Here is a 247,129-nt window from a genome sequence, read left to right as displayed (position 1 = left end):
TCAGCCAATCTGCCTGCCTTGGCCTCCCAAAGTGCTAGGATTACAGGCATGAACCGTGTCACCCGGCCGCAAGAATTTCCTTCCTTTTTAAGGCTGAATAATATTCCATTGCACGTAAATCTCACATTTGTTTATTAATTCGTCTGTTGATGGACACAGGTTACTTCTGCTTTCTGGTTATTGTGAATACTGCTGCTATGAACATGGGTATACAAATATGTCTTTGAGACCCTGATTTTAATTCTTTTGGGTATATACCCAGCAATGGAATTGCTGGTTCACACTGTCCTTCTATTTTTTTTACTTTTTATTTTTTGAGGAACCAACACACTGCTTTCTACAGAGGCTGCACTATTCTGCATTCCCACCAGCAATGCGTAAGGGTTCCAATTTCTCCATATGCTGGCCAACTCTTTTTGTTTTCTGTTTTGTTTTTTTTTAATAGTAGCCATCATAATGAGTGTGAGTAATATCTCATTGTGGTTTTGATTTGCATCTCCCTAATGATTAGTGATGTTAAACATCTTTTCATGTGCTTTTTGGCCATTTTCATATCATCTTTGGAGAAAGGACTATTCAAGCCTTTTCCCATTTTTTAATCAGTTTGTTTTTTTAAGAAAACAATTGCTGGCCGGGCGCGGTGGCTCACGCCTGTAATCCCAGTGCTTTGGGAGGCCGAGGCAGGCAGATCACAAGGTCAGGAGATCGAGACCATCCTGGCTAACACGGTGAAACCCCGTCTCTACTAAAAATACAAAAAATTAGCCGGGCGTGGTGGTGGGCACCTGTAGTCCCAGCTACTCAAGAGGCTGAGGCAGGAGAATGGCGTGAACCCGAGAGGCAGAGCTTGCAGTGAGCCAAGATCACGTCACTGCACTCCAGCCTGGGCGACAGAGCGAGACTCCATCTCAAAATAAAAAATAAATAAATAAATAAAAAGAAAACAATTGCTGCTGAGTTTTAGGAGTTCTCTATATATTCTGGATATTGATCCCTTACTGGCTATGTGATTTGCAAATATTTTCTCCCATTCTGTGAGTTGTCTTTTCACTCTGTTGATAGTTTTCTTATATGAAGACTTTGGCAGGGCATGGATCTTGAACTTGAAAAATCTGGATTCAAAATCTGGCTGTGTAACATTGGGTAAGCTGTGTTTTCATCTGAAAAATAGGGATGACGCTCATAATAGAACCTTGCTTATAAGATTGCTATAATGATAAGTAAATGAGATTGTACATGTAAAATCTTACTGCAGAGCCTAGACCAGGTTAAGTGCTCAATAAGTGGTAGCCTTTATTACTATTGGGCTTAAGAAGGAGCCAAAATAATGTGCTTGAAATATTATATTCTTTATTATCAAATGGGTGAGTATGCCAACAATAACTAAGCAAGCAATCTGAACACAATAACGTTACATAATACTTAACACTTGTGTAGCAAGTTGCAGTTTACAAAGCATTTAAACATGCATCATTCATTCAACGAGCTCCACTGGGGACATAATGATGAGTAAGACACAGTCCTGCAGAAGTGAGTGGGAGAAATCAACAAGGAAAAAAAGGCCGTTTAATCAGGCTGAGGAGTGTTAAGAAGACAGAAGCATAGGGTGCTGCGGGGGTGTGACGGGGGAGACACAGAGGAAGAGCAGTTCAGACTGGGGGAGGGTTTCCCAGGTGGGTAATATAGATACAGAATATTACAGGGTTACAAGAAGAAAAGGGGGAGTGGGAGCCGGAAGGCACTGAGTGTTCTGGGAACAAGAAGAAGCTAGTGCAAAGGCTGGAGGTGAGAGAAGCTGGCTCACTCAGGAACAGCTGTTAATTATGGCTAGAGCCTAGGATTTAAGAGGGAGTAGTAGTGTGGGATGAGTCCAGAGAAACCAGCAGGTGCCAGATCATGAAAGGCCTTGTAGACCAGGGTAAGGAATTGGGATTTTTATTATGATAATAACAGAGACCTATTGAAGGGTTTTGAGCAGATGAGCTACGTAACTCAGTTTGCCTTTTCAAAAGATCTCTTTGGCTACAGTGTAGAGAGCAAAATGAAGAGGACTCAGCTAAGGAGAGAACAGAGGATGGAGAAAAGAGGAATTTAGGGATAAGACAGAGCAGATGTGGAGACTGACTGGATGACCTCAATTGATTCTCTTTGGTAGTAACTTAGATATTAGCATCAATGGAAGTTGAGGATCCTAGGCTAAGTGATTTGTACGAGGTCTCACAGCCTAAAGAATTTGGTCAGGACCCTGGCTTTCCACCTTGACATCTTTTGTTCACTTCTTCAAAAGATGCTGTTAGATGGGTTGCTAGATCTTTGTATGTAAAGCCACTTCAAGGAATTCAAGTCCCATTTCCCCATTGACTGCTATGAAGCAAATATTCATTTCAGAGCTATAGTACTTTATCTAAATGTTGAACTGGTCATCAGTGTACTATGTTTTGGAATACTTGAGCTTCAAGTCACTCTTTTATCTTCTATTTTACTTTTAGCATTTAATGGGCAGCCTGTAAGCAAACGCTTCCATTCCAGGGAGGCTCATATAAACAGGCCAAGGCTCAGGAAAGAAAAATGGGCTTGCGTCCTAGCCCAGACCACTAATTAGCTGTGGGATGTAACTAGTCACTTTCTTTTTATAAACTTGTATCAGAAAACCCAGGGGAATAGAATAAACAAGTGCATACTCACTCAAATTCAATAACTTTATGAATGTCTTTTAAAATAACTGCACTTTCAAACTGTGAATAGCAACTCTCTCATCAATCTATTTGGTAAATTGGTCTCTGACCTCATAATACACTTATACTTGATAGCGATTTTCCCTGAACTCTACTGTTTGCTCACCAGGGAGTGTGTCCCTGCCCTGTAATTGCTGAGCATGGTGTTATCAGACTCAAAGTGTCAACCAAGATACATGGGTATGTTTGTTTTTTTCTGAGACACTTGTACTGCTAATATACTTTTGGAGGGGGAGGGCCACTCACTGAGTTAGAAAACCAGTAGGAAGGGAAAAAATGACTGAGGAAGGAGATGAAATTACAGTTTATGAAAAACCCAACTGATATGCCTATCCTGAGACATCAATAAGATGATGAAGAAGTGTTGCTGTGAATGGCAAGGCCCTGCACACAGAGGGTATTAATGATAATAATCTTTCTTCGAATCCCACAAGCTAGGTTAGCCTGTAAGTGAAAAGGAGCCTGTGGTGGTGCAGACTTGCCCAGAATCAGGGCCCAGTGGGGCTGCAGTTCCTGCTCAACAGGAAGGATGGAGCCCTGACAGGCAACTCCACTCCCAGGGGCTGAGCTCAAGGTCACAGAGCCTGTGCAGTGACCCCCATGGGATGTGGGAGTGAAGGTCAAATCCCAAGAGAGACCAGCATTCCACACTGTCCCCCACCCCTCCCGTGGCTTCCAGGAGCAGCAGGAAGCACTGGGCTTGAGGACCAGGGGCCCTACCCCACCTGGAGGGAGATGGCACTCCTGCACTGGTGTTTCTCTTTGGAGAGTGCCCACAGCCTGCTTTGGCTGTGACACAGTAGACTAGGAGGCCAGCAAGGGACCAAGTCACTCCCTGTATGTTGGGGGCGGGCGCAGGGTCTCCCCTGAGGGGTGAGATCCCTCATTGTCCCCAGCCTCACAGCAGAATCACACTAGGCCGGAAGAGCAGAAACCTCATGCGAGGCCAGGGAAATGATCCTAAGAAAAAGGAAGAGGGGATAGCAAGGCCCTTTGTAGACAGTCAAGCCCTAGGCAGGTAGAAGAGAAACACCATTCATGGTGATAGTGATTCCAAAGCCCTTTGAGTCATTCAGCAAGCATTTACCAAACACTGACCTGGTGCAGAGCCCTGTGGCAGGCTCCGTGGGTGTTACAAACTTGAGGCAGGCCTGGGCGTTCCCCCTAAAGGGCCTTTCTTAGGGGAGCTAAACCATATCCACACATATCACTGTCATTCAGGATGGCCTCTGGTGAGGGTGGTAGGGGGCAGATATAGAAAAGTAGGCTGCCTGGAGGCCCTGAGTTTTGAGACAGGCTGTAAAGTAGATCTTTGGGCTGGTCTTCCAGGGGTGTTGCCTGTTATCCCAACATTAAGTGGAAACCTCTGTGGGTTGTTGTGGCTTTAGGTCTCTCCCTCTGTCCCACCCTGACCCTGATGTTGGTCTGCAAATGGAAAGGACTTGGCCACTTCTGTTGACTGACAGAGGGAGTAGGGTGGGGAAAGAGAGCACCTTTCCCTAAGAAAAATTGTCATCATCATCCAAATGTCTGTCTTCTCATCTAGACTAAACTGGGGCAAGCCACAAGTCTTAGGCAACTGTGAGTCCCCAGCCCCTAACACAACTTCAGGCGTATAGTAGATGCTCAATACATGTTCACTGCATGATTGAATGAGTAGAGTCTAGAGTGTTTGTCCTGCAGCTTCGAGTGGACAGCCCTGCTCTTCATGACCTGGGAAGACACTTTTTGCTTTCAATGAAAACTGTCTACCTAGGAGGATTTGATTTTGCGGTAGGCATAAAGATGCCTTATTCGTCATCCTCCTCACCATAGAACTTCCATTAAATCTTCTAGGTCTGTCCTCTGGACAGGACAATATCCCCTTCCTTCCTCCTTACCACAAGGCTCAAGTTTTTTGTTTGTTTGTTTGTTTGTTTGTTTTTTACAGCCAAGAACCCTCTGAGGCCTCGTGCATTTTGACATAAGTCCTGTGGAGACAATGTCCTGTCTTTACTGCCCTACCCAGACAGAGTATGCTGCCTATCTTTTGAAGCCCAAGTCCCTCCTCCTCTGGGAAGCCTTTCTTGAGAAAAGGCCACACACTGTGACCTTTCCTGACTCTCTTGACTGCATAGTTGAGTAAGTCATTATATTATAGGTAAACATGGTTGAGTCATTTGAGTCATAGAGATGTTTCATGTGTAGCTTTTTCTCCCAAATAGATGGTGATCCCCCTGTTGCCAGAGATGCTAGCACTGACTTCTCTATTCCCGGTAGTGTCTCCCAAAAGACATTGTGCATAGGTATGTGGCAAATACTTGCTTGATTGAGGGGAAGGCAGATAACTGATCTGAAGCTTCCAGGGATTGTCAAGTCACACATATTTCCTTTTTCTATGCCGGATTAATCGACTTTCTGCTATCAAGTTGTCCTGGAAGTTAGCCAAGAAACAATTCTGTCTCAACTGCAGATTAGAAGTCAGGAAATCTTGGTTATAGTCCTGACTGATGTGAACTTTGGCAAGCCAGTTAGCTGCCTCAGTTTCTCCAGTTAAGAAATAGGGAGACTTCCACTTCTGGCTAAGATGGAGCAACAGGGTTTGTAGTTACCCTCCTGAATGAAACAACCAAATAAAATCAAATAAAGACAGACAACATGAAGCAAGTTTTCAAGTCACTAGATATTAATAGTAGGTGACTAAGGATGGTGATCCCAGGAAGATGGGAAATAAACAAGGTGAGCCCTATGAATGTCCCAGGTTATTTTTTTAACAGCTTTATTGTGCTATAACTCACATACCATACAATTCACCCACTTAAAATGTAGAATTCAGTGGTTTTAGTATATTCACAGATACTGCAACCATTACCAATTTTGGAACATTTTCATCACCTCAAAAGGAAATCCCATGCCCTTTGGCTATCGCTGTTCTATTCCCTATTCCCTTCAGCCCTGAGCAACAATCTACTTTCTGTCTGTTTAGATTTCCCTATTCTGGACTTTCAAATTAATGGAATCATACAATATGTGGTTTTTGTATCTGGGTTCTTTTACTCCATGTAATGTTTTCAAGGTTTATCCATGTCGTAGCATGTATCAGTAAGTACTTCATTCTTTTTATGGCCAAATAATATACCACTGTATGGAGATACCACATTGTGTCTATTCATTCATCAGTTGATGGACATTTGTGTTGTTTTCACCTTTTGGTTATTATGAAGGATGCTGCTATAAACACTCCTGTACAATTTCTGTATAAGTTTTTGTGTGGACATATATTTTCCTTACTCTTGGGTATATACCTAGAAGGGGAATTGCTGGTTCATATGACAACTTTCTGTTTAAACTTTTCACGAACTGCCAGACTGTCTTCCAAAGTGGCTGCATCACTTAACCTTCCTGTCAGCAATGTAGGACGATTCTAATTTCTCCACATCCTTGCCCATACTTGTTATTTGACTTTTTAATTATAGTCATCCTCATGGGTATGAAGTGGTGTCTCATTGTAATTTTGCCTTGCATCTCCCTGATGATGTTGAGCAACTTTTCATGTGTTTATTGTCCATTTGTACTTCTTCCCCAAAGAAATGTCTATTCAGATCCTTTGCCCATTTTTAATTGGTTTTTCTTTTTATTATTGGGTTTTTATATAGTCTAGATACCACTCCCTTATAATATTAATGAACTGAAAATATTTCCCCCATTCTGGGGGTTGACTTTTCACTTTCATGATGGTGTCCTTGTTTTACATTTTGATGAGATCAAATTTATCTATTTTTTATTTTGTTGCTTGTCCTTTTGGTATCATAAATAATAATTCCTTGCCAAAGCTGAGGTCATGAACATTTAATCTTATGGGGTTTTTTGTTGTTGTTGTTGTTTGTTTGTTTTTTACGGAGTTTTGCTCTTTGTTGCCCAGGCTGGAGTGCAATGAAAACGTCTCGGCTCACTGCAGCCTGCACCTCCCGGGTTCAAGCGATTCTCCTGCCTCAGCCTCCTGGGTAGCTGGAATTACAGGCGCCCACCACCATACCCGGCTAATTTTTGTAATTTTAGTAGAGACGGGGTCTCACCATGTTGGCCAGGCTGGTCTCAAACTCTTGACCTCAGGTGATTCACCCTTCTTGGCCTCCCAAAGTGCTGGGATTACAGGCATGAGCCACCGCACCCGGCCATATTTAGGTTTTTGATCCATTTGAGTTCATTTTTATATATAGTGTGGGGCATGATCCAACGTCATTCTTTTCTGTGTGGCTATGCAGTTGTCCCAGCACTATTTGTTGAAAACACTATTCTTTTCTCATTGAATGGTCTTGGCACTCTTGTCAAAATCAGTTGACCATAGACACATGGTTTTATTTCTGGACTCTCAATTCTATGCCATATATCCTTATACCACTACTGCACTGTCTTGATTACCGTTTGTTGTAAAATTTGAAATCAGGAAATGTGAGTCCTTCTACTTTGTTCTTCTTTTTCCAGATTGTTTTAAGTATTCTGGGTCACTTGCAATTCCATATGAATTTTGGAATCAGCTTGCCAAATTCATTCTTTCTTTCTTCTTCTTTTTTTTTTTTTTTTTTGATGGAGTCTCGCTCTGTCGCCAGGCTGGAGTGCAGTGGTGCAATCTTGGCTCACTGCAACCTCCGCCTCCCAGGTTCAAGCGATTCTCCTGCCTCAGCCTCCCGAGTAGCTGCGATTACAGGCGCACACTGCCACGCCCAGCTAATTTTTGTATTTTTAGTAGAGACGGGCTTTCACCATGTTGGCCAGGATGGTCTCAATCTCTTGACCTTCTGATCTACCCGCCTCAGCCTCCCAAAGTTCTGGGATTACAGGTGTTAGCCACTGCACCCAGCCATCTTGCCAATTTCTAAAGAAAAACTAGCTGGGATCTTATAAAGATTGCATTGAATATGTTGATTACTTTGGGAAGTATTACCATTTTAACAATATTAAGTCTCCTGACCCATGAACATAGAATGTGTTTCCATTTATTTATACCTTCTTTAATTTCTTTCAACATTGCCTTGTAGTTTTCACAGCATAATTTTCGTACTCCTTTTCTTAAATTTATTCCTAAGTATTTTATTCCTTTTGATGATATTGTAAATGGAATTGTTTTCCTTAATCTCATTTTTTATTGTTTATTGCAAGTATATAGATAAACAGTTGATTTTTATAGATTGATCTTATATCCTGCAACCTTGATTGACCTTTTCTTTGTGGATACCTTGGGATTTTCTACATACAAGATCATGTTATCTGCAAACACAGATACTTTTACTTTTTTCTTTTCCAGTCTAGGTGGCTTGTATTTCTTTTTCTTGCCTAATTGCCCTGGATAGAACTCCCAATACAATGTTGAGATGCTGACATCCTTGTTTTGTTCCTAATCTTAAGAGTAAGTCATTCATTCTTTCATCATTAAGTATAGTGTCAGCTGTGATTTTTCCTAGTTGCCCTTTATCAAGTTGAGGGAGTTCCCTACTGTTGCTAGTTTGTTGAATATTGTTATCATGAAAGAGAATTGGGTATTGGATTTTGTCAAATGCTATTTTTTTTTTTAATGGAGTTTCACTCTGTCACCCAGGCTGGAGTGCTGCAGTGGCACGATCTCGGCTCACTACAGCCTCCGCCTCCCGGGTTCGAGCAATTCTCCTGCCTCAGCCTCCTGAGTAGCTTGGATTACAGGCGCCCGCCACCACGCCTGGCTAATTTTTGTATTTTTTAGTAGAGACAGGATTTCACTATGTTCGTCAGGCTGGTCTCAAACTCCTGACCTCAAGTGATCCACCTGCCTTGGCCTCCCAAAGTGCTGGGATTACACGTGTGAGCCACCGCACCCAGCCTGTCAAATGCTTTTTCTGCATCTATTGAGGTGATCATGTGAATTTTAGTTTTTATTCAATTGCTATGGTATATTGATTTTCAGATGTTAAACCAACTTTATATTCCCAGGATAAATCCCGCTTTTCTTTCTTTCTTCTTTTTTTTTTTTCTTTTTGAGACAGAGTCTCACTCTGCTACCTAGACTGGAGGGCAGTGATGTGATCTCAGCTTACTGCAACCTCTGCCTCCCAGGTTCAAGTGCTTCTCCTGCCTCAGCCTCCCAAGTAGCTGGGACTACAGGTGCGCGCCAACACGACCAGTTAATTTTTGTATTTATAGTACATTTTGTATTTTTAGTACATTTCACCATGTTGGACAGGCTGGTCTCGAACTCCTGACCTCAGGTGATCTGCCCGCCTCAGCCGCCCACAGTGCTGGGATTACAGGCGTGAGCCATTGTGCCCAGCCAAATCCCACTTTTCATACTGCATTGTTTTCTTTGCGTTGTTGGTTTCAGCTTTCTAGTATTTTGTTTTGGATTTTTGCATCCATATTCATAAAAGTTACTGATCTTTAGTATTCTTTTCCTGTGATATCTTTATCTGATTTTGGTATCAAGGTAATATTGGTCTCACAGAATGAGTTGGGAAGAGTTCCATCATCGTCTATTTTGGGATACTTTGTGATGAACTGGGGTTAAATTAACTTTTTTTTTTTTTGAGAGGGAGTGTAGCACTGTCTCCCGGGCTGCAGTGCAGTGGCAGGATCTCGGCTTACTGCAACCTCTGCCTCCCGGGTTCAAGCGATTCTCCTGCCTCAGCCTCCCGACTAGCTGGGATTACAGGCTTACAGGCGCCTGCCACCATGCCCAGCTAATTTTTATTTTATTTTATTTTATTTATTTATATTTTTGAGATGGAGTCTCACTGTGTCACCCAGACTGGAGTGCAGTGGTGCCATCTCGGCTCACTGCAAGCTCCACTTCCCAGGTTGACACCATTCTCTGGCCTCAGCCTCCTGAGTAGCTGTGACTATAGGCGCCCGCCACCACGCCCAGCTAATTTTTTTTTTATATTTTTAGTAGAGATGGGGTTTCACCGTGTTAGCCAGGATGATATTGATCTCCTGACTTCATGATCGCCCGCCTCGGCCTCCCGAAGTGCTGGGATTACTGGCGTGAGCCACTGCGCCTGGCCAAGTTTTTGTATTTTTAGTAGAGACGGGGTTTCATCATGTTGGCCTGGCTGGTCTCGAACTCCTGACCTCGTGATTCGCCTGCCTTGGCCTCCCAAAGAGCTGGGATTACAGGTGTGAGCCACTGCGCCAGGCTAAATTAACTCTTCTTTAAATGTTTGTTAGAACTCAGTGTTGAACTATCTGGGCCTAGAGTTTTCTTTGTGGGTAGTTTTTTAAAATTACTAATTCAATCTGTTCACTTGCGATAGGTATATTGATATTAGTTTTTTCTTCTTGAGTCAGTTTCAGTAGTTTTCATCTTTCTAGGAATTTTTTCATTTTATCTAATTATTGATGTCCAGTTGTTAATAGTATTTCTTTATAATCCATTTTATTTCTGTAAAGTCAGTAGTAATGTTCCCTCTTTAATTTCTAATTCTATCAATGAAACTAACCCAATAGTCCCAGAGACAGTTTTTGTGGATAAACATAGAAATTGACCCTTCTGTTCTTAAAGCTTGAAACTTCCATTTGTTTCATTTGCGTTCCTTCCTCAGGAAAAGATCCTCAGGCCTCTCAAAAAGTATCGGAGAACTGAAACTCAACAGATCACCACATCCAGACAATGAAGTGCCAGACCCCTCATTCCTCATGATTCCCTCCCTAGTTCCTGATTTCCCACACAGTTACATTTCTTCCCCACTAAATAAACCCCTAATATTAGTCAGCCAGGAAGATGGAATTGAGACTCATCTCCCAACTCCTCAACTGCAGCACCCCTCACCCCCACTCCATTAAAGCCTTCTTCCTTGGCAATACTCATTGTCTCAGTGACTGGCTTTCTGTGCCAGGAGCAGCAGGATCTAGACCAAACCTCGGGTGTTTTGGTAACAGTAATTTGAGTCTTCTCTCTTTTCTTCTTGGTCAACGTAGCTAAAGGTTTGACAATTTTGTTAATTTTTTTCCAAGAAGCAGCTTTTAGTTTCAGTGATTTTTCTCTATTGTTTTTCTATTATCTAGTCTGTTAATTTTCACTCTAATTTTTCTCTTCTTTTCACTTGCTTTAGGTAAATAACACTGAGTAAAATGTTTCCTTACATTATTTGTTTTTGTTTTGGCCTACCTTCCCTTCTTTGAAAGCTATCACATTCAATCATTGGGTAAGCTTATGTTAAGTTCCTTTATTGCTGAACTATATAAATTAAAATACCAAGTTAAAACAATTTCTGCAAAGACAGAGATGGATGTCTATCTTCTAGAACCTTGCTACTAAATATGTGGTCCACGTATCAGCAGCATCAGCAACACCTGAAAGTGTTTTGGAAATGCAGAGTCTCAGGCCCTCTGCAGACCTAGTGAATCACAATCGCACTTTAACAAGATCCACAAGTAATTCCTGTACACTTAAACTTTAACATGCACACTGCTATGGAAAGCAGCATTATCAAAGAAAACCAAAGTGATGATCCAGATAAGCCTAGAAGCCCATGTAATATTAAAGAGCCTAGGCCCAGATTTTGGTTTAGAGAGCAATATGGGAAGAAGCTGAGCTTCGTTTAAGGTATGACCAGGCTTAATTCAATGGCTTGGGACTGTTGCACATAAACTGAATAGAACACCAAAGGCTGGGCTGGGGAGGAGACTAGAAGTCACAGGGGCTGTGAGAGAAAGACCTCTTGGAAGAGCAAAGATTGAGTGGTGGCAGTAGAAAAATGAATAAGGGAAAAGCTAGTTCCAGAGGGATACAAATATTGTAATGGCACTTATATGGATTTTTAAAACATTTAATACAACTTATATATGCTTCTTCCATGGCAGACCGGAATAAAAACATTTAATCAATTTATATATATACACATGCATGGGAATGATCATACAAATATATATATATATATATAGACACACACACACATGTATGAGAATGATAAACAGCACATTTAGGACAGTGGTTACTTCTTGGAAGGTATATTAGTTCATATTGCATAACAAATTAACAAATTACCCCAAAATTCAGGAGCTCAAAACATAATCCAGACATGGCTTCGCTGAGTCTTTTGTTTCAGGGTTTCTTCCAAGGCTGCAATCAAGGTGTCAGCCAGGGGTTCAGTCTTACCTGAAGACTTAACCAGGAGGATCTGCTTCCAAGTTCACTCACATGGTTGTTGTCAGGATTTGGCTCTTTGTAGGCTGTCGGACGAAGGACTCAGTTCTTCACAGGGTGTTGGCTAGAGGCTTCCCTTGATTCCTTGCCATGTGGGCCACCCCATAGAGCATCTCACAACGTGGCAGCAGGCTTCATCAGAATGAACGAGTGAGAGTGCTGGCAGGATGGAAGTCAAAGTCTTTTGCAACCTAATTACAGAACTGACATCCCACAACTTTTGTCATATTTTATTCATTAGAAGCAAGTCGCTAAGTCCAGCCACAGTCGGGGGAGGGGGATGACACAAGGGCATGAATACCAGAAGACAGGGTTCATTGAGGGTCATCTTTCAAAGCTGCTAGTAAAAGCAGAGGATGGCGGGTCACAGCAGCTCACACCTGTAATCCCAGCACTTTGGGAGGCCGAGACAGGTGGGTCACTTGAGATCAGGAGTTTGAGACCAGCCTGGACAACATGGTGAAACTCCGTCTCTACTAAAAATACAAAAATTAGCTGAGTGTGGTGGCAAGCAGTAATCCCAGCTACTTGGGAGGCTGAGGCAGGAGAATTGCTTGAACCTGGGAGGTGGAGGTTGCAGTGAGCCGAGATCGCGCCACTGCACTCCAGCCTGGGTGACAGAGCAAGACTCCGTCTCAAAAAAAAAAAAATTTTTTTTTTAAATAAAAGCAGAGGATGTTAGTAAAATAATTCTAGTTGTGTGGGTACTTCAACTATATCTGTAACATTTTCTTTCTTTTTTTTATTATTATACTTTAAGTTTTAGGGTACATGTGCACAATGTGCAGGTTAGTTACATATGTATACATGTGACATGCTGGTGCGCTGCACCCACTAACTCATCATCTAGCATTAGGTATATCTCCCAATGCATATTCTCACTCATAGGTGGCAATTGAACAATGAGAACATATCTGTAACATTTTCTTGCTCAAGTTATGGGTATTTATGCACATGGGTATTTATAATGGTTTTTATATACCATTTGCAGGTCTGAAATATTTCATAATAAAGAAAAAAGAGAAAAAATTAAAGTTCAGTGGACCTAATCTCTGAATCTGTTGAAGATAGTTGTTCAGAGAAGGGGAAGGGTCCAGGGATTTGAGGGTTGGTAGCCTTGTTTCTACTTTTAGTTAAAGCTTCCTAGGTGCTCTCTAGTTAGCATCAATGCCTTCTCCCATATTATGCAATAGCATATCTCATAGTCTGTCTTACATTAATATTATTTATATATATATATATGTGTGTGTGTGTACTGTCGTGTGTGTGTGTGTGTGTGTGTGTGTGTGTGTGTCTATCTATCCCCCTCCTAGGGATTGTCAGGTTCTGGAAAGTTCAGACCTTATAGAATTTTATTTGTCTTTCTATCCTATATCACCTATCTATCCCCCTCCTAGGGATTGTCAGGTTCTGGAAGGTTCAGACCTTATAGAATTTTATTTGTCTTTCTATCCTATATCACCTAGCACTGTGCTTTATACATAGTAGGTGCTCAGTAAATGCTTGCTAAAGTTAAGTGGACTTAATGCTTCCCCACCCCATTTTGGCACTTGTGTTAACATTTTAAAATGTATTATATCCTAGTATGTGTTAGGACCATAACTACAGGGTGAAATAAAAGACAGATATCCCTTTGTCATCAGTATTAAAGAGACAGAGCAAGAAAAAATAATTAGTTGCCCATACAATGTGGTGAAGTACTCCAAAATCCTCTCCCAAATAATATGTTCCCCACCACTGGAGCCTACTTTTCCTTTATTGTAGAATTCTTTCTTTAGGTTAAGGCATTCTTTCCAGGAGCTCTCTGCTAAACTACAAATAATCTTCAAATGAAACTACATCAACCTCATTGCATTAGACCTTAGTACCATACTTCTTAATTTTTTTGCGGGGGGAGGATACTGATCTCTTTGAGAATTGAAAGAATCCTTTGAATACCCCCACTCCGAATGCATAACATTTTACTTTCAAGTGATGATTCATGAACTTTCTAGAGGAACTTCTTTTGCTTAAAAAGATTGAGTTGTGGCCTTGAGGGAACAAATACCCACACTTGGATATTTTACGGTTGAGGGACCATAGAGGAGGAATAGTGATTGGGAAGTGGGAGCATTGCCTAGAGAGAATTAGGTGGGGCATTTCTTTTTTTTTTTTTTTTTTTTGAGATGGAGTCTTGCTCTGTCGCCGAGGGTGGAGTGCAGTGGCGCGATTTCAGCTCACTGCAACTTCTGCCTCCCGGGTTCATGGCATTCACCTGCCTCGGCCTCCTGAGTAGCTGGAACTACAGGCAACTGCCACCATGCCCGGCTAATTTTTTTTATATATTTTTAGTAGAGACTGGGTTTCACCGTGTTAGCCAGGATGGTCTCGATCTCCTCAACTCGTGATCCACCCGCCTCGGCCTCCCAAAGTGTTGGGATTACAGGCATAAGCCACCGCGTCTGGCCTAAAAGTGGGGCATTTCAACACGAAAAGGACCCAGGCACCCCTAAAGTAGCAATCATGACTGAAAGTGCATGCTTGGATTTTTTTTTAAGTCTTGATATTAGAAGGACAACAGAAATTATAGTAGTTGTAGTTGCTGAAAATTTCATTTTCTGAAACTTTAGGAAGTTCTGAGTGAGGTCAGAAACCCTAGGCATCATTATTCATGTCCAGAAACGGTGTTAATCATATACATACTCAGAATGCAGAGTTTCCTCACAATATTAATATGCTTTATGATTACACTACTCATGATTCACGTAGCAGAATAAAATCCATCACTTTAGGATAAACTGTTAATAGCTGTTGAGGGGAAATAAATATGACAGCTGTGTACTTGCTCTGTACAACTTAGAGTGGCATCTTCCAAAATAGTAATTCCAAACTTTAAGCAGAAAATTCAGTTTAACTAAGTAGACCTGGAACAAATGCCAAATATAGTACATGGCCCCAATTACCATTGCCATATTCTGTTTCTCTTTCAGAAGAAAACACATCTGGGGCTCCACTACAGATTTCTTCTTAAGAATTGATATAGTAACTGGCCGGGCAGGGTGGCTCATGCCTGCAATCCCAGCACTTTGGGAGGCCAAGGCGGGCGGATCACCTGAGGTCAGGAGTTCAAGACCAGCATGGCCAACATGGTGAAACCCCATCTCTACTAAAAATACACACACAAAAATAATTAGCCAGGTGTGGTGGCGGGCACCTGTAATCCCAGCTACTCGGGAGGCTGAGGCAGGAGAATTGCTTGAACCCGGGAGGCGGAGGTTGCAGTGAGCTGAGATCACTCCGTTGCACTCCAGCCTGGGCGACAAAAGCGAAACTCAGTCTCATAAAAAGAAAATAAAGAATTGATATAGTAACCTTACCTTCTTCTCTTGTGAAAGAGAACTCTTTCAACAAACACCCTACCTCCTGCTTGCCCCTTGGGCCCAGAGAACACAGCATGTCATTTTGGAAGGGTTGCTGGCCCACACTATTTCTCTTTGCAATTACTTTAATTCCCCCAAATAATCCCTTGACTTCTTTGAACTTCTCAGAAGAGAAACTGAAAAGTGTGCAGGAACATATATGTAACCACATTGTTTCATACTACACTTAGTACTTCAAGTCCATTTTCTTCACCAAGTGAAGCCTTTGCAGAATTCATAAAGGAGGGCCTGAAATAAGCCCTGAAAGGGTTATAAAGTTCTTAAAAGTTCACAGTCTGGTGCAGTGGCTCATGCCTGTAATCCCACTACTTTGGGAGGCTGAAGTGGGAGGATGGCTTAAAGCCAAGAGTTGGAGACCAGCCTGGGCAACATAGCGAGACCCCATCTCTACAAAAAAATTTAAAAATGGCCAGGCATGGTGGTACAAGTCTGTGGTCCAAGCTACTCAGGAGGCTGAGGCAGGAGAATCCCTTGAGCCCAGGAGGTCAAGGCTGTAGTGAACCATGATTGCACTACTGCACTCCAGCCTTGGCAACAGAGTGAGACCCAAGTCTCAAGAAAAAAAAGTCCACAGAAATAAGATTTACCAAATGTTCAAAAATAATTATGATGAATCACAATCATGAAGAAACAGTTTTCTGTCTTTATTACAAAGTTATTTTTGAAGTGTTTCTTCATGAATCATACAAAATAGCTGATTGCAATATATATTGTCATCTTCATAACTACTTCTGAGAGAGAAAAACTCTAGTTAAAAAAAGGAAACCAATATTTTAATTGAAAAATATTTTCTGGGCCAGGTGCGGTGGCTCACGCCTGTAATCCCAGCACTTTGGGAGGCCGAGGCGGGCAGATCACATCTGCATCTCCATCACATCAGGAGATGGAGACCATCCTGGCTAACATGGTGAAACCCTGTCTCTACTAAAAATACAAAAAATTAGCCTGGCGTGGTGGCGGGCACCTGTAGTCCCAGCTACTCAGGAGGCTGAGGCAGGAGAATGGCGTGAACCCGGGAGGCAGAGCTTGCAGTGAGCCGAGATCGCACCACTGCACTCCAGCCTAGGTGACAGAGCGAGACTCCATCTCAAAAAAAAAAGGAAAAATATTTTCTGCACAGTAAAATAAATGACACAGTAATGAAAGAAACAATATACTTCCCAAATGTAGATTATGTCATTATTAAATAATTCTCTTCTTAAATTTTGATTCAATTTTAATCCATAGTAAAGCTGTAAGTTATTTTGGTAAAGTGGCAAGCCCTTCTAGATTATTCACTTCAAGGATCAGAGCAGCATTATGTCTTTGTTCTTGAAAGTGGAATTGGTTTTTTTTAAAAGATAGAGACATATTAATGATAGAGTCTATGAATTCTCTGTCCGGAATGGATTCTATTCAGAGCGATGCGTGGTACATTAAATACTTTCACAGGCATTAACATCACATATCATTACTTTGTTTAAAAAACAAATGGGGCCAGGCGCGGTGGTTCACACCTGTAATCCCAGCACTTTAGGAGACCAAGGCAGGCAGATCATGAGGTCAAGAGATCGAGACCATCCTGGCCAACATGGTGAAACCCCGTCTCTACTACAAATACAAAAATTAGCTGGGCGTGGTGGCGGGCACCTGTAGTCCCAGCTACTTGGGAGGCTAAAGCAGGAGAATCGCTTGAACTGGGGAAGCACAGGTTGCAGTGAGCCCAGATGATGCCACTGTACTCCAGCCTGGCAACGGAGCGAGATTCCGTCTCAGAAAAAAAAAAAAAAAAATTTTAGTCAGGTCTTTCTGCTGCTATCACTATCATGAATGTCAGGTATCTGGCTATACTGACATTCATATTCCTGGGACACACTGTTTTGAATTGAGTGGAGGGCATTCAGTACTTACAGAGCTCTACTGAGATGTTACCACTACTAGATCCCTCCCCACAATGACAGTTGACTTTTCTAAGGGCACTCATCAAGTTGTATTATAAGATAAATCACATGTGTATATTTTTCATAAGACTGTGAACTTACTGAGGGAAGGAACTTCTTTTTTTTTTTTGAGACAGAGTTGCCAGGCTGGAGTGTAGTGGCGTAATCAAGGCTCACTGCAGCCTCTGCCTCTTGGGCTCAAGCGATTCTCCTGCCTCAGCCTCCCAAGTAGTTGGGATTAAAGGTTTGCCACTATGCCTGACTAATTTTTGCATTTTTTGTAGAGACAGGGGTTTTGTTATGTTGCTCAGTCTGGTCTTGAACTCCTGAGCTCAAGCAATCTGCCTGTCTCCACCTGCCAAAGTGTTGAGATTAAGGCATGTGTGACCGCACCCAGCCCCTTTTTTAAATCTTTAGTATTACTAACACAGTACCTCAAACATAGTAATAATGATAAATGTAATGATGATAACAATAATAACCTATACTGAACACTTTCTATATACCAGGCCCTATTTCTAAGTATATTACGTGGTTGACTCAATTAATCTCACAACGATCTTAGGAGGGAAGTACTGTTTAATCTACATTTTACAAATGAGGAAACAGAGGTACCCACTGGTTGAGTAACTTGTCCAAGGCTATACAGCTAAATAAATTGCACAGCCAGGACTTGAACCCAAGCAGTCCAGCTCCAGAGTAATGGTCTTAACCTCTAAAGGTATGCTCTGCTGCCTAGAGTATGTATTCAATAATTATCATGGCAAACATTTATTTGACTATTCTCTAGACACATGTTGTAACTTAAACATGTAAATGAATGTAGTCCTTCAAAGATGTTGCCCTGGCCGGGTGCGGTGGCTCACTCCTGTAATCCCAGCACTTTGGGAGGCGGAGGCAGGCGGATTATGAGGTCAGGAGATTGAGACCATCCTGGCTAACATGGTGAAGCCCCGTCTCTACTAAAAGTACAAAAAATTAGCTACTCGGGAGGCTGAGGGAGGAGAATGGTGTCAACCCGGGAGGCAGAGCTTGCAGTGAGCTGAGATCGCGCCACTGCACTCCAGCCTGGGCGACAGAGCGAGACTCCATCTCAAAAAACAAACAAACAAACAAAACAAAACAAAAACAAAAAACCGAAGATGTTGCCCTGGGAAGCTTCTATTGTTCAGAACCTTTTGTAATTCCTCCTTTGGAGTTGTTCTCAGAGCCAGTCTACGAATCAGAGAAGAAAAGTGGTCAATATATTATGATCATAACTCATTTTTAAATAAGCTAGATGAATACCTTATGTGCCCAACTTGTTTCTGAATAACATTTGTTTTCCAAAAATCATTCTCCATTAAAAGAATGAAAATTTTCTGTTGTTGAAGATGGTCCAAAAATGTGATGCAGAGATATTTTTCAATCAACTAACAAATATTTACTGAGCAACTAGTCCTGTACATGCTTGGCCCCAGGGGTACAAAAACCACAGAAGACATCCTCCCTATCTTCAGGGAGCACTCAGCCAGGTGAAGGAGAAAGATAATCCAGTATGACAAGTGCTTTGACTGACGCAAGCACAGGAGCCCAGAAGAGGGGCATGAAACCCAGCTTTAGGAGTGAGGGCCAGCTTCCTGAAAGAAGGAAGTAATGTCTAATTTTAGTCCCAAAAGACAAGCAGTTGTTGCCACACCAATAGAACAAAGGCATGGACTCTCATGGTGGCTACATTAAAGGGGAGATTATATCTTTGAGTGAGTACACCCTATTATGTTTGTTGTTAAAAGATAATAATCACTTTATTTTGTAGTCATACCTGGTACTCAAGTTGTTTTTGCCTTAAAACTGAAAATATTTGTAGATAGTGGTTTAAAAGCTACATGAGTTTTAAGTATGTTTGAGTGTTGTTTGCTTTTGTTACTGAACCAGTTACATAAGTTTCCCTAAAGAATTTTGCTGAAGGAGTAAACAGAAAACAAAATGATACATTAAGAAGTTAATTATATCAGAATCTACCACAGTGGGTTAATAGGTATAGTATATAGCAGGCACATGATGACCATTTGTTTGAAAAACTAAAGGAGTAACTCCTTAGTACTGATTCTCCATATTTTTTTTTTTTTTGAGACGCAGTTTTGGTCTTGTTGCCCAGGCTGGAGTGCAATGGCACGATCTCGGCTCACTGCAACCTCCACCTCCTGGGTTCAAGTGATTCTCCTACCTTAGTCTCCCAAGTAGCTGGGATTACAGGCATGTGCTACCACCCAACTAATTTTTGTATTTTTAGTAGAGACAGGGTTTTACCCCATTGGCCAGTCTGGTCTCAATCTCCTGACGTCACGTGATCCACCTGCCTCAGCTTCCCAAAGTGCTGAGATTACAGGTGTGAGCCACCATGCCCAGCCTGATTCTCCATAATTTAAACAAGCAGCTTGTTTCCTTCACTCCTGTGAGCCAAAGTAGGCCAGGATAACCACACACTGGGAGAGAAATGACTGCTCTGGCAGTGGCTCATGCTTTTTTCAATATATCGATTTGAAGGACAGTAACTTTGAGCCATGAGGAGTGGGAGATATGATAACCCAAGAAAAGGATGCCCTATGTTTTTGTAACTTACCTGCCCTTAAAAATAAATGACCCTGGGATCACACAAAACTGTCCTTCGAGGAAAAAAGGTCTCGGGAGGTAGGTAAGTGTTGTTCAACATGGGTGGGGTTAAGTGCTTAGATACAATGAGCGATGGTGGGCAGTGTTCTATTCCAGTTGCATGCAGAGACAAGAGTTTGAAGGCTCTCTTCTCTGTAATCTTCATCCTCTAAGTGGCCTGATGCTAACTCTGTAAAATTGTTATAGAGAGCAAGAAGTAGAACTCATAACAAGGAAGCCTAGAGGTCCTAGAGCCTCTCCTAGAGGATTAGGAAAGGTCTGAGGCATGAGATACTATATGGGAAGACAGCCCTTTCTGGGATTTGAGAGTGAAATAACCCTGGGTAAGAGGATACACTGGGCACTTGGGAAAAAGGAATGCCTGCTAAAGCAAAGGGTGCCAAAGATAAACTTGACCTGATTGTCTAGAGCCGAGCCCAGTGAGTTTAAAGAGTAGGGGACAAGAGTTAATAGGAAGGAAAAGAATTTTCCTGCTCTATCTGCCTTCCGACCATTTATTGACTCATTTGCACATGAAATATTTAAAGAATCATGACAGGGAGCTGAAGGAGCTACAGAAAAGAGTTTCTGCCCTCAAGTAATTTGTAATCCTGAGGGACTCTGATGCTGTACTAAGTTACGTCTTGTTGCTAAGACATAAAACAGTCAGCGAAATAATACAATGTCCTTCCCCAGATCCGCCCCACCCGCTCCCCAACACTACCCTTAAAGGCTGTTCATCCTACACACTCTTAATTATTTCAGACTCATGAAAATCCACAGGTATTGATTTTACAAAGAATGCAGCAATATTCTTTCAAATGATTTCCCTATGTGTTCCCAGTGCACAGAGAAATATATCCACATGTTCAATCACTTACCTATTATATAAAGCAGGGCTGTTCAAATATGTTTTCTCTTCTTAGCAGTTGAACTTCTTTTCAAACAAATTTTACAGAGAATAGCCACACGTAAAATATGAAAACAGAGCAATTCTGACTAAGATAGCGTGGGGGTAAAAACTTTGACTTAGCTCTTTTTTCATCCATTTTCTAATGAGACCCATGAAATACCTCTGTCAGTGTGTCAGGGTGGCTGTAACAAAATACTTGCAACTAGGTGGCCTATAAACAACAGAATTTTATATTTCACAGTTCTGGAAGCTGGCAAGTCCACGACCAAGGCAATAGCAGATTGGCGTCTGGTGAGGGCTTGCTTCCTGGTTCACAGATGGCAACTTGTCACTGTGTCCTCACATGGTAGAAGGAGTGAGCTAGCTCCCTGAGGCCTCTTTTATGAGGGCACCAATTCCATTCAAGAGGACTCTGCCTGCATGATCTAATCACCTCCCAAAGTTTCACCTCCTAATACCATCATCCTGGGAGTTAGAATGTCAACATATGAATTTTTAGAGGACATGAACATTCAGTCCATTGCAACTGCATTCTGCAAAATGCAGTTCAAAAAGCATCAATGTAAAATATTTTGTGTAAAATCATTGATTTATCAAGTTAGCAGAAAACAAAGTGGAAACCTTAAAAAAAAACAAAACTCTGCTGCTCTGGGTTACATTTAAGTATATTTGTACCACATAGTCAACCTTCAAGTTTCCATCCAAAAAAAGTGGAAGCAATAGCATGTGAAATCCAAAAGTCAATAGTATTGAGCCCTGGAAAGCATGGTATTATGTTCTGGGGCTGCAGAGCAGATTTACATTTCCTTTTGAGCTCAGGTTAGGCCAGTGATTCTCAACCTCAGCACTACTGACATTTAAGGCCTGATAACTCTCTGTTGTGTGAAGCTGTCCTATGCCTTATAGTGATGTTTAGCGGTAGCATCCCTGGCCTCCACCCACGACATGCGACAACCCCCTCCCCAAATTGTGACAACTGAAATTGTCTCCAGATATTGCCAAATGTCCTCTAGAAGGCAAAATTGCCTCTAGTTGAGAACCATTGATAAAAATATGTGCCTGACTGTGTACACAGACATATCTGTTGTTGCAGGTGGCATATATGATGCAGGGGGCATTTAAATGATGACGAGGATAATTTATACTCAGATAATAAAAAGTTGGCCATCTCAGGTGTTAGAGCTGATAATGGTCTCATGGCACCAAAAAAAAGTCAGTTTTAACATCCTTCAGCTTGGTTCCATGAAGAAGTCACTGTCAGCTATGCTGGGACAATGAGAAGTTTGCCTCCACCACTAATATCTCCTTTATTGACCCCACCATGGTACCTAAAATATATTACTTCCTCTGGTTTTCTGGGAAAGGGAACATTCTAAGCCATCATAATTTGTGAACAATGAACTATAATTACTTTTTTCCATTTTTAAAAATTGTAGTAAAATACATATAACAAAATGTACCATCTTAACTATTTTAAGTGTGTAGTTCAGTGGTATTCGCTACATTCATAAAGTGCAACCATCACCACCCTCCATCTCTAGAATTCTTTTCATCTTGTAAAACTGGAATTTTATATCCATTATCAACTTTATTTATTTACTTATTTATTTACTGAGACAGAGTTTCACTCTCGTTGCCCAGGTTGGAGTGCAGTGGCATGATCTCTGCTCACCACAACCTCCGCTTCTGGGGTTCAAGCGGTTCTCCTGCTTCAGCTTCCTGAGTAGCTGGGATTACAAGTGCCCGCCACCATGCCTAGCTAATTTTTGTATTTTTAGTAGAGACGGGGTTTCACCATGCTGGCCAGGCTGGTCTCGAATTCCTGACATCAGGTGATTCACCTGCCTCGGCCTCCCAAAGTGCAGGGATTACAGGCGTGAGCCACCGCATCTGACCACCCATTATCAACCTTAAAGAAAGATACCAGGAGGCCAGGCGTGGTGGCTCACGCCTGTAATCCCAGCAGTTTGGAAGGCCGAGGCAGGCTGATCACGAGGTCAGGAGATTGAGACCATCCTGGCCAACATGATGAAACCCCGTCTCTACTAAAATACAAAAAAAAATTAGCTGGGCATGGTGGTGGGCGCCTGTAGTTCCAGCTACTCGGGAGGCTGAGGCAGGAGAATTGCTTGAACCCGGGAGGTGGAGGTTGAAGAGCTGAGATCGTGCCATTGCACTCCAGCCTGGGCAACAAGAGCAAAACTCCGTCTCAAAAAATAAAAATAAATAAAAAATAAAAGAAAGACACCAGGAAAAAAATCTCCTAATTTGAGGCATTTATTTAGTAGTAAGCAGAGAGGATTATAATCTGGGGTGCACAGCTATGGCAAGCCACAGATGCATCTGAAGAAGGGAGGGGAAGGGGGGCCAGGCACGGTGCCTCAGGCCTATAATCCCAGCACTTTGGGAGGCCGAGGCAGACGGATCACGAGGTCAGGAAATGGAGACCATCCTGACTAACACGGTGAAACTCCGTCTCTACTAAAAATACAAAAAAAAAAAAAATAGCTGGGTGTGGTGGCGGGCGCCTGTAGTCCCAGCTACTCGGGAGGCTGAGGCAGGAGAATGGCATGAACCTGGGAGGCGGAGCTTGCAGTGAGCGGAGATCACGTCACTGCATTCCAGCCTGGGCGACAGAGCCAGACTCCATCTCAAAAAAAAAAAAAAAAGGGCGGGCACAGTGGCTCACGCCTGTAATCCCAGCACTTTGGGAGGCCGAGGCGGGCAGATCATGAGATCAGGAGATTGAGACCACGGTGAAACCCCGTCTCTACTAAAAATACAAAAAAATTAGCCGGGCGCGGTGGCGGGCGCCTGTAGTCCCAGCTGCTCGGGAGGCTGAGGCAGGAAAACGGTGTGAACCCGGGAGGCGGAGCTTGCAGTGAGCCGAGATCGCGCCACTGCACTCCAGCCTGGGCGACAGAGTGAGACTCCGTCTCAAAAAAAAAAAAAAAAAAAAAAGGAAGAGGAAGGGGAAGCTTTTATTGGTGAAAATAATTTCACATAAGCTGTTGGAAACGAAGTTCATTGGTTCAAAATCAGAGTTGGCATCAGTTCATTGATGGAGATGCTGTGCTAGCCAAGTGTTCTTTCCAGACCATCTTATCTGAATTGCTGCAGTCCTATAAAAGGAATATCTTGTGGGGTTATTTTAGAAGGTCCTTGAGACACAGTCTTTATCTTATACATGCAGGCATGAACTCTCCTCCTTCCTGCTTTCCTGGCTCCAATTCGTTTGGGTTTGACAAAAGTGAATTTATCCTAGTATCTGCAACATTTAAACCATTAAACATTAACTCCCCATTGCCCCTTTCCTCTGGCCCATGGGAACCACAATTCTACTTTCTCTATCTATTATTTTGACCACTCTATGCATCTTATACAAGTGGAATCATATAGTCTTTTTGTGACCGGTTTATTTCACTTAGCATAATATCCTCAAGGTTAATCCATGTTGTAGCATATATCAGAATTTCCTTCTTTTTAAAGCTTAATAATATTCGATTGTATGTATATACCACATTTTGCTATCCATTCATCTTGGGTTGCTTCCATATTTTAGCTATTATGAATAATGATGCTATGAACACGGGCATACAAATCTCTTTTTGAGACTCTTAGAGAAAATAATTGAATTGCTTTCTTTTTTCTGTTTTGAGACAAGGTCCTCCTCTGTCACACAGGCTGGAATGCAGTGGCATGATCGCAGCTCACTGCAGCCTCAACTTCCCAGGCTCAAGCGACCCTCCCACCTCAGCCTCCTAAGTAGCTGGGACTACAGGCACGTGCCACCATGCCCCACTAATTTTTGTATTTCTTTTTGTAGAGATGGGGTCCCACTATGTTGCCCAGGCTGGTCTTGAAGCCCGGGGCTCAAGCGATCCACCCTCCTCAGCCTCCCAACATGCTAGGATTACAGGTGTGAGCCACCACACCCAGCCTGCATTGCTTTCAGTTCTTTTGAGTATATACCCAGAAGTGGAAGTGCTGGATCATATAGTATTATTTCTTCTTCTTCTTCGGATCATATAGTATTATGTCTTCTTCTTCCTCTTCCTCTTCTTCTTCTTCCTCTTCTCCTTCTCCTTCTTTCTTCTCCTTCTCCTTTTCCTCCTTCTCCTTCTTCCATTCTCCCCCTTCTCCCCCTCCTCCTTCCTCCTCCTTCCTCCTTCTTCCCTTTTGTTTTTGAGATGGAGTCTTGCTCTGTTGCCCAGGTTGGAGTGCAGTGGCATGATCTCAGCTCACTGCAACCTCCACTTCCTGGGATCAAGCTATTCTCCTGCCTCGGCCTCCTGAGTAGCTGGGACTACAGGTGCATGCCACCACGCCCAGCTAACTTTTGTATTTTTAGTAGAGACAGGGTTTCACCATGTTGGCCAGGATAGTCTCAAATCCCTGACCTCAGGTGATCCACCCACCTCGGCCTCCCAAAGTGTTGTGATTACAGGCGTGAGCCACCATGCCTGGCCTCATATAGTATTTCTATTTTTAATTTTTTGAGGAACCATCATACTGTGTTCCATAGCAGCTGTATCATTTTACATTCCCACCAACAGTGCGCAGGGGTTCAAATTTCTCCACAACCTCACAAACACTTGTATTTTCTGTTTTTTTTTTTTTATAGTAGCCATCCTAATGGATGTGAAGTGGTATCTCATTGTGTTTTTGACTTGTATTTCTCTAATGATTAGTAATGTTGAGCATCTTTCCTTGTGCTTTTTGGCCATTTGTATATCTTTGGAGAAATGTCTATTCAAGTCCTTCGCCCATTTTTGAATTGGCTTGTTCGTTTTGTTGTTGTTGTGCTTGAGTTTTAGGAGTTCTCCACATGTATTCTGGATATGAATCTCTTATCAGATATATGATTTGCAAATATTTTCTCCCATTCTGTAGGTTAGCTTTTTACTTTGCTGATACTCTTTCTTCTTCTTCTTCCTCCTTCTCCTCCTCCTTCTTCTTCTTCCTCTTCTTCTCTTCTTTTCTTTTCTTCTCCCTTCTTCTTCCTCCTATTCTTCTTCTTCTTCCTCCTCCTCTTCTTCTTCGTCTTCTTCTTCCTCTTCCTCTTCCTCCTCCTCTTCCTCTTCTTCTTCCTTTATTCTTCTTCTTCTTCTTCCTCTTCTTCTTCTTCTCCTTCTTCTTCTTCCTCCTCTTCTCCTTCTTCTCCTTCTTCTTCTTCCTCTTCTTTTTTTGAGACAGGGTCTCACTTTGTTGCCCAGGTGAGAGTGCAGTGGCATGATCATGGTTCACAGCAGCCTTAGCCTCCCAGGCTCAAGTGATCCTCCCACCTCAGCCTCCCGAGTACCTGGGGCTACATGGGTGAAGCAACACACCCAGTTAATTTTTAATTTTTTTTTGTAGCGATGAGGTCTCACTATGTTGCCCAGGCTGGTCTCAAACTCCTGAGCTCAGTGGGGTACAGTGGCTCATGCCTGTAATCCCAGCACTTTGGGAGGCTGAGGCAGGCGGATCACGAGGTCAGGAGATCGAGACCATCCTGGCTAACATGGTAAAACCCCGTCTCTACTAAAAATACAAAAAATGTAGCCGGGCATGGTGGCAGGTGCCTGTGGTCCCAGCTACTCGGGAGGCTGAGGCAGGAGAATTGCATGAACCCGGGAGGCAGAGCTTGCAGTGAGCTGAGATCACGCCACTGCGCTCCAGCCTGGGCAACAGAGCGAGACTCTGTCTCAAAACAAACAAACAAACAACTCCTGAGCTCAAGTGATCCTTCTGCCTCAGCCTCCCAAAGTGCTAGGATGACAGGCATGAGCCACCACATCCAGCCTGATACTATTTCTTTTATTATTATTACATTTTAGAGACAGGGTTGCCTTATGTTGCCCAGGCTGGCCTCAAACTCCTGGACTGATCCTCTTGCTTCAGTCCCAAGTAGGTGGTATCAGAGACACATGCCACTGTACCTAGCTGATACTATCTTTCAATGTACAAAATGTTTAAAATATTCATGAAGTCCAATGTGTTCATTTTTTTTTGTTGCCTGTTCCTTTGGTGTCATATCCAATAAATCATTGCCAAATCCAATGTCATGAAGCTTTTGCTCTGTTTTCTTTTAAGAATTTTATAGTTTTAGATCTTCTATTTATGTATTTAATTCATATTTAGTTAATCTTTGTATATGGTGTTAGGTAAGGGTCCAACTTCATTCTTTTAATGTGTAGATGGATATACAGTTTTCTTAGCATCATTCGTTGAAAAGACTGTCCTCTCCCCATTGAATAGTTCTTGGCACCCTTGTCAAAAATCATTTGACCATATATGTGACAGTTTCTTTCTGGGCTCTCTATTCTATTCCATTGGTCAATATGTCTGTCTTTTGCAGTACCACAGTTTTTACTGTAGCTATGTAGTAAGTTTTGAAATCAGGAAGTATTAGTCCTCTAGCTTTGTTCTGCCATGATTGCTTTTTTTTAATCAGAAGAAACAGCTTCGTGTTTTCCATTTGCATAATCTTATCATAGACCCATACAAGAAAAAGGTACCATTTGTGCCTAAATTTCTTTTTATGAAAATGCAGCTATCATATCATGAAGTACTCAAAATAAGTCAGTCACATTAGAAAATATATATATATACGTACATATATACATATATACACACACATATATATACGTATATATATACACACATATACGTATATATATACACACATATACATATATATACACACATATATACGTATATATACACACTACGTGTGTGTATATATATGTGTGTATATATATGTGTATATATATGTGTGTATATGTGTATATATATATGTGTATATATATGTGTATATATATATATTTTTTTGAGACGGAGTCTTGCTCTTGTTGCCCAGGCTGGAGTGCAGTGGCACAATCTCGGCTCACTGCAGCCTCTGCCTCTTAGGTTCAAGTGATTCTCCTGCCTCAGCCTCCCGAGTGGCTGGGACTACAGGCCTGCACCACCATGCCTGGCTAATTTTGTATTTTTAGTAGAGACGAGTTTTCACCATGTTAGCCATGGTTGGTCTTGAACTCCTGATCTCAGGTGATCCTCCTGCCTCAGCCTCCCAAAGTGCTGGGATTACAGGCCTGAGGCACTATGTCCAGCCCTTTCCAATGCCTTGTCTTTCACAGGTGGCCCTGAACCTGGAGGAGGAGGGGCTCAGCGTTTCTTCATCTCTGACTTCACAGACGCCCCTGAGATGCTGCCCAGCAAGAGGGATGGACCCAGTGTAATGGAAGGTCAGTGCATGGATGGAGAGTTGGGTGTTGTTAAACAGCCATTCAAACCCCTTCCCGGGGGCAGCCGGGAGGTGCCCTCATCGCTGTCTGCACCCGACAGCACGAGCTGCTCAGCCTTACTATTGCTTCTTTTATTAACTTTGAAAAATCCCAGAAATTTTTTCTTCTCTTTATCTGTCTCATCATTGCCAAGCGATGATTTTCTAAAGGTTTCTCTTCTGTTGTCTCACGAGTAGAGCTCCTTTATCCCAAGCTCATTCAGGGACTTGGACAACTCCAGCTCCTCCCTGGCAATGTTGTCCCTGAGGAGAACCATGTGCTCTGGGCTGACCTCACACTTTGCACAAATGGCTGGGAGAATATTCTGGAGAGGAACCTCAGGGCTCACATGCACAACAGCTTTTTGTGTCTGCAAGTAATTCACGACCAAACACACAGATTTCTCAGGCACCTTAGGGGGAACAGGCTTAATTTTTTCTTCAGGAAATTTTTCTTTCAGAAACACAGTATGCACATTCAGGGTCCCAATCAAAGTATTTGGCTTAAAACTCAAAGGTTGTTGGGTTTCTGAAGACCAAATTTCAAGGGCATGGTGGGATGGATTCAGGTGGTTCTGAAGGCAAAGTTCAACTAGTAGGTCCATCATTGCATGGCTCCCATTGAGCACGCTCCTCTTCTCCAGCTCGCTGGGCAGGACCATGGTGACGTCCATGATGGTGGCCCTTAGCGCCTCCTTCATGAGGACCAGGTTCTGCTGCAACCTGAGGGCCCCGTCGTTGGGGTCTTCTGGTGGCTGTGCATGTGCAGAGTGGCAGCCTTTCCAGGAGGTGGGGTAGCATGGGCCTTCATCTTCCTCCTCTCCTCCCAGGCACACCTGGGGTCTCAAGAGCCCCCATCGGCATACACTCAGCTCTCCATGACGTGAGGTGGGTGCCTGCAGTCACACCAGCTGCTCTTTTAGGCCCAGAGGGAGGATTACATGGGATAAAGTGTGCACATTTCTTTTGGTGGTGCCTGGCTCTGGTAAACAATCGATCCACGTAACTCTTACTATTCAGACTTGTTCACTTGCTTTTGGTGTGTAGTTCCCTGCACAACTATGCAGCTAGAGTCCTGGTCCCTTGAAAAGAACTCAAAGCAGAAACAAGAGCCAAACACCCGTCATTGCGCTCTGGCAGGTATACATGTCACCTGAGCTGGGCCAAGGTGGTGCGGGGCGGCAGGTTGTGGGGCTGTTTTTGGGAGCGGGAGAGTCATGCATCCAAAGTCCTCTTCTCCAGCCAGTGTGCTGCAGTACCCATGATTGATTTTCAAGATAAACCTTTGCGGAAAAACAGTCCCAAGGAAAAGGGACAAAGCACATTGTGGTTTTGACAGGAAGATGGGAAGAAATACTCTTGGAAGCTGTTTCTGAGATGGATAGATCTAAGTGCTCGGAGGATGATGATGAAGAAATTAATAAAAGGAAATACTACATATTGAGCATCTACTATGTGTCAGATATTTTCATATATCCTCACAACAAACTCCGGGAAGCAGGTAATATTATCCTCATTTTTCCTGGTAACATTCTCCTCATTTTTCCTGGCAATATTCTGAGAATTAGCTAGATGAAATAATTTGCTTGTACCGCTAGTAAGTGACAACTGAACCCATGTCATTAAGATTCTAAGGCCTGTCACCATACTTCCTTGATAATGGAACTACCTGAATAAATGTATCAAGCAGGTTCTAATCAGAAGAAAGAAATCACATGAGCTATTTGGTCAAAGACAATTTAATATAAATAATTATTAACTAGGTTTATAGTTGTTAACTAAGTAGCTTAAAGGGTAAAAAGATAACTTTTTACCCAGCACAGATAAGACTGTGCTGTCCAATACAATAGCTACATGCAGCATTTGAGTGCTTGAAATACAGCTAGTACAACTGATGAACTGAATTTTAATTTTTATTTAATTTTAATTCATTTAAATTTATATTTAGAAACCATTAGTTGGTACTTCCACTTCTAGCCAGTATGAAATAATAGAGACTGAATTTACCCTCACATTTGAAACTACTGAATATTGGATCAAATATGTGAAATGGTTTCCAACACGCTGGACAGCAGACAAGAAGAGCAGTGATTCCCTGAGAGAAGAGAAATAAGTGAGGTGAGCTCTAGGATTGTCCCAGATTACTGACTGAAGAGAGTTTCCTGGCTGTGGCACAGGGAAGGTGAGGTAGAGCCAGGAGGACTCCCTGAGTTGAAGAGACAGGACTGAGAGTTCAGGGAGCTCAAAGCAGCTAGACTGCAGGGAAGAATACCAGAAAGGAGAGAAGTACACAGAAGGAGAACTCTAGAGAGTTTTGGTGGGTCACCTTCAAGTACTGATAGGTGTGTACATGTGAGGGAACTACCAGAAGCCAAGGAAAGGACTATACAAGAGGACTAAAAGGAACAGTACCCCGCCCGGCGCCCTGGCTCATGCCTGTAATCTCAGCACTTTGGGAGCCCGAGGCGGGCAGATCACGAGGTCAGGAGATCGAGACCATCCTGGCTAACATGGTGAAACACCATCTCTTCTAAAAATACAAAAAATTAGCTGGGCATGGTGGCGGGTGCCTGTAGTCCCAGCTACTCGGGAGGCTGAGGCAGGAGAATGGCGTGAACCCGGGAGGCGGAGCTTGCACTGAGGCAACATCACACCACTGCACTCTTGCCTGGGCGACAGAGCAAGACTCCATCTAAAAAAAAAAAAAAAAAAAAAAAAAAGGAACAGTACCCAACATATACACAGAACCTGGAATACTGTCTGTCCCAAATAGGCAGACTGGAAAACCTCATAATTAATGGTAAATTGATAGATTATTCAGAAGGATCTTCCCTTGTAGTGGGAAATAATTAGCCCTAGAAAAAAACACTGCTGTGCTCCAACCTAACGGATCTTAAAAGAAAGACTGAAAAGGATAAAACTATGTTCAAGTAATTTTAAAAATCAATTAATTAAAATGGACCAGGAACTAACATAGATGTTAGAATCAGTAGACCAGGATATTTAAAGATTTATTGTAATTGTATTTTAAGTGGTAAAAAAGTTATGTAGAACCATGTAATATATTAAAAAGATGAAAATGAAACTTAGATATGAAAATTATGGTATCTGAGATAAAACACACTGATAGGATTAACAATAGATCAGACATTTCAGAAGGAAAGATAAATGAACTTGAAAACATGTCAATAGAAACTATCCAGTGAAAGAGAGAATAATAAAATAATTATTAAAAAATGAAAAGAAATTCAGTGAGCTATTGAACAACTTCAAGCAGCTTAATATATGTATAATTGTAATCCCCAGAGGAGAGGAGAAAAGGGAAGGGAAACAAAACAAATATGAAGAAATATTTGCCCATGTTTTCAAAATTTGATGAAAGCTATAAACCTACATATCACAGCAGCTCTATATCATGCCACTACACTCCAGCCTGGGTGACAGAGTGAGACCCTGTCAAAAAAGAAAGAAAAGAAAGAAAGAAAGAAAGAAAGAGAGAAAGAAAGAAAGAACAAAAGAAAGAAAGAGAGAGAGAAAGAAAAAAGAAAGAAAGAAAATAGAACGCTAGTTGTCAGGGCTAGGAGTAGAGGATAATGGGGAGCTGCTGTTTAATGGATATAGAATTCTAGTTTTGCAAAATAAGAGTAGTTCTGGAGATAACTGATAATGATGGCTGCACAACAATGTGAATGTGGTTAATGCCACTGAACTATACATTTGAAAATTATTAAGATGATAAATTTTGTGTTATGTGTAGTTTGCCACAATGTAAATTTTTTTTAAGGGTGAAATAAAGACTTTTTTTCTTTCTTTCTTTTTCTTTTTTTTTTTTTTGAGACGGAGTCTCTGTTGCCTAGGCTGGAGTACACTGGCATGATCTAGGCTCACTGCAACCTCCGCCTCCCGGATTCAAGTGATTCTTCTGCTTCAGCCTCACGAGTAGCTGGCTCTACAGGTGCATGTCACCACGCCCGCCTAATTTTGTATTTTTAGTAGAGACAGAGTTTCACCATATTGGCCAGGCTGGTCTCGAACTCCTGACCTCGTGATCCACCCGCCTTGGCCTCACAAAGTGTTGGGATTACAGGCGTGAGCCACTGCGCCCGGCCCAAAATAAAGACTTTTTTTTTTTTTGAGACGGAGTCTTGCTCTGTCACCCAGGCTGGAGTGCAGTGGCACCATCTCGGCTCACTGCAAGCTCCGCCTCCCAGGTTCACGCCATTCTCCTGCCTCAGCCTCCCGAGAAGCTGGGATACAGGCGCCCACCACCACGCCTGGCTAATTTTTTATATTTTTGGTAGAGACGGGGTTTCACCACGTTAGCCAGGATGGACTCAATCTCCTGACCTCGTGATCTGCCCGCCTCGGCCTCCCAAAGTGCTGGGATTACAGGCGTGAGCCACTGTGCCTGGCCAAAATAAAGACTTTTTAAGCATACAAAAGGTTTAAAAAGTCATCACCAACAGACCTGAATTATAGTAAATGCTGAAAGACATCCTTTTTTTTTTTTTTTTTTTTTTTAGACGGAGTTTCACTCTTGTTGCCCAGGCTGGAATGCAATGGTGCAATGTCAGCTTGCTGCAACCTTTGCTTCCTGGGTTCAAGCAATTCTCCTGCCTCAGCCTCCCAAGTAGCTGGGATTACAGGCAACTGCCACCATGCCCAGCTAATTTTTTTTTTTTTGTAGAGATGGGGTTTCACCATGTAGGCCAGGCTGGTCTTGAACTCCTGACCTCAGGTGATCCACCCACGTGGGCCTCCCAAAGTGCTGGGATTACAGGCATGAGCCACCATGCCTGGCCTGAAAGACCAGGAAGAAGAGCAGCAGAAGAAATGACCCCAGATGAAAATATGGATCTATAGTAAAGCAATAAAGAACACTGGAAACAGAAACTTCATGAATAAATATATATGATATTTTTCTTATTTCATAAATATCTTTAAAAGATAATTGACTAAGCAAAAATAGTAACAATGCATTGTGGGCTTTATAATTTATGTGTAAGTAAAATATATGCAAACAACAGCATAAAGGCCAGGAGAGAGGAAATGTAGGTATACTATTGGAAGGCTCTTCTTATATTATTTGTGAAATGATATAATATAACTCAAAGGGAGACTACAATAATATATGTGTGTGTGTGTGTGTGTGTGTGTGTGTGTGTATGTAGCTTGAACCCAGGAGGTTGAGGCTACAGTGGGCCATGATCAGGCCACTGCACTACAACCTGAGGGACAGAACAAGACCCTGTCTCAAAAAAAAGAAAAAGACCATCAGACTGGATAATAAAAAAGCAAAAAAGCAAGACCTAAGTGTATGCTGTTCACAACAAACACACTTTAAATACACAAACCAGTGAAAAATAAAGTGATGGAGAAAGATATACCATGTGTAGTGGACTCAGTGGTGGCCCCAAAGATATGTCTATGTTCTAATCCCCAGAACCTGTAAATATTACCTTACGTGGCAAAATATGTGATTAACTTAAGGCTTTTGCGAAGAGCTTGTCCAGGTAGGCCCTAAATGCAATCACATGTATCCTTATAGGAGAGAAAGAGAGCTAATTTAGCTACACTAACACAGAGGAGAAGGCAATATGAACACGGAGCAGAGAAAGAGATAGAGCTGTAGCCACAAGCCAGCGAATACTGACAGACAGCAGAAGCTGGAAGAGGCAAAGAATATATTCTCCCTTAGACTCTATGATGGAAGTGTGGTCTTACCTATACCTTGATTTCAGACTTCTCACCTCCAGAACCGTGGGAGAATAAATGTTTTTTAAGCCACCAACATTTCAGTAATTTGTTATAGTAGCCATGAGAAACTAATAGATCTAGTTAATTAATGCTAACACCAGATGCAGGAAAGACAGATGGCTATAATAGTGACAAACAAGTAGATTTCAAAGCAGCAAATATCACGGTAGGATGATAATAATAAAGGGGTCAATTCATCAATAGTACATAACTGTCCTAAATGTTTGTGTACTTGACAAAGCTTCAAAATACATAAAGCAAAACGTGTATTCAAGTCATACAAAGGATGTATTCTGATGTCAATGGAATTAAATAATATTCTAAAAACAGAAAGCTGGAAAATACTCAAATTTATGTGGAAGCTAAATGGCATACTTATAAGTAAAACATGAATTCAAGAAAAAATCAAAAGTGGAATTGGAAGGCATATTTAACTGAATGAAAATGGAAATACAATATATCAAAATATGAGATACCATAAAGCACTATATAGTGGAAAATTTATAGCACTATATTCATATGTAAGAAAAGAAAAAAGATTTCAGATCATTGACATCTTTTCCACATTAATAAATTGAAAAAGTAGATCAAATTAAGCAAAAACTAAGAAGTAGAAATCAATAAAATAGAAAACAGAAAATCATTAGAGAAATTTAATGAAACCAAAAGCTGGTTCTCTTGGATAATAAGCAAAATTGATAAAACTCTGGCTATGTGGATCAGGACAAAGAGAAGACACAAATTACCAATGTCATAAATGAGATAAAAATATTAACACAGGGCTGGGCACGGTGGCTCATGCCTGTAATCCCAGCACTTTGGGAGGCCGAGGTGGGCGGATCACGAGGTCAGGAGATCAAGACCATCCTGGCCAACACGGTGAAACCCCGTCTCTACTAAAAATACAAAAAATTAGCCGGGTGTGGTGGTGGGCGCCTGTAGTCCCAGCTACTCGGGTGGCTGAGGCAGGAGAATGGCGTGAACCCAGGAGGCGGAGCTTGTAGTGAGCTGAGATTGCGCCACTGCACTCCAGCCTGGGCGACAGTGCAAGACTCCATCTCAAAAAAAAAAAAAAAACTGTTAACACAGATTCTACAAATATTAAAAAGGTTAATAACGGAATATTATAAACACATTTATAGCAATAAATTTGAGGACTTAGATGCGATGGGCTAATTGCTTGAAAGATATAAACTACTAAAGCTCATTAAAGGAGATTATATCTCTATCTAGCTATCTACCTATCTATCTGTATGTATAGAGACACATACACACACATACAAACACACAAAAATGAATACCCCTAAACCTATCATAGAAATATAATTTGTAGTTAAAAAGCTTCTCACTAGTAAACTCCAGTTTAGTAACTCCAGACCTGGATGTTTACACTAGTTATCGCTACCAAAAACTTAAGGTTTGAAATAACATCAATTTTACCCAAACTCTTCCAGGAAATTGAAAGGAAGGAATATTTCCTAACTCATTCTATGAGGACAGCATTACCATGATACTGAAGCAAGACAGATAAAACTACAAACCAATATCCCCTCGTGAACATAGAAACAAAAAACTCTAAACAAAATATTAGCAAACTGAATCTAGCAATATAAGAATATAAAAAATATAATGGGTCCAAAAAAAACAGTAGAAAGAATAACTAAGACCTACTATTTGATAGCACAACAGGGTGCCTATAGTCAATAATAACTGTACATTTTAAAATAACTTAAAGAGTGTAATTGAATTGTTTGCAACTCAGTGGATAAATGCTTGAGGGGATGGATACCCCATTCTTCATGGTGTGCTTATTTCACATTGCATGTCTATATCAAAACATCTCATGTACCTCATAAATACATACACCTACTATGTACCCACAAAAATTAAAAATTAAAAAAATAATAATACATCATGTGTAAGTGTGGTTTATATCAGGAATGCAAGGTTGGTTTACATTTGAAAATCAATCAATATAATTGACCATGTTAATAAATTAACAAAGAAAAGCCATGGGCTCATCTCAATAGATGCAGAAAAATCATTTGACAAAACCAATATCTATGGCTGATAACAATTCTCAGCAATATAGGAGTAGAAGTAAAGATCCTCAACCTATTAAAGCACATCTATGAAAATCCTATACCTAACAAACTTAATGGTGAAAGACTGGGTGCCTTCCTTCTAAAATCAGTAACAAGTCAGGGATGTTTGTTCTCACCTCTTATATTCAGCATTGCCTTAGTCTGTTTTGTGCCGTTATAACAGAATACCTGAGACTGGGTAATTTACAAAGAACAGAAATTAATTACTGATAATTCTGAAGGCTGTGAAGTCCAAGATCAAGTCACCAGCAGGTTAGAGCCTGACCTCTCTGCTGCCAAGATGATGCCTCGAACACTGCATCCTCTGGAGGAGAGGAATGCTGTGTCCTCATGTGGTAGAAGAGAGCAAACCCACTCCCACAAGTCCTTTTTTTATAATGGCATTAATCCATTTAGAGGGCAGAGCCCTCAAAACCTAAACATCTCCCAAAAGGCCCCACTTCCCAACACTGCTGCAACTAGGGATCAAGTTTCCAACACATGAATTTTGGGGGATGCATCCAGACCATAGCAAACATTGTACTGGAGGGTCTGGACAGAGAAATTAGGCAACAAAATGCAATAAAAGCTCACAAATGATAAAGGAAGAAGTATTCTCTTTACTTGGAGATAATTGCTCATATGCAGAAAACCAGTTACAATCTAAAAAAAGTTCTAGAACTGAAAGTGAGTTTAGCAAGGTTGCAGGCTACATCGTTAATGTTTTTTTAAATTTCATTTATATATATTAGTAATTGACAATTGAAATTGAAATTTTAAAATACCACTTAGTTCGGGCGTGGTGGCTTACACCTGTAATCCCAGCACTTTGGGAGGCGGAGGCAAGTGGATTGCTTGAGGTCAGGAGTTCAAGACCAGCCTGACCCACATGGGCAAAACCCATCTCTACTAAAAATACAAACATTAGTTGGGTGTGATGGCACACACCTGTAGTCCCAGCTACTCAGGAGGCTGAGGTGGGAAAATCGCTTGAACCCAGGAGGCGGAGATTGCAGTGAGCTGAGATCACACCACAGCACTCCATCCTGTGGATCGCACCATTGCACTTCAGTTTTATATACAAATGGTCGTAGAAGCTTTATTTGCAATAGTTACAAACTGGAAAGAGCCCAAATGTGCATCAACAGGTAAATGGATAAACAAATTGTAGTATAGCCATACAGCAAAATACTACTTAGCAAAAAAAGAAAAGGACTATTGATATATATAATAACATAGGTGTGGCCGGGCGCAGTGGCTCACGCCTGTAATCCCAGCACTTTGGAAGACTGAGGTGGGCAGATCACGAGGTCAAGAGATCGAGACCATCCTGGCCAACATGGTAAACCCCCGTCTCTACTAAAAATACAAAAATTAGCTGGGTGTGGTGGTGCACGCCTGTAGTCCCAGCTACTCAGGAGGCTGAGGCAGGAGAATCACTTGAGCCCAGAAAGGCAGAGGTTGCAGTGAGCCGAGATGGTACTACTGCATTTCAGCCTGGGCAGTAGCAAGACCTTGTCTCAAAAAAAAAAAAAAACAAACCAGCAACAACAAAAAAAACTAACATAGGTGAATCTGAAAATAATTCTGCTGAGTGAAAGAAGTCAGAAAAAAATTGATGTATGATTCAATCAATCAATGAATCAAAACGTATAAATTCTTTTTTTGGGGGGGGTTCTTTTTTTTTTGAGTTAGGGTCTCGCTCTGTTGCCCAGGCTGGAGTGAAATGGCGTGATCTTGGCTCACTGCGACCTCCGTCTCCGGGGTTCAAAGGATTCTTCCACCTCACCAAGTTAGCTGGGACTACAGGTGTGTGCCACCACGTCTGGCTATTTTTTGTGTTTTTAGTAGAGACAGGTTTTCACCACGTTGGCCAGGCTGATCTTGAACTCCTTGAGTCATCCGCCTTGGCCTCCCAAAGTGCTGGGATTACAGGCGTGAGCCACTGTGCCCAGGCAAAACATAAATTCTTAAAAAACACAAACTAGGCCAGGCGAGTTGGCTCACGCCTGTAATCCTAGCACTTTGGGAGGCCAACATGGGAGGATTGCTTGAGTTCAGGAGTTTGAGACCAGCCTGGGCAACACAGTAAGACCTCGTCTGTACTAAATTTTTTTTAAAAAATTAGTCAGCCATGGTGTGAATGCCTGTAAGTCCCAGCTACTTGGGAGGCTGAGGTGGGAGGATCATTTAAGCCCAGCAGGTCGAGGCTGCAGTAAGCCATGTTTGTGCCACTGCACACCAGCCTGGGTAACAAAGTGAGACCCTTTGAGGGTCAAAGTGAGATTGTACACTTAAAATATGTGCAGTTTATTGTATGCCAGTCATACTTCAGTAAAGCTGTTAGAAAGAACTGACCCACACAAATATGTCCAACTGACTTTTGACAAAGATGCAAAAGTAATTTGGTGAAGTGTGAGAAAAGGCTAAGGCCTGACAGACTTCGCCAATAAAAAAGACACCATGAGTGCTTTTAAGATTCAGACAGTTTATTACTTACCTGGAGAGTGAAAAGAAGTGTAGCCAAAGGTGCCAGCTCCCTGTGGTCCTTGTTTCACACACCAAAAAGGATGACATCAAAACAAAAGGGACCTCTTATCCTCTTGTATACCGAGAAGATCACAAGGAGTTCTGCCAAGATTCAGATAAACTGCAGGTCAAGTCTTTGTCTGTGTGGTCTCTGTTGTCAGGTTGCCATGACAGAGCTGTTCCTCTACACATAAAAGCCGCAGACCCTGAGGTTTGAACAGATTTCTCTGGGCAGAGTTATTCCTCACATGGTCCTGTAGTTCACTGCAAGAGAGAAAGCACATCCTGTGTGGCTTCAGATGGGGAAGTCTATGCCTGACCTCTCTGGACTCTGTCCAATGCATGCATTTTTCCTGTTGTTTTTGCTCTGTTTCCTTTCCTTAATAAACTTTAGCAGTGAGTAAAACCTGCTGTATTGACTCTTGTGACTCCTTCTAGTGAATCACTAAAACTGGGGTGGTCATGGGACCCCAGAAACACGGGAATTTTCTTTTTAACAAATGGTGCTGGAAAATTTGCACATCCATAGGCAGAAATAAACAATAAACCTATACCTAAGCCTCATACTTTATACAAAAATTAACTCAAATTTGATCTTTGATTTAAATGTAAAATTATAAAGCTTTTAGAAGAGAACACAGGAGGCTGGGCATGGTGGCTCACACCAGTAATCCCAGCACTTTGGGAGACTGTGGTGAGCCGATCATTTGAGTTCAGGAGTTTGAGACCAGCCTGGGCAAAATGGTGAAACCCTGTCTCTACTAAAAATATAGAAATTAGCAGAGTGTCATGGTGCATGCCTCTAATCCCAGCTACTCAGGAGGCTGAGACAGGAGAATCACTTGAAACTGGGAGGTAGAGGTTGCAGTAAGCTGAGATCGTGCTGCTGCACTCCAGCCTGGGCGACAGAGTGAGACTCCGTCTCAAAAAAAAAAAAAAAAAAAAAAAAAAAAGCCAGGTGCGGTGGCTCATGCCTGTAATCCCAGCACTTTGGGAGGCCAAAGTGGGCAGATCACGAGGTCAAGAGATGGAGACCATCCTGGCCAACATGGTGAAACGCCCCGTCTCTACTTAAAATACAAAAATTAGCTGGGCGTGGTCGTGCACGCCTGTAGTCCCAGCTACTCGGGAGGCTAAGGCAGGAGAATCGCTTGAACCAGGGAGGCGGAGGTTGCAGTGAGCTAAGATTGCGCCACTGCACTCCAGCCTGGCAACAAAGCAAGACACTGTCTAAAAAAGAAAAAAAAAAAGAAGAAGAAGAAGAAGAAGAAGAAAGACAAAGAATAAAGAAAAGGCCGGGCACAGTGGCTCACGCCTGTAATCTCAGCAATTTGGGAGGCTAAGGCGGGTGGATCACCTGAGGTCAGGAGTTCGAGACCAGCCTGGCCAACATGGTGAAACCCCGACTCTACTAAAAATACAAAAATTAGCCGGGTGTGGTGGTGCACACCTGTAATCCCAACTACTGGGGAGGCTGAGGCAGGAAAATCGTTTGAGCCTGGGAGGCAGAGGTTGCAGTGAGCTGAGATCATGCCACTGCACACCAGCCTGGGCAAAAGAGTGAGACTCCGTCTTAAAAAAAGAAGAAGAAGAAGAAAACACAGTAGAAAGAAAATCACCATGATTTGGAGTTAGGTGAAGGGAACATAGACATGACACCAAAAGCACAATGCATAGAAGGAAAAAACATAAATATATTGATGAAAAGCTCACAGAACTTCTGCTCTATGAAAGACATCTGTTAAGATGATAAAAAGACAAGCTCTGGGGCTAGGCGTGGTGGCTCATGGCTGTATTCCTAGCACTTTGGAAGGCCAAGGGGGGCCGATCGCTTGAGCTCAGGAGTTTGAGACCAGCCTGGGCAACATGGCGAAACCCCGTCTCTACAAAAAATACAAAAATTAGCCAGACATGGTGGCGTGCACCCGTAGTCCCAGCTACTTGGTGGCTAAGGTGGGAGGATCGCTTGAGCCCAGAAGGTCAAGGCTACAGGAAGCCAAGGTTGTGCCACTGCACTCAATCCTGGGTGACAAGATGAGACCTTGTCTCAAAAAAAAAAATTATCTGGGCATGCTGGCATGCACCTGTAGTCCCAGCTATTCGGGGGGCTGAGGTGGGAGGATCACTTGAGCCAGGGAGATTGTGGCTACAGTTAGCCATGATCACACCACTGCACTGCAGCCTGGGCAACAGAGTGAGGCCCTGTCTCAAAACAAACAAACAAACAAACAAAAAACGAGCTACAGTCAGGGAGAACATATTTGCAAATCACATCTCTAACAAAGAATATATATCCAGAATATATAAAGAACTCCCAAAACTCATCTGTAATAAACCAACCATCCAGTTTTTAAATGGGTAAAAGAAGACTTGAACAGACATGTCACCAAAAACAATATACTGGTGGCAGATATATACATGAAAAGATGTTCAATATCACTAGCCATTAGGGATATGCCAATCAAAATCACAACGAAATGCTGTTATGCACCTACTCAAATGTCTGAAAAAGAAAACACTGATAACAACAAATGCTGATGAAGATGTCAAGAAATAGGATCTTTCATATGTTTTTGGTAGGGATGTAAAATGGTAGAGGCAGGCTGGGCGCGGTGGCTCACGCCTATAATCCCAGCAGTTTGGGAGGCTAAGGTGGGCAGATCACTTGAGGTCAGGAGTTCGAGACCAGCCTGGCCAACATGGTGAAACCCTGTCTCTATTAAAAGTACTAAAATTAGCCAGGCTTGGTGGCAGGCGCCTGTAATCTCAGCCACTCAGGAGTCTGAGACAGGAGAATCGCTTGAATCTGGGAGCCAGAGGTTGCAGTGAGCCAAGATCATGCCACTGCACTCCAGCCTGGGTAACAGAGCAAGTCTCCATATCAATAAAGATAATAATAATAATAATAAAGGGCAGAGCCACTCTAGAAATCATTCTGTCAGTTTCTTAAAAAGTTAAATGTAGGCTGGGTGTGGTGGCTCACGCCTGTAATCCCAGCACTTTGGGAGGCCGAGGCAGGCAGATCATGAGGTCAGGAGATTGAGACCATCCTGGCTAACACGGTGAAACCCTGTCTCTACTAAAAATACAAAAAACTATCCGGGCGTGGTGGCACGAGCCTGTAGTCCAACTACTCAGGAGGCTTAGGCAGGAGACTCATTCGAACCTGGGAGGCGGAGGTTGCAGTGAGCCGAAATCACACCACTGCACTCCAACCCAGGCAACAGAGTGAGACTCCATCTCTAAAAAAAAAAAAAAAAAGTTAAACATAGAGTTACCATATGGTGCAGCAATCACAGCAATCACATTCCTGGGCATTTATCCCAGAGAAACTAAAACCCATACCTACAGAAAAACCTATACTCAAATGTTCATAGCAGCTTTTTTTGTAATAACCAAAATTTAAAAATAAGTCAAATGTCCTTCAACAGGTGAATGATTAAACACACTGTGGTACATCCGTACCATGGAATATTACTCAGCAATAAAAAAGGAACATATCATTGCTACATCCAACAACCAAGATGGATCTTATGGGCATTGTGCTGAATAAAAAGGACAGTTTCAGCTAGGCACGGTGGCTCATGCCTGTAATCCCAGCATTTTGGGAGGCCGAGGTGGGTGGATCACCTGAGGTCAGGAGTCTGAGACCAGCCTGGCCAATGTGGTAAAACCCCATCTCTACTAAAAATACAAAAATTAGCCAGGTGTGGTGGCCTGTGCCTGTAGTCCCAGCTACTTGGGAGGCTGAGGCACGAGAATCGCTTGAACCCGGATGGCGGATGTTGCAGTGAGCCGAGATCACGCCACTGTACTCCAACCTGGGCAACAGAGTGAGACTTGGTCTCAAAAATTAAAATTTAAATTTAAAAAAAGCCAGTCTCAAAATGTCACATACTGTATGATTCCATTTATATAACATTCTCAAAATGACAAAATTATATAGATGGAGCATATATAAGTGGCTGCCAGGATTAGTTGTAGGGAAGAGAGGAAGTAAAAATAAAGGGGCAGCATGAGGAACTTCCATGGTAGTAATGGAGCAGTTCTGTCTCTTCATTGTAGTGGTAGTGGTCACACAAATCTATGCACATGAGAGCTACCATATGATCGAGCCATCCCACTACTGGGCATATACCCAAAAGAGAGGAAATCAGTATATCAAAGAGATATCTGCACTCCCATGTTTGTTGCAGCACTGTTTACAATAGCCATGATTTGGAAGCAACCTAAGTGTCCATCAACAGATGAATGGATAAAGAAATGTGGTAATTATACACAATGGTATACTATTCAGTCATAAGAAAGAGTGAGATCCTGTCACTTGTAACATGGATGGAACTGGAGGTCATTATGCTAAATGAAGTAAGCCAGGTACAGAAAGACAATCATCACATGTTGTCACTTATTTGTGGGATCTAAAAATCAAAACAATTGAACTTATGGAGATAGAGAGTAGAAGGATGGTGGCCGGGTGTGGTGGCTCACACCTGTAATCTCAGCATTTTGGAAGGCTGAGGCAGGCAAATCACTTGAGGTCAGGCGTTGGAGACCAGCCTAGCCAACATGGCGAAAGCCCATTCTATAGTAAAAATATAAAAATTAGCCAGGCATGGTGGCACATGCCTGTAGTCCCAGCTACTCGGGAGGCTGAGGCAGGAGAATCGCTTGAACCCAGGAGGCGGATGTTTCAGTGGCCAAGACTGCACCACTGCACTCCAGCCTGGGCGACAGAGTAAGACTCCTTCTCAAAAAAAATAAAAGAGAGAGAGAGAGTAGAAGGATGCTTACCAGAGGCTGGGAAATGTAGTAGGGGGAAGGGCAGGAGTTAGGGATGGTTAATGTGTACACAAAATAGAAAGAATGAATAAGACCTAGTGTGTGATAGCACAACAGGGTGACTATAGCCAGTAACAATGTAATTGTACATTTTGAAATAACTATAAGAGTATAACTGAATTGTTTATAATACAAAGGATAAATGGTTGAGGTGATGGATATCCCATTTTACATGATGTGATTATTATGCATTACATGCCAGTATCAAAACATGTCATGAACCTCATACACATATACACCTACTATGTACCCACAAAAATTAAAATTAAACAATTTTTTAAATCTATACACGTGAGGAAATGTTATATAATCACAAAGACATACAAAAAAACAATATGTGCATGCCAAAACTGGTGAAACCTAATTAAGACTTCCAGTCTGGTTAGTTGCATTGTGCCAGTTAATGTTCTCGTTTTGACAATGCACTATAATTACAGAAAATGTCACCAATGGGAGAAGCTGTGTGATAGGTACATGGAACGTCTCTGTACTATTTATTTCAACTTCTTTTGAGTGTATAATTATCCCAAAGTAAAAAGTTAAAAATTTATAATTCCGCTAATGAAAAATGTTAAGTATGCTTGGAACAACTTGAGTATGTGAATCCATATTTCCTTTCTTCCTTTCTTTCTTTTTTCTTTCCTCCTTCCTTTCTTTCTTTCTTCCTTTTTTTTTTTTTTTTTGAGACAGAGTCTCACTGTGTCACCCAGGTTGGAGTGCAGTGGTGCAATCTCGGCTCACTGTAACCTCCTCCTCCCGGGTTCAAGTGATTCTCCTGCCTCAGCCTCCTGAGTAGCTGGGGTTACAAGCACGTGCCACCACACCTGGCTAATTTCTGTATTTTTAGTAGAGACAGAGTTTTGCCATGTTGGCCAAGCTGGTCTCGAACTCCTGACCTCAGGTGATTCACCTGCCTCGGCCTCCCAAAGTGCTGGGATTACAGGCGTGAGCCACCGAGCCTGGCTAATCCATATTTTCAACTGTAAATTTTATGAAATCTAAAAACAGATCAAGAAGCCTGGGAAGCCTAGGCTAGGAGGAAAAGGGAGGAGGTTGTAATTATTAAAACTTGGGGGAGGGGCTCCATGGAGCTAAAACCCATACTTCTGAAAAGGGGTCATCTGCTTGCTGGTGCTGAAATCTCTGAGCTTGGAAGAGGATCCCTGTGATGCTGGTGAGAGGTGACAGCGTGCTGGCAGTCCTCAGAGCCCTCGCTTGCTCTTGGCACCTCCCCTGCCTGGGCTCCCACTTTGGTGGCATTTGAGGAGCCCTTCAGCCCCCCCCCACTGCACTGTGGGAGCCCCTGTCTGGGCTGGCCAAGGCCGGAGCCCACTCCCTCAGCTTGCAGGGAGGTGTAGAGGGAGAGGCACGAGCGGGAACTGGGGCTGCGTGCGGCACTTGTGGGCCAGCTGGAGTTCTGGGTGGGCGTGGGCTTGGTGGGCCCCCACACTCGGAGCAGCCAGCCAGCCCTGCTGGCCCCGGGCAATGGGGGACTTAGCACCCGGGCCAGTGGCTGCGGAGGGTGTACTGAGTACCCCAGCAGTGCCGGCCCACCGGCGCTGTGCTCGATTTCTCGCCGGGCCTTAGCTGTCTTCCCACGGGGCAGGGCTCGGGACCTGCAGCCCACCATGCCTGAGCCTCCCACCCACTCCATGGGCTCCTGTGCGGCCGGAGCCTCCCCGACGAGCACCACCCCCTGCTCCACGGCGCCCAGTCCCATCAACCACCCAAGGGCTGAGGAATGCGAGCGCACTGCACAGGACTAGCAGGCAGCTCCACCTGCAGTCCCGGTGCGGGATCCACTAGGTGAAGCCAGCTGGGCTCCTGAGTCTGGTGGGGACGTGGAGAGTCTTTATATCTAGCTCAGGGATTGTAAATACACCAATCAGCACCCTGTGTTTAGCTCAAGGTTTGTGAGTGCACCAATCGACACTCTGTATCTAGCTGCTCTGGTGGGGCCTTGGAGAACCTGTGTGTCCAAACTCTGTATCTAACTAATCTGATGGGGACATGGAGAACCTTTGTATCTAGCTCAGGGATTGTAAACGCACCAATCAGCGCCGTGACAAAACAGGCCACTCAGCTCTACCAATCAGCAGGATATGGGTGGGGCCAAATAAGAGAATAAAAGCAGGCTGCCTGAGCCAGCATTGACAACCTGATTGGGGCCCCTTCCACAGCCTGGAAGGTTTGTTCTTTCGCTCTTTGCAATAAATCTTGCTACTGCTCACTCTTTGGCACGCTGCTTTTATGAGCTGTAACACTCACTGCGAAGGTCTGCAGCTTCACTCCTGAGCCCAGCGAGACCACGAGCCCACCGGGAGGAACGAACAACTCCAGACGCGCTACTTTAGGAGCTGTAACACTGACCGCGAGGGTCCGCGGCTTCATTCTTGAAGTCAGTGAGACCAAGAACCCACCAATTCCGGACACATTGGGACCCAGATTTCTAAGGAGGGGCACAGACTGTTGGTGTTGTCTATGAGCAGGGCATGTCGAGATTAGTTCTTACTCTCTTACTTTTTTCTTTTTTTTTTGAGGGAGTTTTGCTCTGTCGCCACGCTGGAGTGCAGTGGTGCAATCTTGGCTCACTGCAACCTGCGCCTCCCGGGTGCAAGTGATTCCCCTGCCTCAGCCTCCCGAGTGGCTGGGACTACAGGCACATGCCACCACACCCAGCTAATTTTTTGTATTTTAGTAGAGACGGGGTTTCACCATGTTGGCCAGGATGGTCTCCATCTCCTGACCCCGTGATCTGCCCACCTCGTCCTCCCGAAGTGTTGGGATTACAGGCCTGAGCCACCTCGCCCGGCAGAGATTGGTTCTTTCAAGTGATGGAAAAACTGTAAACTGGACTCACTCAATTCTGCAGGAAGGACTTGCTCTTTTCAGGGTAAAGAGGCAAGGCCGGGGTGGCGCTCATAGGAACTACAAGCAGACAGGCAACCCACCTAGGAGCAAGTCCTTTTCTCCTTCAGCTTTGCAATCCCCCTCTACAGACCCCTATTGGCAGAAGCTAACACAAAGCCAGCAGACAAAACTGACTTGTAGTTTTCAGTGTCCTATTGCTAGCATCACGAAATAAGGTATAGAAGAGTGGGTTTGGGACCCGGCGCAATGGCTCACTCTTGTAATCCCAGAACTTTGGGAGGCAGAGGCGGGCAGATCACTTGAGGTCAGGAGTTCGAGACCAGCCTGGCCAACATGGTAAAACCCTATCTCGACTAAAAATACAAAAATTAGCTAGACATGGTGGCAGGTGCCTGTAATCCCAGCTACTCAGGAGGCTGAGGCAGGAGAATTGCTTGAACCTGGGAGGCGGAGGTTGCAGTGAGCCGAGATCCCGCCACTACACTCCAGCCTGGGTGATAGAGCAAGACTCAGTCTCAAAAAAAAAAAAGACTGGTTTTGGAGCTGAGACAATAACCTAATAACTGCCAAAATACAACTGTGGCAAAGCCACTTAGCTATCCCCCAAATATCAGTACTGCCTTTTCATCATGCTAAATAGTGGCAGCGAGGTGGCTCTGCAGATCGGAACTACCATTTCTTAGTTCCTCTTGCATCTAGGTGATACTTTATGACAGGTATGTGTGACATTCAGGCCAATCTAAGAACCCACTCTTTCTTGTTTCCCATGCGTTGACTAGTTTTGTCAGCATCCAGGGTGACTTTTGATGCCATATGTTGAAAGTGACAGAGCTAGTGTTACCATAACAGATACATAATAATGCTCTAGACACTTTCGCACTCCTCATAGTTACCATGAGATTGCCAAGGAGGTTTTAAAATCCACCAGCAGGGAGCTCACAAATGCTTATCAAAATACTACCCCCAAATACATGCTACCTTCAATATAAGAAGAAATATTCCTTTTACCCTTTGAACTTAGTTTATTTAGCTGAGAAAAAGTGATACTCTTAAGAGTTTTAGAGACTTTATTCATGCATTCTAAATTGGAGAATACTTAGTGTTGATAATGCTTCTGGTGTAATGCTGCAATTATGTTATAATAGCACACTATTAAACTTGTTAAGAATTTCTGTAAAATACACTGGGTGGGGAGTGGACAATGGGGATGAATTCCAGTGCCTCTCTCTTCACCAGAACAAAAATGCTGTGTTTTTTTAAAATGATGCAGTGTGAGATTACTAACAAGTGGCCATCTTCAGACTCTAATTGAAGTCACATGTTAACACACAAATTTGAACTTCCACCAGCTCCTTCATTCAACAAAGGTGTAAAAAAAGTTAGGGTTTTCATAAGGGAATGACCCTTAGGCACCAATCCTAGAAAAAAAAACTATGTTTAAAATTTTCTCAGATATTGGGGCTAAATACAAAGGAGATAAACAAAGAAAGATTTTTCTGGGTTAGTCAGAGCAGTTGCTTTAAAATTTCCCATCCTTTTGTAAAAAAGGAAGCCTAGAACCTCTGCAACAAAGTCATACATTTACTTAAATTCCCTTTTAGATTGTTTAAATTTAAATTTGTTTAAAGTTTAACTTGTTTTCTGCCTTTACATTTTGAAATATCATGAAGAAATCTGGTCAAATACGTTTTTAGAAAGGTAACCGGCAACCTCTCATGAAGATCATGTTGGATGTTGGCTCAAGAGGCCAGAAAGTGAAGAGGAGGCAGTCTCAGTGGATTGGTCAGAAGGTCTTCCTGGACCTCAGAGTTCTGCTTCCCAAGGGGGAGATGTTCTGGAAGACTAGTGAAGATGTCTTAGAGAGGAATTTGATACTTCTTTAGCTTTCTCTTCCTCTCAGTCAAGTTTCCCTGGTAGCAGAGAAGGAGAGTGATTGACAAAGGGACTAGAAAGAGAACTGGAGTGGCTTTGATGAATAAGGACAAGCACCAGGAGGGTTCTGACACACTTACCAGGTGTGGGAGAGCAGCAGGCTTGCATGTACGCGTGGGTGCACGTGTGTGTGTGTGTGTGTGTGCCTGCTCCCTCCTCTCCTCTTGCCCCTTCCTTCTCCTTCTACCTCCTCTCCTCTCTCTCCCTCTCTCCCCTCTCCCCTTTTCTCCCTTCTCTACCTCTCCTTCTTCCTCTCCCTCTACCTAGGCATGTGCTGATATACCTTGATATAAACTTGAACTCCCTGAACCCTGATCCTACCAAGTGCAACTCTTTGCCATGCTCACTTTACTTTCACTTGCTTCCTTTCTCCTGAGACTTCCCTAAAAAATGTTTGCTATGTTTGCCTATGATATTACCGCCTTTTTTAGTGTTATGAACTCCCAGTTCTCTCTTCTAAGTTAGGCTCAAAGGAATGATATATAGTTGTAGTTTACATAGAATAGAATAAAAATTTACAAAGTTGTGCAAAATACACAAAATACATTTATTTTTATTAGAATTCTGTACCAGTAGAAGTAAACAGGTTTACCTTCTGAAGTTTAAGGGGCTATCAAGTCACGGAAAGATCAATGTGGATTAAGGCACACCAAGTGATTAAACTATTTGTATCTGAGATTAGCTGCCAACCTCCAAAATACTCTCCTCAGTAGCTTTCCACTTACCCTTGAAATTCTCACCAATTCCCAGCACAATCATAGCTCACTGCAGCCTCAAACTCCTGGGCTCAAGGGATCCTCCCACCATGTCTGGCAGAACCTTCCTGTGGAAGGCAGGGCCTTCCGAAGAGATACAAACAGGTTTCCAGAGTATTGGCACAAAACAGTGAAGTAATTTACATTTATGATAAATGATTTGGCATAGTCCCTGCTTCACAACTGGGTAGTGATTAAAGCTCTCTGAGATTTGGTTTCTTCATTTGTTTTAAAAAAATTCTCTCTCTTCTCTGTACTTGATGGCCATTTCGTGGGGTCCTTGAGCAGCTGCATTAATTATCCAATAAGATGCAAGCTGACAAGACTGAAGGTGGTCTCCCTTCCTGTGATATTTACATTTTAATAATAGTATCTCAATAACTTATATCTGATAGATATTTGTGAGCTCTCGTATAATCTTCCCACCAGTTCTGTATGGTAGCCTGATTATACATCTATCTTATTGCCAAGGAAATGATCTAAGAGAGGTTTAAATGACCTGACCATCATTATAGAACAAGTCAGTGGTAGAATAAATATCAGAAATCATATTTTCTGCCGGACATGGTGGGAGGATAGCTTGAGCCCAGGAGTTCAATACTGCAGCGAGCTGTGATCGTGCCGGTGAATTGCCACTGCACTCCAGCCTGGGAAATATTACAAGACATTGTCTCCAAAAAAAAAAAAAAGAAAGAAAGAAAAGAAAAGAAAAGAAATTATATCTCCCACTCCTAGCAAGTGCTTTTCCCTAGGGGTGAATATTTTCAGCCTCTGTGTTTCTGGACCTTCCATGGTTTGTTTCTGATGATTTGGACAGAAGAGAGGGCAATCCCAGTCTTGCCCTGAGCATAAAACCACTAGCATCAACCCTAGTTTATTATGTGCACACTATGTGCTTTGCCTCACATCCAGATCCTCTTCCTCGACTCTGGAATCCCCTACCAGTCCTTCATGGTCTGGCTAGAGACCTTCTCCAGGCAGCCTCTCCTGATCAAAACCACACTAGAGTCATTCTTTCCTCAAATTAAATCCCCTCAGCACATGTGAATCCATAACCCTCCACTAGTTGGGCTTTTTTGTGCGTGTTGGTGGTGGGTGGGAGGTTCCATATACCAGTTTTCAGGGAAAAGAGAAAAGTGACAACATAACCAACTATCAGAGTTTTAGTTGAACTGCCAGATTTTAGGCAATGACTGAGATTGATACAAATTCAGTTCAATTTCATCCACTTTTTCTGTCTAGCTAAACTTCTGAGAAGTGATCACTGATGATCTGATGATAATGGGGTTAACCTAGAGGCTCTTTAAGGTCCTCAAAGGAAGAGAAAATCAATGGTCGCATTTGGGGACATTTGTTATCACAACACTCTCCAAAGGTGACCTGGGCATGTCTGATAACTGCATTTTTCATCCATTCGACAAATAAAATTCATCGCACAAAGGATCAAAGCCCTGGAATGCTGAGAAGGAAATTTGCATAGGAATTTCAATACTGAAAAGGTCAGCGATCCAATGAGACTAGCTAGCCCTGGGGAGTTCTGAAGCCCTTGTTCTAAGGAAAGGAAACGAAATGGGGTTCTCTTTCATTTTGAATGATGATGAGATGACTTACGATAACAAGTCTGACTTCAAAGTGGTGAGCTATCCCATTTGAGCTTCAGCTGCATTAAAATTGATGGCTTCAAGGACCAGAAAGATATGCTTATTAGTTGCATGACTGGAGAGTTACAGGGCTATCTACTCTTTGGAGTTAAAACTCTTTTGGGTGCCCTAGCAAAGTGAGGTAGCACATTCTGCTTAACTACAGAGAATCATTTCTGAAGTCATATATACTAAGATATGCTTCAGATGTCTATGTCAGCCTAAAGTTTTCCAAAATAGTTCAGTTCAACAAATAGTTCTCAAATGTCTATTGTCCAGGCACCGTGCTGGTTGCTGGAGATGGAGAGATATTAATAACGAGTTATAAGTGTCAGGCATTACTCAGAGTTTCTTACTATGTAAGACCCTCTGCCAGATGCTTTAGATACATCATCTCATTTCATTCTTTCCATTACCCTGTGAGGTATTCTTAGCCCCACTTTATATGGTCTCTAGCCAGATCATGAGGGATCTGTAGGGGGTTCCAGAGTGAGGAAGAGGATCTGGACATGAGTCAAAGCACACAGTGCACAAAATAAACTAGGGTCGATGCTAGTGGTTTTATGCTCAGGACAAGGCTGGAATTGTCCTTTCTTTTTCTGTCCAGATAGTCAGAAATAAACCATGGAGGGTGCAGAAATAGAGAGATTGGAAATGTTTACCCCTGGGGAAAAGCACTGGCTAGGAGTGAGGAGATACCACTTTACAGGTGAAAAAAGCAAGTCATAGAAAGGTTAAATAATTTGGCCAGGCATGGTGGTGCATGTCTGCAATCCCAGCACTTTGGGAGGCCAAGACAGGCAGATCACCTGAGGTCAGGAGTTCGAGACCAGCCTGGTCAACATAGTGAAACCCTATCTCTACTAAAAATACAAAAACTTGCTGGGCATGGTGGTGCACACCTGTAGTCTCAGCTACTCAAGAGGCTGAGGTGGTAGAATCGCTTGAACCTGGGAGGCAGAAGTTGCAGTGAGCCAACATCGTGCCACTGCACTCCAGCCTGGGCAACAGAGCAAGACTCCATCTAAAAAAAAAAAAAAAGAAAGAAAGGTTAAATAATTTGCCTAAGATTACACACCCAATACATAGCAGAGATGGAACTTAACCCCAGTTCTGTCTAATTCCAAACTCCATGATCTTAACCACTATACCATACTGCCTTAGATATTAATACATTTTAAGAGCCTCATGGTAGACTAGCAGGCACATATGAAATGACGCATTTTCTAATTATTATGCTAAATGCTAAGATAGAAGCATGCCGGAATACAGAGGATGTGCCCTTGGGAAGTAGCACTGCATATGGATTTACAGCACAGACTCCAAAGCTATAACTGCCTGATGAGTTCTTCTGCCCACAGCACAGACAAAACCAGACCACGGCATTGCAATAGAGAAAGAGTTTAGGCCAGGCACAGTGGCTTACGCCTGTAGTCCCAGCACTTTGGGAGGCCAAGGCAGGTGGATCACTTAAGCCCAAGAGTTGGAGACCAGCCTTGGCAACATGGCGAGACCCTGTCTCTACAAAAAATACACAAATTAGCAGGGTGTGGTGGCACACACCTGTGGTCCCAGCTACTCAGGAGGCTAAGGTGGGAGGATCTCTTGAGCCTGGGAGTTTAAGGCTGCAGTGAGCCATGATTGCACTACTGCACTCAGCCTGGATGACAGAGTGAGACCCTCTACCCGCCCCCCCCAAAAAAGAATTTAATAGATATGAGGGTAGCCATGCCATGTGGGAAATGGAGTCATCATTGCAATCAGTCTCCCTGATAATTTGGGGGCTAGGGTTTTTCAAAGACAGTTTAGAAGAAGGGATGGGGGTAGCTAAGTAATGGGTGCTTGCTGCTGATTGGTTGGTGGTACAAACATGGGGGTATGGGAAATGGTCCTCATGCGCACTGAGTCACTTTTGGTTGAGGCCACAGGAGTGGTTGGCAGGTTCAGGTGGAGCCATCAGTCCTTCAGACACGCGAAAACCCTGAAATGATATCTCAAAAAGCCAATCTTAGGTTCTACAATAGTGATGTTATCTGCAGAGTAAATGGGGAAGTTGCATATCTGGTGACCTCTGGAATAATGGTTAGCAATTGTTTATGTCTACACTTTGGCAGAATTTGGCTCCTTTATCCTCCTAACCTGGTGGTCTCTCATTAGCTTTTAAAAGGTAGTTGAGTTTTGGGGAAGGGCTATTAGCATTTAAACTATAGGCCCAGCGTGGTAGCACACGTCTGTAATCCCAGAACTTTGGGAGGCTGAGGTGGGCAGATCACTTGAGGCCAGGAGTTCCAGACCAGCCTGGCCAACAAGGCGAAACCCTGCCTCTACTAAAAATGCAAAAATTAGCCAGGTGTGGTGGTGCACGCCTGTAGTACCAGCTACTCAGGAGGCTGAGGCACGAGAATCACTTGCACCTAGGAGGCAGAGTTTGCAGTGAGCTGAGATTGCACCACTGCACTCCAGCCTGGGTGACAGAGCAAGACTGTGTCTCAAAATAAAAATAAAAATAAACTATAAACTAAATATCTCCCAAAGTTAGCTTGGGCCAAGCCCAGGAATAATTAAGGGTAGCTTGAAGGCTAAAGGCAAGATGGGGATTGGCTAGATCAGATCTCCCCCACTGCCATACTTTTCTCACTGTTAAAATTTTTGCAAAGGCAGTTTCAAAGCCAGACAGCCTGGATCTGAAGTGTGGATTTGCCACTTACAAATTATGTGAACATGGGCAACTTAAACCTCTATGTGCCTCAGTTTCCTCATCTGAAAATCAAGATAATAACAAAACCTAATTCATAGAGTTGTGAGGATTAAATGTGCTTAGAATATAATTCCTGACACAGAGTAAGCACTACACTACACCAGTGTTAGATAAAATGAATAAGCTTAACTCCAAATGAGGTTACAGGAAAGCTTTTTGGAAGGACTGATGCCTGGAGCTGAGTCACAGAAGATGAATAAGAGTTAGCCAGGTGAGGGCCGGGTGCAGTGGCTCACACCTGTAATCCCAGCACTTTGGGAGGCCAAAGTGGGCAGATCACGAGGTCAGGAGATTGAGACCATCCTGATCAACATGGTGAAACCCTGTCTCTACTAAAAATACAAAAAAAAATTAGCCAGGCGTGGTGGCGGGCGCCTGTAGTCCCAGCTACTCTGGAGGCTGAGGCAGGAGAATGGCATGAACCCAGAAGGCGGAGCTTGCAGTGAGCCGAGATGGCGCCACTGCACTCCAGCCTGGGCGACAGAGCGAGACTCCGTCTCAAAAAAAAAAAAAAAAATTAGCCGGGTGTGGTGGCGTGTGTCTGTAATCCCAGCTACTCTGGAGGCTGAGGCAGGAGAATCGCTTGAACCAGGGAGTTGGAGGTTGTGGTGAGCCGAGATCACGCCACTGCACTGCATTCCAGCCTGGGCAATAGAGCGAGACTCTGCTAAAAAAAAAAAAAAAAAAAAAAAAAAAAAAAAGAGCCAGGTGAAGGTGGCAAAGGTTTACCAGGCAGGGGGAGAGCATGAGCATAAAACACAGGCATACAGCAGTATTGTTGATGGAGACTAACTACAAGCAGTTTGGCAGTTCTCCATTAGACCATAAAGCACAAGGAAGGAAGAGGTAGGGGCTGTTCTGGGCAGGGGCAGTTCTGTAGGTCACTTGAAGGAATTTGGACTTTATTTTGTAGGTAGCAAGGAATCATAGAAGAAAAGAGTTTTATGTAGGGGAACAATGTAGACAGATATATATGGGAGAGTAGATTTGTTATATGGTCTACAATTTACTTAAAAATACTCCGCAGAGACAGTGTGAGATACACATACACTTACACACATGTACATGTAGATATACACATACTCTAGGGGCAGTTAATATCTGAAGTACCCCCAGTGACGAACACTTTCCAGCAGCACTTAGTTTGCATATAAAGACACTAATTGTGAGTCCACCCTCCAGAGGCAGTTACGGAAAAACTGCAACCAATCTACCTAAACCTACACTAGAGGGGTTGCTCATTCACATAAAAGAGTCATTCATTCATGAAATAAATGGTGTTCTAGATACATGGATGGACACTTCTCTCTACCCTCACATGAATGAAGCCTAAAAAACTGGTGATCCCAGAGTGGCATCTTAGTTCTAGGAATCTACTAGTTTCTACATCCTGACACCTAATGGATGATTCTATTGCCTGGTCTGCCCATTGAGCTAAAATGCTACTACTGGAGAACTGCTGCATGTGCTTCAAGTGAACTGCTCCTACATGGGGCTTAATGGAGCTTGTGAAGACAGGTTTCAAGACTACGTCTAAGTGCTAAAAAAATGCATGATTGACAGAATTGCACCAAATTTGTGTTTTCATTAGAACATACCAACTGGTTGGGAGATTGTGGGGGATGAGGAAGAACTAAACTCCCCAGCTACCTCTAGCCATTAGAAGCTACTGATATCACTGAAAAGTATCTGATGATGTGAGAGGCTAAACTGGTTTAAATAAATTTGCAGGCTGGGGGCGGTGGCTCACGCCTGTAATCCCAGCACTTTGGGAGGCCGAGGCGGGCGAATCACAAGGTTAGGAGTTCGAGACGAGCCTGGCCAACATGGCGAAACCCCGTCTCTACTAAAAATACAAAAAATTAGCTGGGCATAGTGTGGGCGCCTGTAATCCCAGCTACTCGGGAGGCTGAGGCAGGAGAATCGCTTGAACCCAGGAGGCGGAGATTGCAGTGAGCCAACATCATGACACTGCACTCCAGCCTGGGCAACACAGTGAGACTCTGTGTCAAAAAAATAAATAAATAAAAATAAATAAATAAATTTGCAATAGAATTGAAGAAGGGCAATTATGGAGGCAGGGAAACAAATTAGGCAGAGACTGTTGCAAGTGGTTCAATCAGTAGATGATAAACTACAAAAACAATTACATAACAAAAGATGACAGCAAGAGAGAAATGAAAGAACTGCAAAACAGTTAAAAAATAATAAAATAGCAATTGTAAGTCCTTATGTGCCAATAATTATTTTCAATGTTAATGGACTAAATTCTCCAATCTAAAGGCATAGAGTGGCTGAATGAATAAGAAACAAGATGCAGTGATATGCTATTTACAAGACACTGACATTAGATATAAAAACACACATAAGCTGAAAGTGAAGGAATGAGGAAAAAGATATTCCATACAAATCATAACCAAAATAGAACAGGGGTGGCTATACTTACACAGACAAAATAGGCTTTAAGTCAAAAACTGTCACTAGAGACAAATAAGGTCATTATGTAATGATAAAAGGATCAACTCTGCAGGAAAATATAATAATTAAAAATATATATGCACCCAGCATCAGAGCACCTAAATATTTAAAACAAATACTGACAGATCTGAAGGGAGGAATTGACAGCACTACAATAACAGTAGGAAACTTCAATACCCCACTTTTAATAATGGATAGAACATCCAGGCAGAAAATCAATTAAAAAACAGCTTACTTGAACAACACTATAGACTAAATGGACCCAACAGACATATACAGAATTCTCTACCCAAGAGCAGCAGAATACAAATTCCTCTTTAGTGCACATGGAACATTCTGCAGGATAGATCACATGTTAGGTCACAAAACGAGTCTTAACAAATTTAAGAATATTGAAATCATACCAAGTATCTTCTCAGACAGCAGTGGAATGAAACAGGCAATCAATAAGATAAAATCAACAAACTTACACTAAGAAAAAAAGAGAAAACACAAATTAATAGAATCAGAAATGTATCTCTAGGTGGACAGTGACAGAAAAAAAAGAGAAAGAAAAAAGAACATCAGAAATGACAGTGGAGACATTACAATGGATGATGCAGAAAATGGATCATAGGGGACTATTATGAACAACATATTGAATAACCTAGAAAAAATGAATACATTGCTAGAAACACACAACTTACCAAGACTGAATCGAGAAGAAATAGAAAGTCTGAAGAGACCAATAAGAAACAAAGAGATAAGGCCGGGAGCAGTGGCTCACGCCTGTAATCCCAACACTTTGGGAGGCCGAGGCGGGCAGATCATGAGGTCAGGAGACCAAGACCATCCTGGCTAACACGGTGAAACCCTGTCCCTACTAAAAATACGAAAAATTAGCCAGGCGTGGTGGCAGGTGCCTGTAGTCCCAGCTACTCCGGAGGCTGAGGCAGGAGAATGGCATGAACCTGGGAGGCGGAGCTTGCAGTGAGCAGAGATCACGCCACTGCACTCCAGCCTGGGTGACAGAGTGAGACTCTGTCTCAAAAAAAAAACAAAAAACAAAGAGATAGGATCAGCAATCAAAAAGCTTCCAATAAAGAAAAGTCCAGGACTAGACAAGCTTCTGGAAAATTCTACAAAACACTCAAAGAATAATTAATACCAAAATTTCTTAAACTCTTCCAAAAAATGGAAGAAGGAACACTTCCAAACTCATTTTATAAGGCCAGCATCACCCTGATACCATGAGCCAGACAAGACATCACAAGTAAAAAAAACTATAGGCCAATATCCTCAATGAACGTAGATGCAAAAACCCTAGTGGGACGCAAGGATGGTTCAATATACAAATATATCAAATCAACCAATGTGATACACCACATTAATAAGATGAAAGCAGAACCATATGATCATTTCAATAGACACAAAGAAAGTATTTTACAAAATTCAACATCCCTTCATGATAAAAACCCTCAACAAAATAGGTATAGAAGGAGCTTACCTTAACACAATAAAGCCCAAATATTAAAAACCATCACAAGCATCATAAGCAGTGGAGAAAAACTGAAAGTTTTTCCTCTAAGATATGGAACAAGACAAGAATGCCCACTCTTGTCCTGCTATTCAACACAGTACTGGAAATCTTAGCCAGAACAGTTAGGCAAGAGAAAGAAATAAAAGACATCCAAATAAGAAGAGAAATATAATGATTTATATATCCTGATGACATGATCATATATGCAGAAAACCCTAAAAATGCTACCAAAATAACTGCTAGAACTAATAAATAAAATTGGTAAAGTTACAGTATACAAAACCAATATGCAAAAATTAGTGTCATTTCTCACGTATGTTCGCTGCAACACTACTCACAATAGAAAAGAGGAATCAACCTAAATGCCCATCAATGGTAGAATGGATAAAGAAAATATGGTACATATATACCATGGAAAATGTGGTACATATATACTATGGGGTACAGCCGTAAAAAGAACAAGACTGGTCAGGCGTGGTGGCACATGCCTGTAATCCCAGCACTTTGGGAGGCTGAGGCAGGCGGATCGAGGTCAGGAGATCAAGACTATCCTGGCTAACATGGTGAAACCCCGTCTCTACTAAAAATACAAAAAACTAGCCAGGCAGGCCGGGCACGGTGGCTCACGCCTGTATTCCCAGCACTTTGGGAGGGCGAGGTGGGCAGATCACGAGGTCAGGAGATCAAGACCATCCTGGCTAAAACGGTGAAACCCTGTCTCTACTAAAAATACAAAAAAATTAGCCGGGCGTGGTGGCAGGCGCCTGTAGTCCTACCTGCTCTGGAGGCTGAGGCAGGAGAATGGCGTGAACCCGGGAGGCAGAGCTTGCAGTGAGCCGAGATTGCACCACTGCACTCCAGCCTGGGTGACAGAGCTAGACTCTGTCTCAAAAAAAAAAAAAAAAAAAAAAAAAAACCTAGCCAGGCATGGTAGCACACGCCTGTAGTCCCAGCTACTCGGGAGGCTGAGACAGGAGAATCACTTGAACCCAGGAGGCGGAGGTTGCAGTGAGCTGAGATCACGCCACTGCACTTTAGCCTGGGCAACAGAGGGAAACTCCATTAAAAAAAAAAAAAGAGACAGAGAGATTAGCTAGGCGTGGTAGTTCATGCCTCTAATCCCAGCACTTTGGGAGGCCAAGGCGGGCAGATCACCTGAGGTCAGGAGTTCAAGACCAGTCTGGCCAACATGGTGAAACCCTGTCTCTACTAAAAATACAAAAATTAGCCAGGCGTGGTGGTGGGCACCTGTAATCCCTGCTACTCGGGAAGCTGAGGTGGGAGAATCGCTTGAACCCGGGAGGTGAAGTTTGCAGTGAGCTGAGATTGCGCCATTGCACTCCAGCCTGGGTGACGAGAGTGAAACCCTGTCTCAAAAACAAAACAAAAACAAAAACAAAAAACCCAAAATCATGTCCTTTGCAGCAACGTGAATGGAGCTGAAGGCCATTATCCTAAGCAAACTAATGCAGGAAGAGAAAACCAAATACCGCATGTTCTCACTTATAAGTGTGAGCTAAACATGGAGTGCACATGGACACAAAGAAGAGAACAACAGACACTAGAGCCTATTTGAAAATGGAGGGTGGACCCATTAACTCGTCATTTACATTAGGTAACATGGCACATGTATACATGTGTAACAAACCTGCACGTTGTGCACATGTACCCTAGAACTTAAAGTATAATTAAAAAAAAAAAGAAAAACCAAATAAATGGAGACATATTCCATGTTCATAAAAAAAAAAAAGAAAATGGAGGGTGGGAAGAAGGTGAGGATCAAAAACCTACCTATTAGGTACTATGCTTATTACCTAGGTGACAAAATAATCTGTACACCAAACGCCCACCACACACAATTTGCCTAAATAAGAAATCTGCACATATACTCCTGGACCTAAAATAAAAGTTAAAAAATTAATGTTATTTCCATAAACTAACAACAAACTATCTGAAATGCAAATTTTAAAAAATCCCATTTATATTAGCAACAAAAAAGAATAAAATCCTTAGGAATTAACTTAGCCAAAGAGGTGAAAAATTTGTATACTAGAAATTATAAAACATTGATGGAGGAAATTTTAAAACACACAAACAAATGGAAAGACATCCCCTGTTCACAGACTGGCAGAATTAATATTGTTAAAATGTCCATACTAGCCAAAGCAATCTACAGATTAAATGCAATCCCTACCAAAATCCCAATTATTTTTTACAGAAATAGGAAAAGGAATCCTAAAATTCGTATGGGACACCAAATAGCCAAAGCAATCATACAAGAAGCTAGAAGCATCATACTTCCTGACTTCAAATTATATTACACAGCTATAGCAATCAAAACAGTATAGTAATGACAGAAAAACAGACATATAGACCAATGGAACAGAATAGAGGGCCCAGAAATAAACCCATTCATTTATGGTTAATGGATCTTCAACAAGGGTGCCAAGAATACACAATGAGGAAAAGACAGTCTCTTCAACAAACGGTGTTGGGGAAACTGGATATTCACATGCAGAAGAATGAAATTGGACCCTGCTATAATTTGAATGTTCCCTCCAAAACTCATGTTGAAATTTAATTGCCATTGTCAGAGTATTAAGAAGTGGGATCTTAAGAGATGATTAGGACATAAGGGCTTCACCTTCATGGATTGATTAATGCTGCTATCAATGGAGTATGTAGTTATTGTGGGAGTTCAGTCCCCTTATTTTCTGTCTTGCCCTTCTGCCATGAGATAATAGAGCACGAGGGCCATTGCCAGATGCAGGTGCCATGCTCTTTGACTTCCCAGCTTCCAGACCATGAGTCAAATAAACTATTGTTTATAAATTATCCAATCTTTGGTATTCTGTTACAGCATCAGAAAAAGACTAAGACCCCTAGCTCACACCATATACCAAATCAACTCAAAATGGATTGCTTAAACATAAGATCTGAAACCACAAAACTCTAGAAGAAAACAGAGAAAAGCCTTTTTGACATTGGTCTTGGCAATGACTTTTTGATATGACAGCAAAAGCACAGGCAACAAAAGAAAAATAGACAAGCGAGGCTTCATCAAACTAAAAATCTTCTGCACAGCAAAGGAAACAATCAACAAAATGCAAAGGCAACATACCAAATGGGAGAAAATATTTGCAAACTATATATCCAATAAGGGATTAATACCCAAAATATATAAGGAACCCGTATAGCTCAATGCCAAAAACACAAATAAGCCAATTAAAAAGTGGGCAAAGGACCTAAATAGACACTTCTCAAGAAAAGAAATTAAAATTGCTAATAGGTATATTAAATGATTCTCAATATCTCTAATCAGGGAAAGGAAAATCAAAACCACAATGAGATGTCACCTCACACCTGTTAGAATGAATGGCTACTATCAAAAAGAGAAAAGTTAAGTGTTGGTGAGGATGTGGAAAAAAGAGAACTCTTGTACACTGCTGGCAAAAATGTATATTAGTACAGTCATTATGGAAAATAGTATGAAGGTTCCTCAAAAAATTAAAAACAAAACTACCATATGATCCAGCAATCCTGCTTCTGGGTATACACCCAAAGGAAATGAAATCAGCATCTTGACGAGATAGCTACATTTCCATGTTCACTGCTGCATTATTCACAGTAGCCAAGGTGTAGAAAAAACCTAAATGTCCTTCGATGAATGAATGGATAAAGAAATTGTGGTGCATAGATATATAATGGAATATTATTCAGCCTCAAAAAAGAAGGAAAGGCTGGGTGCAGTGGCAGAATGAATGGATAAAGAAAATGTGGTGTATAGATATATAATGGAATATTATTCAACCTCAAAAAAGAAGGAAAGGCTGGGTGCAGTGGCTCACACCTGCAATCCGGCACTTTGGGAGGCTGAGCTAGGAGTACTGCTTGAGCTCAGGAGTTTGAGATCAGCCTGGGCAACATAATGAGACCTCGTGTCTACAAAAAATCAAAAAATTAGCCAGGTGTGGTGGTACACACCTATAGTCCCAGCTACTCGGGAGGCTGAGGCAGGAGGATCACTTGAGCCCAGGAGACTGAGGCTGCAGAGCGAGACACTGTCGAAGAAGAAGAAGGAGAAGAGGGAGAAGAAGAAGAAGAAGAAGAAGAGGAGGAGGAGAAGAAGGAGGAGGAGGAGGAGAAGGAGAAGGAGAAGGAGGAGGAGAAGAAGAAGGAGAAGAAGGAGGAGGAGGAGGAGGAGAAGGAGAAGGAGGAGGAGGAGGAGGAGGAGAAGAAGAAGAAGAAGAAGAAGAAGAAGAAGAAGAAGAAGAAGAAGAAGAAGAAGAAGAAGAAGAGGAAGAAGAAGAAGAAGGGGAAGGGGAAGAGGAGGAAGAGGAAGAGGAAAAAGAAGAAGAAGGAAATTCTGCCATTTTCGACAACATGGATGGAGCTGGAAACATTATACTAAGTGAAATAAACAAGACACAGAAGAGAGAAGCTGCATGATCTCACTCCTCTTTGGAATAGAAGATAATCAAATTCATAAATTTATAAAGGCAAAGAATATGATGGAAGTTGCCAGGGGGCAGGAGGGGCTAATTCAGACTTAGTCTTACGTTTGCCAGATAGACCAACCCTGGATGTAGAGCTACTCTAAATAGAAGAAAAGAGGGCCAAGGACAGAACCTAGGAGAAAGCCAGCACTTAACAATGAAAGCTAGAGTCGACTCTGGATCTGACTGTTCAGGATTAATGTTTAATTTGGGCCTACCTTTCCCTACCATTTGTATGGCTCTGGACCTATTTTCTTAACACCAAATTGGCTACATGTCCCAGGAATGCCAACTAATAACCTTTACAAATCATAATTAGAAAGGAAAGTGTGTGGCAATAAAGTCATATATCATATTCTGGAAAGAGAACAGGAACAGGAGTCATGAGATTTGCCACCTTCTCTCTCTGGGTTTCTATTTCTCCAAACATAAAAGTGATGAACTGGCTTCAGTTATTTCTATGGCTCTTCCAGCCATAGAAATTGGAACAGCCTATGATTCTTTGACATTTGGTTTATCTACACTTTTCTTGTAGCTGTATCACTGCTCTCCTACATTAATACAAATGGGTAGAAGCTGACTATATTCTTTTCAAGGTCATGACAATAGAAGAAAACCCCAAAAACCCAGTCACAAAATATGGTAAGTAAAAGGAAGTGAGAGTTATAGAGGAAAATGTGATTGACCTCTTGCTATTAATATCAGTGCTCAGCTGTACAACAGTAAGGGTGTGTCCCCTTGAGAGCAAATCAACGGCTCAAAAGAGGGAAACAAACCACTTTTTTTCCTGATAAAATCAAGGTTTACTCCTCAACCCTGCTAATTTTTGAGGAGATAGTGAATATTGTTCTCTCTTCATTACTTCTCTCACAGTTGTCATAAAATGTTAAGAATTTTTTTTTTTTTTTGAGACAAGGTCTTGCTCTGCTGCTCAAACTGGAGTACAGTGGCATGATCTCGGCTCACTGCAACCTCCACATCCCAGGCCCAAGTGATTCTCCTGTCTCAGCCTCTAGGCCCAAGTGATTCTCCTGCTTCAGCCTCCCAAGTAGCTGGGACTACAGATGTGCACCACCACACATGGCTAATTTTTTTTTTTTTTTTGAGACGGAGTCTTGCTCTGTCGCCCAGGCTGGAGTGCAGTGGTGCAACCTTGGCTCACTGCAACCTTCACCTCCCAGGTTCAAATGATTCTGCCTCAACCTCCTGAGTAGATGAGATTACAGGCGTGTGCCACCACACCTGGCTAATTTTTGTATTTTTAGTAGAGATGGGGTTTCATCATTTTGGTCAGGCTGGTCTCAAACTCCTGACCTCGTGATCCGCCCACCTCGGCCTCCCAAAGTGCTGGGATTACAGGCGTGAGCCACCGTGCCCAGCCTAATTTTTGTACTTTTCGTAGAGACAGGGTTTTTCCATGTTGCCCCCCAGACTGGTCTCAAGCTCCTGAGCTCAGGTGATCTGCCCACCTCAGCTTCCCAAAGTACTGGGATTACAGCTCTCAGCCACTGCCACCGTGCCCAGCCTAGAATGTTTTGATATATGTAAAAGAAAGGGTGTATAATTACTGTTCTCAACTCATCAACTATTCTTACCAAACCTTCAAAGCTTTTTGGAGGGAAATTAGTCTAGAGACAGTGTGCCCTGCTCACCTTCTTCCTTACTGCCAGCTTGGAATGATTTTCCAGTGTAACACCTAAGTTCCTTGCTTCTATTCTGAAGTTTAAGAATACTTTTAGAGAGGGGGTGTGAATAAAGATCACGCCGCCTTTCTTTTTTATTGTTTCTTTTTTTGAGATAGAGTCTTGCTTTGCCACCCAGGCTGGAGTGCAAAGGCATGATCTCAGCTCACTGCAACCTCAAACTCCTGGGCGCAAGCGATCCTCCTGCCTCAGCCTCCCAAGTAGTTGGGACACAGGTATGCATCACCATATCTGACTTTTTTTTTTTTTTTAGATGGAGTCTCACTGTGTCGCTAGGCTGGAGTGCAATGGCGTGATCTCGGCCAACTGCAAACTCCACCTCCCAGGTTCAAGTGATTCTGCTGCCTCAGCCTCCCGAGTAGCTGGGATTACAGGTGTGGACCACCACACCCAGATAATTTTTGTATTTTTAGTAGAGACAGGGTTTCGCCACTTTGGCCAGGCTGGTCTTGAAATCCTGACTTCAGATGATCTGCCCGTCTCAGCCTCCCAAAGTGCTGGGATTACAAGTGTTAGCCACCGTGCCTGGCCATACACCTCGCTATTTTTAATCATTTTTTAATAAATGGCAACTGCTATATTGCCAAGGCTGGTCTTGAACTCCTGGCATCAGGCAATCCTCCTGCCTTAGCCTCCCAGAGTTCTGGGATTACAGCTGTGAACCACTATGCTCAGCCTGTGCTGTCCTTTCTATGAAAAGATGGTACAACTGATCTATGAATAAGCCATGTCCTTTCGGTTCTTTTGCTAGCATTGAGGATGAGATTATTCTGAATCATCTATACTCTCTCACACTCTTGTGACCAAACAGCTATCATGTGTACCCAGGTGGCTACTGATAGAGGTAAAAGCAGTGGCCAAGAAATTAACTAGTTCCTTTACCTCAGACCTTGGATCACAAACCACACATGTCTGGTACTCTTATCAATTACTTTCACCATATTGACCGTGTCATCGGGTCCACCACCTAGGCAATGTGTAGACATAGGCTGAGTCCCAAAACCTCAGTACGGAACCCCACAGGAGGCTCCAGCTTGGAGAACGGGTTAAGTTCTAGGTTTCTGTTCCAATCTGTGAAGCTGATGCAGTCCCTGGAGCAGGGTACAGGGGTCAACACACTGCCTTCTGTTTTTTGTACCAGGGCAGGTAGAGGGAGGCCACAATTTTGGAAGACGGGGATTGCCCAGCTGCCAGCTTTTTCAGCAGATGGTATAACCACCATGAGATAATTAGCGTGCAGTCCCACAGTGGGGCTGGGTACAGAGAAGGAGCAACTGAAATGGAAAATTAGATCAACAAAAATGGAGGAGAGGTTGTTACCTCAGTTGAAAATGTTCACACCTCATTTGTGAAAGGCTCAACATGAAAGGCTCCTGACTGCATCAGCACTAAAGATGCATTTCTTTCCCATTCTCATTTGGGTCTCAGAATGCCTTACTAGCTTCCTGAGTGTATTTTATTTCTGCTCTTCCTCAAATTGCACTTCCTTTATGACTACTAATGTGAAGAGGTCTGGAATATCCTAATGCTCAGATCTCCCACTTCCTGGGGCACACGTAAACACACCTGCTTGGTGTACAGGTGTCATGGCCAGAACCCATCAGGAATGGGACTGTGCCTGCCTCAATACCTCTGCTGGCAATCTGTCATTTTGCTTGTTTAACCAAAGGCTCGTATCATTATACGGCTTGAATCTGTTAAGAATAGAGGTGACAAATTGTGCTTTTGATTGTTCTTTTGTTGTTTTAAACATCCTTTTGATGTACTAAGAGCCACTTATATATGAATAAAACAAGCAGCCATCTGTTTTATGAAGCACTGGATTGTAAAAGTGTCAACTCAAGCACAATCTACTAATTTGTCAATTGTTGAGCATTGGCCAATTGACAGAAATTAGCTGTGTTGCTGGACATACACACCCTTACTTCATTAGTTGTATATGTCTGTAGTTGGGAGGGGAGCTATAAAATAACACTGGTGATGGGCGTGGTGGCTCACACCTGTAATCCCAGCACTTTGGGAGGCCGAGGCAGGCAGATCACCTGAGGTCAGGAGTTTGAGACCAGCCTGGCCAACATGGTGAAACCCCGTCTCTACTAAAAATACAAAAATTAGCTGGGCATGGTGGCAGGCACCTGTAATCCCAGCTACTCAGGAGGCTGAGGCAAGAAAATTGCTTGGACCCAGGAGGCAGAGGTTGCAGTGAGCCGAGATTGTGCCACTGCACTCCAGCCTGGGCGACAAGAGCAAGACTTGTCTTAAAAAAAAAAAAAAAAAAAAAAAAGGTGAAAAAGACCATGGCCCTGGTTAACCCCAGGCAGAAGGGAAGCTTACTTTTTTTTTTTTTTTAAGACGTATTCTCGCACTGTTGCCCAGGCTGGAGTGCAGTGGCACAATCTTAGCTCACTGCAACCTCTGCCTCCTGGGTTCAAGCGCCTCATTACAGGTGCACACCACCATGCCCGGGTAATTTTTGTATTTTTCCTAGAGACAAGGTTTCGCCATGTTAGCCAGGCTGGTCTCGAACGCCTGACCTCAAGTGATCCGCCCACCTTGGCCTCCCAAAGTGCTGGGATTACAGGCATGAGCCACCGTGTCGGGCCAGAAGGGATGCTTACTTCTGGATGCAGTGTGCAAAGATTGTCCTATTGCCTTCAGCTCCAGGTTAAATCCTCCTACCTCAGACTGACTCCCTTCCTTATAGAAACTGGTAGTGTTCAATACTTGACAATTGAGTTCCTTAGGACCTCCGTGATGGCTTGCCTTTGAGGAGAAAGGGGAAACACAAAAGAAGAGGAAACTAAACAAAGAATAAAGCCCTCCTGCAACCAGAAGGCGTCCTTATCCCTCATTTTGGCTAAGTACACTGGATTCATAAACTCTTTTTATTGAATTGAATTTCAAAGCTTTTACTTAGTATTTTTCTGGTAGGTAGATAAGGCAGAAGCCAACAAGCATCTAGCTACCCAACTCAATAGTGGGGCCCACCAGGGCATGATCCAGGCATATTTATGAAATAGGCAAAGTTTGTACTCAGCATGCCCCCACTCCTCCTTTGGCTCTTTCCTCCCCTTCTGGCCCACCTCTCTGAGTCCCAACATCTCCTGCTGACACCTGGCTGGGCAGGGTCATTCCCTGTCCCACCTCTTAATGTAAGCTGGAGTTCCTATTTCTTAGCATTGAGCACCATTTCAGACCTCTCACACATCTCAAATCAAAAGGTATCATTCTAATCCCACAGGGCCGAACTTCATCATGGAATATCCTCATAAGTGACGCATCTGCATTTTTAGGGAGGTCTTCTGGAATTCCTCAGTCCAGACAGATGATTCTGATGCTGGAAAGTTCAGACATGATTAAACTTTAGCAAGAGACATTTGGGGGTACTCAGGAGGGCAGTTTAAGAATTCCTTAAAACATGACTTCCTGAGGCAGTTGTACCTATTGTGTGTGTGTGTGTGTGTGTGTGTGTGTGTGTGTGTGTGTGTGTGTGTGTGTAGGACTGGCTCTAGAATCACATGGAGGCTCCTGGGCAAGAACCATATACATGTACAGAAGTCAGCTGGCTTCTTCTGTCCTGTAAGTTTCCCCAATTGGTGAGAGAAGTGATCTAAGAATAGTTCAGGCAGCCCAAGATGCTGATTTCTGGTTTCAAAACTCTATAATGAGGGTGGAATAATACACATTGGAGAAGACTCCAAAAGGTAGGAGGGCGGGAGGTTGGTGAAGGATGAGAAAGTACCTATTGGATACAATGTATACAATTCGGGTGATGGGTACACTAAAAGCCCAGACTTCATCAACTATGCAGTATAACTGATAGAGTTTGTATATCTGTCCTCACCCAAATCTCATGTTGAAATCTAATCCCCAGTGTTAGAGGTGGGGCCTGGTGGGAGGTGTTTGGATCATGGGGACAGATCCCTCGTGAATGGCTTGGGCCACCCCCTAGGTGATAAGTGGGCTCTCACTCTGAGTTCACATGAGATCTGGTCATTTAAAAGTGTGTGGTGGCGCTCTCTCTCTCTCTCTGTCTCTCCACACACATACACACTTCCCTCTCTCTGCCCTGGCCACCCCATTCTCACCATGTGATATGCCGGCTCCTGCTTTGCCTTCCAACATGATTGGAAGCTTCCTGAGGCCTCCCCAGAAGTAGATGCCACTATGCTTCCTGTACAGCCTGCAGAACCATAAGCCAATTAAATCTCTTTTCTTGTAAATTACCCAGCCTCAGGTATTTCTTTATAGCAATACAAAATTGACCCCGTCCCAAAAAAAAGCCTCTCAAAACTCAAACAATCCGATTAGAAAATGAGCAAAATATATGAATAGATATTTCACCAAAAAGGATATATAGATTGCAAACACACGACAAAGATGCTCAATCAACATCATTAGCCATAAGGGAAATGCAAATTAAAATCACAATGAGATATCACTAAACACCTATCAGAATAGCTAAAATTAAAAAACGGTTAACAACACACATGCTGGCAAATAAGCAGAAAAACTGTATCATTCATACATTGTTAGCATTCTTCAACAGATTAATGATTAAACAAATTATAATTCATCCATGCCATGGAATACTATGCAGCAATAACAAGAAATCAGGGGCCAGACACAGTGGCTCAAGCTTATAATCCAAGCACATTGGGAGGCTGAGGAAGGAGGATTGCTTGAGCCCAGGGGTTCAAGATCAGCCTGGGCAACATAGTGAGACCCTGTCTCTACAAAAAAATTAAAAATTAGCTGGGTGTGGTAGCACATGCTTGTAGTCCCAGCTAATCAGAAGGCTGAGGTAGGAGGATCGCTTGAGTGAGTTCAAAGCTGCAGTGAGCCGTGATCACATCACTGCACTCCAGCTTGGGTGACAGAATGAGACTGTCTCAAAAAAGAAAAAAAAAAGAAATCAGGTATTGGTTCATGCAATAACTTGAATGAACTCCTGGGAATTTTGCTTAGTGAAAAAAAGCCAATCTTAAAAGGTTATAAACTGTATGATTATTTACATAACACTCTTGACAAAAATATAGAGATGGGGAACAGATTAGTGGGTACCAGGCATTAGGGAATGGAGCATATAGGAGGTAGGCATGGCAGCCCAGTGCGGTGGCTCATGCCTGTAATCCCAGCACTTTGGGAGGCCGAGGGAGTGGATCACCTGAGATCAGGAGTTTGAGACCAGCCTGGCCAACATATGAAACCCTGTCTCTACTAAAAATACAAAAATTAGCTGGTCGTGGTGGCAGGTGCCTGTAATCCCAGCTACTCAGGAGGCTGAGGCAGGAGAATTGCTTGAACCTGGGAGGCAGAGGTTGCAGTTAGCCAAGATTGCACCACTGCACTCAAGCCCGGATGACAAGGTTGAAACTCCATCTCAAAAAAAAAAAAAAGAGATAGGCATGGCTACAAAAGATTCCTTGTGGTGAAAGTACGTTTCTGTACTGTGTTGGTGGATACATGAACTACAAGTGCTACAACTGCATAAAACTTCTAGTGAAAAAGATCTGTTATTTTTTTTTTAATGCATATAATGAAATACATAGAACACATAAACAGAAACAAATGATTACAGGTAAAACTTGGGAAATCTGGACAAGAGTAATAGGTTGTAGCAACGTCCTGGTTGTGATACTATAGTACAGTAAATAAGATGTCACCACTGAGAAAAACTGGATAAAGGGTACATAATATCTCAATGTGCCGTTTCTGACAATTGCATGTGAACCTACAGTCATCTCAAAATAGAAAGTTTAATTTTTTAAAAAAAGATAAAAACAAAAAAATTGGGGCCGTGAACATTTTCTGGCTCATTGTGCAGGCATGAAACTCATTGGCCATCTGGCTACCAGGCTGGATAGTTACAAAGAAGAATGACTCCCCAAACCTGAGTATGTAGCACCTTAGGGCCTCTGGTAATCCAAAGAAGAATTGTTTGCCTTCTGGAAATTCTCAGTAACCAAGTTTAATTGAACATCACTTTAATGAAAAAACCAAGCGTTTGCTATATAAATCTTCATACCAGGAGACAGCACTAGGAAATCAGAATAGGGTGTGTTAATCTATCCCCACCCCAGAGGCAGAGTTTTGCTCTATCTCCCAGGCTGGAGTGTGGTGGTACCTCCTGCCTCGACCTCCTGGGCTCAAGCAATTCTCCTGCCTCAGTCTCCCGAGTAGCTGGGACTACAGGCACGCGCCACCACACCCAGCTAATTTTTATATATTTTTTTTTTGCAGAGAGGTGGTCTTGCCATGTTGCCCAGGCTGGTCGCCAACCCCTGGGTTCCAGTGATCCACCTGCCTTGGCCTCCCAAAGTGCTGGGATTACAGGGGTGAGCCACTATGCCTGGCCCAAAAGTTCTTTATATATCCTAGATACGAGTTCTTTGTTGGGTATGTAGCTTGCAAATATTTTCTCTCAGTCTATAGCTTGTCTTTTCATTCTCTTAATAGGACCTTTCATAGATCAAAGCTTTTAATTTTTTATGAAGCCCAATTTAACGTAGTTTTTCTTACATGGATAACCCCTAGACAGTGTCAAACCTAAGAACACTTTGCTAGGCCCTAAATCATGAAGATTTTCTCCTGTGGTTTTTTTTTTTCTCTAAAATGTTTTATAGTTGTATGCTTTACATTTAAGTCTGTGATCCATTTTGAGTTATTTTTGTATAAGGTGGGATGTTTAGGTAAAAGTTCACTTTTTTGGCCTATGGATGTCAATTCTCCTGAACTGTTTGTTGAAAACGCTATCCTTCCTTAAGTTGCTTTTATACCTTTGTCAAAAATCGTTTGAGCAAGTTTGCATTGCTATATTTCTGGGTTTTTTGTTCCACTGATCTATGTGTCTACTCTCTGCCATTACCATACTCTCTTTTTTTTCTTTTTATTTGTACAATATTGGGGTACATGTGCAATTTTATCATATGCATAGATTGCACAGGGGCCAAGTTAGTTAGGGCTTTGAGTGTATCCATCACATGAATAACATATATTGTACCCATTAGCCAATTTCTCATCATCCTCCTCCCTTCCACCCCTCACTCTTCCAAGTCTGCAATGATCTATCATTTCCACTGTCTATATCCGTGTACCACAGTATCTTGATTACTATAGCCATATATGGTAACCCTTTATATTGGGAAGAGTGATTCCCTCCAATTTATTCTTTATAAAAATCACTTTAGCTACTCTAGGTCCTTTGCCTTTCCATGTAAATTTTAGAAGAAGCTTTTCTATGTCTATAAAGATCCTTGCTGAGATTTTGATAGGAATTTCATTAGCCTATAGATCAATTTGGGGATAATTGATATCTTTACTATGTTGTCTTTTAACCCACACAGTATGTCTCTGCAATTATTAAGGTCTTCTTTGAGTTCTTTCCTCAGTGTTTTATAATTTCCAACATACAGATCCTTTCATGTTTTGTTAAATTTATACTTGCTCTTTGGCACAAGGATGAATGGCATTGTGTTCTTTATTTAGATTTCCACATTGTTAGTATATATATGTGATTGATTTTTGTGTGTTTATCTGGTATCATATGACCTTACTGAATTCAGTGAATAGTTCTATGAGGTTTTTTTGTTTTATTTTTTTTTAAAAAAAGATTCCCTGTGATTTTCTATGTAGACAATTAAGTCTTTTGAGAATCAACACAGTTTCACTTGATCCTTTCCAATCCATGTACCTTTTATTTCCTTTTCTTGCCTTGTTGTGCTAGAGCTATTTTTCCCCCTTTCTTGCCATTGTACTGGATAGAACTTACAATACGATATTGAATAGAAGTAGTGAGAACAGCCAGGCACAGTTGTTCATGACTGTAGCACTCTGGGAGGCCAAGGTGGGTGGATAACTTGAGGTCACAAGTTTGAGACCAGCCTGGCCAACATGGCGAAACCCCGTCTCTACTAAAAATACAAAAATTAGCTGCGCGTGTTGGTGGGCCCCTGTAGTCCCAGCTACTTGGGAGGCTGAGGCACAAGAATCACTTGAACCCAGGAGGCAGAGGTTGCAGTGAGCTGAGATCGTGCCACTGCACTCCAGCCTGGGCAACAGAGTGAGACTCCACCTGAAAAAAAAAAAAGTAGTGGAAACAAACATGCTTGCCTTGTTCTGACTTGAGAAAGAACTCAGTCTTTCACCATTAAGTATAATGTTAGTTGTAGGTTTTTTGCAGATGTTCTTTATGAGATTAAGGAAGTTTTCCTCTATGCCTAGTGTACTGAGAGTTTTTAATCATGAATAAATGTTGAACTTTAAGCTGGGTGTGGTGGCTCATGCCTGTAATCCCAGCAATTTTGGGAGGCTGAGGTGGGCAGATTGCCTGAGCTCAGGAGTTCGAGACAAACCTGGACAACACGGTGGAACCTTGTCTCTACAAAAAAATACAAAAAATTAGCCAGGCATGATGGCACACACCTACAGTACCAGCTACTGGGGGACTGAGGAGGGAGGATCACTTGGGCCCAGGAGGTTGAGGCTGCAGTGAACTGTGTTTGTGCCACTGCACTCCAGCCTGCGTAACAAAGCGAGACCCTGTCTCAAAAAAAAAAAAAAAAAAGGTTGAATGTTATCATCAAATGGTTTTTCTGTGCCAGTTGATATGGTTAAATGATTTTAGTCTGCTGATATGGTGGATTACATTGATTAACTTTAAAATATTGAACTATGCATACATGGGAATAAATCCCAGAGCATAATTCTTTTCTACATTGTTGGGTTCATTTGGCTATTATTTTGCGGCAGTTTCTGTGTCTAAGTCCATGAAAGATATTCATTCATCTATAGTTTTCTTGCTTTGTACTGTCTTTGGTTTTGGTATCCTTCTGGGAATCTGATTATATGAATGTTGGATCTTTTGTTATTTCTAACAGGTCCCTGAGGCCCTATCCTTTTTTTTTCAGTCTATTTTCTCTCTGTTGTTCAGGCTGGGTAAATTCTATTGATCTATAAACAAGTTTACTGATTTTGTCCTCTGCCATCTCTGCTCTATAATTGATCCTATCCAGCAATTTTTAAAAATCTATTTTTCAGTTCTGTAATTTTCATTTGGTTCTTTAGAAAATGTGAACAGGTGTTTTAATCATGTATAAAATGCCTGATTATGTATGAATTTGAAGGAAGAAGAGATCAAAGGATTCCTGGAAGAAGGTGTGTCAGAAGGGGCCTTCAAGTAAAGAGGCACAGACTATCCCTGCCTAGGGCTGCTCTGAGCATCTTCCCATTTCTTCCTCACAACAACCCAACAATGATTATAGCAATACTTATACCCATTTTACAGATGAGGAAACTGAGGCTCAGTCAGGTTAAATTTTTTTTTTTAGGTTAAGTTATTTAACCAAGGTCCCATTGCCAAGAAGCAAAGGAGTCAGGACTTGAATCCAAGTCTTCCTGATGCCAAAGCCCATGCTTTCACTGGTATCTGGAGGCCCAAGTTAAATACCCTGCCAAGGGGAAATCTTCCCAAACACTCCCAGAATGTGGCCACTTGTTCCTTGGGACCCCCATGTTGTTCTATCCCAGGAACTTGCTTGCCCCCACCTGCTGTGAGCTCTAGTCACGTGTGTCTATGAAGGGTGTCATCACAGTATCACCTATACCTGTACCCGGCACAGGTCCTTGTAGGCTGGTAGCTACCCCAGGTGTCTACTGAGGGAACTTTAACCCAATTAAACCTGAGATCTCAAAAATGCCCTTAGTGGAGGGCTGCTGTGAGGATTCCATGAATGGATGATCACAAAGAGATCTAGTTCAGTGTTTGGCACACAGTAAGTACTCACTGCAAGGAAGGGTTGCCATTGGGCTGTTTATTGTTATTTGTATTTGACCAGCCTCCCTTCCTGGATTCGAAGTAGTTCCTATTCCCAGAAAGAGGCAGATAAGAGATAGTCACACAGCCACATGAAGGTCAAAACCAAGTTTCCCAATTCTGGACTCCCCAGGAAGTGCTCAATGCCCCTCAGAAAACTACTCAGTCAAGGTTCAGGTCTGTGTCCTTTGATAACATAAGAGCCCCTTGTGATGAAATAATTCAGCTGCAGCTCCATCACAGAACCACACATGTATTTCCCATCTTAACTTGTCCTTGCCCTACTCCACGTTCTTAATCAGAGACTGAATGTACCATGTCAGACTGGCCTGGAGTATATTTGATTCTTTTGTATAACTTCTATTGCTATGCTAAGATTTTATATTTTTTCCGTTTATTTCAAGAGACTTTGCAATTACTTATTAAAGCATTTTTGTGGTGGCTACATTAAATCCCTTGTCAGATAATTTCAACATCTAATTCATCTTGGTGTTGGTATCAGTTGATTGTTTTAGGGTGATTTTTATCATATTCTGGATATGTTGACTATTATGTTAGAAGACTCTAATTCCTACTTAAATATTTGATTTTAGCAGGCAGTCAGTTTGTTTAGGTTTAGCATGCAGGTCCTGGCCTACTTTTGAAGGCTGTGATTCCAATGACAATTTAGTTTCAGAGCCTCTGTAGTGCTATTTTGATCTGCTTGATTCATGTGGTGCTAATGGGTCCACTCTTCCCTGCTGGTGCTGCCTGAGGAAGCAGAGTGTTCCTCAGATAGGGTTGCCTGGTGCCTCTAGGTGGGGGAAGTGATTTTTCTAGTCTGTGGAAACAAAGAATCTTCCTTGTCTCTGCTGGTTCTGGTGGGACTCCCCTGACTTTGCTGCCTGCCTTCCTGGTATCTCTCAGAGGAAGAGAGAAGCCTCAAGACCATGAAAACAAACAGGCTTCCTGGGCTAGGCTACTTGTCATGGTCACGTTTCCCCTTGATGGTGTGCTTGCTTGGAGAGTATCTTTCAGTGGGGTAGGGGAGTCTCTGACTTTGTGGGAAAGGACAGCACTTCTGCTGGCTGCTTATTGTCAGTGAGGCACCTTGCTAAATCCCACTTGCCGGAGTTGCCAGGCTTACCTGTTGGTGTCAGTAGGACTTCCATTCAATGCAGAGGAGAAAGGAACCTACAGGAACCATTTTCTATTGCTATGTTGGGGTTTGGGAAATGCTGGGCCTGGGTCACATTTATGGCTTGAGAGTCATAAGGTACCCTGCTACTATGGTGTTCCTCCAGTCCTGGGATTCCTAATCATTCTGCCTTCCCCTTTACACCTTTTAGAATTCTCCTGTGGCCACCTCTTGAATTATTTCCAGGATTTCTGGTTGGGCTTACCTGGGAGAAGCAGGGAGAAATGAGTCTATGCTATCTTGTCCAGACTGGAAGTGGAAGACCAATCCTGCATTGGTGTCTGCTGCTTCTTCTCCTAGGAATGATTCAGACTTTCATTTATCATCCTTTTTTGGGGGGCAAAGAGAAGCTCAGAAGGCTTTGCTTTGGTTAATATATCGAGCCCCCAGTTTTTTGTTTATGGGTGCATCCATATCCCTATGTGTGTGTGTGTGTGTGTGTGTGTGTGTGTGTGTGTTTGAGAAGAAAAGTTGGCAGAGATTAGCCCTGAAATAACTGTATTACAGTAGCCAAACACTCTGATAGGATATTGAGTTAGCTGTGGATTTGTCTTGCTGATAAGATACTCCTATACCACTATACTCACAGAATCATATTTTGAAGGTCAGAACAATCATATTTTGGTATTTCCATATAGGCGAAAGGCAGAAAATGTGAGAAACACATTCACCCGTCCAAACCCAAAGAATAGACTCAGAGGCACGAAGAACAGTGGAAGCGAGACTTTTAATGGCGGTCTTACAAAATCGGGTGTCTGGTAGGCAGGCACACCTGGGGCAGTTACAGCAGGTAATTTATCTCTTGCATGCAAGTCCCTCCCCCAGTTCCTCATTGGTCAAGTACTATGGGGTTACAATAGTCCCAGATATCACCTAAGTTTCATTATCTTTTATAAGATTATACCCCAGTCCCCTACCCCACTTACATTTCGATTTCCCAATAACAAAACTTTCTTCCCTTTTATGGGCTGACCCCTGCTCTACATTCTGTTTCCTTATCATGACTTTCTAGGTACATGAGCCATGTGGTTTGTCATGTCCACAGGCTGGTTGCCAGTACATAGATTTATCATGCCTTGAAAATTGACCATGTAAAATGTTTTCTCACAAATTCCCTCCTCTTTTTTATTTACTTCCTTTGGTCTCATTTTCATCTAAACCCTTTTGGTCCTCCAATCACTCTAGAAGTTGTCTACTTTCTTCCTTATAGGAGAGTGAGTTTAATTTGGTTTCTAATAGTAGCAGGTTATTTTGCTGGTAAGTCATTGGCATTTGTTTATTAATAGCTGTTTCAATTAATCTCTGTGCTACTCCCTTCACACAAGGGATAATACAACATCCCACTGCTGTTAAGACTCCTGCCACAATTATGAGAGATGTAAGGATTGAAGCTACTATGTCTTTCCATTTTCCAAACCAACCTTCTAGCCAGTCTGTAAATGGGTCAATTCCAGCATTTTCTGCCAGTTTATTGGCTACAGTTGTCAGTCCTTGTAAAACTTTGGTGATGGTCCCATCTGGGGCAATATTGTTGGGAATAAAAGTACAACATTTCCCATCTAGCATAACACATACACCCCCTTTTTCTGCTAGTATCATGTCTAGCACAAGTCTGTTTCCCAGGCCATTTGGCTGGTGGCATCAAACTTGCTAGCCACCTCTTTGAGGGCGTCCTGAGTACAATTGATGAATCTCTGTTGATTATAACAGATATAGTTAATCCAATCCACATTCTTATTAACAGTTGATCACCAAAAGAGTGCTGACTCAAACCCAGCAGCTATTTGGCTTCAGGCCTTAAATTCATTAGGCACCCCCTTGGGGACTCCTGTCGAGTCAATATATATATTGGGATCAAAAGAATTTGTCAAATCTGTCTGGTTTTGGTGGCCATGTGTATTTTCGGGTATCTTTTGGAATGCCAGGGTGAAAGGAATGGCCAATTGGACTAAAGCACAAGTCCTCGTCCAATTGGACAGTAACTAACAGGTTATGGAGGTCCCCTTTCCCACAATACCACCAGACATCAGCCCAGAATATATGGAGAGCTGAGTAATTGCCATTGCCTGACTCAGCAGTGACAATTAGGATGTGGGTACAAGTACGAGAGTTCTCCCACGGGCTTATTGAACTCTGCCACCTGCCTAGAGAGACAAGAGGAGTGGTTCATATTCCCTATAGAGAATGAGGGGATTGCTCTGGGATCTGACCACCACAATGCAGGAAAGAACAATGACAGGCTCTTACAAGTCTCATTTCCCCATGCATCTTTGTCCTGGTATAGAGCCAACATGCAATGCATGCCTTCAGGATCGGTATCCCATCCTAGGGGAAATGGAATCACCTGTGCCTGAGGTCGTCCCGCAGCACGCACATAGCAATTACTTTCTTTTTTGAGACGGACTCTCGCTCTGTCACCCAGGCTGGAGTGCGGTGGCATGATCTCGGCTCACTGTAAACTCCGCCTCCCGGGTTCAAGCGATTCTCGTGCCTCAGCCTCAGCCTCATCCTCACGAGTAGCTACGATTACAGGCACGTGCCACCACGCCTGGCTAATTTTTTGTATTTTTAGTAGGGACAGGGTTTCACTGTGTTAGCCAGGATGGTCTCGATCTCCTGACCTCGTGATCTGCCTGCCCCAGCCTCCCAAAGTGTTGGGATTACAGGCGTGAGCCACTGCGCCCAGCCAGCAATTACTCTTGTTGAGGGCTTGTACTGAAAATTTGAACCAGGCATTCACATCCCTGTACCCTGTCTCAATTTCTAAAGTTTGCCTTAAGTCCTTTACCTCAATTATTTCTACCCTTTTAGGGTCATTACTTGGTTAACTATTTCCATCAATAACAGCATAACCATTATGTCTCTTGCCATTTGTCACTTGGGACAACTCATCCACAAACAGCCTTATCCCATCATGTAGTGGAGCTTCCTTAAGGTCTGGTCTAACTTTGATTTGGTATTCTATGATATCTAAGCAGTTATGGTCTGATGTCTCTTTGTTCTTCTCTCCTTTCCATAGGAAACTGGCTGGATTCAGGCAAGTATCTGTTGTTACAGCCAAATTATCTTTTTCTAGTGACATGGCTTCATATTTTAGAATCCAAGAATCCATTAACCACCTCCTGGCTTTTTGATTTAATACATTCCTGACTTGGTGTGGGTGCTTACTATTAGGGCCCCACCAAAGGTTAGCTTTTGACTCTACCAGCAGGGCTGTGGCAGCTACTGCTTGCACACATTCAGGCCACCCCCGAGAGACAGGCTCAAGAAGCTTGGAGACAAAAGCAACAGGTTGCCTCTTCCCTCCCCTGGTTTGAGTGAGCACTCCAAGGCCAAACTCTGGTCTACTGTTACAAACAGATGGAATGGTTTCTCTAAAGATGGGAGGGCCAGGACCGGGGCAGTAATGAGGGCCTGCTTTAGCTCTTTCACTACCTGAATTTCCTCTGGGGATCATTGCATGGGATCGGGTTCCTCTTCTAGTAACTTGAGATACAGAATTTTTGTCTTTTGAGCATATGAGTCAATTCACAACCTGCAGTAGCCAGTTGAACCTAAAAATTTTCAGAGTTCTCTCTGTCTTAGGCAAAGGCAGGCCCACTATTCCAGATATTCTCTCTGGGTTTATTCTCCACTTCCCTTCACTAATCAAGTGTCCTAAATATTTAACTTCTTTTTCTACAAACTGCAATTTGTTCTTAGAGACTTGCAATCCCCTTTCTCCTAGGAAATTAAGCAAGCTTATGGTGGTTTCTGATACCTCGGCCCTCCTCTCCCCAGAAATTAAAAGATTATCTACATATTGTAATGACTGGGTTCCCCTGGAAGGTTGGAATTCCTCCCGGACTTTTTCTATTATTTGACCAAATACATTTGGGGCTGCCATGAAACCTTGTGGCAGCACAGTCTAGCAGTCCTGTTGTTTTCTCCCAGTTATAGGATTTTCTTATTCAAAGACAAAGAGGTCCCTGCTCCTAAAATCTAGGGGACATGCCCAGAATGCATCTTTTAGACCCACCACACTGAATCACTTATGTTCATAGAGTATCTTATTAAGGAGGGTGTAGGGGTTAGGTGCCACAGGATGGTGGGTCTGGACAATTTGATTCATAGTCCCTAGATCTTGCACCAATCTATAGAACCCATCAGGCTTTTTGACTGGGAAAATTGGAGTATTGTATGGTGACATGCAGGGTTCTAATAGTCCATCTTTAATCAATCCCTCTATTACCAGTTGGAGATCTTTTCTCCCTTCAGTAGAAATGGGATATTGTTTTCTTTTTCTTTCTTTCTTTTTTTTTTTTTTTGAAATGGAGTCTCACTCTGTCGCCAGGCTGAAGTGCAGTGACATGATCTCAGCTCACTGCAACCTCCGCCTCCTAGGTTCAAGTGATTCTCCTGCCTCAGCCTCCTGAGAAGCCGGGGCTACAGGTGTGTGCCACCATGCCGAGATAATTTTTGTATTTTTAGTAGAGACGGGGTTTCACCATGTTGGTCAGGATGGTCTCGATCTCTTGACCTCATGATACGCCCACCTCAGTCTCCCAAAATCCTGGGATTACAGGCGTGAGCCACTGTGCCTGGCCTGTTTTCTGAAAACTACTTCTCCTGGTTGTTTTAGTTTAATCTGTAAGGGTGTGATTTTTAACCCTCCCCTGTTGCCTTCCCTAATCCACACAACGGGATTAATTTTTCTTTCCTCTTCCTTTGTTAGGAGGCCCATCATTACTTTTATTTGTCCTTCCTCTATTCCTAATCCTAAACCCAATCTCACAATCAGGTCTTGACCAAGGAGGTTAGTTCCTGCTTCAGGAACATATAAGAGTCACACCTCAATTTGTTCAGGTCCCAATCTAATTAACATTTCCTTGAATATCAGAACCTGAAATCCCTCCCCTTTTACCCCGATACTGTCAATTTTTCCTTAGAGACTTCTGTACCCCTTGGTTGGTGAATTAGGGAGGAGCAAGCCACCCCAGTATCAACCAAAACTGTCACTTCTTCTCCCTCGGGTCCCACCTTCACATTTATCAGCGGTTCCTGGAGGGTCCTACTCAGAAGGAACCCCTGGCCCCCCTTGTCTTCATCAACCGTCATGAAGGGGATCATTTTTTCTTCTTTTTTCCATTCAGGACATTCTCTCTTAAAATGCCCTGGTTTTCCGCACTTGTAACATCAACTCACAGTCTTAGGAGCTTTTCCCTTCTTTCTCTGTGTTTAAATCTATTATCCCATTGTTTCCTTCAAGAGGGATCTTGATCTAACCTTCTTCTGACTACCTTTTCCACAGTGGAAACCATGATTCTCGCTTTTTGTTTCTGCTTCTCTTCCTCTCTCCTTACAAAGACCTTCCGAGCTTCCCTCAGTAATTCCTCAATTGGTTTCTCATTCCATTCATTACTCTTCTGTAATTTTTTTGTAATGTCAGGCCAGCTCTTAGTTACAAAGTTAACCTTCAAAAGGCCTTGCCCTACTGGGTCCTCCAGATCTAATCTAGAGTATTTTCTCAGGATCCTCTGCAGGAATGCAGAGGGAGTTTCCTCATTTTCTTGTTGAATCTTGAATGCCTTTGAGACATTTTGTGTCCTAGGAGTGGACTCTTTGATCCCTTTAATTATTAGTTCCCTGAGGTCCTGCATTTGGGCCCAGTCCCTGGGATCATTATTATCCCATTTAGGATCGACATTTGGAAATTTTTGTTTGGTTGGCAAGACTCCTTGCCCGGGAGGGTGTTGCCTCTCCCAGATGGTCATGGCTGCTCTCCTAATCATTCCCCTTTCTTCTCCTGTGAACAGAATATTCATGATAGACATCATTTCAGCCCAGGTGTAAAAGCTGGTTCCTAGGAATTGGTCCAGCTGGTCTGCTAAACCGAGGGGATCTTCTAGGCGTGGTTTCATTTCCTTCTTGAAATTCCTAACTTCAGAATTTGTAAGAGGAGCATTTACAAAGCCAGTCTCTCCCTGTCCCATGGGAACTTCTCTAAGAGGGAGCATGCTAGATGCCTGCTGTGTGGACAGGATAAGGAAGTTCTTAATATTCCTCTTACACTGTTCTTTTTCTTAAATTTGGATGAGGACTTAAAGGAGCAATTGGTTCAGTTCCCCCATGATCTCCAGGTCTTTCTTCCTCTAACCCTCCTGTTGCCCCCTTGATCTTCCTGTCCCCTATTTTGTGAGCTGTATGGAGGGGCAAGCATGATAGGGGGTCCCAGGGCTTTTCACTGGGCAAGAGCTTTTTACTAGGCTCTTTTTCTTCTTCTTTGATGGGGAACGTGGGGGTTAATTCTTTGATCCAGCAGAGAGCATAACCTATCTCTTCTTGTGAGGATGGTTTTTGTTTTTTGTTTTGTTTTGTTTTGTTTTGTTTTGTTTTAGCGGAGTCTTGCTCTGTCACCCAGGCTGGAGTGCAGTGGTGCGATCTCAGCTCACTGCAAGCTCCGCCTCCCGGGTTCACGCCATTCTCCTGCCTCAGCCTCCCAAGTAGCTGGGACTACAGGCGCCCACCACCACACCCGGCTAATTTTTTGTATTTTTAGTAGAGATGGGGTTTCATTGTGTTAGCCAGGATGGTCTCGATCTCCTGACATCGTGATCCACCCACCTCGGCCTCCCAAAGTGCTGGGACCACAGGCGTAAGCCACCGCGCCCGGCCTAGAATGGGGTTTTATCATTCACATAGAGAATTAAAGCTTGGCACACCCAGTTCTCATCTGAGCCAAACTTAAATCAAAAGACTGAAGGCTTGCGAATGGGGTCTTTGGGACAGGTAAAACAGCAATACTTTATCATCTTTTCCTTTTCCTTGTCCCTGGTTCAAGGGTTGTCCCTCCAAACCTGCAGCATTCTCCTTAAAGGATTATCCGGGGGAATGTCAGAGGGAGTCTCTTTGGCTCCCTCTTTCCTTTGTCCCCTAGGCCTAGAATTTCTGTTTCCCATTTTCGTCAATCTGTGTCTGAGTTTTTCCCTGTGTACTCAAGCCCCCCACTAGAGGTTTCTTGCACACACCGAGAATCATTTCATCCGTCTCTGGCTGTTTCCCTCGCGAGAGAACAGAACCGCAAATTGGGTCTCCACACTTGCTTCATACCTAGGATACGTCTCAGTCACACACACTCGACCTCCAAAAATGCCCAACCACCAAGACAATACTCACAGTCCAATTTTCCTACCTTGGCTCGTACATGAGGTTGCCTGGTTGCCACGGTGCCTGCTTTTCTCCCTGTGTCACCTCCACTGCCTCCTGAATAACAGTCTCAGGTTTGTCTATGGCCTCTGCAGGGAGCCGGGATTCCCAGACAGAGCAGGCCACTTAAATCAGGTGGGACGCCTCTCCCCTCTTGGCCGGAGTCCAACTCCACGCAGGCACAGAGATCCCAGATGGGTCCCCAAGTTTGTGAGAAACACATTCATCTGTCCAAACCCAAAGAATGGACTCAGAGACACAAAAGAACAATTGAAGAGAGAATTTTAATGGTGATCGTGCAAGAATGGGTGTCTGGTAGGCAGGCACAGCTGGGGCAGCTACAGCAGGTAATTTATCTCCTAGCACGCAGGTCCCTCCCCCAGTTCCTCATTGGTCAAATACTGTGGGGTTACAATCTTCCTGGACGTCACCTAAGTTTCATTATCCCTTATAAGGTTATAACCCAGTCCCCTTCCCTGCTTAAGTTTCGATTTTCCAATAACTCTGTAAACTTTTTCTTCCCTTTTATAGGCTGACTCCTCCTCTACATTCTGTTTTCTTATTGCGACTTTCTAGGTGCATGAGCTGTGCGGTTTGTCACGTCCGCACGCTGGCTGCCAGTACTTAGATTTATCATACCTTGAAAATTGACCATTTAAAATGTTTTCTCACAGAAAATAAGATTTTAAAACATTATCCTCCCTTTATATAAAACCTTGGGATATCAGCATACTCTGTGCTGGACCAGCATACTCTGGTCCTGGAAAATAAGGACCACTGGATCACTGTCCATCACAGGAAAACAAAATGCCACTGTAGAAAACTGTCTGTGGCAGGCTGAATAGTGGTCCTCACAACATACCGGTATAACATAATGGTAAAATGCTGAAAGGGACTTTGCAGGTGTGATTAAGTTAATATTCTTGAAATGAGATGATTGCTCTGGATTAGCCAAGGCGACCTAATCTTTATTACGGACTCTTCATAAAAGAGGCAGGAAGGTCAGAGTCAGAGAAGGTCATGTGACTATGGAAGCGGAGGTCAGAGAGTCACAGAGAGACTTGAAGATGCTACGCTGCAGGCTTTGAAGACGGAGGACGGAGCTATGAACTAAGGAATGTAGGCAGCATCTTGAAGCTGGAAAATGGCTGATTTTGAACTTCAATCTCCAAAACTGTATTGCCTTAGTTGGTTTTGTGTGGCTATAAAGGAACACCTGAGACTGGGTAATTTATAAATAAAAGAGGTTTATTTGCCTCACAGTTCTGCAGGCTGTATAAGCAGCAAGCAGCATGATGCCAGCATCTGCTTCTGGTGAGAACCTCAGGAAGCTTCTAATCATGGCAGATGGCAAAGGGTGAGCAGGCATGTCACATGGTGAGGGGGGAGTGATAGAGAGAGGGGAGGCATGCTATGTACTTGTAAACAACCAGATCTCCTGTAAACTAATAGAGTGAGAACTCATTCATTATCATGGGGACAGCACCAAGCTATTCAAGAGGGATCAACCCCCATAACCTAAACACCTCCCAGTGGGCTCCACCTCCAACATCAGGGGTCACATTTCAACATGAGATTTGAAGGGGACAAATATCAAAACTATGTCATATGTGATAATAAATTTATGTTGTTTTAAGCCACTAAACTTGTGATGATTTGTTATAGCAGCCATAGGAAATTAATACTAATAGAGAGCAAATGACAATGATCAGGGGTTGGAAGTCAGAGAGTGTTGGAGAATAGTATGAGCATGGTTGCTTGTACAAGGATGCACTTAAACCATGAGACTCTAGTTTGGAAACAAGAAGCCTGAGAAGAGACTGGCTCAATGTCTAAACCATTGCTGCTCTATATAACTTTATTTGATGATGAAAGTGTTCTACATCTGCACTTTCCAATAGGGTAGCCAGTAGCCACATGTGACTACTAAGCACTTGAAATGTGGCTAGTACAATAAGGGAATTTTTTCTTTCTTTTTTTTTTTGAGATGGAGTCTTGCTCTGTCACCCAGGTTGAAGTGCAGTGGCGGATTTCGGCTACTGCAAACCTCTGCCTCCTGGGTTCAAGGAATTCTCCTGCCTCAGCCTCCCCAGTAGCTGGGATTACAGGTGTGTACCACCACGCCCAGCTAATTTTTGTATTTTTAGTGGAAACGGGGTTTCACCATGTTGGCCAGGCTGGTCTTGAACTCCTGACCTCAAATGATCCACCCACTTTGGCCTTCTGAAGTGCTGGGATTACAGGCATGAACCACCATGCCCAGCCTACTCTTAATTAATTTATATTTAAATTTAAAAATCTACATGTAGCTAATGGCTACTGTATTAGACAGACAGTTTTCTACCATTAAAAAGAATGTGGATAGGGTGACTATGAACTTATTCATTAAAGTGTTCAATGCTAGAAAACTAGCTTGCCAAAAATAGTCTATGCCAAATTAAAGAAGTACCAACACTTCTCTAGAGATCAGATTTCTTATAATCTCTGCCATAATATAACTAAAAACCTAGATGAGAAAAAAGCATCTAAGCAGCATGTAAAATTGCTGTCATAAAACCCATGAACTTCACTTCATAGGAGATGCATGGAGTCAGTCCTTAGTCAAACAGCTACACATTAGAAGAACCAAGAATACGTTGATCTCAGAACTTCTTCAAAAGCACAAAAATCCGGAACACACTTAGGGAAAAGACATAAGGAAAGACATATTGCTACATGCCTCAGAGGTCCAGGGCAAAAGCAGATGATCATAATGGCCACCCTGAGTCACAAGACAAGGTTATATTATGTTCTGAATCATCTGTTTAAGAAGGCAAAGCAGGCCAGGTGCAGTGGCTTACGCCTGTAATCCCAGCACTTTGGGAGGCTGAGGTGGGTGGGTTACTTGAGGTCAGGAGTTCGAGATCAGCCTGGTCAACATGGTGAAACCCCATCTCTAATAAAAACACAAAAATTAGCTGGGCATGGTGGTGGGCATCTGTAATCCCAGCTACTCGGAAGGTTGAGGAACAAGAATCACTGGAACCCGGGAGGTAGAGACTGCAGTGAGCCGAGATTGCCACTGTACTCTAGCCTGAGCAACAGAATGAGACTCTGTCTCAAAAAAAAAGAAGACAAAGTAGTGAATAACTCAGTATTAAAAAAAAAAAAAACTCAACAGAGGGAATGGGTAAATGCAAAACCAAACAGTTATCTTTCCACTTTCATGTAAAATCCCTTGTTTTAGGGTTCTAGCCACTATGCAATGCCATCCACTCCAGCTCCTTGTTAGTCACTTATGCACCAGGATTGATCTGAACCAGGTTTGATAAATTATTTCAAATCCTTTCTCACCATTACCATCCAAATCCTTCTCACTTGCCACGCAACTTCCAAATCTGGATCAATTGAATTGATCCACCACCATTGTTTCTATTTCCAGACTGCTGAGCCCTGGTGGAAGAAATAACACAATGATATAGGCAGGAATATCTTGAAAAGCATGGTTTCTGTGGAATATTATGCAGCAGTTAAATATGTAAGATATCAGCTGGGCGTGGTGGCTCACGTCTGCAATCCCAGCACTTTGGGAGGCCCAGGTGGGCAGATCACCTGAGGTCAGGAGTTTGAGACCAGCCTGGCCAACATGGCAAAACCCCGTCTCTACTAAAAATACAAAAATCAGCCAGGCGTGGTGGCAGGAGCCTGTAATCCCAGCTACTCAGGAGGCTGAGGCAGGAGAATCGCTTGAACCTGGGAGGTGGAGGTTGCAGTGAGCTGAGATCGTGCCACTGCATTTCAGCCTGGGCTACAGAGTGAGACTGTCACACACACACACACACACACACACACACACACACACAAGATATCTATATATACTGATACAGAAAAAAATCCATACACATTAAATAAAAAAGCAAGTGAAATCACAGTCCCTAGTATGGCTATAATCAAAAGGACAGATACTAACAAGTGTTGGCAAAGATGTGGAGAAACTGGAAGCCTCATATACTGCTGGTGGGAATGTAAAATGGATCAGCCACTTTGAAAAACAATCCAGTAGTTCCTCAAAATGTTAAACACGGAGTTACCATATGACCCAGCAATCCCACTCCTAGATACACACCCAAAAGACATGAAAATATATGTCCACACAAAAACTGGAACATGAATACTCATAGCCATGTTATTTATAATAGCCAAAAAGTAGAAACTGGCTGGGTGCAGTGGCTCATGCCTGTAATCCCAAAACTTTGGGAGGCTGAGGCAGGTGGATCACGAGGTCAGGAGATGGATACCATCCTGGCCAACATGGTGAAACCCTGTCTCTACTAAAAAAAAAAAAAAAAAAAAACTTAGCTGGGTGTGGTGGCACTTGTCTCTAATGCCAGCTACTTGGGAGGCTGAGGAAGGAGAATCACTTGAACCAGGGAGTCGGAGGTTGCAGTGAGCCGAGATCACGCCACTGCACTCCAGCCTGGCAACAGAGTGAGAGTCCATCAAAAAATAAAATAAAAAGTAGAAACTACCCAAATGTCCAAATGACAAATAGATAAAATGTAGTATATCCACACAATGGATATGCCAAGAGCAAGTTGCAAGTTTTTTGTTTTGTTTTGTTTTGTTTTATTTTATTTTGTTTGAGACAGGGTCTCACTCTGTTGTCCAGGCAGGAGTGCCGTAGCACAATCATGGCTCACTGCAGCCTTGGCCTCCCAGGCTCAAGCAGTCCTCCCACCTCAGCCTCCTGGGTAGCTGTGACTATAGGAACACACTGCTACATCCAGCTAATTTTTTGTATTTTGTAGAGACAGGGTTTTGCCATGTTGCCCAGGCTGGTCTTGAACTCCTGAGCTCAAGTGATCCACCTGCCTCACCCTCCCAAAGTGTTGAAATTACAGGTGTGCACCACCATGCCTGGCCTCCAAGAGCAATTTTATTCAGCAATAAAAAGAATGAAGTTCTGATTCATGCTACAACATAGATGAACCTTGAAAACACTGTGCTAAGTAAAATAAGCCAGTCACAAAAGATCACATATTCTTCCATTAATATCAAAGTCCAGAATAGGGAAATCTATAGAGACTGAAAGTGGATTAGTGGTTGGTAAGGGTTGAAGGATAAAGAGGCGATAGCTAAAGGATACAGGGTTTCCTTCTGAGGTGATGAAAATGTTCTAAAAATTGACTATGGCAGTGGTTGCACACATCCATGAATATACTAAAAACAATTGAACTGCACACTTTAAATGTGTGAATTGTGTAGTGTGTGAATTATAGCTCAATAAAGCTGTTATTTTTTTTTTAAAAAGCAAATGATAGAATAATACATGTACTATGAGCTCATTTATATAAAAACCAAAACTACATATGCATGTAATATAAACATTTGTGAATGTATGTAAATATATAGAACATGATTTGGAAGGATACCCACCCATCTGTTAGCATTGGTTGCTTTTGGGGAGAGAAGTAGGATTGCCTTCTGTAACATCACACTTTCCTGTCTCTCCTCCTACCTCCCTGGTTGTTCCTCCAAATTGCTTTGTAGGCATTCTTTCCTCTGCTCATTCCTTTATAATCCACATTTAACTCTTCAGGCTGTCCTTGAAGTGATCATATGATCACATATTTCCCATGGTTTCAACAATGCCGGTCCATATCCTGACTCATTTATTCAACAAATAATCCACTGAGCACCTGCTAAGTACTGTGCTAGTTGCTAGACATTCAGCAGGACTGAGGCAAATAAGATTGCCATGCTCATGAAATTTACATTCTAGTGGCGGTGAAGATATATAATAATAAGCAAGCCAATAAATGAACAGACAATTTCAGATAATGTTAAGTGGTAGGGAGAAAATAAAACAGGGTGAGGGGCAGGCACCATGGTCATGTTGAGCACCGCGTCTCGCACCATGCCCCCAAGCCGCCATCCACTGCACAAGTCGCTCCCTGCCACCCGAGGCCCGCATGCTCGCCATGTCCCTTCCACAACCAACGCAGGCCGCCTTGGGCATCCTGGCCCGGCGCACCATGGTGCTGGGCACCATGGAGATGGGGTGCCACATGGACGCATCTGCCAGCGCCACGGCCGTGCACGCTTTCCTGGAGCGCGGCCACACCGAGCTGGACATGGCCTTCATGTACAGCGATGGCCAGTCCAAAATCATCCTGGGCGGCCTGAGGCTGGGGCTGGGCGGCGGCGACTGCTGAGTGAAATTTGCCACCAAGGCCAACCCTTGAGAGGGAAAATCACTAAAGCCTGACAGTGTCTGGTCCCAGCTAGAGACGTCATTGAAGAGGCTGCAGTGTCCCCGATTGGACCTCTTCTACCTACATGCACCTGACCACGGCACCCCAGTGGAAGAGACGCTGTGTGCTTGCCACCAGCGACACCAGGAGGGCAAGTTCGTGGAGCTTGGCCTCTCCAACTATGCCGGCTGGGAAGTGGCCGAGATCTGTACCCTCTGCAAGAGCAAAGCTGGGCCAGGCGCGGTGGCTCAGGCCTGTAATCCCAGCACTTTGGGAGGCCGAGGTGGGCGGATCACGAGTTCAGGAGATCGAGAGCATCCTGGCTAACACGGTGAAACCCCGTCTCGACTGAAAATACAAAAAAAAAAAAAAAATTAGCCGGGTGTGGTGGCAAGTGCCTGTAGTCCCAGCTACTCAGGAGGCTAAGGCAGGAGAATGGCGTGAACTCGGGAGGCGGAGCTTGCAGTGAGCCGAGATGGCGCCACTGCACTCCCGCCTGGGTGACAGAGCGAGACTCCATCTCCAAAAAAAAAGAAAAGTAATAAATAAATAAATAAGAGCAAAGGCTGGATCCTGCCCACTGTGTACCACGGCATGTACAATGCCACCACCCAGCAGGTGGAAATGGAGCTCTTCCCCTGCCTTGGGCACTTTGGACTGAGGTTCTATGCCTACAACCCTCTGGCTGGGGGTCTGCTGACCGGCAAGTACAAGTATGAGGACAAGGGCAGGAAACAGTCTGGGGGCCACTTCTTTGGGAATAGCTGGGCTGAGACTCACAGGAATCGCTTCTGGAAGGAGCACCACTTTGAGGCCATTGCCCTGATGCAGAAGGCCACACAGGCCGTGTATGGTGTCAGTGCCCCCAGCATGACCTTGGCCACCCACCCTCTGGTGGATGCACCACCACTCACAGCTGCAGGGTGCCCACAGAGACGTGGTCATCCTGGGCATGTCCAGCCTGGAGAAGCTGGAGCAGAACTTGGCAGTGATGGAGGAAGGGCCCATGGACCCGGCTGTCATGGACACTTTTAATCAAACCTGGCATTTTGTTGACCACGAATGTCCCAACTACTTCCGCTAGGCCCATCATGGCTCAGGCTGCCCAAGGCTTTTCCGTCACCCCTTTTATTCTCTCACGCTGACCAGTCTTGGCCTTGAGCTGACTTAACAGGGTCTTTCTGGATCGTCTAGATCCATGTGTTATTTTTCTAGCTTCCTGCCTTGCTCCCTGCTCATTTACACTGTGAAAGGTGGGGGTGAGTCCCACTTGGGCATTTCCTGTTGAATAAAGCAGGCACTTGACCCAGCCATAGCCCAGGTCAACCCCCCTCCCGCCCCGCCAAAAAGAGAGAGAGAGGAAAAAAAAACCAGGGTGATATGATGAGATACTGATCAGAGTAGGTGGCTCCTTAGTCGGGATGACCAGGGAAAGCCTCTATGAGGAGCTGACGCTAGAGCTGAGACGTGGATGATGAGAAAGATGGTAAGAGAACATTTTATGCAGGGTGCATAGGCCCTGAAGAGAGAACAAATTATAGCTGGAAGCATCGTAAACAAATAACATAGTATGGGATGAGATCAGATATTTTGTTAAGGGCTACTATATCTTATTAGGTCAAAGTAAAGAGCTTGAACGTTATACAAAATGTAACTGGAAGCCCCTGGAGGGTTTTGAAACAGGCAGAGTGTCCTAGTCTGTTTTACATTGCTATAACAGAGTATCACAGACTATGTAATTTATAATAAACAGAAATTTATTTGGCTCATGGTACTGGAGGCTGGGAAGTCCAAGAGCATAGAGCCAGCATCTGATGAGGGCCTTCATGCTGCGTCATGCCATAATGAAAGGCGGAAGTACAAGAGAGGGTAAGAGCGAGGGAACAGGAAGAGTCAAACTTGCTTTTATAATGCAGCCACTCTTACAATAACTAACCCACTCCTGAGATAATGACATTAATCTATTAATAAGGGTAGAGCCCTCATGTCCTAATCACTTCTTATTATGTCCCACCTCCCAACACTGTTCTATTGGGAATTAAGTTTCCAACACATGAACTTTAGGGGACACATTCAAACCATGGCATTCTATTCTGGTCCCCAAAATTCATGTCCTCACAATGCGAAATACATTCATTCCATTGCAGTAGCCAGAAAATTCTTGTTTCAGTGTCAACTCAAAGATCCAAAGTCCAGTCTCATCAAAAGCAGATATGGGTGGGACTCAAGGCATAATTCACCTTGAGGCAAATTTTCCTCCAGCTGTGAGGAAACAGATTAAAAATTAAACAAAATTATTTATTTACAAAATACAATGCTGGGTGATGTGGTTTTGATATGTGTCCCTGCCCAAATTTCATGTTGAATCGTAAACTCCAGTGTTAGAGGTGGGGCCTGGTAGGAGGTGATTGGACCATGGGGGTGGATCCTTTATGAATGGTTTAGCACCATCCCCTCTGTGCTTTTCTCGTGATGGTGAGTTCTCATGAAATCTGGTTGTTTAAGTGTGTAGCACCTCCCCTCTCTCTTCCTCCTGCTCCAGCCATGTAAGACATGCCTGCCTCCCCTTCACCTTCTGCCACGATTGAAAGTTTCCTGAGGCCTCCACAGAAGCCGAGCAGATGCCAGCACCATGTTTCCTGCAGAACCTACAGAATCTGCATAGAGCCTGCAGAACCATGAGCCAATTAACCTCTTTTGTTTATAAATTACCCAGTCTCTGGTATTTCTTTCTTTCTTTTTTTTTTTTTTGAGATGGAATCTCACTCTGTTGCCAGGCTGGAGTGCCGTGGTGTGATCTCTGCTCACGGCAGTCTCTGTCTCCCAGGTTCAAGCGATTCCTCTGCCTCAGCCTCCCGAGTAGCTGGGACTACAGGCACGCACCACCACACCTGGCTAATTGTATTTTAGTAGAGATGGGGTTTCACCATGTTGGCCAGGATGGTCTTGATCTCCTGACCTCATGATCTGCACCCCTTGGCCTCCCAAAGTGCTGGGATTACAGGCATGAGCCACCGTGCCCGGCCTGGTATTTCTTTATAGCAGTGTAAGAATGGACTAATACAGTGGGACAGACATAAGATAGACATTCCCATTCCAAGGGGGAGAAATAGGCAAGAAGAAAGGGGTCCCAAGTAAGTCCAAAACCCAACAAAGAAAACCACATTAAGTCTTAAAGGTGTAGAATAATCTCCTTTGATTCCATGTCCTGCATCTTGGGCACACCAAGACAGGGGCTGAGCCCCCAAGGCCTCAGGCAGCCCTGCCCCTATCTATGGCTTTGTTGGGCTCAGCACATGTTTCAGCTGTCTCAGGTTGGAGTCTCATGCCTGCAGCTTTCCCAGGTTGGCACTGTATGCTGGTAGCTCTACGGCTCTGGGGTCCCAGTGGTGGTCCCACTCCCACGGTTTCACTAGGCACTGCCCTAGTGGAGACTCTGCAGGATCCTGCTTTCCACAGCTCCACTAGGCATTGCCCTAGTGGGGGCTCTCTGCAGTGGCTCTGCCTCTGCAACAAGTCTCTGCCTGGGCCCCCAGACTGTCCGATACATCCTTTGAAATCTAGGTAGATGCCACAATGGCCCCATAACTCATGCGCTCAGCACTTCTGCAGAGTCAGCACCATGTGCATGCTGCCAAGGCTTACACTTGTACCCTCCAGAGCAGTGGCATGAACTGCACATGGGCTCACTTGAGCCATGGCTGGAGCAGCCAAGGAGCTCTACACCAAAACATGGGAAGCAGAGTCCTGAGGTGGCCCTGGGCAGTGAATGCTGAGGTCTGGTGGGCACCTTTCTGGAAACCCTGCCCTCAAGGCCCTGCTCTGAATTTGTAATGGGAGGGACAACCTACTCAATGATCTCTGAAATGTCTTTGGGATCTTTGTCCCATTGTTTTGGTGACTAGCAATATTACCCTTCCTATCTCCCTACTGTTCTCCTCACTTCTGCTGCTGCTTGCGATTCATCCTCATTCCCCATCCCAGTTGCCCCCTCCCCTCTCCAGTTCTGTGAATGCAGAGGTCCTGTTGTCATTCATCCACATCCTACCTCCAACCCAGATGATTGGGTGGGGGACACACGCTTTACAACCACAAGTATGAATGGCTACTCCAGAAGTAGAGATTCCTGGCTGTTGCCTGCAGCCATGTCCTATCTTACCACCTGCTACCTGCCCAGCTCTTCAGAGGAAGGGTTCACTCTAACCCTGGCCCAGCTGGCCTGAGATCAGCTAGTTGCTGAAGTGCAGCCTCTTGTGGCCACTATGACTACAATATGATTTTTTTCTTTATATATATTTTATATTTGTATTATCTTTTTAATTGAGATGGGGTCTTGCTATGTAGTCCAGGCAGGTCTCAAACTCCTAGCCTCAAGTCATCCTCTCACCTTGGCCTCCTAAAGTGCTGGCATTACAGTTGTGAACCACTGTGCCCAGCTGGTACAACAACTTTGGAAAATAATTTAGCAATATTTTGTAAAGTTGAAAGTAAGCATACTATAAGACCCAACAATTCTAATTCTAGGTATTCATTGGTGTAGGGAAACTTTTTGCACATATGCACTGGGAGACACATAAAAGGATGTACATTGCAGCACAGCTTGCAAAATACAAAAATTGGAAAGAAGCTGATGTCCATCAAAAGGATAATATATAAATAATCAGGGTACGTTTACATGATGGAATGATACGAAGTGGTTGAAATGACTTATCATGAATTAGGCTTAGTCTTTCAGTCTGTGTTTTGCTACATATATACCTATCCTCAAACAAAAGATACTCTTGTTTGTGTATTAATTTCTATCCAAGTTGAGAAAAACAGTATCATCCAGTATATATCTGTCTACAACTTGCTTTAAAAAAAAAAAAAAAACCTCATTGCTTCCTAATGTATATTGATTTTATTTATTTATTTATTTATTTTGAGACGGGGCCTCACTCTGTCACTCAGGCTGGAGCACAGTGGCACAATCTCAGCTCACTGCAACCTCCCTTTCCCAGGCTCAAGTGATCCTCCCACCTTACACTCCCAGGTAGCTGGGACTACAGGTGTGTGCCACCATGGCCGGCTATTTTTTTGTATTTTTTGTAGAGACGAGTTTTGCCATGTTGCCCAGACTTCGAATATGACTTTGGAGCTGGTGAAAAGGACTTGGAACCTTTTTAAAAGCCCATGTTAGCACTTCCAGTTTGTTGAGCCAGGGTCTTGCTTTGTTGTCCATGCTGTTGTGCAGTGACATGATCACAGCTCACTGCAGTCTCAATCTCCCAGGCTCACTGCAGTCTCAATCTCCCAGGCTCAAGCAGTCTTCCCGCCTGAGCTTCCCAAGTAGCTGGGACTACAGGCATGTGCCATCATGCCTGGCTATTTTAATTTTTTTTTTTTTTTTTTTTTTGGTAGAGATGAGGTCTCGCTATGCTGCCCGGGCTGGTCTCTAACTCCTGGGCTCAAGTGATCCTCCTACCTCGGCCTTCCAAAATGCTGGGATTACAGGGGTGAGCTACCACACCTGGCCAGCACATTCGATATAAATGAAATTTGACAGGATTCTAGAAGGCAAGCTGGTTATAATCTGTTGTACACACAAGGACAAGTGAGGAAGAAAGGAGACACAGTGCCCAGGGATAGGGGAGCAAAATAAGATATACTCAGTTATCCATGGTCATGAAGAACAGACATGCCAGGTTATTAAAAACCGGTAGATAATCCAAAAGGCACTCTGGAATACATTATATGTCCTATCAACACCTTGCCTCTGAACCCCAGTAGATTTATTCCTCTAGTTAACTTTTCTCAGACTGACATTAAAATGAGCGTATATTTCCAAGTTGCTTCCAGATGATGGCTGGAGGGAGTGGGCAATAGCATGAAGACTGTGAAGGGTAAGGACAGCCTAAAATAATCCATTAGCCACAGAGAATCTCAGTGTGGGTATTTGAGAGTCACCTGTACGCGCTCAGTAAAGAGGTTCTGCTTGTCAAGGCAACCGAATTGAGCCACCTGACTCTTCTTAGAGGCCCACTCCAAAGGTATATAGTAAGTTAAGTCAGGAGTCTCAAGCTGAATGCCTCTCAGTCCATAATGCTACCAGTCGCATAGCATGTGTGGCCAAAACCAGAGATACTCTGTTGATTCCCAACATTCTTGTGCAGAAGCAACTTTAGTCCACATTATGCTATTTAGCAATGAATTGTAGTAGGGAAAGGAAAGGTAGGGAGGGCTCTGCCCCCATCCCTGTGATATGTGGGCCATAGTTGCTCTGAAAACCCAGCTACAGAATGGGGACAGTAAACAACAAACAGAGTTCTAGTTCAGTCATGAACCATTTTCTTATGGTTATAGCAGAGTGATAATGGAGCAGGGAAAGGACAAGAGGCCAAAACACAGAGTCAGTGCTCCTGAAAGCAAGATTACTCACTGGAGACATTTATTGGTTTCTGTTTTTCCTGTGAAGGGGAGAAAGTAGGTCAGCACACTCAAAGAACTGTGACCAGGAACAGTGGCTCTGAGAGGGAGTCATTTGCTGCACCCTGTGCCAAGATGAACGAGTAATAGACACGCCTCTCAATTGAGGGCATTTGACTGAGGTCACTTGGCTTCGGGAAAAACTCAGGCTATTGATCCCTTGGTGTGTATTCTTTGCAGGCCTTAGGAGGTAGGTACAAGGGAAGGCTCGCAGTTTTAAAACCAACATCTAAATGGTTGGCTAGCATGAGCTGGCAAGCACAGGAATGTTTATGAGCAAACTGTGTGCCTACTTTGGCTTTCAGACAAGATGGACAAGGCTCAGGGCAGCTTGGCTAAAAATAGATGGCACAGAGGGGCCTAGGAAGCAGGAGAGCTAGGTTTCACTCCCAGGTCTCTGAGTTAACCTTCAGGCAAACTTCCTGAGTGTCTTTATTTCATATACTGATTAGCTCTTAGTAAGCAGGAGTATTGAATAAGTTTTCCTAGGTCTAGAGAAGGGTTCACGTGGAGTCTGCTACATTTTCTTGTCTCATCTTTCCTCAAAAGATCCAAGTTTGGGAAAAGACTGGTTGTGATCAGGTGGAAGGTGGAGTAGCTGACATACGATGGAACAGTACCAAGCTATGATGACCCTCTGGGAGCCACGAGTCCTTCTGGACTAACCAAGGTGGCTGCCCAGCCAGAGCCAAAAGGAGGCTCCCTGACCCTGGGTCTGGAGGCAGAGGTGGCAAAGAAGTAAACAAGAGGCACCAAATCAGAACTCCTGATGCATAACCCACAGCTATGAGGGGGATAGTGTGAAATGCAGGGCTTTAAGTAGGAAATTTAGTAGGAAATTCAGAAAGCAGGTAGTTCCTGCCCTTTGTCACTGCCCCACATGCCATTCCCTTCTTCAGCAAGATTCTACTTGCTCAGAAGCAAGGGTCCAAACCGAGGCAGCCAAGTTTCTAGTCTGTAGTTGGGAGGTAATGTTCTCAGGAAAAAACTGGACTATTCACAGAGAAGGGGAAGCTGAGCACAAGAAAACTATTTTGTGTCAGGCACAGTGGCTCACGCCTATAATCCCAGCACTTCGGGAGGCGGAGGCGGACGGATCGCCTGAGGTCAGGAGTTCAAGACCATCCTGGCCAACATGGCGAAACCCCGTCTCTACTAAAACTACAAAAATTAGCCGGGTGTGATGGCGCATGCCTGTAATCCCAGCTACTCAGGAGGCTGAGGTGGGAGGATCTCTTGAACCAGGAGGTACAGGTTGCAGTGAGCCGAGATCGTGTCACTGCACTCCAGCCGGGGCGACAGAGTGAGACTCTGTCTCAAAAAAATAAAAAATAAAAAATAAACAGGCTGGCCGTGGTGGCTCACTCCTGTAATCCCAGCACTTTGCGAGGCCGAGGCCAGGTGGATCACGAGGTCAGGAAATTGAGACCATCCTGGCTAACGCGGTGAAACCCAGTCTCTACAAAAAATACAAAAAATTAGCCTGGTGTGGTGGCATACGTCTGTAATCCCAGCTACTTGGAAGGCTGAGGCAGGAGAATTGCTTGAACCTGGGAGGCAGAGGTTGCAGTGAGCTGAGATCGCACCACTGCACTCTAGCCTGGGTGACAGAACTATTTTGTATTATTTCCTGCCTCAAGACCCTTGGCCCTACCCTCATCCCAGGACACTTTCCCCAGAAGTCAGTGCATCTCTGTGTGGCAAGAATATCTGGGAAGAGCTATTTTTTTTTTCTGATTACAAAAGTAATAAGTGGTTATTTTATAAAATTAAGATTTTTCAAAATAACTAGAAGAGAGGATTCTAAATCCTCTCTCAACCCCCAAAAATGATACATGTTTGAGGTGATGAGTATGCTAATTACCATGATTTGATCATTTCACAATATATTCATGCATCAAACAAAACATCACACTGTACCCCATAAATATATAGAATTATCATTTATCAATTAAAAAATAAAAAATTATAAGCATAAAGAGAAATATAAAGTAGAGGCCAGGCACCATGGCTCACACCTGTAATCCCAACACTTTGGGAGGCTGAGGTGGATGGGTCACTTGAGTTCAGGAGTTCAAGACCAGCCTGGTCAACATGGCGAAACCCCATCTCTAGTAAAAACACAAAAATTAGTCAGGTGTGGTGGCGCACACCTGTAGTACCAGCTACTCAGGAGGTTGAGGTGGGAGGGTTGCTTGAACCTGGAATGTGGGGGTTGCAGTGAGCCAAGATCATGCCACGGCACTCCAGCCTGGGCGACAGAGCAACACTGTCTCAAAATAAATAAATAAATAAAATATAAAGCAGAAAACAAAAATAACTATAATCCCATCACTTAAAGATTACTAGGGTTAACAGCCTTTATGTAAATTTGGAGTATTTAACCTTGACTCTATTGTTTACTTACCTTGGGCAAGTTACTTAAACTTTCTGAGTCCCAGTTTTGTTATTTACAAAATGAGAATAATCATAGTACTCACCTCACAGTATTATCTCAAGGATGAGATAATTCATGTAAAGAGGTTTCATAGTCCCTGGCAAATATTGAGTGATCAATAAATGTTGGCCATCACTATCATTATTACCTTCTATGTGTATACATTCAGAACTACTCATATTGATGGCTGTATAATATTTTGTTTTGTGACTGTACCATTTCCCTAGGGTTAAACATTTATGTTGTTTCCAAAATTTTACTATTACAAAACTACTGCAAGAAACATCCCTGTACATATATTTTCTTGTACACCTCTGACTATTTCCTTAACATAAATTTCCTAGGATTGAGTTTACTGGGTTAAAGTTTCCTAAAAATGAGCATTTTGGGCCCAGGCGTGGTGGCTCACGCTTGTAATCCCAGCACTTTGGGAAGCTGAGGTGGGCAGATCACGAGGTCAAGAAATCGAGACCATCCTGGCCAACATGGTGAAACCCTGTCTCTACTAAAAATACAAAAATTAGCTGGGCTTGGTGGTGCAAGCCTGTAGTCCCAGCTAGTTGGGAGGCTGAGGCTGGAGAATCACTTGAACCCAGGAGGCAGAGGTTGCAGTGAGCCGAGATTGTGCCACAGCACTCCAGTCTGGTGACAGAGCAAGACTCCGTCTCAAAAGAAAAAAAAAAAGGAGCATTTTTAGGCCCTTGTTACAGACTTCAAAATGGCTTTACAAAAAGGTTGTAGTCGGTCAGGTGCAGCGGCTCACACCTGTAATCCCAGCACTCTGGGAGGCTGAGGCGGGTGGATCACCTGAAGTCAGGAGTTCAAGACCAGTCTGGCCAACATGGTGAAACTCCATCTGTACTGAAAAAAAATACAAAAATTAGCTGGGAATGGTGGCAGGCGTCTGTAATCCCAGCTGCTTGGGAGGCTGAGGCAAGAGAATCGTTTGAACCCGGGAGACAGAGGTTGCAGTGATCCAAGATTGCACCACTGCACTCCAGCCTGGGTGACAGGCCAAGCCTCTGTCAAAAGAAAAAAAAAAAAAAAAGATTATAGTCATTTACATTTCTGCCATCAGGGCATATATAAGTATCCATTTCTCCATACTTTCACCAACACTGAGTAATAACACTTTTTAAAACATCTTTGACAGTTCCATGGGGAATAATGGTGTCTTGTTTTCATTTGCATAACTTTGATTATAAGGGATAATTAATTTTTTTTTTTTTTGAGACGGAGTCTCACTCTGTCGCCCAGGCTGGAGTGCAGTGATGTGATCTCAGCTCACTGCAACCTCTGCCACCTGGGTTCGAGCAATTCTCTTGCCTCAGCCTCCCGGGTAGCTGGGATTACAGGCGTGCGCCACCACACCTGGCTAATTTTTGTATTTTTAGTAGAGACAGGGTTTCAGCATGTTGGCCAGGCTTGTCTCCAACTCCTGTCCTCAGATGATTGGCCTACCTCTGCCTCCCAAAGTGCTGGGATGACAGGCATGAGCCACCACGCCCAGTCATAAGGGACAATAAACATTTTAAGTTAACTCTCCTGCTAAGCTCATACGGTAATTCACAAGTTCCCACAGACAAAAATCTGTAAGAAAGTCCTCAGGGATCCTGAAATGAAAACATACAGGGGACATTTCCATAAAAATAATTCACATTTGAGTAGTTGATATACATATTTTTAACCATTTTAACTGCAAGATATAATAATAGAAAAATGCATATCTTAATAGAGTATTATAAAGTAAATACACTTTTAGATATTTACTTCTAGGTCAAGAAATAGAACTTTGCTAGCTACCTTAGAAGCCTGGCACATGTCCCATCCCAATCCTAAAATTAACCACTACGCTGACTTTTATGGAAATCTCTTCCTCTCTTCCTTGATTTCATTATAGTTTTATCACTCAGGTTGCAACCTTAAACGTAATAGTTTAGTTTTGCCTTTTAAAAATATTTTAAGTGTTTTTCATTTAGTTGCTGATATACTTGTAATAAAAATTACACCAGATTATAATAGCAATCAACTTAAAGAAGTAAATGCTTAAAAATGCTCATTTTTGACAATAGTGCTTTATAGACACATGAAAACATATACAATTTTTCCCATGGATGTGACTAAATAAATTGCTTTGTCTCAAACTTAGCATGTCATTTTGATATGGCTATATGTTTTGGTTCAGTTTTGAAGTAATGCCTCCAACATCAGTATAATTTTAACACTTTCTATCAAAGTTAGATGTCAGTTACAAGTCACCATTCTGAAGTTCAACCTTGTTTTTCAACCTATTAGATAGGTCTGAGTTCTTAATTGCAAACTGCAAAATCCACTCTGACTAGTTTAAGCAGAAAGGAAATTTATTAAACAATATTAGACCACCCACAGGATCTCTGGCGACCCATAAAGCGAGGCCCTGAAGAGGCCAGAAACAAGGTGCAGCCATACTGTGGGTGCTTCGCTGGCAAAAACTCCACTGCCACTACCCTAAAGAAGACATCAACTCTCCACGATCCTTGCTTTCCACATGGAATTTCCAAGCTTCTTGTATCTCTCTTCAAACAGACCCCAGAAACCCCTGCCAGAGAGAATGCTGAGCTGGATAGATTCCAGCTGTTTGATGTTGTCCCTCTGTTGCTTATTGGTTTCTGCTGTCCAGAATGCTGATATATGTCCTATGTTGGATCCCGGACAACACAGAAAAGTTTTCCATCTATTTTGAGTTTCTTTCCTACTCAACTCTTCAGTAGAACATAAACCTTTTAAGGGCAGAGGCCAGTTCATCACTTTTAAGTAATCAAATATATTTATTAATAACCTATTATATTCATTAACAAATATTTATTGGAAGCCTACTCTAAATTTGGCATAGTGCTAGGCGCTGAAGATATCATTATGAATGAGAGACAAAGGTCTTTTCTCATGAGTTTATAGTCTAATCAGTGTAGAGTGACAACAAATACATAAACAAATAAACAATTATGATTTCAGGTGAGCAGAGGAGCAGGGCTACCTTAGATAGGGTGATCAGAGAAAGTCTCCATGAGGGGCTGATAGTGAAGGTCACACTTAAAGGAAAAGCATCCAGGCATTTAAAGCGTTAGAGGAAGAACAGTCCTGGAAAAAGGAATGTCATGTGAGAAGGAAACATACTCATTCACGGGGTCTCAGGCTAGAGCACAATAAGTGAGCAAGAGAGTAAAATGTTTCAGTTTTATTCCAAGCATATTAACAAACAATTGGAGGTTGTGAGTAGCCAGAAGTGACATAGTCTGATGTACATTTTGAAGGATCACTCTTGGTGGTGAGTGGAGAACAGGCTATAGAGGAAACAAATTGAAACATTTAGGAGGCAAGTGGTCCAGATGAAAGATGATGATGGTTTACACTAGGGTGGCTGAGAGGATGAGAGATCACATTTGGGATATACTTCAAAGTTAGAGTCAAAAGAAATTCCTGATTGGTTGTGGGAAGTGACGGGGAGAGGAGAATCAAAAGGAAAACAGAAAGATTTGGGGGCCTGAGCAACAGAGTGAATGATGTTGACAGTTACTGAGATGGAGAAAGTGGGGTAAGGGGGGAAATCTAGTTCATATTTGTACATGTTGAGGTGCTGATGTCTGTGGGAATGAACATAAGAGATAGTGAAATATATGAGTCTTGGGCTTAGAGAAGAGGACCTGTCTGTGCTAAGCACTCTGAGGGGATGTATGAAATGTGTAAGACACAGCGTTGAAGAAAGGGTTAACACAGAAGCTCTAATTGATCAGTCCTTGCACGTCTTCAGGGGAGCCTAGAATTATGATTGCCCCTAGGCCTACCTCTGGGAATACAGCCCTCAGATGTTCTTTATGTCACCAATTGATGATGTCTTGATGTCATTTTATACATCCAGAGCAATGAGGTATACTGTATCTACTTGTCAGGACTTCTCTGGATTGTTTTTGCAAGATTCATGATGTACCTGGTTTTGATGTTGGGATCCTGAGTGTCATTTCGCAAAAGCCTCAGAGACTCTGAGACTTGGGTGGGCTTTCCTAGACAGAGACATTTCACAGGTGTCCCTGTAGTTTGCTGTTAATTTGTTAGATGCTCCTGTGCAGCCATGGATAAGAAAGGACTTGAAAACCTGTGCCTACTCAATGTATATTTTTCCTGCAGCTTTTGTTCTGTATCCTTTGGCGTAATAAACCTTAGCTGTAAGTAAAACCTGCTATTGGGTCTTACGAGTCTTTCTAGTAAATCACCCAACTTGGGGTGATTGCGGGACCCCTCAAAACACAATTTGCCCTCCAAGAGCTTACAGTTTAGCTGCAGAGGGAAAAGAAACACACATGAAACAACAGTGACCCAAGCAGGACAATATATTACTGTCATCCCAAGGCCAGGCACTAAGTTTTTATTCATCTTTGTATCCTTAAAGGAGGGCTGGGTCATTGGGTGGTCCTCAATAAAGGTCTGCTGAACTTAAATAGAAGAGGTGGAGTTTGCTGGATGGGTAGGACTTTGAATAAGCTACGAGGAAAAGGAGGGCATGCCAATTGGAGAAAACTTGATATAGGCCCAAAAGCAAGAACAGGCAGGGTTTGTTTGTAGAAAGTTGTCCTTAGTCTCCCTGCTCCACAATGCCTGGCTCATTTGCCAAACAGTGGGCATTTCATAAAGTCTGCCACTTGTCTGGTATCCTTGTCCAAGTTTGCTACCACACCCTTTTCAGTCTCTCCCCTGCTTTTTCTGGGCAGTGCTAATGATGGGAGGTGATGGGATAGCATATTCCTTCTGCTCCCACCCCAGTCACTTGCAGGAGAGAACTGAGGCTGAGATGTCTAGTTCCAAATCTAACTGCATCATGGATGGTTGGCTTGGCTGCTCTCCCTGTGATTCAGTGATTAAAATTCCAGATGGGACTACAATAACTCTATTAATCTTGAATTCCATACATCGGTTTCAAAATAAAAACTCCTAGAACCTAGGCACCTCTATACAATCTTTCCATATTCCCAGGGCAGCTTTAAAATGAAATAGATGAATAACTGCTTCACCAAAAGACAGGTTCTGGTGAAAGGAGACGTGGATACAGAGAAAAAGAGAAGACATTCTAGGAAATGAACCAAAACATTTCTTTCTGCATGAACAGGAAAGAAAATGGAAGATTTAATGCTTAGATCTCAGAGACTGACTAGTATAACCATCGTCCCCTTGCCCCTCCAGCAGATGAGGAAGAGATTTGTCCAAGATCACACAGCAATCCACAGCTGACCCAGGACCAGAATATGATTAGAATCAGGACCAGGCTTCCTGATTCTAAGTCCAGTGCTCCACCACATTTTAGTGTCCTATTTTGCAGTTCTATAGCCATAACAATCATCCTCAAAGAAGGATGCACTAAATTTCCCAATTAGCAACTACCCCTTGGTGAAGCATGTTAAGGACCAGAACAGGGAAGGGTGGCAAAAGGCCAAGCCAAGACATCACAATTACAAGGGCTAAGTGAGACATGTTTCTGACTGCTTTATGGGCTCTGCAGCCTTGCTGCTTCTTTGCTTTGAGCCAAGTCAATCATACTCTCTGTCATGGACTGGGGGTGGGGGGAGGGTCAGTGAGAGGAGTGAATAAAACAGACCTTCCTGCTGGCAAAGATGTGTGGCCAAACTATGAATCTGCAAGCAAAAGAAGGGAGGTAATTGTAGAAGCATATGACAGCACCAGAAAGCTCTGGCACAACCAGCATCACCTCCCACCCAGCACCTGCCAGTTCACAGCAGCTGGTCAGAAAGCTTATGGCCTTGCGAGCAGGACAGTTCACAAGGTAGAATCTGTACACCAGCCTCTGTGCCCTGCCCAGGCTTGACTCAGAAGCAGTGACAAATGCACTGGGCTAGTTAGTTCATCGGTACACTGAATGTGAATCCAGGTGACAACCAGGCAGTGACTTTCCTGAAGATTGAAGTCACTTCCTGTTTGGGACCTCCAGTCCTGAGATGCAGTCTTCCACAGCTCAGGCTTCCATGGAGGATCAAAAGCAACTCCTGGGCCAATGAAAGAAATGTGAGGAAAAGTCTAAGGGCGGTTGAGAGAGCCTTGTATGAAGGCTGAAATGTGACACTTTTTTTTTGTTTGTTTTTTGGACTCAGAGTTTTGCTGTGCCACCCAGGCTGGAGTGCAGTGGCGCAATCTCGGCTCACTGCAACCTCTCTGCCTCTCAGGGTCAAGCAATTCTCGTGCCTCAGCCTCCTGAGTAGCTGGGACTACAGGCGAGCGCCACCACACCCAGCTAATTTTTTGTATTTTAGTAAAGACGGAGTTTCACCACGTTGCCCAGGCTGGTCTCGAACTCCTGAGCACAGGCAATCCGCCCACCTCAGCCTTCCAAAGTGCTAGGATTACAGGCGTGAGCCACCGCACCTGGCTAACACTTCTATATGAGTACCAAATCAGGGAATGAATGAATTCAGCATTCCAATCACATTCTCACGCGATGCCTGAATCACACTCACAAAAACAGGGCTTCAAATCCTTACTATAAAAAAGCATTATATTGTCACTATAGGAAATACTCATAATTCTGGTTTAGGTGAGTTATGGCAGACTTAGAAATAACTGGATTTGTATAGATAAGGGAACCTTATCCCTTAAATGCCAAAAATTTTAAACAGTATTTTCATGACATGTGAAATATACATGTTTATATAACATGTTTTCCAGATTCCCCAGCCCACTTGAACCTTTTTCCAGCTTACTCAGGGTAATCACAATCACATCCTTCATTACGTTATGCTATTTTGTTTTCCTGCCTCCTCCCAGGGTTTCAGGCCTTCAGCAGGCACTTCCTCCATCAGTTTGTCTGAGCTTCTTCCCTCCCTCCCCCACTGCAATATATCTGCCTGTTGCTTCTAATCTGTGCAGCTAGGTAACCAGATTACAGGACTCTTTAGAGCTACGTTATAAACAAGGGACTAGAAAATGTCTGAAGAATAAAAGACCTTTAATGCTGTAAGGCCACCTCTGTGTGTTTGAGGGAGTTTGCGACTGTTTCTTCCATCCAGATTTGGAGCAGATTTTCAGAGAGCAGAGGATGCCAGAGGCCTGACCTGGGGATAAATGCTGTGCTATGGAATATAAGCCTGGGATCAGGCCATGCCTCAAGCTCCCCTGTCCTCCTCTCAACTCCCTAGAGCTCAGAAGGCTTTGAATGACAGAAAATTGGGAAGAACAATTAGGAATAAAGATGAAGCCACGCCAGATTCTTCTTTCAGAAAATGAAGTAAGTGCTGACAAAGCAGGGGTAACACTAGCCTGGGGAATTTGCTCTAACCTCCACAGAGGAGAATCTCTGCATTGTGCCTAGGGGAACTGTAAGTGTTACTTCTACTAAAAATACAAAAATTAGCTAGATGTGGTGGCAGGCACCTGTAATCCCAGCTACTCAGGAGGCTGAGCTCATGACTGTAGCAATATTTGAGTTCTCTGTGGTCTTCTTACAAACCTTGGGGGAAAAACAACACAGGCAATTTATAATGTCACAGCAATAACCATCGTGTGTTCCATATTTTTACTACTTAGAAACCACTTTCATAGTCACTAACTCATTTGGTAAGCTATAGAGAAGGCCATTCTCCCTCCCATCCTAAGCTGTCACTTGCTACTCTAGGAAGGAACACTTGAAACTTCTCTATTTCTATTGTCTATAACATTCTTGGCAGCTAAATGCTCACTGCATCCCCATACTCTGTAGGCAAGGATTACCACAGGGTTCTGCTGGGAGTGCTGGGCCAGATGCCAAAGGCCCAGCCAGACACAGGATATCAAAGGAGGATTGTTTAGATGCTGGGGTCCCTGCCTTTTAGGGATGCCTAACTACAGAGTTCTGCCTCTGCCAGATTATTCATCCCCATACAATGCACAGCAGTCTCCCTCAGCCTATCCCAGTGTCATTTTTAATCAAGGAAGGAGGTAATAATGTAGAATTCACAGGTCATCATTTCATTATTTTGGTCTGGACATCAAAGAACCAGCAGGATAATGATGATGGAAAAGTTATTTATCATCTCGGAATCTCGATTTGTCCATTCTTAAAATAGGAAGGGTAAAAGTCGCCCCTACCTAGTCTCCAGATATCTGGAGATGATAAATGAAGTACTACAGTGGAATAGTTTAATTTTTAAGGTGAATTACTTTGAACTCCTTGGAAGGATCACATAAGTCTAAGGGATTCTAACTGGCTCAGAGTTATATATCTTCAGTCACTTAAAAGTTGTGCTAGAAATCGCACAAAATAACTGAAATTAAATATACAGAAAAGGGAATAAAACTTAGGATTTGATGTTGGGAAAGGAAAGGAAACTTAGCAAAGAAAGTGGCAACCAACAGCAGAGATCAAAATAGGAAGAGGAAGACAGGAAAATGTGAAAGTGAAGAATTAAAATTTTGTTACTGGGAAAGAAAGGGGAAATACAGGCATACCTTGAAAGTGAAGAATTAAAATTTTGTTACTGGGAAAGAAAGGGGAAATACAGGCATACCATATTGTGGGTTGGGTTCCAGACCACTGTAATAAAGTGAATATCGTAATAAAGTGAGTCACACAATTTTTTTGGTTTCCCAGTGCATATAAAAGTCATGTTTACACTATACTATAGTGTACTAATTGTGCAATAGCATTGTGCCTATAAAAACAATAAACATGCCTTAATTTAAGATACTTTATTGCTAAAAAATACTAATGATCATCTGAGCCTTCAGCAAGTCATAATCTTTTTGCTGGTGGGAGGTCTTGACTTGAGGTTGATGGCTCCTGCCTGATCAGGGTGGTGGTTGCTGAAGGTTAGGGTGGCTGGGGCAATTTCTTAAAATAAGACAACAGTGAGGTTTGCCACATCAATTGACTCTTCCTTTCCAAAAGATAGATTTCTTTCTTTCTTTCTTTCCTTCTTTCTTTCCTTCTTTCCTTCTTTCCTTCTTTCTTTCTTTCTTTCTTTCTTCTTTCCTTCTTTCTTTCTTTTCTTTTTTTTTAGACAGAGTTTCACAGGCTGGAGTACAGTGGCAAGATCTCAGCTCTCTGCAACTTCCGCCTCCAGGGTTCATGCAATTCTCATGCCTCAGCCTCCTGAATAGCTGGGATTACAGGCGCCCGCCACCACGCCCAGCCGATTTTTGTATTTTAGTAGAGATGGGGTTTCGCTGTGTTGCCCAGGCTGGTCTGGAACTCCTGAGCTCAGGCAATCTGCCCGTCTCAGCCTCCCAAAGTGCTAGGATTACAGGCGTGAGCCACCACAACTGGCCCAAAAGATTATTTATTTATTTATTTATTTTTAGACAGAGTCTTGCTCTGTCACTAAGTTAGAGTGCAATGGCACAATCTTGGCTCACTGTAGCCTCCATCTCCGGGGTTCAAGTGATTCTCCTGCCTCAGCTGGGACTACAGGCATGTGCCACCATGCCCAGCTAATTTTTTTGTATTTTTAATAGAGATGGGGTTTCACCATGTTAGCCGGGATGGTCTCAATCTCTTGACCTCGTGATCCACCCACCTCGGCCTCCCAAAATGTTGGGATTACAGGCATGAGCCACTGCACCCGGCCCAAAAGATTTCTTTATAGCATGCCATGCTATTTGATAGCATTTTACCCACAGTGAAACTTCTTTCAAAATTGGAGTCAGTCCTCTCAAACCCTGCCACTGCTTTATCAACTAAGTTTATGTCATATTCTAAATCCTTTGTTGTCATTTCAACAATGTTCACAGCATCTTCACCAGGAGTAAATTCCATCTCAAAAATCCACTTTCTTTGCTCATCCATAAGAAGCAATACCTCATCTGTTCAAGTTTTATCATGAGATTGCAGCAATTCAATCATATCTTCAGGCTTCACTTCTAATTCTAGTTCTCTTGCTATTTCCACCTCATCTGCAGTGACTTCCTCCGCTGAAGTCTTGAACCCCTCAAAGTCATCCATGAAGGTTGGAATCAACTTTGTATTAGTCCATTCTTGCATTGCTATAAAGAAATGCCTGAGACTGGGTAATATATAAAGAAAAGAGGTTTATTTGGCTCACAGTACTGCAGGCTGTACAGGAAGCACGGCAGCATCAGCCTCCGGGGAGGTCTCAGGAAGCTTCCAATCATGGCAGAAGGCAAAGGAAGAGCAAGTAATTTCACATGGCCAGAGTAGGAGAAAGAGAGCGGGGAGGAGGTGATACACATTTTTAAGCAACCAGATCTCACAAGTATGTGATGATGGCAACTAAGGGGGATGGTGTTAAGCCATGAGAAACCACCCCCATTATCCAACCACCTTCCTCCAGGCCCCAGCTCCAACACTGGGAATTACAATTCGACATGAGATTTGGGTGGGGACACAGATCTGAACCATATCAAATTTCTTCCCAACTCCTGTTAATGTTGGGGTTTTTTGTCTTTTGTTTGTTTGTTTTGTTTTGTTTTGTTTTGTTTTGTTTTTTGAGATGGAGTCTCACTCCGTTGCCCAGGCTGGAGTGCAGTGGCACAATCTCGGCTCACTGCAACCTCCACCTTCTGGGTTCAAGAGATTCTCCTGCCTCAGCCTCCCAAGTAACTGGGATTACAAGCGCCCACCACCACACCCGGCTAATGTTTTATATTTTTAGTAGAGACAGGATTTCAGCATGTTGGCCAGGCTGGTCTTGAACTCCTGACCTCAAGTGATCCACCCGCCTTGGCCTCCCAAAATGCTGGGATTACAGTCCACGTTGGTATTTTGACCTCCTCCTATTAACCATGAGTGTTCTTAATGTCATTTAGAATGGTGAATCCTTTCCAGAAGGTTTTCAATTTCCTTTGCCCAGATCTATCAAAGGAATAGCTCTATTGCAGCCTTATAAAATGTATTTTTTAAAAAAATAGGACTTGAAGGTCTAAATTACTCCTTAATCCATCTGCTACAGAATGGATGTTGTGTTAGCAGACATGAAAACAATATTAATCTCCTTGTACATAGCCATCAGAGCTCTTGGGTGACTAAGTGCATTGTTAATGAGCAGTAATATTTTGAAAGGAACCTTTTTTTCTGAGCAGTAGGTCTCAACAGTGGGCTTAACATGTTCAGAAAACCATGCTGTAAACAGATGTGCTGTCATCCAGGCTTTGTTGTTCCATTTAGAGAACACAAGCAGAATTTGGCATAATTCTTAAGGACCCTAGAATTTTCAGAATGATAAATGAATATTGGCTTCAATTTAAAGTCACCAGCTGCATTAGCTCCTAACAAGAGAGTCAGCCTGTCCTTTGAACCTTTGAAGCCAAGCACTGACTTCTCCTCTGCAGCTATTAAAATCCTAGATGCTGGCTGGGCACGGTGGCTCATGCCTGTAATCCCAGCACTTTGGGAGGCCGAGGCAGGCAGATCACTTAAGGTCAGGAGTTCCAGACCAGCCTGACCAACATGGCGAAACCCCATCTCTACTAAAAAATACAAAAATTAGCTGGGCGTGGTGGCAGGCGCCTGTAATCCCAGCTACTTGGGAGGCTGACGCAGGGAGAATTGCTTGAACCCAGGAGGCGAAGGTTGCAGTGAGCTGAGGCCGCCCCACTGTACTCCAGCCTAGGCAACAGAGTGAGACTCTATCTCAAAAAAAAAAAAATTCCTAGATGCCATCTTCTTCTAATATAAGGCTGTTTTGTCTACATGGAAAATCTGTTGTTTAGTGCAGCTACTCTTATCAATGATCTTAGTTAATCTTCTGGATAACTTGCTGCAGCTTCTCCATCAGCACTTGCTGCTCTTTGCACTTTTGTGTTGTGGAGACAGCTTCCTTCCTTAAACCTCATGAACCAACCTCTGCTAGCTTCACACTTTTCTTCTGCAGCTTCCTCATCTCTCTCAGCCTTCATAGAATTGAAGAGAGTTAGGGTCCAGTTCTGGATTAGGCAGGCTTTGGTTTAAGGGAATATCGTGGCTTAAGAAAACATTTGATCTTCTATCCAGATCACTAAAACTTTCTCCATATCGGCAATAAGGCTGTTTGCTTTCTTATTCACATGCTCATTGGAATGGCACTTTAATTTCCTTCAAGAACTTTTCCTTTGCATTCACAACTTGGCTAACTGGCTGGCACAAGAGGCCTCGCTGGGCTTTTGACGTGCCTTCCTCACTTAGCTTAGCTTAGTCATTTCTAGCTTTTTTTTTTTTTTTGAGATGGAGTCTCGCTCTGTCACCCAGGCTGGAATGCAGTGGCGCGATCTCGGCTCACTGCAAGCTCCGCCTCCCAGGTTCACGCCATTCTCCTGCCTCAGCCTCCCATGTAGCTGGGACTACAGGCGCCTGCCACTAAGCCCGGCTAATTTTTTGTATTTTTTAGTAGAGACAGGGTTTCACCGTGTTAGCCAGGATGGTCTCGATCTCCTGACCTTGTGATCCGCCCGCCTTGGCCTCCCAAAGTGCTGGGATTACAGGCGTGAGCCTCCACGCCTGGCCATTTCTAGCTTTTGATTTAAGGTGAAAGATACATGTCTTTCCTTTCACTTAAACACTTGGAAATCATTGTAGGGTTATTAATTGGCTTAATATCAATATTGTTGTATTTCAGGGAATAGGGAGGCCCAAGGAGAGTGAGAGAGTTTGAAGAAGGGCTAGTCAGTGGAACAGTCTGAACACATAAAACATTTATCAATTAAGTTCACTGTCTTATCTGGGCACAGTTGTGGCACCCCAAAACAATTACAATGGTAACATCAAAGATCACTGATCACAGCTCCACATAACAGATGTAATCATAATGAAAAAGTTTGAAACATTGAGAGAATTACCAAAATGTCAGACAGAGACAAAGTTAGCACATGCTGTCGAGAAAATGGTGCCAACAGACTTGCTTAACGCAGGGTTGCCACAAACCTTCCATTTGTGAAAAACACAGTATCTGCAAAGTACAATAAAGCCAGGCACAATAAAACGAGGCATGCCTGTATAAACAGCAACTGTCAAGTGATGTTTTCCAACTAGAATTAAAAGATTACATAAGGAATTTTTTAAAGGAATTCAATCTGGAAGAACTGAGCAACAATTAAGAATGCATTATAAAGGATATGATACTTACATATGTGAAATAAATTTAAATGGCCAATTCTAACCAGAGTGAATGCTGCAGCTGGGTGTTAAAAAATCTTTTAACCATACTGAGTTTGGCAGTGATTCTGTACAAGGAAATGATTTATATTCAGGGACTGACTATTTGGGTATCTCATCCAGTTTCAAGATATCAAGACCCACATGGAATACAGCAATGAAGCCAAAGGAAGGAAAGAGAGAGCTAATCATCATGGCCCTATTTCAGATGCAGCCCTTCTTTACCCATCTTACATTTCTGCCCCTTTCATGCTTCTAAGCCAAGTCAGACAGTTATGCACAGAGTGGATAACTTACTTATGTCTGGCTTAAGGGCCTACCCTTCAGAAAGGTACACATGCTGGAGGTAAGGAAGCTGAGCTGCAATTGTGGCAGATTTGTACTTCTTGGGTTGATCTACACTGACTCCAGCCACTCCTTTTCTATGGAATATACTAAAAACAGTAAGATGATAGTATTTCTTTAGTTTGCTCACCCCTGAGATTCAAAGGGAAAAGAATGACAGCAGGAAATTGTTGCAAGAGCTGGGCATCCAGTCACCAAATACCATAGGATTGTGTGTGAATGTGTGTGTGCATGTGTGTATGCATGTACATACACACACACTAGTATACACTAGTGGTATGGTTCAGTTAAACACTATGAGTCAGGTCAGGAGCAGCCAACCACTTTTTATCTCTCAGGTTCCTTCTGGAAATTTGGTCTTTACTTCTAGTGAGAAATCCGGAAAAGGCTCCACTGGTTATCCTCCTCCTGGGAGAAAGACCACATTAACTTTCCTTCTCTCAGGACACTGGGGAATTCTGTTCACTTAGCCTTGTTAGAGGGTTAATCATTAATTAATTTATGCTGACACAACCATGAGACATTAGGGTCCCTACATAATTAGGCTTAGCCTGCCTCAGCCTTGTAAGGTCAACCTTATAAAGAAGAAATATCTCACTTTCTATTCAAGCACTCTTGTTTGATCTGGGGGCACTTCTTATGTTCTTATGAGTGTGACGCTTGGGACAGAAGTAGAAGGGACAATGTGTGTTTCATGGTGAGTAATGAGAGAGGGAGAGGAAAAGGACTGTAACTGACAAACAAGTGAGTACTGCCTGTGCTGTCTCCTCACCTTAGGTAAAACAAGCACTGTCTGTTAGACTGAAGAGGTGGTCTGATATTCACAATCCAGTCTCTTACCGAATTCGAAAATCATCAGCAGCTATACATTCCTGGTGAGTGGGGTGGGAAGTTAGTGGTCAGTTGGTACTGAGGGGGTATAGCAGAGACTGTTAACAGACATGAAATCTACTAGCTATGCCTCTACATATCCCAGTCTTCCTTGTGGTTAAATTGGGGTTAGGTGATTAGTTCCTGCCAATGAAATGTATGCAGAAGTTCTGTGTTACCTCTAGGATGAGGCGATTAAGGCACATGGGCTTCCAGTTCTCTTTTTCTTTGCTACGGTGTCCTTGGAAGTCATCTGTTCCAGATGGTATAGCTATAAGACAGAAGAGGACCAACCAGTCTATATCAAACATTATGTGAGCAACAAATAAACCTCTGCTATTTGTCACTGTATCGGTCTAGCCTATCGTGATTAATATAGGCACCAAAGCAGTGTTTCATTTAGGGTGCCAGAGACTTTAGTGCTAGAAATTAAGCTACTCACACCCACAATGTATAGTTCCTTTTAGAGACACAAACTCTACCAGGGTGATCAGATTTCATGTTTCCCAAGACTCTCTTCAGCAAAACTTTGTCTTTGAAGGAGAATGGTTTGCCATGAATTAGTAACTTCAAGTGTAGAGACCATCTCTCCTAAGGACACACATCTTCCAAATATCGAAAAGCATCCAAAATTTATTGAATAGCTCATGAAGTCTCTTCCTAGGTACCTATCATCTCCTTCTGCTACTTCCCATTTTACTGATGGCACTGGACACAAATGCTAGTTTATAGCCTTTATACACAGAACTCCCTCATATATTAGGTTCCCATTAAAAAACAAAAAAGGAGACACAACTAAGTTTCTGTTTATCAAAGACATCTGATAGTGGCAAGCACCTGTAGTCCCAGCTACTTGGGAGGCTGAAGCAGGAGGATTGTTTGAAATTCAAGTCCAGCTTTGGCAACATAGCAAGATTCCATCTCAAAAAAAAAAAAAAAAAAATCTCAATTTCTTGTAGGCCCTGGCTCAGTGTACTTTTAAAGTTTAGAATAGGAGGGAGAGGAACATCCTTCATTCACTGTCTCCAAAATGTCTAATATTTGCCTATCTCTCAGTGAGCCAGCAGGTCCAGCATAAGATAGGAAGCACAACATTTCATTTATTTTTTTATTTTTATTTTTTGAGACAGAGTCTCACTCTGTCACCCAGACTGGAGTGCAGTGGCACGATCTCCATTCACTGCAACCTCCGTCCCCCGGGTTCAAGAGATTCTCCTGCCTTAGCCTCCCCAGTAGCTGGGATTACAGGCGTGCACCGCCACGCCTGGCTAATTTTTTTTTTTGTATTTTTGGTGGAGACAGCGTTTTGCCATGTTGTCCAGGCTGGTCTCGAACTCCTGACCTCAAGTGATCCACCTGCCTCATTCTCCCAAAGCTCTGGGATTACAGGTGTGAGCCACTGCACCTGGTCAGGAAGCACAACACTTTAAACCTTGAAAACAAAAGGGCTGGGACAACATCCACTTGGCACTCTTCACCAATGAGGGAAGACCTCTCTTAGCTGTTTTTCACTATAACCAGTTGAAGGCTCTACCTTTCAGAGCATCTACTTACTGAGCTGACAGGGACCCCATATACAACTGTTTATTGCAAAAGACCAAACTATGTCTTTAAAAATGTTTCTTTAAAAAGCAGGTCACATCACCAATGAAAGTTTGAGAAATTACATACACAGAGAAATATTTTTCTTGGGTTACTGACTTGATAGAAATTTTGATATATTCTCCCCCTAAAGGAACCAGTGAAAAGGCCTGTCTGGTGGTAAGGGGCTATACAAAAGCCATGGCTTTGGTCCTGTGTACAAGCTTGCCTCTTGCTCCGCAGCTGGAATCTGGTTCTGTTGGGAGAAGACAGTCAGAGAAGTCCTTACATCTCTGACCCCAAAAACCTCTTCTGAGCATTGCCCAACACTCCTGTTATACAACATGCAAAACAAATAATCAACCTTAAAAGTCAGGCAGCCAAAGCTCTACTCGAATAATAAGCCCTTTTACAAACTGCTTGTCATCTGCCAAAATCAGCTCCAAAGGAACACCAGGAACTCAAAATTCTATTGTTCTCATTAACTACTTGGGGGAACTAGACAAGCTTCGATGGCTCTATTGGTTTTCTGAGAGACAAAAGACACTAAGATTTTCATCTATCTGCACCCTGTCTTTGATCTCAAAAATTTAATTGTAGCTCCAGTCCCACCATCTCTAAGAGGCCTCTATTAAAAGGGTGAGCTAGAAAGGGGCACCGGCCTTTTCTTAGAACATATGCTATTCTCTACTTCCTTCCTGCCTGATTGTTAGGGTGGGAAAAGAAGAATCCAAATGCCAACTTTTTCAGAAAATTTATTGAGAGGGAGGGAGAGGGCAAGACAGAAGCATCTGAAATTTAGTCTTCTGCCTGTGAGGGCCCTCTGGCTGAAGTTCAAAAGGAAAGAGGAGCTTTGCCCAAGGAAAACTATTCAAAACTATGTTTGGTGCACTTGGGAAAGCCTGGTGGTGCATTGTTGGCCCAGAACAGGTTCTCTGGGATTCAAAAGGCAGGGTGAAGCTTTTCTTTTCTGAGACGGAGTCTCACTCTGTCACCCAGGCTGGAGTGCAATGGCGTGATCTCAGCTCACTGCAACCTCCGCCTCCCGGGTTCAAGCAGTTCTCTGCCTCAGCCTCCTGAGTAGCTGGGATTACAAGTGCCCACCACCACTCCTGGCTAATTTTTTTTTTTTTTTTTTTTTTGTATTTTTAGTAGAGACGGGGTTTCACCATCTTGGCCAGGCTGGTCTTGAACTCCTGACCTCGTGATCCACCCACCTCAGCCTCCCAAAGTGCTGGGAATACAGGCGTGAGCCACCGCACCCAGCCAGGGTGAGGCTTTTTCTTTAGGCATTGGACAAGATTTATTGACATGACAATTCCATATTTTCTGAGAAGGATTAAAATTTTTCTTAGGCCCCCAAACTAGAAGGCAATATCAATACTGGTCTTGGTTATATGCATTTATCATAAAATTCATTCAAATAGCAGATTGAGGGTTCCATAAAACAATTAGCCCTGTTTCTGTTTCCAAGCAAACAGGACAGACAGAAGCCATTCAAACATTCTTTTTCAAACCAGATGTGAACAAAGAATTCTCAAGTCTAGATGCAATGTTGAATCCAGTAACAGTGCTCCTAAAACCAGCCAGATCTCTCAAAAGGCAAGGTGAGACGGAGGAGCTGCATGGCAGTGCAGTCACCATGCTGCCAAGTGAGGACAGAGATCATCACTGTCTGGAGGCCTCTTGTTAAGTGGCCTTATTAAGAAAATCTTCCAGGTAAATGCTTTCAGTGAAACAAAAACAAACAAACAAAAAAGAAAATCTGATGGGAGAAATCTGTTATAAAACTCATCTCTGATAAACCACAAAAGGGATTTCAATATGTACTTGACATTAATATCCCAGGACTGTCAACCCACAGATGCAAAGCTCAGGCTTTCCCTCCTCTATAAAGTCTTACTACCCTGCCTTTTCCTGTTACTGTTCCCTCCTGTTAAATTGATCCCATCTTCTGCTAGGCTCCATACATACTGATTTGATCACACTTGTTTCCTTCACTAGCTTATAGGATTTCTGAGAGCAGGGACCAAGCCTTATTCATCTCTGCATCCCCACTGTTAGCACAATTCCTGGAACATTGTAGGTGTTCATTAAGTCGCTTAATTGCTGATAAGATTAATAATACTTATTATAGTTAACTTTTGAGTGTTCAGAAACTCTATGTTTAACGTCCTATATTTCTCCTCATTTTCCAGGTGAGAGAGCTGAGGCACTGAGATGTTAAATATCATGCCTAATCTCATCCAGCCAATAACTGGCAAAGCAACAATACAAACTGGGTGATCAGGCTCCAGAACCTTCATTCTTAACTACTACACAGAGTGCTACACAGGAATGAATGAGTGATCTCATAAAAGGGCTATATACCTATGAAACTATTAAACAAGAACTGAAGTTGATTTAGAAATCTGGTTTATTCACACAAAAATTGATTAAGTAGATACCCAGTACTCTCTGCCAAGCCCAGTGCTAAGCATCAGTGGTACAAAGATAAAAATATGGGATTTGGTTCTGTTTATATTGAACAATGAGAACACTTGGACACAGGAAGGGGAACATCACACACCGGGGCCTTTTGTGGGGTGTGGGGAGGGGGAGGGATAGCTTTAGGAGATGTACCTAATGTAAATGACGAGTTAATGGGTGCAGCACACCAACATGGCACATGTAAACATATGTAACAAACCTGCACATTGTGCACATGTACTCTAGAACTTAAAGTATAATAAATAAATATATATATATATAAGATAAAAATATGGTCTTATTTGGCGGGGCGCGGTGGCTCACGCCTGTAATCCCAGCACTTTGGGAGGCCAAGGCGGGTGGATAACGAGGTCAGGAGATCGAGACCATCCTGGCTAACACAGTGAAACCCCGTCTCTACTAAAAATACAAAAAAAAAAATTAGCTGGGAGTGGTGGCGGGCGCCTGTAGTCCCAGCTGCTCGGGAGGCTGAGGCAGAAGAATGGTGTGAACCCGGGAGATGGAGCTTGCAGTGAGCCCAGATCGCGCCACTGCACTCCAGCCTGGGCGAGCAGCGAGACTCCATATCAAAAAAATATATATATATATGGTCTTATTCCTCAGCAAGAAGAGAAACAAATAACGAAAGGTCACTAAGCACTTACTATGTGCTGGGCACTGTTCTAAGTACTTCACGTTGTTAATCTCTTTAATCTTTACAAAATCCCTATTATGAGATCCCAGTCATATTGTTATTATTAAACTGAGATGAGACAGATAAGAAACTGAGGCTCAGGGAGGTTAAGCAACTTGCAAGAGCCACCATTTGAATACAAGCAGCCTAGCTCCAGAACCCATGCTCTCATCATTACACTCTACTGCCTCATCAGTTTACAACCACACAACCATAACGCAATGTGATATGTGCTAAGAGAAAGAAAGAGAAAAAATACTATAGATGCAGAGAGGAAATGATTATTTTTGCCAGAGAGGGAGCTCAAAGAAGGCTCTGTAGAGCAGGTAACATATGAGCTGGGCCTTGAAGGTATGAGAATAGGAAAGAAATTCAGGCCAGGCACAGTGGCTCACACCTGTAATCCCAGCACTTTGGGAGGCTGAGGCAGGCAGGTTGCTTGAGGTCAGGAGTTTGAGACCAGCCTGGCCAACATGGTAAAATCCCATCTCTACTAAAAATACAAAACTCAGCCAGGCGTGATAGCAGGTGCCTGTAGTCCCAGCTACTTGGGAAGCTGAGGCAGGAGAACTGCTTGAATTCGGGAGGTGGAGGTTGCAGCGAGCCAAGATCACACCACTGCACTCCAGCCTGGGTGACAGAGTGAGACTGTGTCTCAAAAACATAAAAGTAATTTTAAAAAATTCAAACCAAAATGCTACATGGAGACCAGTAAAACTTGTATGTGTTTTCAAAGCCATCACTACTAAAGTACAAAGCTAAGAAACAAGCCCAGCGCTATACTGTCTTCTACTGCTGAGGCCACTTCTCACCAAGGAACCGGGAAATGACCAGTGAATCTTTATGTCAAGTTTCCCACTTAGTTGAAACACTCCCTGGGGTTTTAGTCAGCTTCACAGCACCTGTAAGAACTTCCTTTCCTCTCCCTTCCATACAATAGATAATGTTTCTGGAAGGAGACCCTCAGACTCTCTTTAGTGTAACTTGAGGCCAGATCTTTCAAGGTTGGCAAAGGAGGCTGGAATCACCATGTGGGTGAGAGGGATAGCTAGACCTCACAGCCCTGATTTTTTCCATACATTAAGATACTCTCTGCTCTGCTAACTGCAGAGGTTCTGAATTCAGTTTTATTAAAGGGCATCCATGGGTTCCCTTAGAGTTCATTCCACTCAAACCTATTGGCAACATCCCCTCCTGTGATAGCTACCTTCCCTGAGGATTACTGGGTACTACCACCAAGAAATGCAGGTGAATAAGTACAAGTGAACTCAACTGTCGCTAAGTACTCCTAGAGCAAACTTGCAATTATTTCTCCCACTCAAAACACCCTCTCTTGACCCCACAAACCATTTGAGTTACTGCCTCATTTCTCTGCTCACCTTTAAAACAAAAATCTTCAAAAGATTTGTCTATACTCCCTGTCTACAATTTTTCTCTTCTCTTTCCCTTTTGAACCATTCTAATCAAGCTTTTGTCCACTGAAACAGCTTTTATCAAGGCTACTAGTGACCTCTAAGTTGTTAAATTCTACCAAAACTTCCCAGACCTCAGCTTACTTGGCCAACCATAAGTATTTTTCACAGTTGATCATTCTCTCTTCTTTGAAGCACCTTCTTCACTTGGCTTCCAGGATACCATTCTCTTCTGGTTTGCCTTCTACCTTCTGGCCAGTCTTTCTTAGCCTCCATTATTTGTTCCTCTTTACATTCCTAAACTCTAAATGTTGAGATGTCTCAGGGCTTGGTCCTTGGTCTCCTTCTCTTTAACTCTTCTCACTCCTTGGTGATTTCGTCCATATCATACCTTAAATACTATGTAGATGCCTATGACTCAAAAATGTTTATCTTTGGCCCAGGCCACTCCTCTGAATGCCAGGTTCATACATCCCACAGCTTATTCAACATCCCCACTTAGATGTCTAACTGGCAGCTCATATTAAACATATCCAAAATTGAGCTTCCAACACACTCCCAACCCTGTTCATCTGACAGTCTTCACCATTGCAGTTAGTGGCAACTCTATCTTTCCGACCATTCAGGCCAAAAGCCTTGGCATCATCTTGGACAGAGATGCTGTGTTACAGAACTCCAGGGGGCACCAGTCACATTTTTGTCAATGCTATTAGTGTTATGCCATATGGTGACCCTGCTTTCCTTGATTCCTCTTACATCCTACATCTGATCTGTTAGCAAATCCAGTTGGCTCTACCTTCAAAATGTATCCAAAATCCAACAACTTCTCCCCAAGTCCACTGTTCCTCCCCTGACCCAAGCTTGACCCCTTAAAATTTACTTTCCACAGGCTGGGCGCGGTGGCTCACGCCTGTAATCCCAGCACTTTGGGAGGCCGAGGCAGGCAGATCACGAGGTCAGGAGATGGAGACCATCCTGGCTAACACAGTGAAACCCCGTCTCTACTAAAAATACAAAAAATTAGCCGGGCGTAGTGGCGGGTGCCTGTAGTCCCAGCTACTCGGGAGGCTGAGGCAGGAGAATGGCGTGAACCCGGGAGGTGGAGCTTGCAGTGAGCCAAGATCGCACCACTGCACTCCAGCCTGGGGAACAGAGCGAAACTCCGTCTCAAAAAAAAAAAAAAAAATTACTTTCCACAAAACAACCACAGCAATCCTTATAAAATGTAAGTCAGATCACATCACTCCCCTACTCAAAATTCCCCAATGCTTCCCATCACATTCAAAATTCTCACAATAGCCTACAAGATGCTGCATTGCTTTTTTCTTTTATATTTATCTACTAGATAAATATCTATCTACTAGACTATCTACTAGATGAATATCTATCTACTAGACTATCTACTAGATGTATATTTTCTTTATTCATCTCACTTATTGTCCGCTGCCCATATGTGAATATAAGCTCCATAAAGTCAGGGACTTGGTCTGTTTTATTCACAGATGAAGCCCCAGCATCTACAGCAATACCTGACACAAAGTATGTACTCAATATGTATTTGTAAATGGAATGAATGAAGTAGATTGGGTAGGGGGAAATCTTGACACATGGGCCAGAATTATACCAAATTGCAATATGACAAGTGAAATGGCATTTGAGGAGCCAGCTAGTGCTGAGACCTAGTCAAGCCCCAGGAGATGTTTTTAGTTCCTACTTCCTACCATTGTTTTGACATTTTGTCTGAGGAAGTCTCCCTTCTTTTGTCTCCTAAAGAGAAGGAAATTGACTATATAGCAAAGTAAGGAGCTCCCCCTAGTGGAAGTAACTCCATCAAAGCAATGGAATAGAAAATCATAGCCTGGTGCTTGAAATTACAAGGATCACTAGGGACAAAGGAAGTGACTCCAGCATTTCACAGGAAAAATCCTCAGTGGAAACACTGGAGAACTAAAGATTAGATCTGAAGTATATGGGGGAACTTACCAATTTATTTTATTGTTGAACCTCTTTTGCATCTGATGATGGGGAAAAAATAATTTATTTAAAGTTGAACAAAAGGCCGGGCGCAGTGGCTCACACCTGTAATCCCAGCATTTTGGGAGGCCAAGGCGGGCAGATCACTTGAGGTCAGGAGTTTGAGACCAGCCTGGCCAACATGAAGAAACTGTTTAAAAAAATTAGCCAGGCGTGGTGACATGCACCCATAATCCCAGCTACTCGGGGGGCTGAGGCACGAGAATTGTTTGAACCCGGGGAGTGGAGGTTGCAGTGAGCTGAGATCGTGCACTGCACTCCAGCCTGGGCAACAGAGCGAGAATCTGTCTCAAAAAAAAAAAAAAGTTGAACAACATATGTACCTACCCTCAAGGAATTTAAAATCTGGTAGAGAATGTAACTCACAAATACAAATAAGCACAAAGCAATGAGTATGAATGTAAATCAGTGAACGTGAGCCTAACAAGAGAAATAAACTAAAAGATATAACTCACCCAGGAAAAAGAGGGATTACTTTAGGCTGAGGAAATCCAGGAAAACATCTTGGAGGGAGTGGTTCTTGAGTGGCACCTTGAAAGGCAAATAAAATTTAAATAAGCGAGTACTACATGTAAAGACCTAAATCTAGAGAAGGGCACATCATGTGAAATTCCAAGCAGACCAGCGGGGCTTTGTAAAGGTCACAATTTGGGTGATAACACAGAACCTGAAACCCTCCTTGAAAAGAGCAGAGAGGGATTCATGAGAGAAAGGTCCTTGGCAAAGGTGAACACAGGCAGGGACCAAAGAAAGTCCCTTTATTCATTTTCCATTGGATGAAAGGAACACTACTTAAATGTATAGGGAAAAAAAAGAAAATAATATAAGTGGTTATTCTCTTCCACAGGCATGCGTACTGAGGCAGTTTTCTGGTGAATCTAGAAGAGGGGTCCACAAACTTTTTATTTAAAGGGCCGTATAGGCTGGGCATGGTGGCTCACACCTGTAATCCCAGCACTTTGGGAGGCTGAGGTAGGTGGATCGCTTGAGCCCAGGAGATTGAGACCAGCCTGGGAAATACAGTAAGACCCCATCTCTACAAAATATTTTAAAATTAGCTGAGCATGGTGGGGCGCACCTGTAGTCCCAGCTACTTGGGAGGATGAGGTGGGTAGATTGCTTGAGCCCAGGAGTTCAAGGCTGCAGTGAGCCGTGATCACTCCACTGCACTCCAGCCTGGGTGACAGAGCGAGACCTTGTCTCATGAATGAATGAATGAATAAATAAATAAATAAATAAATAAATGGACAGATAGTAAATATTTGTGGCTTTGTAGGTCATATACAGTATCTGTCGCCAACTACTCAACTCTGCCATCACAGGGTAAAAGCAGTAATAGACAATACATAAACAAATAAACAATAAAACTTTATTTACAAAAATAGATGGCAGACCAGATTTGGTCCACATGCTGAAGTTTGCTGACTCCTGGCCTACAATAAGAGAAGCAGTTACACGATTCAAATGCTTAATCACATCGGGCTTTGGTAGCCTGATGCGTTCATGGATGCAACAGAGATACACCTACCTCCAGTATCAGATTGGGCAAGTTCTTGGGCTGAGTTCCTTCTTTTCCGACCAGCGCTTAGATGTATACTGCCGATATTTGCCTCTCTAGTACTTCTTTTTAATTGCTGGTAACCCTAAAAAAAAAAAAAAAACATCTCATTTGAAAGCCTCCAATATCAGAAAGCTATTGGTAGGACTATTGATAGGGCTCACAAGGTAGCATTTATCTTGATACATTTTCTGCTTTTTCATGGTCTGGACTTCACCTTGGCTTTGCAAGATAAGAAATCCAATCTAGACCAGGTGCAGTGGCTCATGCCTGTAATCCCAACACTTTGGGAGGCCAAGGCGGGCAGATCACCTGAGGTCAGGAGTTCAAGACCAGCCTGGCCAACATGGTGAAACCTCATCTCTACTAAAAATACAAAAATTATCCAGGCACGATGGTGGGTGCCTATAATCCTAGCTACTCGGGAGGCTGAGGCAGGAGAATCGTTTGAACCTGGGAGGCAGAGGTTGTAGTGAGCCGAGATCGTGCCACTGCACTCCAGCCTGGGCGACAGAGCGAGACTCGGTCAAAAAAAAAAAAAAAGAAAGAGAGAGAGAGGAAAGAAGGAAGGAAGGAAGGAAGGAAAGAAAAAGAAATTCAATCTCGAGTCATCTGAAATTGGGAAGACTATGAAAGCTCTACTTATCAGTAAAAGTCCCAGAGGAATGCCAGTAGCATCAGTTTACATTCAGTAGCTATTTCACAGAGATCACCCCGATACTTTGTTACCTGCAAGGGAAGGGGGAGCCTCCCTTCTTAGATGTTTTCCTGCCCTGAAAAAAAAAAGTGACAAATTGGCAATATGAATACTTACAAGAGGCATTAGCTATAAGCTTCGTGAAAAGAGAGATTATTTTTTAAATTAGAAACAATCTTTTATTTTTACAAAAGCAGTGTATATTCATTGTGAAAAATTTGAAAGCAAAAATAACTAAATAGAACATTGTGTTCCCATCACACAGAAATCACCATTAACAGCTTAGTATATATCTTTTCAGATATTTTTTCTAAGTATATGTAATACATATACGCATTTTCTTCCAAAAATGAAATACTGTACAAAATGTTTTACAACTGCCCTTTTTAGTTAATGACCTCCACCATTTCATCTTAAAAAGTTTTCACATCATCTAATAACCATCCATATACAAATTTCCCTAATTTTCCCAAAAATGTCCCATTAAGCAAGTTTGTTTAAATCATGATCCAATCTCAGACCACACGCTGCATCTTAAGTCTCTTTTCATTGAGAACAGTGTCTTCTTTCAGGACAAAAATTTTGTATTTTTAGCAGAGACGGGGTTTCACCATGTTGGCCAGGATGGTCTCGATCTTTTGATCACCATGTTGGCCAGGATGGTCTCAATCTCTTGACCTCGTGATCCGCCCACCTCAGCCTCCCAAAGTGCTAGGATTACAGGCGTGAGTCACTGCGCCCAGCCCTTTTTATTCTATTAAACCAGGAGTTAGCAAGCTTTTCTGTGAAGGTCAGAGAATTAATAATTTAGAATTTATGAACCAAGAAGCAAGATCGAGGATATTATATAAGTATTTACATAATGAGAGAAAACAAAATTGTACAAATTTTTAATTAATGAAATTTAAAAAGTAATAACAATTGACTATAAGGTTTTATAATACAGTTCTACTAATGAAAAGGTTAGAATAGAAAAATAACATTTTGCTTCATTAGGGTTGAAAATTAGTGTTCCCTATCATCAAATTTGTCACTATTCATCTGAAAACACATTCTTAGCTCACAGGTCATAGATTGCCAATTCCTATACTACATCATGCAGCTTGTTTGTGGTTTGCTTTTCTTTTAAAGTTTAAGTGAAAATAACATTCCTCATAATTGACAGTTACATTTGGGTGCTGGCTTATTGGAGCTATATGATAGTAAAGCACCAATGAGAAAAACAATTCCTCAGCCACTTTTTTTTTTTTTTTTTTTTTTTTTTTGTCGCCCAGGCTGGAGTGCAGTGGTGTGATCTCAGCTCACTGCAACCTCCGCCTCCCAGGTTCAAGCGATTCTCCTGCCTCAGCCTCCCAAGTAGCTGGGACTACAGGCACACGCCTGGCTACTTTTTGTATTTTTAGTAGAGATGGTGTTTCGCCTATGTTGGCCAGGCTGGTCTCGAACTCCTGACCTCAGGTGATCCACACACCTCGGCCTCCCAAAGTGCTGGGATTACAGGCGTGAACCACCGCGCCCAGCCCACATTTTTTAAAAGTATGTATTGTGTTACTTCAGTTATTCTGGTAGCTAACTGTTGAGCATGCCTGTCTTCTTTCATTTAGATGGACAGAAGGTAGGCTGCATTGTGACCGTCACTTTCATAACTAACCATGTGTTAATATTTAATAGGGCTGACCAATTTAAAAATCAGTGCAAGTGAGGATATTAATTGGCCTATGTTGGGGCTTCTTTTTCTCAAATATAAATATGCTCTTTAAAGATATACAGGTAAATATTCAAAGACTTAAAAGAATAGAAAGTGGTTGCTTTTGGGGGCAACATGGAATGGGAAGGAAAGCAAATGATTCATTTTTTTAAAAAAGTAAATCTTGTAGAACTATTTGATTTTTAAAAACTACAGTATGATACCTGTAATCCCAGCACTTTGGGAGGCTGAGGTGGGAGGATCGCTTGAGCCTAGGAGTTCAAGATCAGCCTGGGCAACATGGCAAAACCCTGTCTTTTTTTTGTCTTTTTCTTTTTTTTTTTTTTTTTTTTTTTTTTTTTGAGATGGAGTCTTGCTCTGTCACCCAGGCTGGAATGCAGTGATGCGATCTCAGCTCACTGCAACCTCCACCTCCTGGGTTCAAACGATTCTCCTGCCTCAGCCTCCTGAGTAGCTGGGATTACAGGTGCACGCCACCACGCCCAGCTAATTTTTGTATTTTTAGTAGAGATGAGGTTTCGCCATGTTTGCCAGGCTGGTCTCTAGCTCCTGACCTCAGGTGATCTGTCCACCTCAGCCTCCCAAAGTGCTGGGATTACAGGCGTGAGCCACTGCGCCTGGCTGTGAAACCCTGTCTCTACACAACATTTAAAAATTAGCCAGCCATGGTGGTGTGCACCTGTAGTCCCAGGTATTTGGGAGGCTGAGGTGAGAAGATTGCTTGAAGGTTGAGGCTGCAGTGAGCTGTGATTGCACGCGCCACTGTACTCCAACCTGGGTGACAGAACGAGATGCTGTTTCAAAACAAATAAAAACCCTACAGTATGTACTTGTATAATTTTGATTAAAATAAACAAAAGAAAACGAGAGGCACATTAAGACCTCTTCTGGAAAAGGTTTCCTTAATACTTTCCTCCACCCGCCTTCAAGCAGGGTTAAGTGTTCCTCTTCTGTGAAAGGTTTCCTTAATACTTTCCTCCACCCGCCTTCAAGCAGGGTTAAGTGTTCCTCTTCTCTGCTCCCCAGAGCATCTTGTCCTCAACTCCCTTCAGAGCACTTAACAAGCTGTACTGTCATTGTTTTGTTGTCTGTCTTCCTGAAGGAACTATGAGCTCCTTGCAAGGAAGGACTATGTATTATTCATTTCAGCTCCTAATTTTTATAACACTAAAAAAGGCATTCATTAAATGAAGTGAAACTAGCTAAACCAAATACAACCAAAAGTCACTCAATCTAGGCAAATTAACATCACAATGAGACACTAATCAAAAAGACAGACAAGAAAGTATTGGTAAGGATGTGGAGAAATAGAAATCTTCATACATTTACCAGTGGGGATAGAAAACAGTGCAGCCACTTTGGAAAGCAATCCAGAAGTTCCTAAAAAGTTAAACATACAGTTACTTTATAAAACCCAGCAATTCCACTCCTAGGTATATACCCAAGAGAACCCAAAACATGTCCACACAAAAACTTGTATACGAATATTCACAGAATTATTCATAACAACCAAAAAGTGGAAACAACTCAAATGTTTATCAACTGATGAGTGGAAAAACAAAATATGGTATATCCATCAATGTAATATTATTTAGCCAGAAAAAGGAAGGGAGTATTGATAATGTTACAAAATGGATGAACCTTGAAAACATCATGTTAAGTGAAAGAACCCAGACACAAAAGGCCACATATTGTATGAGTCCATTCATGTGAAATGTCCAGAAAAAGCAACTATATACAGACAGAAAGCAGACAAATGGTTGCCTAGGGCTAAACATGAGAGAGGAGATTAACTGCAAACTGCTTCTGGGAATTCATGGGGGATAGGGGAAATGTTCTAAAACTGTATTGTGGTGATGGTTGCACAACTCCATAAATTTATTTTTATTTATTTGTTTAGTTTTGAGACAGGGTCTTGCTCTGTCACCCAGACTGGAGTGCAGTGGCACAATCACAGCTCACTGCAGCCTCGACCTCCCTGGCTCAAGTGATCCTCCCACCTCAGCCCCCAAGTAGCTGGGACTACAGGTGTGCACTACCGCTCCTGGCTAAATTTATTTTTTAAACTGTACACTTAAAGTCAGTGGATTTGATGGTATAAAAAGTACAAGGCTGGGAAAAAATTCCTCAATTTATTACATTATTCAGTTTCTTTATAAATTAACTGTTTTTCCTCAAATAGACTACTTCTATTAAGAACTGTGGTGAGGCTGCTGGTAGTGGTTCACGCCTGTAATCCCAGCACTTTGGGAGGCCAAGGCGGGTAGATCACCTGTGGTCAGGAGTTCGAGACCAGCCTAGCCAACATGGTGAAACCCCGTCTCTACTAAAAATACAAAAATTAGCTGGGCATGGTGGTGGCATGCCTGTAATTCCAGCTACTCGGGAGTTGGAGACAGGAGAACTGATTGAACCCAGGAGGCAGAGGTTGCAGTGAGCCGAGATCGTGCCACTGCACTCCAGCCTGGGCGACAGAGTGAGACCGTCTCAAGAAAAAACAAAAACAAACAAAAACAAAAACAAAAATAAAACCGTGGTGAGGCCAGGCGTGTGGCTCACGCCTGTAATCCCAGCACTTTGAGAGGCCAAGATGGGCGGATTACTTGAGGTCAGGAGTTCAAGACTAGCCTGGCGAACATGGTGAAACCCCATATCTACTAAAAAATACAAAAACTAGCCGGGTGTCGTGGCGGGCGCCTGTAATCCCACCTACTCAGGAGGCTGAGGCGGGAGAATTGCTTAAACCCAGGAGACAGAGGTTGCAGCGAGCCGAGATCGCGCCATTGCACTCCAGCCTGGGCGACAGAGCAAGACTCTGTCTCAAAAAAAAAAAAAAAAAAAAAAAGACCGTGGTGAATTAAGTTTCTGAGACATTTCTGTCAGTTGGGACTTGGGGCTGTGCTGCATAGACATCACAGCCAGCATCTCAGTCTGAGAAATTGTACGATGTCTTGAGGTGTACAACGTGTTTCCAGTTGAGTGACCCCAGTGTGTAGTCTAGATACTCCCTGGCCTTTCTGCCGGTTTAAGTGTGAGAGTGCCTAAGGCCTCTACACCAAGCAAGAAACTAGTCAGTTAACAAACTCACGTCTTGAAACTCCCCAGCCCAGTTCACAACCAGGTGAATTGTTCTATTACAGCATATCTATGAAAATGATCGATCAAATTACTGATTTGATTTTCTCCTTTTTTTGGAGGGTGGGCAACTGGGTAAGTGCTTATTGGGCAAGGATGTCCGGCCAGATCAGCCAAAAGATACAAAGTCCATCCCGTCGGCCCGTCCCCTGGAGTACTACAGGGGAAATCTCATCTCTCCAAGGCCGGTGGGGAGGCACAAAGGGATTTAACAGCACCTCTCCTGGCTAGGGGAAAGGCTGGGACAAAGTCCTTCCTTTGTTGCATTGCGGGAAGGGCCAAACCTGCCACAATGTCAGGGTGAGGTGTCTGTTCCCGGGGCCTCCTGGTGACCGGGAAGCTCATGCGACTGCTCCCGGACTTCAGTCGCTTTCGCCGCTGCAGCCCCACCGTCCCGCCCGTGCATGGCGAAACAAGCAGGCGGTGGAGGGAGGAAACCAGCCCGAGCCAACCGCTCATTCCTCGCAGCCGTCCGGGGATCCCCAGGCGGTCCCCCACGACCCTGCACGTGACCCCCCTGTCACGTGGCCGCCGTCCCTTTCGGGATGCACCATTGCTTCTGGCGCCCCCTGGTGACCAGAAGAGAGCAGAGCTGGCACCGCGAGGGCGAGCCTGCCGGTCCGCTGGACCCTACGCGAGCCGGCGGCGCTGTCTGGGCCCCCGCGGCGGAAATGGCCCCGCCGGTGGCACCAGGGCGTGCTCCGCGAAGCCCAGGGAGCTGACCCAAGCCCGAAGTGGAGTGGGTGGAAGCCGCTTCCACCCTTTCCTCCCTTCCCCCGAAAGGGAAAAGGACCTCTAAGAAGACAGAATGGCCAGATAATTATCTTGAACCTGGATTCCAGCTCCTTGTGCAAAAACAGAAGAATAAGGCAGGGTTTTGGAGTTTATGTTTGTTTGTTTGATTAAGAGGGTTTTGCTGATGCTCCTGAAAACATGTATTTGTAGCCCCGAGATTGTGAGCTAATTATTACTTCTGAGTCTCATTCTCCTCTTCTATAAAATAGGGACAATAATGGTGAAGTGTTTGTGAGGATTCACAGGTGTTTGTGAGGAGCAAATGAAATAATCCACCTGAAGGTTTTAGCAGACAGGTTTAAGCTACTTGTTTAGCTTTAAACCAGCTAGTTTAGCAACTAACTCAGGTCTCAGTAAACACCTTCGAGAAATGAAAGGATTTTGACACCATAAAATAAACACGTGCCTAAGGTGAATTGTCCATTAAAAATGTATGTATATGGGAATTAAAACCATCTATCCCCAAACTCGGCCTGGACACTGAGAATCAAAAACCCCACTTTAGCATCTACATAAAAAGGACTTTGCTAATCCACTGTCTTCATTCGCATGACTTTTCCAGGACGTTCTCTGCAGGCGAATAGTTTCTGCATTACAGGATCTTCTGCAAAGGCCCATCAACTCGTCAATGGACAGCACCAACAGTTTGCACTCTAAAATTTTTTGAATGCCTCTCATTAAAATCCTCCTCTTGCTGCTTACACCAATCCTAGAATGTTGGTATCTCGTGGTTCTTACCCAATCCCAATCAAATCCCAGCATTGAAAGACTCACTGCCTTAAGCCCATTTTTCATTTCTCAATAAATTCTGATCTTTCTTTTCCTGTCTGAAGCACCGCTAAAGCTTCACGAAGTGGTGTTCTCCCGTAGTGAGGGAAGCAATAAATGCACTTCGTCATATCATCAGGTGCATTGGTGATATATGGGGAGCGACCATTTGATTTTTATTGTTTTAGAGATGGGGTCTTGCTATGTTGCCCAGGTTGCTCTCCAACTACTGGCCTCAAGTGATCCTCCCACTTATTCAATTAATGGTGTTGGAATAATTAGCCAAGCATTTGCACGATTTTTCTTTTTTTTGAAATGGAGTCTCGCTGTCACCCAGGCTGGAGTGCAGCGGCATGATCTTGGCTAACTGCAACCTCCACCTCCCATGTTCAAGCGATTCTCCTGCCTCAGCCTCCTGAGTACCTGGGATTACAGACACGTGCCACCACACCCGGCTACTTTTTGTATTTTTTAGTAGAGACGAGGTCTCACCATGTTGTCCAGGCTGGTCTCGAACTCGTGACCTCAAGTGATCCACCCGCCTCGGCCTCCCAAAGTGCTGGGATTACAGGCTTGAGCCACCAAGCCGGGCCTCACACTTGTTTCATTCCCAGTGAACTACTTCACATACTGGCAAGCCTATTGGAGCAGGGGGTCCCTGCATTGTAATGGTGAGGTTGGCCTATGATGTGGCTGGGGCCTGGATGATTTTATGGTGATATCTTCCTCTTTACCCCAGCCACCAGGCCTACCACCCTCCAGCTAAGCTTGAGTTTTCTCCATTCATTCAAATCTTCTAACAGGTGCACTCAAAAGAGTAGTATCATTTTCTTCTCCTAAGTCATTCAGTTTTATGTTATTGTCCCTCATTGTTTTATTTTCAGCTGTGTTTCCATCAATTCTCTTGCTTTTTCTAGGAAAAGAGTCATATTTATTACAATTTATGATGGATATTTGTCAGCCAGTAACAACACAGTGTTTATTATAGTTTTTTTATTAGTATGTTTTTATATTTGCTCAGGCTTTACCCCTTTACTCCTCTTTTTTGACAAATAATCTTTAATTTTGCTCTCAAAATTATCACATTTGTCATTAGAAAAAGAACAAAAACAATTTTATAAATACTTCATATGTAAAACTCCCTTTTTAGAGAGTACAATCCCAATAAAGTAAATTATACATGTATCTACATTCACAGGGTTAGAAAAAAGATTTAAAAGAAATATGCCAGGTTGGGCATGGTGGCTCACACCTCTAATCTCAGCACCTTGGGAGGCCAAGATGGGAGGATCTCTTGAGTCCAGGAGTTTAAGATCAGCCTGGGCAACATGGTAAGACCCCATCTCTACTAAAAATGCAAAAATTAACCAGGTGTGGTGGCACACGCCTATAGTCCCAGCTACTTGGGAGGCTGAGTTGTGAGGATGGCTTGAGCTCAGGAGGCAGAGGTTGCAGTGAGCTGAGACGGTGCCACTACACTCCAGCCTGGGTGACAGAGCCAGACCCTGTCTTCAAAAAATAAAAAAGAAATAAAAGAAATATCCCAAAATATTCAGTGTTTACCTATGATTTATTTTTTCTTTTACTGTATACTTTTATGATTATTTAAGTATTAACTGTATTTTACATAATTTTGTGACACTCTAAATATTCAACTTTTATAACAAACCTAAAATAATTTAATAAATGAAATAGTTTTACAAACATTCTGGCACACAGAGAAGGAAAAAATTTACATTTCTTTTCTGTTTTTTGTTTTTTTGTTTTGTTTTGTTTTGTTTTTAGAGACAGTCTCATTGCCCAGGCTCAGACACCATCACAATTCACTGCAACCTCGAACTCCTGGCCTCATGTAATTCTCCTGCCTGGGCCTCCCAAAGTGTTGAGATTACAATCATAAGCCACTGCACTTGGCCAAGAATCTTTTTTTTTTTTTTTTTTTTTGAGACAGGGTCCCACTCTGTTGCCCAAACCAAAGTGCAGTGGCATGATCACGGCTCACTGTAGCCTTGACCTCCTGGGCTCAAGCTATTCTCCCGCTTCAGCCCTTACAAGTAGCTGAGATCACAGGCATACATCGCCATGCCGGGCTAATTTTTAAGTTTTTTGTAGAGATGTGTCTCACTATATTTCACAGGCTGGCCTTGAACTCCTGGGCTCAAGCAATCCTTCTGCCTCAGCCTCCCAAAGTGCTGGGATTATAGGCATGAACCACCATAACCAGCCCCAAGATTCTACCTTAAATTATATTTTCCTGAGCCAAAATTAGATCTTGGTCCATCCAGGATATTTAAAACCAACCTCTGGTCAGACGCGGTGGCTCACGCCTGTAATCCCAGCACTTCGGGAGGCCAAGGAGGGCGGATCACAAGGTCAGGAGATCGAGACCATCCCGGCTAACACGGTGAAACCCCGTCCCTACTAAAGATACAAAAAATTAGCCAGGCGTCGTGGTAGGTGCCTGTAGTCCCAGCTACTCTGGAGGCTAAGGCAGGAGAATGGTGTGAACCCAGGAGGCAGAGCTTACAGTGAGCCCAGATCGCTCCACTGCACTCCAGCCTGGGCGACAGAGCAAGACTCCATCTCAAAAAAAAAGAAAAAAAAAAAAACCTCTATCATGTTCCAACTAGTAAAATTTAAGTTCCTTTACTTATAGTTTTTCAAACAGCTTTGTCTTGATGAATAGGAAATTGGTCAAATATTCATATCTGCTTATTTCTCCTGCCCCAAGAACTAATCTTCCATTATGATACAGTTTTTCTAAGCAATGTCAATATTTTTACTTAAAATATGTGATGGAAAGTTCACAGGCTTTGGAGCCGCCCAACTTACCATTCACTTACTGACTGTATGACCTTAGTCCTGTTACTATCTTTTGCTGAGACTCATTGATATTCTCTTAAATGGGATTAAGAATTCTTACTATATTATTGACATGTTCAATACATAGTGATTGAAAATCATTTATTATTATCTTTTTTTTTATTGAGACGGGGTCTTAGGCTGTCACTCAGGCTGGAGTGCAGTGGCACGATCTCAGCTCACTGCAACCTCTGCCTCCCAGGTTCAAATGATTCTCCTGCCTCAGCCTCCCAAGTAGCTAGGATTACAGTCGTACTAATTTTTTTTTTTTTTTTTTTTTTTTTAGTAGAGACAGGGTTTCACCATGTTGGCCAGACTGGTCTCAAACTCCTGACCTCAAGTGATCTGTGTGCCTTGGCCTCCCAAACTGCTGGGATTACAGGCCTGAGCAAGCATGCCCGGTCCTATTATCACTCTTGTTTGTTCCTTAATAGAAGGAAAATAGCAAAGAGTACCCAATATACCCATATTTTTCAAGACAGTTATTTTCTTTTTTAAATTTTTCATTTAATTTTTACAACACTATGTGATTGAGACTATTATTTCCATTTGACCGATGTTCGATTGAAGAAGGTGGTAGTCCCACTATATGGATCTGATGACATCTGGAATACTCTGTATAGTACTGCTTTTTGAAAGAGAATAGTAAACTGCAGGGAAATTGCAATAGATGGTGAAAATGTTCATGAAAAGGAATTGAAGTTAGGCACATGCAAGGAGTCTTCAACAAATTCTACTCCCCCAATTAAGCATAGTCTCTCGGAGATGTCTTGTGTTAAAATTTATAGAGGAAGTTGGGACTACTAGCTATGGTTTTCCTTAACTTCCCTTCTTAACCTCTTCATACTTTCCCAAAGCCCCAGTCAAATGATAAAATGGGCCGGGCGCAGTGGCTCACACTTTTAATCCCAGCACTTTGGGAGGCCGAGGTGGACAGGTCGCTTGAGTCCAGGAGTTTGAGACCAGCCAGGGCAACATGGTAAAACCCTGTCTCTACCCCAAAAATACAAAGATTAGTTGGGTGTGGTGGCACATGCCCGTGGTCCCAGCTACTCAGGAGGCAAAGGTGGGAGAATCACGTGAGCCTGGGAAGTCGAGGCTGCAATGAGCCATGATTGCGTGCCACTGCACTCCATCCTGGGCTCCAGAGCGAGACACTGTCTCAAAAAAAAAAAAAAGCCCTCCTGGTCAGTTACTATCCCCAAACCTGGGTAGTTTCATATTTTTAAGGAATTTAGCCAATTCCTTGTCTTTCTCTCTTTAGTGGTTTTCCTTACTCTAAGCGTGTGAACATATTCTAAAAATAAAGCACTGACAAAGAAATCCTTTTATAAAGACAAATAAGACATAGCCCCAGCACTCAAAGAGCCTGGATTCTAGGATAGAGAAAAGACATGTAAAACACGAATGTTGTGGATATTAAACACATGAGTAAATAACAAAACAAACATGTTTGTGACAGGTTTTTGTTTTTTGTTTTTTTTTTGAGATGGAGTTTCGCTCTTGTTGCCCAGGCTGAAGCTCAGTGGCACGATCTCAGCTCACTGCAACCTCCACCTCCTGGGTTCAAGCGATTCTCCTGCCTCAGCCTCCCAAGTAGCTGGAGTTACAGGCACCCACCACCACGCCCAGCTAATTTTTTGTATTTTTAGTAGAGACAGGTTTCACCATGTTGGCCAGGCTGGTCTTGAAGTCCTGACCTCAGGTGATCCACCCACCTCAGCCTCCCAAAGTGCTGGGATTACAGGCGTGAGCCACTGCACCCGGCCTTTGTGACAGTTTTATATGTATTATGGTAAAAGTCTACATAGGAGCAGAAAAGGAAGGACTGGGCAACTTTCCAGGAAATGGGGGTTGATAAAGGAAGTGTAATGCTTGAATTGACCCCGCGGTTCTCTTTAGCTATATTAACCTGTCTCTGATCTCCCCATATTTCATGAGTCGGGTAAAGAAAAATATAAATTTAATGTCTCCACTTCCCTCTTTTTCATTCCTCAAACTCGTGCCTATAGGCATTCATATTTGTTAAATACTAATGGCTTATGATAGTTAACATTTATAGAGCTCTTGCCTGTTTCCAGACATTGTAATATGTGTTTCACATATAGTAACTTGCTTATTTCTTACAACTACTCTCTAAGATAGGTACTGTTATTGTCCCCATTTTAGAGAGAGGCAACTGAAGCACAGAGAGGGTGAATACCTTGACTGGGATCACAACTAGTAAATGCTGAGACTGGGCTTCAGATCTGGGCAGTTTAGCTTCAGGACCTATGAGTAATTATCAGGCTTATATCCCCTATGACTAGCACAATGTTGTTGGGGCATCTTGCAAATGCCCATGGGATTACAAAACAAATGCACTTGGGATGATTAAGGATTTGAAACTCTTTTTTTTTTTTTTTTTTTTTTTTTTAATGAGACGGAGTCTCACTCTGTCGCCCAGGCTGGAGTACAGTGGCGCAATTTCGTCTCACTGCAAGCTCTGCCTCCCAGGTTCATGCCATTCTCCTGCCTTGGCCTCCTGCGTAGCTAGGACTACAGTTGCCCGCCACCATGCCTGGCTAATTTTTTGTATTTTTAGTGGAGACGGGGTTTCACTGTGTTAGCCAGGATGGTCTCGATCTCCTGACCTCGTGATCCACCTGCCTGGGCCTCCCAAAGTGCTGGGATTACAGGCGTGAACCACCATGCCCGGCCTGGGGATTTGAAACTCTTAAACCCAAAGTTTGATAATGTGACAGATGAAGCTACAAAGAAACCCATTTCCCACTTTCTGCCATGCTAGGAGTGAATGGTCCATCTAATAAGTGATACCCTGGGGAAGTGAAAACCAAGCAATGGATATAGAATGTCTTCCAGGTTTGTGATTTCATCGGCTAGGTGGGTGGTGGCTCAGCAATGTGCACTATTCTCTCATTGACTGTCTCCTTTCTGGCAGCACTTGTTCCAGGTAGGAGGCAATAACAAAAGCTGGCATTCACTGAGGGCCTACTGTGTGCCAGGCACTTTGTTCATTCCAGCCACAAATATTTACTGAGAATGAGCTCTGTTCCAGGGAGTGTTCCAGGAGCTGGTGATGCTGCAGTTAACTAGAATGCCTGCTGTCGTTGAGTCTGGTGGGGAGAGACATCAATGTACAATATAACTCAGTAAATTATGCAGTATACTAGAAGAAAGGCATGTGATGGAAAAATAGAGCAGGCAAGAGAGAATCGGAGTGCTGATGATCAGATGTGCTGTTTTAAATGGGATGTTCAGGGTCAGCTTCAATGAGAAGATGGCATTTGAGCAAATACGGGAACATGGGGAATGATTAAGGCACAGGGCTATTTGGAGGAACAATGAGAACAACCAGTGCAAACTGGTGAGGTGGGAACGTGCCTGAAGTCTGTGTCAAGATGCCCCAACAACATTGTACTAGGCTTGGGAGGATAAAAGCCTAGTGGGGAAGACAGCTAGTTATACAAGCAATTACAACACAATGATAAATGCTACCTAAGATTCGGGGAATGAGCTTTAGCAGGGTCAGGGCAAGCTGGCCCGAGGGAGTGCCAGATGAGAGGATACTTGAAGTTTGACAAGGGTTTTGCCAGGTGAAAAGAGTTCCAGACTGATGGAGCAGCACACTGGGGGTCAGAGAGAACACAGATGGCCTGGGGTTTTAAGCCCGTTTTTAGAGCGGCCACATTTAATTTTTCCAATTAGACTCAATGATCTGAAGGCACACCGAGAGCTTGAAATGCAGAGCATTGTCTTGCAAGTATGAAGCCTAATTTATTCACCCAAGTTTTACTTATGGTCTTTTAACTTGTTTCCAGTTTTCCACTATTACACAAAATAAACTAGGGTAAACATCTTTGTTCATAAAAATTTTTTACACTTGTCCAGCTATGTTCTCAGCATCAATTTCAGCAGCTCATACTGTTGGATCCAGGGATTTTTATATTTCAACCTTTGATGCATTTCCTGGTCAGCCTTCCAGCAAGAATGCCTCAATCCTCAGTCCTACCAGCAGTGTGGGAGAGAGACTGCTTGTCCACATCCTCATCAACAGTTTGTTATTTTTAGTATCTTATCCCAGAAATTGTATATAAAAATAAATATGAAGAGAAGATAGTTACAGGCTCTAAGAAGGAGCTTTCCTAAACTGATCTTTTTTTTCCGTCTTGTTTAATAAAAGAAATGAGACCAAGGCTATGTTACTGTGAAGGCTTTTGGTCGTGAGTATGGCAATTAGAAATTGGTGCCCAGGATGCAACCGATAGAATGATCAGATATATTGTACCCATTAGGAAGGACTTTATAGTATAACTGTAAAGACTTCTGGCTCTGGGGAGAGGCAGATCTGAAGTTCAATTCCAGCCCCAACCCTTACTATCTGTGTAATCTTAGGCAAGTGACAATAACTATGTGTGCCTCAATGTCCTAGTCTGTAAAATGGAGATGATGAACATGTTACATATCTGGAAGAAGAATGTGTGTGAGGCCAACCTAAGTTGTCAGCTCTGGTCTGCAATGAGCTGCTGCAGCTAAGGATCCATACATATTTCCTGCCAGGATGATAACTCAAGACCCAGAGCTAGTCTCGCTGCCTCCTTTTATCCTGCCCCTGAGAACTCTGGCAGTGGCAGGATTTCAGGGTCACCTGAATTGTAAAGGACTCCTGTCAGGGGCCAAGCTCAGTGTAGCTCCTGAAACCAGACTGTCATATCATCAGATTAACACTAAATAAGCACTGTATGCATGGCATGGACAGCATTTAACTTTTCCTGCCCTTCCTTCAGTAGCAGAGTAATGCATTTCAGCAGATGCCCAGTAGCTGCCATTTCTTGAGAGTCTGTGGGAGTCTACAATGGACCAACCCTATGTTAATCACTCATATAAAGGGCACACCTGGAAAGGCAGGCCTTATTATCCTGAATTTTTACAAACCTCAATTTCGTTTCATGTCACATGCAGATAATAACACCTACATGATAGGGTGCTGTGAACATGTGAGACATGTAAGAAGCATAGGCTTTGGGCCAGGTGTGGTGGCTCACGCCTGTAATCCCAGCACTTTGGGAGGCTGAGGCGAACGGATCACGAGGTCAGGAGATCGAGACCATCCTGGCTAACATGGTGAAAACTCGTCTCTACTAAAAATACAAAAAAAAAAAAAAAATTAGCCAGGCATGGTGGCGGGTGCCTGTAGTCCCAGCTGCTCGGGAGGCTGAGGCAGGAGAATGGTGTGAACCCGGGAGTCGGAGCTTGCAGTGAGCCGAGATTGCACCACTGCACTCCAGCCTGGGCGACAGAGCGAGACCCCATCTCAAAAAAAAAAAAGAAAAAAAGAAAAAAAAAGAATTATATGCTTTGGAGCCAGTCCCCAGGAATGTGACCTTTGGCTCTACCACTAACTAGTTGCCTGACCCTAGGTGAGCTGCTTAATGTTCCAGTTTATTTCCTCATCTAAAATATGTAAAAATGGCAATACCATATGGGGTTAAGATGAGGATTCAAGGAACCAACGCCTTCAAAGAGCCTGATACAGGATGTTTGGCACACAATAAGCTCTTAAAAATAGCAATTTTCTAGCTTGGGAAACATGGCAAAACCCTGTCTCTACTGAAAATTAAAAAATTAGCCGGGCATGGTAGCATGCACCTGTGGTCCCAGTTATTTGGGAGATGGGAGAATTGCTTGAGCCGGGAAGGTCAAGGCTGCAGTGAGCTGTGATTGCACCACTGCACTCCAGCGTGGGCAACAGAGCGAGACTGTGTCTCAAAAAAAAATAAAAATTTTAATGATGTTTATTGTATCATTATTATGGAAGGATCAGGAAGAAGAAGAAGAAGATTCAGCAAAGGAGACCGAGAAGTGGGCATCAAAAGGTCAGGAAGCGGGAACTGTGAGGGGGGATGTCATGGAAACGGAGGGACAAGATGCCAGGAAGTGGAGAGATTGTGTAAAAGGGCACTCAGAGACTGGTTTCTTCTGACAAGATGAAATAGCAATTTCTCATCTCTTAGCGACCAATGAGAATGAAGGCAGAAAGGAAGAAAATAAGCCCATATCTTTAAATGAAGGCTATCCGACACAAAATTCTCTAAAAGCCTTTTAGGTAACTCTATTCATCTGATCTGAATGCCCAGGTATCCAATTCGGAAGAATGCATATTTCTTGAATAAACTAAAAGCCAGGGTCAGAGTTTAAAAAAAAAGGGGGAGGGGGCGAGGATGAAAGGGAATGAGTCACAAAACAGGTTTTCAAAGCAGTGAAAGCAGTGGTCTATACTGAACACCCAAGCTCACTCCAGTGAAAGGGAAGGTAGTGGTATGGATAGGATTTATTCATTTTTCTTTTCATTTTTCTACTCCCCCTGGTAATAGAAAGAAATAGCAGCATAATCTGTGTCTTTGGACAAATCACTCAACAAGTGTTTATAGAGTAAAACCAAAAAACGTGAACAGGAAATGGAACAATATTCGAATCTGTACTAGATGAGAAGGGTAGATATCACCCAGGAGTAGATTTAGGGAGGAATTAAGGGTTAAACTCTATGCAAGCTGGAGAATGTTGGGGGCCTCTTTGGCTTTGGGGGCCTGAGTGGAGCTGCCACCTGTCTGGGGGTGCACAAGGGGTCCCTCTTGGCTCTGGAGAGACTGAGATTGCTGCCAGGGGCCCAGAGATGCCCCAGAAGGATGCAAGGAGTGGCCCTCTTGAGTCTTTGCTCCTGACCCAGTTTTTCTTAAGCTAAAAGGTCAGAAGCTGAGGCCTGGCACGGTGGCTCACACCTGTAATCCCAACACTTTGGGAGGCTGAGGCGGGTGGATCACCTGAGGTTAGGAGTTCAAGACCAGCCTGGCCAACACGGTGAAACCCCGTCTCTACTAAAACTACAAAAATTAGCCAGGCACAATGGCGTTTGCCTATAATACCAACTAGTCGGGAGGCTGAGTCAGAAGAATCGCTTGAACCCGGGAGGTGGAGGTTGTGATGAGCCGAGATCGTGCCACAGCACTCCAGCCTGGGAGACAGAGCAAGACTCTGTCTCAAATAAAAAGAGTTAGAGGCAGAAGGGCCCTCCCAGTCTCCTTTTGGCCAGGAGGGTAAAGGAGGCTGAGGCTTAAGGTAAATGTTGAATGCTGTGGGGAGGAGGGAAGGGAGACTGGGCAGAGCCCAGGAGACTGAGCTCCACACCCTCCACCAGCAGCTGTACGTGGCTCCAGGAGGGCAGTGGGCTGGTGGTTATAAGGTCAAATGGTGGGGTCATGAGTGGAGCAGGGGCAATAAGCCAGGGAGTAGCTGAGAGCCTGTTTCTAGAAAGAGAAGCACTTCACGCCAGATTCTTGGCATGGCAGCCCAGGGAACACTTCTTGTAGTGCCTGGCTACCACTCCTTCCTCGGGGCCTCAGACTGAACCCCCTTTGTCCCCACGGAGTGGACCATCAACTGCCAACATAATCAGAACGCCAATACCCCTCCATGGGACCTTCAACCGGAGCCATTTCTGGTACAACACAGCCCAGAGACGGGTTTGAAACCCTAGGGTCTATGATATCTCCGAGGCTCCCTGTCCCAGTCAATGAAGTTGTGAATTGACTGGTCACAGCACTCTCTCCTCTCTCCCGCCCATCCAGCCCTGTGCTTCTCCTCGACACACCAGCACTCACTGCTTCATACTCTATCCTCTCAGCTCCGTGGAGCCCCTATTTCCGGCAGGGCAGACTCCCTGAGGGTCCCAAATCTGCATATTCATTTCACACTCGACCTCTGCCTTAAGTGCAACCACCTCCACCCCACTCCCCAGCCTTGTCCTGCTCGCAAAAATAGGGACCTAGGCACCTACAAGAAACATAGGGACCTTTGGGGCCTGAGGTCACACGCAAGTCCTCTTTTATCGCCCTCCAGGATGAGATGAGGAGGTGGTCCCTCTTTTCTCTCCCTCTCCTATGGATGCCCTTGGCTCTGCTCACATAGAGTGCAGGGCTTCCTGGCTTTCCGATTCCCATGTTCCTTCACGTGCTCCAGCAAATATATTGCTTTTCGTGCCTCCCAAGCTAACTTGGAGTCCGTGGGCTGCCGGTGGCCTCCAGCGCATAGCTTCAGAGTTTATAGGGGAGGCTCTGGCGCCGTCAGGAGTTGAGCCTACTAATGCTGAGCTCCCATGAGTGGCTGCTCTCTCTTTTCCTTAACTGGGGAGGGGGCAGAAGGTGGTGTCAGCCCACAGGAGAGATTCCTTGTTGTGACCAGGACGTTGTCCAGAGGCAGCAACAGCAACAACGATCTAAGGAATCTGCCCAGATGAAGAACTGCCCATCCCCAAAGTGAACAGAAATGGAGCCCCTGGAATCCCCATATTGGGCTATTACCTCAGCACCGGACTCCCCCATCCCCCATCAGACTCCTGGGTATATCAGAGAAGAAAGCACTGGTGTTTTGTCAACAAGTGGGTGTCACAATTTGGCTCTCTGAGCGAAGGGACAGGTTAGTTGTGGTAAGGGGGCTCTGTCCTTTTACCTTTGGGAAGTATCTCAGCCCATTTATTTTTCTTCATTTGCAAAATGCGGTTAAAAATCCCACCTCAGAGTACAACCCCCCTTTACAGTTTTTTACTATATTTTCTTTTTTTTAATTCTTCCTAACAGCACAGACACATTAAAGGCAGATGCTGATATATATATTTATTGACATAGAAGCTCACAACATATATTGTTTGGTGAAAAAATACAGATAGAACAGCACTTATATTTCATCACTTTTATCTATGCATATATCTATCTGGGTACATAGGTATAGGGAAATATCACTCATCAAAGGGTTGACAATGATTATATAAGGGTGGAGAGATTTGGGTAATTTGTACTTCACTTTTTGTACCTTTTTTATTGTTCAAATATTTAACAATAAATTATACCACTTTCACAAAGAATAAAGCTGTCAAGGAAATGGGCACACACAGAAAACAGACCCGTAGGCTGCAGGGAGAAGGAGCAAGGACAGAGGTCAGGCTATCTCCCTCCAATGTGCTGGCATCCAAGACCCTTTCTACTCCACCCCAAAAGATAGCCGCTTTGTGGATTAATTCATGCAGTTAGAAGCCCCACCCCCACCCCCACCCCAGTTTTCCCACTACTGGATGCTGAATATAGGTAAGGGTTCACTGAAACCTGGGGGTGGTCCCTTACAGTGGCTCAGAGAAGTCATTGTATTCGCCAGGGGCCACTCTTGACCTCTCCATCTCAGTATGGGTCAGCTCCTGGAGAGTGATGATCAAATTCTCAAAAACCTGGGCCTTGTCACTCTCGTTGTCACAGGTTTCTTTTGAGTGGCCTTCCTCACCACAATACGAACAGCGGACTGTGTGTTTTCGCTTCCTGGCTCTACGCATCTCCCCAGGACCGTTATTCTTATAGCCAGAACCACCACTGGTGGAAGGAAACTGAGCCCTGGAATTGTGGGGGGAATCAATGACCAGCACTTCATCCTGAGGTCTGGCCCTGTCTCTGAGGGGAGGGGCACCCCAGGATGGAAGTGGAGGGTCCTGAGACTCCACCAGGATCACATCCTCATCGGAGTCGTCGAGGGTATCATCTATCTCTATCACATTGCAGTCAGCACTGCCGATCACTATCGGTGGGGAGCCCTGAAATGCCACAGGGCTGACTGCCCTCTCCACCATTGACTCAGACCTTTTTGGACGCTTCCGTTTAATAAAAGCATCATCCCAATCCTCTTCCTCCCTTACCATTCTGATTAACTCCAGAAAATTGGGAAGCCGCTCCTGCTCATTTGCATACATCCTGAGAAAATCCTTAAGTCTGAGTCGGAGGTCCCTACTCAGCTCACCGCCTAAAAGGAGCTGCTGCAAGCGAGTCCGGTTTGCATCTTTCTCAGCTATAATGCCTGCCTGAATAGCGTTCTGGAGCTGCACCTCTAAACGGATCACATAAAGGGAGGCTTTCTCCCCTTGAGCTTGTAGGGTGTTAAAAAATTTACCATGGGCAGTCACACTGCTTTCAGACTCCCCAAACACCAATTTCATGGCTCGCAAGAAATCTGCCACACTTAGGTTAGGGTTGGTCGCCTGAAGCACACGCATGACCTCGCGGGCAGGGCCCCTAAGGGTTTTCATCAAGCGCTTGAGCTTTTCCTCCTCAGACATATTCCAATCTGGCAGGACGCCATTGACTTGGGTCAGCCAGTTTTCAAAGGTTTCTTCCCCTTGGGCTGGCACCACCCTCCCCGAGAACAACTTCATGTTTCTGCCTGCCATGCTGGCCATTATAGGACCGAGACTTCTCCCCAGGGACCTCAGCATGGAATGGGCCCAAGGCGGCAAGGGTGCATTCAGCCGCCGGCTGTTACCGACACGTGCAATGATGCTAGCCATGACTGACGACGATAGGGTATCTGAATATAAGAAGATGCCTAGGCTTTTTAGAAAAGCTTAATCTGCAGGTGGGAGAGGAGAGGAGGTGGCTCTGCCTTCCTATCTCAGCAGGGGCTGTAAAAAAGAAAGGGGTGCTGGTTAATAAGGGAGCGGGCTGCAGCTGCATTCTCTTCCTACCTGAATATCCTGCAGTACATTTTATATTTGCCCACTACCCTAAAAATAATCCTGTAGGAGATTGACACTTAGAACCTCCCAGAGCTACCCGATGCCTGCGTGCTAGCAAGGTGCTTTTTGCAGCCACATCCATTCCTCCCACCAGTCCTCCAAGAGGGACGGTAACTGTTGCTTCAAATTCTAGGTGTAGCAGTGTCTGGAGCTGATATTGGGCTCTCCAAATAGAGTACAATGATCGCAGATTTGTGGAAATAAAATAAGATCTCATTAACCTCATGGTCTCTGGTCTCAACCACACCCCCTTCTCAAAGTGCCCCCCACGCCCGTCCCCCTTGTTATTTCTCAGATTCTTACACGAACTCTGAAACAAGAGCGCGTCTTTATTTCACTTCCAGCCTCTGCAACCAGTGCCCTCCGTGAGAAAGCTCCTCTCCGGGGTACGGTCAACCTCTGTCCACAGGGGGTCGCAGATCCGGGTCCTTGAGGTTTCAAGATTGCGCCACAGCGGAGAAGGCCAGAGAAGGGAAGGGTTAGAAGCAGCTTCACCCGTCATCCTGCTACCCACCACCTCCGCTGTTGCCAGGCGAAAAATTCTCTCTGCCCCCTCCTGATTATAAGCCAGAGACCAGCCCCCCACCCTCCAGCATTACATTTCCCCCGGGAAGCCGTCGGCCTACCAGCTCTGCAATCAGCTGCACAGAATTCAAGTTCAGATGCGGCTTTGATGGCCTGCCACGGAGAAAGGGAATAGGAGTTGGACACACCCACCCACATATTCCTCCCAGAAAGAGATGAGGAGATGCAAAGGATGTTCGAAGCAAACAGCTCGAGATTCCTCCCCCCGCTACCCCTCGCCTCTCCTCCCACCCCCAAATCCAGGCAAATCCTACCTAGCCCGCAGTATCCAGGTGAACCCCACCTCCTCCCTCAGCGCAGCCGGGCCACGAGAGTACTCCTACCCCTGCCTCACAGTCACCGATTCTCCAAGCTGGGAGCCGCCCAGTACTGGTGGGTCTTCCCCCACCCCTCTCCCCGCCGGGCAATCACACCCCCATTCTTTACCTGTGCTCCGCTGGTGGACAGCAGATGCTCCCGCGTCGCCAGCTGTGGATTCCGCCTTCTGGTCTCCGCCTTGCAGGCGGCAAAGAACTGAAGCCTCCTTGGCCGCTAAGCGACCCGGGGCTGCCCAACCAGGGGTAGCCGAGACGAGGCAGCGCCGTTCCTAAGGCAGCCGCGGCGGCTTTTATCCTCTGCCAGCTGAGACAAAAGAGCGTGACGAGCGGGCTAGTGCGGCCAATCAGCGAAGTGCGGGGGCGGACGCCCCGCACAGCCTTGGGCAGAGGCGAGTTTTCGCCTGAGGGGGCGGGGGCGCAGCAGGCCCGCGGAGCGTCAAGTGCAGCTTGATTAGACCGATGGAGCCAATCTGCCTGGGAATTTGCGACTCTTTCTTCCTCCCCCAACCCGTCCCTTCTCCCTGGGCTCAACTCTGCATCTTAGGCCAGGTGCATTAAACACGAGGTGGGTCCAAAATCAAGTGAATAATAAAAGTTCTTCACCTTGGTATTTGGAAAAGACGGGGAAGAGGGGAAGGGGCGGGAAGAGCATTAGCACGTGCATTGCGGAAACAGGCTTTCACACACATCTCCTCTTTTACTGTGAAAGAAGTAGCAGTATGTCCATTTAACAGAGAGGAGAGCTGGAGAACAAGGCTCTCAACCAATACCCATTCAAGTATGGGGGCAAGACATCAGAGTCATTTTGGGGAGCTTGTTAGAAATGCAGTCTTCTGGCCGGGAATGGTGGCTCACGCCTGTAATCCCAGCACTTTGGGAGGCCGAGGCGGGCGGATCACGAGGTCAAGAGATCGAGACCATCCTGGCCAACATGGTGAAACCCCGTCTCTACTAAAAAGACAAAAAAAAAAAAAAAAATCAGCTGGGCATGATGGCGCGTGCCTGTAATCCCAGCTACTTGGGAGGCTGAGGCTAGAGAATCTCTCCAACCTGGGAGGCAGAGGTTGCAGTGAACCAAGATCGCACCGCTGCACTTCAGCCTGGCAAGGGAACAAGACTCCCTCTCAAAAAAAAAAAAAGGAAAAGAAAAGAAATGTAGGCTCTGGGCCCCAACTCTGGTGGATTCAAATTTACTAGGACTAGCGGTTGGGATGTGGTTTTGTATTTACTATTTTTAACCAGCGCTGCGGTTGGTTCTGAGTTGTAGCAAGGTTTGTGAATAAGTAAATGAGCCTGTCTCCAATATCTGTCCACAGGTATCTGTGGTGAAATGCAACTCCAGAGCAGATGTGCCTACGTGGAATCCATGATCTTCCTGAAATTGTATGCAAAGATTTCGGACTCTGTATGCAGCTAAATAATGGCCACCCAAATGTATCAAGTCCTAATCCCTGAAACCTGTAAATGTTACCTTATAAAGTAAAATGGTCTTTGCAGGTGTGATTAAGTTAAGGATTTTTGACTTAATTTTCCAGGCAGGCTGAAATCTAAACCACAAGTGCCCTTATAAAAGAGGGAGAGTTGGTGCACCAAGAAGAGAAGGCAATGACCAGAGATTAGTGATGTGGCCATAAGCAGAGGAATGCTAGCAGCCACCAGAAACTGGAAGAGGCAGGGAATAAAGCACAGTCCTACTGACACCTTGAATTCAGCCCAGAGAAACAGATGTTAAGCTTCTGGCTTCTAGAACTGTGAGAAATTAAACTTCTCTTGTTTTAAGCCAAGTTTGTGATAATTTGTTACAGTGCTGTTTTAGTCTGTTTGGGGTGCTATGGCAAAATACCACAGACTGGGTGGTTTATAAACAACAGAAATGTATTGCTCATAGTTCTGAAGGTTGGGAAGTCCAACTTCAAGGTGCCAGCAAGGTTGGTTTCTCCTGAGGCTTCTCTCCTTGGCTTGCACATGGCTGCCCTCTTGCTTGGCCATCCTCTCTGTGCATATGTGCCTCTGGGTTCTCTCAGTGTGTCCAAATTTCCTCTTCTTATAAGGACACAAGTCAGATTGGGGCCCACCCTAAGGGCCTCATTTTTACCTTAATAACCTCTTTAAAGGCCCTATCTTTAAATACAGTCACACTCTAAGGTACTGAGGGTTAGGATTACAATGAATTTGGGGGAACATAATTCAGCCTGCAGCACTCCATTTTCCCTTACTTCTGGTTCTGGGAAAGCAAGCCTTCCTTCTCTCATGTAAAGTGTGGTTAAGAGACTCCTGTGGGAACTTTGGGGGGTCAAGACCAAGTGCACTTGGACTGCCCAAGTGCAAAGGAGTTGCTTGTTCTTGACTCCTGATGTTTGGAAGTGAGTGAACAGTCTGATGCTTTTCAGCTGCTGTTAATTTCAGCTTCAGCCTGCCAAGGTACTTTACCTGCTTCTTTCTGCCTTCTTATTTCCAACTCCAATACCTAGAATTCCTTGGAGTAAACAATCTATATTTAAAGACAAAGCACCTTCATCTCAGGGGCATGACCTTTCTCTTGTGGATGGAACACTGGAATGGTGGTGGTGGTGGGTGGAGGATTTTGGAGGTGCAGAGAAGGCAGGTTGCTTACTTCACACAGTTGGGGGTGATGCTGGCAATAGCTTAGGGGTTTTCTTCAGACTCTTGCTTCTGCTCCCCAATACTATGACATCTGACCCTGGCCTCTAAGCAGAATCGTGTTCTACATTTAAATTGGCTTCATCGCCAAATCAGGTGTTCTGCAGTTGGACCTGGTGGCATCAGAAAGGACAAAGACTGTGTCTCAGAGCTGTGCAAAAAATTTTGATTGTGTAAAGTTGCCTGGGTTGGGTCATCAGAACCAAGCGGAGGTCTCTTCATATAGGGCTTGGAGGAGCATTTGCTAAACTGGCTCCAGTTGGATACAGAGCATACCTTATCTCTGGCCTCATATTATAGGAGAGGGGTTGGGGGTAAGGGGGCTTCCAATTACAAGAATTCTAGCTCTGGTGGTTCTAAGGAGGCCACATTTCATTTTCCAATTGCAAAACAAAACAAAACAAAACAAAAACACACACAAAAAAACCCCTTAAAATCCTTAAGATTCAGAGCCAATGCCTTCAGTTGAAAGAATAACTCCCTTTAGTTGCCTTCAACCTCTGTGCCAGGAATTTTCCATCCTTATCTCATGTAAGTGTCTCATCAAACCTATTCAGATAGGCATTGTTATTTCACCAAGGTTTCTGAGAGCATATGGTCACTTCAAACTCAGGCTTCGGCTCAGGGATATCAAAGACTGGATGGGGGTGCTTATGGGAGATGCTGCACATATTAACCTGGCATTCTAAGGGCAGCGTCACTCAAAAAAGTTTTCAAAAAGAGGATAAAATAGTTATTTTTAGACAAACAAAACAGAGAGTTTGTAACCAGCAAACCAAGCTAATGGAAATTCTGAAGTATGTACTTCAGGAGGAACATGACCTTAAAAGAAATAAATACAGGAAGGAATGAAGAGCAAAGGAAGTGGTAGTACGTGGGCAATGTAAGAGAACATTGGCAGAAGAAGAAATCAGAAAAACATCTATTCTCCTTTTTTAAAAATAAACAATGTATCATACAATCAGAAAAAACGTCAGGAGGGGCTTAAATGGATTTCAACTTTTCTAAGGGCCTGGTATCGTATTGGAAGTTATTTAGGTATTTATTAAATTTATATTCTAATAAGGTAATTATATATCTAGTAATTAATAGTATGTGACTATTAAAATAATAGTAACAGGATGTAAATTTCCAAGCTATCAATAGTAGGGAGGGGAAAAAGTTGAATAATCAACACAAAATTTTCAATTTTTTTTAAATCAAGAAAGAAATATAAATGGGACGAATAAAAGCACAAAATAAAATTAAGCTTTAAACCCAAATATATGAGTAATTTTATTAAATGTTTATGATCCACAACATCAAAAACCCCAAGTAATCCCATTTAAAAGTGGGCAAAGGATCTGAATAGACATTTCTCAAAGACATACAAATGGCCAAGAAATATATGAAAAAAATGCTCAACTAATCATCAGGGAAATGCAAATCTAAACCACAGTGACCCCAGTTAGCATGGCTATTATCAAAAGATAAAAATTAAAAATTCTGGCAAGGATGCAGAGAAAAGAAAACTCTTATACACTGTTGCTGAGAATGTAAATTAGTACAGCCACTATGGAGAGCAGTTTGGAGGTTCCTCAGAAAACAAAAAATAGAGCTATCATACCATCCAGAAATCATATGATATATAGCCAAAGGAAATGAAATTAGTGTATTGAATGAATACCTGCACCCCCAGGTTTATTATAGCACTATTCACAATAGCCAAGATATGGAATCAACCTAAATGTCCATCAATGGATGAATGGATAAAGAAAATGGAGTATATATACACAATGGAATACTATTCAGCCATAAAAAAGAATAAAATCCTATCATTTGCAGCAACATGTATGGAACTGGAAGTCATTACGTTAACTGAAATAAGCCAGGCACAGAAAGATAAAAATTGCATGTTCTCACTCATCTGTGGGGGCTAAAAAAGTGTATCTCACGGAGTTAGAGAGTAGAATGATTGTTACCAGAGGCTGGGAAGGGTGTGTGTTGTGGGGAGGGTTGAAGAGAGATTAGTTAATGACTTACATTAAAATAATATGTTATAGTGTTCAATAGCACAATAGGGTGGCCATAGTTAAAAACAATATGTTGTATATTTCAAAATAGCTAGAAGAGAAGATTTGAAATGTTCCCAACACAAAGAAATGACAAATGTTCAAGGTGATAGGTATCCTAATTACCCTGGATCATTAAATATTGTATTCATGTATCAAAAGGTCACATGTATCCCATAAATATGTATAAATAGTATGTATCAATAAAAGGATTTTTAAAATTACAAAACATAAAAGATTTTAAAAGCTAAAGGCTCAAGTTAAAAAATAATGTCAAATGGGATTAATAAACACAACTACATGCTGTTGAAAAGAGACAAATCCAAAATATAAGGGTACACATAGGTTGATAGTAAAAACATGGAGACAGAAAAATCATGCAAATAATATATAACAGATAGAAAACTTGTATAGCTATATTCATAGCAGACAAAATATACTTAAAAGCAAAAAGCATTACGAGAGATATAGAAGGTTATTTTATTATGATAAAAGTTCCAACTCACCGGGAAGTTTAGCAAATTTGAATGATTATGCTGATAACAAAGCCTTGAAATATATAAAGGAAAATTAATTTACTAAAGGAGAAATAAGCAAATATAAAATTAGAATGGAAAGTGTTACCACACCTCTCTCAGTAGTTGATCAAGGAGACAAAAAATGTCTCTAAGGATATAGAATTTTTGAACAATGTTATTAATAATGAACTAATAGCCAATATATAGAACACCACAGCCAACAACTACAGAATACACATACAACACCCTTATAAAATTTGACCCACTTTGGGAGGCCGAGGCGGGCGGATCATGAGGTCAGGAGATCAAGACCATCCTAGCTAACATGGTGAAACCCCATCTCTACTAAAAATACAAAAATTTAGCCAGGCGTGGTGGCGGTCACCTGTAGTCCCAGCTACTCGGAAGGCTGAGGCGGGAGAATGGCGTGAACCTGGGAGGTGGAGCTTGCAGTGAGCCGAGATCATGCCACTGCACTCCAGCCTGGGCGACAGAGCAAGACTCTGTCTCAAAAAAAAAAAAAAAAAAATTTGACCATATGTTAGGCCAGAAAGCAGGCCTCAACAAATTTCAAAGAATTAAAATCTGATTGCAATGCAAGTAAGTTACAAACCAATAATAAAAAGATAACTGGAAAATGTCAGTATGTTTGGAAACCAAGACACATGCTCTAAAATAACTGATGAGTCAAAGAACAATGATAGTGAAATTAAAAATATTTTTTGCTGAACAATAATGGAAATACTCATATAAAAAAGTGTGGGAGCTGGGTACAGTGTTGCATACCTGTAGTCCCTGCTACTCAGGAGGCTGAGACAGGAAGATCACATGAACCTGGGCAACATAGCCAGACCCTGTCTCTAAAACAAAACAAAACAAAACAAAAAAACCCACCCTTGTATCTGTAAGCAATGATGAAAATCCACGAGTTAATGAGTTAATGAATTGTCCATCTCAAGATGTAAGAAAACAAACAAAATAAGCCCAATAAAATTTAAAAACGATAATATGATAAATAGAAATTAGTGAAATAGAAAGCAATGTTATAACACGTCAAGAATGTCCTCTCTTGCCACTTCCATTCAACATTGTATTAGGGGTTCTAGCCTGGGAAATTAGACAAGATAAAAATGAAATAAACAACATCCAGATTGGAAAGGAAGAAATAAAACCACCTGTATTCATAGATGACATCATTTTTTATTATACTTTAAGTTCTAGGGTACATGTGCACAACATGCAGGTTTGTTACATATGTATACATGTGCCATGTTGCTGTGCTGCACCCATTAACTCGTCATTTACATGAAGCTGGAAACCATCATTCTCAGCAAACTATCGCAAGGACAAAAAACCAGACACCGCATGTTCTCACTCATAGGTGGGAATTGAACGATGACATCATTTTGTACATGGAAAATTCTAAGGACACCATTGAAAAACTATGAGAACTAATAGATGAGTTCAACAAGATTGTAAAATACAAGATTGTTATACAAAATTTAATTGTATTTCTATACACTAGCAATGAACAATCTAGAAATGAAATTAATGAAACAATTCCATTTACAATAACATCAAAAATACTTATGAATAAATTTAACAAATGAAGTGTAAAGCTTACACTAAAAATTGCAAAACATCGTGGAGGGAAATTAAAGATATAAATAAATGAAAGACATTTGATCATCCTGGTTTGGAGGGCCAAATATTGATAAAATGGCAATCTACAGATTGATCTGTAGATTCAATGTTATGTCTAGCATAATTTCAGCTGGCTTCTTTGTAGAAACTGAGAAACTGATCCTAAAATTCACACAGAAATACAGGGAGCCGGGTGTGGTGACTCACACCTCTAATCCCAGCACTTTGGGAAGCCGAGGTGGGCGGATCACTTGAGCCCAGGAATTTGAGACCAGCCTGGGTAACATGGTGAAACCCTGTCTCTATTAAAAATACAAAAACTAGCCAGGCATGGTGGTGCAAGCCTGAGCCTGTAGTCCCAGCTACACAGGAGGCTGAGATGGGAGGATGGCTTGAACCCGAGAGGCAGAGGTTGTAGTGAGCAAAGATCACACCACCGCACTCCAGCCTGGGTGACAGAGTGAGATCCCGTCTCAAAAAAAAAAAAAAAAAGAAAGAAAGAAAGAAAGAAAGAAATGCAGGAAACCCAGAATAGTCAAAACAATCTTGAAAAAGAAGAACAGAGTTGGTGAACTGACACTTCCCAATTTCAAAACCTACTACAAACCTGCAGTAATCAAAATCGTGTGGTCCTGGAATAAGGATAGATATATAGATCAGTGGAATAGAATTGAGAGTCCAAAAATAAACTCATACATTTATGGTCAGTTAATTTTTGACAAGGATGACAAGACCATTCAATGGGGAAACAAAAGTCTGTTCAACAAATGGTGCAGGGACAAATGGATGTCACAAGCAAAGAATGAATTTGGACTACCACCTCACACCATGTACAAAAATTAACTCAAAATGAATCATAGACCTAAGTATAAAAGCTAAAATTATAAAAACTCTAAGAAGTCATAGAAGTAAATGTTTGTGTCTTTGAGTTAGGCAAAGCATTCTTAGATATGACACCAAAGTATAAGCAACAACAACAACAACAACAACAAACAGAAAAACTAGACTTCATCAAAATTTAATTTTTTTTTTTTTGAGACAGAGTCTCACTCTGTTGCCCAGGCTGGAGTGCAGTGGCACGATCTCGGCTCACAAAATTTAAAATTTTTGTGCATCAAAAGACACTGTCAGGGCCAGGCATGGTGGCTCACACTTGTAATCCCAGCAATTTGGGAGGCCAAGGGTGTGGCTTGCTTGAGCTCACGAGTTCAAGACCAGCCTGGCCAACATGGTGAAACCCGTCTCTACAAAAAATACAAAAATTAGCCAGCATGGTGGCATGTGCTTGTAATCCCAGCTACTCGGGAGGCTGAGGTAGGAGGATGGCTTGAGCCTGAGAGGCAGAGGTTGCAGTGAGCTGAGATCACGCCACTGCACTCCAGCTTGGGCAACAAAGCCAGACCTTGTTTAAAAAAAAAAAAAAAGACACTGTCAGGAAGGGGAAAAGACAATCCACAGAATGAAAGAAAGTATAGGGAAATTATATATCTGATGAAGGATCTTTATCTAGTATATATAGTTTTACAACTCAACAATAAAAAGACAAGTTAATTTTAAAATGGACAAAGGATCTGAGTAAACATTTCTCCAGGGAATATATATGATATACAAATGGCCAATGAAAAGATGCTCAACATTATTTGGTCATCAGGGAAATGCAAACGAAAACCACAATTGGATACCATTTTATACCTACTAGGATGGCTATAATTAAAAAGACAGATAATAACAAGTGTTGGCAAGGATATGGAGAAATTGGAATCCTGAAATATTGCTCACAGGAATGTAAAATGGTGCAGTCACTTTGGAAAATAGTTTGGAAATTTCCTCAAAAGGTTAAATATAGAATTACTATATGACCCAGCAATTCTATTCCCAGGTGAATACCCAAAAGAAATGAAAACCTATGTCCATACAAAAACTTTTTTTTTTTTTTGAGATGGAGTCTCGCTCTGTCGCCCAGGCTGGAGTACAGTGGCGTGATCTCGGCTCACTGCAAGCTCCGCCTCCTGGATTCACGCCATTCTCCTGCCTCAGCCTCCTGAGTAGCTGGGACTACAGGTGCCTGCCACCACGCCCAGCTAATTTTTTGTATTTTTTAGTAGAGACAGGGTTTCACCGTGTTAGCCAGGATGGTCTCAATCTCCTGACCTCGTGATCTGCCCGCCTTGGCCTCCCAAAGTGCTGGGATTACAGGCGTGAGCCACTGTGCCCGGCCACAAAAACTTGTATACTAATGTGCATAGTGTCATTATTAATAACCGAAAAGGGGAAACCGCTCAAATGTCCATCAATTAATGAATGGATAAAAGGAAAGAAGTGCTTTTACATGCTACATCATGGGTGAACCCTGGAAACACTATGCTAAGTGAAAGATGGCCACACAAAAGGCCACATATTGTATGATTCTGTTTATATGAAATATTCAGAAGAGACAAATCCACATAGATAGAAAGTAGATTAGAGGTTGCCAGGGGTTGGGGGTAGGAAGGAAAAGGGAGTGACTGCTAATAGGTACAGGATTTCTTTCTGTGGTAATGATAATGTTCTAAAATTGATTGTGATGATGGTCATGTAACTGAATATATTTAAAAACCATTGAATTGTACACTTTCAAAGGATGAATTTTAAAGATGTACACTATATCACAATAAAGATTTTTTTAGAAAAAGAATATTTACGGTGTGGATCCATTTATATAAAGTTCAAACAAAGGTGAGACTAAACTATATTGCTTAGACTTGCATACAGAGATGATCAAAAACTAAAAGAAAGCATGGAACTATTCCTATAAAAGTCAGGCTAGTGGTTCCGCCTGGGGGTGAGAGAAGAGCTTTGATTAAAAAGAGAACCACAGAGGGCTTCTGTGGCATCCTAGTGTTTGATTTCTGATCTTTCTTGGTGGTTACATGGGTATTTCTTTTCTAACGATTTGTTAAAAATCTACATACATGTTTTATGCACATTTCTGTATATCTGTTCTATTTTCAATAAACTGTTAAAATTAAACTCATTCACCTGAGTGTATGTGGACTACACTGAATTGTTAAAATATTGGACTGAGCCAGGCTATTGATTCCAGATATTTCAAGAAAAGGGTTCCTAAATTAAGTGTCCGTAAGATTAAAAGAGGGAATAGGAGTGGAGAGAGTGTTGGATAGAGTAAAAAGAAGATTTGACTTTCCTAAAAGACGTGCTTCTTTGGTTCCTGTGCAAAGCACTAAAGATAGGGAAATAGTGGTAAAGCATGCAGGCTCTACAGCCAAACCAAATAGGTTCTGCATCTACCACTTAAGTTTTAGTTTCATAATCCTTCTGGGCCTCAGTTTCCATATCTGTAAGTGGAGATTATAATAGCATCTAGCTAAAATGTTACTGTGCATATTAAAGAAGATTATCCTTGTAATACCTTGTGAATATTTTTTTTAGATAAGGGACCTCACTGTTGCCCAGGCTGAAGTGCAGTGGCCATTCACTGTACTCATCATAGCTCACTGTGGCCTCCAACTCCTGGCTTCAAGCAATCCTCCCACCTCAGCTTCCCGAGTAGCTGGGACTATAGGTGCCTACCACCACACCCAGCTGAGTATGTTTTTTGACATGTAAGTGCTCTATAACTGGCATCTGTTATTATTTCTTTCTAAAGCTCGTTATGAGATACATTAATTCTGAGTCCCTGTTGTATGTCTGTTATTGTCCTATTTTCCATTTATTCTAGATACCATACATGAAAATAATACAATTGCATTTTTTTTTGAGACAAGGTCTCACTCTGTTGCCCAGACAGGAGTGCAGTGGCGTGATCTCAGCTCACTACAACCTCCGTCTCCCAGGCTCAAGCAATTATCCTGCCTCAGTCTCCCGACTACCTGGGATAACAGGCGTGCACCACTACCGCCTGGCTAATTTTTGTATTTTTAATAGAGATGGGGTTTCACCATGTTGGCCAGGCTGATCTTAAACTCCTGACCTCAAATGATCCACCCCCCTTGGCCTCCCAAAGTGCTGGGATTACAGGCATGGTATGTGTAATTGAAACTGACACTCGGAGAGGTTAAGTAAGAAGCCTGGAGTCATACAGCTTTAAGAGGTGGAGTAATGTTTTGAAAACAGATCCATCTAATTCCAAAGCCTTTGCACTTTCCACGTTTTCTTGGAGTTGAATATAACCATCATTCAGTGGGAAATTCAAATGATGTTTAACCAAATACTGTTTTATTAAGCTATTTATATGACTTAATAGGAGAAAACATGTCCAAAAGCCTGAGAGCTTTGTGTACTGGGAAAGTTTATATAGTGCCAATGTAACATTTCAGAGCAGACGTAAATCTCTTGCATTCCCTAAATAACACCTGGTAAAGAGATGTTCTTAGAAGTTGCTTAAGTTGCAATGATCTGGCGGGTTTTAAAGTCTGGCCAAACCTAAGGAATATAGCAGTAGGATTTCCAGGTCACAGGAAGTGTATTACCAGCAGGAGAGCACATGCCACCAAATCTGAGGGAGTGCAGAGTCAAACTCCTAATGGGGAACCTGGCATCCAAAACTGTTATTTTGTTAATTCCTCTAATTCTGCCCCAGGTATCTGAACACAGGAGAGTGCCCTCCCAGAGCACCACCATAGAGGGGCCCAGCAAAAAGTCCAACCAATTCTGCATAGCTGCAACACCTCAGAAAATGTAGGCCAGCCTGCTGGTCTGGATTGACTGAAATGACTGAGACCCAAGTAGCCCTTTGGGAAATCATGGTAAAATCATGGTGCTGGGTGCTTCAGAAATCCTTGCTGACTGATCAACTGGACTGCTGTGGCAGAGACAAGATCTAGAGCAAGTGGGGGAGGAGGGTGGGGTCCAGAGGCAGAAGTCAGGCTGGAAAGCCCTGGGGGCCCACTGGCAAGAGGGAGACTGGCAAGAGGTAGATCAGGATGGTGGCCATTCCGAATGTGTGTGTGGTGAAGGGAGCATTAAACTACAACCTGGGGGCCTGGGTTCTATCGCTCTTGAGTTAATTAATTAATCTCTGGATATATCAGTTCCCCCACCCATAAAAGGAAAATAATAATAGGACCTATCTCATTGTATTGTCGTGAGGAACAGATGAAATCATGGACATGAAAGCACTGTGAAAACTCTCATGGTATATAGAAATATGAAGCTAAGTGTTCATTTGTTTTGTTTACTTGTGTAGCCCCAGCACCTGGACAGTGTCTGTCATATAGCAAGTACTCAATAAACATTCATTGAATGAATAATATTGCACTAGAGTTCGAGTACTGACTGTTTAGAATACTAGGTGATCATCACAAGCAAAACTATGAGATGGGTGAAAGTAAGTTCTCGGCTGGGTGCGGTGGCTCATGCCTGTAATCCCAACACTTTGGGAGGCCAAGGTGCCAGGATTGTTTGAGTCCAGGAGATCAAGACCAGCCTGGGAAACATATGGAGATCCCATTTCTACAAATAATAAAAAATTAGCCAGGCATGGTGATGTGGACCTGTGGTCCCAGCTACTCGAGAGGCTGAGGTGGGAGGATCATTTGAGCCCAGGAAGTGGAGGCTGCAGTGAGCCGAGATCATATCACTGCATTCCAGCCTCGGCGACAGAGCAAGACCCCATCTCAAAAAAAAAAAAGAAAAAAAAGCAAGTTCTTGCATCCTTCCATTTGGAGCCCTGTCCCCTGTCCCTTGACAGTGCCCTGGAGGTATTAAATATCCAGCATCCTCAGCCACCTCATTTTTCTTCACTCAGCCCGCCTTGGTATCAGTGATGAAAAGAATGATAGCTGCCATTTGTTGGAGGCGTATTATGTTCTAAGTGCTAAGCTTCACATGCACATTCTCAGCTTGATCTTCAAATCCACCCCCACATTTAATGGCTATTTTTCTTGGGAAAAAAAATACATGCTGATGACTCTAAAGCTCAGTTTTCTCATCTAGATTGCAAGGCAAATCCTGTTACAGAAACTGACATGATTCCTGTTGGAGTTTCTGTTCCCAGGACTCATCTGGGCTCAACTCAGGCCCAGGCTTGAAATTGTGTGGCAAGGGACCCAACTGCCATAGCCATGCCATCAGACATAGCTATGATTGATGGGGGACAAGGGTCTCAATCTGCGTGAAGGCACCAAGGCTCTGCTATCCTCTTTCACAACTACATGGCTAGGAAACAGCAGCTGTCATTCAAGCCCAGGCAATCTCTCTTCAATACTTTGTGACATTTAAGGAAGCAGATGGAACAACTTGACAAATGGAACAGCTTGTCCAAAGCTGCTCACCTGGGCTCACAAATCCTTCCCCTCAGCCAAGAGATTTTTCATAAAGGAATGCTAATCTCTTTGGCACACTGCCCTTTGCACCCCTACAACCTTAAATGCTGGGTCCACTTAGCAGGTTCAGAACGTTCTGGCAGGCTCTCTCATACCATCCCACCCTCCCTGATTCTTATGTCATAGCCCTATCAGAGTTAGAAATAATACAATTACTTGTAGAATAATTTGATTACCTTTGGACTCCACCAAGTGCCCCTGAATTCCATGAGAGCCAGGTAGAATTGACTTTCTTCTCCACCACTTCCACAGTGCCCAGCTCTGGGCATAGTACAAAGCAAGTGCTCAATCAATATTTATCAAAGAATAAATGAATGAGTGAAGAGTAAGCAAATAAGTGAGATGGAAATGTAGAACAGAATAAATGTGGTAATTGCTCTCAAACCTTTGAAGAGCTTTGCTATGGAAGAGAGAGGATTTTTACTATCTTTTTTTTTTTTTGGTGAGAAAGAGTCTCGCTCAGTCGCCCAGGCTGGAGTGCAGTGGTGCCACCTTGGCTCACTGCAACCTCCACCTACAGGGTTCAAGCGATTCTCCTGCCTCAGCCTCCCGAGTAGCTGGGACTGTGGGTGTGCACCACCACACCGAGCTAATTTTTGTATTTTTAGTAGAGATGGGGTTTAGCTATGTTGGCCAGGCTGGTCTCAAACTCCTGGCCTCAAGTGATCCACCCGCCCCAGCCTCCCAAAGTACTGGGATTACAGGCATGAGCCACCATGCCCAGCCTAGGATTTTTATTAACTTTTTATTTAGAAATAATTTGAAAATTACAGAAGAGTTGTAAAAGTAGAACAAATAATTCCCATATACCATCTATGCAGATCCCACCAATTTTAAATATTTTGGCAATTTGTTTTTATCACTCTCTCTCATTACTTACATATTAATGTTCTTTTTTTTTAGGAACTATTTGCAGGCAGGTCACATGCATCATGCCACTTTACTCCCTAATGCTTCAATGCATATTTCCCAGGGACACGGCCATTCTTATAGAAGACCATTACCAAAATTAGGACACTTGATAGTGATGCAATATTGTAATCTATGTCCTTACTCAATTTTGCCAATTTTGAGTGAGGACTTTTTTTGTTCTGTTTGGTTCTCCAGGGCATAAGGAAGATTAATGGGAAGATACATGATAAAAATGACTTTTTACTCTGGAATTTGAAGATAGATCCAGAAAATTAGAACTATCAATAAATAAAATGGCCTTTGGCACTCCCTGTTGCTGCAGGGATTTAGGCAGAGACTAGACGATTACCTGTTAGGAACGAGGGAGGGGATATCTCTTATGAATATGAACTACAGAATAAGCTTTTGTGTGTACTTCTGCAGGCCAGGTGAATTATATGCTATGTACTGGGCTTGATTCTCTTTTTTTCACTTATCATTTCTCATGTCGGGGCTGGTCCTTGCGTAGCTGAAGTAACCAACCATGGCATGGGGTTGAAGCAACCTCAACGTTCCATCAACCTGGAAATATTTTCCCCTGACACCTTCTACAAACAGGTCAGCCCTGGAATAATAATATTAACATGTATTATGCACTTACAATGAGCAGGGCAATGGTGTGCTTTGTAAGTGTCAACTCATTAAGTCTCCAAAAGCCGTAAGATGTAGCTATTACTATACTATAATCCCTATTTTACCAATGAGGCATCTGAAGCTCAGGTGGGTTTTGGTATCTTGATTTGGTTCAGGTCTGATGTGTTAAAAGATTTCAGAAATTATGATCAAGTTGCTCAAATAAGTGTATATGGAGATTTTTAAAAAGCAGTTCGGCTGGGCACAGCAGCTCACGCCTGTAATCCTAGCAATTTTGGAGGCTGAGGCAGGCAGATCACTTGACCCTAGGAGTTCAAGACCAGTCTGGACAACATGGCAAAATCCTGTATCTACTAAAAATAAAAAAAAAAATTAGTTGGTGTGGTGGTGTACACCTGTAGTCCCAGCTCCTCAGGAGGTTGAGGTGTGAGGATTGCTTGAGCCAGGAATTGAAGGCTGCAGTGAGGTGTGATCACATTACTGCACCACAGCCTGAGCAACAGAGCAAGACCCTGTCTCAAAAAATAAAAAATCGGTTCAATTATTTAAATGAAAAATAAAAATGAAAAGAAATAAACCAAAAGATAGTATTTCAAGACTTCAAGAACATTAGTCTTTCTTTGTCTGTTTATACCTATTCCTATTTTCATTAGGGCAGTCTAATTTGGAGGAGTTTTAGGGGGGGTTCTTTATTTCTACATTTCCTGATTTTCTAGTTGTTGTAATTGTTATTTTTTAGACATGTTTTCACTGTAGTTGACATGCTAACTCAGAATGAAAGATTTTCCTAGAGACTGTCCTATGTAAAGCAATTGAATCTCCCTGCTGTATTACCACTGTAGAAGACAGAGGAACAAGGAGGATGGCCCCTTCTTTCCCAGTCTTATCGGTTTCATAGTTTTCAGAACAGTTAATTTCTGGCTAATTCCTACCAATCCTTAAAATTTCAGCTTAAATGTCACATCCTCAGAAAAGTTTTTGCTACCCTGCAAGACTAGGTCAGAATCCCCTGTTACCTGTTCTCACAGCCTCATCGACCTTTTCTTCATCTCACCTCACTACATCTCACTGCATCATTGACCTTTCCTTCATAGCAATTATCACATTTAAAATGATTGTTTTGTCTTTACAGTTAGACTGTAATACAGGTTTCTGAGGGGCCCCATCTATTTTTGCTCCCAAATGTATCCTAGTACCTGACACACTGTGGCCACTCAATAAATGTTTGTTGAATGAAAAATGAGTAAATGAAAATCCAGTTCCACTTAGGAAAAAGATGCTAGCAAAAGAAAACATAGAAGAGTAAATTGTGCCCCTGGAGGCAAAAATTCAGTATTCTAGTATCAAAGGTCAGAACCAGGCAGTGATGAAGTCAAAATGAGGGGATTTGGGAGATCCGGCAGAGGGTGGTTCAGGCAAGAACTTTGGTCAGTTGCTAGAGCACAGTAGCAGCAGCAGCATGGAGTATCTCAATTCAGTGCTAGGATGCTGTAGCTGACTGAAAGTATTCTGCTTTCAGGGGTTCAGTCCTTCTGGAAATATGCTACAGAACATGTGCACCCATGGTTTCCTTCATTGGGGACAGAGAAGTAGAACTAGGCAGAAAAGAATTTAAGGAAGAACTATAAAAGGCTTTTGAGAGGAAGGGTCTTGCTGGTTCCAAAATAATGTCCTCTCTCATTAAGTGGCTTTCACAAAGCTGCCATTACAATTTCTACATGCAGCCCCCAGATGGCAGCAGTGTGTTACTCTTGGGCTGCCAAGTTCGTGATGAAGTCTCTGCTTTGACATCTAACCCACCATGCCATGACTGCCCCCAGAGCTAGCTTAGATTTGGGTTGTCCTCACACTGTGCTGAGAGGGCTTGCAATGTGTCTTATTATGGGAATGACCTCATTGGTCTTTCCCTGGCAGCTGGCTCCCATAACCCTGACTCTTGAAGCTGCCCTCCTCTCATTGCCATCTGTGAGTGTCCCCAACCCTGTAGGAAATCATAACCTAATGGTTCCTCTAGCATACTACAGTGAACATGTCCAAAATGAAATTCGTATTTCTCATCTACTCCCCATTCCCCACCCAAGCCTGTGCTTCTCTATAACATTTTGAGCATCTCCCTCCCATTCATGGAGTCCTGGTGAGTCAACCTCTAAACTACTTCAGATCTGTGCCCTCCTCTCCTGTTTGCCAGGCATGGAGCGGATCCTCTCCACCTCTTGCCTAATCCCTAGGTCATCTGCTTATCTCTGTCATCTTTCTCTCACAATCCATCCTTCCACTCTACTCAAACTCCTTCTGAGGACAGGGATGCCCCCTTTTGTTAATCTCTTCAGATTCTACTCTTGCTTTAATGTGCAGACCAACTAGCACTGCCCTCAAAAAACTTTTCTGGGTATCCTCCCAGCCCCGACACCCCCATCATTTTTTCCACTGCCTGTATACAGCACTTTACTTGGACCTCCTTTCATAACTCTAATTGCTAATATTCTGTCTTGTTGATAATCCATTATTTATATACATAAATATGTCACTCTAGCCCTTAGCCAAGGTGGCAACCATGTGGCACAAGTACATCAAAACCCCCCCACCAGTACCCAACAAGAGACATCACTGATAGATCTTAGCCATCTTCCCACTGAGCCCAAACCCAATCTCAAAATCCTTCTGGAAACAGTATTCCAGAAGAACTGATCCACAAAATGAAACAAATTTGCCATTCCTGCACTGGACTATCAGCAATAATAGGACAGAAAGTATGCACTGCACCTGTAGTCCCAGCTACTTGGCAGGCAAGAGGATCACTTGAGCCCAGGAGTTTGAGACTAGCCTGGGCAAAATAGTGAGACACCATCTCAATTTTTTAAAAAAGAAAAGAAAGCATGCTCTATTCTTTGAATCTACTACAGCATCTCGTACACGATCTATATTCGTCAAAAGCCTTCTTGAATGAATTAATAAAAGCACAAAGTGGAATAGCATAGACACTGATCATAGGAATGCTGCTCCCAGACTCCATGTTTCAATACTGCTGCTATGAATATGGGTGTGCAAATATCCCAAGACCCTGCTTTTAATGCTTTTGCATAAATACCCAGAAGTGGGATTGCTGAGTCATATGGTAGATCTATTTCTTTTTCTTTTTTCTTTTCTTTTCTTTTTTTTTTTTTTTTTTTTGAGACGGAGTTTCACTCTTGTTGCCCAGGCTGGAGTGCAATGGCACGATCTCAGCTCACCGCAACCTCTGCCTCCCAGGTTCAAGCAATTCTCCTGCCTCAGCCTCCCGAGTAGCTGGGATTACAGGTGCCCACCACTACGCCCGGCTAATTTTTGTATTTTTAGTAGAGACGGGGTTTCTCCATGTTGGTCAGGCTGGTCTGGAACTCCCAACCTCAGTTGATCTGCCCACCTCGGCCTCCCAACGTGCTGGGACTACAGGCGTAAGCCACCGCACCCAGCCTAGGTAGATCTATTTCTAACTTTTTGAAGAACTACCATTCTGTTTTCCATGGCTGTTGCACCATTTCACAATCCCACAAATAGCACACAAGGATTCTCATTTCCCCACATCCACACCAACACTTTCTATTTTATGGGTTTTTTTATAGTGGCCATTCTAATGAGCATGAGGTGATATTCATTCACTTTTATTGCTAAGTAGTATTCCATGATGTGACTGTACCAAAAATTGTTCAACCATTCACCCACCCATTGAAGGATATCTGAGTTTTTCTAGTTTTTGTAAATTATGAATAAAACCATTATAAACATTTCTGTAAAGTTTGTTGTGTGAACATATGTTTTTATTTTTCTGGGATAGAGGCCCAACAGTACAATTGCTGGACCATGTGATAGTTGCATGTTTCGTTTTTAAACAAACTGCCACTCTTTCTCAGAGTAGCTGTACCATTTTATGTACCCACAAGAAATATATGAGTGATATGATTTCTTTGCATCCTTACTATTATTGAGGTGTTGTCATTATTTTTATTTTAGCCATTCTGAGAGGTCTGTAGTAATGTTACCAAAACAGCAGGAGTTCCATTTAGGTCCTGTTTTCTCACTGCACAGAAAGGCAAACACTGAGACAATGAGTATTGCCAAGGAAGAAGGCTTTAATCAGGTGCAGCAGCCAAGGAGACAAGAGATCAGTCTCAATTCCATCTCCCTGACCAACTAAAATTAGGTGTTTGTATAGCAGGGAAGAAGTGAAACCATGTGTGGGAAAACAGGAATTAGGGAGGGATAAGGAAGAGGAGTTGGTCAACAGGAAGCAGTTGGTTTGTCAGCCAATCAAGAAGGGTGAAGGATCTGGCTTCTCACTGTCCGGACGTGGTGATTTGGTGATTTTCAGATCCTGGATACTTTCTGGGAGGCCTGATGGTTTGTTTCCTGAGAAAGGAATTCAGATAAGACAAATGTAACTTTCTCAAGTTTTAAGACTGGAAGGATCAATTTCTATGTTTATTCAAAGAGATCAGAAACATCAGCTCTGTGGGACAATTGGGTTGGTTTCATAGTCACATGGTTTGTATATTTCCCAGTGGTATTCAAGCCAGCAACTTATGGAAAACTGCATGATCAAGTGTAAACTCAGCAGATTTACAAAGCACACACTTGACCACAGATAATTTTTCTCAACCTAACATTCAGACCCATAAGCCTATTTTTCCACCTTGCTTTAAAATTTTCAGTGCATTGTAAAATATCAGAAAAGGATTGCCCCATATTGGTCTTAATTAATCCATGCTGAAGTACTCTCTTTTAGTATCACATTTCCAATTTGTTTATATTGGTCCTTATCATGTGGGAAAAAATTACACAACACAGATATGCTCTGTACTACCATTTGCAAAAACATTCCGTAGACATATTAGAAGTTGGCATTTGTGTGTGTGTGTGTGTGTGTGTGTGTGTGTGTGTGTATGCATGGCTGTGTTTTTTTTCTGTTTTAAGGAAGACTATGTCTTGGTTGTGTGAGAACTTCTAAGCTTCAAGGCCAAACTTCAGTTTTCACTTCTTTCACAGATGTCTGACTACGCTTATAAAGAATTTCCAGAATTTGTTGGGCACCGTGGCTGACGCCTGTAATCCCAGCACTTTGGGAGGCTGATGCAAGTGGATCACTTGAGGTCAGGAGTTCGAGACCAGCCTGGCTAACGCGGTGAAACCCCGTCTCTCCTAAAAATACAAAAATTAGCCAGGCGTGGTGGCGGGCGCCTGTAATCCCAGCTGCTTGAGAGGTTGAGGCAGGAGAATCACTTGAACCCAGGAGGCAGAGGTTGCAGCAAGCCGAGATCGCACCATTGCACTCCAGCCTGGGCAACAAGAGCAAAACTCTGTCAAAAAAAAAAAAAAAGAAAGAAAGAAAGAAAAAAGAAAAAAAAGAGAGAGAGGAAGGAAGGAAGGAAGGAAGGAAGGAAGGAAGGAAGGAAGGAAGGAAGGAAAGAAGGAAGGAAGGAAGGAAAAGAGAAAACAAGAAGAATTTCCAGAATCCAATGGGATGCTAAACAAATTTTTAGTCAAAGCAATCTGGAAGGGAAAAAGAGCTACTTTGTGGCAGCAGGGCTGTATTCATTCCTAAATGCCAATGTAGTACGATTTTAAAGGCCAATCATTTGTTCCCAAATTCTCACCCCTGTATATTACAAAGCATCATTATTTAAAAAATCACCGTGAGCCTTATTGGATCCTGATTCAAGCAAATTGTAGGAAAAAAAGACTTATGAGACAATTGGGGAAATGTAAACACTGACTAGATAATTGAGAATATTAAGCAATTATTGTTTAGTTTTAAAGTGTGATAATGGTATTGCAGTTTTTTAAAACAAAAAGGGTCCTTAGTTTGTAGAGATATATACTAAAGTATTTACAGATGAAATGATGTGATGTCTGGGACTTGCTTAAAAATAATTCATCATGTAGGAAGTAGGAAATGGGTGGCGGTATAAATGAAATAAGATTGACCATTTTGATAATTGTTGAAGCTAGTTGATGGGTATATGACCATTCACTGTAACAGTCTCCTTACTTCTATATATGTTTGAACTTTCCCATAATATTTTTTTAATCCACCATAAAAGTGGTAGCATGGTTTGGGGAGGCTCCTTGTAATATGAATTTTATCCAGAAATGGTAACCCACAAACTTCTTAGCCCTCCTTGGCTACATTAGCAAAGATGAATTGATCAAACATCTTATGAGGCAGAGGCCACAAGGAACAGGAAATGAGGCAGGACAAGTCTGAAAAGAGGAAGTTAAGAAAGGCTTGGAACATGGACTCTTGCCAGAGTGGACAAGCTATTGCCAACCACTGAACGAAAGGGTTTGAAGTGTAGCAGCTGGAGAGAGGATGCTAAAAGAAAGTAGTAGACTCCTTAGGGGGAAGGTGTCTTGTATATGCATGTTGGTGGGGGATAGTGGGGTGGAGCTTGAATGTTCAAGGCTGTAAAACAAACTCACCCTTTGATTAGAGCTATCTTTGTCTCCCTTTGGAAACATCATGAAAATAAGACATGTAGAACTGATTCTTAATCCAAATCTCAAGTCAAACAATAACTCAGAATAATTTTCTGTTTTTTCCCCCATTTTCAAATCTACAAGTCTTAGGTCAGCTGCTTTTTTTCTATAGCTGTTTCCATTATTTTCCCAAAACAATCAAAAGTTACTATTTTATTGATTGCGAATGTTAGACCTAAAGGAGCCCTTGTAGATCACTTACTCCTTTTTTTTCACAAGTGAGCAAACTGAAGCTCAGAGAAAGAAAGAAACTTGCCCTGCATCATACAGTACCTAGCTAGCACAGTGCTGGCACATGGTAGACACTCAATAAATATCTGCTGAATCCAGGGTTGATACATAACCTACCAAGTAATTATAGCCAGCATCTGACCTGACTGGTTGGTGCCCATGTCACATAGCTTTAACATCACCCCCCAATTGAACAGATGAATGAATGAAAATAAAGTAGTAAAGCCAGATTGTTCTTGACTTGCAGACATTCTTTTTCTGTAATTCTAGTTCTAGTCTTCATGGGGCCCTAAGTGGGCAGGCAGGGCCACCTTTGGCTGCAAAGCTTACAGAGAATCCAGGCCTCCTCTGGACTCGATGTTTGTTAATTGTCCATTAGCCTCCTCAGTGCCCCTAGGTACTGGCCAGCCTTATTTGGGGCTGCATAGCAGGCAGAGTGTACGGCAACCCTCACATGTTAAAGGTTTGATCTGCACTCTCATCCTAACAAAGTAATTAATTGGGGCTCCAAACTACCTATTTTACTGTCAGGGAGTGGATACCCAGCATTATTTTTCCAGTTCTCATCTACCCCAGGGATGAGGGGAGAGTGGAAAAAAGAAAAGAAAAAAGAAAAAAAATACTTTTAAGTGTTTGTAGAAGCATAAATAAGAATTAATGTTGCTAACTGGATTTATACCATAGAATTTTTTTCTAAAAACAGTATAATTGGAAAATGCCATGTCATTACAAATTCACTACAATGAAGGCAAATATTATAGTATGATATTGTAAACCAGGATTGTCATTTTCACATGAGAAGGGACAAGAAATTGGTTCCAGAATAACAGTATGTGCAACCACAACTACCATTTATTAAAGTTCACTGTGCTAAGCATTTTACATTTTATTTCACTGACACCTCACAGCAACGCTAGGTGGTAGGTCCTTTTATCAGCATTTTACAGATGAGGACTGAGCCTCAGGTAGATCAAGTTAAGAAAATCTCCCAAAAAGCAGAACCAAAAGACAAATAAAGGGAACATGGGAGAAAAAACATATGAAAATTACAGAATCAGTCCAGGATGTCCAATGTACAACTAATAGGAATCCTAGAGATAAAGAAAACACAAGGGAAGCTATTGTGTGAGAAATAATAGAAAGCAATGTCTTAAAAATGAAGCATGAGATTTTAGATTGAAAGGGCTCACAAAGTCCAGCCCAGTAAATGGAAGAAGATCCACAATAAGGCATATCATTAAAATTTAAAACACAAAGAGAAAAGAGGCCAAGAGAAAACCTTGCAGATAAAAGTTACATGTAGAAAATTAGAAATCAATCAGACATTTCTAAAGCAACACTAGAAGCAACAACACATCGGAATAATGCTTTCAACATTCTCAGAGGAAATTGTTTCCAATTAGTAATTCTTCACCTAGTAAAAATTTTAATCATGTGTGAAGATTATATTTAGACAAAAAATGATTTTACAAAAATCATCTTGGCTGGGAGCAATGGCTCATGCCTGTAATCTCAGCACTTTGGGAGGCCATAGTGGGAGGATTGTTTGAGCCCAGGAGTTCAACATCAGCTTGGGCAACATAGGGAGACCCCCATCTCTACAAAAAAATAAAAATTACAGCTGAGCATGGTGGCAAGTGCCTGTAGTCCCAGCTACTCGGAAGGCTGAGGTAGGAGAATCGCTTGAACCTGGGAGGTGGAGATTGCAGTGAGCGGAGCTCGCATTACTGTACTCCAGCCTGCATGATAAAGTGAGACCCTGTCTCAAAATAAATAAATAAAATAAAATGAATAAAACTTAGCTGGGCATGGTGGTATGTGCCCATAGTCCAAGCTAATTGGGAGGCTGAGGTGGGAGGATCACTTCAGCCCAGAAGGTCGAGGCTGCAGTGAGCCGTGATCATGCCACTGTCCGGAATTGGTGGGTTCTTGGTCTCACTGACTTCAAGAATGAAGCCGCGGACCCACGCGGTGACTGTTACAGCTCTTAAGGTGGCGCGTCTGGAGTCTGTCCCTTCTGATGTTCAGATGTGTTCCGAGTTTCTTCCTTCTGGTGGGTTCGTGGTCTCACTGGCTAATGAGTCAAGCTGCAGACCTTGGCGGTGTGTGTTACAGCTCTTAAGGTAGCGCGTCTGGAGTTCTTCGTTCCTCCCGGTGGGCTCGTGGTCTCGCTGGGCTCAGGAGTGAAGCCGCAGGTCTTCGCGGTGAGTGTTATAGCTCATAAAAGAAGCGTGGACCCAAAGAGTGAGCAGTAGCAAGATATTGCAAAGAATGAAAGAAGTGGGAGGGGACCCGAGCGGGTTGCCACTGCTAGCTCAGGCAGCCTGCTTTTATTCTCTTATCTGGCCCCACCCACATCCTGCTGATTGGTAGAGCCCAGTGGCCTGTTTTGTCAGGGCGCTTATTGGTGCATTTACAATCCCTGAGCTAGATACAAAGGTTCTCCACCTCCCCATTAGATTAGTTAGATAGAGTTTGGATACACAGGTTCTCCAAGGCCCCACCAGAGCAGCTAGATACAGAGTGTCAATTGGTGCACTCACAAACCTTGAGCTAAACACAGGGTGCTGATTGGTGTGTTTACAATCCCTGAGCTAGACATAAAGGTTCTCCAAGGCCCCACCAGAGCAGCTAGATACAGAGTGTCGATTGGTGCACTCACAAACCTTGAGCTAAACACAAGGTGCTGATTGGTGTGTTTACAATCCCTGAGCTAGACATAAAGGTTCTCCAAGGCCCCACCAGAGCAGCTAGATACAGAGTGTCGATTGGTGCACTCACAAACCTTGAGCTACACACAGGGTGATGATTGGTGTGTTTACAATCCCTGAGCTAGACATAAAGGTTCTCCACATCCTCACCAGAGCAGCTAGATACAGAGTGTCGATTGGTGCACTCACAAACCTTGAGCTAAACACAGGGTGCTGATTGGTGTATTTACAATCCCTGAGCTACATACAAAGACTCTCCACGTCCCCACCAGACTCAGGAGCTCAGCTGGCTTCACCTCGTGGATCCCGCACAGGGGCTGCAGGTGGAGCTGCCTGCCAGTCCTGCACTGTGTGCTCGCATTCCTCAGCCCTTGGGTGGTCGATGGGACTGAACGCCGTGGAGCAGGGGGTGGTGCTCGTCGGGGAGGCTCGGGCCGCACAGGAGCCCATGGAGTGGGTGGGAGGCTCAGGCATGGAGGGCTGCAGGTCCCGAGCCCTGCCCCGCGGGAAGGCAGCTAAGGCTCGGTGAGAAATCGAGCACAGCGCCGGTGGGCCGGCACTGCTGGGGGACTCAGTACACCCTCCGCAGCCACTGGCCCGGGTGCTAAGTCCCCCATTGCCCGGGGCCAGCAGGGCTGGCTGGCTGCTCCGAGTGCGGGCCCACCAAGCCCATGCCCACCCGGAACTCCAGCTGGCCCACAAGCGCCTCACGCAGCCCCGGTTCCCACTCGTGCCTCTCCCTCCACACCTCCCTGCAAGCTGAGGGAGTGGGCTCCAGCCTTGCCCAGCCCAGAAAGGGGCTCCCACAGTGCAGCGGCGGGCCGAAGGGCTCCTCAAGTGCCACCAAAGTGGGAGCCCAGGCAGAGGAGGCGCCGAGAGCGAGCGAGGGCTGTGAGGACTGCCAGCACGCTGTCCCCTCTCACCACCGTACTCTAGCCTGGGCAATAGAATGAGACCCTGTCTGAAAAAAAATAAAAATCACCTCCCATGCAACCTTTCTAAGGAACTTAGTAAACGGTGTGGTCCAGCAAAACCAGGGCATAATCCAAGAAGGGGGACAACTGGGAATGCAGGAAACAGAAGCTGGAAGTGGAGGGAATTCCCAGGATGGCAGCTAGGTGCTCGGCCTAGAGAACAACCATTTCAGGATGGATCAGGAGGGCAGCAAACTCTAAAGAGGGCTGTCTCCCCCCAAAAATTCATGAAACTCATGGATTACCTAACATGTTTGATCATATTGAGTGAAGTGTTATGGTTCTTCAGAAAAGTTTGGGATTGAACTCATGACAGGTACATACAAAAATAAATCAAAGAAAGGGAGACAATATGGGGAAAAGTTTGGGATTGAACTCATGACAGGTACATAAAAAAATAAATCAAAGAAAGGGAGACAATATGGGGAAAAAAACAAAAAAATATAATTAATGGTACAGTGCATAAGTTAACCACAAGCAATATTTACATAAGTATAATGCAAATATTGACTATTTTAACGAAAATATTTATATTTTTGGAAGAGAAGTGTGAGTATGTGTGCACAAGTGTGTGTTGAGAGGCATAAAAGCAAGCTAATTCCTCATCTTCCACAGAAGAAAGATCATTTCTAAATCTAAAGATAAGAAATTGCAATATTAGGGTATTATTCAAAAGTAAAGGGTTATATACCAAAAGAAACAGGTAAAACATGTTAAATGTAGTTTAAAATAACACAAACATATTATATCACACTTCTGTAGGTCAGAAGTCCAGCACAGTATGGCTGCACTCTCTGCTCAGGATCTCACAAGGCCCAGATTATGGTGTCTGCCAGCTTGTGCTCCTATATGGAGGCTCTGGGAGAAAATCTGCATCCAGGCCCACTCAAGTTACTGGTAGTATCCAGTTCCTTCTCACACTTCCTACATGGCCCTTTACATCCTCAAGCCAGCAACAGCACTTTGAGCCCTTTTTGTGCTTTGGCTCTTTCTCCCTCTTCTGCTTTCAGCCAAAGCAGCCAATTTCTCGGCTTCTAAGGGCTTGATATTGGGCTCACCCAGATAATCCAGGAAAATCTATCTTAAGGCCTGAACCACAATTAAATCTGCAAAGTTCCTTTTTCCATGTAAAGTTACATAGCCACAGGTCCCAGAATTAGGGTGTTGACATCTTTTCTAGGAGCAGGAATCAGGGGTAAGGAGGAGTGGGACAGGAGGCTGCTTTTTTTAAATGATAAGCCCTATAATACTCTTTGGCTTTTAAAGTATCATACATGCATATTAAGAAATATTTGTTAGATGCAATCATGGCTGGGCCCTTGTGAAAATCCTGATTTGGGTAGACCACAGATTTCATCTAATGTATTAATTCCTTTGTTCTTCCCACTGCATTAAAGGGCCTGCTCCTCTGGTTATTTTTGGCAGTTTCGCTACATCCTGTAGTGAATAAGAGGTATTTTCTTGATTTGTAAAACAAAAATCATCTTAACCTTTATTGGATGTCAAAATTAATAGAGCTAATCTAGTCCAACCTCCTCATTTTACAGATGAGAACGCTGATGCCTAGAGATGCCTAGAGCTAGTGTTTATAGCAAAGATTCTCACTTCCAAATGAACTCCACAACCTATGGTCACCATTAGGAGTCATGGATGGGATTATACATCACTGTCTAACACCTTCATTTTACAGATAGGGAAACAGACCCAGACAGAGAAAGTTATCTGCCCACATTCATTTGGAACTCCTAAATGATAATCCAGGTTTCTTTCCCCTATACAAAGTAGCCTTCCCTTAACTAACCACCTGATACTAAGCCAAATCTTATTGACTTCTAAATTACTATTACGTAACACATTGTCTAGCTCATAGATAAATGAATGCACAAATGAATCTCTTAAAAGACACTATAGGCCAGGCACGGTGGCTCACGCCTGTAATCCCAGCACTTTGGGAGGCCGAGGCGGGCGGATCACCTGAGGCCGGGAGTTCGAGACCAGCCTGACCAACATGGAGAAACCCCATCTCTACTAAAAATACAAACATTAGCCGGGCGTGGTGGCGGTCACCTAGTCTCAGCTACTTGGGAGGCTGAGGCAGGAGAATCCCTTGAACCCGGGAGGCAGAGGTTGTGGTGAACTGAGATTGTGCCATTGCACTCCAGCCTGGGCAACACGAGCAAAATCCCGTCTCAAAAAAACAAAACAAAACAAAAAAGATGCTATAAAATGCTCACTTTGCAATTAATGATTTAAAATCAGAAATCTTCCAGTTGATAAGCAATTTGGCAAAATGCGAAATAAGATGTTTTTTTCTTTAGGTAACTGCCTTTTGGGGACAAGTAAATATACCACTGACTATATTATACAGGCTTTAAAGTCAGGCTGACTTGCTTCCCAATTTTGTCTTAGTCTCTTACTAGCTATGTGATCTTGCATACATAGCTCAATCGCTCTATGTCTCAGTTTCTTCATCTGTAAAATGACGTTAACAACACAACCTAACTCATGGGACCAGCATACAGATTATGTGAAATCACACATGTAACTTGGCACATAGGAGCCACTCAGAAACTATTAATTTTCTTTTTATAATGGTCTACCCAATAAATGCTGAAAACCAGCAGTTAAATATTTTCCTGTTGCTAATGGTAAACTAAAAATGTGACCGTTAGGAAAGATAGTAAAAAGCCAGAGAACCTTCAAGAAGAAATCATCTTGGGGATTGATGTCGAAAATATCTAGCACATCCAAATGTCAGTAAAACTCCTCCCTTGCTTAAAGTAAAAGCATGCCAAGATTTAGCTACAGTATTTACAAAAAAGACTTTGCTTGACTCAACCGTTAGGGTTTAAAAGAAAACAGAGTCTCTGAAATAAATGTTCTTGTCCTCTTGCTTTCTTTTAAAAATACTAATAAGTTAGTAGCATAATGTGCTATTCATGTGAGCATAAGTTACACCTTTAAAAGAGCAAGAGTTCATGGAAACAAGGAAATGATAAATTCCTCTGGAAATCAAATGTGCTTAGATCACTCTGGCTCCTCTACCCCTGAGACAAAGTGATCATGTTTGTGGCTACAGGAATTTGTTTTCCATAGATCTCACACAAATTTACGACCTCAAGGGGGTTCTCAATTTTAAATGTTTTCTGTTGTAATACTCACTGTTGATGTGTTAAGAATCAGAAAAGAGGTTTCTTATTTTAAAATAACAAGAACAACAAAACAGCTACACTTACCTAGAAACGGATTTTCAGAATCTTCCTGGATAATTCCAGATAAATAACTTGACCAAGATCAGCACCCTCACTCTTACCCTAGGGTTTGGATTCTATAAAGATTCAGGGTAATTAGCAAATGTGATCTGGCTGAAGACACACTCCTTGAGCTTAACACAAATGAGGGGAAGAAAACCTCCATGACATTAAAACCATTTTGCTGTAGTTATAGAAAATATGAAACTGTATCACCAGCTTTTAAAAGGACAGCTATTGAAAACTGATTTTTTTTTCTTTTTTTTTTTTTGAGATGAAGTCTCGCTCTGTTGCCCAGGCTGGAGTGCAGTGGCATGCTGCAAGCTCCACCTCCCGGGTTCACGCCATTCTCCTGCCTCAGCCTCCCGAGTAGCTGGGACCACAGTCGCCTGCCACTACGCCCAGCTAATTTTTTTGTATTTTTAGTACAGATGGGGTTTCACCGTGTTAGCCAGGATGGTCTGGATCTCCTGACCTCGTGATCAGCCCGCTTCGGCCTTCCAAAGTGCTGGGATTACAGGCGTGAGCCACTGCGTCCAGTCAAAAACTGACTTTCTTGGTCTCTAATCTAACCTGCTAATATATTCCCTTGTGACTAGACATTGCACATCATGTATATCATTAATCATATTGCATTCCACTTTAGCTTAATATTAGAAAGGACCAACCCTCCATTTCCATTAATTATCATAACTACAATTTATTGAATACTTAAGTCCCTTCAAGTGCTGCTTACAAAGGCTAAATTAATATTAAACTAAGTGTATTCATGCCCTTATCAGAAAACATAGGCACACCAGAACAGCCAGAACATCAAAGAAACTCATGATGAATGATTATAAGATAAAATAACTGGCTTGGAATTTTTTCATAATGTTTCTTCTTTTAACTCCAATTTTCTCTACCTCCCACCATTTCCCCAAAATAAGACCAAAGGAAAACATTTGGGTGACATACAAAAAGACGATATTTATTTTACTCAAGCTTTCCTATAAGAAGTTAAACAGAAACAATCCCCGGTTGAAGACTACCAAAAATGTTAACATTGTTTCACATATCCCTTCAGTGCCCAGATGAAGGGAAAAACTTAACTGAACGAAAGAATAAGAATTACCATCCTGACACTGGGTTTGCTTAGGTATGTTAGGAAAAAATCCACATAGGCTAGACCTAAAATAGTAAATGAGCCTACTAATTTCCCACAGGGGATGGGAAATCCACTGATACAGACACCTCCAAGAGCTCCCAAGACCTAGGGATCACAACCACCACAGGTATTCCCATAACTTCCTTTTCCCTCAGCTATTTTACTGCTAAAAGAAGAGGATGGGAACAAAAGATCACTTCCCCACTCCCAGACTGCATGACTGTCAGCATCAATGTTCATTGGGAATTTCACAGCATCCTCTTCATGGCCATCTAAATAGGATAACAGTAAAAATGGCTAGGGGGAGGCATGGGTTTTGCTTCCCAGAATTATAAAATACCTGGAAAGGAATTAATCTCATTCCTATACAGGAAAACCAAATATTCTTTCTAGAGAACAGCAGAACAAAGTAGAACATCTACTATGGCTGTCTCCCAGCCTCAATCTGACTTCAAGAATAACTTTACATCTGCCATTGTCATGAACCCCAGCTTCCTCAGAGAAGCCAGGGCACCATGCTTCTACACGGCCATGGAAGCAGGTTGCCACTTGTACCCAAACCTGTAGAGAGTGAGGGTTTCTTATCTCCCCTCCCCTAGGAGCAGGAATTGCAAGTAGCATCATTGTATTAATATGATTGGTAAATGTTTGAACAACTTGGAAATAAAGTTCTCAAGTTCCTACCAGTAATATGAGTCTGTGTGTGAGGAGAGAAATGGGGTGGGGGAAATGCCTCTCATTTCCCATACTTCTTTAAATTTGGGGGAAGTAAGAGTAGAGGGGATATATACAGATATGTTGTGTGGATAGGTGAGAATGGAACCCAATATATGCCCCCCAAAAGCATAAACAGAGCCTTGGCTGGCTGGCTACCAATGTAAGACACAAAAGCTATTTAATTAATCATTTATGGCAGAGAAAAGAGGAATCCTGGACCCATCTTGTAAAGAAAGAGAAATAGGTTCAACTACTCTTTTTTTTCTCAAGCGAATACCAATGTTCTACGTGAAGATACCACCTCATCTCTGTTTAGAAAATGCACAAATATCAATGATGAAAACCCTCACATGGAAGTTACAAAATATGCAAGAATTAGTCATTGTTTCTCAGATTACTCACACTTAACCTGAGATGCTAATTATCCTCTGCTCCTCCAGGTCTCCTGAGCAGATTTACATCCTAATTTCCAATGAAAGTCAAAAGGCTACAAGGAAGGGAAGGAGGGAGAATGCAAAAGGGGAAATCAGTGTTGGAATTGAGGAGTTAAAAGGTCTGAAAAATGACTGGTGGAGATTTAAAAAAAAAAAGTGGCAAGAACTGAGGAGTCTCAAATAGACTGTAAACCCCTGGAAGGGGTCTGTGCTTCGCACCCGGGGGCCTAGCACAAACCAAAGACACAGTAAATGCTACTTGAGTAGCACAGGTGAAGAAAATACATTGTTAGAGACTTCATGGTTGAAACTCTAATACCCAAGGAGTCATTCTACCTCCACTGCCCTTAACAGCCTACAATGGCTTTGAAAGGTCTTGGCAAAGAAGCTGCCTCTGGTTTTTCTGTAGTTGTCATCATCATGGCCAACACTGATTTCTGGGGCTTTCAAAGCAGAGGAAAATGCTGTCGAAGGGAATGATGACTCCAGAATATTAAGAGGTTTTTTTGTTTTTGTTTTGTTTTGTTTTTTAGACAGAGTCTTGCTCTGTCACCCAGGCTAGAGTGCAGTGGTGTGATCTCTGCTCACTGCAACCTCCACCTCCCAGGTTCAAACAATTCACCTGCCTCAGCTTCCCGAGTAGCTGGGATTACAGGCATGCGCCACCACACCCAGTTAATTTTTGTAGTTTTAGTAGAGAGGAGGTTTCACCATTTTGGCCAGGCTGGTCTGGAACTCCTGACCTCGAGTGATCCGCCCGCCTCGGACTCCCAAATTGCTGGGATTACAGGCGTGAGCCACCGGACCCAGCCCAGACTGTTAAAAGAGTTTTAATAGCCACAAACATGGTTCAATAGGATCCCAAACAATACATATCAGATTTTATCCATTTTGTTTGCTACATGTTCTTTGTGACTCAAGTTTGACATTAGCATTTGCACCCCAAATGAGTTCCCCTACAAATAAAATTTGTTCATGTTGACACAAAGAACACAAAGCAAGTATAGATCCCTCAGGAAGTTGTCACAACTCTTGATAAGATTAACTCCACCGCTATCATCACTTTTTGCTTTGTCCCCTAGTTTGAAGCCTGCTGGCTTTTATAACTCAATGAGAATGACTCCACACTCTTCTCCAAAGCGCCCATTATTTTTAGTTTTTTGGTGCGCGACTCAACATAAAGACCTGTGGCTCTTATGAGCTGCCTGTTTTTAAATGGTGCAGTAGTTTCAGTTTCCATTTAATAAGTTCCCAGATAACAAATGGAGAATGGGAAGAATCTTCTCAAGGTCACAGTGAAGGTAAAAATAAATTATCTCCATCACTGAGAGGCTTTCTTCAGGTTTTCTATCAGCACTACAGAGTCGGTTTCCTCCTTGGTTTGCTTCTCATAGATGTCGTACTTCTTCCAGTGCTAGAAGGGAGGAAAAAAACACATACACAATGACATTTCTAAACAGTGTTCTTTCCCTGAGTACTTAGTGCCAATGCTTATTTTTAGGTTTGTGTGGATGGAACCGTAGGGGTATGATTTCCTGTTTTTTTTTTTTTTTTTTTTTTTTGACCTAAGAATCTTTATCTATCTGAATGATTAATGAAACAGAACAATCAGGAATTAATATTAAATGGAGGTGGGAATCAAGAGATAGTTACATGATGTACAATGACTATCTCCAGAAATAAACAAATTTGGACATTTCCACCACTGGAAATAAAATCTATTAAGAAGAATAAAAGGATGTCATGCCGTTCTTACTGCAACTGTTTTGCTGAGACCTTTATTACCTTTATTTTCTTAATGCTCATTGCTCCAGAGACATAATAAGGTTCAAAAAGTCAAGTAGCATCGAGATGAATGGTAAAACATAAGATGTTCCTAAAGTCTTACTGCAATCGAAATTGCTGAAAGACCCTATATTAAGAGCTTCATCTAACATCATTTGCTAGAACAGGAAATTACACATAAAGCACACTTATCTTGAACCCAATTCAAGCATGTCTCTTATGGTAAAAGCCAATATCCTGGTCCTTGCCTTTTTTTTACTTTTACTTGTAAATCAGAGGAAAGGGTGAAACATGAGCTCGGTCCTCTCATCTGTAAAATAAAGTTGTTATACTAAACCAGGGGTCAGCAAACTATGGTCCACAGGTCAAATCCGGCTGAATGCTGGTCTTTGTTTCATATTGCCTTCACCTGCATTCATGTTATAATGGCAGAGTTGAGTTGTGACAGAGACTGAATGGCTTGCAAAAACAAAATCATTTATTATCTGGCCCTTTACAGAAAAGTCTACCAAACCCTGCATTAGGTTATGTCTCAGCTCGTTTTCTGCACAGATGTTCTTAGAAAAGAAATGGAAAGAAGAAAAACAGAAACAAGAGCTGCCTCAGGTTGTGCAACTGAAGATGGACTGGGCAAGTTAAGAGATGAGGGGATGAGTTGGGAAACACTGCTCAAAATATGCAAATTATTCTAAACAAATTATATAACCCTGACACACCTACTAGAATGGCTAAAATTAAAAATACTGACAATTCCAAGCACTCATAAGAACGCAGAGAAACTAGATCTCTATGTATTGTTGGTAAAAATAAGATAGTGCAGTCATTATGGAAAACAGTCTGACACTTGGTTATAAAATAACACATACACTTACCACATGACCCAGAAATCCCACTTCCAGGTATTTACCCAAGAGAAATGAGAACATGTCACACAAAGACTTCTACATGAATGTGTATAGCATTTTCACTAATAATAGATTAAAAACTAGATACAACTCTGATGTCCTTGAACAAGTGAATGGTTAAATAAACTGTGGTTACAACCATATTATAGAATACTGCTCAGCAATAAAAGGAAATGAACTACTGACACACACCACAGTGTGGATGTCTCTTAAACGCATTATGCTGAGTAAAAGCCAAACTCAAAAAGCTATGTACTGTGTGATTTCATTTATAGGACATCTTGTAAGACTTTAGGGACAGAAAACTGATCAGTGTTTGCAAGGCGATTAACAGAGGGGGTTGTCTGCAAAGGACCACAAGATAACTTTTAGGAGATGATGGAAATATTCTATATTTTTAATGGAGCAGTGGTTACAAAATTGCATATATTTGCTAACATTCTTCTAACTGAACACTCAAAAAAGAGTAAATTTTATTGTAAATTACACCTCAAACTTGATTTTAAAACATGTGAAATGTATAGATTTCTAATAAAAACAATTTGAAAAAAATTATATAACCTTGAAAAAATGGCTTATTTAATAAATGACACTAAGACAACTGGGTAATATAAGCATTTGAAAACAATGCTAAACCCTACCTCATAGCCTACATGAATAAATCCCTGATGGATTAAAGATCTCAATGTTAAAAAAAATCAAATAAGTACTAGAAAAATATGTAGAGGAACAACTATATAAATCTAACGTGGAAAGGGCTCTTTACACCTAAAAATACAGGAAGATTTGACTGCATAAAAAAGGAAAAACCTTTTGTACATCGTTAATCACCCTAAATACAATACAAAGGAAAACATGGATAAGAAGCCAAAGGGTTAATATCTAATACATAAAGAGCTTTACAAACCACCAAAAGATGAATACAACAAGGAAAAATGGACGTGGAACAAGAATTTCACAAAAGAATTAATTCAAGCCAATAAACTTGGGAAAAAGTACAAAACCTGACTGTAAAATTAAGACGCTCTTTTCTCATCTATTAACTTGGCAAGAATTTTAAAATTAGGTAATATCATATTGGCAAAAGTATGGTCAAACAACCAGTCGAACATACTGCTGGTAGGTATATGAACTGGCACAACTTAGTTGTAATCTATGCTTCTTATGAAAAAATTTGTTTATGCATTTTAATGCCCCAGTTTCCTTAACACAAAGGAATCATACTCTCCATATGTAACCTGGGTGTTTCACCTAACAGTGTATGTTCTATTTTTATACATCAGTAAAAGTGATCTACCTCATTTTAACCTCTACATAATATTTCATTGCATGAATGCACCGTAACTTATTTAGCCAGTTTCCTTAATGGGAATTTAACTTGTACAACCTTTCTGGATGACAATTTGTCAATACAGGTAGAATATCCCTTATGCAAAATGCTTGGGACCAGAAGTGTTTCAGCTTTTGGAATATTTGCACTATATACTTACCAGCTGAGCATCACTAACGCAAAAATCTGAAATTCAAAATGTTGCAATGAACATTTCCTTTGAACGTCACGTTAGAAAGTTTCAGATTTGGCAGCATTTCGGATTTTAGATTTTCAGATTAGGAATACTCAGCCTGTATCAGTCAAAGAGTTTAAAATATATATACCCTCCCCCTTGATCATGCAATTTGGCTTGTAACAATTTATCCTAAGACAGTAATAAAATATTAATACATATGCTTATACTTAGCTGTGAAATGATGCCTATACAATGAAATTTAGGATTCATCCAAATGCCAATAGGAATTTTGTTAAGTACATTATAATACGTGCACACAATGGAATATTATTTAGCCACTAAAAACTATATTATAGGGGACCAGGGTTGACTAACTTTTCCTGAAAATGGCTAGATAAGAAGTATTTTCGGCTTCGGGGGCCATATAGTCTCTATGCCTATAAAACAACTCTGCTGTTGTAGCATGAAAGCAGCCACAGACAATATATAAATGAATGGGCCTGGCCAACGAAACTGTATGACACTGAAATCTTAATTTCATGTGCCATGACATAGTATTCTTACATTTTTTTCCCAACTATTTAGAAGCACAAAAACCATTCTTAGGTTAAAGACTGTACAAAAACAAGTGGCAGGCAGAATTTGCCCCTTGGTCTATAGTTTGCAGAAAAATTCTGCGAAGAAGATGGTGGTAGCAGCATCGTTTCTGAATATTCCCAAATATCACCATAAAAAAACACAAGTTGGAAATATAAATAGGAAAGTGTTGCGTGAAGTCAGGGACCCCGAATGGAGGGACCTGCTGAAGTCATGACAGAAGAATATAAATTGTGAAGATTTCATGGACATTTATTAGTTCTCCAAATTAATACTTTTATAATTTCTTACGCCTGTCTTTACTGCAATCTCTGAACATAAATTGTGAAGATTTCATAGACATTTATCACTTCCCCAATCAATACTCTTATAATTTCCTATGCCTATCTTTAATCTCTTAATCCCGTCATCTTCATAAACTGAGGATGTATGTCGCCTCAGGCCCCTGTGATGATTGCATTAACTGCACAAATTTTTCATAAAGCATGTGTGTTTGAACAATATGAAATCTGGGCACCTTGAAAAAAGAAAAGGGTAACAGCAATGTTCAGGGAACAAGGGAGATAACCATTAGGTCTGACTGCCTGGAGCCGGGCAGGACAGAGTCATATTTCTCTTACTGCCAAAAACAGGTACGAGAAATATCGCTGAATTATTTCCCCAGTAAGGAATATTAGCAATTAACAGCCCTGGGAAAAGAATGCATTCCCAGGAGGAGGCCTCTAAAATGGCTGCTCTAGGAGTGTCTGCCTTATGCAGTCATGGATAGAGATGAAACACGCCCTAGTCTCCTGCAGCACCCTCAGGCTTATTAGGATTAGGAAATTCCTGCCTAGTAAATTTTAGTCAGAATGGTTGTCTGCTCTCAAACCCTGTTTCCTGATGTTTATCAATGACAATGCATGCACAGCAGGACCAGGAACCAGGCGAAATTCTAGTTTCGCCCTGGCCTTGTGACCTTGCCCTGCCCATTTGCCTTGTGATATTTTGTTGCCCTTGAAGCATGTGATCTCTGTGACCCACACCCTATTCGTACACTCCCTCCCCTTTGAAAATTGCTAATAAAAACTTGCTGGTTTTACGGCTTAGGGGGCATCATGGAACCTGCTGACATGTGATGTCTCCCCCAGACATCCAGCTTTAAAATTTCTCTCTTTTGTACTCTTTCCCTTTATTTATCAGACCGGCCGACACTTAGGGAAAATAGAAAAGAACTTACGTTGAAATATTGGGGGCTGGTTCCCCCAATAGGAAAGTAAATCCAAAATCTACCAACACAAGATGAAATCTACAACAAAACAAGATGAAAACATTTCCCCCATGAACCTCAAAGTAAGAGTGAATGTGGACAAATTAGAGATAGTTACAGGACCAAAATGGTATCAGCTGTGGAAGAGTATATAAACGGACTCAACATGGCATCCTATAGATCTGAGAACTGTAAAATAACTCAACTTCAGCAAGCAAATTTATGAACAACTGATAAAGGGAAGGGTTTGCATTTTCAAACAGTGATTGAGTGCAAGGAGTCCATGGTCTAGACTGAAAGCAGCCTGGGCCTCCAGAAACTCAAAACTAATCCTTAATCCCTTCCAGGGCAAAGCTGCACTCTGAGGAGAAACTGGTGAAACTGGATTACAAATTGGTCAGGACAGGGACAAGAGCGACAAAAAAGAAAGCCTAGATCAAAGCAGAAAGGTAGACAGAAAGGGCCAGGAGATTTCAGAATGTAATTCACTAGAGGATGGAGCTCTACAGCCATAAAATTAGGGAAAAAAACAACTTGTCTCAATCAAGCCTCCTTCTAAAAGCTCAGGAAACTGATTTCATACAAAAATGAACAACAGAAGCCAAGTGTGGTTGTTCATGCCTATAATCCCAGCACTTTGGGAGGCCAAGGCAGGAGGATTGCTTGAGCCCAGGAATTTGAGACCAGCCTGGGCAATATGGTGAAACCCCACCTCTACAAAAAAAATAATTTTTTTTTTTTTTGAGATGGAGTCTCACACTGTTGCCTGGGCTGGAGTGCAGAGGCGTGATCTTGGCTCACTGCAACTTCTGCCTCCAGGTTCAAGCGATTCTCTTTGCCTCAGCCACCCAAGTAGCTGGGATTACAGGCACCCGCCACCAAGCCTGGCTAATTTTTTTGTATTTTTAGTAGAGACGGGGTTTTGCTATGTTGGCCAAGCTGGTCTTGAACTCCTGACCTTGTGATCTGTCTGCCTCAGCCTCCCAAAGTGACAATTATTTTTAAAATAAAAAATGTTTAAAATTAAAGAATAAAATAAAAATGAGCCACAGAATAATACTCTTACAGAATTAAAACATAACAGAACGATATATCCACAAAATAGATGAAAACTACAACCTAATATTTCAAAACTAGCTGAAGTATATTTTAAAAGTTACATGATATGAAAAAAAGTAAACAATGTAGAAGAATATATTAAAAGTCAATATAAACAACTCAGAAATTGGATGACAAAACTCACAGAAGAATTAAAAGTAAAAGAAGGCCGGGCGCAGTGGCTCATGCTTGTAATCCCAGCACTTTGGGAGGTCAAGGTGGGTGGATCACTTGAGGTCAGGGGTTCGAGACCAGCCTGGCCAACATGGTGCAACCCCATCTCTAATAACAATACAAAATTAGCCAGGCATGGTGGCATGTGCCTGTAATCCCAGCTACTTGGGAGGCTGAGGCAGGAGAATCACTTGAACCTGGGAGGCGGAGTTTGCAGTGAGCCAAGATCGCACCACTGCACTCCAGCCTGGGCGATGGAGTGAGACTCCATCTCAAAAAATAAAACAAAATAAAAGTAAAGGAAAATAATCATTTCAAAATTGAAGACTAAGCTAGAAGAAACACAGGGCAAATAAACACAACATATCATCAGATAAGATCTTAAATAGATTAAAAAGTAGGATTTTTTAACAAAAATGAAATGAAGGTGGATGAAAATTATTCAAGAGGATGTGAAAGGGCTGGAAGGGCTGGGTGCAGCGGCTCACACCTATAATTCCTGAACTCTAGAAGTTCCAGGTGGGGGAATAACTTGAAGCCAGTAGTTCAAGACCAGACTGGGCAACACAGCAAGACCGCATCTCTAAAAAAAATTTAAAAATTAGCCAGGCATGGTGGCACATGCCTGTCCCAGCTATTCAGGAGGCTGAGTTGGGAGGATCACTTGAGCCCAGATGTTGGAGGCTGCAATAAGCTATCATGGTGCCACCATACTCCAGCCCAGGCAACAGAGCAAGACCCTGTGCCAAAACAAAAAAGATGTGAAAGGTCAAAGAAAACATGGGAAGAGAATAACTAAAATCTGTAAGTGAAGAAACTTTTACTAAAATTAAAAAAAAAAGATCTAAAATTACATACTGAGAAAGCACACCATACACCGCAAAAAATCACAACACCAACACATATTCTGGTAAAATTATTGGACTTTGAAGAAAAAAATCCTTTGACAACCAGCCAAAAAGACCAAGTGTTTTAATACAGGAGGAAAATTATATTGTCTGCTGACTCTGACAAAACATATTATGCCAGAAGAAAATGGATGACACATTTAAGATACGCAAGGCAGGACCTATGAGCCATGGATTTTATATTTTGCCAAAATGACTTTCAATGATAAATGTAGCAAATTCCATCAATTTGTAAATAATTCAGGAAATGCCGGTCCCATGAATACTTCCTGAGAAAACTTTCGAGCTTCAAACAACCCAAATGACTGGAGCAATGTTGACATAAAAAATGGTAGTGAGCATCAAGTGTATCTCCACACACTGAAGTAAGACTAAATGAGGGCTCTATATGAGGACACAATGGAGATGTTCAACAACTTTAAAAATGGGGAGCAAATGGGGAGAGCATATGGAAAAATATCTTTTCAATCATCATTAAAATTTATTTTATATCAAAAGTTCAGAAATTCCTTTAATTCTCATTTGTTACATTCAAATACAATTCAATATGACAGTGTTATTAAGACACATAGTAAAGGTTCCATAAGTATGAACTATTATTATTGTGGTTGCTATTACTCCATTTATCACTAAAGGTATTTCAGTTTCCCTATGTTGTTCACATACCATTAAAGATAGTTATATCTGGGTGACAGGATTAAGAGTGATTTTGTCTTTCTCTCTTGACTATCTGTAGTTCTAATTTATCTATACTAAATGTATATTGCTTTTAAAAGAATATATATATGTATATATGTATATATATATGTGTATATATACACACACACACACACACACATATATATGTTTTTTTTTTTGAGACAGAGTCTCATTTTTGTTGCCCAGGCTGGAGTGCAGTGGCTCAATCTCGGCTCATTACAACCTCCGCCTCCCAGACTTAAGCGATTCTCCTGCCTCAGCCTCCCAAGTAGCTGGGATTACAGGCATGCATCACCATGCCTGGTCAATTTTGTATTTTTAGTAGACGGGGTTTCACCATGTTGGCCAGGTTGGTCTCGAACTCCTGACCTCAGGTGATCCGCTTGCCTCAGCCTCCCAAGTGATCAGAAAAAAAAAAAAAGTTTTAATTTAAAAAATGCATGAATGTATAGTGGTGAAGCGTGTGTGTGTGTGTGTGTGTGTGTGTGTAATATGGATTTTTCACAAATAAAAACTGTATAACTATTAAAAATGCACCCTGAAAATTACTTTTGTTTCCGGTCATTAGACCAACACTTGGCTGTGCTGGACAAGAAAAAAGCAATTTGTTTTAATGAGGTGAACACTACAACAGAAAGGGCTTCTCAGAATACATTAATCTTTCTGATTGCCTTTTTTCATCCCCAAAATTTGAATTACTCTCATTTCCACCCTTTATCAACACAGTGGCCTTTTCCTGAGTACTGCTTCTATGAATATGTCCATGTAAGGTAAAAGAAATAAATGCAATGGCTCTTTCCTATTATTCAATTCTGTGAATTATATGCCTGTCTAATTTTTAAACCACTTGTAGAAAAAAATAAACAAATCCACACAATTACCAGCCCAAAATTCAATCCTTACCGCCAATTTTAAAAACAAAGTAATCAACAACAGAGTAATGGCCAAAGATGAAAAACATCATAGATGAAGAAAATCAGTGATTAGGGGGCTTACACAACTGGCTTTTAGTTGGTAATTATCTGAGCCTAGAAAAACAGCATGTTATATAGGTTTTTATAATTTAAAGGCATAAATTTGGTAGTACAATGAAATATCAAGTCTCAACTTAAGATTACTTTCAAGATTTGGTTAAGATATTTTCCAGAGTGGATTGTCTACAGAAGTGAAGTGAGCTTCATGTACCTTAGCCCCATGCAAAAACACTGGCCTTTGGTATACAAGTCTACCTATTTCATGCCCCAGTCTCTCTTCAGATTAACATTCAAAACAGAAAGTTATACAAAATGAATTGTAGATCTCCACACCTTAAAATCATTGCAACTTGAAAAAGAACAAGTTGAGGCTCGGCACGGTAGCTCATGCCTGTAATCCCAGCACTTTGGGAGGCCAAGGCAGGCAGATCATTTGAGCCCAGGAGTTTGAGACTAGCCTGGGCAACATGGCAAAACCCCATTCGTACCAAAAAAAAAAAAAAAAAATTAGCTGGGCGTGGTAGTGCACACCTGTATTCCCGGCTACTTGGGAGGCTGAGGTCAGAAGATTGCCTCAGCCCAGGAGGTTGAGGCTGCAGTGAACCATGTTTGCACCACTGTACTCCAGCCTGGGCAACACAGTGAGACGCTGTCTCAAAAAAAAAACAAAAACAAAAAAACACCAAGTTGAATGTGGTGATATGGAGAGGAACAACTTGGTACTATGAGGTGTCTATTAATCCAACTCCTCACCTTAATGGATAAATAAAGGGAAATGATTAAATATGCATCTTGCCTTTTTAGTAGGAACTGAATTTCAGAACAACTAAAGAGCTCAGTTGATGACTGAAAGCAGCGCTTTATAGATAGATACCTGTCAGCTAATAAGTGTAGAAATGGGCCAGGCACGGTGACTCATGCCTGTAGTCCCAGCACTTTGGGAGGCTGAGGCAAGAGGATCGCTTGACCCTAGAAATTCGAGACCAGCCTGGGCAACATAGTGAGACCTTGTCTCTACAAAAGAAATTTTAAAATTAGCTGAGTGTGGTGGCACGTGACTATAGTCCCAGCTATTCAGGAGGCTGAGGCAGGAAAACTGCTTGAGCTCAGGAGGTCGAGGCCACAGTGAGCAGAGGTTGCATCACTGCCCTCCAGCCTCGGTGACAGAGCAAGATCCTGTCTCAAAAGAAAAAAAAAAGAAAAGTAAATGTAGAAATGATAGAAAGAGAAAAACTGTAATATTCAACCCAACCCCTAAGGAAATTACTGATTCAAGCAAGGATATCAACTGATGTAAAAAGCATTAGCTGAAGACTTGACAAGGTTCTAGCATAACACTACACAGATTATCTGTGTTGAAGCAATGGGGAAATAAGTGCAGATGGCAGGAGGGGACATGCTGTTATATCATCTTAAATATAGTGGTCAATCTCAACCACTGTCTTAGTGGTCAGTGGTGAGATGACTGGATAATATCTGTCTCCTGACAATTTGGGCAGTTGGAAATACTTGAATATGGACTGAGTATTAGATGAAATTAAGGAATTAATAATTTTTAAAGTACAGTAATGCTATTTTGGCTATGTAGGAAAGCATTCTTAGCTTTTAAAGATAAATATTGAGGCTGGGCGTGGTGGCTCGCGCCTGTAATCCCAGCACTTTGGGAGGCCAAGGCGGGCGGATCACCTGAGGTCAGGAGTTCGAGACCAGCCTGGCCAACATGGCAAAACCCCATTTCTACTAAAATTACAAAAATTAGCCAGGCATGGTGGCACCACCTGTAGTCCCAGCTACTCGGGAGGCTGAGGCAGGAGAATCACTTGAACCTGGGAGGCAAAGTTTGCAGTGAGCCAAGATCGTGCCACTGCACTCCAGCCTGAGTGATATAGAGTGAGACTCCATCTCAAAAAGATACACACTGAAGTAAAAAATAACAATCAGCAGTATTTGGATGTTATCCCCATGTTTAAAAAGCTCCTTTCTGAACAAGAATATAAAAATGGCACAATGCTGAAAATAAGAATTGGTTTCCAAGAAGCAGGGGGAGAACATATTTTTTTTTTATGGATAAGAGAAATGCAGATAGAGAGGAGAAGCAATTCCCTCTGCAACTCCCCTTACCTCCCCTCAATATGGCCAGAAGCCCAATTAGTCACAAGGAAAAGGCAAATAGCAAAGCAACAGAAAGAAATGCTGTTGGCCAAAACATTACTACAGTAATGAACAAAACATCATCAAAACACGAGTAACTTTAAGGAAAACTATACTGAAGATTTAACTTATTCATGGCCATAACTAAATAAGTTTTTATAAGAACAACTATTAATGGTGCAGTGTGGAAGAAGACAGTGTTTAAAAAAGGACAAGATTATTTATTTGGATGGGAAGTTGGTAACTTTGGGCTATATGGGTTCTAGTCCAGGTTTTGCAGTTGCCTCTCTATGTGACTGACAGTTTGGATATATGTCCCTGCCAAATTTCATACTGAATTGTAATCCCCAATGTTGGAAGTGTGGCCTGGTGGGAAGTGTTTGGGTCATAGGGGTGGATCCCTCATGGCTGAATGCTGTCATCACAACAGTGAGTTCTCATGAGAGCTGTTTAAAAGTGTATGGCACCTCCTACCCCCTCTTGTTCCCACTCTCACCACGTAAGATGCCTGCTCCCCCTTCACTTTCCACCATGACTGTAAGCTTCCTGAGATACTCACCAGAAGCAGATGCTGGCACCACAGTTCCTGTGAAGCCTGCAGAACCATGAGCTAATTAAACCTCTTTTATTTATAAATTACCCAGTTTCAGGTATGTCTTTATAGCAATACAAGATTGGCTTAACACAGTGACAGTCCTTGAGAAACTTCTCTGTGGCTCCTCATGTCCCCATCTCTAAAGAGAGGGAGATGAGTGAGAATCTCGAGTTTTGAACATTTATAATTAAAGGGAAATAATTAAACATGTCAACATCCACCTCATTAGATGACCTCTAGGGCTATGTTCATTCAATAATTCAATGATGCTAGAAGTAAAAGAGTATGCAGCATATGCAGTTCAATTTGTGAGAATTGATGCCATGTGAAGAAAGCAGATTTTTTTCATTTGGTTAAAAGCCGACATAAAAATTTGTTCTCTTACCCTTCCCCATATCTGGAATTTTTATTATACTTTTAGTTTTAAAGAACTGATTTTGTTTAATGGTCTGCAATGGACAAAACAAAAATACCTTGTGCTTTTAATGGTCCATATTGTCAGTGTATTTGCGTCACCAAATTACAGAATTATCTGACTCATCGGGACAAAAACAACATATTATCCTCTAGACAGCAAATTGAAAAAAGCAATTTTCCCATCTCTGAGAAAGATAATTGATCTGATTTTGCTGTCAATGTTACCATCATTCACTCTATTACTCAGACTTGAAAACCTGAAATTATTTTTTACTCTCCCTACCTCTCATCACCCACACAGACTCACCAAGTCATAATGAGTTGATTTCCTTTAATAATGTCTCTTACGTCAATCTCCTCTGCTACCACCTAAGTTCAAGTTCCTATTATCTCTCAGACCTGGATGACTACAGTATTTTCTTTTTCCCTTAATGACTTGTACAGGGTTTCTTTTATTATAAAAGTAGTACATGCTCACTATAGGCAATCTGGAGATTTTAGAAAGGTAGAGAGAGAGTAATATCAGTTACCCACAATCCCTTTGCCTAGAAATGATCATTCATTCGGACCCATTTCCTTCCCCTCGTTCTATGTATATATTAATGCATTTTTGATAAAAATTATGATTGTAATATACTACATGTTTATGGTAAGTTTCTTACTCCTGTATTTTGAGTATTTTGTTATAACATTAAATGCTTTGAAAACCTAACTTATATTTTTTTACACTAATTCTCAATCGTTATGTTTCATTGGCTTCTAATTTTTCATGTTAAAAGCAAATGCCGCATTGACCACTCTTGTGCCATTGTTGGATCATTTCCTCAAAATTGGTTCCTAAAAGTATAATCATAGGCTCAAAGATTCCTGTTACATTTTACCAGTTTGCCCTCCAGAAAGGATATCTATCATTTTACAGGCCCACCAGCAGTGCATGAAAAGTGCCATTAATATATACAAGACATGCCAATATCTTCCCATTTAAAGCTATTCATAATACAACCCTAAATCTTTTTCTCAGAAATCCCCTATCCCAACCCTCTACTTCTGTCATACAGATGTCTTAGAAGATGGTGAGGTTCTTCAGGACAAGCATTCTATCTTACAAGAGGCAATGCAGCCTAGTAGAAAGACCAAGAGAAGTCTAGCATAAGACAGCCCTGGGTCAAATTCCACCTTACCACCAACTAGCTGTGTGACTGCAGCTAAATTGCTTAACCTCATTGGGGCTCCATTTCCTCATCTGTAAAATAATACCAACAGCATCTTCTCCATAGGGTGGTTATGAAGATTCAATAAGGTAATATAGGCAAAGCACTTAATACATTGTCTGACACATAGTAGACTTTCAATAGCTGGTGAAAGTTGTTAGAGTACTTGTACAATTCCCAACCTCCAGCATCTATCACAGCTGGTGAAATGAAGTAAGAGACAGGGGTAAATATCTTTATCACTGATTTTCAAAGTGTGGTCCACAGACTCTCTTAGCAGGACAGGGATCATCTGTGGGCTCCTGTTAAATATGCAGAGTCCTAGAACTCGTCCCTGACCTGCCAAATCAGGTCAGGTCAGGGAATTGGAAGTAGGGTCCAGAAATCTGTATTTCTTGTAAGCACTCCAGTTGACTGTGACTCAACTAAAGTTGGAGAACCATAGCTATCATACTCGCTCCAGATACAGCATACAATTTCCTCATCAGGTACCTAACTTCTGGGTCTACATGCCCTGACTCCCAGGGTCTGGCAGAGTTATCTACTGTCTGTGAAGATGACCTGGTTAAAAAGTGATCCAAATGAATCCTCTTCTGATAGCATATTTGCCTCTCTGCCTTCCTTCCCTAACCAAATATCATCACTACCATTGAGAATCACCCATTATTACAATAATTATTTGGGAATTAAAGATAAAAATAAATTATTATCAATAGTAATACTAATCACTAACACTTACTAAGCACTTACAAGGTACCAGGTAGGCTAAGCAGTTTCCATTCAATTAACTGTTGGGTATTAAGTTAATCCACATAACAACACTATGAGGCAGGTGCTATTGTTACCTCCATTTTACTAATGAAAAAATTGAGTCACAGAGAAGCTAAGAAAATTATCCAAGGTCAAAAAGATGGTAAATGACACAGCAGGGATATGAATCCAGACAATCTGACTCCAGAAATCAGGCTATTATCTACTATGCAGTACTACTTCCCTAAATTAACTGCCCTATGCTTGTTATTATTCCTTTAAGATATACACAATGATAATAATATTTATTTCATTTGGTGTCTTTATTATTTCAGTAGGGTGGATGATAAATCCAACTAAAGTTAGAAGCCTCAAACCCTTTTGTTCCCATAATGTCTTAGGTTTTCTGGCCACAAATTCTAGCATGAGAATCTGCAGGAAACCAACTATAACAGTTGGGGTAGGGCTGCTCCATTTCTATATCTTTGGAGTCTAGCCTTCCAAGAAACAACATGAACACAATGCATTTCAATTGCTTACCCTATGTTTATATTTCCCCACATCAAGTTTTTTAAATTATCCAAGAGTCAGAAGGCCTGCTCATTAGGCTAGCTTCATAAAGGAGGCCCTTCTTCCTGCATGTTTTGACAAAATATGTCTCCTAACCAGAGAGAGAATGGAGCCCAGTTATATAAGATGAGCAAAGTATTCTGAAGACTTTTTAACTGGTATGCTTGGCCTCAGATACTATATTTTAAATCAGCTCTCCTTCAAATTTTTAAAAATAAATTGTACTTTAGAAGAACCAATTTCAAAAGGAAATTCTGATACATGCTACAACATGAATGAACCTTTAAAACATTATGGTAAATGAAATAAGCCAGACACAAAAGGACAAATTATTGCATGATTTCACATACAGGAGGTATCTAGAATATTTAATTCATAGAGACAAGAAGTAGAATAGAGGTTACCAGGGGTGGGAGGAATGAGGGGATGGGGAATTATTGTTTAACAGCCACAGTTTCTATTTGGGATGATGAAAAATTTCTGGAAAGAGATAGTGGCGATGGTTGCACAACTTATAAATGTATTTAATGACACTAAACTGTGTGTGTATATATATATATATATATACACACACACACACACACATATTTTATTTTTTAGAGAGTCTCGCTCTGTCATCCAGGCTGGAATGCAGTGGCATGATCATGGCTCACTGCAACCTTGAACTCCTGGGCTCAAGGGATCCTCCCACCTCAATCTCCTGAGTAGCTGGGACCACAGGTGCATGCCGCTGCACCCGGCTAATTTTTATATATTTTGTGGAAATGAGATCTCGCAAAAAAATATAAAAATTAGCTGGGTGCAGTGGCATGCTGTCCAGGCTGGTCTCAAGTGATCCTCCTGCCTCAGCCTCCCAAAGTGTTGGGATTACAGGCGTGAGCTGCCACACCCAGCCTGAACTGTATACTTAAAAATGATTAAAATAATAAATTTTATGTTATGGATACCTTACCACATTTTTTTAAAAAATCCCATAGCTTCCAAAAAAAAAACATTTCAAGCCCCATGAAATCTGTTCTTACCAGAGTATCATCATTCTGGTCTCCAAACATTTCTTTAAAAATCTTGCCAGGATCAGGAATTGGAGGGAATATAATAATCTTGAGCCTTTAAGAAAACAGAGACATTTTATTCAAACCTTCCAGTCCATAGGAGTGTCCCACATAAATACCACCATATTAAAAGAAGGCATGGACAAAAGACATGGTACACAAGTCATCTTTATTGACAAAGCAGTTGTGAAGAAATTTCTAAAATAGGGTACACAAAAATCAATGTTCTAAGGGCATTAAGTTCTACTCTTGCCCATAGGTGGAGCACAGGGACCATCAGAATAAATGAATTACTTATACCCTATCATCTAAATAATATGCTACTCTACTTTTAAGAGACCAGATGGGCGCTTGCTCTGTATAATTTTGAAAAGAATAATCTGAGAACAGGATACATTCCTGTTTCTTTTTCCTTCCTACTTCTCTCCATTTTTCAATCTTATAGCTTGCCTCCATCTCCCAGTGAGTGTCCATGGATGTGCCCCAGGATTCAGTTTTTTGTCTTCTTGTCTATCTCGTTCACTTTATGAGCACTCCTTTCGGTCTTTAGGCTTTAAATCCATTCACATGCCGAGGATTCCCAAAATTAGATCTTCAGCCCAGACCTCTCCCTTCAACTCCAGATTCATGCACAAAATCGCTTATTTAACATCCTTATTTGGATATCTAATAAGCATCTCAAACTTAACATATGCAAAACTGAAGTCCTTATCTTTCCCTCAAACCCAGCTCTCCTCACAGCCTTCTCTGTCTCAGTACATGGCACCAGCATTCACTCAGTTGCTCAAGCCAAAAATCTAAGAGGTATCTCTGAATCCTTAATTACCTTCATACCTCCACAGACAGGCAACTAACAGCAAGTCTTATCAATTCTACTCTCAAAATATATACTATTTCTGACCACTTCTTGCTATCTCCATTGCTAACCCCCTAGTATAGGTTATCCTCATCTTTCTGCCAAAACACTGCAATGCCTCCGAACTACTCCATCGGCTTCCACTTTTGCCCAAGTCAGTTCTTCACTCAGCAACTACAATAATCCTTTATGACAGTAACTCAGACCATGTGCCTACTCTGCTCAAAACTCTCCAATGCTCCTCATCATGCTTAGAATAAAATCTCAGTTCCTTGCCATGGCCTGCGTGATCTGGTTGGCCAACCTCTGTCCTCCCTCGCTGCCACTCTCTACCCTGCACTCTCCACTCCAGCCAAACAAACCAAGCGCATTTCAGCCTTGGGGACTTTGCATTTGCTGTTCCCATGGCCTGGAGTGCTCTTTCCTCGAATATCTGAATGACTCACTCCTTTACATTACTGGGAGTCTCTCCTCAAATGTCACTTTCTCGGTGACATCCTACATAAAATGCACCTCCTATCACCTCCTAGCCATACCCCACTACTGTCAATTATACTTCTAAGTGAAATTATAGTATTTATTATTTATTTTGTGTGTGTGTGTGTGTATGTGCATGTGTGTATCTTTCCCTCTAGAATGTAGATGAGGACTTTGTCCTGTTCACTGCTGTAACTTTAGCACTTAGAACAGTGCCTGGTTCACAAATAGGCACTCAAAAAATATACATATATAGAGAGAGTATATATATATGTTGAATAAATGTTGAAATAATGATAAAATATTGGTTCTGGATCCAACTTAATAACCTTATTCCAACCTTAGTTATTTACTACAAGAGCAAATAACAGTCCTATAATGAGATAGAGAAAATAAAATATTCTCAAGGAATGGATACCATACATTCATGACAACTTGATGAAGTTCTCTTTCCCACAATATTAAGTAGTAGCCTACTTTGCATTAATACCAGACAAGTCATTTTATTAGTAAAGGTCTCCATTTCTAAAACTTCATTCTAAGAACTACTGACTAACTTGATAGATTAGGCATTTGAAAGAGTATTATGTGAACATAGGACCTATTCAACAATCCTAAACACATGCAAAGGGAGCAGTGCTTGAGCAGGGAGCCCTGGAAAACTAATCCAACATGGTTTTCATTAGAAAGTGGGCATAGCGGCCGGGTGCAGTGGCTCATGCCTATAATCCCAGCACTTTGGGAGGCTGAGGAGGGTGGATCACTTGAGGTCAGGAGTTTGAGACCAGCCTGGCCAACATGGTGAAACCCTGTCTACTAAAAATACAAAAAATTAGCCGGGCGTGGTGGTGGGCACCTGTAATCGCAGCTATTCGGGAGGCTGAGGCAGGAGAATTGCTTGAACCCAGGAGCTGGAGGCTGCAGTGAGCCGAGATCACACCACTGCGCTCCAGCCTGGGCAACAGAGACTCCATCTCAGGAAAAAAAAAAAAAAGAAAGAAAAGAAAAGAAAGTGGGCGTGGTAATACTTCCTTGTCATGTCATACTCCCGAAAGCCACTTACAGGCAACATGCTTCTAATACACTGGGCAGACATAAAACACAAGCACTAAAAGTAATAACCACAGCAAACAGGCTATCAGAAACTGCAAAACCTGCCTGGGCAGCTACCTTACCTTTTTAGGTAAAGCAGAAGTACTATGATCGCACCTGCGACGATGACTGGAACAATGAGTAACATGGTTATGTAGAGTGTGGAATTGCGCTTCTTACCTGGAGAATGAAAAGCAAACAGAAAGACTTGAGAAATAAAACCCTTTTAGCAATAAACCAAGCAGCAATTCTGTTAGCTAGTAAGATCACAAATATTTCTGCTCCCTCCCCCAACCTATTTTCCCAAGCTCTTCAATTATCTTATCTTCTGTTAAATTAATAGTTTTTAAAAAAAAGTCCTCCTCTGGTGCCTGAACTTCCCTAGGCGAGCAAATACCTAAAAGATTACCTGAAATTAGGATATTTTTTAAAAGACAAACATAAGCTTTATTCTCTTTCAAAAACTCAGAGACTAGGGCCTGGAACCATATTCATTAATTTAATCTGAATCAGAATCCCTTAAATTTGATGGTCTCATTTAAACTTTTGTTTGTTTGTTTGTTTTGAGACAGAATCTCTCACTCTGTCACCCAGGCTGGAGTGCAATAGCACGATCTTGGCTCACTGCAACCTCCGCCTCCATGTTTCAAGTGATTCTCCTGCCTCAGCCTCCTGAGTAGCTGGGACTACAGGCGCACACTACCACACCGAGTTAATTTTTGTATTTTTAGTAGAGACGGGGTTTCCCTATTTGGGCCAGGCTGGTCTTAAACTCTTGACCTCAAGTGTTCTGTCCGCCTCGGCCTCACAAATTGCTGGGATTACAGGCATGAGCCACTGCGCCCAGCCACATTTAAAATTTTATAGAAATAGACTGACCATTCTAAAAATGACAAAATACATGTTGTTTTCAACTACATAGTAAAAAATGTAGTAAACTCTCTTTTTCAAAATAGAGGAGGGCTGGGCTAGTGAGCTCAAACATTCATAATAAAAATTTCTCTATGTACATAAAATAATGTTTTCATAGCCTAAAATCACCATACAAAAACTGATAATAAAATTGTGTAGTGTTCAGGAGTTGGAAAGCCAACACACTGGAATTACCCAACTATTTTTTTGGTATCTGTAATAATGAGATAGAATCTCTTAAATCATAGTTGTCCCAGAAGATCTGAGACGGATGTCAGTGACATGCCCATTGTCCATTGTTCAGTAACTTTCAGAGAACTAACAGACTAAACTATGTATACTATCCAATACAATCCAATATTTCTTAACTGATAAAAAAAAAAACTTCAAGATCTTGCGCTGCTTTAAAGGAAGGAGTATAAACGAATGAGTGGTAACTGGAAAATAGCTATAATAGAAAGCAGGCACTGAAGAATTCTGTCTGACAAATACCAAATAACTGTTTGCTTTTAGCAAATAAACTGGAACATATCACATAGGGTTTTTTTTAAAAGTTCTTTTAAGCTATTTTGCCATGAAAGAAAGGTTTTTTTAAATAAAAATATTGCTTCTTAGAATAACTTTAAACATATTGATTGATGTTAGTCAATCGATAAAATCAATGGAATCATTTTAGCTAAGACTTTTAACATTATCTCCAAGATTCAAATAATGTTAAGATTCTAGTTTACATATAAGACTATATATACCTTAGCATTGATTCAAATATGATTACTACAAATGTATCTCATTGGAAAACATAAAAAAAATTTTTCCAGATCCAAGAGAAAAGGTATGAATGAAGCCCTTTGTAAGTATGCACGTGTGCGCGCGCACACACCCACACACACAGATTAAATGACAAAGAAGACTGAGCCAGGAGACATAGATGTGACTAGGGAAATTACTTTCCCTCAAAGATCCCTTCCAGCTATCTGATTCTACAGTTAAAAAGCATTCCCTCTGAACTGTACAAACTGGCCTCACATTTTCAAATTTCTACACAGTATCTGGTAAAGTTTGCCTGTTTGCTGTTATACTAAAATATCAAATAAATCGACACAAACCCTGTCCTACAAATCTGTACACCAACTAGTTTTCCAGAGATAGTGATTTTTTTTAATTTAATTTTTTTGAGACAGAGTCTCACTCTGTCACCCAGGCTGGAGTGCAGTGGCGCGATCTCGACTCACTGCAACCTCCGCCTCCCGGGTTCAAGCGATTCTCCTGCCTCAGCCTCCCGGGAGCTAGAACTACAGGCGTCTGCCACCATGTCCAGCTTATTTTTATATTTCAGTAGAGACAGGGTTTCACCATGTTGGCCAGAGTGGTCTTGTACTCCTGACCTCAAGTGATCCACCCGCCTCAGCCTCCCAAAGTGATGGGATTATAGGCATGAGCCATGGCGCCCAGCCCAGAGATAGTGATTTTTTAAAAAATTCATTCCACAAGTCATTAGAGCATACTATATTTAAGGCAGAGTGCCAGACCAAACCTGCAACATTATGGTGTCACTGTCCCTGGGAACAAATTACTATCTGAAAAACTGGACTCAGGTGACTGCTTCAGGCCCAACCAGGTTCAGGGTAGTGATTTCCAAATTTGAGAGAATACGGGAATCTCCAGAGGAGTTTGTTAAAACACAGTTTCAAGCATCTCACCCCAGCATTACTGTGTCAGAATCTCTGGGGTTGGTGCCTCCTCATCTATCTGCATATTTAACAAATATGTTCTCCCACACCCCTCCATGCCTCTGCAGATAATTTGTGGGTCTCACTCTCCATCCCAACCCACCCTCCCCACAAAGAAAAGAAAACCACTGTACTGTAGTGGCAAAAGCTCTAGCCTTAGCGTCAGGAACCACTTGCCAGCTGCCTGATCTTGATTGAGTTATTTGATGTTGCTAGGTCTCTCAATCTCTTCCTCTGGTAGGGGTTGAAAATGAGTCTCTATAGGGATCCCTTCCACTCTTGGACTTGGAGAATCTAACATGGCATCTCAGCATCATGAAGGAGGTGGGGAGAGTTTGCAAGGATGTTTCACTCTGCAGTCAACCCTCCGCCACCAGGCAACAGAGTTTAGCAGCCCCCAAGAGTAAGTGGGTAATTCCCTTCTCTGGCCCCCTCATTCACAAAGGGAGGAAAAGTGAGGAGAGGTTGGAATAGGATGAGAGGCAAAGGGGAAAGACTGAAAAAAGCTTGCAGAGTTTTGGTAAGAAGCAGGAAGGGTCGTTGGAAAGCTGGAATCACCCCTCCTCCTCATTGTCATCATCTTTCTGGTAGGTCCTGGTAGCGAATGTAGATGACCAGCATGTCAAAGCCAGTAAGGATGCAGAGGGAGCTGACCACCACGTAGGCGATGCACAGGAAGGGGTTCCTGCCACCCATCCACAAGATGCTGCTGAAGATGCGGAGCCTGTGGCCGCCAAATGCACGCAACAGGTAGTTGTAGGTGATGTTGACACAGTAGACACACCGCGGCAGCCCAGCTGAGTAGTCGCCCTGGCGGATGTGCCCGTACAGCTTGCGGAACAGCTTGCGGAACGTGGGCAGCGCTGCCATGCGCATCCACACCACGAAGTCCTGGTTGATGAAGCCGTTGTTGTTGGGGATGGGGCTGAGCTTGTCGTAGACCAGCCGGCGCCAGTTGGGCAGGGGTGCTGTGCCATGGAAGGCCAGTGCCAGGCTGCCGTTGACCAGTGGTGGGTTGCAGAACTTGATGGGGTAGTTGGTCTACCGGGTGATGCAGGTGCAGTGCGGTAGCGCGGCACCTCCACGTAGGGCTCGCCGGGCCAGCACTGGTGCCACAGCGAGGAGTCGTTGAAGAGGCTGTTGGTGATGACGTTGCAGGGTGCACGATGGGCAGGCGGCGCAGTGGGTGCACTCATTGACTGGATGGTGCAGCGTGCTGGGCAGCCCGCTCAGCTGCGCGTTGTCGTGGACACTCCATACCACCGGTTGTTTTGGTAGAAGTTGGTCAGCACGTAGTAGGGGTACACGGGGCCCTGGAAGAGCTCAGGCAGTGAGAAGTACCAGGCGCATGAGCAGATGGGCAGTGGCACACAGCCCTGGCCAGCCACAGCACACACCGAGCAGTTGCTGGTGCCCGGGTCGCCGGTGTAGTTGTACTCCAGCTCCTTGATGCTGGTGGAGGAGTAATAGAGGTCCAGGCTGATGAAGGCCAGGCCCACGTAGAAGAAGAGCTGCAGCCTAATGCTGGCCAACAGCAGCGGTTGCCAGGCAGGGAGGTGCTGCCACGTGAATGTGGTGGTGTTGAGCTGGTGGGCGCCCCCGGCTGTGGTGCTCCAGGTCATGGCAGCCACATGGGCTGACTGAGAGGGGCCCAGCCACGGGAGGCCTCCCCCTGTGCACTGGGTGAGCCCAGGGGATGCTCATGGGGTGGGTTTCCCCACCCGCTCAGGTAAATCAGAAGATCTTAACTAGTTTTAAATACTATTAACAAAGATGCTATATTAAATATGTAATCTTATTAACATTGACTACATATTTTACTGGTTACTTACCACTACTAAAATACCTAAAATAATCCTAACAACTACTATTATTCTTAAATAAGCACCTACTATATGTCTGATACCACACTAGGTGGTTTTGCATGCTTATCTCATATATATGCTATAATGATAGCATTATCTCCCATTTAAGCAGATGAGAAAGATAAGGCTCAGAGAGGTTTAGTAAGTCATCCGGAAGGATTTAGTAAATAATGGCATCAGGCCTCAAATTCCAGTTCCACTGTCCAATTCCAAAGCCTGCCTTGCTACATCTAACATATAGACTGTCATTTGTCTATATACAAATTCATTTTTCCCACTAGGTCATGAACATCTAGAAAGCATCATCAAGGCCTGGCACCGTTGTTTTAGGCAGTCACTAAGATTTCTCCACATGATTCCTGCCTCCTGATATTCATTCCCTGGTGTAATCCCCTCTCCTTGAGCATGGGCTAGACTAATTGACTCACTTCTAAAAAACAGAACAGCAGCAGTAATGGGATGTCATTTCTAAGGTTAGGTTATAAAAGACCATGGTTCCCATATTGCGTGTTCTCTCACACTGTTTCTTGCTTGGATTACTCACTTGGGAAAGCCAGTTTCCATGTCAGGAAGTAGCCCTATGGGGAGGTCCAAGTGGCAAGGAACTAAGGGAAGCAAATTACCACAAACTGAATGGCTTACAACAACAGAAATGTATTATCTCACAGTTTTGGAGGCTAGAAATCCAAAATGAAGGTGTCAGCAGGGCTATGCTCCCTCTGAGGGCTCTAGAGAAGAATCCCTCTTTGCCTCTTCCTAGCTTCTGGTAGCTCCTGGGAATCCTGGTTGTTCCTTGGTTGTAGCTGCATCTCTGCAATCTCTGCCTCCATCTTCACATGGCTTTCTTCCCTGTGTGTCTGTGTGTCTCTGTGTGGCTTCTCTTTTTATAAGGATACTAGTCATTAGATTAAGTGTCCACTTTAATCCAGCATGACCTCATCCTCACTTGATTATATCTGCAAAAATCCTATTTCCAAATAAGGTTACATTCACAGGTACCGGGGTTGGAACCTACGAACATACCTTTTTGGAAGATACAATTCAACCTGCAACAGCCTCCATCCAGCAACCAGTGAGGTACTGAGGCTTTCCAACAACTATATGAGTGAACTTGGAAATGGATGCTCTGTCCCCAGTCAAGCCTTCAGACATATTTCAGTTCTCATTGCAGCTTGACTGCAACCTCATGAGACCTCCAGCTAAGCCGTGGCTAGACTCCTGACTCACCGAAACTGTGAGATGGTAAATGTATGTTGGTTCAAGCCATTAAACCTTGGAGTAATTTGTTATACAACAATAAATAAACGAATACAACCATGCCTGGCACATAACTTGTTGAGCTTCTCAATTAATAGGGAATTGGCTACCTCGACAACCTGTTTGACCAATATACAGCTGTTTAAAAAGTTCTTAAGTTGGTTCTGTGTTGCCCCTTGGAGACACAAAAAGTAAAGCCTATTCCTTATTGTACCTGACAATAACTCAAATATTAGAAATCAGCAATCATGACTCCTCAAAGTTACTTTACCAATTGTTCCTTGCCAAGTTTTGAGATTCTTCAACATCCTGATTATCCTTTCAAGGATAGATTCCAGTCTGCCAAGGCAACTCCTTTAATGTGGTGCTCAGAATGGAATACTGCACAATTCTGATGTGGCCATAGCTCTGTGCCCCAACCTGCAGCATTCCTTTCTGGGTGCTGCACTTATCACTCCTAAGATTGTATATGCCTTTTTGACACATTTAAGATTACAATGTTGAGTCACATTGCACTTATAAAGCCGTGTATCCCACCCCACCACACACACATCCATAAAGCACAGGTCTTTCCAGTCCTGTACTTGAGCCTAGCTTGCTCAGCCTTTCAATTAATAAATGATTTTTTTCAAACTAAGGTACAGGTTTCTCTCTATTAAATGGCTCCACTCTTGTTTCTGCCAACCAGCATGTAGGACAGTCTCTAGTATTGTACAATGTGCAGATTTGATTATGCCTGCCTTTTTTTTTTTTTCTTCTTCCTTGAGACGGTCTCACTCTGTCACCGAGGCTGGAGGGCAGTGGCACAATCTCAGCTCACTGTAACCTCCGCCTCCCAGGCTCAAGAGATCTTCCCACCTCTGCCTCTTGGGTAGCCAAGACCACAAGCGTGCACCACTATATCTGGTTAATTTTTGTATTTTTTGTAGAGATGGGGTTTCACCATGTTGCTCAGGCTGGTCTCCAACTCCTGGGCTCAAGCGATCCTCCTGCTTCAGCCTCTCAAAGTGCTGGGATCACAGGCGTGAGTCACTGTGTGCAGCCTATGCCTGCTTTCTATATTTTGTTCAGTTTGTTAATAAAAATGGAAATGAGATAGAAAAGAACATAAAACCATTTGGATTATGGTTTTCTAAATAACTGTATACTGTCAATTAACCCTGGGTGGTTTGAAAGTGATTAAGAAGAAAATAAATTTCAATTGTAAGTACTCTTTTCCTGACATCAAGAGAGCATGACAGTCCCTTTCCCCAGTCTATTTTCTGCTTCAGCTTAGTTTTTATACATCAGTGTTTTAAATTTTAATAAAAATTCTGTTCTCTTACCTATACTCATTTCTTGGCTCCAATTACTCCAGAGTTTGTCATCCTCATAGCATAACTTATTTGTTTTGACTCTTATTCTGACTGTGTTCAAAGTATCAGGAAGAACACCAGGGACCATGAAACAAGATGTATTCTTAGGCATAAAATAAAAATACACAAGGAATATTACCAGTTTATTCTTTTTCACTGTTATTGAATCATAATACAATTATCTGCCAAATTCTGTCTATGGTTAAGACTTGGATTGCAATTCAAATTATCTTTGACTTTTCGAAAAAATTGTCAATAACTCACGGAACAACGTAATTTGTTTTTCTCAAAGCAGCTCATATTTAGGCTATGCTCCACTGCCAACTGCTCTAAGTCTAAACCCAAATAGCTAATGTTGAATTTACTGACCTCCACATTTCTCTCAAATTCTGGATTCTCACATTTAGCCTCTTGGACCTTGAAAATAAAAATAAATAAATAAACTAATGAGTCCTAAATGTTTAAAAACCCATTTTCTATCACTTAGTCATTTCTAACAAGCTTTCCTTTTATCCCATTAAAAGATGATCAGGTACAGTGAAAAAAGGTTGGCCTTTTTAAATAAATGGTGCTGGGTCAATTACATATGCATACGAAAAAAAAAAGATTCTTGACGCCCTACCTCACACTAGTCACAAAATCAGTTCCTGATATATTGCAGATTTAAATGTATAAGATAAAATGAATTAATAAATACATAACTATAGCAAGCTTTTAGATAAAAACAGAGAATATCTTAATGACCTTGAAGAAGGGAAATATTTCTTAAACAAGACCAAAAAAACCTCCCATATTAACCATAAAGGGAATTTTTTAATAAAGTCATCTATATTAAAATTAAAAACATTTGTTGATCAAATGACACCTTATAGGGAAATAAACAGGCAATGCATAGAGTGTGAGAACATATTTGCAATTTCTGACAAAGGACTTGCATATGTATTTTTTCTTACCCTACTTATAAGGCAAAAACAGAAAACCCAATTTTTAAAAAACTGGCAAAAGACTTGAACAGGCACTTCATAAGAGGATAAGCAAGTTGCGAATAAACATCTGAAAAAGTGTTCAACATCACTGGTCATGAGAAAAATGCAAATTAAATCCACAAGATAACAATACACACACTTACCTGACAACAAGAAGTGTTGTGAGGATATGAAGCATCTAGAACTCACAATTTCTGCTTAGTAGTGTAAACTGCACAACCATCCAGGAAAACTGTTATTATCTACTAGAGACAATCATATGTAACCTTATGACCCACATGCCTATATAAATGCCCCACACAAATGTACGCACATGTGTACCAAGAGACAAGTATGTGAACGTTCATAAGAACTCCATTCATAAAACCAAATGGGAAACTATCCAAACGTCCATCAATGGGAGAATGGATATAGTATGGTATATTCACACAATGGAATGAATGTAGTGAGAACGTACCATCTACAGCTATAAGAAACAACATTGGTGAATCTCATAAACATAATGTTGAGTGAAAAAAAGGGCAAACACACAAAAAAGTACATTCTGGGCCAGGCACAGTGGCTCACGCCTGTAATCCCAGCACTTTGGGAGGCTGAGGAGGGTGGATCACATGAGGCCAGGAGTTCGAGAGCCAGGAGCCTGCCTAACATGGCGAAACCTCGTCTCTACTAAAAAATACAAAAAAAAAAAAAAAAAAAAAAGCTGGGCTTGATGGCGTGTGCCTGTAATCCCAGCCACTCCGCACGCTAAGACAGGAAAATCGCTTGAACCCGGGAGGTGGAGGTTGCAGTGAGCTGAGATTGCACCACTGCACTGCACTCCAGCCTGGGTGACAGAGCAAGACTCTGTCTCAAAAAAAAAAAAGTACGTTCTATATAATTCCATTTATATAAAGTTTTAAAGTAGCAACAAAATCAATCTATGAGATTAGAAGCCAGGAGAGTAGCTGCTCTTTGGGAGGATAGCAACTGAAGGGGGCTTCTGTGGTGCTGGTTACATAGGTGAAAAATCATTTGTGAAAAATCATTGAGCTATAGGTTATGATTTGTGTAATTTTGTTCATGTATTATAACTCAGTAAAAACTTTTAAAAAAGAGACAGGGAGCGAGAAACCAGTGTCCCTTGTTGAGAGTATAAGATATAAAACTTGACTGGGTTGGAGAAAAGAAAGTGTAATGCAAAATTCTCCTCCACACAATAAAAGTCACTTGCTGTCTAATGTAAAGAGAATACTAATTTCCTTAAATGCAAGTATTTCCAAAATGGAGTAAAAAACACATGAAAATCTGTTGCTTAAATAGTCAACTTCTATCAAAGAGACGTTTAAACTTGGAACCAAGACCAGAACACATAGATATTATTTTTGACATTCAATGTCATTCACTAAATAGTTCCTACCAGCCTGTGTAAAGAGCTGAGAGGCCAAGCAAATGATGAAGGGACATCCTTTCAATATTTCATACAGAGGTTGAGAAAAAAAAAACCCCACTCAGGGGGCTAGTATACCCTATTACTGGCCATTTAGAATCGTAGACCTGTTGGGGAATCACAAGCGTCAACTACCAGTGAGGGATCAAGTTGCAAATTGATGTCCCTCCTCCCCTGGACCATCTCCCATATATAGAAATTCCAAACTTGCCGAATCAACCTGTAGATTTACGTCTCTAGGCTCTTGTTCAAATGTAAATCCCCCTGCATAGTTTACTGGCTCTTCAGAGACCACTAAGAGAAGGAAAGCCAGGGCACCAAGAAGATAGTCTGCTGGGAAGGTGGGGGTGGGGGGTGGGGGGTGGTCACAGACAAGTTGTTCCTTACTTCATAATTCTGTCATGAGCTACCTCTGACCACAGCCCCCATGTGATGGTACCAGTTCATGTTCCCGCTTACTTCCCCCTCTTAAGTGTAACACCAGGCAAAATAATTCCTCAAAAAGGAAAAAAAAGAAAAATCTAAGCAGCAGAGCTCAAAATCTGTGAGCACACAAAAAACTGATGACATTCTACATCTGCTAGGAGGAAGAATATTAAACTCAAGTGTACAAACAGAGTTAATTCCAAATAGAAAACAGTTCTGATTTAGGTAGATAACTTCCATAGTGTATGTGTTCTCTTCAGTTCAGAAGTTTGTTAAAAAAAAGAAAAAAGTAACTCAATTCAATAATAATTTATTAAATGATGATTGTGCACATGACATTATGCTAAGTATTCTTGGTCAAAGTTAAATACATGGAGACCAACCAACCTTTGAAGTGTTACTGACTTATTAGCTGTGTGGCTTGTAGCAAGTTACTTAACCTCTCTGAGCCTTAGTTTTTTCAATAAAATGTAGGTTAAAATAGTTACTATTTCATGGGTTGCTATGAGCTACTGTATTAAGAAGCACATAGAAGAGCATCTTTGTAGCACGCCATAAACACTTAATGAATGATAGCTATTGCTATTAAGAGGAAGTATTGAGGTGGTCTCTAGCGGTTAAGAATCCAAGTCTTAGCGTTACAACTTTGGTTAAATGTTGATTCTACCACTTACTAAAAATGTGACCTTAGGAGTAACTAAGTTTTCTTATCTTGTAAAATGGAGACAAAATAACAGGACCTAGATCCTTAGGGTTATTGTGAAGATTAAATGAAACAATTCAGATATAGTGCTTATTAAGATACCTAGCACATAGTAATCACTCAATACAGGTTAGCTGCTATTTAGTAGCAGGAACTGCACAAAGTAGACAGCACCAAACTCCTTCCTACAGAAGTCTATATTTTCTTTTTTTAAAAAATATCAACTTTTAAATTCTGAGGTACATGTGCAGGGTGTGTAGGTTTGTGACATAGGTAAAAGTGTGCCATAGTGGTTTGCTGCACAGATCAACCCATCACCCAGGTATTAAGCCCAGTATCCATTAGTTGTTCTTCCTGATGCTCTCCCTCCTCCCACCACACCCCCCACAGGCCCCAGTATGTGTTGTTCACCTCCATGTGTCCATGTGTTCTCATTGTCCAGCTCCCACTTATAAGTGAGAACATGTGGCATTTGGTTTTCTGTAGGAGTCTATATTTTCAGTGGAGAGAAAATGCATACATGTGATAGGTTAAACAGCAGAAAATAATTGAGTGGCAAAATGAATACTATCTCAGGATTTCAGACATGCATCTCAGGATTTCAGACAGGAGAGAACAGTAAAGACTGGAGTAAACAAGTGTATTTCAGCTTTCTGATAACTCCTTTTGTTGTAAATTCAAGTACCAGCCCCTTTCCACATGGAAGCCCTTAGATTTTTCCCTTTGCTGCATTTCATGGGGCACTTAATTTCTGGTACTAGTGATGATTATTATATTTCAGCAGAAGGATTCATAATGCAAATGCCCAGAAGAGCATTTGCTGTTCTGTTCTGCTGTGGACTTGGTCACTCCCTCTGGAGTTGGAATTATAGCCTGTCAACACTGGCTTATTTTAGCAAGCATTTTGGAAGTTCCATGATGAGCTAAAACAACTGGACCAAGGAATTTACCCACGTGCGAGATGCTAGGCTCCTTTAAAAGCCAATATAAAACACTTCACTTCTAATCTCTAAAACTCAAACACACAAAGGGTCCAGGCAGGTAGCAGACAAGTGAGTGGTGCAGTCTTCATGGTCTTAAGGCGCCATCTTATGGACATACACTCTTAAAGTACTACGATTTAAAATCTGGGCAAAAAATTCAAATCTAGTAAACAAACAAACAAACAAAACACGACTTTGTGTTCCACACAAAAAAGTGTGAGGCCCTAGTTTGTGACCTTTACCCTAAAGCAGAACAACTGGACTGATGTCCTGAGATTATAGTACACTCTGGTCAGTGTCCTACAGGGCCTCTAATTAGCATGTTCTGCATTTGATTCTGAATAGCATACAGGCACATAATCCAACAAATATTGACTACTCAAATCTGATTACTTTAGTTGCCACAAACTCCAAGAAAACAGAATGGTATTATCAGAGCCTCCAAAGTGTCTGCAAGATCTGATGTCTGCCTACTGCTTAGACATCTTTTCCTGCTACATTTTGTTCACACCACCCTCCTTTCTGTTCTCTCACACATGCTAAGCTCATTTTTGCCTCAGAGTCTGTATCTGCTGACCCCCTACACCCAGATCTTCACATGGCTAGCGTCTGCTCATCATTCTGGTCTCATCTCAAATGTTATTACCTCAGATGATTTCCCTACCTAATATTCCCTCTCGTTCTCCCAGTCACTCTACTACATCAGCCCATTTTATTTTCTTCACAGCACTCATGCTCTGAAATTAGCTTGCTTATTTACTTACGTTTTCTATTACGTAGGTTTCATGAAGAAAAAAACTTGTCAGGTGTCATGTTCACTGCCTTATCCCTAGCACACAAAAGAGTGCTTGGCATGTGGTGGATATTTAATAAGAACGTGTTGAGCAAATGAATTATCGTTTAATAGGCCTTTCTAAGAAGCTTACAGATGAATAAATGGCTTGAAACTTGCAGCTGATACTATCATACCATAAATCTTCAAATCTTCCACCATGCCTTATTTTAGACAAGAAGTTTCATTACCATCGTCATCATAAGGTGACAAATGTAAGAGCTATGTTTCATTGATATTTCAACGTAAGAAATTCAAGTAAAAGAAAAATAGCCAAATAAAAACAATAATTTTAAAACCTTACGTAGAAAACATTATGTGTCTCAGTTTGGCTGTTATTGACTTCTACTTCATAAAATAGGCATCTGCTAATAAAATTCTGTGGATTCTCCCATTGCACATATAGGTCATCATTGTGGAAGGAGAGGTTTTTAATATGTGGAGGATCAGGTTTCACTGAAAAACAAAAATAGAACACAAGTAAGCTTCCAAAGCTTGATTATACACACAAACACACAGTCGGCCCTCCATATCCATGGATTCCACATTCATGAATTCAACCAACCATGAACTGAAAATATTTTTTAAAAAATAGCATCTGTGCTGAACATGTACAGAGTTTTTTCTTCTCATTTATTCCCTAGATAATATAACAACTATTTACATAGCATTTACATTGTATTAGGTATTATAAATAATGTAGACATGATTTAAAGTATGTGAGAAAATATGCATAGGTTATATGCAAGTACTATGCTACTTTTTATCAGGGACTTGAGCATCCATGGATTTTGGTATCCTTGGAAGTTCCTGGAAGCAATCCCTCACTAATACTGAGAGACAACTGCGTATATATGCAGGGTTCATAAAGTTAAATCAAAACAGAGCTGATGCATTTAGTGGCCTTTCATGATCAGATACATAGTTTTAGAATTTCTGATTAGCCACAATTATAGAAGAAGTTTATTTAAAACTGCCTAGTAAAATGAATTTAAGGAACATATTTGGGGTATCTAGCAGATGATATGAACTCTGACCTGCATCTGGTTAGAAAATGGCCAGGGTATAATCAGGACATCTAGATGCAACATAGAGAATAAAGAAAGGCTTGGATCCAGATGTACTTCCACCTGATGAGTAATAAGGCACCAGATACAAGGGGCTTCCCTAGTTGTCACTTATTAATGCCAATCAAAGACCACCATTAAAACATTGGCTTAGTCTCTGACACACACTGCAACATAAATGCACCTCAAGGAAATTATGCTAGGTAAAATAAGCCAGTCACAAAAGACAAATATTGTATGAATCCACTCCTATGAGGTATCTTAAGTAGTCAAATTCATAGAAACAGAAAGTAGAAAGGTGTTTGCTAAGGGCGGAGGGGAGGGGAAATTAATGTTTAATGAACAGAGTTCGGTTTTGCAAGATGAAAAAGTTCTAAAGAGCTGCTGCACAACAATGTGAATATACTTAACACTACCGAACTGTACACTTAAAATGTTTATGATGGTAATTTTAATGTTGTGTGTTTATAACCACAATTAAGAGTAAAATACTTTGGGAGCCAAGGTGGGTAGATCGCTTGAGCTCAGGAGATTGAGACCAGCCTGCGAAACATGGCAAAACCCAGTCTCTACAAAAAATACAAAAATTAGCCTGGCGTGGTGGCACACGCCTGTGGTCCCAGGTACTCGGGAGGCTGAGATGGGAGGGATAGCTTGAGCCCGGGAGGTCAAGGCTGCAGTGAGCTGTGATCACGCCACTGCATTCCAGCCTGGGCAACAGAGACCCTGTCTCAGAAAAAGAAAAAAATAATTTATTTTTAAAAATGCATTAGCCTGGTCAATTTACTTTTTCAGGAGTCAGCTATACTTAAGACCAAGCAATAGAAGATAATGGGTAATTAACAGAAAACAACTTGAAGATATCATCTTCTATCTGAGAAGGATCTTCCTTCTTCCTTTATGTCACCATTAATATCCAGAGAGAAAAACAGCAAAATAAGACTTAAAAGGTCATCTAAGATAATCTGCCAAACAAAGACAAGGGCTCTGCTTCAGCTTACTCCACTAGGCAAAATACTCCAACCTCACTCGCTTGGCCTACAAAGTAAGCTGACTTTGGTACCCTATTAGAATTCACTTCTATGACTATCTAAGCCAGAATCTGAGCTCCCAGTTGGGATAGTTCAACAAATAAACCATTACGCTAATGGAATTTGCTTTAGTAATTTACACAATGTGTTAATACGCTTTATGTCATTTGGACCTTATGACAATTTTTTTAGATAGAGGGAGATTATATATTCCATTTCACAGATAAGGAAATATTTGAAGGGGGTTTATATGCCTTGCCCAAAGTGGAGGAGTTAGAACCTAATCAGATAATTTGTGTTCAAGTTGAGGGTGCTTTCTAACAGGCTGACATGCAGCTGGCACCCACAGTTAAGGCTATACTGGTTTTTCTAACTGATCAGTGCCCATGCCATACAGAATGTTAAATATTTTGAATATCACCCGATTACACTACCTTAAGTCTATGCCTTTTCTAAGAGACAGACTATTTAGGAACTATATATGATCATTATGAGTATCATCCTCTTTAAGTATCAAGAGACTAGACCTTAGAGTCAGATGGCCTGGGTTCCTGCTATGATTTGAATGTTTATCTTCTCCCAAACTCATGTTGAAACTTCATCCCCAATGTGGCAGTATGGAGAGGTTGGACCTTTAAAGAGATAATTGGGTCATGAGGGTTCTGCCTTCATGAATTGATTGATCTATTGACCGACTAATGGATTATCATGGGAGTGGGACTCGTGGATGTATACAAAGAAGAAGAGAGACCTGAGCTAGCATGCTCAACTCCCTAACCATGTGATGCCCTGTGCTGTCTTGGGACTTTGCAGAAAGTCCCCACAAACAAGAAGGCACTCACCAGATTTGGCCCCTTGACCTTCCACTTCCCTGCCTCCAGAACTCTAAGAAATAAATTCCTTTTCTTTATAAATTACCCAGTCTCTGGTATTCTGTTATAAGCAACAGAATACCAGAAAATACCAAACAAAAAATGAACTAAGACAATTCCAATGTTGGTTCTACAACTAACTGTTCTAACTCTCAGTGTACTCTAAACAAGGATAAAGCATCTGGCACATGTGTTCAATAAAAAGAATTTCCAAGTTTACTTCTTTAAAAAGGATCTATCAAAGAAAGTTATACATCAATATAGTCCCTTGTTTCAGAAGATCTTAAACCCAGAATCATCATTTTTTATTATTTGTATTGATTGTGCAAAAGATATAACACACTTTTTATCCATACTGTTTTAGAGGACTTCTAAAACTTACCACGGGAAGTTAAAGGCACTATATTGAAGGATGGTTTAATTTTTCCTGCATTATCCTTGACCATTATTTGGACACTGTGTTGTTCAAAACTGGAATCCTTCACTTTGGTCAGATCAAAGGAACAACCAAAGTATTGGCCTTCTCTATAGATGTTTTCACATTGATGAATTTTTTCCAGGCTTCTGTGCCTACAAGATAAAATGAGACAATCTTCTGCATTATATTGAACAGAGTATTCAAGAATAAGAGCAGGCTGGGCGCGGTGGCTCACACCTGTAATCCCAGCACTTTTGGAGGCTGAGGCAGGCGGATCACTTGAGGTCAGGAGTTGGAAACCAGCCTTGCCAACATGGTGAAACCCTGTCTCTACCAAAAATACAAAAATTAGCCGGGTGTGGTGGCAGGTGCTTGTAATCCCAGCTACTCAGGAGGCTGAGGAAGGAGAATCTCTTGAATCTGGGAGGCAAAGGTTGCAGTGAACTGAGATTGCACCACTGCACTCCAGCCTGGGTGACCGAGTAAGACCCTTCCACAAAAAAAAAAAAAAAAAAAAAGGCAGAATTCTTTTTAATGACTGAGATGTCCATGAAAAGCAATATTTGCAATGGGCAAGATAACTTTTTTTAAAAAAAACCCTATTTTACAATGTGACTCATTTCATATGCTAGGAAGAAAAGACTGTTTTCTTTTTTTTTTTTTTTTTTTTTTTTTTTGAGACAGAGTCTCACTCTGTCTGCCCAGGCTGGAGTACAGTGGCACGATCTCAGCTGACTGCAGCCTCCGCCTCCCGAGTTCCAGTGAATCTCATGCCTCCCGAGTAGCTGGGATTACAGGCACGCACTACTACGCCCGGCTAATTTTTGTATTTTTAGTGGAGACAGGAGTTCAGCATGTTGGCCAGGCTGGTCTCAAACTCCTGACCACAAGTGATCCACCCGCCTCGGCCTCCCAAACTGCTGGGATTACAGGCGTGAGCCCCTGCACCCAGCCTAGATTGTTCCTTTTTGATGAACACTGGTACTGTCAGCAGCTATAGAGACTACAGGAGGCCTATTTCTTCTGTATAAGAGAAGACATTCTAAGGCTGGGATTAGAAGTTTCATGCTTCTTGAAAATGCCTATCTGCTGAATTCTACGATTCCTCCTCTGGTCCCTCTGCCCTGCTCCTTCCTTGTTTCTTGGCTTGTTCTGTTCCCTCCTCCCTCTTCCAGCAGAGGGGGAGTAGGAGGACTACTCACATTCTTCCCTCTTTCTGACTCCCTCATCCACTCACATCCAGTTTATCACTCTCTCATCCTTCGACTACAGTTTCTATGCTGGTAATTCCTAATCCTGACATCTCACCTCAGAACAAATCCCAGATCTCCAACTGCTCCATTTGAGTGTTCTACCATTGCCTCAAATCCAGTGTCCAAAACACATCATGCACCCTCTTCTCCACCAAACTGTTTTTTCTTCCAACCTTCCCATTATCAGCCAGAGCTCATTTTCTTTGGGCTCCTAGATTAGATAATTTAAATTAAAATCACCTTTTCCCCCACCTCTGTTCCCTGTATTCTATTACCAAATTCTGTTCTTTCTTCCTTTGCAAAGCTTCATGGATCCTCGTCTTTTATGATACATCCATTGCCCACACCCTGAGATTCATACCCTAATGACTACAGGCTCCATTGCTTCTTCAGATTGACCTCCCTGATCTTCATTATTAGTGCCCTCCAATCACTGCCAGGTCAATGTTCTAAAACATAATGGCTTTCTAAGTGTCTCACTCCACTGTGTGGCTTTAACTGTCTTCCATAAGCAGTATTACAGGTACCTTATTTCCCATTTCTCCTCGACACATACCTTTCCCCAAAGATCATCAGCACCTAGCCCAGCGCAGGCAGACAATGTGTTTATTACACTTTTTTTTTTAGTCTAGGCTATCAGAGAACTGTTTTGTAGTAACTGGCAGAAGACAGAGTCAAGTCTTACATCATCAGCCACAAAGGGAGTTGCACAAAGGTTTTGCAGAAAAGGAAGACAATTTTAAGAAAAATGAACTGAGAGTAAAGAGTCCCAAATCCTTAACCTGTTACCTCAGAATCCTCTGTACTACTTTAAAATGCAGCTTTCTCAAACCCTCTCCCAGAAAATCTGATTTAGAAGGTTTTGCCAGGACCTAGGAACCAGCATTTGAACAGCAATTCTCCAGGAGATTCTGCTGCAAGTCAGTTTAAAAAAAAAAACTCAGAGCTAATGTATTTATTCCTTCAAAGGCTGCACAAAGGAATGCTTCGATATAGAAAATGCTTTTTTCCTTCAATAGGTAGTACATAAGCTTTTCCCCCTCGTTGCAGCGCCCTGTGGTTTATGAAGAAAACAGTGTTGTAAAAATGAAGTTATTGTCATGACTAGTTTTTGGATCAGACAGTCCTGGAATGTTTTCCGTCCATGGCCAAAAACAGAAACTGAAGAAATTTAATGACATTTTTCTTACATAACTAAAGAAAGCCATGTGTAAAATTGTTTTTAATGATGAAAGGAACTCCTCGAATGCACAATCTTCTTGATCCCTTTTTCATTTCTGTACCCTGAGTATTCTGCATATGCTCATGGATCTCAGATAATGAAATTTTAAAACAATTTTGTTGTAATTTAGAAATAATTATAGAAGGGAAAATACTGGTTCTGAATAGATAACATTTCTTGAATTCTTGTGAAACATTAACCTAAAACAGCAGGTGATTCCTGTTAAAATTTATATACTGAATTCATCTGCAGAGTCACACTGCAGATATGAGAAGGAAATTGACAAATTAAAGACTATTCTCCCAACTCAGAAGATGATTAATGTGGTAAAAAAAAAAAAATCCCTAAAATTCGTTGGCATGACTAGTCTGCAGCTCTTCAGGCCAGGGTCTGTTCAATGCCAGACTGTCCCTACAGGGACACAAGTCATTGCCCTAGGGCTTCAATGAATTATTTTGATTTCAAAAAATGACTCCAGGCCAGGCGCCATGGGTCACGCCTGTAATCCCAGCACTTTAGGAGGCCGAGGTGGGTGAATCACTTGAGGTCAGGAGTTCCAGACCGGCCTGGCCAACATGGTAAAACCCTGTCTCTACTGAAAATACAAAAATTAGCCAGGTGTGGTGGCACGTGCCTGTAATCCCAGCTACTCAGGAGGTTGAGGCTGGAGAATCACTGGAACTCGGGAGGCGGAGGCTACAGTGAGCCGAGATGACACCACTGCACTCCAGCCTGGCGACAGAATGAGACTCTGTCTCCAAAAAAAAAAAAAAAGAAAAAAAAGAAAGACTCCGTATTTTATGGTTGGGGGTTAGGGAAAACAGTCTCTGGCAGTTTGTTTGATGTGATTTATACTGGTACCTAAACCATTTCTGGTGCTTGCTAATGAGCACTGTGTCTTGACTCCCTTTCTTTTGTGGTTTTGATTAGAAAGGATCTATCTAGAGGAGAGCAAGAAAGAAGGAGATATGGGTTAGGTACTAATTCTGTGAGACGGGAAGAGGCCAGCACTGTGTACTGACTGCATCTGCAAAGGAGTGGGGATGAATAACAATAATAATAATAATAAATAGTATTTTTTTTTTGAGATGGAGTCTTGCTCTGTTGCCCAGACTGGAGTGCAGTGGTGCGATCTCGGCTCACTGCAAGCTCTGCCTCCCGGGTTCACACCATTCTCCTGCCTCAGCCTCCTGAGTAGCTGGGACTACAGGTGTCCGCCACCACGCCTGGCTATTTTTTTGTATTTTTAGTAGAGACGGGGTTTCACCGTGTTAGCCAGGATGGTCTGGATATCCTGACCTCATGATCCACCTGCCTCGGCCTCCCAAAGTGCTGGGATTACAGGCGTGAGCCACCACGCCTGGCCAATAGTAATAATAGCTATCATGGATTGAGCACTTACTCTACATATGCTAGCAGCTAGTCATGGCTCTAAACACTAGCCCTCACAACAACCTTAAGAAGTAGGCACTATTATTACTATCTCCATTTCACAGATTATGAAACTAAGGCTGAGAGAGAAGGGACTTACCCAAAATCACACTAAAGTAAGGAAGAGAGCCAGGATTTCAACCCAAGCAGTGTGGCTCCAGAAAGAATAAGCTGTGGGGTGGTAAGGGGATAAGATACAGAATCTATACCAGCACCATCCAACAGAACTTTCTGGGATTATGGAAATGGTTGCTATCTGTGCTGTCCAATACAAGAGCCACTCATCACTTGTGAAAGTGGTTGGCGAGACTATGCAACTGAAGTTTTAATTTGATTCAATTTTAATTGATTTAAATTAAAATGTAGCTAGCCACATGTAGCCAGTGGCTCCTATACTGGATGGCACAGAACTACACTACAGAAAGAGCCCCTGCTGATGACCAGCTCTGGGACTGTGTATGACAAGAAGTAGGCTAGGTGCGGTGGCTCATGCCTATAATCCCAGTACTTTGGGAGGCCGAGACGGGCTTGAGCCCAGGAGTTCGAGAGCAACCTGGGCAACATAGCAAAACCCTATCTCTACAAAAAACACAAAAATTAGCTGGGCATGGTGGTACACACCTGTGATCCCAGCAACTCAGGAGGCTGACATGGGGGGATGGCTTGAGCCTGGATGGTTGAAGCCGCAGTGGGCAATTATCACACCAACTGTACTTCAGCTTGGGCAACAGAGCAAGACCCTATCGCAAAAAAAAGTAGGATCCTTGATACCTGCCCCCTTAGATGCTGGTGACCCACCACTATCTTGGAATTGCATCTTGAGCGACCTCCAGTGGCTGTGCAGATTGTTCCCTGCAAAAAGACATCAACTGAGGGCTGAAAGCCAGCCCAAGTACCATCTGCTCTCAGCTTTGGTGAGAGCCTGCTTCAGCCCAGAGGAAGAGGAATGCTTTTTCAAATTGGTCAGTCCAGGTTTTTTTGTAATTCATTCACCCAGAGGAAACATTCTTTTAACAATTTGCATTGAGACTTTGTTTTTGCTAGTATATCCCCAAGGCACTTCCCTATTTTTGTCTTAGAAGAACCCCAAGGACTAGGCTACCATCTGCCTCCAGTGCCACCCTGATTCTAATAGCTGGGATAATTTTCTACCCAGTCTGCCATGGAATGAGATATAGTTTTAAGACTTCTTCCCTTCTTTTCCAGTCCCTTATATAGACATAGATTCTTTAAAGGTTTTCCCTGTGGTTTTACCAATAATGACTCCAGGGAAAACAAGAGGGTTTAATAGCATAATAAACACATGGATGCTGCCAACTCACAAGACATCTTAAAAGCCTGTGTAACGGCTCTCCCTAAACTTTACTACAACATCAACAGCCAGGCTACTCCTTCTTATTAAGGCTTAGTTCTTTGGCCCCTTCTTAGCAATTCTTTAGGGAGCTGGATCTACTCAATCCTTCTCTCTTTTTATTCATGAACCATAATATTCCTCAGTTGCTTATACCTCATAAGTCATCACCGCAACCCCGAATATTCTCTAGCTTTGGATCCTACCAAACATTCACAACTTATTTATGGAATACCTACTATATATCAGGCACCAGGAGAAACAAGACACAGCTCCTGCTCTCAAGAGAAACTGAAGCCTGTAGCAGGCTACCACCAAGTAACAGGAAATGACAACACAATGTGCTGGGTAGTATGACACAAGAAATTGCAAGGTGCCGTGAGACAAGAGGAAGGGACACATGTCTAGATTTGAGAGGTCAAGGAAGGCTTTCTGGAGAGGAAATGGTGTCTGGGCTGAAATAAGGATAAAGACAAATAAGAGGCATCCAAATGAAAAGGAAAGGCCTAGGCTACAAGAGGATGCAGAATGTTTCCACTATTCTGTTTGAATATTCTGTTTGAAATCTAGTGTTCTGTTTGAGTATTTGAAGAAAGCAGTCTGAGGAACTGAAAGAAGTTTGCTGCGGGCGAATGGTAGGCTGCAAGAGGGGCGGGGGTGCATGGAGGCAGATGCAACCGAGTCTGGAGAGGTTGACAGGGGCCAGGTCTGTCATAAAGCGATTTGTCTGTCATGCTGGAGAGTTTGGACTTTAACCTAAAGCCACCAGGGAGCCACTGAAGGGTTTTAAGTAAAGGAGAAACAACAGGTACCAAGAGTGAGCAGGTGAAACTACAAAACCTCAAATGAGATTTACATCAGGGGGGAAAAAAGAAACAGACCTCAGACATAACCACACAGAACTTCTGGCTCCACCTGCAGGATTTCCCAACTTTGCCAGGAGGATCCTTCCACCAGGGAGGAGTGCGGATGTGAATCCTGGGGCAACTTTGGAGGTTTTCATCCAAAAATGTGTGTTACTTTTTTTTTTTTTTGCATTCTATTCCATGATATAGCTATGAGTGTTTTAATGTATCAAAAATGCTTTCCATCATGTCATCAGGCAAAATAGACACTCTAGCATAAAAGGCCATGTTTATCCAGTAGCTTCACAAGTCTTGGACATGGCTCTCCACATCCCATTCTCTCAGAAGAAGTCTTAACAAATGACAGTCAGGGAACAAGGCCATGTAGAGGCAGACTGCCTATGCTAGGTCTCCCCTTCTCCACCCTGACATCACAACGATTAAATACCTCCATTTCTCAAAATGCTCTTCCCCAGAGGCCAGCATCAGAGAAACTCCCCCATCTAGGCAGTCTTCCTCCTTCATCAAAGCCTCTCAGTCCCCTCTCCATCCAGCCATCCACCTCCCCTCGACCACCACCCCAAGCTCCAACCTAACTTCCCACAGGAATCTATCTATCCCTCTGCAACAGCCTTCAGCATACACTGTCTTACTTAATTTAATGCAGGTCACTGTATCAGGCACTATCTTCTCCTCTATATTTTGAGCTTTAGGAGAGAAGAGATATGTTTTTTGTCTCTGCTGTGCATTCAGTGGTTTATCCACAAAGTGTTCTAAATAAAGGTTTACTGAATTAAACTGGATTAACCTGGTCTTTCTTCCTTGTTCTGTTGCTAATAATTCTAGGCTCTAAAGGGAATGATGGAAGACTAACTTAGAAATTTAACAAACTTTGTAGTAGATATAGTCACAAATACCAAATACTAAAGTATCAAATATCAAAATATCAAAGTTGTTTTGCAGGAAGCTAAACTACTTTTTGAGGCTGGGTGTGGTGGCTCACACCTGTAATCCCAGCACTTTGGGAGGCCGAGATGGGCAGATCACTTGAGGCCAGGAGTTCGAGACCAGCCTGGCCAACACGTTGAAACCCTGTTTCTACCAAAAATACAAAAATTAGCCAGGCATGGTGGTGCATGCATGTAATTCCAGCTGCTTGGGAAGCTGAGGCAGGAGAATCACTTGAACCCAGGAGGCAGAGGTTGCAGTGAGCCTAGATCTCACCACTGCACTCTAGCCTGGGTGACAGAGCAAGACTCTATCTCAAAAACATAAATAAACAAACAAACAAACAAACAACTTTTTGACCCCGGACATATCATTTTCCTTTTTAAAAGTAGACATCAATAACTCATACATTGCTAGTGGAAATGTAAGGTGAACTAACTTCTTTAGAAAACAGTTTGGCATTAAAAAAAAAAACTAAATAAGCCATTACTATATGACCCAGCAATTGCACTCTTGGGCATTTATTCCAGAGAAATGAAAAGTTATGTTCATATAAAAATCTGTATGTGAATATTTACAGTAGCTTTATTCATAATAGCAAAAAACTGGAAAAAACTGAGATATCCTTTAATGAATGAATGGTTTAAAAAACTGGTACATCCATATCATGGAATACTACTGAGCTATAAAAAGGAGTGGCCTCGTGATATACAATTACTTGTATAGATCTCCAGGGTATTACGCTGAGTTTTTTTTTTTTAAGCCAGTCTTAAGTGGTTATATACTATAGGATTCCATTTCAGTAACATTCTTGAAATAATAAAATTAAAGAGCTGGAGAACAGATTAGTGGTTGCCAGAGGTTAGAGGATTGGGGGAGAGGGGTGTACAAGGAGAGATGGTTTAAGACGGAGGTGAGTGTGGCTATAAAAGAGCAACTCCTTATGGTGATGCAACCATTGTATATCTTCACATGTGATAAAATTGCATACAACTGTACATACACACACACACGAGTGCATGTAAAACTGTTGAAATAGGACTGAGGTTTTTGGATTGTACCAATGCCAATTTTCTGGTTTTGATAATGCACTATAGTTACACAAGATGTTACCACTGGGAGAAACTGAGTGGAGTATATGGGATCTCTCTGTACATTTTTTCTGGTAATATACAGGATCTATATTTAAAAATAGAAAGTTTATTTAAAAAGTAGACACCAAAGGCAGATGCATTTTTCATTGAAGCAAATTGTCCATCTTGTTGAGTTTGCAGAAAAAAATAAACAGTTCTTTTTGACTAGGTTGGATCCAAAGGCTCCCAACACAATTACAGTCAGTCTTCCAGTAACTGTACTGTACATACTCACCAATAGTAGAGAGTATAGTTAGTGTCGGGACTGGTATTCCTTCCAGGGAGCCAAGAACACTTCATGTAGCTCAGGTTGTGCCAAATGCATTGAAGCTCAGTCACAGCAGACTCAGGATCACCTAGAATATCCAGGCCAAGAGTTTAAGACCCTTCTTTCCTTGTAATGCAAAGTAGCAAATCACTCTTTGGCATGGGGATGATGAGAGTGCTTCATGCTGCTTTGTCAGAAAGCAAATGCTTCATCTCTCACCCCATTTTACCCAGAAGTCACCCAGGATGGAGGAAACTCAAATCTAATTTGTTCACAACCTTCTCTCTTACCTCCTGATACAAAGAAAACATCTTCCCTATCACTGAGGGACCCTAACTAATATTCCTAACTGGAGGGAGAGATAAAAGATCAAAAACTATTTCAATCATAGACAATATCTACACAATTCCTAAATGAATGTGGATATACAAACAACCCTTATATATATCTGTCTTAAAAAATTATTGAGGTACAATTTAACTTTCTGTCTTTTGATCAATACTGACACATTTTTTAAAAAATAAACATTCAGCCAGGCAGGGTGGCTCACGCCTGTATTCCCAGCACTTTGGAAGGCCAACAAGGGTGGATCATTTGAGGTCAGGAGTTCAAGAACAGCCTGGCCAACTCGGCGAAACCCTGTCTCTACTAAAAATACAAAAAATAGCCAGGTGTGGTGGCACATATCTTTAGTCCCAGCTACTCGGGAGGCTAAGGCACAAGAATTGCTTAAACCGTTTTGGAGGTTGCAGTGAGCCAAGATCTTGCCACTGCACTCCAGCCTGGACAACAGAACAAGACTCTGTCTCTAAATAAATAAACAAACAAACAAACATTCCTCCTGAAGCAATTCTGGGGAAAGGTAAGCCTAATTTAACTCTTAGTAGTTGCCTCTTAAGTGTCATGACTTTAAGAGCCCTAGTATCTTTCTGACCTAAAATCTCTATCTTTATAAAGCCATTTTAGTTAAGGTATAATGTCTTTAAATTAAACACCTCTGTTTAAAATGTAAATCTGTTATCCCTCATGATCCTTGAAGGGGTACTACACTGAGCCATCATCAACCATTTTATGTCATAGTATAGTAATTATTATTTTTTTGAGACAGAGTCTTGCTCTGTCACCCAGACTGGAGTGCAGTCATGTGATCTTGGCTCACTGCAACCTCTGCTTCCCAGGTTCAAGCGATTCTCCTGCCTCAGCCTCCTGAGTAGCTGGGACTACAAGCATGCACCACACCTGGCTAATTATTATTATTTTTCTCCATGTTGACCAGGCTGGTCTCAAACTCCTGACCTTAGGTGATTTGCCCACCTTGGCCTCCCAAAGTGCTGGGATTACAGGTGTGAGCCACTGCATCTAGCCGTTTTTTTTTTTTTTTTTTTCGTTAACTCCTAAGGAAAGGAGAATAGGGCAGGTAAGTTGTTTCAAATCTCCTGGCAGTCCTGAATTTTATAATTTTACAAACAGCACTTCATGTGTTTGTGATCAGTACAAAGCAGGTAAATGGAATGGCTTAGAGCAAAGGGCACATAGAGCTAAGGACTGGAGGTTAAGAGATGGGGCCCAGCCCTACCCAACCAAGGGACAACAACATATTATATATAATTATATATTATATAATATTATATATATTACATATAATGTATATTATATATATTATATATAGTATATATATGTGTGTTATATATATATGTTTTTTGTGTGTGTATACACACACACACACACACACACATTCACTCTTTGCCAGGCACTATTCTAAGTACCTCAGATATACTGACTTACGTAATCATCCCAATAATTCTAGGAGATAGATACTATCATCATGCCCAGTTTACAGATGAGGAAACTAAGGTGCAGAGGGGCTAAGAAATGTGCCCAAGGTTACACAGCTAATAGCTGGCAGAGCTGGGATTTAAAGTTAGACAGTTGGTTTCTGGTAGCCCTGCTCTTAATCAGTATATGCTACTCCCTGTATGTAACATAAGAGCCAGAAGGATATTGGGAGAGGTGGGATTGGGGAACAATGATCATCCTCACTACTTGACAGCTTTTCCTAAGGTTGTCTTGTACTATCTTGTCTAGACTTGTATTGGAGCCAGGCCAGCATAATATTTTTCTCTTTAAACAACATCTTTTCCCAAATATATCCTGTGTATCAAACTAAGTATCACACATAATGGGTAAGAGAGTATTTTGTGTTTTATTTTTAAAGCACTGGGCCTGAAATGTGAAGACATACAGCAAGTCACGCAGTTCCTTTCTTCCTCATAAAATGGATCAGGGTAATAATACATGCCTTACTCACTTCACAAGATAAGCTTGTGACTCTCGATCTAAAGGAGGGGTGTGCGTGTGTGTGTGTGTGTGCGCGTGCGCGCACGCTCATGTGCACATGCACGCACGTGCATGTGTATATCATTTTTTAAATTATTAAATTTTATATAACTATTAGGCATTGTTATTCAAGTTGTTTGTAAGCTTCTTCAAGGCAGAGACATACTCATATTTTCATTGAGCTGCTAGCACCTAGTACAATGCCTGGCACTTATTAGACTCAGAAAATGTTTGAGAATTGAATTAATTAATGAACAATGCACAAAAGCATTGGAGCATTCGGATTTATTCTCTAAACACCAAGAGATAGCACTTTCAGTTGTTACCTTCTGGGGGTGAGATGCATTTTTCAACCAAAATGCTAGGCTTCTCACTCTCATTGGTGCTACACTGGGACCCCACTTGCAGACAAATCCTCTCATTCAGGGGTACTTCTATTGAACGACGAGTTTCCGGAGCTATTTTCTAAGGTTAGAAAATTGAAAAAGGCATTGCTTCAGCTAACACACACTTATATAATGAAACATTAGCATGTCTAAATGTGGTGCTTTTTTATCAAAAAAGTTATCAAATGGTATAGATCAGTGATTCTCAATTGGGGCTGATTCTGTTCTCCCTACCACTCTCAGAGACATTTGGTAATATCGAACACTTTTTATTGTCCTAACTTGGGAGGGGGAGGTTACCAGCATCTAGTAAGTAGAGGTCAAGGACGCTGCTAAACATCCTACAATGCACACAACAGCCCCCCTCCTCCTACAACAAACCCTTCAGCAAATGTCACTAGTGTCACCATTGAGAAACCCTGGTGTAGATACAACAATTTCCCGCATTTTAAAGGTATAAACATGAAATTTACCTATAAACCTACAATGCTAACATATCAACTCTCTAAAAGCAATTTTAAAGGAAACAATATGATTATCAAAATTCACTTAGAAGTAGATGCACTGTACCAGGAAAATTAAGGTTAAAAAGGGATGCTTTAAGAATCCAGGAATCATGCCAGGCTCAGTGGCTCAAGCCTATAATCCCAGCACTTTGGGAGGCTGAGGCAGGCAGATCGCTTAAGCCCAGGAGTTCGAGACCAGCCTGGGCAAAATGGCAAAATCCCATCTGTACAAAAAAAAATTGGCCAGGTATGGTGGCTCATGCCTGTAGTCCCAGCTACTCATGAGGCTGAGGTGGGAGGATCACTTGAGCCCGGGAGGGGGAGGCTGCAGTGAGCCAAGATTGCACTCTAGCCTGGACAATGCAGTGAGACCCTGTCTCAAAAAAAAATCCAGTAATCATGGTTACTTCTGGGTAAGGAAGTAAAGGAGGAGGGCCTGAGGGCTGAAGAGAGACTTTTCATTAAACCTCTTTCTCTACTGTTTGACTATTTTGACTACCTCATATATATGTATAAATTTCAAACATTGCTATATGTGCTGAGTATATACACTCTCATTCTGAAAAGTAGATAAGCTTTGTGGAACCATAGGAAGCCAATTTATAGACATCATAGAGACATAAATCACCAGTCTGGTTACTATGACTGAGAATAATAAGATTAATGGGCTCTCTGGGAAATTAACATTTCCCAAACTGACAGAGTTGGAATAATTAAGAATGGAGCTGCTTTTAATCAGAGCTCCAAGGAGAGCACTTCCTGTTTTGCAATAGCTTCTGACTCAAGTCAGAGATAGTATTTCCTTTCATCTACATGTTGACGGCCATGAAGAGGAAAATTTGCCACAGTTAGTTCTATCTGCTACCCTAAGGAGCTATTCTGCCATGTCACATGCCTGCTGCCAGCTGAGCATGAGGGCAACTGTGAGATACCCCCAAAACCAGGACATATGGATGGCCTCTGAGAAGTAACTAGCAAGTCAACAATGAATAAATCATAGCAAGGACACAAAAACAAAATCACTTTATAGAACCAGAATAGCTCTTAGGTCCAGTCAAGACAGCACTCTGAAAAGGGAGTTGGTCAGCCCTGGAAGAACAGAAAAAGAAATGTCTGTGAGCAAAATCCTGACAGGCAGGAAAAAGAGGGTGATACAGGAATGTGGGCATTGAATTTTTCTGTCCCACTGGCAAAGCTGTTTACCCTCAGTAGGGCCTCCAGCTATTCTTAGACAAGTATATTTTTACAACTAATTTCTGATTCCTCACCAAGAAACCTACTTAACATTTGGCTTCCCATATAGGCTCTGCCGACAGGGATGAAATGCACCAGTTATGCTAACAGAAATCTTCCTAGAATGCTTCACCATTACCATTACCATTTTCACAACAAAGTAAAAAATCAGCCCCTGAGAGATGCATGTGTGCTGAGGAAATGAAGTTTCTGAGTATGTGAAGCTGAAGACCTGCCTCCAGGATCATGGTAATGGTGGCAGGAAGGCTTCGAATACAAATTTTACCAACCTCACAATTTTACTAAGCACAAGTCCCATATATCTTTGAAGAAGCCACCCTTATCCAAGGATCCATGGCAATTCTTGTTTGGAAGCTATATTTGCCCTTTGAAGACATCAGGGGAAAATGTACAGTCAAATGTCAAATTAGACTGTACAGTCAAATACAGTCAAATTAGAATCATCATGAAAATAATCCCAGTTTTCATATTATAATGGACATTGTTCCAGTTAGAGGGTTACGGAGTTTTAGTACACAAAAATTATCACAATGGAATTTTTAATTTAAAAAATGCCTTAGTGGCCAGGCGTGGTGGGTCACACCTGTAATCCCAGCACTTTGGGAGGCCAAGGTCACCTGAGGTCAGGATCACCTAAGGTCAGGAGTTGGAAACCAGCCTGGCCAACATGGCAAAACACTGTCTCCACTAAAAATACAAAAAAAACTAGCTGGTCGTGGTGGCATGCACCTGTAGTTCCAGCTATTTGGCAGGCTAAGGCACAAGAATTGCTTGAACTTAGGAGGCAGACGTTTCAGTGAGCTGAGATCGTACCACTACACTCCAGCCTGGGTGACAGAGCAGACTCCATTTCAAAATAAAATAACATAAAAAATTAAAAAATGCCTTAGTATCTAAATCCGAACCTTATGCTTTAGGCATATGAATAATAACATAGAAAAGGGACAGTAGAGGGAAAATTTTTTCAAATAATATTTTTTTAAAATTTCTTTCAAAGTTCAAGGTAAACAATATTAAACTGGCACTAATAAAGTAGGAACCCAGATTATCAACAACTGCCAAGTCAAGTACACCTCTCTGTATCACACAAGAAACTAAATTCCTAAATTCCTTCCATCAGATTTTTTTTTTAAACAGTCTTGCTCTGTTGCCCAGACTGGAGTGCAGTGGCATGATCTCGGCTCACTGCAACCACTGCCTCCTGGGTTCAAGCGATTCTCCTGCCTCAGCCTCCCAAGTAGTTGGGATTACAGGTGCACACCACCACGCCTGGCTAACTTTTGTATTTTTAGTAGAGACAGGGTTTCACCATGTTGGCAAGGCTGGTCTTGAACTCCTGACCTCAGGTGATCAGCCCGCCTCGGCCTCCCAAAGTGCTGGGATTACAGGCATGAGTCACCACGTTCAACCCTCCCAACAGATCTTGATGAGGTATGTGTGATGGCTCCCATGTGACTTTTGGCTTTGGTGAATCATTCCCACTGGTAGCTGCTGTATGATGTTATGCTCCACCCTGCAGGGAATCTGGTTCCCTTTGAAAATTTATCAAAAACCAAGGCAAGAGTCCTGAACTGATCTCCCCAGACAAATGTTAACTTGGCTGGACTGCACCTTTCTCAACTCCAGAATTCCTTTCTCAAAAAGAAAGGGAGTTAGCTTCAGCATCTTCCTATTTGGATGCCTGGCCTTTTGATTAGTTTGCCTAATGGGACTTGCCCATCTCTTAGTGATGAAAGATATCTAAAATCTGATGCTAGATCCTCCTTCTACTTGCCAGCTGAGGAACTATTAGACATTGCTTAAAAAATGGTGGAGGGCTGCCATTTACACTAATCTTTTCTTTTCCAAAAATCCTCTGCAAATCCCTGTCTCTCAACTTGATGAGCCTCCAATCTTAAGATTGAAAATGACCTCAAGGGTTTATCTCATTTAGCAACTTGGGACCTTTGAACATTTTCCTAAGCCCCCTAATGTACAAACTATCGTAATGCCATTGCTTCAATATGCTTCAGGGATACCTCAGTTTGGCCCAATGATGCTAATGCTGTACCCAAAGGACAGAAAGAGGAGAGGAAAATTACTTCTGCCATTCATTTTCAGCCTCCTGATGATAAACTTGAAAAAGGTCCAGACAGGATATCTCCTATCACTGACTGGAAGGAATAATCCGTGTTCATCACAAATGTAGGACTGATGGCCAACAATGCTGTCAAATGGCTACAATAAATGAGCTGGCCTTAGGCAGAGGTCACCCTTTTTGGTCTCTATCTGGTTTCTTCAGGGGTAAAATGGAGGAAACAAGATTAAATGATAATATTAGGCTGACAAATAATACTGACAACATTCAACCATTTTGACCCATAAAAGTGGTAATTTCACATGGCTCAACCTAACAACAGTAACAATAATAAAAGCTAACAATTACCTAGCACTAACTCTGTGTCGGGTGCATTACAAACCTCATCTCCTTTAATGCACACGCCATCCATATTCAGTAGGTACTATTATTACCCGCCCCCCGCCAAAACAACCCCATATTTTATAAACAAGAAAATGGGAGCTCAGAGAGGTTAAGTGATTTGCCCAAAATCAAACAGCTTGAAAGGGGAAGAGATAAAATTTCAAGCACAATTCTATCTGATTCTACTGTCTCCTAAAGTTACATTTAACTCTAGATTTCTGCACATACTCTGAGGAAATAGCCCCATTTCTAGGCTAGAACACCAGCCTGGCTACCTGATTGATCCTTGACAACTTAAGGAAAAGGGACCTGAAAAGCAACCTCTCCTCAGGGTTTCAGTTAGACACTTGGGTGATTACAGGGCTTACAGCCAGAGGCACTTAGGGTCTTTCTGTGAATTTCTCAAGGCTCAATTACCAAAAATCACCACTAAGACTCCAAATGCCTAAGGCCCTTCCTTAGAAGGAACAAGAGGAAGCCGACAGTATGTAAAGGCAAACTCCAGTCTCACTGCTAGTAGTATCATTGGCTTCCACATTTAGAAGACCTCTTTTAAAATGCAAATACTTCTGATAAGCCTCAATTCTTTATCAATTAACGCCTAAACCATAAGTAACACCTCAGCAGGACAAGGGAGAGGAAGGCAGATTAGCAAATTTCCCTCCAGAGGAAGAGCATGTTCCAACCTGACTATTAAACTTTTGTATATATACATTATTTTCTGTGTCCCAGCAAGCCAGCGAAGTGAGTAAAGCCATACTTTATACATAAGGAAACAAACGCTCAGAGAGGTTAAGCAATTTATTCCAGGCCATAGAGTCAGCTAAGAGTGACAGTGCCAATCAGAAGCTAGTTCTCCTGACTTCCTGCCACCAAAGCTGCCTGAACTTGGTGCTTCTACAATTCACTGATGCAAAGCACTGTTGCTAATAACTTCTCATTCTGCCTACTCAAAATCCTGGACAAATTCAACCCCAAACACCCAACCCACTCACCGCCGCCACCCTGCAACAAACACATACACACCGAAAGAAGGTATAAAAAGATTTTGAAAAAAAAGTTGAATAAGATTATCATAAAGGACCTGAAATTATCCAAACCTATTAACAAAAATTCACTTATATCAGTTGACTAGAAATCTTGAAAGTCTTCCTCCTTTTTCCGCGGGCATTACAGAACCCTCTACTCAAACACACCTGCCACTGACAACTTACTTTTTCGCTTTCCATATGGCCGTTTACTTTTACACCACATAGTGCCTGTACATCTATTTGTCCATGTGATTAGCAAGATGGTAAATGTAAAAATTCCCCAATTAAGTGTTATATAGATACAAGGCAATACAGCTACAGGCAGGAACATAGGAACAAATTTTAACAATAACATAATTATTTATTGAGTACCTTAGAGATAAAGATATCTAGTATTTCCTGTCAGAGCAATCTCAATTGCATTTAATTGTCAAATAATTAGCAAATATTTTTAAGTGTTCACTTGTGTCAATAGTTGCTTCTATAATTTCCCCAACTGAAATTTAAACACACCCTAAAATACAATTTCCACTTCGACGTAAGATTAGAATTTGGCTTATTCTTGGCTCCAATTCATAGTGTTCACTTTACCTCATCAATGTAACATGTTGCAGAAAACTTACCTTATCTTGTTTGTCGCCAAAATGACTAAAATACCATAGACTACAATTTGAGCTGGCTCCCTCGGGTGGATTCCATGTCCATATTACTGTGCAGAGGTTTTCAACAGAGACACTCAAATTTGTCACAGGTGGCTGAGTTTCTGTTCAAATCAAGGACAAAAAAAATGAATTTATCAACAGTATTTTTAATGGTTTGCTTAATTCTCCCAAGTCCTAGAGGGCAAGACAGTAATAACTGAGTTAACAACATCTAACATTTACTGGGCCAGGGACTATTCTAAATATTCCACACATATTAATCCATTTAATCCTCACAACAATCTTGGAGATAGGGACTAGTATTAGCCTCATGTTTTTGTTGTTGTTGTTTTTTGAGATAGAATCTCACTTTGTAACCCAGGCTGGAGTGCAGTGGCACGATCTCAGCTCACTGCAGCCTCTGCCTCCTGGGGTGAAGTGATTCACCTAGCCTGTTACTGGGACTACAGGCACATGCCACCACGCCTGGCTAATTTTTGTAATTTTAGTAGAGATGGGTTTTTGCCACACTGGCCAGGCTGGTCTCGAACTCCTGAGCTCAAGTGATCCGCCCACCTTGGCCTCCCAAAGTTCTGGGATTACAGGTGTAAGCCACCACATCTGGCCTATTGGCCTCATGTTAAAGATGAGGCAACTGAAGCAACAAGCAGGTGAAGTAATTTGTTCCATATCCCATGGCTACAGTAAACGGCAGAGCTGGGAGTGTCACTTGAAAAGTGTGGCTCCAAGGTCACATTCTTAACCACTTCCATAGAGAAGAGTGATATTCTTAAATACTAATATTTCCAAGTTGTTCTCTTCCAGGAATTTGGGGTTCCCTAACCTTGGGATCCACACCTCACTCCATACAGACTCTTCAGACTGGGCACGGCGGCTCACACCTGTAATCCTGGCACTTTGGGAGACCAAGCGGCTTGAGCCCAGGAGTTTGAGACCAGCCCGGGCGGGCAACATAGCAAAATCCCGTCTATACAAAAAAGTTACAAAAGTTAGCCAAACATGCTGGTACATGCCTATAGTGCCAGGTACTGGGGGGCTGAAGCAAAAGGATGACTTGAGCCCGGGAGTTTGAGGCTGCAGTGAGCCAAGATCATGCCGCTGCAGTGAGCCAAGATCATGCCACTGCACTCTAGCCTGGGTGACGGAGCAAGACCCTGTCTCAAAAACAATGACAACAACAAAAAATCAGATTGTTCAAAATCTCAGCAGTTCTATAAGTAAGTTTAAGAAGCTCATCTTTAATTCTGCTTGCTAACATGACCTGGTAATTGTTTTTTTATAGCTTTTCCAAAGAAGTACTGAGAAAGAGACTTAGCAGCCCTTGTTCCCCTGAGGTCTGACACTAAACAGCTGGAGCTAGAGCTTTGACTAATCTGAAGAGGGAAGAGAAAGAGGAGGAACTGTGAAACATCATTTTAAACTTTCCTGAGAACTTCTCCTGAGACTATCAAAATCATCCCCCAGAAACTGGGTGATGGGTATACAGGAACCCTCTGTCCTACCTTTGCAACTTTTCTGTAAATCAAAAATTATTTCAACATAGAAGTTTATTAAAATTATTTGAAAATAATTCCCCCAAATTTTCTAAAGTGATGAACGGAACTATTATTAATTACTTAAGGATTATAGTAATAGTAATTTACCAAATGATAGAGTTAAATCTTGTACTCTATGCTAATACTTTGGAGTGCACTGGGCCTGTTACATAATCAGCAATATTTATACTGTTACCTTCCTCCCTAACTGAGCAAAAAATTCCATTTGTCCCAAAACATCAAAACATCAAACTCACAGGCACTCTGTAGTTGAGGTTTCTCTAACAGTCAATTTTATACATAGCAGCTACTTGGTCAGCAGTCTACAAAGGCCCTTGACCCTCAACATTCATTCCCTGGTGATTATTTAAAAGTCAGAAAACAGATGTTGATGAGGCTGTGGAAAATAGGGAATGCTTATACCCTGTTGGTGGAAATGCAAACTGGTTCCACCACCGTGGAAAGCACTTTAGAGATTTCTCAAAGAACTTAAAATAGGCCAGGCACAGTGGTTCACGCCTATAATCCCAGCACTTTGGGAGGCTGAGGCGGTTGGATCACTTGAGATCATGAGTTCGGGACCAGCCTGGACAACATAACGAAACACCGTCTCTACTAAAAATACAAAAATTAGCCAGGCATGGTGGTGTACAACTGTAATACCAGAAACTCAGGAGGCTGTGGCATAAGAATCACTTGAACCCAGGAGGTGGAGGTTGCAGTGAGCCAAGATTGCACCACTGCACCCCAGCCTGGGCAACAGAGCAAGACTATGTCTCAAAAAAAAAAAAAAAAAAGGACTTAAAATAGAACTACCATTCAACCCAACAATTCCATTACTTGATATATACCCAAAGGAAAATAACTCATTCTATCATAAAGACACATGCACCTGTATGTTCACTGCAGCACTATTCACAAAAGCAAGGACACGGAACTAACCTAAGTGCCCACCAACAGTGGATTGGATAAAGATAATGTGGCACATATATACCATGGAATAATACGCAGCCATAAAAAGAATGAAACCATGCCCTTTGCAGCAACATGGGTGGAGCTGGAGGCCTTTATCCTAAGTGATCTAATGCAAGAATAGAAAACCAAATACCGCATGTTCTCACTCATAAGTGGGTGTTAAACACTGAATACACATGATCATAAAGATGGAAATGATAGACACTGGGGATCACTAGACAAGGGAGGGAGGGAGGTGGGTTTGGGGGCCGAAGAACCACCTGTTGGGTAACCACCAGGCTGGTTACAGCCTGGGTGATCAGATTGTTGGACCCCAAGTCTCAGCGTCATGCAGTTTACCCATGTAGCAAATCTGTGCATATACCCTTTAATCTATAATAAAATTTGAAATTAAAAAAAATCATTCCCTCTTCTAACTCTACCTTTTCCCAAGGTCCAACTGTGGGAAGGAGCAGCCCACAGCAGGACAAGGCCTTGTGGAAACAAAGAATTCCTATTGCACTGCATTAAAACTGAGCTAGTACCAGGGAGCACCAATGGCTCAGGCAACAGTGCTAAAGTTAGGATTTTAAGTGATTAAAAGCATGTATGGCTATTCCATTTTGGCCTTTCTAACACCATATCAATGATATTTTTGAAGATAAATCATTTGTCAGGTAGAGAGCCTCCAATAAAAACATTGTTCCTACTGGAGACTACAATTTACTGTAGGATTATCTGCCTTATTCTGCAGTTCCCAGAAACACATCCAAGATACCTAGTTTAGCACTTCCAGTACTCTCCCTACCCACCTACCTCCCACTCCCACACAAATATTAAAGCCCTGATAATAAAAATATACCTATTTGTGGTTCATTTCAATTGTACTCCAATTTTCAAGGTAATTTAAAACCTACTTTAACCTCAGTTTTGAAATAAAACAATGGCCTGCCCTATATTCAACCTTTCAAATGGGATTAATATTTTCCCATCTGTTTTGAAGTGTCCTTTGGTCAGATCTTCTAACTGGTTTGCATTTTGGGCTTCCTGGGGCTATCTGCTATCCTTTTCTTTTTCTCTTCTGGTTTCCTCCATATCTTTTGATTTTTCTACTTCCTACACTTTAAACACACACACACATGGATTCTGGGAATAAGGCAAGAGTAGGAAGCACCAGACATCTATCTCCTCACCTAGATAACAATGGTAGTGGCAGAGTCTGTTTGATGTAACAATTTTGGAAGACTGCAGAGTTATATCAGGAAACACTTACATTGAAGGCTTGCAATTTCCCAGGAAAGGCTTGAACAACAAATTGCCATAAATTTCAATCAATGTCAGCTTTTACATAGTAGTAGCTGCCCATCCTTCATCCCCAACCCCATGGCAGGCGGCTGTGCACATGTTCCTGGAGCCCTCTGCCCACAGCTTGTGGGCTATGTGGGCAGAAGTACTCTGTCCTCCAAATATCAGGGATTTGTATTCTGATTACTGATTGCTGCTTCTGATCACAGAGGTACAGACAAAGAGGCTGGCAGCCATTGTGGTTGCACCTATCCCCACTGTTGCAAGCCCTCCCTATCTAGCTAAAGTGATTTCCAGAAGATGTAAAAGAATGGCGCTCTTCCCTTGTCGCCTCATTTTTCTCCTTTTCCACTTTTGGGAGCCAGGCATTAAAGATTAGAAATTCTTAAACAACTACAGAGGCTGGGCATGGTGACTCACACCTATAATCCCAGCACTTCGGTAGGCCGAGGCAGGAGGATTACTTGAGGCCAGCAGTTAAAGATCAGCCCTGGCAACACTGCGAGATCCCATCTCTACCAAAACAATTTTTTTTGTTTGTTTGTTTAAATTAGCTAGGTGTGGTGGCATGAATCTGTAGTTCCAGCTCCTCAGGAGACTGAAGTGGGAGGATCACTTGAGCCCAGGGATTCGAGGTTACAGTGAGCTGTGATCACACCACTGCACTCTAGCCTGGGCAACAGAGCGAGACTAGGTCTTAAAAACAAAACAAAACAAAATGAAACAAAACTATATATACAGAGAAAAACAGAAAGTGACCACACATGCTCAGGGAAAGCCCAGAAAAAAACCTGAGAAGACTAAGTTTACACTTCAGGTTGATGCTCAACACACAGACAGCCTACAATAATCAAAAAAATAAAGACAATAAACAAAACAATAACAAAAAACAGCAAATCCTGGGGGAAGGAGGAATCTGGTTTCCAGAGAAACCAGATTTAAATGTCCAGTTTTTAACAAAGAATCACAAGACAGACAAAACAAAACAAAACAAAAAAACCAGGAAACTATGGCCCAAAGAAAAAAAGTTAAACAACAGCAAACCTGTCCCTGAAAAAGACCTGATGGCAAATATATTAAAGAAAGATTCTGAAACAAATATCTTCAGATGTTCACAGAACTAAAGGAAGATGTGGAGAGAGTCAAGAAAATGATATGTAAGCAAAATGAAAATACCAATAAAGAGATAGAAAACCTAAAAAGAGACCAAAAAGAAACTCTGGAGCAGAAAAAGCACAACTGAAATGAAAAATTCACTAAAAAGAATCAAAGGTAGATTTGAGCAGGCAGAAGAAAGAATCAATAAACTTGAAATTAGGGCAATAAAAATTATTGAGTCCGAGGAACAGAAAGAAAAAAAGATTGAAGAAAAGTGAACAGAGTCTAAGAGACCTGTGGTACACCATCAGCAGACCAGTGTATGCATTATGGGGGTTCCAGGAGAAGAGAGAGAAAGAGGAAGAAAGAATACTTGAAAAAATAATGAGCCGGGTGTGGTGGCTCATCCCAGCACTTTGGGAGGCCAAGGCAGGCAGATTGCCTGGGTCCAGGAGTTCGAAACCAGCCTAGCCAACATGGCAATACCCCAGTTCTACTAAAAATACAGAAATTAGCTGAGTGTGGTGGTGCACATCTGTAATCCCAGCTACTTGGGTGGCTGAGGCAGGAGCATCGCTTGAACCCGGGAGGCAGAGGTTGCAGTGAGCTGAGATCGTGCTACTGCACTCCAGCCTGGGTGACAGAGTGAGACTCTGTCTCAAAAAAAGAAAATAAAGAAATAATGGATGACAACTTCCCAAATTTGATGAAAGGCGTAAATATAAACATCTAAAATGTAGACGATGCAGCGAAAGCAGTACTATTGGAACAATTTATAGCTATAAACACATATTAAGAAACAAGAAAGATCTCAAATCAGCAACCTTAACTTTACAACTTGCGTAACTAGAAAAAGAACAAACTAATCTTAAGCTATCATAAGGAAGGAAATAATGAAGATTAGACCAGAGATAAAAGAAAAAGGGAATAGAAAAATAGAGAAAATCAATGAAACTAAAAGCTTCTTGAAAAGATCAACAAAACGGACAAACCTTTAGCTAGATGGACTAATAAGAAAGAAGACTGAAATTACTAAAATCAAAAATGAAAATGAGAACTTTACTCATTTTCAAAAATGAAAATGAGTATTTCTCTAGAATCACTACTGATTCTAGAGAAATAAAAAGGGTTATAAGAGAGTACTATGAACAACCGTACACTAACAAATTGGACAGCCTAGATGAAATGGACACATTTCCAGAAACACAAAACCACCAAAACTAAATCACAAAGAAATAGGAAATCTAAACAGACCTATAAGTAGTAAGGAGATTGAATCAGTAATCAAAAATCTCTCAACAAAGAAAAGCCCTAGACCTGATAGCTTCACAGATAAAATTCTACCAAACATCTAAAGAACTAGTACCAAACCTTCTCAAACTTCGTAACTCATTCTACGAGGCCAGCATTACCTGATACCAAAGCCAGACAAAGACGCTACAAGAAAAGAAAACTACAGACCCATATGCCTTATGAACATTGATGTACAAATTCTCAACAAAATAGCAGTAAAGTGAATACAGGGGCATATCAAAAGGATTATAGACCATGACCAAGTGGGATTTATTCCTGGAATACAAAGATGTTTTAACATACAAAACTTGATCAATGTAATATACCACATTAACAGAATAAAGGGGGAAAAAACTACCTGATCATCTCAATTGATACAGAAAAAGCATTAGACAAAATTTACTTTTCATGATAAAAACACTCAACAAACTAGGAGTGTAAGAAAATTGACTTAAAAGTTATATATGAAAAACCCACAGTAAACATCACCCTTAATGGTGAAAGACTGAAAGCTTTTCCTTTAGGGTCAGGAATGAAACAAAGATGCCCACTTTCACCACTCCTATTCAACATAGTACTTGAAGTTCTACCCAGAGCAATTAGGCAAGAAAAAGAGATAAAAGACATCCAGTTAAAATAAGATGTAAAATTATCTCTGTTTGTAGATGATATGGAAACACATCCCATGTTCATGTATTAGAACACTTAATATTGTTAAGATGTCAATACTATCCAAAGTGATATATAGATTCAATTCAATCCTTATCAAAATCTTAATGGCATAGTTTTGCAGAAATAGAAAAATCCATCCTAAAATTCTTATGAAATCTCAAGGAACCCTGAATAGCCAAACAGTCTTGAAACGGAAAAACAAAGCTGTAGGACTCACACTTCCTGATTTCTGAACTTACTACAAAGCTGCAATAATCAAAACAGTGTGTACTGGCATAAAGACAGACATACTGATCAATGTAATAGAATAGACAGTCCAGAAATAAACCATCACATGTATGGTCAAATGATTTTGACAACAGTGCCAAGACCACTCAATGCAGACAATCTTTTCAACAAATGGTGCTGGGAAAACTGGATATCCATATGAAAAAGAATGAAATTGGACGCTTACCCAATACCAAGTAAAAAAAAAAATTCAAAATGGATCAGAGACTGAAATTGTAAGACTAAAACTATAAAATTTTTAGAAGAAAACATAAGACAAAAGCTTCATACCACTGGATTCAGCAACAATTTCTTGGATATGACACCAACAATGTAGGTAACAAAAGAAAAAATTGACGAATTGGATTTCATGGAAAAAATTAAAACGTGTGCATCAAAATATTCACAGAAAAAAGTGACTCACAGAATGGAAAAATATGTGTAAATCATATATCTGATAAGGGATTAATATCCAGAATATACAGAGAATGCCTAAAACTCAACAATAAAAAAAAATTCAATTCAGAAATAAGCAAAGGCTTAAATAGATATTTCACCAACAAAGATATGGAAATAGCCAATAAGCACATGAAGGTGTTCATCATCACTAATATTTAGGAAAATGCAAACCAAAACCACAATGAGATTTCACCTCACTCCCATTAGAATGGCTACTATCAAAAAATAGAAAATACATGTTGGCAATGATATGGAAAAATTCAAACCCCGGTGCACAGTTGGTGGAAATTTAAAATTTCACTATGGACAACAGTATGGTAGTTCCTCAAAAAAATTACAAATAGAATTATCATATGATACAATAATTCCATTTCTGGGTATATACCCAAAAGAAGTGAAAACAAGGTCTCAAAGAGATATTCTACACCCAGGTTCATAATAGTATTGTGAAATCGCTAAAACATGGAAGCAACCTAAGTGTCCATTGACAGATAAACAGATAAGCAAAATATGGTATATGCATACAATGGAATATTAGCTTTTAAAAAGGAAAAATTCTGACATGTGATACAACATGAACCATGAGGGCATTATGCTAACAGAAATAAGTCAGTCACAAAAAAGACAAATAGTATAAATCATGCTGCTATAAAGACACATGCACACGTATGTTTATTGCAGCACTACTCACAATAGCAAAGACTTGGAACCAACCCAAATGTCCAACAATGATAGACTGGATTAAGAAAATGTGGCACATATACACCACGGAATACTATGCAGTCATAAAAAAGGATGAGTTCATCTCCTTTGTAGGGACATGGATGAAACTGGAAACCATCATTCTCAGCAAACTATCGCAAGGACAAAAAAACCAAACACTGCATGTTCTCACTCATAGGTGGGAATTGAACATTGAGAACACTTGGACAGAGGAAGGGGAACATCACACACCGGGGCCTGTTGTGGGGTGGGGGGATGGGGGAGGGATAGCATTAGGAGATATACCTAATGTAAATGACGAGTTAATGGGTGCAGCACACCAACATGGCACATGTATACATATGTAACAAAACTGCACGTTGTGCAATGTACCCTAGAACTTAACGTATAATAAATATATATATATATAAATTTTAAAAAGGAAAAATTCTGACATATGATACACCATGAACCATAAGGGCACTATGCTAACAGAAATAAGCCAGTCACAAAAAAGACAAATAGTATATCATTACATTCATATGAGATACTTAGAGTAGTCAAAATCATAGAGATAGAAAGTGGAATGGTGTTTGCCAGGGGCTAGGGGCAGGGGAAAATGGGGAGTTATTGTTTAATGGGTACAGAGTTTCAGTTTTACAAGATAAAAAGAGTTATGGGGATGGATGGTGATGATGGTTGCACAGCATTATGAATGTATTTCGTAACACTGAACTGTGTACTTAAAAATGATTAAGATGGTAAATTTTATGTGTATTTTATAATAAAAAATTGAAAAAAACACAGGCACTGAAACTTTAATCTCCAAATGTTTAAAAATATACAAATACATGTGAACTGTGTGTGTATACAACATGCCTAGACATATATATGATTAAGTGATGATTATACTACTTGTAAAGGTCTCTAACAGCTCTTCGTGTATAACTTCAACATAGTGTAGTGTTTAAGAGCACAGACTCTGGAGCCTGACTGCCTGAGTTTATATCCCACCTCTACTACTTGCCAGCAGGCAAATTACTTAACCTCTCTATTTCTCAGTTTTCTCATCTCTAATATGAGGATAATAATAGTAACCTCTTGCAAAGGGTTATTATGAGGATTAAATGAGTTAATACAAGCAATGTGCTTAGAACAGTGCCCACAGGCAGCAAGTGCTATGTGTTAGCTATCTGCTTTATTTCTTTAAGACAAAACAATTCTAAAGAGTTGCTTTTTTTTTTTTTGGAGATGGAGTCTCGCTCTGTTACCCAGGCTGGAGTGCGCTGGTGTGATCTCAGCTCACTGCAAACTCTGCCTCCTGGGTTCAAGCGATTCTCCTGCCTCAGCCTTCCGAGTAGTTGGGATTACAGGTGTGCACTGCCACACCTGGCTAATTTTTGTATTTTTAGTAGAGACTGGGTTTCGCCATGTTGGCCAGGCTGGTCTCGAACTCCTGACCTCAAGTGATCCACCCACCTCGGCCTCCCAAAGTGCTGGGATTACAGGTGTGAACCACTGTGCCTGGCCAGGGTTGCTTTGGTTTTCTGTTGAATTGATATGTGTCCCTGGCCTTTGAGACAGAACAAGTATCCCTTCTACCTGATAAGCTTCCCTTAGGCACCTAATTTCAACCATGTCTTGGGGATTGCACCACTGACTTCAGAAAAGGGAGTAGGAAGGGATCCAAGTATGTCTGTATCTAAACCTCAAATCCCAAGTCTGTACAGTCATCTAGCACAACATCCTATTTAAATTAAGAGTTAACACAATCTACTATTTCATAAGAAGGCATTTTGCTTAGCTTATAGCTTTTGCTCTCGCCTGTCCAATCACAGCAGCTAGCAGAGGCATGCACATTTCGGGAAAAGTTAAGGAAATCACAAGAGTCATATATGAGTCATCTGTCCCTTCCCTTACATCCACTCAGGCATCAACTCCTGTTCGTTTTTTTCTTCCAACATCTTTCTTAGTTACCCCAATCATGCAAATATGCTCTGTTGTGCCCCACCAGGTGGGAAGATACCAGTAAGTCATGGTCCTGGACAGGAAGGGTTCGCAGCACATTTTTCTAGTGGAGACCTGCAACCATAGATTCTTATGTAGCTTCACACTCCAGGGGCTCCCCTACCCAGTGAAGTCTCCCTGCTTGCTTCCTCCTTCTGTGTTATTTTTCCCATGCTGTGCCGGACTCAGAGCTTTCAAGGGCAAATCAAGCTATTCTGCCTGGATTGACTTTACCAATGCACTCTCCTGCCAAGCCAGGTTCCTTCTTGACCACAAAGGAGCACTCTTGCCCTCATTTCTGGGTCTCTGCTCCTGCTATTGCCCCCACCTGGAATAAATTCTCCACCTACTCAAATCCCAGTCATCCAGAAGATCTAGCTCAAGTTTTACCTCTTCCATAACACTACCAACCGTCAGCTTTTTCTCTTTTGAATGCCTATAGTACTAGTTGTTTGGACCACACAGCCCAGCCACTATAAAGCCAGTCTCCAATGTAGTATCATTCGCTTCTTTTTTTGTTTTGAGACAGTCTTGCTCTGTCGCCCAGGCTGAAGTGCAGTGGCCTGATCTTCCCTCACTGCAACCTCTGCCTCCCAGGATCAAATGAGTCTCATGCCTCAGCTTCCTGAGTAGCTGGGATTACAGGCATGTAATCCCACACTCGGCTAATTTTTGTATTTTTAGTAGATGGGGTTTTGCCATGTTGGCCAGGCTCAAACTCCTGGCCTCAAGTGATCCATCTGCCTCAGTCTCCTAAAGTGCTGGGATTACAGGCATGAGCCACTGCACCCGGCCTAATATAGTATCATTAGCTTCTTAACAAATGGCTTGCACATACTTTCGTGGGTCCCAAGCCGTCCTGCCCTGCTACCCTGGGAGGTGTCCAGCTAAGGACTCTCGTCTTTTCTGCTGGGCAGAAGCAATGAGTACAGTGGTTAAGGGCATGGCCTCTGGAATCAGGCTGCCAGGGTTGGAAACCTAGCTCTTCCACTTTGCCAGCTATGCGAATTTGGGCAAGGGTCTTGGTCGCACTGTGCCTCAACTTTTTCGTGTACAAAATGGGACTAATAACAGCACCTACAAGTTATATTATTGGTAAAGATTAAATGAAATAGTACAAGTAAAGCAGCTAGAAAACTGCTGGGCATAAATGCTATATACATGCTAGTTATAATTAAGACATGCCACAATGTGGGCCATTGAGTGGAACAGGTTAAACTAAGCTAGTAATCTAATCACTTTTATAAACACTCTGAGGATTAGAGCTGGAGGAGCTCTTAGAATTTATGCAGTTCAACCTCCTCATTTCACAGATGAGAAAACTAACTGCAGCACAAAAGAGAGGAAATGACCAGCCCAGAGTCCCACAGGTGGTAAATATCAGAACCACTAAAACTCAAGTCTCACTGGAAACATCTAATTTTTTCCCACCATACCTCAATGCAATTCTATCAATACTTTTAATGGGGAAAGAAGTTTCTGTTTTCTAAATAAGCAAGCTAACGACAAACCATTGTGACAAGACTGATGAAGTTGGGAGTTGCCAGTATTCTCTAGATGGCCAGCTGTTGTTTCAGGTGTGTGTGGGAGTGAGTCTGTAGGAGGGAGGGTGCTGGAGTGGCACTGTGAAAATCAGGAGACTAATGAGACGGGTAACTTTAGACAAGTTCCTTCCCTTCTCTGGACTGCAATGTCCCCATATGATTATGGAAATCAGGTGTACCCAACTAAACTAGAGGCCCTTTTGGGGCAAGAATTTTGCTATACACTCTCAGGTTCTAAGTCAACCTAGAGGGCCTGACTCAGTACTAAATAAGGCAGACACCTGAATAATTATTGACTGACAAGCTTCAAGTCTCCCTCAGGTCTCTACTCAAATGCCACCTTTCAGCAACATTTGTTTTCTTCTCGATCCACCCTTTTTACAATGGCAAACCCCTTCCCAGCTGCTCTGTTTTTCTCTACTTAACACCCTCAGACATATCATATATTTTACCCCCACCCCCCGATATGTCTGAGGGCAGGCACCTGATCTGTTTTGCTCACTGCTGCATCCTCAGCCCCTAAACACTGCCTGGCAGCATGTATTTTATTGACTGAATCCATAGAGGGCATTAAGGTTTCCTAATCAACATTTCAACTTGGATTTCAAAGCACATTGGTAAAAATGCAATAAGCATATATAAGTGTTTGTGTCAATGTGATAATAAAACCTATACAGTTTGGGGCTTTCATTGTCACCAAAAACGTCCAGAAGGCCATTCCTTCCAGGAGCTGCTCCTAAGGAAGTCATTAACTCCCAATTTTTCACAACTGCCAGGTTGATTAACTAGAAGTTACCAAACAGGGTGAGGGATATACACAACTCTCTGAAGTATCTTTGCAACTTTTCCATAAATCTACAATTACCCTAAAATATAAGGTTTATTAAAGAGAGTGGGGTGGGGGGAGCATCTGCCGGGATGCTATTCTGGATTTCCCAAAGGATTTCTTCGACGCCAGAGGAGGTCATGAGCGTCACGTCCTTTTTCAACAAGGACTGAGATGTTTAGAGGTTCCCTTCAACTTCCACTCGCAAGAGCCACCCTTAAACAGTGAGGATTGGCGCGGCCTCGGGCAAAGAGCCCCGGCGCGTTCTCAGCTCGCCTGGACTTCGGTCGTGGTCCCCGCCGGCTCTGGCGCCTCATTTCCTCCCGGGCTCACAGGCGACATTCCGGGCGCTGACCCACGGCCCTCTGACGCCGTGGGCATGTTTCGGGCCCCCCGCCCCCGCACGCCTGGACGCCAGCCTCCTCGGCTCTTCCCACTACAAGTCGCAGCCCTCTTACTTCGCTGCCGCCACCTCCGCCGCACCCGGAGTTCGGGAAAACCCCGCAGCTCCCGGGTCCCACCTCGAACCGGCCCCAGTACCGGGCCCCAGAGATCCCGCGCGGGAAGCCGCAGCCGCCGAGCGCGGGGCCTCGCGAGGGCAGCCCCCAGCACCCACCCCAGCTTCGGCCCTCCGCCCGGCGTTGACCTCCCGGGCCTTTCAGCCGTGACCCTCACCGCCCTCAGCCCGCCGGCCGCCCCTCGGGCCCCGAGGGTCGCACTCACCCGTAGGCGTGGCGCCCCTGCCCCCGCCCCCGCCGCCGGCGCAGAGCAGCAGCGCCCACAGCCCGCAGAGCCGCGCCGGCCACTCCATGCAGCCTCTCGCCTCGGAGCCCGGCCGGGCTGGAGCCTTGGCAGTCCCCGCCTCCTTCGCTCCCTCTTCCACTTCCCGGCTCCGCCGCCCTGGAGGCTGGGGGCCGGCGCAGACGGGAAGGGCCGCCCCGCCCACCGGCCTCAGGTAACCTGAGCCGGCGAGAGCGGCCGGAGGAGGCGGGGCGGGGCGCCGGCGGCTCTGGCGGCTCTGGCGGCTCCTACGGCTCCCAAGGCTGGACACCTGGCCCACCCTCAGCTCCCGCGTCCGGTCTCTGACCGAACAAAACTTCCTCCACCACGTCGCCGCCCAGTCCGGGCGCTGCCTGGGCCTCCTCCCTCCGCGTGGCGGAGCCGGCGTCGCCGCTGCCAGCACACTTGCGGGGCCTCGGAGGTGCTAGGGGCTGTGTCCTGCTGGACACCAGGACAGAGTCATCTGCGGAAAAGAGCCTTGGCCTGGGAGTCTGGAGACCTGGCTTCCAGCCCTTGACCTCTGAGCCCTTGTTTGCTAGCGCTGACTCCAGGGTTAGTAATACCAGCCCTACTTCACTGGGTGGAGTTGGGGACACTGGCAGTACTGTGCTTTGTGAAAAGGACAAAGGGCATATTTGAAAGCTGGCAATACATAATGTTGATTTTAAAAGGAACATTCCAAACATGAGGGAGGGTACCATACATGCATTTTTTAAAGCACACGACAAACTTTCTACATATTTTTCAAAGGGATGGGAGGTGAATCGGAAGAATACACATTGATACTTGGGCGCCTATGAGGGTCAGTGAGGCTGGGAGGAAAGAAAACAAGAGTCCTTAGGCGTTTCCTGTTGCTGCTGTCAAAAATGACCACAAATTTAGTGATTTAACAGTTTTATTTTATTACAGTTCTGGAGGTCAGAAGTGACACTGAGCTTAAATCAAGGTGTGGGCAGAGATGTATTCCTTCTGGATATTCTAGGGGAGAATCTGTGTCTTTGACTTTTCCAGCTTCTAGAGGCTACCCACATTCCTTGGCTTGTTGCGGAACTACTCAGACCTCTGCTTCCCTTGTCGTATCTGACTCTGACCCTCTTACTTCCCCTTTTCCCTTATAAATACCCTTGTGATTAGATTAGGTCCACCAGATAATTCATAATAATCTCCCCATCTCAAAATCCTTGATTTAATCATAACTGAAAAGTCATTTTTGCTATGTAAGTTAACATATTCACAGGTGTTGGGGATCAGGATATGGAATCATGGGAGGGGGACATTATTCTATCACCTTCTCCCAGAAAAGAATCATGTCTAGGTGGATGATGAGACCCATAATGAGGTGTATTTTGGCCGAATTAAGCCAATGCATATACCTGAAAACAGTTACAAAAAGTATAGCGATAAAAATGCTGATAATATACCTAGTCTAGACCCCACCCAAAGGGCACAGGGTTGTTTAACCTATTCACAACAAAGGTTCCACTCTTGGAATTAAGGCTCTCAAATTCAATAAATATTTATGAAATTGTTCCAGGAACTGTTGAAGACACTCATCAAAAGCAAGCTCTGCTAACAGAAAGCTGCAGTCAGTTTGAGGGGCAATGATAAGGGCAAGAACAAGGAATTATGGGATACAAAAAGGGTACCTTTTGGGAGGGAAGGAGCAAGGGAAGCTTCCAGGAGGAGGGCCTGCCTGTGCTGAATCTCAGGATGTTGATTCTTTTGGCTAACGGTTCAGAATAAATTCCAGAATCCAGGCATGGTGGCATGCACCTGTAATCCCAGCTATTCTGGAGGCTGAGGTGGAAGGATCACCTGAGCCCAGAAGTTCAAAACCAGCCTGGGTCTGTAACAGAGTGAGACCCCGTTCTCAAAAAAAAAAAAAAAAATCCTGGCTTGCATGTGTTATTGAACAAAATAATGTTTATGAAAACAGTTTGTAAAGTATCAAGGCCTGTAGAACTGAGAGATAGTATCATTATTTCTAAATCCCTCCCACAAATAGGTCAGCCACTGTGTATCCCAAGGCCTTTCCTCCACCACCACGGACATATACACTTGTTGACATTTGCTATAAACATTATACAATAAGTTTATAATAACGTTTCCAAAATGGCTATGTCATCTGCCTTTTAAGGAGTCTTTAGTTGGAACAGGAGCCCCTGGGGACTGGCTGAGTGCCATCATGGGCACTGCTAGGCATAGATTGACCAAGCGCTTAATAAAACAGTAATGGTAGCAAATGATTAGAAAAATAGGGATTGCAACTTGTCATGAGCTTCCAGAAAAGCCCTGAGAATCTGAACATCGTGAGGAAAAAAAACAAACGGCAGTGTGGAGAGGGGAGAGACCTGATTTCTTTTCACCAAGATAGTTCCGGCCTGCTGGCCTTAAGACTATATTGTTACTTTCCTTTCTTCCCGACCCTGAACATCATGCAACGATTTTTCAAATTTTTGGAAGGGGGTGGAAAGAGTCAGGAATGCTGTTTCTTCAACATAAAACTTGTATTTGTAATCTCCGTGTAGTGTGATTCAAAGAGCGTCTTGGATTGAATCAGGCCACTGCCCTGGTCTGCAGGAAGAATGAAGACAGATAGAAGGCTTTCCAGGAACTGCAGTAGACAAGGAGCTTTCAGTCTGGCTTTGTGTAAATCAAAATCATGATGAGTCAACATCAAGTTTAACCCTTAGAGTCCTGATGACTTGGGTGCGAGACTACCAGTGGCCTTTCTTTCACTTTGGCCCGGGGTGGCTGGAGTTCTGCACTGCCCTGTGTACCTAGGCCACTCCACTCAACTGTTTTGACCTTTGCCCTTCTCACTAAGTCTTCGTCCTTTTCTGTAACTGGAGGCTGAAAAGGGCATATGCAAGAAAATGTCTGGCAGGAAAGAATGATGTCCCTCTTTCCAAAGTCAGGTGTCCTTCCATCCATTTAGAGACACCTTCCTGAGTCCAAAAGGGACACAGACACCAGCATATTCCAAGGGCTTAGCTAAAAGTGCTGGTCCCTTAGACAAAAATCTCACAAAGAGTCCTCTAAGCAAAACCTCACACCACTGCAAAACAAAGAAAAAGGAGAAGTTGAAAACAGGGAATTTCCCTCCTGATTCTGGATCAGTGGCCCCCAACCAGGGGCAATTTTACATCCCAGGGGACATTCGGCAATATGGAGAGATATTTTTGGTTGTCATGACTGAAGTGGGGGCATGCTTCTGGAATGCAGTGAGTAGAGGCCGGGGATGCTGCTGTTAATACAATGCACACGACCGCCCCCACAACAAAGACTTACTCTACTCAAGATGACAACAGTGCCAAAGGTGAGAGAGATCCTAAGCTAGAATACTCTTTGTTGTCTTTTGTATTTGGTCCGCACCCACCCACTGTCCCCCATGCCTGGCCAAAATTAGAGATGAATGCTAAAAGTATGTACTCTTGACAACTCCCTTTCCTGTATCTCGTACCCCCAGTTCCCCATCCACTGTCTAGTCCTGCAGTCACTGATTAGATGGTAAAACATCTCTCAGATCTATTCCTCCCCCGACCACCCAGTTTCGCCTCTATGGTTCTATTTCAGGACTTTATTACCATTCCAGAAACAGTCTTCAAACTGGCCATGAGGGTCTACCCTTTACAAGACAGATCTTCCCAATGAGCAATCTGTCCATGTCACTCCTCAGCTTAAGGTTAAGTGACACCCCTCCCTTCATCAAATGCCACAAAAGGCAGTCTCAACTCCTCTGCCTGCAGGCTTGCCTCTTCAGGATAGATTCCCCACACTCTTCCCAGCTTCACTTCCAGCCAAGCTTCCAGGTTCCAGGTGGCTGACTGGCCACCTTCAGGCTGAATCTCCCTTGTGAGCAATTGTGTTTGGTCCATATCGTGTTGGAATTCATGGGGATCTAGATGCCAAAGTGTTTTTTTTAAGTCAGGAGATTTTGCCTAAGGCCCCAGATTTCCAGCTTCTCTTAATAAATCAAAAGTCCTGGTAATATTGGACCTGTTTCAGTGTAGAAACCATCAGCAGATGTCAGATGGGCTGCCACCTTGTTAACAGGGCATGTACTTCCTGTCTGCACATGCCCTAGGGCTCCCTATTGCTCCCTGGCCTAGTCAGCGTTTCCTCACTTATGACTTGCCCGGTTCTTGTTTGTCACCTGTGATATTTTCTCACTACAAACCTTTTATCTTGCTGTTCCCTTTATCTAAAATGCTTTTCCATTTCTCAAGTGTCACATTTTTTAGGGGCTTCTCTAACTCCCAAATGCAAAATTCTTTGCTCCCTCCTGTGTGTGTGCTCATAGCACCAGACACGTTCCTCTATCATATCAAATCACACAGAGGTTTGTGTGCATGTCTATTTCTGCCACTGGATTCAAGCTCCTGGAGGCCAGACTGTCCAGGGTGACTCCAGGTTTTCTACCTAGGAGGAGCTTAGTGGTGGTAATCTGATTGGAAGGAACAATCCCCAGGGGCCTTGTCTTGGAGCCATGTGTGTACAGCAAGAGCTCTACTCTTACTTAGATTCTGAGTGGATTGAGTCGGGGGAGCTTGGAGAAAGGCATCCTCTGGCACCACAGAGAATATAAAGATGAATGGAACATGGTTAGTGGCTCATAACTCATTCTCAATGTTTGGGTTTAATTGAATTAAAGGTCCTTGCTCTTCAGCAAGTGGTTTTCTTCTAGTTTTAGTGGAGTTCACTCAAGGGAGTGTTGCTTGCACAAGAGGCCACTGACAGGACCCTTTGGGTTTTGCCTGAGAGTAGGCACGCTTCTAGGTGACTGGGTGAGTGTCCTGAAACCCGTAGACCTGTGGGCCTCCAAACTTTACAGCAGGTTTTTTGTTTTTGTTTTGTTTTTGGTTTTTTTTTTTTAAGATGGAGTCTCGCTCTGTTGCCCAGACTGGACTGCAGTGCGATCTCAGCTCGCTGCAACCTCCACCTCCTGGGTTCAAGAGATTCTCCTGCCTCAGCCTCCCAAGTAGCTGGGATTACAGGCACATGCCACCATGCCCGGCTAATTTGTGTATTTTTAGTAGAGATGGGGATTCGTCATGTTGGCTAGGCTAGTCTCAAACTCCTGACCTCAGGTGATCCGCCCGCCTTGGCCTCCCAAAGTGCTGGGATTACAGGCGTGAGCCACTGCACCCAGCCTACAGCAGTTATTAAATTGACTCTTTAATTCAACAAGGCACTCCCTTTACCCAGAAATCTCCAATGCTAAAGTCCTCAAGATGGCTTCCAAGGCCTTACCCTATCTGACCCCATTATCTCTCTAACCTTCTCTCCTACTGCTCTCCTTGGCTCCCTTACTCTCCTCCAGCAACACTGACCACCTGGCTGTTCTTCACACAAGCTAAGTGCACTCCTGCCCGAGGGCCTTTGCCTTGACTTTTTCTTTGGCTATTTGCTCTCTCCCCGTCAAGATATCCTCATGCCTCACTCCCTGGCTTCTGTCAGATCTCTCACTGAGGCCTGTCCTGGCCACCCCATTGAAAACTGCAAGCCCCATGGCCACTTCCTTTCTCTCCTTCCGCTTCCTGGGTCATTTGCTGTCTCCACTAGAATGTAAGCTCCATCAGGGCAAGAAGTTTTTTCTGATCGGTTCCCAGCTGGATCCCCAGCACTCAAAACTATATGTGGCACATAATACTTGCTCAATAAATATATTTTAATTGAATAAATAAATTGTACATTTTTCTAGGTGCTGTGAGGAATACCAACCAACAAACCAAAGGCCTGCTCTTAGGAAACTCCTGGTCTAAGTTGTGGAAAGGTATAGAGAGCAATTAGAGAAAATGTAAAAAGCAAACAAACAAAAATGGTACAAATGCTCATCTGTGATATGGGTTCAAAGAAAGGTGACACAGGCCTGTGCTTTTGAAGGTTTCGTACAGTAGATGGGAGTTGAACTAGACCTTGAAGGATGACCAGAATGAGAGAGGGAGGTTAGGAGGAGAGAGAGAGAGAGAGAGAGAGAGAGCAGTCAGTTTATGGCTTGACCTCATAAGCAATAAGAAGTCACAGCAGGCTTTTTACAAACAAGATGCTGACATAATATGTGGTGTTTTGCTTTCTAAGATGAATTACCAAGAGTTCGTTAATTCTTGTCTGGAGGTAAGAAGGCCCAGGAAAGACTATTTGAGGTGTTGGCAGCCAGGGACAGGGCCAGCCTCCAGGCAAACTGCTGGCTCCATCAGTCAGAGCCCAGGTGCCAGGAGGCTGATTCTTCCCTGGGCAAAATGACTTGGGGTGCTGCTCTACACAGGAGCATGTTCCTGGGGCCTGGAGCCCCTACGCTCTCTTGCTCCCCTTGAAAGCATTCATTATTCCTTTCAGAAGCTCCCTGGCCTCACTTCCTCCAGGCTGCCAACCCTTCCTCTCTGGAATTGGCCTTGCTCTGTTTTCCAACACTTCAGTCTCTGAAAGAGGAAGGGCCTCTGTGTCTTAGCATCCAGGTCCCCTCCTTTGGCTTCTGGCTGCGTTGCTATCATCACTGCCACTACCACTACCCTGGCATCTTAGCCAGGATCCCCTACAACCTTTTCACTGCACTTTCCCCACCCTGGATCTAAAACTCTATGTAGGGCCTGTCCCCTGTTCTGGTCCAGGCAGGACAGGTCCAATCCTTGTACACTTTACCAGCCCCATTAGTGCTTTGCCACTCAGTTCCCTGGCGTTAGGATCTCTCCTCGGCCTTAGGGTTCCTCAGTTTAAACATTCACACTTTGGGAGGCTGGGGCAGGCAGATCACTTGAGCACAGGAGTTCCAGACCAGCCTGGGCAACATGGCCAGACTCCATGTCTACAAAAAATACCAAAAAAAGATAATAATAATTAGTCAGGAACTGTGACATTTGCTGTAGTCCCAGCTACTCTGGAGGCTGAGGCTGGAGGATGGCTTGAGCCCAGGAGGTGATTGTAGTGAGCCGAGATCACGCCACTACACTCCAACCTGGGCGACAGAGCAGGACTGTCTCAAAAAAAAAAAAAGAAAGAAAGAAAGATTCAAATGCTCCATTTGTGTGTTAGTCACCTGCACCTTCTTGCCTTGAAAGGTCTCCATTGTTTGCTTTGAAAGTGTAGGGCAATTAGTATTTTCATTTAAACAAAGAAGCCTCTAGTCCCTCTTGCCCCAATCCACAACACCTCTCCAAGGAGGGGGCTCTTTGCATATCTGTAACTCCACCCCATTAATGCTCTCATTTGCATATCCCAATAGCATCCCGAGAGGTCACTCTGCATATCTAGCTATTGGACAGATCCCTGTGCAAGCACAGAATTGAGGCCTCATTTGTGGATTGGAAAATACCAGGCTTCTGGAGGAGCAGCAAAACCCACCCCAGTTCAGTCCCTGCATAAACCCATCTTTCCCATAGTCGTTGACCTGGACTGCCTTTTCCGACCCTCAGTCATAGAGCAAGTTGACTGCAGTGTGACCTCATTGGCATCCCTGGTGCTATGCTGCACCAGCCTTGCTACTTCTCAGCCACAGAAGCAAGGACCCCTCCTTAACTTCTTATTCCCAGTTTCCAGGATGGTACCAATCTTTGCGAGTGTGATGAGGTTTGCTTTATGTCACAACATACAGTTTGTTTTTGTAAATGTTCCATGAGTGTTTGAGGAAAATGCATATTCTCCAATTACTGGGCCCAGTGTTCTATACGTTCCATTAAGTCAAGTTTGTGGATTGTGTTGGTCAAATCAACATACTTGCTGGTTTTTTGTTCCTTTGGACCTGCTAATTACTGAGGGTGTTAACAATTCTCACTATGATATTATGAGGGTGCATTTGTCAAATTCTTCTTATAATTCTGTTAATTTTTGCTTTATATATCTTTTTCGACGCTATTTCATCAAATACACGCAAATCTAGAATTGTTATAGTTTCCTCGTGAACCAAACCACTTATCACTATGAAGTACCTTTCATTAATGAAGTACTATTCTTTGTCTTAAAAGTGTATTTTGACTAATTTATTATAACTTCATTAACTTTCTTTTGTTTAGTATGTACCTGGTACATTTTCTTACATCCTTATTTTCCTTTCAGTGCAATTATGTTTTGGGTCTGATCTTGGGAACAGCATAAAGTGCAAATTCAGTTTTTTCTATCCAATAGGCAATTGTTGTCTTTTAACTGTAGACTTTAGTTCACTTAGATTTACTTCTTTCTTTTTTCTTAATTTAGTAGAGATGGGGGTCTCCCTACGTGGCCCAGGCTGGTCTTGAACTCCTGAGCTCAAGTGATCCTCCCACCTTGGTCTGCCAAAGTGCTGAGATTACAGGCATAAGCCACCACACCCAGCCAGACTTCTAATACATTTATACTTATATCTACCATCTGATTCTGTGCTATTTGTCCCATTTTTCTGTTTCTTTTTATCTTCTTTCTAGAATTCTGTTAAATGTTGTGGGCATTTTTTTTTTTTTGGCCTTTTTTAAATAACAAGAGCATGTTTTATCTTTTGTAAACCAGGCATAATGCTATAATAGTGCCTACCACAGGGTTTATTGTAACGATTAAATGAGATGAAGAAACTGACATAAAATGCTGATCCAGTGCCTAGCACATAATAAGCACTAATAAATGGGAACTATTATTAGAATTTCTAGTACTCTTTCATCTTTACAGTTCCCTTGTCTCTTGCGGTTCCGCTTCTGTTGTTCTCCTTTCTGCTGACATTGTCCCATTTGTTCTTAG

The 247,129-nt window shown here is 42.5% G+C and overlaps 3 protein-coding genes, 1 non-coding gene and 3 pseudogenes across 5 annotated transcripts; 1 reads left to right on the top strand and 6 right to left on the bottom strand.

The window, feature by feature from the left end:
• Positions 1–27,836: 27,836 nt before the first annotated feature.
• LOC100614788 (protein cordon-bleu-like) lies at positions 27,837–79,484 on the bottom strand (annotated as a pseudogene).
• Positions 79,485–81,874: 2,390 nt separating this feature from the next.
• Positions 81,875–129,956, bottom strand: LOC104003980 (uncharacterized). Its single transcript, XM_063804236.1, has 9 exons — positions 129,949–129,956; positions 126,944–127,104; positions 126,594–126,878; positions 124,504–124,554; positions 121,499–121,542; positions 120,740–120,854; positions 119,667–119,742; positions 111,201–111,292; positions 81,875–85,004 (listed from the first exon to the last, which is right to left on the bottom strand). Exons 1-5 carry the CDS (start codon positions 129,954–129,956, stop codon positions 121,526–121,528), a joined length of 522 nt encoding a protein of 173 aa, XP_063660306.1. The 3' UTR covers positions 81,875–85,004; positions 111,201–111,292; positions 119,667–119,742; positions 120,740–120,854; positions 121,499–121,525.
• Positions 87,445–88,889, top strand: LOC473756 (aflatoxin B1 aldehyde reductase member 2-like; annotated as a pseudogene).
• Positions 129,957–139,388: 9,432 nt separating the features above from the next.
• ZCCHC12 (zinc finger CCHC-type containing 12) lies at positions 139,389–142,599 on the bottom strand. The gene is made up of 4 exons (XM_529128.5): positions 142,352–142,599; positions 141,967–142,018; positions 141,644–141,768; positions 139,389–141,226 (listed from the first exon to the last, which is right to left on the bottom strand). The coding sequence occupies exon 4, from the start codon at positions 141,110–141,112 to the stop codon at positions 139,904–139,906; it is 1,209 nt and encodes a 402-aa protein (XP_529128.3). The 5' UTR covers positions 141,113–141,226; positions 141,644–141,768; positions 141,967–142,018; positions 142,352–142,599; the 3' UTR covers positions 139,389–139,903.
• An 18,474-nt stretch (positions 142,600–161,073) lies between these two features.
• IL13RA1 (interleukin 13 receptor subunit alpha 1) lies at positions 161,074–238,577 on the bottom strand. Of its 2 annotated transcripts, none has more exons than XM_016943711.3 (11): positions 238,370–238,565; positions 224,946–225,085; positions 219,011–219,149; positions 216,315–216,435; positions 207,861–208,048; positions 204,813–204,964; positions 199,519–199,566; positions 199,120–199,252; positions 192,114–192,210; positions 189,576–189,660; positions 161,074–161,370 (listed from the first exon to the last, which is right to left on the bottom strand). In XM_016943711.3, the coding sequence occupies exons 1-11, from the start codon at positions 238,455–238,457 to the stop codon at positions 161,329–161,331; spliced, it is 1,233 nt and encodes a 410-aa protein (XP_016799200.2). In that variant the 5' UTR covers positions 238,458–238,565; the 3' UTR covers positions 161,074–161,328. The 2 variants fall into 2 exon arrangements, with proteins under 2 accessions (XP_016799200.2, XP_016799199.2); XM_016943710.3 differs by lacking the exon at positions 161,074–161,370 and adding an exon at positions 171,614–174,376 and having other exon boundaries at positions 238,370–238,577.
• On the bottom strand, positions 195,131–196,388 carry LOC134809328 (cell cycle control protein 50B-like; annotated as a pseudogene).
• On the bottom strand, positions 227,924–228,051 carry LOC112207214 (small nucleolar RNA SNORA35). Its single transcript, XR_002941667.1, has one exon. It is a non-coding gene; the product is annotated as a small nucleolar RNA SNORA35 (small nucleolar RNA).
• Positions 238,578–247,129: the final 8,552 nt, after the last annotated feature.

Source organism: Pan troglodytes, chromosome X (genome assembly GCF_028858775.2).
Source record: "Pan troglodytes isolate AG18354 chromosome X, NHGRI_mPanTro3-v2.0_pri, whole genome shotgun sequence".
Lineage (NCBI taxonomy): Eukaryota > Metazoa > Chordata > Mammalia > Primates > Hominidae > Pan > Pan troglodytes.
Note: the sequence above shows the minus strand (reverse complement) of the source record. Positions and strands in the feature narration are given on the sequence as shown.

Bases quoted from the DNA above. Each gene is read 5' to 3' on its own strand.
- LOC104003980 (XM_063804236.1), bottom strand. The intron at 126,879-126,943 runs GTAGGGTCCAGC...TCTGGTCACCAG, and splicing joins AGACAGCGCCGCCGGCTCGC to GGGGCGCCAGAAGCAATGGT. The intron at 124,555-126,593 runs GTTTGGCCCTTC...TTAACTTTTTAG, and splicing joins TCACCCTGACATTGTGGCAG to GAACTTCTGGATTGCTTTCC.
- IL13RA1 (XM_016943710.3), bottom strand. From the start codon at position 238,457: ATGGAGTGGCCGGCGCGGCTCTGCGGGCTGTGGGCGCTGCTGCTCTGC. The intron at 192,211-199,119 runs GTAAGAGAACAG...TTCATTCTCCAG, and splicing joins GAGCCAAGAAATGAGTATAG to GTAAGAAGCGCAATTCCACA. The intron at 174,377-189,575 runs GTAAGAACAGAT...CCTCCCTTCTAG, and splicing joins ACCAGAATGATGATACTCTG to CACTGGAAGAAGTACGACAT.
- ZCCHC12 (XM_529128.5), bottom strand. From the start codon at position 141,112: ATGGCTAGCATCATTGCACGTGTCGGTAACAGCCGGCGGCTGAATGCA.